At 46.7% G+C, this 233,128-nt stretch overlaps 1 protein-coding gene across 3 annotated transcripts; it reads left to right on the top strand.

Moving 5' to 3' along the window:
- The first annotated feature begins 25,457 nt into the window (after window positions 1-25,457).
- Window positions 25,458-232,523, top strand: SLC39A14 (solute carrier family 39 member 14). Of its 3 annotated transcripts, none has more exons than XM_086943634.1 (9): window positions 25,458-25,572; window positions 121,347-121,624; window positions 147,856-148,042; window positions 152,561-152,730; window positions 156,002-156,124; window positions 202,237-202,425; window positions 203,078-203,285; window positions 222,424-222,608; window positions 226,887-232,523. In XM_086943634.1, exons 2-9 carry the CDS (start codon window positions 121,361-121,363, stop codon window positions 227,031-227,033), a joined length of 1,473 nt encoding a protein of 490 aa, XP_086799760.1. In that variant the 5' UTR covers window positions 25,458-25,572; window positions 121,347-121,360; the 3' UTR covers window positions 227,034-232,523. The 3 variants fall into 3 exon arrangements, with proteins under 3 accessions (XP_086799760.1, XP_086799761.1, XP_086799762.1); XM_086943635.1 differs by lacking the exon at window positions 152,561-152,730 and adding an exon at window positions 155,245-155,414 and having other exon boundaries at window positions 25,464-25,572; XM_086943636.1 differs by lacking the exon at window positions 25,458-25,572 and adding an exon at window positions 69,493-69,565.
- Window positions 232,524-233,128: the final 605 nt, after the last annotated feature.

The following is a 233,128-nucleotide window of genomic DNA, read 5'->3' as shown; positions in this document are numbered from 1 at the left end:
TGACTCTTGGGTTATTGGATGCGTTGCGGCTCATCCATTGGAGAGGGGCATGATCGGTGTACAAGTTAAATGTGTGACCCTCCAGGTAATACCGCAGTTTATCCACTGCCCACTTGATCGCCAGGCATTCTTTTTCAATCGTGGGGTACCTCACCTCCCTAGGGAACAATTTCCTGCTTATGTACAGTATGGGATGTTCAAGCCTCTCCTCCGTCACTTGTGACAAAACCGCCCCGATCCCGAAATCGGAGGCGTCAGTGTGTAATATGAAGGGGTTGGTAAAGTCAGGAGAGGTGAGCACCGGGCAGGATGTTATCGTCTTTTTGAGGGACATAAAGGCCCTTCTCATCTCAGGGGTGGGATTCTGGAACTCGGTTTTCGGGGTTTGTTTCCTCAAGGTATCGGTGAGGGGCGCTGCAATGTCCGAAAAGGAGGGTATGAATCTTCGGTAGCACCCCACCAACCCCAGGAAGGCCCTCATGTGTCGGAGGTTGGTGGGGAACGGGGTGTCTGCAATAGCCCTGACCTTCTCGTCTTGGGGCTCAATGAGTCCATGACCCAACACATATCCCAGGTATTTTACCTTTTGGAACCCGATCCTCGATTTTTTTGAATTGACGTGGAGGCCAGCTTTGGTTAACTGAAGCAGGACGGTTTCTAGGTGTCGGAGGTGTGTCTCCCAGTCTGGGCTGAAGATGATGATGTCGTCCAAATACGCTGAACTGTAGGCCTGGTGTTCTCGGAGCACCTCATTCATCAGCCTCTGGAACGTTGCAGGGGCTCCGTGCAGTCCGAACGGGAGCACGGTAAATTCGTATAAACCGTCAGGGGTTGAAAACGCGGTTTTCTTGAGGTCTTCTTCGCGTAATGGCACCTGCCAGTAACCCTTGGTAAGATCCAGGGTACTGATATATCTAGCTTCCCCCAACTTCTCGATTAACTCATCGATCCTTGGAATGGGGTAGGCATCGAAGGATGAGACCGCGTTTAGGGCCCTGAAGTCCATGCAGAACCTACTGCTCCCGTCTGGTTTAGGCACCATCACGATGGGGGACGACCATTCGCTTTTTGATGGACGAACGACTCCTAGGCGGATCATTTCATTCACCTCCCTGCTGATGGCTTCCCGTTTGGCAGCTGGTATCCGATAGGGTCGTTGTTTGACGATGATCCCTTTCGGGGTCTCGATTCTGTGTTCAGCCAGGTTCGTGGATCCGGGGAGGTCGGAGAAGACACCCGCACATCTTTGTAGGACTCTTTGTAATCCTTCTCGTTGTTCTTGGTAAATCTCTTCGTTAATGACCAGGTTTTGTACCGTGCTTTCTTTCTTGTAGCCTTTGTCGGGCACTGTATAGGCTGTGAGGGGAGGCGCCCCTAGCCACTTTTTCAGGACATTGATGTGGAATATCTGACTCTTCCTTCCTCGTAATCGTAGCCGGTAGGTGGTGTTACCGATGGTTTCTAGGACTTGGTAAGGCCCCTGCCACTCTGTTTGAAACCTCTTCGTGGTTGAGGGTAACAACACTAAGGCCCAATCGTTGATCTCCAGTTTTCTCCACTTCTTCCCCTTATCATAGTGTTTTTTTTGCTTGGTTTGACTTTGCTCCAGTTGGGAATAAGCCAGTTCCCTTATCTTTCCTATCTGATTTCTGAGAGTCTGGCTATATTCAAGCAGCGTTTTCGTGTCTCTTGTGAGTTCGGCCTCCCAATACTCTTTGGTCATGTCCAGTAGGCTCCTGGGCTGTCTCCCGTATAACATTTGAAAGGAAGAACAGCCAAGACTGCTCTGTTTTTGCCCTCGGATAACATAGAGGGCCAGGGGAAGCAAACGGTCCCAATCGGTCTGGTTGGCTGCCAGCATCTTCTTTAAAATGCTTTTTAGAGTCCCGTTATAGCGCTCCACAAGACCGTCCGTTTGGGGATGGTAAATCGATGTCTTGATTTGATGTAGATCTAGCATGAGAAACACCTCTTTCATTACACGTGACATAAAGGGAGTGCCCTGGTCAGTGAGTACCTCCTTCGGGAATCCCACCCGAGTGAACAATTCCAGGAACTTCTCCGCAATGTTCTTGGAGGTGGGTGACTTGAGAGGAAAGGCTTCGGGATATCTGGTGGCGTAATCCACAATGACCAGGGCATATTGGTTTCCTCTACCGGCCTTTGGGAGAGGGCCGATGAGGTCCATCGCCACCCTCTCAAATGGGGTCCCTATGATCGGTAGTGGCTGCAGTGGAGCGGCCGGGGGTCTGTGTACGTTTTTGCGTTGGCACACGTCACAGGTCTGGCAGTGGGTCTTGATATCCTGATAGACTCCTGGCCAGTAGAAATTCCGTAAGATGTTCTGAGTGGTTTTTTCACTGCCTGTGTGTCCTGCTAGGAGATGGGTGTGGGCATAGAACATAACCTGTTCTCTAAAACATACTGGGACAAGGAGCTGTTTAGGTTCATCCGGCTTCCCCTGCCTGTACAGTAAGTCCTCCTGTATCAGAAATCGGGGATATCTGGGATTTGGGTTATCCTGTTCTGCATGAGCCTGTTCCCAGGCATTAAACAATGTGGAGTCATTGGCTTGGGCGAATTGAAAGCTTCGGTCACCCTCCCAGGGTTCAGGGGCTATGAGCACTGTCTTTAGGTTGGCCCCCCCTCTTTTCAAGGTCTCGGAAAAAAGGTCCAGGAAGTTTGGGTTATCGGTCCCTAATATGAGCTCTTCTGGTAGGCTGTCCAACAATCCAACCTTCACCACGGTCTGCCGCCCCCCCCTCTAACACTAAGGGGACACAAGCAACCCGGTAGCTCTTCACGTCCCCATGGACGCATTTAATATGCACTAGGGACTCAGGTATTACCTGGGAATCACACACAAACTTACCCTGCATCACCGATTGTTTGCACCCCGAGTCCAACAGAGCCTTGACACTCCTATCATTCACCTGGACACTCACATGGTATGCCCCTCCCAGCTCCGCTGAAAACATCACCTCTTCCTGTATCCTCTTCTTTGGGCAAAACCTAGCAATATGCCCCCACGTGCCGCAATCGAAGCATTGAGGGCCTCTCAATGGGGTCATGTCTGAATTCAGAGGTCTAGGTGCAGGTAGCCCGGGAGGGGGTCGGGGTTTCCGGTCAACTCGAAGCGGAGCTCTTACGTTCTTTTCGGGTTCCATAGGGTGTAGCCGGAGTTGGGCCCTTGAAAACGTTGAGGCCATTTCAATGGCTTGTGCGGTGGTCAGGTTGGAGTGCTGCCTTAACCATCGTTGGGTCCCGAATGGCAGAGCCTCTAGATATTGCTCTAAGTAAATTTTGTCCATTATAGCCTCCTTATTACTCTGGGCGGGGGTCAGCCACTTATCGGCTGCTGCCTTCAGGCGAAAGAACAGAGTCTTAGGGTTCTCGCCAGGGGTCCCTCTTTCCTTGGGAAGCGTACGCAATATGCTTCTGCGTCTAACCCTAGGTGGTCCAGTATGATGACTTTTATCTGAGCATAGGGTGTCTGTCCATTCCCATTGGCCACCTGGTAAGCGGCCTGGGCTTCAGCTGTTAACAGAGGGGCCAGGAAAAACGGCCATTTCTCTAACGGCCATCTGCATGCGAGGGCAACGCTCTCGAAATTTACGAGGAAGGCATCAGGGTCTTCTCCTGCAATATATTTTTGTAGGGATATGCCGGAGGGGGTGGGGGGTTGTCTCACTTCCCGCGCTGGGGTGCCGGCTTGATCAATCCTTATCGGCTGCAGCTCCCCCAGGGTTTTCACCACAGAGTCTCTGAGTGCATCTCTGTCTGCTTGGGCAGTAGCTATCTGTTGTTCTATAGCCCACCCCAACTGCTCCTGTCCTTTCACTAGACGTTGCAGCAATTCCTCCATCTTCGTGTCCCAGATGGCTATCGAGGTGCCCGCATTCTCCACCACTTGTGGCCCTTTGGGGTCGCCCTGATCGTGGATCGTAGGTGTGGGCGGGGGTGTGGGCGTGGGAGGGGACACTATCCCCTCAAGGAGACTCACAGACACCGGTAATCTGGGTAACGCAGGCTTTATTGACTTAAAAGTGCGTTTACGGTGAATCGTTTTTCGATAATAAGGAAGTGCTGTCTCTGCTTCTTCCGTGAGTCTTTGCAGGCGTTTCTCAGAAGCTGTTTTCCTCTCGTCCCGGTGTCTTCTGGGACTGGGGGTCCGATCCTTCTCCTCCACGGTGTCGGGCCGTCTCGTCCGTGTGGGAAGAAAAGACAACAGCGTTTTAGACTCCTGGTCGGACCGGTAGCACAGGGAAAGGGAGTGAGGACTCACACGTGCACAACTTCCGTCTCGGCTCTAGGGTGCTGGGTAGTGAGGGAGGGGGTAGTGCGTAGGGTGTGAGGGTGGTAGTTCTATGGGGGTTTCGCCCACTTAAAGCCCGCCCAGCCCGCAAGCCGTGACCGTACCTCTGGTAGCCACACTTCCCTCGATGAAGTGTGGCTGGGCGAAGAGCCTTCCTGTTAGCCTCCTGGCTTTCCCCGTCGTCCTCTCTCCGCCGGTCTCGTCTCGGTCTCCTGCCTCAGATACTCTCTCGTCTCCTCTCCCGTCTCCTGCCTCCGATGGTCTCTCGTCTCCTCTCCTGTCTCCTGCCTCCGATGGTCTCTCGTCTCCTCTCCTGTCTCCTGCCTCCGATGGTCTCTCGTCTCCTCTCCTGTCTCCGCCTCCTGCCTCTGCTGTTCCTCTCCTCCTTCGCCTCCTCTCCTCAGCTCCCGCCTCTCCGTCTCCTCTCTCGATCTCCGCTCGTCCTCCTCTTCACTTCGCTCCCCGTCGCTCTCACCTCCGTCTCCTCCGAGTGCATAACACACCTGAGAGTGTTCCTGGGCGGCCTTTACCTGAGCCGAGGGGGCGTGTCCGGTGACGATATCGTTGTCCAGCTCCGCCCAGTTAAAGAAACAGGGTCCTCCAATATCGTCCGTGTCCGTGTCGTCCTGTTCCTCAGCTCCTCGCCAGGTCCCTGTATGCTGATCAAAGAGAGGCGAGATAGGTAAGCCAGGCGGACCCGAGTCCACCCCGTCACAAGGTGCAATATTTTGACAAAAGAATCCATTAGAGATGTCTAATGTTGTTTTGTATTTTTTGCGAACGATGTTATTCATTAGTGCTGCACTGTGTGAGTTTTGTACAGCAAATGTCTTGCAACATGAGTTAAGGTGTCTGTAGTCCAAGACAAGACGATATGAATCGTCTAATTTGGAGACAGGAAACAAAGGATTGTTCATTTGAGAGGTGCGTGTTTCGATCACCCCTTGGTATTCAAGTTGATCTAAGATCTCCCTGACTTGTTTTTTTAGCTTCTTGCTTAATTGGGTACTGCCTTTGTGCAGTTGGTTGACATTTTAACTGGATTTTGTGAGGAGGGGAGTCCTCATCCCATCCTACATGATTTTTAGGTCTCGTGACCTATCAATGCGCATGCGCATTGAGCAGAGCGAGATATAAAGGGGCTTAAACAGAGCTTAGAGATCGGGCGATTCCATGCAGTGCCCGTGAAAAGCTTGCTCAATGCGCATGTGCATTGCCATAAAAAGCGCGTGCACAGACACCAGCCTCCCTCCCACAGTCATCCCCCAGCGTGTGCTGTGCCAACAAGCCTTTGAAGTGAAGCTTAGCTTCACTTCAAAGGTATCCGCTACCCCCGCCCCCTGCTTCACACGTTTCTCGCATTTCTCCTCCCTCCCTTGCCTCCCTCGCCCTTCAGCGTGCCTTTTCCCAATGTCCAAAGAGTCTGCGGCTAAGTTTCTCCTCAATGTCCTTCCTTCTGTTGTTCACCCTGCTCCCTTTCTTCCTTCGTTCTTTCCTTTCCTTCTTTTGGCCAGTCAGCCTCCATCCTTTCTTTCCCTCTTCCTTGTTCATATATATTTCCGTTCCAACTGCATTTATTTATTATTTTTTTGCTTTTCCTTTGCTCGACTAATAGCACGGCGTCTGTGAAGCGGACGCCATACTTCATGTTTTGGACGGCATTTGTATTACGGCCGCCTTATCTTTCCTTTCCGTCGCTGCCTCTATATTTCTGGCTTTCCCCCTCCCTCCTTGCAATAGGAGCCCTCCTCCCACCCTCCGAGCACAAACGCAGCTGTGGGTTTCCCAGTACACGTAGGAGAGTTGACACCCACACTTTGTATGGCAAATATGCTATCAGAACATATTAAACAATGTAAACAAAATTACAAATGCTGATCATACTAGGAAAAAATTCCCAGTATGATACATTTAAAAAAAAAATCCATTGTTTAATTTGATGGCATATTTTTTGTAGGCACAGGGGAGAGCCGACACCGAAACTCAAATCTGTTTCCAGCTCACTAAGTCAGCAGCTATGTAGCTTACATTACACCCTCTCAAAAGTGTAGCTGACCCCGAACCACCACCAGTATGGCTGCATTTGAATGCTCCTACTTGGAAGTGACTCAAGAAAATAACAACGGAAGATGAAGTGCTAGCCCATACCAGCAAGCAGATTTGTCCGTGGAGGAAGAAAGAAAGCTGATGCGTTCGTTGGGCTGTTATTTTATGTTTCACAAATGCGTTTAAAGCATGCATATGCCTACAAAATAGCACAGGCCGTCGGCCACATCACTTTGCTTATTTATTTTGTATTCCTTTAAAAAAAAAGTCATGCCTTGCCCTGCTTCTTATTTCAAGGAGCGTACCTTTTAACACTCCAGCCGGCTCGTCTTCTTTGCTACCTACTCCTTCCCCCTGCTTTTATTGCGGTGAATGTGCCTTTCAACAACTTCTAGAAGGGGTTGCACACAGCTGCGCCTGGCTCGTCTCCTTGGGTGCCCCCTCCCAGTAAGTCCAGCACAAAGGAGCAACCTAGCCTGGTGCCATGTGACCTGCAGCCAACCGGGTGTACATTAACTGTGCCAGAGGTTTACGGGTGTTGGAGGGCTAGCAGAGGTTACTGCACTGAGGAGCATGCAGCAAAACATTGGCTCCCGGTGGGGTTTAAGGCCAGGTCTCCACACAGTTTAGGCATCTTTATTTCACGGCTCCGCCCCGCACCCACTCCAAGTCCCCTCACATCATGTGAGGTTCTCGCCTCCAGCAGCTCGACCCCTTCTCTCCCAAGATGGCCCGCGGGGTCCGGCGCACATCAAAGGTGCCGCTCCAAATTACATGAGCAGGTTTCAAAAGAAGCTCTCGGATTGCAGCTTGGCTCATTAGCACAATAAACCTACAGATGAAACTGTTCAGCTTCTTTTGAAACATGCTCGTGCAGAAAAGAGTGGGGATAATTATTTGTTTTATCTCTGTGCGCAGAGTGACGTCTTTCAGCTTCACCATTTCAAGAGATAAACAAGCGCTCAGTTTCATCTGTGTATGACCTGCCGGGATCTAGGCAGAATCCTAGCATGTCGTCCTAAACATTCATCTTTCCAATGTTGGTACATTGTTCAGGGCTCTCCACTGAATAAGAGAAATGTTGAATAAATATGTTTTATGTGAAGAACTTTGGATTACACGATAGTAATGTAGTTGAGCTCCTCCTGTGTGGCAGCATATATCCTGGTCGGTGCAGACTTTGACTGTCGTCATCTGTGCATGCCATGCAGCACCTCTCAGGTTTTCCCCATCTGAGTCTCTTCCTCACACACATGTTTGCACCGCCCCCTGTGACGTCACGTCTCACTCTGCAGACCTGCATGGCCAGGCTCCTTTGCTCTTTAAAACTTGTCCTTGCTGAAGATGGCATCTGCCAACACCAGTTGAAAGGGGGTGCGCACTCCGAGCAAAGGTATCACTTCATCGCCACTGTTTGCAGCAAATGGACACTTTTTAAAAAATCCAACCCTGCTCTCTAGAGATGTGGCCTAACGACCAGAGCTGCCATCTAAGTCACGTAAATACAAAACATGTTGCATTCCAAATGCTATAGGTGTCAAATTCGCGAAAGTTATAACTATTGGCATTGTAAATGACAAAGCTATCAATTTAGCAATTTTAAAAACCAAGAAATAAATAAAATATTTGTCATTTACAAGACCAATAGCTCCAACTTTTCTAATGCGAGACCTATTGCATTTCCAATGCTTGTTATATAATGCAGGAGCTTAAGCTACTGCCCATTTTCTTGCATATGTGTATTTTCTATGAATTGGAATATGATTTGAGAAGGCAGGCATAATCATTTCTTCGCCATGAGGGCACTCCCTGACAAACTCTGGTGGCCTGTCTTTTTCAGCTAATAGGATGTCATAGCCTTTTGAAAAGTTATCCCAAAACAGACTCCTTACTTTCCTAGTCTTATCTCCTTCTATACGCAATGTTATTTCGTATATTTTATGAGGTTTGCTAACTCTGGTATCTGCAGTTTCCACCTGAATGTATTCATTCGTGTCCACTGTCTCCAGATGATTCATCAGGATCTTGCGAGCTATTGTCACTTCTGCTGCGCTGTCTAGCATTGTCTGGGCCCACTCTCCGTTTTTCAGCTGTGTCCTCAGTATCCTCTGCATGTTTGATTATTTTAATACTGGCTACCTTCTTTCTTGAAAATTGTAATTTTTTACTTTGAGCAGGTTCCTTGTCTTTGGACTTGACGTGCTCTTCCCTTTGTTCTGACCGTCCTCTTCTTTCCGATTTCTGTGAGGAAGATCGAGAAAGATTGAGTGAGAAGGATCGAGAGGGACGTGTATCAACATCTTGATATCTGTCAGGTTTTCTTATTTTATCCCTATCTCTAAGGTTGTATTTTTTTTCAGAGGGCTCCCTTTGGGGAGACTTGTCTTCTCGGCCTGGAGATCTCTCTCTGCGCTGAGGAGACCTTCCTCTGGACTGGAATCTTTTTTTTTGGGAGTGGATTGTTTATTTCCATCCCAGCTGTTTTTTGGAGTGTTTAGATTATTTTTAATAAATATCTTTTCAGGATTTTCAGTTAGTTGGGGTTTTACCGGTTTCCCACCCAAACTATCTCTACCTAGTTCTTCATAGGATTTTTCTATGATTCTGGCAAGTTCAATTGATTGATCTGCTATATCTGTTTCTTTCAATTTCTGGCGGATCGCCACAGATGCTGCTTCTCCTTTTATGTTGGCTAATAATATAGCCGAGACCTGCTTGAAGTCTTTCAGTAATTTCATACCCAGAGTTAAAGCAGGTTCTGGACCGTATTCATTTTGAATCTGTCTTAGTACATCTGGTATTACCGCCATGGACGGAACACCATGTGTTTTTGTGTAAATGGAAGCAAAGACTGTGCCCCAAGTGTCACAATCCTCCACATGTGGTGCGATCCCCATTGGAAGGCAGATGGTCAGAATTCTGTGTTTCTCACTAGGGGTAGTATTTGGAAATACCGCCTCTATTTGAGTTATCTTTTGTGCTAGCCAGAATGGAATTTGTTCCCGTTTTGCGGGTGTTTTACCAAGACATGATTGTATGTTCTGTGGTGTAATTTTGTTTGTGTTTCCCTGATGAGGGATCAGCTGTGGAATGTTAATAGCTGGTGGACTGTTGAAGTCCGTATTACATATTGGACTAATTGTCTATGTATTTTAATTAGTACTTTTAGCTGGGCTAAAAGTTCCCGGTCTGACATTTTTTCGATGTCTGGATGTGATGTGTAGCTGGCTAGAACCGGCCATGTTGCTCCTGGTCTACCTAGAGGACCGAGCCTGGTGATGTGATTATTATGTTTTAGGGCGCCTTTAAACCAGAGCAGGTGCTCTTGGTAATTTAGTGGGATTTCAACGTCCTAGAAAGGAGTGTATTCATCCGGAGGTTCCTCTATTTTGTAATAGTTGAATTTGTGTGTTACAGCGTTTGCTGCTGGAAAGTTTATCCATGAGTAGAATACCTCTGTCTGCCGATATTCATGAGCCTCTACCACGAATATGACTGTACCACCTCGTGATGTCAGTCCGTTTTCTATAAGTTTAAGAGTTATAGTTTTTCTTATGTTGACCGGAATGACTATAGCATTTCGGTCATTCTGTAGGAGACTTGTGTCCTCCTCTAGGAGTTGAGCTGCTATTCTAGCTGCCTCCCTCTCTTCTTCACTTTCCCCCATTTTTACTGGTAGAAAGTTTTTGTTGCAGATCAAGTTTCAAGGAAACAAAGATTAGGTGCACAATATTTTGGAACACTGTATCCTTCAACGTTGACTAAACCAAAAACTATACATAGGAATCTCTTCCTACTAAGTTCCGGCGGATTTTAACCTCTTACCCACTCCAGACGTCTTTTGGAGTATTTACAGGAAAAAGGGCCTGTGTGAAAAAGCACGACTGAGTTACTCTAACGTCTAGCGTTAGTTTTATCGCCTTACCAAACATTGGGGGCCATGTAGTGTAGTTCCTATATTCCCAATAGGCTCTGCGCATTGGAATAATATACTCAGCAGTGTAGACGTAGGACTGAGGTCGACTAGGTCTCTACTGACTATATTAAACTTAAGGTTTGCCAGCTAGCTCAGAGGTCACTAGAAACTTTCTCGAATAAACGAGGAGGAGTTTAACCTCCCTGGATAGACAAGAAGGGATTAGCTTCTGACAACCATATAACATGACAACTTTGCTCCCTCAGAATAAGAGTGTATCTCTAGAGTCGTGCGAAAACAATAGACAGCTATTTCACTCAGTCATTGTGCGTACTTAGTTTCACCAGAGTGCAGAGAAAAGAGAGACGGGCGTTTTCAATAAAAGGTGTAATTTATTGAGCAGCCTTCTTTCTCATGCAAGAGAAATGAATTGCCATAATTGCAATACTTAATGTAAAGTAAAGTGCGTACAGTAAAAAGAGTATTATGAAATAATACTGTAAAAGCATTGATATGGTTTCTTAGCCATAAGATACTTTAAAATGGATAAAAATATATACATACATATATACATTGACCAACGTACTCAACTGGTGCTTCTAAATACGCCTACCCCGGTGTACCTGACCTACGCCTAATACGTGGGAAGGAGTAAGTAAGTAGCAGTTTAAGTTAAATTGGTTTTGCCAAGAATCTGATTCAAGAATTCTCTTTAAGGGTTTAGTCAGCTCCGTACCTGGGTAATAGACTGCAGGAGGTCTGGTATCTCTCTTTCAGGACTCGATATCCCAGCAGCCCGCGAAGGCGGCTGAGAACACCGTGGCTGGATTTTCTCGGCAGGAGAAAAGACAGCGTCTCTCTCAGTGCATCAAAGGAGGAGGGGCAGCGTCCGTGGGCTCTCGCATCAGCTGGGCTCTCGGGCAAGTAGTTAGCTGCTCGGCTCCAAAACCACCACTGTGTGTTTGCTTAAGGCAACGTTGGTATATTTATACCTGAAAGGTGCCGGGTTTGACGTAAGGTTGGACATAAGACGTCACTAAAGACGTCACTAAGAACTGGCCGTTCTTACAGTGCTTCACAGGAGTTCTAGGACGAAATCAAAACAAAAGCAAGTGGGGATTTCCCAGGTTGCTGGAGGTTTGGTTTGTTTAGAGAACTCTTTGTGCTTTCTAGGAGTCCGGGGAAGTAACCTTGCCTAATGTGACTGCATGGGCTACAACTAGATATGGATAAGATTCCTATGCCATTATAGGGATATTATTGATTATAACCGTACAAGGGCATAAAATAGAAATATCGATTTAGGTTCCTAGATAAAAACACAATAGGGTCAAGACTGATTTGCATATAGCTGTGACTGAACTGGGGTGGCGAAGTGAGCTAAAGAACAATGATGGTGAGTGTCTGAAAAGCTTCAGTGCTCCGTCCATCATCTCCTTGTGTTTGCTTTCTACTTGTGTTTGCTTTGTTTGCCCTAAGTTGGCAGGGTATGCCCAGATGGGTCCCCTGCTCACTTTGCCACTGGATTCAAGCTATCCAGGCTGATGAGGGCGGTTAGCCCGAAACCGGTCCCAGGATGCTTGTTTCCGGTCCAGGGAAGACATGGATTGGCAGTTCGAGCTGGACTGTTCCTATGAGGCACAGGGTCAAAACTGATTTGCATATAGCTATGACTGAACGGGGTGGCGAAGTGAGCTAAAGAACAATGATGGTGAGTGTCTGAAAAGTTTCAGTGCTCCGTCCATCATCTCCTTGTGTCTGCTTTTGTTGTATAACATTTTAGGACCATATTGTAATTTTCCCGATTCATTCCCTTATATAGGTATAAATCACTATATCCTTATATAGGCATAAGAATCATAACCATATTTAGACATAGCTCATGCAGTTCAAATACGGCAGGGCTACTTCCACTAGTTCCGAAAATCTACAACGATTTCTTGGAAAACTCGGCTTCAGCAGCTAGGGACTTCCCCTTGCTCGAATACCGACTTGTCCAAGTACTCATGGAGTTTTCAAAGAACTAAGACTCTTTGATGACGTTATTATGTCCACCTTTACGTCAATCTCGGCACCTTCAAGGTATAAATATGCCAACACTTGCCATAGCAAACACACGGTGGTTTGGAGCAGTTCGACTATCTACTTGCCCGACGCGCCCTGCTACTGCAAGTGCCGAAGGAAGCCGACCCTCCAGCAGACGCACTGAGAGAGACACTGTCTTTTATCTTGCCGAGAAATCCAGCTCCCGTGTTTCCAAGCTACCCTTGCGGGTTGTTGGGAAATCGAGTCCTGAGCCTGACCTTCTTCATTCCAAATCAAGGTACGGAGCTGATTAGACCCTAAGAGAAATCTTGGACATATTCTTGCAGATTCTTGGCTAAGAATAGTACATTTATGCTACACCTCACTTACCTCTTCCCTCGTACTAAGCTTAGGTTAGGTACATCGGGGTAGGCGTATTTTAGAAGCACCAGTTGAGTACTTTTAGCCTCTGTTATTTATGTATGTATTTATCTATGGTCTAGGCACCATACAATGTTCTTACAGTATTATTTTATTCTACTCTTTTTACTGTATGCATTATATTTTGCAACCAGTTTTACGATTGTAGCAGTTCACTTCTTATGCTTGAGAAAGAAGACTGTTCAAGAAATCCTTTTATTGAAAACGCCTGTCTATCTATTTCTCTGCACCACTGGTGAAATGAAGAATGCACGATTGCCTGAGTGAAATATCTATCTATTGTTTCCACGACTCTGAAGATCAGTTTTATCTTGGGGAAACAAAGTTGTCATGTTTATGCGGTTGTCAGAAACGAAAGTCCTTTTGTGAACTTGAGAAAGTTTCTAGTGACCTCTGAGCTAGCTGGCACTCACAATTAAGTCTAATATATTTCGATAGAGACCTAGTCGACATAAGTCCTACGTCACATCTATAGGATATATTATTCCAATGCGCAGAGCCTATTGGGAATATAGGAACTACACTACACTTTTCCTTGTGTTTGCTTTGTTCGCCCTAGGTTGGCATGGTATGCCCAGATGGGTCCCTTGCTCACTTTGCCACTGGATTCAAGCTAGCCTAGCTGATATGGGCTGTTAGTCCAAAACCGGTCCGAGGATGCTTGTTTCTGGTCCAGACAAGAGATGGCTTGGCATTTCAGGCTGGACTGTTCTCATGAGGTACAGGGTCAAGACTGATTTGTATATAGCTGTGCCTGAACTGGGGTGGCAAAGTGAGCTAAAGAACGATGAAGGATTCAACCCAGATCTGTGACTGAGGGTGAGTGTCTGAAAAGTTTCAGTGCTCCGTCCATCATCCCTTGTGTTTGCATTCTCCTTGTGTTTGCTTTGTTCGACCTAATTTGGCAGGGTATGCACAGGCATGGGTCCCTTGCTCACTTTGCCACTAGATTCAAGCTAGCCTGGCTGATGGGGGCTCTTAGCACAAAACTAGTCTCAGGCTGCTTGTTTACGGTCCAGGGAATACATGGCTTGGCTGCTCGGGCTGGACTGTTCCCTAGAGGCACAGGGTCAAGACTGGTTTGCATATAGCTGTGTCTGAACTGGGGTGGCGAAGTGAGCTAAAGAACGATGATTAATTCAACCCAGATCTGTGAATGGGGGTGAGGGTCTGAAAAGTTTTAGTGCTCTGTCCATCATCTCCTTGTGTTTGCTTTGTTCGTCCTAAGTTGGCAGGGTATGCCCAGACATGGGGCCCTTGCTCAATTTTTGAACAACTGGAGAGACAGTGGAAACTTCCTAATTACAGCACCTAACTCAAATTTCTCCAAGGTACTTTTATGGAAAAGGAGAAAACAAGCCCTAGATAGTTTGTGTGGGCAAGATGTGTGCACACTGATTAACACCCACTGTCACAGTGTAGGTTCAATCAAGAACTTAGTAAATTAGTTCAATCAAGAACTTAGTAAATTAATACAAAAAAAGCAAAGGTGCACCACATGAATCTGTATATCTGATATCAATAGTCACAGACGTAGGTTTCTTATAGTTGTGGATTTCTTTATTCCAAAAATCAGGACAGGTGTACAATCAAAACACGATTGTCCTGATTTTTTGAATAAACAAATCCACAACTATAAGAAACCTACGTCTGTGACTATTGATATCAGATATACAGATTCATGTGGTGCACCTTTGCTTTTTTGTATTAATAGGGCCTTTGCTCACTTTGCCACTGGATACAAGCTAGCCTGGCTGAAGAGGGCTGTTAGCCCGAAGCAGGTCCCAGGATGGATGTTTCCAGTCCAGGGAAGACATGGCTTCGCAGTTCGGGCTGGACTGTTCCCATGAGGCACCGGGTTAAGCCTGATTTGCATACAGCTGTGTCTGAACTGGGGTGGCGAAGTGAGCTAAAGAACGATGATGGCTTCAACACAGATTTGTGACTGGGTGTGAGTGTCTGAAAAGTTTCAGCACTCGTCTATCACCTCCTTGTGTTTGCTTTCTCTGTGAAATACCTGCTGCTGAAATCCCTTCAGGAGTTAAAGTGATTTAAAAAAAAAATGTTTTCATTAATTTTTGCCATACAACAACAACCCGTATCCAGCATTACTTATAACATTCCTCATCATGGAAACCATCATCCCGTTCTAGAGTCACTTGGTGCATAGGTCTCTCTCTTATCCACCATCAGGAGTATCAGTTCCATGTTATCTGTCTCAAATAACACAAAATGCTGTCACCCTGCCCTCCCCCCACTCATCCCACCCTCTGCCACCGGTGTGTCCCCTCTACTAACCGTCTATCCAGTCTAGTCAACTAAGTCCTCCAACAGAGCATATCATAGAGCCAATAGTATGGGACATCTGAACCTCCAATCCAACCTGTATCCTAGCTGCGCCACATGGCAGCACAAGGGGAACGCCTTCCACACTTACATTTCAGGGCGATCCTATCTGTGCAGCCATGTCTGACACTGTGTCCGAACTCTCCTCAGGAGCTTGCAAAGATATAACCAATGCCTCCCATGCCCTTGCAGATTCCAACACTTTGTCATTATTAGTTCGCTTTGCATGTTGAAGCCGAGCTGTACTCTCACTCACCGCCCACTTAATTAATTCCACTTTCCACCTTTCGAAACTAGTTCCCCCCATTGACTTCCAGTGCGCCATAATATCCCGCTTGGCCAACAACAACCCCAAATCCAAAAACGTATTTGTTACTTTCGTTTTGGGGGTGTGCGGGAACCAATGCAGCAGACAAGTTCCCATATCAGCCGCTCCATGAATTCACAGAGCAGGTCCACCATCTCCTCCCAATATGTACCAAGTTGCGGACAGCTCCACATCATGTAGCCGAACTCCGCCTCTTCCAATGTGCAGCAGGGACACTGAGCAGTATCTATTTTAAATTACTTTATAATTCTTGCAGGAGTAAGAAATGCCCTATGTAATATATAAAAGTGACCTAGCTGAAATCTAGCGTTTCTGGTACTCTTCCACGCTCTCTTGACTATTTGGGCCCAAGTATTCTCTGTGATCTCCTTGCCTAAGTCCGCCTCCCATTTCCGTTACAATTCCCTCATAGGTTCCATTCCCTCTGCCACCATGCGCCTGTATAAACAAGTAACTGCCTTAAAGGTCCCCGCTGCCATCACTATATATTGACAAGCAATGGATGTTTGTGGCTCCGACAGTCCCTTTCTCCAATGTCGCTGTATCGCTGAAACCAAGGCAGAATGTAATAACTTCAGGAGTTAAAGTGATGACCCTTATGACAGGAGAACAATCTGATAAGGACTGTGAGCCGAGTTCTGAATGAATGCGGTATTAGGATTTTGTGAGAGCTATGTGAGAGGCAGTATGGATAAGCAAGGTGTTGAGCTTGGTAGATAAGAGGAGAGAAAGATCAGAACTATTAGAAGATGTCGAAGCTGACAAGACCAAATTAATTTTTCTTGACGCTGACTGCAGAAGATATTTCCAGGGACAGATCTTATACCCAAACGTCATCCTATCATTTTCCCTCTTCTACTCTTAGTATGGACCACCTGACTCCCTAACCTGAATAGACTGTAAAGTAGACGACAATCCTTTGGTAAGCCTAAAATACATTAGAAGCAGTTCCTATTTTATTTATAAAGTTTTATATAGCGCGAACAAGATCCCGAAGGATATCAGAGCGCTTTACATTAGGAAGGAAAGGAAGGACAATAATGCAAGATCATCAGGTAGGAGTAAAAACAGGAATAATCGCAGATTACAAGACAAATGCAACACGGAGGGTTATAATAAACAATTGTACACGGGTAGCGAAGGGGGTATAGTATGTGGTAAAGAAGAGTAGTAGTAAATGATGGTGCCATGGTAGTAGGAACAATGTCATCGAGCAGGAGAGCCTAGCCCACTTACGGTAGGAATTTATTCATAAGGAATCTTTTGACTTCCAGTTTGAACACCGTCGTTGAGGATAAGTTGGTTTAATAAAAATGCAGCGGCTAGACAGTCGACCGAAGCGCACCTGAACTACATACAAGTGGTACAAAAGGGGGTGGTGATGGACGGAGCATCTGAACCAATCAAACACTCACACCCAGTCAACAGATCTGGGTTTAATCCATCACCGTTCTTTAGCCCACTCTGCCACCCCAGTTCAGACATGGCCATATGCAAATCAGTCTGACCCTGTGCCTCATAGGAACAGTCCAGCCCAAACTGCCAAGCCATGCCTTCCCTGGACCGGAAACAAGCTTCCGAGGACCGGTTTCTGGCATTTCAGCCGTCTTCAGCCTGGCTTGCTTGAATCCAGTGACAAAGTGAGCAAGGGACTCACGTCTGAGCATACCCTGCCAACTTATGGCATGGCTTGGCAGTTCGGGCTGGACTGTTCCCATGGGCAGAGAGTGAGAGGAGGAGTGAGAAGAGGCGGACAAGGTGGGTGGGGGACAAGAATACCGAAAGAGTCGAGACGATGTAACAGAGGGGAGGGGAGAGGGAAGGGAGCCAGGTGTGCAGTGAGTTGGACTGAAGAGTAGACCAGGGGACAGGTAGGGTCTGTGGCCCTAGTCCCGGTCGGTCGCGGACGGGCTTGCCTTAGGCGCGCCTTGGGCGCGCAAACTGCGCGCCCGCTGCGCCCGTCCGCTGCGCGTACGTGGGAAGCACATGTTTTATAGCAACATTTGGGGCGTGGCCTCGGGCAGGTGGGCGTGGCCTGCGGGGAGGCTCGCAGATGGCGGCGAGTAAGGAAAGCCTGTCCCGCAGCAGCGTTCACCTCGGCTGCGCAGGGAACAGGGAGGCGAGCAGGAGACCCAAAGGAAGGTGAGGGATCAAGGGTTAAAACAGTGAAGTGGCCCACTCTATTCTGCTCTGTGCCACCTCCTCCACATGGTTTTCCAGGGTGCCCAGGCAGCAATGTACGTGTCTGTGTGTCGTTGGGCAGCTGCACCACTCCCCCTCTTTCTGCACTTGCCCCCAGGCCCCCCACCGAGGCTTCCGGCGGTCGGGCGTACTGCCCCCGAGGACTCCAGCTGCACAGCCTGATAAGACGGGCTCTCCCCGGCGTCCTTACTTAACCCCGCACCTGTGTTGCTTCCAATTGCGCCGGGTCCAGCCACTGCACTTGCGTCTTTGGCCAGTGTGGCTCACCACTCATCCGTGCCTGCCTGTGTGCCCAGCTCGAATCCTGCATATGCACCCCGACTCTCTACGGGCGCCGGGAGCCTCTCCACATCGGGGCCCCGATGCGATCTTCCAGGATGGCGGCCCGATTTTATATTTACTGTCACCTCCCTCAGGCGCAGCCCGCAGTCCGGCTATTCACAGGCACCACGGCGCCTCTTTGCGCTTGCTTCAGGGTCCCCTGCAGCCGTCACGCTTTCCGGTCGCCTTTTCCGGATTTTTATCGCCGCGTCGTCGCCCCTCCGTCCTCCGACCGGGCGCTTCCGGTGTATAGCGCCCGGGCCCTTGGCACTTCCGGGCGAATACTCCTACTGGCCAGCCCCCGGTCTTGAGCTGCCGCACAGGCCGCGGGTGCCGCCGACCACAACTTTCGATTCCGGCGCCGGATTGCAACCGGAGTCACTGCCTTCTGCACCGCCCGGTCCTGGGTCCCCCCTACAGAGACCGTAGTGATTACGGATTATTGCAAGGATAGCCGGAGAGGCCGTGTCTTACCCGGAGCTTGCCTTTTAGGCTGCCGCTATGCTCGGCTGCAAGCCACGCCCCCTTTCATGAAGGCTTTAAGATCCCTTTTACAGGTGCTCTGGGGAGCAAGGATGCTGACAATCTAAGATCTGCTAAAGATCAACCAGAAGTGGTTAGGGCGAAGGTGGAAAAAGAGAGAGCATTGGGCAGAATAGGCGGTCCTTTCCCACACCCACCACTTGAGAATTTTGTTGTATCTCCCCTGGGGGTAGTACCCAAAAAGGAACCAGGTGCCTTTAGACTCATTCATCACCTCTCCTACCCTAAAGGGACTTCGGTCAATGATGGTTTAGAGGAGGGAGCATGCTCGGTGTCATATTGCACGCTGGACGTTGCATTCGACCTGGTTAGGAGGGCGGGCAGAGGGGCCTGGTTAGCCAAAGCAGACATTGAATCCGCTTTCAGGTTATTACCAGTCCACCCGAGCAGCTATCACCTGCTAGGTTTCAAGCTAGACGGTAAGTTCTACTATGACAAATGCATGCCCATGGGTTGCTCTGTGTCCTGTGCGTACTTCGAAGCTTTCAGTTGTTTCCTGCAATGGGCACCCCAAGACACGTACGGTGTAGAAGGGGTGACTCATTACTTGGATGACTTTTTGTTCATCGGGAGCGACGGGACACAGCTTTGCTCTCAGGCTCTGGCAGATTTTGTTCTTCTTACGGACCACCTGGGTGTACCCCTTGCACCTGGTAAGACAGTGGGGCCAGCGCAAACTTTGACTTTCCAAGGGATCGAGATTGACACGATTGCAGGGGAATCCAGATTGCCTGCTGATAAGGTGCGCGACCTGGCAAACAAGATTAAGGCTCTGGTAGGGCTGGACAAGGCCTCCCTGGGGTGCATTCAGGGCATCTTGGGTCTCCTCAACTTTGCAGCTAGAATTATCCCAGCTGGGAGGGTCTTTGCCAGGAGACTTGCTAGGGCTACTGCGAATATCTTCAAGACACACCACATGGTGAAGCTGAGCAAGGGCATTCAACACGATTTGGCCATGCGGTCGGAGTTTTTGCTCAACTTCAACGGGGCTGTGATTTGGAGGGCTCCTTGGGCTGGCAGCCCTGACCTTGCTCTCTTCACAGATGCGTCCGGCAGGCACGGTTTTGGCGCCATCTTAGACAGGGAGTGGTGCGCTGAGAAATGGCCCAACGCTTGGATAAAGAAAAAGGTGACAGCAAAGATCACTGTACTCGAGCTGTTCCCCATCGTAGTGGCCTTTCATTTATGGCCTGCTATCCTGTCAGCCAAAAGGGTCCTGCTGTGGTCAGACAACTTAGCAGTAGTACAGGCCATCAACTCTCACTCTGCTAGTTGCCCCCTAGTCTTATGTCTGCTGCGCGAGCTGGTGCGAACTTGCCTTTACAACAATGTCGAATGTAGGGCGCGACACATTCAGGGTACTAAGAACATTGCAGCTGACGCTCTCTCTCGTTTTCAGAGGCAACGGTTCCGAGAGGCTTGGCCAAGGGCGAGAGAGAAAGCCACCCCCTTCCCAGCACACCTCTGGTACCTTTGGAAGTGTTGAACAGAATGAGGGCCCTGGGGGAGAGGTCGTTGGCACTGAACACTAACAAGAGATACAAAGCATGTGTGAAAAGATTTTGTGCCACTGCGGGGTCGTGGGAGGACTCTGGGGCAGCCGCGGAGTTGAAAGTTCAGGCCTTCATCCTGTGGGCCAAAGATAACAAAAAGAGCCATTCTTGGATATCAGGCCACCTAGCAGCCATTAGCCACAATGCCAAGTTGAAGGGGCAGGCTGACCCTACCAGGACCTTTGTTATCAGGGCAGCTTTAAAGGGGTGGGCTAGAGGTGAACCCAAAGCGCTCGACAACAGATCGCCCATTGATTTCATAGCACTCCAAAGAATGATCTTGTGTTTGCCTCAGGTTACTTCCTCTGTTTACGAGACAGCTTTGTTCGCATCCGCTTTCAGCTTAGCTTTCTTTGGCGCTTTCAGGATCTCCGAGCTGGTGGCCCAATCAAAGAAAGACACGTCAGGTGTAGCAATGTTACTGCAGGATGTGTTGGCAATAGGTGATGCTCTCAAGATCACACTGCGTCAATCCAAAACTGACCAGCAGGGAAGGGGGATAGAGTTTTGGTTACAAAGCCTAGGCTTGCCCAATTTTTGCCCAGTGAGCCTCCTGGCGGCTTACCGAGCCATCCGCCCGTCTAGTGATGGTTATCTCCTCATGCATTCAGATGGCACGCCGCTCACTAAATATCAAGTGGAACATGGCATGCATGCATGTTTGTTTTCGGCAGGTGTTTCTACTCAGGGCAAACGGTTCTGCACACACTCTTTCCGCATAGGTGCAGCTACCACTGCATTTTCTGAAGGGGTACAAGTTGAGGGCATTAAGCAATTAGGGAGATGGACCTCAGACTGCTATGAGAGGTACATCAGACCAGTTAACAGCAAATAGTTCTCATAGATTGCAGAAAATGTTGTGAAGGTTTTGTTCTGGGACTCTAGACAGTAGCTTGTAATTTTGGGCACTCTTGGTCCTGTCCCACAAACTGAGTTTTGCTGTGTATCATTTTGCAGTGTGGTTTTTCATGCCAGTGTGTTTTAAATGCATGTTTTAATAAAAGTAGTTACGTTCAACACTTCTCTTTATTTACCAGGAACCACGGTCTGGGTGCTGGGTCACAAGGGTGTATCCAAGTTGGCTCTGTGGGCTGAAAGCAGGAACTGGAATCATGGGTTTAGCAAAACTCAATTTGTATGGCGCGGAATCGATGGCTTGCGTTGGAACGGGGTGCTGGGCATTCTAAAACAAGAATTACAAGGGAACCCCCACCTCCCAGACGTGCTTATTCTGCACCTGGGAGGGAATGACTTGCCTATCTTAGGTAATAGGTTCCTACTGAGGGACATGAAAGTGAACATTTCCAAGATTAGCAACTTATTAGGACCTTGCGAGCTGTGGTGGTCTGAGATCACACCACGCCGGGTTTGGCTCGGGGTCCGCTCTGGGCAAGCACTAGAAGTACAGCGAAGGAAAGTGAACTGCGCAATGCGTAAATTCGCGGAGCTGATGGGCTTTGGCTTCATTAGGCATGGGGAACTTCACGCCAAATCCACAGGATGATTTGACGAGGAAGGAGTCCACCTCTCCAGAGCAGGCATGGATTTATTCCTGTTGGACATTCAGGAAGCCCTTATTTCGGCAGGCTGCGTTTAGGAAGGTTGAGCTCAGGTGGGGGGCCCTGGCTGTGACGGTCGCCACATCCAGGGCTGTGGAGGAGTTACAGGACGATCCAGAGGCGAAAGGTACTCAGGAGTACCCTATGCAGAAGCACAAAGGGTGCTGAGGCCCAATATCTGCGGGAGATCTGTGAGGTGGACCCTGGGGTGCGACGGCGCCCCGTTATACTACGGGCGGTTGGTAACCTGGACAACCGGGGGTCGCTCGAATGCTCCGCCCCTTGTAGGGGGGGGGGTGAGCAAGAGGGTGGACCAATGGTTCACCGGATATGGGAGGGGCTATCCTCTCACCACAACCGCTAAGCACCGTCTGGCCAAGGCCGCGGGCTACTTGGCCTATCAGGTGACAAACTACGAGGGGCGGCTTGCCTTTGGATCGTCTGTAAGATAACCCACCATGTTTTGGCATAAGTTATGCTAATAAACCTGCAGCTACTTTTTCCCAACAACAAGTTGTCTTGTCTGTTTATTTATTTATGTGCAACATGTTTATTGGGGGGGTTGGTGTGCGGGCCGATATTGGCACTATGCTGGCCGACCAACTCGTCGCCGCAGGGGACCCTCATAAGAGGGCGGACACCGTAGTGCCACAAGATGGCAAGCGCACCAGCCTTTCAGGTCCCAGCTACTAGCAGCCAGCTGCAGGCACGTCACTTCCGGCGGGGGGGGGGGCTTCCCCCTCCCTCTAGGCGTCCTCTTTGTCGTCCTTCTTCCCTCGATGTTGCCCTCCCTGCCGCTTACCCTACATCTCAGGGGGCGGGGGGAGCTATGCTTGTAATATTTGTTATTTGTGTTGCAGGAGGAGTTACAGGACGATCCAGAGGCGAAAGGTATCAGGAGTACCCTATGCAGAAGCACAAAGGGTGCTAAGGCCCAATATCCCCGGGAGATCTGTGCGGTGGACCCTGGGGTGCGACGGCGCCCCGTTATCCTACGGGCGGTTGGTAACCTGGACAACCGGGGGTCGCTTGAACGCTCCGCCCCTTGTAGGGGGGGGGTGTGAGCAAGAGGGTGGACCAATGGTTCACCGGATATGGGAGGGGCTATCCTCTCACCACAACCGCTAAGCACCGTCTGGCCAAGGCCGCGGGCTACTTGGCCTATCAGGTGACAAGCTGCGAGGAGCGGCTTGCCTTTGGAGCGTCTGTAAGATAACCCACCATGTTTTGGCATAAGTTATGCTAATAAACCTGCAGCTACTTTTTCCCAACAAGTTGTCTTGTCTGTTTATTTATTTATTTATGTGCAACATGTTTATTGGGGGGGGTTGGTGTGCGGGCCGATATTGGCACTAAGTGCCATGCGCAAAGAACACAATATAGACCTGTATGTTAGGTTTTGAACATTAACAGGCTTAACACTGGTGACGCAGCACCTGTCAGTGAATTGGGAGCTGCAAAGCTTGAATAAATCGTGCACAGGAGAACAGGCAGGCTCCTCCAAAGATCACTTAAAGAGAGGAATGTGCCAATAACCAGTAACTCCCGCTCTGATATAGTGTACTAGCCATCCTTATAAATGTATGCATTCCTAATCTCATAAGGTGCAACAAGTGAGGATATACAAATTTGTGTGTCTCTGGAATAGGCGGAGTACTCAGTGTCCATAAATTGCTCATGCACTTTTTATTCAGCTCGGCAAAATCTGTCTTGGTGAAGTGTGTTTCTTGCAGACTTGCAAAGTAGATTCACTGCACGCACTCGGCTTCACTCATCAACTCGTCAAGGGAACGCCACTCTTGCTTTGATCAGCATACACCAAAGCTTGGTACCCTAAACCCCCAGACCTCCGCAATCCTCAGAGCGTTAATGCGTTCTATGCCAAGTTGTGCTTGGCCACGCCTCCACATCATTTACCTACTTAGAGGGGATTTTGGTCAGTGGGCCACTGCATACATGCCAATAGACCCGATTCAGGCGGGAGTCTACCGATTTTTCAAGGCAAAAATGGCTTTATTTGAGCTGTCTCCCGCCTGATATTGCATTATTTATAATAGAAGTCAATGGGGAATATTCATTCTCCCGATTTTATATTGTAAATCTCCCACGTCCCTGTCCTAAAATGTTGGCATGTATGCCACTGGCCTTTTAAAATGGTCACTAATATTTTGCTTCTGCCCACAATAGCATACATGAGTCCACTTCTCTAACTAACTCCCTTCATTTGTGACTGCACAAAGCCTGAGCACATTGTTCAGTTCTGTATAAAAACTGTTCATTTCTCTTCCGTGAAAAATCTGGTTTGGTGTGGTTTTTATTACGTTTGTACACTGATGTTACATACCAGCTATTTATTTTGCCTGTACTTTGGGTGCTCGGTTAGATGGTGATGTATTTGCTGTCTTTTTAAAGTTATGAAGTGTTTACGTAAAATTATAGACGCCTGCAATTTGTGTGCTTGGTTTTGCAGTGATGCATTTGTGTTGCCTCCATCAGGGCCGGCGCTAGGCATGGGCAGCGTGGGAGGGCCTCGCACTCAGCCCACCACCATGGGGCCTCGAACCGATTGTATGCCCTCTTGTTTCCCTGTCTCCTTGCAATAAGGGTCTATGGGAGGGGTCCCCTCCCTGGGCCTCTCAGGGATGGTGTCTGGAGGCCTAGGGGAGGGAGACACTTCCCCTTGTCCCAATTGCAAGGAGACCCATTCAGAGACACTACGGGAGGCCGATTGTACAGGATTTTAGCGCCCCCCCCCAGCGTTAACTCAAGCAATTCTTACACCTATCAGGCTGGAAGTGTGAGAATTGCTTGTGGGCTGAAAGTTAAAACTGTGGGGGCGGTAAAATACTGTACAATGGGCCTCCCGCGGTGTCTCCGAATAGTTTATTTGCAAGGGGTCACTTAAGTAAATTAGAGGGGCCTCGCGCATTCACTTTTGGCCCAGGGCCTCGCAAATCATAGAACAGGCCCTGGCCTGCATAAGTGACAATCCAATCATAATAAAACATGTAAAATCGACGCATCAATGAATGTTTTAAATTAAAATGTTTCAATGTAGGCATGAGGCAGCAACACGTATGTTTTATATTTGTGTGGCATATTCTTGTAAATAAAGAAAAAAAATCACGTTCGCACAAGCTTACTAAAGTCAGACTTATTGACTCTGTCGATGCTTGTTTAAATGTTGTAACTTGTAATCAACTGAAGTCGTTGTTTACCCTCCTGAACAACTGCAAAGAGTTAGCTGGTTTGGCACACTTGTCCTTTTTTTGCCCGTACCCCATTTACATTATGCTCAATATTGTTTTTACGAAGCCTCTTTCTTCGTTATTTTTAAAATACTGAGAGGAGTCTTTTCGTATATTTAGCCCTTTACTTTCATGCAACGCAAAATTCGAACAGGATATAGTTTCTCACGTATGTATCTGAGGAACACGAGAGCTAAGCTTTTGCTAATAGGGAGAGTATTATATTCACAGACCATGTCCATTACTTGAATAACTTATACCTACCTGCACCTTTTTATCACACTCGCTGGTTTTTGAGCAGTGGCATTAAGGGGAAATTGCAATTACACAGCGTGCTGCAGGTACCCACATATATGCCAACCCAGCCTCACGCCTCCACAGCCTACGTCAGAAGAGCTGTGTAGATATCAACGTGGAAGACCGTTCACCACCGGCTCCAGGGCGGCTGTGCCACTACTTCCGGGGCAGCAGGGAGGCGTTTACTTCTCCGTCATTAGGGGAAGGTTCATTGGGGGCGGGAGGGCAATCTTTTAAGGGGCGTGTCATTTTCATAACCAATTGCAGGCCTTAGTGGGAAGTACTATCGCTAAGACCCTCCTAGCACTGCCCCTTACACTGTCAAACGTTTAATAAAAACACCTTTCTGGTTACCTCTACTGGTCTCGTATATTGAAGTTGATTCCTAGAAGGCGAGCGGATGCGTGAGGATCATTTACTGGGAGACAGGAGGTGAGGCTCTCTTTCTAGAACCTTTAGACTTGTTCGGGAGGTTTTCCATGTCGGTGACCTGTACCTTTGTGTATATTTATTTCTTTATATCATGCATTTTTTATATAGCTTTGACTTTACCCGAAGGTGTCAGAGCGCTGTACAATAGAACCAGTTACGTTACCTGAGAGAAATGTATAACACAAGCCTACATCAAGAACGCATAGAGTCAGCCTCCCCCTTTCAAACATAGCCCGAAAGGTATTGCCTTGAAGATAAAATTGCCACAATGACCTGAAAAATGTCACACTTAGCATGTGATACTAACATATATTGGACTTTATCATTGTACCCCAGCAGAGCAGTGGTGCGGCCACCTACCTTTTTTTGTAGGATTTGTGTAAGCTTTAGAATGCGTTGGGTGCAATAAGCCAGAGGTTTCTGCCGCTAATAATTGTACATAACTCGCCTTTTCACACGTTGTGCTCATGTTTTAATTTTGATTTGTGGGCAAACTATGTTATATACCGAAACGATTTCCTATTTCCGAAAGTTTTAATTTCCTTTATGCACGAATGCTGTCAATGTTGTTTTAAGAGTCAGTGCAAATTAAATTGTTCAACATGCTTGTACAATATTTATCAGACAACTTTCTAAACAGCTAGGAAATGTCTTGCCAGTAAACATTTTCGTGTATTTTTACCAAAACTTTAAAATACTTTGATTATAAAATGTAGAAAGTGCACGCTGAAAAATGTATTTAGATGCATAGCTCCAGGTATTCAACTCGTGCTTCCTCCCCCACTGAACATCTCCGCTTTCCCTGAAATTTTCAAAGACCATTTTGTACCAGCTCCTAAACTTTTTTGATGGTTTTTGACCCTATTGCCTCGAGCATGATTTTCCAGCATTTTATTATGTACCCGTATCTTGCTTTTTACCAATCTTTTGAGCACCTTTCTTAAGTCGATGATTTCCCTCATTTTTTCTTGAAAACTTTGCATATCTTTCTAACTTCATTACTCTTCTTTGTAGGAGCCTGCATTCATTGTAAGACCAGATGTTCCTTGATTGTTTCTCTTCCATATTTTTACCATGTGTTTTATTATATGGTTTTAGCTCTCCATTTAAGCATGCTACCACTCAATTCACCAGGGCCTTATACCACGTAATAAAATCTAGGGGTATCTCTTCTTCTTTGTCATCTCTATATTTGTATTGAAGATCCTTTAGGTGATTTTAGGGGCTTCTGTGATTTCCTTGTACTTAGCTGTTATGAATAATAAACTTTTACGGGGGAAGAAGTGCTTCTTCTTGCAGTGATGCTCAAACTTAATGTTGTACTTAGAGGATAATGATCACTCCCTTCCATCTGCAGCACCTCAAGCTTTTTGATATAGCTGAAAGCCCACGCTTGAACAAATACATAACCTATTGGGCAGACTCTTGCCCCTTTTCAGCTGCAACCAGTAACTCCAGTAAGTATTTTCATTACATTAAGATACTTGCTGTTCTAGTACTTTCATTATAAACACAAAACTATATGTCCATGAATACAGACAAAAACCAAATAAATTCTTACTACGATGACTTTTCACACCAAAGGCATGCAAACAGCATACCCACAGTACTTAATTTGTACAAGAATTAAATGTCGGGCCCAAAGTGTTTTCTCAGAATCATGTCACCAGCACAGCTGGGTATTGAGATCATTGAATACCAAGGCTGCATATTCTTGAGTCCACTTTGTGCCACTTTCAACCACCACCCTACACGTCCTTCAACTTTATCTCACTCTTGCAGATTCTTCTCCACCCCTGCTTCCCCTGTGGCAGTGTTCTCCAGCCCTTATCTTTTTCATTCTTTCCTCTTTTTCTGCATTTCTCTCTCTCTTGTTCTGGTCAAACTGTGATGATGAAAAGTAAGTTATGGTGCCCAAAAATTAGTGCCAGTATCATCCACCTGCAACCACTGGTTCAATGTAAGCACTGCACACCTATTCATGCTTCAGGCATAGAAATGTCACTCAAATACACAGATATAAGTTGGGGGACGAGATAACATTTTCCACTGTAATGCCTTGACATGATACACTTGAGTGTACACGAAACCCATAAAATAGAAAGGCTAACTCGCGTAATCTCGAAGATCCTCATTATAGAAGACGCTTAGCATATCCCCCAGACCACCATGAGTTTTATGTCGGCCACTTTTATGTGGCTTCTCAAAACATCGTTTTTAGAGAAGTTACGGAAGACTGTATCAACTGAAATGTATAACATGAGGATATAATACCGCAAAACATAACACACACAAAATATAACCTCTGCCTAATAACATCCCTAAAAGTAACAATGGTCTGCAGGAAACTCCTTAAATGTTATTACCATTAAATATGGCTTCTGTGACGAAACAGCTGCAAGCACCTCTAAAATGTATCTACTAGGAATGTTCTACCCCAAACAAGTTACAGCTCTAGCATATCATTTTATGAACATGGAGCGCCCTTACAGAAAACCCAGAAAGTATAAGCTCTGGCAGTAGATCACTACTTGGATAGAACACCCCTAAAATAAAACATCTTTTAATAAAACATCCCAAGTGCATTTTGAGAATTTAATATCCCTTTCAAGCTCAAAATGTCACCCTAGGAATAGTATTACATCCTGGTGAATTGGGAATGAGTGCAACGACACTATACTATAAATCTGCTAATAGCTTAATAAGTTAGTACTGATGGTGATTCTTTTTTTTTTTTCTTTTTTTTTTTTAAATAAGGTCTTTTAATTTCTGCTTTCTGATTGCTCACGCAAAGCCAATTATTTGTAAACGTAAGGCAGGCATTAGATCTTATATTTGTGTGTCTATTGATGTGATCCAAAATATTCTTACTGAAGGGTTTGAAATCTCGTCTCTACTTGGGAAGAGTTAGTAGTGTACCTGCATATTATGTCAATACTATCTGCTTACGGCAGTTGAGGAATGCAGTGCCAGTAATGTCTAAAATGTTACTGAAGTTTACAGTGCCCGAGCGTTCTTAGCAGAGTAGGCTGTACGTCTGGGAATAGGCAGCATCAACTTTGTCCACAATTGTGTTTGCTTTTGAACACGTTGCATTCCAGTGAGAAAGCCTTGGAAGATTGCCATCGTTGTCCGTGCAACTTCATGCACACACTTACAAAGGGGTTGGAAGTTTAGTTGGGGTGTAATCTAAAGTGTTCTTCCAGTACACTGGGTTGATATGCATTTGACAGTAACGTTCTCTCTATCTTTGCCTCTATTTTTATCCCAAGGACTTCTCGAATCACCCTGGCCAAGGATTATTGTTAGGTCTCGACCTGCCATTGCGCTTGCGCATTGCTGTCGAGACATATAGAGGGCTACTAGCAAATCCTACCAAGAGGTTTTGGATTGCGGATTCTCCCCAATGCATGTGAGGCATTCAAGCGCGAAGCTTCGCCAGCACGCGCTCTGCCTCACTTCTCACTCATATGCTCGTTCCCTCCCACTCGCTCGCTCCCCCAGCCACGTCACAAACCACCATATGTCTGTGCCTCAGAGACTTCAAAGCTGCCGCTCCCGCCCCCGCATCAGACTTCAAAGGAATGCCACAGCAATGCCGAGAGCTTGTTCTTGCGAGTCTCTGTATCTGTACCCTGCCTTCCGCGTCACGCTGCCTACGGGGCCAGCCTCCTGCAAGCATCCTTTCGCCTGTTAGCATTAAGGGCGCTCCTACCTTGCACTCTCCTTACTGAATATTCATACCTGCAAGCTCCCCTTCTCCTGCACTCTATATGCGAATACGTTGCTATTGCAAGCTTCCTTTTGTTTGCATTCGCCAGTGGAAATTTTGGCTGCTGCAAGCGTCATATTCCTTACACTCTGGTTGGCTGTTGCAAGTTTCACTTTGCCTGCAATCGCCGATTGAAAGCTTGGCTGCTGCACGCTTGCTTGCACCCTGTGGTCGAAAGCTTATGTCAGGCAAGTTTGCTTGCACTCTCCGGTTGAAAGCTTGGCTGGTGCAAGCTCCCTTGCACTCTTGTTGAAAGCTTAGCTACTGGAAACTTCATTACTCCTGCACTTTACCACACATGTCCCTAATCTCGCTGCACAGTGGTGCCAGACTACTGCAAGCTTCCATCCACACGCAGGCTCTCCTGCACACCAACGTCATTCTTTTCGTGTGACCCGCCACAGACTGACCTTTCTACAGGGCTGAGGAGGGGGCGGGGGCAGCAGGGCGTCCTTTGCAAAAGGTTTTAAACTCTACAGTTTAATCGATAAACTTTCCATTTGGTGCATCAAGCAGGCATGCATTCCTGAATCATCACACTGCATGACCCAGTGTGTGGTAATTGTACAGTTTTTCAATCCCTGGTTTAATTTCGTTCCTGTTTTTTTTTCATTTCTTCAAGTTGTCCCCTTAATTTAAGTGTAAGGCTTGCAAATTAATATAAACAAAGATAAGAACGGAAAGACGCACTCCTTTCACGCGTGCCCCTGGTTGTAAAAGGAAGTGACACATAGGTTGAAAGCCTACAGAGTGTGTTGTGCACATGAAAGTGACAATGCAGAAACAAAGCAGCTGGCTGCTCTGGAGTCTGCAGAGATCTTATCGACTCTATAACCGTCTCCACCACAAATGGGCCCCAAACACTGTCGATCGCACAAAGTGGCCATATGTTAAAGTGATGCTGACACTCTAATGGATGTTTTCCACTTTGAATTCTCCCAGCTCTGCCCAGAAGAGAAACTTTTTCCTTTCAAACTGATTTGCCCGGTGCTGTTCTATTCACTTTAATCCTAAATGTGAATTCCTGCTTGCATACAATAATATTGTATTTGTGCACAGAAACGAAATGGATGTGTTCCTAAAAAGCAGGGAATACATACATGAAATAAATGCACATTTGAATCGTTCATTAAGGATAAAAGCATATTTGGAAATTAATTTGCCAGAGTGCCTGTGTCAACCAGGGAGGCCTTGAGGACAAATAGCTGGGCTTTCAGAAACTTGATCCCAAACACGACTTGCTCATAATATGAATGTTTCTTTTTATGAGTGCCTAAGTTCATTGTGTTTTGTGGCTTGGAGATAACACACGCACAAATCTAGTCAGACGCAAATGCTATTTCAAAGTGTTTGTATATTGAAGTCAAATCGTTTTCCATCAACAAGCACATTTTCAATGTCACTTCACATTGTGACATGAATGGCAACGAACAGCTGTGTTAAGAGATATATTGTTTGCATTAAGAGATATATTGTGTGCAACTACTGATTACAGAATATGCAGCCCTTCATGTGTGCGGTCTGTGTGCGGACACACATTTATAGCATATCTAGTTTTAAAAGCCACCATATTTTTCGTATTTTACACTGGCAGTGAGCTGCTCTTTAAGCAGGAGCTTCCCATGCCACTGACACTGCCCCAGCCCTTACAGTGTATCTGAAATGGCAACATGGAATTTTTTACTTTTACTAGAAGGCACCACAGTTTTCACCTTTTACAGTGGCAGTGAGTTGCACGTCAAGCAGGCTTTGCTATTCCGCTATAACTGCCCCAGCCCTTCCAGACTTTCCAACTCACAATCCACCTACACATAATACCAGTAAGCATAGCATAGCATAACAAAACACATAGGATAGCAAAACAACACATAGGATAGTAAAACAAAACATAGCATAGCAAAACACAACAAAGCATAGCTTTCCATAACGAAACACAACAAAACCTAACAAAACAAAGCATAGCATAACATAACAAAGCATAGCAAAACAAAACATAGCATAGTAGAACAAAACAGCATAGCATAACAAAACACAACATAACAGAACAAAACATAACAAAACATAGCGTAACATAACATAAAGCATAGCATAACAAAACATAGCATTGCAAAGCATAGCAAAACATAGCATGCATAACCAAACACAGCATAGCTTAACACAACACAACATAGCATAACAAAACATAGCATAATAAAACACAACAAAACATAGCATAGCATAGCATAATCTTACATAGCATAGCATAACAAATTTAGCATAACAAAACACAACACATAGCATAACAAAACATAGCAAAACATAGCATAGCTTAACAAAACACAGCAAAACATAGCATAACAAAACAAAACATATAATAGCATAGCAAAACATAGCATACCAAACACAACAAAACAAAGCATAGCATAATAAAACACAACAAAGCATAGCATAGCATAATTAAACATAGCATAACAAAGCATAGCATAGCAAAACATAGCGTAGCAAAACAAAACACAGCATAGCATAACATAACAAATCAAATCATAGGATAGCAAAACATAGCATAACATAACAAAACATAGGATAGCATAACAAAACATAGCATAGCATACAGCATCACTCCGCACCACCTCAGCATCACTCAGGATCACCACAACATCACTATGTGCTACTACAGCATTACTGAACGCCACAGCATCACTCGTTCGCCATCACAACATCACTCAGCGCCACCACAGCATCAATCTGTGCAACCATTCAACAACAACTGGTTCAAATATGTTCTCTCAATGTTTCAAGCTTTATTACAAATGTAACAAAAAGTTGTTAATATTTCACTTCTGTTCTTGGATTTTCATCACAATAAAAAACACTGAACATAATCTTCATAAAAGTTATTTCCAAAACTTTAAGCTATTGCCATTATAAATTACAATAACTTTTATTTAAGTATTAATTATTGAGAAAAAAATTAAAGGCCATTGTTATTTGTCATATCAATACATGTAAGCCACGTAAATACAACACGTATTGCATTACAAATGCTATAGGTGTCACATTTGCGAAAGTTATAACTATTAGCATTGTAAATGACAAAACTATTAATTTCGCTATTTTCAAAAACAAAACATAAATTAAAAAAATTGTCATTTACAATACCAATAGCTCAAACTTTCCTAATGCGAGACCTATTGCATTGCAAATGCTTGTTTTGCTTTAGCAGCCACACTGCAGTTCAACTGAAACAATGCATGATCTGAACAAGTATGGGGATTGGACTCTTAACTAATGGCACTCATTCCTCGTAGATAGTTGTGGGTGAGCTTCACATGAATGCTTTTTGGGGAGGGAGAGCATTTGTGAGGGTTTATTTTTGTTGTTGTGCACTCTACTGCTTCATTCACTTTTATGTGAAACTTCAGCTTCTAGATACCATTATTTCCCCCAAGTGTTGTTTCACCATGCTGTGCATTTAGGTGAACCATGGCGGATGATTTGTAAAGGGCTTGAGATAACGCTGGGTTGTGCTGCCGCTATCCCTGCCACACTGAAGAAGTGGCCACAAATGTGTGCCAGTTACACGAAGGGCCCACACGAGAAGCACACATCATGGAGCCAAAGCCATAGCCTGGCGAAGGACCTGGCGGCAAATGCAGGTACATAAGATGCCACCTGTCTCCCCATGGCCTCCTGAAAACTGAGGAGGTAAAAGTGCAACATGTTAAAACAATCCTGAAATGATAAGCATTGAGGTGGGGATGGGAGAGGGAGGATAACGAGAGGCGAGCCCGGCATGCTCAGTCATCTTGACGCCAAAGGCTAGCGCCCCCGGAATGGTAGACAGGACAGCATTTCCTAAACTTATCAATCGTCTCCCACCATGAGGCAAATATAGGGAGTTCTCGTCCTTGCAGTAGAAATCAGCAGTCCCTCACCCATGTTGTGGAAAAGAAGCCTTGTTCCACTCACCCACCCCCCCAAAACAAGCATTGGCAAAGTCAGTAGGTCTCGCCTATGTGAGAGCTATTTGGCTTTGGCAATGTGTTTTAGCCATGTTGTATAGTAGTGTGGCTGATGATCAGCTTTGAAGTTCGGTAGATTCGGGTGGAGTATGGTAGGTGGGAGTGCAGTGGGGTAGATTGGAGTGAGGAAGGTTGGGTTAGATTATAGTGGGGTAGATTGTAGTGGGGTGCATGGAGTAAATTGGGGTAGAGTGGGTGGATTGGAGTGGAGGTGGTAGACTAGGGTAGAGTGTAGTGGGTTAGATTGGGGTAGATTATAGAAGGTTAGATTGGAGTGGCGTAGATTAGAGCCGACTGGGGTAAACTGGACCTCGTTAGCATGGAGTGGTGTATATTGGGGTAGATTGGAGTGGGTTTGATTTGGGATGAGCGGAGTGGGGTAGATTAGCGTGGATTAAGGGTGGAGTAGATTGGGGTGGAGTATAATAGATTGGGGTGGAGTGGGGAAGATTTTAGTGGAGTAGATTGGAGTGGTGTGGGGTAGATTGGAGTTTGTTAGGATGGGGTAGAGTGGGGTGGATTGGTGTGGGGTGTGGTGGAGTGTGTTAGAGGTGTGGTATAGATTGAAAACAGAGGTGCTAAAGGGAAGGTAACACCCCCCCCCAACAGTTAAAGCATGTTCCACTTCATCCTCCATCATCCTGAGGCGATTGGTAGAGTACCCCCCCCCCCCCAAACCTGAAACCCCACAACACCAAGGAAAAGAAAAATATAGCAAACCAAACCATAGTCCATCATCTTCATAGGTGATTGGCAGTCATATAACATGGGGTAATGCAAATCAGTCACTTCCTCTCCCCCTCCCGCCGCCGACCATATAAGAACATCTAACAATCCTCCGTCTCAAGGGATCTGTGCGGAGAATTCAACTCTGATGTGAAGAGGCGAGGTCCGACGCCACAGCTTCCACCGCTGCCCGCTGGCCATCCTCCATCTCGGGTTTTCGGGGGTTTCTTGAAGTGAAGTCTTCTGCATTGAGACGCAATTGAGATGCTGTGCCCCCGAGCCCCAAGGGCAGGTCGTCAAGTCCTCCTCCTCCACCGGTGAATCAATACCCAAGAGGTGGCATGCTTACTTCAGGGAGCGGAGCTGGTAAAGTTTGTTTTCCAGTTTAAACACAATACGAAAGGGATGGCCCCAACTGTAGGGAATATTATTCTGTTGGAGATAATTTGTGACAGGCTTGAAGATCCGGCGTTTCTGCAACGTAAGTGCTGACAGGTCTTGAAATAGGGTCGGCGATTGATTCTTGAAAGCGATGGGGTGCAGGTGTCGCGCTTTCTGGAGAATTTCCTCCTTGGTTCGGAAGTCCTGTATGCAGACTAAGATGTCCGGTGGGGGAGCCGTCGCGGCCCGCTGGGGTCCTGCCCTATGTGCTCTATCCAACCTCAGATCTGTCTCCAGCGGCCGTCCCAGGACGTAGTTGAAAAGTTCTCTAGAGAATTTGAACAGGTCTTTGGTATCCTCCGACACCACCACCCCTCGGATGCGTATATTGTGCCGCCGAGAGCGTTTTTCTAGGTCCTCGAGGTGGCAAGTCCACCTGTTGATCATGGATTCTTATAATCTCTTGTTGCAGTGCCTCAATCTTGGCGCCTCAACCCTCCTGTTTGGTTTCAAGCTCCATTACCCGTTCCCCAATGCCATCCATGTCCCTGCGCACATCCCGGATCTCTTCCGTAAATTCCTTCTTGAGGGTGTGGATGTCATCCCTCAGGGCCGTGAAAAGAGATTCCAGGGCCGTGAAAAGAGATTCCAAGAAGGCTTTCGTGATAGGTTCCGCACCAACTGTCGCGGTCTCGGCCGGCGATTTGTATTTAAATGGCGGGGACGGTTGGGCTTTAGCAAACATCTCTGTCACCGTTTTATCCTTTGGACCCTCGCCCCTGACATGACGGCCACGTTGTCGCACAGTGCGATCTCTTAGCTCCGAGGCGCCTCTGTGCCCGTGGATTCCTTGCAGTCTTACTCCAGGAGTGTGATCTTGACCTCGCGGGGAGCTCAGTGGTCAGTAGGGCCTTAGGGTGCTTTGGTAGGGGGTGCGTCTCTGATCGTCGCGTTCTGTGTTGACCAGGCCGCCTCGATCGGGCCCGTCTCGCCAGCACCAGACCCACGGAACCTCTCTGCAGTGCTGGGCGTTTCAAGGTCTCTGCCGCTCCTCCGAATAGATCCGACACTTGGCTGAATCCCCAAGGTGTTCGCCGCTGCAAGCAAGTGCCCGCCAACTCCACCCCCTGACCGCCACCAAAGCTGTCCCCTGGGGTGTGTTTATGCCACTGAGACTGGCTCCGCGCTGTTGGGGCCTGGAGCCCGGCCGCTGTGACCCTCCGCTACTTGGTCTGAAGATGTAAGTCCAGCCCCCTGGTAGTGGGCTTCCTCGAGTCAGCCCTGCTGTCCACGGCCCGCTCAACTCTGTCCCTGGCTGCAGCCGTTCAAATTACTGGACGCAGAGTCACAGGTAAATTCCTCGCCGGTCCTCCCTGTGCAGTAGCCACACCACCAGTCGCCCCACTCTGTGTCAGGGGTCCCGCAGTGACTTTTCCCCCAATCTCCGCCCTCTTTTGCCACCAGCTGCTCCTCACCTCCGGTCCGCTTTATGGCGTCTGAGGCGCCTGTGTTAACGCCCTGTCGCAGTATGGGTGCCGGCCAGTCCTCGTTAATGCATCCGCGTTGGCCCCTCACGGGGCCGGGGAAGGCCGCGCTCAGCCCGCCGCCGCACTCTGCTCCTCCGCTCCGGGACTGTCGGCGGGGGCTCACACCGAGCAGGCCTCCAGGTGGGCGGTGGGTCCGCAGTAGCTGTCGGGCAATGTCCAACCTGGCGCCTCACGCTACATACACGCGCGGGCTGGACCCACCGCAGCCGCACCGGGCCTCGCGTAGCTCTGCCCCGGGCTGCCGCTGCCACACCCGGCTGCAACTACGGCCCCTCACTCGCAGGCATCACCACTGGACACTGCCGGCTCTACTAACACCTGGGGCCACTGGGGGTGCTGGTCGGACTGTGGAGGTAGCTGAAAAGGGGTTTCCAGATAGCGAAAACCTGTGCTGCAAACGGCCGGCTGCGGGAGCTCAGGAGGACACGTCCGCTCACGCCGCCATCTTGGCCACGCCCCTGGGCCCAATATTTAAACCATATTTTCCTTAGTTCTCTTGTGGCAAAAGTCTCTCAGCTCAGTCCAAACCAGTTCTGTCCTCTCTGGCCCAGCTTCCTGGCAGGAAGTGGAGACAGCATTGTGTAAGGCAGACCTGGCCTATTCAGGTACCAGGTGTTCTCCTCCCACTACTCTAAATGCAGTCCTGGTCTATTCAGCCCAGCCCTGACTCCTCCAGGAAAAGCAGGACACACCTAGCCCTCCCCTTATCCCCCAGTGGCTGTCTATAGTGAATGCATATCCCCAGCCCCTGTCACTCCAAAGCAAGGCAAGTCAATCCACAACCCAGCAGAGGCACACAGGATGGGTAAGCAAGAAAATACCCACTTTCTAAAAGGGGCAATCTCAAACACACAACATAAAAGTCATCTTCACTAAAAGATGCATTTTTACATTCGGAGTGCAGGCATACTAAACTCCATTTTGTCCCAATAGGAGGTTATACTTGTAAATGTTACAAAGTAACTGCCATGCTATCCTATGGGACAGATAGCCTTTCAGTAGTGAAAAACGAAATACACTGTAGTTTTAGTATTAGGACATGCTACACACACCCGAACATGTTCTACCTTTCACATACACTGCACCCTGCCCATAGGGATGACTTGCACGTAATTCAATGGAAGGTTAGGACTTAGCAAGTGGGTGCACTTGCCACATTGACATGGCCGTCACAACTGCGCGCAGACACTGCAGTGGCAGGCCTGAGCTACACTTACATGGCTACTTCTGTGGGTGGCACAACCAGTGCTGCAGGCCCACTAGTAGCATTTGATTTACAGACTCTGGGCACCCACAGTGCATTGTACTAGGGACTTAGCAGTAAATCAAATAGCCAATCATGGAAAGACCAATCCATAACACAATTTACATGGAGAGCATATGCAATTTAGCACTAAATAGCAGTGGTAAAGTACCCAGAATCCTAAAACCAACAAAAACAGGAGGACAAAATGCAAAAAGTCTGGGGTGAACCAGCTGAAAAAGCATAGTCTAACAGTGGGCACACTCAGTCATCTTGGCGCCAAAGGCTAGCACCCCAGGATTGGTCGACAGGACAACATTTGCTAACCTTGTCAATCAACTCCCACAATGAGGCAAATATAGAGTCCTCACCCTTGCAGTAGAAAGCAGCAGTTCCTCACCCACTTTGTGGAAAAGAAGCCATGTCCCACTCGTCCACCCCAAAAACAAGCACTGGCAAAGCAAGTAGGTCTCGCCTATGTCCGAGTTATTTAGCTTTAGCAATGTGTTTTAGCCATGTTGTACACCAGTGTTGCTGCTTTTCAGCATAGCTAAACGTTAGTTGGGTGGTGTGGATTGAGGGGAAGTGGGGTAGATTGGGGTAGTTTGGTTTGGCCGCCCAGCTGGGGAGATCGTTGTTGTCCAGTGTGCTACTCGCGGTGCTGTAATCTGGCCAGTTGCACAGTGGCTCCAATAGTCGCTCATTGACCCAAAACTAGTTAGACTAGTGCACTAACGCAGCTGAAAACTGAGCAGACAAACTGCATGACTGCACATTTCTTGGTAAAGTAGCGGGCAGCTCTGAATGATTATCATTAACCGCATGCGCCAGTAAAGCAAATTTTATTTATTATAGTAGCCATAGCAACTAATAACAGATATTATACCAGCTCACTGACGCGGGCAACCGTTCTTCTTTAGAGGGCAGCGAGCTGGCGCCACGGCAAGTGGCAGACCCCTTGCCGCAACGACTTGTACAGTGACCGACTGACTCCCGCAGCAATGCTGCAAGAGGCAGGAGCAGACCCGCCAATAGAATGCTAATTTCGCACAGTATTGGTGGTCCGTAGTGTTACATTGTAGCACTATGCAGCTCTAGCAGCTGACCCAGAGCCCCCAAGCCTGCCGGGAGCAGCGTTCACCTTGTGCTACTACTGAAGCTTGTATGGTGCATCATAATAGCAGTGCTCCGGCTTGACAGCTGAGGAGGTGCTAGAATGCATGACTTTGCATTTCATTTTGGTGATGTGGACCACCACACTAAAATGTGTTAGTCTGATGTCTGGTATTTAGCAGGGCTGAGATTGGGGTGTAGTGGAAGACCCCCCGCCCCCCAACAACAACTAAAAAAATGAACATAAGTGACATGAAAATGTTATTTTGCATCATGTCACTCTGACCAATATGATGTATCAGAAATGTTTGATAAATATATTTCCGACTGCGAACAGTAGTGTTAATTTTAAAATATGTGTTTAAAAAACCTCCTGCCATCTTAAATCACAAATCATCTCAATCAGTGGTTGTCTAGTTTAAAGGGCTGAGTGTCTCAACTGCTTAGGTGGTTATGTGTTTGGTGATTTCTGGTATCATGGTTCGTAGCAGCTAAGGTTGGGTAGAGTTTCTTAAGTAGTGTGAATAGGTTTGTTTTTGTGAGTGGAGCAGTGATGCATAGGTGTTGGAAGTGTATCCATTATGTACTCAGCAAGCTGTGTATGTGTTTTTTAAATGTTATTTCTTTTTTAAGTGTTGGGTGGTTTTATTTCTATTACTCCTGGTCGACCACAAGTCTCGATTTACACTATTTAGGATGTAGTTTAAATTATGTTTGTGCAATCGTAGGGAGACCGAGTTGCAGTTGTAGCCGTGTGAGTACCAGGTTTCAGGTTGTAAAGTGGAGAGTATGGAACAGGAGCTCTAACTTACGTTATTCAAGAGTTAAAGTCTACGAAAGCTTGGATCTAGAACAATTTTATATGGTCCGTTTAAGGAATGCTGTTCATTTTAAAAAAAAAAAAAGAAAATCTCCTTTTTCCTTTAGCTCATGGCTTCTTCAAGTGGATTATTCCTGGTGTGTTTACTTCTAGGAGATAGATTTGGTTCCTGTCAGTGGATTGGTTGGAACATGCATGTCTTTTTTCAGTTGTTTGATGCAGTGTCCACTTCAAGTTGCCTGGATGGTATGGATGTATTTTCTTTAAGTGGTTAGGTTGTAATGTTTTAATTTACCGACGATTTCTTCTTAATGATATTGCTTTTTCCATAGCAGAATTGTGCTTTTCATGTAAAACAGAAGTAATACAATATCAGTAGGAAGTAATTCAGAAGCGGCAAGACAGACACCGAAGGGTAGCAGGGGCATAATGCCCTAAATAGCTGGTGGAAGTTAGTGTAATTTTTTGAAACGCTGGAAAAAAGAGATAATGACCATGAGAGCAAGAAAGCGCAGCACTAGTGCTACACATCAGAGATGTGGGGTTCACTTTAAAGACCGATGCAAGGCCCATCAAACTTGTTTGGGTGATTATTATACGGCTAATACCTTATAGATCATCAAAAGGCCCTTGGTGATGTGTTGTAGAGCAGCGGCTACAATGTGGTTCTGTGCAAACTGCATGTTAAGTAAGGACTCTGTGTTTTCACAAATATCCCCCTGCTTGGCCTTCACTGCCTACTTTATTTATGGAACGTCGTTTAGACAACCTGAGTTCTTGCATTGTTGCTGACTTTAGCTATTGGGAGACAGCTTTCCCATGGACTGCTGAATGTTTTCACCTATGTTTGATTGCTAATATACCACTTTTTGTGTCATTGGAACCCCCATCCATTAAATTAACAGTGTCACATTGCCTATACATTGTGAATTTGGAATAATGAGGGGGGGGGCTTGTGTTTTATCGACCAGCAGGTGTTTTCCTGGTTTTATTGTTGCTGGTCATTACTGGGGCTGCTTCTAAAACATCCTGCTGGACTGAATGAGGGGGTGATGTCGCAGCAACAGCACCACTGCAGGGGACTTCAGAACCCCTCCTGATACCACCTGAGCCCTATTTGTGCCATATCAAGCACTGCAGTCCCGCTTCACAGGATGCTCACAGGAAGCGCCCAGGCCAAGGTCCGGCCTGTCTTCGCCCGTCATCAACCGGATGAGGCTGGGTTCTGTCTCTTGGATTGCTGCTTCAGAGCTCAAGGAGCTTGTTTGCCCAGCAGCCCACCTTTGGCTTAGGTAGAGGAAACATTTATCTGTCGATATTCTGATTGTTTGCTACCATTTTGGATTTTTGGCGCGTGTCCAAGCATGGGGAAAAAGAAGTTAATTGAGAGTGGCCCAAGCCCCACTCTGTTGCTTAAGAGCACCTCCATTGATTGAATGCTAGAACGTTCTGTGAATGTGGTGAGCAATGAAATAGCACTTGCCTCGGAGCCAGCTCATTACTGGCCTCTCCTGATATTATCGCCCTAACGCTGGTGATGGTGCTGCTGCTTCAATGTTTCCAATGCCTTTCAATTCCCCTATTCTAAGTCGCCAGTTAACATGTCATATGAAGGGCCCCTTGAACTTTTGAAGTGAGATATTAATGCGGACTGCCCTGTATTACCTAGGAAATCCAACCGTGGCGCACATCCGAAACAATCCTGTAATGCAGCGATCACCCCAATACAACCTGTTCGCCCTGTTGTTCAGCTGCGAAGAAAGCTGATAACTCTCCTCAACCAGGGTTGAAGAACTTTGTATATCACAAAAAGGAACAGGGCAGCTATTCGAGGACTTTTTTACCCGTTTAAGTACTCTGTTAAAATCAGAACTTTCTCCCTTAGTTGCACGCTTAGATACTTTGGAATTTAAATTGTCATCCTCTACACCTCATCTGGTTCCCTTGCATCAAGTTAGAATATCTCCGCAATCTTCAGTACTTTTGTGCCCGTCCACAATCCAACCAAATTCTGCGACCATGTTGAATGCTCCAAATGTAGTACCTTTTATTGATGGAGTTCAACCAGATAAGCATCCTGGTCTGATTAACCCTATAAGTACTGTCCATGGCCCTGCCTCCTTTAACCCTTCTACTAAACCTGACGGAAGTATCAGAGTAGAACCTCGAACGATGACCCTTTGTGTAGCTGCACGGCTTGTCGGCATTCCAGCCTAAATGTCTGCTCGAGCAGTGGTTAATCTCCCACCTGCCCATATGTAGTGGTTCTTATTGGGGCTCCAACCCTGCCCAAGGACCAGGGTGAGTCCTTGGAAGAATTGTACAACAAATCTTTGAACTGGCTGGCAAGACATAGAGGTTTTCCTATAACTCATGTTAAAGACCTTCTAATGTTGCGACGTTGAGCTTGGATTGCAACAGACACTATGGACGCTTCGGGAGACTGAGTGATTGTTAAATTTAGGTACCCATTTCTAGCTCGTAACCTATTGTTTAAAACTTTGTAAATAAATAAATATCACCTTGGTACCACTGGGCTTTTTTTTAATGGACAGTGAATTGCCATATTCATAGACAGAAGTCTTCTTCCAGTGGGCTCGCTAACTTTATTGCTGATGCAGCTCATTCCTCACAGCCCTGGTTGCCTCCCTTTTCTGCACATATTGTTCCCTCTGGTATGTCACTTGAGGCTTCTGCCCTTGACTCGAACGATTCCTGCAGTGGGCCCAGAACCTTTTTACCCATTTCGATGGCCATCAGTGTGATGGCCTTTATCAACTGATTCACTTTCCAACATGGTTAACGTATCTACAGTCCAATATTCTAACCCTAAGGAACATTTTCCACCTTAAATTGGTGCTCCTGATATCATTCATGAGGATATATGTGCTGTTAACTCCAGTCTTAGGTGTCATCATAATAATGAGCAAATCATGTGGAATACCCCTTTGCCCTCCTCAAATTGGAGACTACGACAATATTCATGAAGACATATTTGTTGTTAACCCTAGTCCTAGGTGCCAGCATAATAATGAGCAAATCATATGTAATATCTCTTCAGACCTGGACTCTGGTACACATTTGTTACATGGAATGTGTGAGGTTTATTGAGTAAGTTGGGAACCTTAGAATGGGCTAAATTAAAACCATATCTGGCATTGATGTGATCTGTACGACCACCAAACATGTTGAGGGTTTTTCCTCTTATTTCTTAGGTGCTATACCTTCAAACACTGGGCGGGCCAAAAGAGGGTTACAGATTTTTATCTCTAATAAGCTTCCAGTAACCTGTTAAAAGCTTTCTCACGAAGGTCCACATTCCCAGTTGGTGTGGTTATCCATCAAAGAGGGTCCTGATTTGGTCTTGGGCAACTTTTTATAATAGCTTCTTTGGCTTCACACAGAGTAAGGTGGCTTATGCACTTGAATCTCGGCTGGATGTCTTTTTACGCCATACATACTTGTTTTGTAGTACTATGGGTAGGCAATTTTAAATATCCAGTCCTGCCATTTACCAGCCAAAGGCGTGTTTGGCCATACAAATCTGGATGGGGAAAGTTCTATACATTTCTGTCATAATGATTATGGGGAGGCACTAAATGTGATTATTTCCAAGTATGACCTATTGTTGCTGAAATGCGAATGTGGTGAAAACTGGGAACAAATTCCATCCTTTACAGGTAGAAATGCTTCATCGGTTATTGATCATGAGTTGATAGCTGCTTCTGCCGGCCATTTGTGTGGTACCATAAGTGTTGTTTAGTTGGCAATGAGTAATTAATTCTGATGCCTTTTCTTTTCTGGGGCAAGAAATCAGTAGCTTTTCCATTAGTTAACAACACCATTCCCATTGGGCCCAATGGTGTGTGGGTCACATGGGCACAGAGCCAAATGGAATATTACAGAGCTAGTAAATAGGAACCATTTTGATATTAGTTAGTTTAAAGGAAGAGGTGACTACTAACAGGTTGATATCGAGCTTTAAACACCTTACTTGTTCTGTTAACTCACCCTTGACTCAGAATTTGAATCCTTGCTATTCACGGAACAGGGGATGGTTCGTCCATTCATGTACCAATGCTTCCCAGCAATTGAAAGTGGTCTTACATTCCTACGCACAGGATAATACCTTGATTAGGTCCCTTCACCTTAAATATAGGCGGGTCCTTGCAGTAAGAAAGAACGTGTTCAAGGAGGAGGGTTGGTCTAATCTAACCATAGCCACAGAAAGCTAAAGACCACAAGCTATTCTGGGATACGGTCAACGCTCCTTTCTTAAAAAATGATCCTATCCCAGAGCTTAACTCCTGCATTTCCAGTGAAGCATGGTTAGCACATTTCTCTGGAATTTTGGCACAGAGCGATTAGCAGCCTAGAAGCTTGTGTTAGGAGCGGTAGCAGGGACCATCTCCCATTAGATATTACCTTGGACGAAGTCACCTGAGCTTTGCACCATAGTGCCAGTGGTAGGGCTCCAGGGCTCGATGGGGTGCCTGTGGATGCTTTTAAATCAGTGGTAGAACTATGGAGCCCCATTTTGATGAGAGTGTTTAATGTAGCTGCTGTCAGCATGACCCCATAGCCCAGTTTGGTTTTAGAAAGAGTATAGGTACTATTGAGCAGTGTGTTAATTTAGATCTGATTGGGAAATATACCAGAACTAAATCTGGCTCCTTATACCTTTTTGTTTTGCTGATGTAAGCAGTGCTTTTGACCATGTTGACTATTCTCTTCTGTGGTTGTCATTGCTTTCCCTTGATGCCCCTAAGGCCATTATTAGTTTCTTGGTACATATGTATGAGAATTTATAAAGCAAAGTTTGTTATGGCCCGCAGGGTGAATGCTCCCTGTGAGAAGTTGGCCTGATATATAATGTTCACTATTCTAGTGAGCACTTTGTATCAGTCCAAACGACCCTTATGGTGATTGGTTGTAAGTCAACCTTATAGACCAGCTATCCTAATAGCGTGGATACGAGCAGTCTTCGGGCTAAACTCTAGAGGGCGTGTTAAGCCAGCTGTTATACCATCACATATACCCCTTGAACACCAAGTGAAAGGACACCACACAAGTGTTATGAAAATAAACAGTGTATTTATTTAGATCACAACAGCCCTGTACTCTTTATGAGGACAGGGTACTAAGCACACAACAAAACTCTTAGGAAAATACTATAAGTTGCGCAATTTACACAAATGCCCGAGGGGCACGAAAAACCATATACTATGAAAGTGGAATGCGAAATTACTAGCAGGTAAGTACTGTACTAATAGGCTTTGGAATCGCTAGGACTTGACTACTGAACCTTCAGATTACAAATAGGAGGCCTAGGGGACTCTGGTGCAGAGTGTGCACTCTCACGCGTGATGCGGGACAAAGTCTATGGTAGCTAGTAAAGACAAAGTTAGTGCTCTCGGGCGAACCCGACCTGGAGGAGGAAAACGAAAGTGGATTCTGACCCTTGGATAGTGAGGCTATGCTGGGGCACCGAAATGCCGAAGTTACCTAGCCCAGGGGCTGCAGCTGCATATGTCTCAAAAGACGTCGGGAATCCTCGTAGACGGACCAGGAGCCTGAAGAAAGAAGTTGCTGGCAGGCGACCAGTGAAGATAGTTCGAGTTGATCCAAGCCTGGATCGAAGATGGATGACACCTGAAAGCAGAGGGGACCAAGTTCGTGACTACTAGCCAGTAGTCGGGTGGCACCAGGAGGGCACCGGATGGTAGTCACCTCGACTAGGTGAGTGGGCGACGCTGTGCTCTGCAGATCTCACGGACCAGGAGGCGTTCTCGGTGACCAGGATGGAGGTGCGAGCTGTGCCACGATGGATGATGCTGTCGACGTCGCTGGACCCAGGATTGGGCAACAAAGCCTTGGAAAATTCAAGCCCACGCGGTGGACTCAAAATGGCGTCTGGAGTGGACCAGGAGGGTCCCGGGTGCTCCTCTTTTGGAAGGGAGCAAGGGCCGGTCTGGAGCAACCAGACCAGCAGCAGTGATGTCGTCGGGCGTCGTTAAGAAGGCCACAAGCCAGCGGGCTAGTAGCCAAACAACGCGGTGAGCAGCAAAAAGCAGAAGGGCCCCACGCAGATCGTGGAGATGCTGGGAGGCTGAACTTCGGTGCTGGAGCTGCTCAGGGTCGGGGCTTCTCGTATCCCAAAGCACTCACCAGAGGATCCCTCGGCGGTCGTGCTGGAAAGAAGTCGTGCAGTCTTGAAGATGGCCGGTCCCTCGAGGTCTCGTCGCACCCACGGTTCTCAGCTGAGCTGTAGAGGTGGGTAGAGGTCAGAGGTGCCAGGGAAGCCGGTTCTCGTCGAGCTGGGCAGTCGGATTCCGGAGGAAGGACTTGCAGCAGACCGCAGTGTTCTTCAGATGGTGCCTGCGGATGCAGGGTGACTACTCCTTAGTCACAAGGGAGAATCTTGAAGAAGAAATCTTGAAGTCCTTTCGTAGAAAGTCGTGTCTTGATTCCAAAGATGATCTAATTTGGAAGGGTCCCCGCTCCTGCCTTTATCCTAAAGAAAGGGGTGGGTACGCGACTAGGTCCTGCCCTAGGGGTGGGTCCAGGAAGGGGGGTGGTTACACCCCTCTCCCATGCCGGACTTTCCCCAGGCCAGGGGCTGGTGTGCCCCTGGAACTGGTTCTAGCCGGCAGATGCGTAGTGAGCACCGGGGTGCCACTCTGCAGTCACCTTCCTGTAAAGCCCTGCCTACCCAGGATACACAAAACCCTGTCTGGGATGGTGCTAGCACCGCCCCTGTCCAAGCTCTCCTCGCTGGAAGGACTCCCAGCAGCAGGAGGTCAGACTCGTGTCTGTGGTGGCAGCATCCATTTTGTGGAGCTGAGGCTTCAGTTAACTTTAACCGGGGTTCACAGTTACATACATGTCGTGTCCCTCTAGAAGGGTGGAATGCTAACCCCGTCGCCAGAATTGGCGAGGGGTTAGTATTCCAATTCGTATGACACCTTACTCGACATGTTTTGATAAAGCAATACCAAAGATAGCATTTAACCGCGAGGATTATAATGCACTTAAGAGTATATGGTATGCGTTATCATGGAACAGCTATTATGACTTGGTTCCGCAAGCTGCAAACGGGCTCAGCTCATGCCAGAGCACCATTTCACACGATTCCAAGCACTCTGCCTTCAGGATTGTTAAGGCCTGCCATAGGAGTGACTGATAGGAATCTGTGTGTCCATTTTAGGGTTAGATATAGGTATACTATATCTAAAGCAAAGGGTGATTACACCACCTTGCCCCAGCTGTCGTGCAACCAGTTGTGTCAGATTTAGATGGCCAGCCAGGGGTGGCATAATACATGCTTCAGCCCCTGGTAGGCCCTGGGTACACCTATGCCCTGAGTTACAGGGTCTGATAAGGTGGTCCAGTCCCAATTGGAAATGTACCTAAGGTACATGGAATCCATTTTAGAGAGAGAGCAGTGGGCCTGGGGTCCTGAATAGCAGGGCCCCAGGTCAACTAAGTCAGAAAACCAGCAAAACACCAGGAAAAAAAAGTTGGGGGTAACCATAGTCAGGTATCTACCTTCCTACACTCCCCTTCGTTTAAAGTGGGGCGAGCAATTCGCCAGGGTTGGGTTTTGGCCCTTCTCTTTTCTCTTTTTATAAATGGGGTGGAAATAGCTTTGCAGTTCATGGAAGCTGATGTCCTGTGTACTGCTGGGCATCCTATACCAGTGTTATTATAGGCCGATGACACTGTTCTGATATCTAGGACCCTGGTTGGCTTGCAGAGATTGATTAATGCTTGGGGGTTTTATGGAATCTAAAAAAAATGGTGATTAATAAAAAGAAAACATTCACCATAATATACGGTCATAAACCACTTAAATACAGACCCTTTTTATTGATAATACTGACATTTCTAGAATTAACTCTTTTTGTTATCTGGGTGTCTTATTCACTAGTACTGGCTACTGGGCCCAACAGATTCCAATTGTTAACTCTCATGGGATTTTTAGGTTCTTCTCTAAATTGGTGTGTCGACCCATTAAAGAGATGGTGGAGATTTATAAAGCCATGGGGGTGGCTGCTTCAACCCATGGGGCTGGCCTTTGGGCTATGCTTTTTGTAAGTCATCGCAGGTAGAGGAAAATTATTTTCTTAAACGTTTAGTCTGTTTACCAGCCTCCGCCTCAACGATGATTAATCATTGTGAGGTGGGTTGACAGTATTTGGAGGATTTGATCCTGGTAAGACCGATATTATTATGGCTTTCCATATGGTCAAAAGAAAAAAACTATTTCATTAAATTCAATATTTCAGTTATTTAGCACAGGATAATGTCTTGCGTATCCCGTAGCTAGCATACATACATTTCTCTTTTAGCATTTGTATTTAAATTGTCAGTGTGCACCGATCCCCTCCAAGTGCTATCCCTTACCAAGAAAGGTATTAAAGACACCTTTTTATTACATAGAACTGAATGGCAGGTGGGCATTGTGAAGACTAAGCCAACAGTTGCTTTCTATCTGACCCTAGGATTTGAGAAGGGCTATCAGAAATATCGGTCTTGCGTTACTAATACCCAACATAGTTTTGTTTTGACAAGGTGTAGACTTGGAATTGTGCATTACCTGGTTGCCTTCCCTATTATGAGGTCCTGCCCCTCAACCCTGGCTTTATGTCCTTGTGATAGCATAAGCAGACAAAGCATGTTGCACTTTGTTATTTTGTGAAATTTGTTCTCAGTACAGGCGGTATTACCTAAACCAATGTTAGTTGCACAGAATATTAGATCTCACATGGATGCCTTTAAATGTCTGCTTGCACTGAATGATCATCAAGTATGTTTTAGTGTTGCTCTTTATATCTTGAACATCTAAAAAAAACAAGAGTGACCCATATGTCCATACGAACTGGGTATTGAGCATTTAGCTTGCAACAAATGTTCGCATGGAACTCACTTTAAAAACAATCTTATTTTTTCATAAATTAATCTGTTTGGTTTAGTCAGGAAGAGAAGATCACACTATGGCAGAGTTTGTCTGCCGCAATTAAATTTAAACACAATTATTTTTAAATAAAGTAGCCCACTGGTTATAATATATTATACTCCATACAGCCGAAATGAGTAGTATATTTATTTGTTAATTAATTTGGGTAATTTAACACTTATTTCAATTTCTGTACAAATTTTCAATTACGAAGCAACAAATTTAGTGAGTGATTCTTTTTTTTGTAGAAAGAAAAGCGATATATGAATCCCAAGTGAAGTGACCATAATCAAACACATAATTTTGCTTGTGACATTGTAGTGATTAAAAATCGGGAAAAGGTTATTAGTATGTACAAGGATGTCTGAGTATTATATTTCTTAATCCACAAAAGATCAACCAGACTGTAATCTTGTAATCCGGTGCTTTCTTTATTAGACTATCCTTGGATGTTGTCGACGACATTTCGACCCTATTTGAAATGGGAGGGTCTCTTCAGGACCAGAATATCCTGGGGACAATGTAGAACGGTGCTTCTGTTAGTTTGTACAGAACTATGGGTAGCTTGTCCTCCTTGTTGTCAAGGTCCGGAAGAGGTCTCGTTTAAAAGTCTTCTAGACGTGAACCGTTTTTCTTAGTGCTGGTCACGTTAGGGTATGTGGTGACATCACGATAGACAAACCGGATTTGTCATGGATAATTTATGCCCTTGGGCTCCAACACTTCGCATATTGCCAGAGCCAGCTGATTGCAAAGCAATACCGACAGGAAAACTATCCACAAACAAGCCTTCGAGCCATCTGATCGAAATCCATCAACTAGGGCATAAACTAACAAGTAGGATCGAAACGTCATCGACAACATCCAAGGATAGTCTAATAAAGAAAGCACCAGAGAACAGTCTGGTTGATCTTTTGTGAATTAAGACATCTAATACTCCGACATCCTTGTACATACCAATAATCATTCCGATTACAAAGTGTCCGATCAAGCTGTCTTTCATGAACAATTTTTTTTTCACATTGATATGACGTTTAGCTAAAGTCTATTAAGAGTACTGGGCCCGCCCAGTCCGCTTATTTATTTTGCCTTGTTCTTCTGTTGATATGAGTTGTTTACTTTAACCACTTTGAACAGCTGTGTTTCCTGAATGCATTAAGCGTTATCATCTTTCTTTATTGTTATTTGTGATTAGGATTCCGTACTTTGCGTTTAATAGATTATTTTATCAGTTGCTGACTAATGAAATGCTTGCACATTCGTTTTATTTATGAGGCTCCTTTATTATTTGATATGATACCGACCTGTATCAACACAAGTCATTTAATTACATTTCAGTAGTAGTTTGTATTGATCAGAATCTTGTGAAATTCTGTTATACATTGATTCTTTTTTTTTCTTTTAAATTGCATGTTGGTATAATATCATGTGAGCAATGAACCTAATAATACTCCAAACAAACACTCCCTTTGGGTGTTAAATAGATAAGACATATTCTTTTTGCCAGCTCACTCCTTCTTTGGGTGCCTAATGGATGCTTTTTGTGCATTAGGCAGGGAAGAATATCTTCATATCGCATAGCAGAATGCAATTGGAAAATTAACCTGTATGGTAAAAATTCCATCCTGTGTGCCACAGACAACTTTTTATGACCGGTACCCCAATTTAAAACTAGTAATCCATAAAACATGCCAGTACCAGAATTTTGCCATTCATGCTATCCAACTCCAGTCCCAGCCCAGCACACCTGGTGTTCCACAAGGCTCCTCACTCTCCCCTACACTCTTCAACCTTTTCATGGAACCACTGACTGTAATCCTCAAAAATTCCAACATCCAATACCACATGTATGCGGATGATACCCAACTGTACATGAAACTATCTTCACCAGAAGATATCCAGTCTCTCAACGGAACCCTGCACAAAACCTTAAATTGTTTAACCTCCAACCACCTCAAACTAAATGCTCTTAAAACTGAATTCCTCCTCATTTCACCCACTAGGCAAACCCCAACTGTAGTGAACTTCCTCACAAACCTCACCACTCTCAAACTCACACCACACATCATTGACTCCACTAAATCATTTGGTGTTGTTTTAGAAAATAATCTTAACATGCAAGACCACATTAGAGCATCGACCAAAGGAGCGAACTACCCTCTTGGCATCCTAAGAAAACTCAAACCGTACCTCCCACAAGATGACTTCAAATCGGCGGTGCAAGCCTTTGTCATTTTTAAGACTCTAATACGGCAGTGCCACTCTATGCTGTCTCCCCAAACTCAGCCTAGCCCCACTCAGAGCATCTCTGAAATCTGCAACTAGACTTATCACTGGCTCCAAGAAATACAGCCACATTTTGCCTGAACCTGAAATCACTCAACTGGCTCCCACTTGAGGCAAGGATACAGTTAAAAATTGCCTGTTTGACCCATAGAGCACTTCACTTCAACACCCCTCTATACCTATAAAATAAGATTGTACTGTCTGATAGTGCTCGGCCTCAAGGAGCCCCAGGACTCTTCTCCTTAAGCCAAAGAAATTTAAAAAACTCAAAACCTACAAACGCACTTTCTCCGGTTCTGCCCCGAGAATCTGGAACTCCCTACCTGTTGAAACAAGACTGATTAAATCGACTTGCATTCAAAAGGGAAGTGAAGGCTCTGCTACAACCCTGTATCGCCTGCTATTGTGTTACTGCTATTCCTAATATAATTTGTCGTAACTACTACCTGACCTCTGTCACGGCTCACTTTCGCCCTTATTCATGTCAATATTGCTCCTGATGTATATTGCCTAAGTGCCTTACCAACGTGTATCTGCCTCAACCCCCATGTGAAGCGCTCTGATACCTGCTTGGGTCATGTTCGCGCTATACAAAACTTTTTAATAAATAAATAAATGCTGCACACATGATTACTTAATATGTCAAAAGGGCCTCTAGTATGTTCGGGCCAGCATTTTCTTGTGGGTTTTCTGCTCTTCTCTTGACCCCAGACACCATGGTTTCTGTGCCTCAGGCCAAGAATTGCCTCCAATTTGCCAGCACCAGCATTTTGCCACGGATGCCCCCTTACGTCAAGAATTATCTTGTGTGCCAAGGCCTGCATTTTGCCACGGGTGACTGCCCATCAAGAGTTACCTCCCAACAGGCCAGTGCCAGTAGATGTCCAGCAGCACCTCCATAAGCCAATAATTACCCTGTATGCCATGGCCAGTGGCAGATTCACAAGCAAAACATAAATACATACCCACACACAGTCTCACTTAATATCTCCCCCTCCCTCATTCTAACTCCTACTTCCACTGCCTCACACACTTTCACTACCTCATCTCCTTTCAACTACTTTATGTCACTATTTCTATAACACCCTCTGATCACTCTCAGATACATTCACTTTGGTTCAGTACCACCGAATGTCGTTCACTGTCGCTGACTCACTTTCACTCATTTTCATTTAGGCACAAACCTACAGACCACCACACTTGCTTTCTGTTGCTCACTCACTCCCATTGTTTGACATTCCTACTCGCTCTCAGACCAACTCATGATCTCTCATGCTCTTTCTTTCATCCACTGATTCACACTCGCTCAGTCACTCAAACACTTACTTACTGCTACTCTTTCACATATCTTCTCTCATTCGATCTAACTCACACACTCTGACGTTCTTGTTGACAAGTCATCACTGTGGGTCAAGGCTGAAGGAGGAGAGTAGTGACAGGCAGCATGACAGGGAGAATGCAGCTCTGGGACATGAGATGCTTCTTTGTGTGTGCTTGCTGGACTGGATGTACCTGAAATCAGGAGGAAAAAGTGTGACTCATAAGCAACCTCTTTAATCTTTGGAATGTGGTCGTTTTCAACGACTGGAAGCACATTTGTTTGCCTTTGTTTGGAACCATTTATTGCCAGGCAAAGTTCTGTGTACAAGAACTTGCAGTTCTATGTAGAGGTTGTTGGGTGCATTGTGGTGGTGTGTTGTTTTTCTGTACACGATGCAAACTAAACTGGATAAGGATCAACCACGGTGACCTCTCTGCTCCTAACACTTATCTAAATCTTTGAAATGATTTGATTGAACTTCAGCCAAGATACAGCTATCAGTACATGAGCAATTCATGATGTAATAATGCACGATAACACATTGGTTATAGTAGAGTGAGCAGCAGGGGAGATCTCTCTCTCAGAAGCAGTTGACCATTATTTTGTTTATTTATAATGTATGCAGTTTTATAATGCACAAACATGGGCCGAGGTCATTGGACTTCTTTCCAAAATGGAATTACCATCTCTGAAGTTGACCATATACAGCATAAATAATATGGCACAAAAAAACCGAGCACAGATCAAAATATAACTTGAAGAGGAGAAGTATAACAAGCATTTGCAATGCAATAGGTCACACAATAGGTAAGTTTGAGCTATTGGTCTTGTAAAAGAGCAAAACATTTTTTATGTTTTGGATTTGAAATTAGTTAAAGTAATAATTTTCTTATTTACAATGTTAATAGTTCTACCAATTTCAAGTGTGACACCTATAACCTGTGTTCCGCTGAGTGATATTGTGGTGTTGGTGAGTGGTGCTGTGGTGGTGTAGGTGATGCTGTGGTGGTGCTGAGTGGTGCTGTGGTGGTGTAGAGTGATGTTGTGGTGGCTACGAGTGATGCTGTGGCGTTCAGTGATGCTGTGGTAGCGCATAGTGATGTTGTGGTGCACCTGAGTGATGCTGTGGTGGAGCTGAGTGATGCTGTGGTGATGCGATAGATAGATAGAGTGAGTGTGATAGATAGATAGAGGTTGGGCGATAGATATAGTGAGGGGGATAGATAGATAGAGTGAGGGTGATAGGGATATAGACAGATAGAAGGGTGATAGATACACAGATAGATAAAGTGTATTTATGTTGCATGAGTAGAGTGTAATTATGAGGTGTGTAATTATATGGCAATGAGTGGTATTATTTCGAGTGTATTTACGTTGCATTGAGAAGACTGTAATAAGTGGCATGTAATAGTCTGGCACTGATTTTTAAAAAGGGCAGTGTATATTGTATTCAGTAGAGTGTAATTTTGTTGCGTGTAATTATGTGACAATGAGTGGAATTTGGAGTGTATGTTGCATTGTTTGCAGTGTAAATATGTAGCGAGTAATGATGTTGTACTGAGTGGTAATATGGAGAGTGTGTGTTGCATTCAGTATAGTATAATTATGTGGTGTGTAATTATCTTGCACTGAGTGGTATTATGTTGCATATAATTATGTTTCAGAAAATATTGTTGAAAATATTTTTGTCCACCCTAAGCGTGGAAGGGTATTCTCAGATGTGAGACCCTTGCTCATTGCACCATCAGGATTCAAGCAAACCGGGCCGAAGACGGCTGTAATGCCAGAAACCGGTCCCCGGGAGCTTGTTTCCTTCCCAGTGTAAGAATTGGCTTTTGTAGTTTGGTTTGCCCTCTTCCCATCATGCACTGGGACAGGAACAGACTAATTTGCATACAGCCAGGTTCTGAAACTGGGATGGTGCAGTGAGCTAAAAAACGGTGTTGGATCTAGCCCTGATCTCTTGACTGGGTGAGAGCTTTCTGCTTAATTCAGAGACTCTGTCCCTCACCACCCCTTGGAGTACACGGACAGCACACGGACAGGCTGGATTAGAAGCGAGGGAAAATGGAGAGGCTGGTTGAGAAGGTAGGCACACGGGCAAGTTGGATGAGGATGTGGTACACACGGACATGCTGGTTGAGAAAGTGAAGCACACGGACAGGCTTGGTGAGGAGTGACACGTGGACATTTAAATGTGGGTCACACGGACAGGCTGGGGTGGTGCTGGAGTACACGGACAGGCTGGGGTGGTGCTGGAGTACACGGACAGGCTGGGGTGGTGCTGGAGTACACGGACAGGCTAAGGTGTAGCTGGAGTACACGGACAGGCTGAGGTGGAGCTGGCACTGAGGTTGGATGAGGAGCTATATCACACGGACAGGCTGGATTAGAAGCGAGGGCAAATGGACAGGCTTGTTGAGAAGGTGGGGACACAGGAAAGCTGGATGAGGATGTGGGACAAAGGGGCACTGAGGTTGATTGAGGAGCTATAGCACACAGACAGGCTGGTGTGGAGATGGAGTAGACGGACAGGCTGGGGTGGAGCAGGATTATACGGACAGGCTGGGGTGGGGCTGGAGTACACGGACGGACAGGCTGGAGTGGAGCTGGAGTAGACGGACAGGCTGAGGTGGATCAGGAGTATACGGACAGGCTGGCGTGCAGCTGGAGTACACGGACAGGCTGGGGTGGAGGTGGAGTACACGTACAGGCTAAGGTGGAGCTTGAGTACACGGACAGGCTGAGGTTGATCTGGCACTGAGGTTGGATGAGGAGCTATAGCACACTGACATGCTGGATTAGAAGCGATGGCAAATGGACAGGCTGGTTGAGAATGTGGGCACACGGGCAATTTGGATGAGGATGTGGGACAAAGGGGCACTGAGGTTGGATGAGGAGCTATAGCACAAGGACAGGCTGGATTAGAAGCGAGAGCAAATGGACAGGCTGTTTGAAAAGGTGGGCAAACTGGGAAACTTGTTGAGGAGTTGTGACACATGGACATGCTGGGTGAGGAAGTGGGGCACACGTACAGGCTTGGTGAGGAGTGACACGTGGACATTTAAATGTGGGGCACACGGACAGGCTTGCCTTAGCTAAAGTCTTAGCTAAGATGTCAGGGAAAAGAAGGGCCACTGATGTAGGATGACGAGCTATAGTACACGGACAGGCTGGATTAGAAGTGAGGGCAAATGGAGAGGCTGGTTGAGAAGGTGGGCCCACTGGCAAGCTGGATGAGGAGGTGGGACACACGCACATGCTGGGTGAAAAAGTGGGGCACACGGACAGGCTTGGTGAGGAGTGACAAGTGAACATTTAAATCTGTGGCACACGGACAGGCTTGCCTTAGCTAAAATCTTAGCTAAGACGTTAGGGAATCGAAGGGGCACTGAGGTTGGATGAGGAGCTATAGCACACAGACAGGCTGGGGTGGATCTGGAGTAGACGGACAGGCTGAGGTGGAGCAGGAGTATACGGATAGGCTGTGGTGGAGCTGTAGTACACTGACAGGCTGTGGTGGAGCTGGAGTACACGGCCAGGCTAAGGTGGAGCTGGAGTACACGGACAGGCTGAGTGAGAGAGAGGCTGTTGTATGTGTGTTTTCGCACTGTAAATAAAATGTACCAAAACCATGAAACTTGTTCCATATATTTAGATGCAGTGACGGAAAGATCAAAATACAAGTCCGGGCGCCACACGTTCTACTTCTCATGTGACTGTGGATGGGCAGTTGTGTTCTTCGTCTCCTTTAGCTCTGATTTGCACTTCACAGAGAATGTCCGCCAACAGATAAGAATCTTTATGGCTGAGCTTAAAGCACTCCAGTATCCTGGTGTTGTTTCGTCCCCAGACGGCCCAACCCCTCCCTTGAAAAAAAAAACATGATGGTCGACACAATTGCCGAGTTGTGTGTTAGTCTTTGGTACAAATGTTCTGTAGTGCCGAGGCAATACTGAGTGGGTCTTATGTCACTTTATAAAATCATGATTATCACGCAAGTTATGGATCAAGTCTGTGGCCTGATCAATATTGTTTGCGATAAAAGAAATGTAGAGCGAGGAGTCTGTGGACTGAGAAATGGGTTTGGAGAGCGAAGAACGTGCATGAAAGGAAGGGGTTGGGGGGTGTGATGGACAAACGGACAGGCTGGGGTGCAGCTGGAGTACACTTACAGGCTGGGGTGTAGCTGTAGTACACGGACAGCACACGGACAGGCTGGATTACAAGCGAGGGCAAATGGACAGGCTGGTGGAGAAGGTGGTCACACGGGCAAGTTGGATGAGGATGTGGTACACACGGACATGCTGGGTGTGAAAGTGAACTAATTTGAAAAATGTACCTTGAGGAATTATTTCACACAATTACTCGTTTTTCATCAAGTCATATATATGTACTATGAATTGAAAGGAACATAAGAAACACTGTATCTCTTATTCAGATTTATATCACACTGTAAACAATGTTATAAAGAATTGTTACAAAAACAGGGCAACAGAAAACACTACCATCTTCAATACATCTTTTTGTAGTGTATTACACCGTTGGTAAACTATGTATCAAGCATATGTATACATCAATCAATCAATCAATCAGTGACACTTATAAAGCACGCTACATACCCGTAGGGTCTCAAGGCGCTGGGGGGGGGGGGGGGTGCCGCTACTGCTCGAACAGCCAGGTCTTCAGCTTCTTCCTGAAGGAGAGGTGGTCTTGGGTCAGGCGCAGGTCGGGAGGGAGGGAGTTCCAGGTCTTGGGCGGCCAGGTAGGAGAAGGACCTTCCTCCTGTAGTCGCTCTTCGGATGCGGGGGACGGCGGCGAGGGCGTGGTTGGCTGATCGGAGGTGGCGTTTGGGAGCGTAGAAGGGGGGGGGGGGTGCCGCTACTGCTCGAACAGCCAGGTCTTCAGCTTCTTCCTGAAGGAGAGGTGGTCTTGGGTCAGGCGCAGGTCGGGAGGGAGGGAGTTCCAGGTCTTGGCGGCCAGGTAGGAGAAGGACCTTCCTCCTGTAGTCGCTCTTCGGATGCGGGGGACGGCGGCGAGGGCGTGGTTGGCTGATCGGAGGTGGCGTTTGGGAGCGTAGAAGTTGACTCGGCTGTTGAGGTAGCTCGGGCCTTGGTCGTGTAGGGCTTTGTGTGCGTGGGTGAGGAGGCGGAAGGTGATTCTTTTGTTGACGGGGAGCCAGTGAAGGTCTCTCAGATGTCCGGAGATGTGGCTGGTTCGTGGGATGTCGAGGATGAGTCTGGCTGAGGCGTTCTGGATCCGCTGGAGTCTCTTCTGGAGCTTGGCGGTGGTACCGGCGTAGAGGGCGTTGCCGTAGTCCAGTCGGCTGGTGACGAGGGCCTGGGTGACGGTCTTCCTGGTCTCGGTGGGGATCCACCAGAAGATCTTCCGTAGCATGCGTAGGATATTGAAGCACGCCGAGGAGACGTTGTTGACTTGCCTGGTCATGGAGAGGGAGGAGTCCAGGATGAAGCCCAGGTTGCGAGCATGGTCTGTCGGTTTGGGTGCGGTGCCCAGGGCGGGAGGCCACCAGGAGTCGTCCCAAGCGGAGGGTGAGGAGCCCAGGATGAGGACCTCCGTCTTGTCCGAGTTCAGTTTCAGGCGGCTGGTCGTCATCCACTCGGCTACCTCTTTCATCCCTTCGTGCAGGTTGGCTCTGGCGGCGGCGGGGTCGTTGGTCAGGGAGAGGATCAGCTGGGTGTCGTCGGCGTAGGAGATTATGCTGAGGTTGTGTTTGCGTACGATGGCCGCGAGGGGGCTCATGTAGACGTTGAAGAGGGTGGGGCTCAGAGATGATCCTTGGGGGACGCCGCAGATGACTTCGGAGGCCTCTGACTTGTACGGTGGTAGGCGGACTCTCTGTGTTCTTCCGTCGAGGAAGGAGATGATCCATTCCAGCGCCTTGTCCTGGATTCCGATGTTGCTGAGGCGCCGTACTAGGGTGCGGTGGCAGACCGTGTCGAATGCCACGGAGAGGTCTAGGAGGATGAGGGCCGCTGTTTCTCCATTGTCCATCAGGGCTCGGATGTCATCGGTGGCGGCGATGAGGGCGGTCTCGGTGCTGTGGTTGGCTCGGAAGCCGGACTGTGAGGGGTCGAGGGATCTGTTCGTCTCGAGGAAGGCGGCCATCTGCTTGTTGACGGTCTTCTCGATGACTTTGGCTGGAAACGGGAGGAGCGAGATGGGGCGGTAGTTCTTGAGGTCGGTGGGGTCCGCTGTTGGTTTCTTGAGTAGAGCGCTGAGTTCGGCGTGTTTCCAGCTCTCAGGGAAGATGGTGGTGTCGAAGGATGTGTTGATGATGTCTCGCAGGTGGGGTGCGATGACAGCGTCGGCCTTGTTGAAGACGTGGTGAGGGCAGGGGTCGGTCGGTGATCCGGAGTGGATGGAGTTCATCGTGCGGATGGTGTCTTCAGTGCTGATCGGGGTCCAGGCGTGGAGGGTGGTGGTGGGGGGTGGTTGTTCGGTCATGGTGTGCGTTGGTTGGTTGTTGAAGCTGCTGTGTATGTCCGCGATCTTGTTGTGGAAGTATGAAGCGAGGGAGTTGCAGAGGTCTTGCGATGGGGTGATGTTGTTGTTTCCTGCGCTGGGGTTGGAAAGCTCTTTCACGATGTTGAAGAGTTCCTTGCAGTTGTGTGCGTTGTTTTCCAACCGGTCCTTGAATGCTGTTTTCTTGGCGGCGCGGATCAGCTGGTGGTGTTTCCGGGTGGCAAGTTTGAAGGAGGTCCTGTTGTCCGGTGTCGGTTCCCTTCTCCAGACTTTCTCGAGGGCTCGGCAGTTCTTCTTGGAGCTCTTGAGTTCGTTGGTGAACCATGGGGCCTTCTTGCTGCCGGGTCTGCTACGCGGGGTCCTCAGTGGGGCGAGTTCGTCCGCGCAGTTGCTGATCCACTTCGTGAGGTTGTCGGCGGCCTGGCTGGGGTTCGCTGAGCTGGCAGGAGGGTGCTGGCTCAGGGAGGTGGCGAGCTGGTCTGCTGTGATCTTGTTCCAGCTTCTGCGGGCGGCCTGTTGCTGGTGGGTCGTCGTTCTCTTGAAGGTGAAGTGGATGCAGCTGTGGTCCGTCCATTGAAGCTCTGTGGCGTGGCTGAAGTCGATGTCTGTGCTGGAAGAGAAGACTGCGTCGAGTGTGTGTCCGGCGAGGTGGGTGGGGGTGGACACCAGTTGCTTGAGTCCCAGGTAAGCGAGGTTGTCGAGCAGGGTGCTGGTGTTGCGGTCGTTGTTGTTCTCCAGATGGAAGTTGAGGTCTCCCAGGAGGATGTAGTCAGCGGAGGGGAGGGCATGCGGGCTGACGAAGTCGGCGATGTCCTCGCTGAATTGCGTGCGTGGTCCAGGGGGTCGGTAGATCAGGGTGCCTCTGAGGGTGGTGTTCGGGTTGGTGTGGATCTGGAAATGCAGGTGTTCGGCGCTGGTCAGGGTGTTGTCGGTGCTGGTCGTGAGACGGATGGTGCTCCTGTGGATGATGGCGATGCCTCCTCCCATCTGGTTGGCGTTTCGGTCCCTCCGGACGATCTTGTAGCCCTCTGGGATGGCGATGGCGATGTCGGGAGCTGAAGAGGCGTTCATCCAGGTCTCCGTGAGGAAGGCAACGTCAGGGGCTGTGGCGTCTAGGAGGTTCCAGAGTTCGATGGCGTGTCTGTGGACGGAGCGGGTGTTGAGCAGGATGCACTTGAGGTGGGTGCTGCTGGTGTTCGACTTGGCGGGTGCTGGTGCGGGGCTGGTCCGGATGCAGGTGAACTTGCCGGCGTGGCAGCTGAAAGGTCCGTGGGTACGTCTTGGAGTGGCTTGGTGGCATTCTGGGAGTCGGCCGGTGTTGAGAGCGGTGAGGGTGGCGGCGGAGTACGTCAGGCGGGTCGGTCGGGGTCTTCGTGGGCCAGGGGTCCTGGCGCTGGGCGCGATCCGGTCGCGGACGGGCGTAGACGGGCTTACCTTTGGCGCGCCTTCGGCGCACAATCGGCGCGCCCGCTGCGCGTGACCGCTGCGCGTTCGCACGGTCGCCATTTAAGGCGAAGTGCGCGGGTGGGCGGAGCAGCTGGGAGGCGGGAGCGGGGAGGGTACAGAATAGAAAAAGGGGCGGGGAAAAGCGGCGGTGGCGGGAAGGGAGGGCGGAGGGCGGCGAGGTAGGCGGACAACAAGGAAGGAAAAGCAAAACACGGGGAAAATGAAATTAAACAAAACAGGCACAAATTATCGACAAAACAAGGGCAAAATGAGCATTAAACAAAACAGGCACAAATTATCGACAAAACAAAGGGCAAAAACAACCGCAGCGGAGGCAGCCGGCAACCGGCAAACGAGGCAGCAGCGAGGCAGAAGGCAGGCAAGGGGCACACGCAGCAGCTGGTGGCCGTGCGGCGCGGGGGTGTCCCACAAGTGCATAGAATGCTCCTGAAACATCAGTCAGCTGATTAATCAATAATATGCACAATTCCTGTTGTTGGTGATTGAAAACCAAACGGTATAGTAGGGTCGACGTTTCGGTCTTTTTCACAATATTCACACCAAGACCATCCATCCTCAGGACCAGTGCTTAATTTGTGCCGGTGCTTTCCGGTGCTTAGCACCGGCACTTAATTATCAGGGCCGGGTCTATGTATTTGCTGCGCACGTCACACATTGATGTTTTATAAAATGTACTTTTACTGTGTACTAAGTGCAGCCGCCGCAGGCCCGCAGCGTGTTTTTCATGTATACCGAATGTGAGTCACGGTGTTTAGTGTTGCTGCTGTGAGACTTCTTAACGACTTTGCCTGCAGCCCAAGTGAATATTCATAAATGAAATAATATGTAGAGTCAGTGCAGTGTTAACTGTTGTCACTTGGCGGTGGGCGGGCCGCAGGAACACACATACACATACACTGATTTATTTGGGCGGGCCGCAGAGGAGGGTCCGATGGGGTAGGGGCTGTGCGCGCCGATTTTTTTCACATTTGATTGCCACGCCCCAGCATGACCACTGGAACTCCTCACGAGTCATCAACGTTTGTCAGCCCAGCCCAACCGACGACGGCGTTAAGGGCAGATCTGGGCTTTCTGTGCAGGCATCGATCTGCAGCCAGCCAGTAGTACAGGGCTGACGGTTTGGTAGCAAGAAGCAGCACCAGGCCACCTAATCGTACTAATTAAAGAAAAGGCAGTGCAGCCAGTGTGTGTCCCTTCGGCCGGCCCACCACGAGTAACGGTAAGATTAGAATTAAGCAGTAAATGTAAACTAACTAACCCGTTATAGTTTTGGCATAGTGACGGCATATTACTGGAATGTTAGTTGGCTTAGTTTAGCTTTGTCCGGTTGTAAGATCACCAGCAGGGTGGGAGGCAGGCAGCTCACCTCTGATGGCTCCACAAGATATGACGATTATTAGGATCATCATGGATGTGTGCCTGGCCTAGTAGTAGGCGCGGAAGCCGTCACCCCCGCCGGCTGAAGCGGAACACTTTCATGTATCTGGATATGGCAGGGCGAGGCCGCAGTATTGGCCTGCCAGTTCCGGGTAAGGTTTAAGTAAAGTTAAAAGGCCAATGAGAGGTTAGCATAAAATAAAAAGAGGAGCCAGATGTCATCCATGGGGAGCTCATTTTGATTGGACAGTTTTCTATCTTTCAAGATAGCAATCAGCAGGCCTCGGGTGCATTGGCTCTCATAGAGGGAGTGGTCCTACAGATGGGCGGCGGTGCCGAGTGCTGGACTCCTCAATGCTGCACAGCACACGTGCCCAATGACTGACCAAGCGTCCAATTTCAAGCCCTCCCCCCTATAGTAATAAAACACTGGCAACACTCTCTGGTTGTTTAAGCGGCACGTGCCATGCCCCACCCTTCCCCGTAGATGGTTTCTTGCTTCCAGTCGCCTTCTTCTAATATAACAATCTTGGTGTTACTGGGGAGAAGTGCCGATACCTCCGCTGTGCTCCCCCTTACAGAACTGGAAAACAGTGGCTATACCCTGCACCCCTCTGGGTTGGGAACTTTTCCTTACTGTACCGGAGGACAGACTAGCTGCCAAGGTTTCAGAATGCTGTATGACATTTTCATAACTGAAAAGTGATATTTCAACGACTAGGAGTGACGCTCTCATGTGCGCACAATTAACTCCCGGTGTAACGGTTTATTAGAAGTCACTCTTACCTGTGCTTAAGCGGCTCTTCTTAGTGCACTGCGCAGAGCCAGCATGGCGTGATCGTGCTTTAAGTGACACTCTTTTGTGAGCAAAAACAAGCAATAAAGACAAGTGAAACATATAAATATTCGAAATTACACTCCATTGAGCAAAGAGAAAGTCTAAGAAGTCACTGGACTATGTGCGCTAACGGGAGGCAGCTGAAAACGGAGGAGAACAGTCATACTACTTCATGCAGTGGAAGGTATGGGTGTAATGGTAATGCAGAAAGTGATGTAATCTGCGTGGTGCCTTTAAGAACCAAGCAGATTACTTCGAAGGGTTAATGGCTAAAGTGCATGAGTGAGGTGAATCAACAAAAAATGTCTGACAGAGTCCCTACAAAAAAAAGTTTGTGCTTGTTGTAGTCGGAAGAAACTACTGTTCCTAGCACGTTAGTAATGAGGCCTAAAAAGAAAGGGAATCTGATGTAAATAGTTTGTTTCCCAACATTGGAAAGAAATAATTTATGTAATTATTAACACACAGACAGTACACACACAGTCTGGTCAGTGGCAGTGGGTGGTACCTACTTCTAGGTCTTGAGTTTTGCAGCACTGCAAGCAGCTTTCTGACGTTGGCGACTCTGCAAGGCAGCAGGCCTACGGCTAGGAGCCACACCCCACCTGTAACCTTATCGCTTTTCCGCCTGCTTTATGTCCAGGCTGACTGGTGTCTTTATTCCGGCCACTATGTGTGTACAGGGTCGCTGTAGCTAGGGGGGGCAGGAGTGGGGCATAAAAATGCCTGACCCCACTAAATGCAACTGCGATGTTGTCAGAGAAGGCTTTCAGACTCAAGCTTGCTCTGCCATGCCTATGGAGCTGGTGAGGTCCTCCCAAGGGCTCCAGTTCTAAAAAGAAAATCAGCTAAAAGGGCTCAGTTTGTACTCAGATGCCACCTGACTTTTAGCAGTGCCAGTTGAAGATGTGGGTGGCACTAATAGAGTAAGTGGGTGGTGCCAGTGTAGGGAGTGGGTGGAGCCAGAAAAAACATGGGTGTGGCCACCGACAAAGATTAGAGCACCTGCACTTCATATTTTACAAATTAAGCACTGCTCAGGACTATACGTTGCACACAATATCTACAAAAATATACAATATATATACATTTAGTACACTAGATCCTACTACTCATGTCCAATATAATTGATTGTCTGCTAACATTAAACTAACCGTCACCACACCCAGTGTGACATTATAAAACACCACAAATGACATATCCCATTGGGGTGTATGATACTCACTGAACTGATACAGATCGAACAAGCCTGTGAACATAAAACCAGACTTGGAATATACCTATAACTCGTATCCCCATTCCTCGTATGTATGAGCTAAGAATATATACTAGCCAAGTTCCTCGCTTACCTTGTAGATCACAATAAGGCTTCTCACCGAAGGCCACTATTGTTCAAATATAAAACTCCATTATACCTGTACATAGATAAAGTCAAGATGTATGCTGTCAAACTTATGAGGTCCCAGTTCGGAACATCACTAAACAATCTCGCACACATACAACTCTTCTAAACACTCACTTGAGCATCGCTTACCTCCCAAATTAATGTCAAGGTATTGTAATAAGTCGGGATCAGTCCGCTGTTATTATAAAGGGCATACCATCTCACCTAAATAACAAAACGAAAGTACCTGCCGTCAGACTTCTGAAATGCCTGCTTCGGTTTCAAAAGATTGCATGCACACTATACTGTAGCCAAACAATCGTACTTACTCGGATACCAGGCTATCGGCGGGATTTCTCCTCGTCTTCCTTAGTTCAGCGTCAAGGCTCCGCGGCTACGTGAGTTGACCTCTCACCTCACCACGTTATGTCCGGGCATGCGCATACGATTACCAACGCGCATAGAAATGCGGCGGGCATCTTAGTAGGACTGGCTAACCTGCCAAGTCAATATTACAGTCCCCATAGTCATCTAATACAGGTAGTTGGTGACGATGAGTGTCATATAACGAAGAAAGTGTAAACAAATAAATATGACAAATTATAACACAGATTATAAACTAACGACATAATGCCTAAAAGTGCACAATAGACCTTAGGTATACACCTGCTTAAAAACAACTATGTGATAAAGTGAATATCACGGTAGGTACCACTCAAACGCGAGCCAATATCGTGAAATAGACAATGACCTCAATCATGGGGAGGACCCCCTCTACACGAGACCAGTCAAATAATACCTCACTATCTGAAAGTCATAGTTACAGGGTAATCATTGCACAAGACCACACCACATGTATTGTAGTATAGTAGTCCTTATTGACCACATTATAGGGTCGCTAAACTGTGCCATTCTACATATCGGTTTAATCCATATTCCATCGTCCTGCTAGTCCATATCCATCTGTTTTCTTTTAATGTTAGCAGGCGATCTACATTGGTCCTCCTTTTCGAACTCTTCACCACCTCCAGCACAAACCATTTCCTATCCTTTGGGCCATGTGAATTCTGAATATAGTGTTCTACTAATGGCGCTGTCAATACCTTACACCTAATCCGGGATTGGTGTTGTACTATTCTTTTCTTCACTTCTTGTGTGGTCTTACCAATGTATGAAAGGTGGCAGGGACATTGTATGCAATAAATGACATTCCTCGTCAGACAATTCGAATGATGTTTGAAAATCCATTCCTTCCCATTTAATACACAGGATTTTGTCATTGTAGTGGTGTCACATGCTACACATTGGCCACAAGGGTAATGACCCACAACAGGTGTTAGTCCATACTGGCTATGTATAGTGGTGAGAAAGTGAGGCACACGGACAGGCTTGGTGAGGAGTGACACGTGAACATTGAAATGTGGGTCACACGGACAGTCTTGGCTTAGCTAAAGTCTTATCTAAGACCTCAGGGAAAAGAAGGGGCACTGAGGTTGGATGAGGATCTATAGCACACAGACAGTCTGGGGTGGAGCTGGAGTAGACGGACAGGCTGGGGTGGAGCTGGAGTACACGGACAGGCTGGGGTGGAGCTGGAGTACACGGACAGGCTGGAGTACACGGACAGGCTAGGGTGGAGCTGGCACTGAGGTTGGATGAGGAACTATAGCACACGGACAGGCTGGATTAGAAGCTAGGGCAAATGGACAGGCTGCTTGAGAAGCACGGGCAAGCTGGATGAGGATGTGGGACAAAGGGGCACTGAGGTTGGATGAGGAGCTATAGCACACGGACATGCTGGATTTGAAGAGGCTGAGGTGGAGCTGGAGTACACGGACAGGCTGGATTTGAAGAGAGGGCAGGTGAAATGAACAGGCTGGTTGAGAAGGTGGGCACAGGGGCAAGCTGGATGAGTAGGTGGGACACACTGACATGCTGGGTGAGAAAGTGGGGCACACGGACAGGCTTGCCTTAGATAAAGTCTTAGCTAATACGTCAGGGAAAAGAAAGGGCACTGAGGTTGGATGAGGAACTATAGCACACAGACAACATGGGGTGGAGCTGGAGTAGACGGACAGGCTGAGGTGGAGTAGGAGTACACGGACAGGCTGAGGTGGAGCTGGAGTATACGGACAGGTTGGGGTAGAGCTGGAGTACACGGACAGCCTAAGGTGGAGCTGGAGTACACGGACAGGCTGAGGTGGAGCTGGAGTACACGGACAGGCTGGGGTGGAGCTGGAGTACACGGACAGGCCTGGGGTGGAGCTGGAGTACACGGACAGGCTGAGGTGGAGCTGGAGTATACGGACAGGCCTGGGGTGGATCTGGAGTAGACGGACAGGCCTGGGGTGGAGCTGGAGTAGACGGACAGGCCTGGGGTGGAGCTGGAGTAGACGGACAGGCCTGGGTGGAGCTGGAGTAGACGGACAGGCCTGGGGTGGAGCTGGAGTAGACGGACAGGCCTGGGGTGGAGCTGGAGGAGACGGACAGGCCTGGGTGGAGCTGGAGTAGACGGACAGGCCTGGGGTGGAGCTGGAGTAGACGGACAGGCCTGGGGTGGAGCTGGAGTAGACGGACAGGCCTGGGGTGGAGCTGGAGTAGACGGACAGGCTGAGGTGGAGCTGGAGTAGACGACGAGGCTGAGGTGGAGCAGGAGTATACGGGCATGCTAGGGTGGAGCTGGAGTATACGGACAGGCTAGGGTGGAGCTGGAGTACACGGACAGGCTAAGTTGTAGCTGGAGTACACGGACAGGCCTGGGGTGGAGCTGGAGTACACGGACAGGCCTGGGGTGGAGCTGGAGTACACGGACAGGCCTGAGGTGGAGCTGGAGTACACGGACAGGCTGAGGTGGAGCTGGAGTAGACAGACAGGCTGAGGTGGAGCTGGAGTAGACAGACAGGCTGAGGTGGAGCTGGAGTAGACAGACAGGCTGTGGTGGAGCTGGAGTATACGGACAGGCTGTGGTGGAGCTGGAGTATACGGACAGGCTGTGGTGGAGCTGGAGTATACGGACAGGCTGTGGTGGAGCTGGAGTATACGGACAGGCTGTGGTGGAGCTGGAGTATACGGACAGGCTGTGGTGGAGCTGGAGTACACTGAGAGGCTGGGGTGGAGCTGGAGTACACGGACAGGCTAAGATGGAGCTGGAATACACGGACAGGCCGAGGTAGAGCAGGAGTAGACGGACAGGCTGAGGTGGAGCAGGAGTAGACGGACAGGCTGAGGTGGAGCAGGAGTAGACGGACAGGCTGAGGTGGAGCAGGAGTATACGGACAGGCTAGGGTGGAGCTGGAGTACACGGACAGGCTAAGTTGTAGCTGGAGTACACGGACCGGCTAAGTTGTAGCTGGAGTACACGGACCGGCTAAGTTGTAGCTGGAGTACACGGACAGGTCTGGGGTGGAGCTGGAGTACACGGACAGGCCTGGGGTGGAGCTGGAGTACACGGACAGGCCTGGGGTGGAGCTGGAGTACACGGACAGGCTGAGGTGGAGCTGGAGTAGACAGACAGGCTGAGGTGGAGCTGGAGTATACGGACAGGCTGTGGTGGAGCTGGAGTATACGGACAGGCTGTGGTGGAGCTGGAGTATACGGACAGGCTGTGGTGGAGCTGGAGTACACTGAGAGGCTGGGGTGGAGCAGGAGTACACGGACAGGCTAAGATGGAGCTGGAATACACGGACAGGCCGAGGTAGAGCAGGCGTAGACGGACAGGCCGAGGTAGAGCAGGCGTAGACGGACAGGCTGAGGTGGAGCAGGAGTAGACGGACAGGCTGAGGTGGAGCAGGAGTAGACGGACAGGCTGAGGTGGAGCAGGAGTAGACGGACAGGCTGAGGTGGAGCAGGAGTAGACGGACAGCAGGAGTAGACGGACAGGCTGAGGTGGAGCAGGAGTAGACGGACATGCTGAGGTGGAGCAGGAGTAGACGGACAGGCTGGGGTGGAGCTGGAGTACACGGACAGGCTGGGGTGGAGCTGGAGTACACGGACAGGCTGGGGTGGAGCTGGAGTACACGGACAGGCTGGGGTGGAGCTGGAGTACACGGACAGGCTGGGGTGGAGCTGGAGTACACGGACAGGTTGGGGTGGAGCTGGCACTGAGGTTGGATGAGGAACTACAGCACACGGACAGGCTGGATTAGAAGCGAGGGTAAATGGACAGGCTGCTTGAGAAGCACGGGCAAGCTGGATGAGGATGTGGGACAAAGGGGGCACTGAGGTTGGATGAGGAGCTATAGCACACGGACATGCTGGATTTGAAGAGGCTGAGGTGGAGCTGGAGTACACGGACAGGCTAAGGTGGAGCTGGAGTACACGTAGAGGAGGAGCTGGATTAGACGGACAGGCTGAGGTGTAGCAGGATTATACGGACAGGCTGGGGTTGAGCTGGAGTACACGGACAGGCTAAGGTGGAGCTGGAGTACACGGACAGGCTAAGGTGGAGCTGGAGTACACGGACAGGCTAAGGTGGAGCTGGAGTACACGGACAGGCTGAGGTGGAGCTGGAGTACACGGACAGGCTGAGGTGGAGCTGGAGTAGGCGGACAGGCTAAGATGGAACTGGAGTACACGGACAGGCTGAGATGGAACTGGAGTACACGGACCAGGCTGGGGTGGAGCTGGAGTACACTGAGAGGCTGGGGTGGAGCTGGAGTACACAAACAGGCTAAGATGGAGCTGGAGTACACGGACAGGCTGAGGTGGAGCAGGAGTAGACGGACAGGCTGAGGTGGAGCAGTAGTATACGGACAGGCTGGGGTGGAGCTGGAGTACACAGACAGGCTAAGTTAGAGCTGGAGTACACAGACAGGCCTGGGGTGGAGCTGGAGTACACGGACAGGCAAAGGTGGAGCTTGAGTAGACGGACAGGCTGAGGTGGAGCTGGAGTAGACGGACAGGCCGAGGTGGAGCAGGACTATACGGACAGGCCGAGGTGGAGCTGGAGTACACAGACAGGCTGGGGTGGAGCTGGAGTACACGGACAGGCTGAGGTGGAGCTGGAGTAGACGGACAGGCTGTGGTGGAGCTGGAGTAGACGGACAGGCTGAGGTGGAGCTGGAGTAGACGGACAGGCTGAGGTGGAGCTGGAGTAGACGGACAGGCTGGGGTGGAGCTGGAGTAGACGGACAGGCTGGGGTGGAGCTGGAGTACACGGACAGGCTGGGGTGGAGCTGGAGTACACGGACAGGCTGGGGTGGAGCTGGAGTACACGGACAGCCTGAGGTGGAGCTGGAGTAGACGGACAGGCTGAGGTGGAGCTGGAGTAGACGGACAGGCTGGGGTGGAGCTGGAGTACACGGACAGGCTGAGGTGGAGCTGGAGTACACGGACAGGCTGAGGTGGAGCTGGAGTACACGGACAGCCTGAGGTGGAGCTGGAGTAGACGGACAGGCTGAGGTGGAGCTGGAGTAGACGGACAGGCTGGGGTGGAGCTGGAGTAGACGGACAGGCTGGGGTGGAGCTGGAGTACACGGACAGGCTGGGGTGGAGCTGGAGTACACGGACAGCCTGAGGTGGAGCTGGAGTAGACGGACAGGCTGAGGTGGAGCTGGAGTAGACGGACAGGCTGGGGTGGAGCTGGAGTAGACGGACAGGCTGGGGTGGAGCTGGAGTACACGGACAGGCTGAGGTGGAGCTGGAGTAGACGGACAGCCTGAGGTGGAGCTGGAGTACACGAACAGCCTGAGGTGGAGCTGGCACTGAGGTTGGATGAGGAGCTATAGTACACGGACAGGCTGGATTAGAAGTGAGGGCAAATGGACAGGCTGGTAGAGAAGATGTACACACGGGCAAGCAGGGTGAGGAGGTGGGACACACGGACATGCTGGGTGAGAAAGTGGGGCACACAGACAACTTGTATTATATTAAAATAATAGCACGCAAGTAATGGAATCAGTGTCATGAGTAGTGTTTTGAGACCGAATAGCGTGCATGAGAGGAAGTTGGGGGGGGGGGGGGGGGGGTGGAATGGACGAACGTGCAGCTGAGTGAGAGAGAGCCTGTACTCTGCGTGTTTGCGCGCACAAAAAGAAAATAAAGACATTTATCCAAATGCATGAAACTTGTAGGATATATTTAGTTGCAATGACGGAAACATCAATGACAACTTGTATTATATTAAAAGAATAGCATGCAAGTCGTGACTTATGATGTGTGACCGGAGATGTGCCTTTGTTTTGACCCCTTAAGGTCAGATTTGCATTTCACAGGGAAGTAGCACATACATCGTGACATGTTCCAAAACTGAGTACATTAACATCAAGATAAAGGTACGTTAAGGAGAAGGGCTAATTATAAGTAAATATAAATAGTTTTCCAAGGGGCAAGAATCGTGAACATTGAAGTGAGATTGGGGCTGCGTAATGATCCAAAGTATTTTGGTAAAGCGCTAAGAAGCATCCAGGTAAGAGCCAAGAGTTTTTTGGAATAATTGTACTTGGGGGCACAGGCGAAAGGGTCACAAAGCACAAAGGAAGGGAGAGAAAGTCTCTGATAGGAAAGAAGAGTTGAGGGTGAAAAAGTTGAGTGACAGAGAACAGCTGGAGCAGTTGAAGACCCGAATAGGAGTTTGAGTTCTTTCTTGAACAGAATTAGGACTCACTAATGCATAAGGCCAGTGGGAAGGAGTTACTATTTCTAGTTGCCCTGCCCGAGAAGGATTGCACATTCCTTTTCTCTTTTCTGAATGGAGGGGTTCCAAGCGACGCGTCTCTGCACTGTGAAGAGAACGTTGGTCTGTTGACATGGTCAACTTGTCAGTCGGGCAGCACGGAGTGACTAGGGGAACAACCTTGTGTGTGATATATGCTGTCTTATATAGGGATCTAGCATCAGTCAGTTACCATTGAAGTATAGGGAAGGTAGGATTGAATTTACTACTTTTAGCAATGAAACAATTCTCAAGATTCCCTCACCGTGCGATATACGAAAAGCAGAAACAGTACTTGCATTTATCACACATATTTATGTAGGGGGGAGCTGAAGCCTTTCTGATTGAATATGCTATTTGCACACCAATTTAGTTTTCTCCCTCCCCAGATTATGACTGGCCACATTGTGTCACAAGCAGACACTTTCCCTCTGTTTGCCGTTTGGAGTGTGAGCTGTTTTTGTTGGGTCTGTGTATCGACTGTTCGGTTCCAGACTGGGAACACAACTCCCTTTCATGAAGCCCAAACTGTTTTACTTACAATAATTAAGACTTAGTTGGACCTGCAAAGTGTGGCATTGTCCTAACTAAGCCTTATAGCATTTCACGCGTGCCTTGACCCTCTCTGCTCTCCTCTGTCTGACCACAGGTCTCGTGTAGCCTAATTATTTTCCTCCTCTTAAAGCTGTCTCTGTTGTACTTGCCTTGCTGCTATTGGGTTAAAAGTTTCATTGCTCTGTCAATCATCTCCTTGTGTTTGCTTTGTTCGCCCTAAGTTGGCAGGGTATACCCAGGCATGGGTCCCTTGCTCACTTTGCCCCTGGATTCAAGCTAGCCAGGTTGATGAAGGGTGTTATCCAGAAACCGGTCACAGGATGCTTGTTTCCGGTCCAGGGAAGACATGGCTTGGCAGTTCGGGCTGGACTGCTCCCATGAGGCACAGGGTCAAGACTGATTTGTGTAGTAAACAGAAAGAGACTTCTTGATGGTTGAACCAGTTTAATCCAAGGAGACAGCTTACACAACCACCACGAACAGATGCAGAGTAGTAACTGATCTTAATAGAACATTACATTCCCAAGGATCCCTAAGAATCCCCAGGCAGTAAGAATCAAAACAATTCTGAATGGAACATAGGAAGGGAAGTACATGGTTAAAGGGAGAGTGAAGCACAGAATGGAATACTACACACCTTCCCCCTTAAAAAACAAAAAAAACAACAAAAAAAAAAACTTAGAGGTAGTAATCATGTAACTTTACAGGAGTATGTTTTACACGAATGCTTTTCCTAAGAGAAGAAGTATCATCGTTAGAGACATGACAAGGTATGGGAACATTTTCATTAACAGAGTCATTGACAAGGCTAGAAGTTGGTTCAGTGGTCAAGTTGCCATTGTCAGGCATAGATGGAGTGCAATTACCAGACACAGGAACAACACGATCAACAGACTGGTTCTCAGAGTCAAAAGAGTTAAACAAAGGAGAAAAAGATGTGTCATTTTGATCACACAGAGGCTTAGCAGTGGAACAATCATTGGAGGATGGTGCAGAGTAGGGTTCTGCATTGGAAGAATTTGGACCTCTACACAAAGAAATCCTTCTAAAATTCCAAATTTTCCCATCCTCAACTCTCACAGCTTTAGAAAATACTTCAATAACCTTGCAAGGGTCCGACCACTTACTCCACTTATTGTCAAAAGCTCTACCTAATTTCACGCGGACGAAATCACCCACCCTGACTTTCTGACCAGAGTTTTTAGTAGACAGAAAATTGGCTTTCATTCTTTCCTGATACTTCAAAACTCTGTCCTTAACACAAGCAGGATCTACAGAAGGATCAACCGGTATCTTAACTTTCATCCACCAAGGCAAAAGTTTGGAACCAGGTTTTCTGCCTCTAAGCAATTCAAAGGGTGAAAACCCTGTAACAGAATTGGGAGAGGTCCGGTAAGACAGTAAGGTGGAACGCAGAGTTTTTTTCCAGTCAAGATTGCTTTTAACAGCCAGCTGAATGGACTCTTTGATGACACGGTTAAAGCGTTCCGTCTGACCATTGGCTTGTGGATTATAGTTCGACACCCTTTTGTGCACAATCCCGCATCTCTGGATAAAAGATGAAAATTCTTTGCTTATAAATTGCGGACCATTATCCGACACTATCTCCGCGGGAATTCCTTCCCTGCAGAAAACCTCATCAAGAAATTGAATAATTTGAGTGGAGCCAACTTTGTCGACAATTTTTAGTTCTGGCCACTTAGAAAAATAATTGATAAGGACCAGACCAAACACATTTTGCTGGGAAGACAAGTTAAGAGGTCCAATTATGTCAATGCCCAATTTCTTCCAGGGGCAAGAGACAAATTCAATGGGAGTAGTGGCGACAGACAAGGGTTTAACGGTTTTGTCACTTTTGTCGCAAGGGGAGCATGAGCGAACCCATTTGTCAACCATTCTGTCTACGCCAGGCCACCAGTAGAACTCGCGTATGCGCCTTTTTGTGCCAGACATGCCCATATGGCCTTCATGGGCCATGGAAATAATTCTTTCTCTCAAAGAAGTGGGGGGAATGATTTTGTCGCTACGAAACACGAAACCTTGGTCAAACATGAGTTCGTCATTTACCTTAAAAAAGGAAAGAATGTCCCCAGATAAGTATCGCTCATGAGGCCAACCATATTGTAAGTGCCTGGTTAAGGAAGCAAGGTCAGAATCATTTGCCATGGCTTCCCTCCACTCAATTTCAGAGATGCTAGGAGAAACACCAGTTGGACCACAATCGTTGACATCATCGATGTTAGAAACAACATCAGACTCATTGTTCCAACTAAGAGAAAAAATAGAATTTACTAAAGGCAACCTGGACATGCAGTCGGCGTGCACGTTTAACCGTCCAGGGACATATTCCACAGTACATTGAAATTCTTGCAATTTGGCTGCAAGACGTGCTAGGCGCGCTGTTAAGGTCCTGCCACCACCAGCTGCCAGCATATTGATTAGGGGTTTATGGTCGGTTCTTAAACAGAACCTAGTTCCCCAAAGAAATTGCCTAAAATGTTCAGAGGCCCAGGTGCAAGCTAGTAGCTCTTTTTCAATTGTGGAGTAATTGAACTCAGCGCCCCGCAAGGTTCTTGAAGCATATGACACAACGTACTCTTCACCCTTGTCTTTTTGCATCAAGACAGAACCTAAGCCAACATTGCTCGCATCCACACACACTATGCATTCTTTTTCTAAATCAAAAGGTCTTAGGAAAGGAGCACTAATGATTTCTTGTTTAAGTAATTCAAAAGCATGTTGCTGATCGTTATTCCACAAAAACTTCACATCCTTCTTCAATAACACCCTGAGAGGGTGAACCTTGGAAGCATAATCTTTGACAAATTTACTATAAAATTCTGTGAGACCAAGAAAGGAAACAAGTTGATCTTTGTTCAAAGGAGCAGGGGCTTCAGATATACTCTTGATGTGATTGAGTTTGGGTTTGATTCCTAGCGCTGAAATCTCGTGGCCTAGGTATTCAACCTGACTTTGTCTGAATTTGCATTTTGATAATTTAAGAGTGAGACCAAAATCCTGTACACTTTTTAAAACTTTAGCTAAATTTTTATCGTGCTCCTCAAAATCTTTTCCATGTACCAAGATGTCGTCCTGGAAGGCGATTGCACCCTCACATCCTTCCAGAAGTGTCTTCATGAGGCGTTGGAATACGGACGCTGCACTAGCTAGACCAAAGGGCATACGACGGTACTGAAACAAACCTTCAGGTGTAATGAAAGTGGTTAAGAATTTGGAGTCTTCATGTAAAATTACCTGATGGTAGGCGCTGGTTAGATCAAGTGTGGAAAAAACACAGGCGCCAGAGAGAGTGGAAATGAGCTCATGTATGTTGGGTAAAGGATGTCTGTCGATCCAGATTTCCTTGTTTAAGCTGCGGAGATCTACACACAGACGAAGCTCACCGTTGCTTTTAAGGGATAAAACAACGGGCGAAACCCATGGGGATGACTCGACTGGTTCGATGATTTTTTTTGAAACTAAGTCAGATAAAATTAACTTTAATTTATCACGGTAGGCCAAGGGTACATTTCTGACCCTATGTCGGACAGGAACAGCTGATTCTTTAAGGATAATGCGGTGTTTGAAATTAGCGAAAACACCCAAATTATCATTAAAAATACACGGAAAATCTCTTTTTAATTGGGAAATAAAGTCATTTTCCGGAGAAACCACATATACAGGAGGGGAGGCATTGGGATCAAGTTTGATCCCTAAGTCAAACTGATGGGGCCAACATAAGATAGATGCTCCTTTCGAGGAGACGTAAACCTTCCCCTTGATAGTTCTATCTTTAAAGCTGATCTCTGCCCACATAAAACCTTCAAGGCCTATCTTCTTCCCAGTATACCCTCCGGGATGTATGTCAGGTGGTAACAGTTCTTTTGGGGACCAAAACTTGTCGAAAACATCTTTGCCTATTATGGTGTACCAAGCACAAGAGTCAATGAGCATGGAGATTTCTACACCATTAATAAGAATGATGTCCCTAGGAAAACCTTTGCACTCGGTATCACCAACACACAACATCGTGTTAATTTCAGAAGGTTGTTCACAGTCATCATACTCATCATGTGATAAAAAATTGACTTTCTGCGTGGATTTGCACATTTTAGTGAAATGACCTGACTTTTTGCATTTAACACAAATTTTGTTCCAAGCAGGACACCCCTTGTAATTTCCTACATGGTCATTAGCGCCACATCTATAACAAATTATAGGAGACCTTCTTTGGAAAGTTCTATTGTCTCTGCTAAAGTTGTCCCTTCTAGTGATATTGGAAGTAGGTTTTCTGTAATTTGGGGGATTCCTGACTAATGAAACCTCCGGGATAGTTACTTTAGTTTTGACATCATGGCCTCTTATTTCGTTAACAAACAATTCCGATTGCTCAATACCTTTTGCAATGTTTAGGACAGCGTTAAGAGAGGTCTCAGTGCCCATCCACAAACGTTCCTGTATCTTTTTACTTTTGGTACGCATCATGATTTGGTCCCTTAAAACTTGGTCAAAATCAATGGTTTCAAAGGAACAAGAACTAGCTAGGGTGCGTAGAGCAGCTACATATGTTTCTATGGATTCATCTTCTTTTTGAATTCTAGAGTAAAATTTAAAACGTTCCATCACAGTATTGATTTTCCTACCAAATCTGATGCTTAATTGCTTGACAACAACCTCAAAAACATTTACATCACCAGCACCAGAATTGTCAATAGGTGGAAGACTTTCTAGTTCTTTAAGACCAGCACCACCTAGACAATTTTTAAGTAAGGCGAGTTTCCTTTTAGGAGAACAGCCGTCTTCTTCTACCACATCAACGTAAGCTAAAAAAGTTGGATACCAAAGATCCCATTCTACTTTGGGATCACCAGCCGAAGGTAGGAAATGTGCAGGTGAAATTATGTTATTTGACATTTTTTCGAACAAGTATCAAAAACAGGTAAAAGAAAGGAAAATAGAAATAAAAGTCACAGTTATTTGGCTGGATAAATTGTCAAAAATGCAGTATATAACAATAACATCAAAGTTTGAGGTACCTTCTCTGTGAATAAAGATGTTCAAAACGATTCCCTCGTAAGTGAAACCACAACCAGGAAATGGATTATAAAACACAAAAATAAAAGGTACACAAATAACTGTGGTGAATATCGATGTGGCGGAGTTAAACTACATAAATATTTGTAACGTTACAAAGAATTAAAACGGGACTCGGATCGGAGTCTGTTGCCGTGACAACTCAAGATGGCCGCTGGAACGCAGCGCTGTACGTAGAAGGACGCTGTCTAACAACGCATGTACACACGGAGGCAGCGTGTGAGGATGACGCGTCTGTTCCGGGAGAATGGTGAGAGGATTCCGGCAGCGAGTGGAGCGCACGCGGAGATGCAGGTGAGTCTCTGTGCTTTTGAAAGATGCACCTCAGCAAAAGGATCGTAGGAAACACCAATAATTCCACGAAAACACTGGCAGAAAGGGGAATTTCACACGGAGACAGACCAAAATAAAAGTGAAATGAAATTCTCCAGAATGTGAGCGCGGAACGCTCGAATTCTTAAATTTAGATGCATGAAACACGGAGAAACAGCCGCAGGTGCAATCAGGGCACGTTAAGTAAAGAACACTGCCGCTGGTGTTATAATTTAACACATAGAATTTTTTAGAAAAGTACCTTAAAAGGATCCACACTGTGAACGGTGAACGCTGTCTCCAAACTGGATTTTCTTTTTTTTTTGAAGAAAAAAAAAAATAAATGAAGAATAACACGGGTCCAGTTGAGCTTCAAGCTTGATATCCCGATCGTCGCCAGAATATGTAGTAAACAGAAAGAGACTTCTTGATGGTTGAACCAGTTTAATCCAAGGAGACAGCTTACACAACCACCACGAACAGATGCAGAGTAGTAACTGATCTTAATAGAACATTACATTCCCAAGGATCCCTAAGAATCCCCAGGCAGTAAGAATCAAAACAATTCTGAATGGAACATAGGAAGGGAAGTACATGGTTAAAGGGAGAGTGAAGCACAGAATGGAATACTACAATTTGCATATAGCTGGGTCTGAACTGAGGTGGCAATGTGAGCTAAAAAATGATGACGGATTCAACCCAGATCTGTGACTAAGGTGAGTGTCTGAAAAGTTTCAGCACTCCGTCCTTCATCTCCTTGTGTTTGCTTTGCTGCTATTGGGGGGAGGAGACATTGAAAATGCTTATTAGCAGATTAACCCTTGGGTCCAATACTGGGCCAGCTTTGCTACTTCAGTCTAGATTCTGCAACTGACCTATACCATTGGTCTGTTCCCTCTTCTTGGCCAACATCACTGTAACTTTTTCTTTCATGAATTTAGAGTACAGACTGTTTTGTTGGGCAGTTAAGTGGCGTAGCAGCCCAGGGAGGAGGGGCAAGGGGACCATTGTGGTGCCACAGGGTTCCTTCCTTAGAATCTTATATAGCAAAAGGCCAGTCCCAGGTCAGATTTTGGGGAGTGGAGTGTGGGGTGATAGGGTATGGCCACATCTTCTGGATAAGCATACAAAAGTGAGCCAGTCCGAAAGGGGTATGATTGATCTGGCCTTAATTCTTAGGTACCCCTATGGAATGACCTTCACCCAATGCGCTCAGTGTGGGGGGGGAAGGGATGTTGTTGCTGCTTGCTGGGTTACTTTTTTTAACATATTTTTATTAGTTTTACATCCATATCCAATTCCTCATTACATTTCAAATATGTCAAGCATTTCTTATTCTTCACTTCAAAAAAGTACGATCTCATGTATACGTAAGATATGCACAGTTAACAACCTAACCAAGTAACTGTTAGCCCCCATCTCCCCCCTCCCCTTTGCAGAGCAGTACCATAGGCCCATGGTGAGTTCGATGTTTTATCAAGGCTTAAGTGTGATATGTGTCCTTTCTTGCTGCCTCCCCTTCAATTCCTCAAATTATTAGCCCGGTTCTGTCTTATTTGGAGCGGCTTAAGGTCCGATTTCCTCCGCATCCTCTCTTGCCTGGCTTCCCCGAGGTGACCCTCCCACCGGGCTTGATTCCCTGAATCAGGTTCTGGGTTCTCCGTGCTCTCCACCAATGCCTCCCAAGCCCTTGCTCTCTCCCCGCCGTGCGTTTCTAATGAGAACCCTCCCCTGCAGCCCTTGCTGGGTTACCTGTTGGGTCCTACTTGTTGATTGCAGTGCATTATTGGCTCCTTGCTGGGTGTGGGGCCTAGGGGGAGGACGTGCCATTTAGTGCAGAGTTAAGTTAAACCTCAATGTTCCCAGACTGCTCTGGTAGGTCACGGAGATGTTACTTTGAATAATAGTCTTGCCTTCTTCCATGCCTTAGGCCACAACTAAAGAATGCTGCGCCACAGAATACCAGCGTTGTAACAGAAAAGGACATTTCTAAGAAACAAACCTCTTAATGCCAGCTGCCTCAGTGGAAGACGTGCGGCCGTTTATTTTATTTTATTTTATTTATTTAAAGAGTTTTATATAGCGCGAACGTGACCCTTGGGTATCAGAGCGCTTCACAATTACATGAGGTAGATTAGAGCTACATCTTCTATAGCAGAACGTTTTACAATGATATCAGGTAGGTTAGGTATACAGCTATACAGTTTTAGCATAAAAATATATACAGTGACAAGAGGTAGATTTAGGATACAGCTTGATGTCAGAAATACTGTGTGTGTATATATATATATATATATATATATATATATATATATATATATATATATATAATATAATTCCTGTATGATGTATTGTGCCGCGGCGCCCCTGGCTATTTTGGGGGGCACACCAGAGTGCCGCGGCGCGCAGATTGGGAACAACTGGCCTAGATTTTGAACAAACCCCCGGCCACGCCGCACCATTTGGGACGCATGCTATTAGGCCTAACAATGTCCGGTGCACCATCGTAGGCGGTCGACGCGGCCTAGAAAATGTAACAGATGAATATGTGTGCTGTCTGTCGGACACACAGCGTTTGGCTATTATTGATGTGAATATAACTGGACATGCAGCTATGACCAAGAAGCTTGAAAAATAAACCGAGGTATTCCGGAAAGCATACGCTGCCTTAAAACGATGGGAGACCTGTATGAATAGAGAATTGAGCACATATCTGAAATTCGCGATGAAAGGACTGCATATTTTCGGGATCAGAAGTTATCCCCTGTCACTATAATTATCACACATCTAATTGGAATAAAAAAAAAACTTTTGGCATTGCGGAGTATATCAATTAAGTGTCAGTGAAGAAGAATCAGTAGTCCCCCCCCCCCCCCCCCCCCCCCGGGTTGAGCGACCTTGGTCTGATATCTGGCAGGTCCTGAGAAAGGTGGCGCTGAATTACATTACAGTGTGCTATACAGAAAGTAGTCCCTGACCAATTGTGAGTTAGTTCAAAATAATAAGAAAAATATTCATTAACAGTTCACTTGGTAGAACACTATTGTTTATTCAAATAGTGTTGATACGTTAAACACTGTATTTTTTCATTTTTAGTTATAAATACAAACATATAATATACATTTTAACAGTGCCCACCGTACAGGGAAGGGGGAAGGGGGGAGGGAGTGTAGTGCTCAGGAGTGGTGTGGGTAGGTGAAGTGACAATTCAATTGTACATCACTTTAAACAATTGATGATGGCTTCCCGGAGGAGCCTTGCCAGAATTAATCTTCAATTAAGTGTACCATTCAGTATGACATCATAAATAACAGGTGTACAAAATCACACACTGATTATGTGCAACAGTTGATAGTCGACGTTTCGACCCTCGTGGTAGGGATGATATCCCTTACTCGGCGGGTCTTCCTCGGGACAGTGAAGGGGAGGTGTGGGCAGTTCCTATAGGGAAATGACATTTAAAACCGGTTACTAAGTTCTCACTAAATGAGATTATTTACACAGGGGTACATATACAAGCGTCATACCTTGTTGGAACCTATACTCGATCCAAAACGGACCAGGGTCAAGGTACCAGGCTAGTTTCTGTCTAAGGGTGTTCTTACAGTTGGAGTTAAGTAGTTTACTGGGGATGGCCATGCGTCTCCAGTATGTCAGGTGATTGAAGGACATTAGAGGGGTCATATAGTTTTAGTCTCAACACCATTACTTCATAAATAGTACATCACTAAGAGCCTTACCAGAAAGGTTAATTATTAGTACGTATTGGACAATATTGTCAGATGAGGAACATTCAATCGGCCTGATCTGTATTTACACTAAATATGCCAAGCAATCTCGGGGAGGTGCATCGTTACCTTGTGCATAGATTCCAACAAGACTCTTCAGTTGGACATATGTATTTCATGTTTGCACTCGATCCTAGGGAGAAGAATAGCTATTTGTATTAAATATCACAGCGGTATAAGGTGCAACACTCGAAATCGCCAAAGGGTCTAAAATACCTTGTCAAGCCACCTCAAAGCGATCGTGTTCATTTCATATGGTGTTGTCTAGCATTAGGGACGATTTTGCTGCATATACCAACGCATTCCTACGAGGATGGATAACGGAGGATTTAGTGTTCTGATGGCATGCGGGTGCGCTCAAAAGGGAATCACATATATATGCTCGCGATTTACCTGGGTACTGTTTATGCGTGTCCTAAAAGGAGTGATCAGATTTTCATTGTTGTTCTGTTAGGTTAATTCAGCTCTTTTTGAAGTGGCCTGTCTATTGGCAGCCGGTCTAGGGAAAAATAACGTATAATAGCGGCAGAGTGACAGATTTACTTATATTAGGATAGAATCACGTTAGTTAATGCTGTTAGCGCCAGCTCGTACCTGAGTAATCAAGATGTACCGGTCAAGGCTCGGGTCCTACTAGATTGCCGACACGTTCGCTGAAACAATCGAAAAATTATATCTATCGGACTCGATACATCAGGTTGCTCAATCGGCTGGGTAGTTTAGGGTAAGTGACGGCGAGTCTTCTTACCTATGTAGACGAGTCTGGCATCCTCGTCCCGGCATCCTACACATCAGCCATGAAAGTCGGAAGTGTGTGTGGAGTTCCCGTTACTGGCAGCCTCAAATCACTTCCGCATCACGTGACCAAATTAAAAATAAAGAAATGCCTCCGAGGATAAACGCGGTTGCCAGCTTCTCAGTTGAATGTGGTTGCTAAGACGCGTGTCGTTAGGGTAACTGTAGACCCGAAAAATTATTAAAACAAATACCAACGGTAATCAAACTAGGATTACGATATTGTTCTAAGGAAAATGTACTTGTGAAATTGATCCCATTGGGGTCGGAAATAACCTTAGTTATCTAAATGTATTTACACGTTATTCTGGCTTATATAAGTGTTAACCATAATTGTGAAACTGACCTTAGTGATCTAAATAAACGAAGCTCCCGCTGGAATCAGTGGTCCTAAAGGGGGGGGGGCTTGTTATTCAGGATGAGGGGCCACATAGTATTACCCACCTATTCCCTTGGATATTTATATATGCGCACCCCATTCAAGATTGTGAATGGTGATAGACATATAGTACGTTACATCTCGGCCTACATTTTAACTGCTGGTATTGTTATTTACTTAATCCACACTGTGCAACATTATCGACGGAGATCCCTAGATGGTTCCCTGCATTTCATCTTAAGATTGGACTAGATATCACTAGTGTTGATCACAACTCAATCCAAACTATTTCCCTTATATCCATAGTAGTAAAAAAGACATTAATGTCATGTGCATGTGGTAACTATGTATATACAATACAACTAACTTACATGCCAAAGGTATCGTTATGCCTTGTGTAAGACCACGTAATTGCCACCACAGGGTATTAAAATGGTCTAAATTACCAAATATAGTATATCAAAGATTTCTGTGTATATTACTTTCATGTCAAATGCATTGTCATATTTTATGCGGGACCACGTAATTGCCAACACAGGGTATTAAAAGTGGTCTGGAATACCATATACATTGCATTTGTACACTTTTTCTGCAATCAGGACATTGACATAGTTGGACAATATGTTTTACCACATACTATTCTGGAGGATGATCTTATAGGTGTGACACCTCTTATACCGTAATGAAACCAGTTTACTCGACCAGCCACAGTTATAGGGCAGTGTGGGCAGAAGGCCAATCGACCTGCTCTGCAATTGGTATCAACAGTAGGAAACAATAGCAAATTCCGTCCATGGGCCACTCCATTCCACCCAACTATGATCCTTTTAGAATTTGGTGGGTGGTATATCCACGACCACAATTGCAGATAAATTAATTAACATCTCCTGATTGGAGCACGGAATCATCATATTTCATGACGTGGCAAGCATATTGCAAAATATCCCCTGCACCTCAAAAGCAATCTAAGACCTATCAATTGTCTTGAGCCTCCCAACTGAATTTAGTCATCATTCCCTCAAATCATCTTTTGTTTGCATCATTATTAATTCAATTACAAGACAGTACTTGTAAAAGGAAGAAGTACTAGCCTTTAATCTTGTAAAACATGCTTTTGTTGAGTTACTTTTACCTTATCTTGCACAATAATTTGTGAGCCCTTGTTTAGGTAAAATTGGTTACAATATTATATTAAATAATTTAACAGCAATGACTATCCCCTTACCCTTCGCCTTCCAATTCCTCACTTGTTCTTACAGGAAGTACATGAGCAGTGCGCTGAATGTGTGTCCCTTACAATTTGTTGATTGCGAGCAGGTTCCTGACTTTAATCCTTTTTACCCTGTGCCAGTATTCATCCTTTAAAACCTGGGTTACAAATAGCTCGGCTACAAGATATTTGTATGTATAGGCCCCCTGACAAAGTCCTGCACCCTGCCTGGGTACCTCCTGCCTTTGTGGTTCTGACAAGGCCATCTTTCTTTACCCTTTCATCACGCTGTTTGTTCACATTCTTGTCGGAACTTTCTCAAATATTTGCATTCTCTGCTTCCCCAGGAAAGAGCGTGTCTCCAAACTACAGGGGGTTGTAGCAAGTTAGCTACAATTGGGAAAGCGGCTATAAAGGGAATTCTGCAGATACAAATGCGGGGCACACTAATCTCACTTCAGAACTTTTTTGTGGCAGGTTCTAGCATTTGATGGAATCAATCAAACTCTACACTGATAATCACTGCTTTTCGATGCACATCAGTGATTTGTTGTGTTCTAAATCTCAAGGGCTTATTTTGCTCACTCGCAAGCATCCGACACGTCAGGTTCGTGATTATGAGTTTGTGTGAAAATGTGATTGAAACATTACTAAACTGCGCACTGAACATTTCATTTTAATTTGTTTTGAGTTTGAGGGGCTGGATGGTTCGAGGTAGATTACAAGCTCCGCATAAGATTTCACCCTGAACAATTCAAAAGTATCTTCCTGTGTGTGCTAAGGGCACACGGCCCCTTTTCCCTAACGTTTGTAATGGAAACGATCTGCCCATCCTACAGCAAGATGTGCTGTCTTCTCTGGGTGCAGGATGTTTGGAGTCACCCACTGACTGCTTTTGATCTCTGTGCCTGAAGGCGAAGTGAGTGGTGTGCTTGCAAAACAGCAGCTCATGTGTGCAGTGAAGTCGTTCTGTTTCACCCCATGCATGGCTTACATACCTGTTCAGCTAAACAAAACCATACCTAGAGTCAGCACGCTATGGGTGTTGCCTCCGCAGTAAGAGTAGGCGTTTTCTCTCACCATTATAATGTATTTCATTTATATATTGCAGGTGCTGCTGCAGTTTTTGCAGTTTTGTTGTGAATAACAGGTGTTGTTAATACTACCCCACTGTACGGTACTCTTTTTGTTGATCGCGACCAGGTGAAGGGTTTACTGGACACACCAAGGGTTGAACCTACTGGTTACACACAGGAAGTTGCGACAAGCACTTAACTATTTTGTGAACTGAGTCCAGGTTATATGAGCTAAGTAGCAGTTGTGAGTTTGTAGGTCTAATACATCTGGTAGTACCAGCAGAAACCGCTCTGCACAAGAGCTTATGTTTAGTCCCAAGGAAGGGTGAGGGGCTGGTAAGCTGTGTTTGCCCTTTGTTCACAAGACCGTACCAGAACAGAGTGATTGGGAGAATGTCCTGATCATTCTGTGGCATATTGGGGTGTGTGGGTGACAATTGCTTCTTGAATTTAGTGGTTTACTGCCATGTGCACCCTCTACTCTCCTTAGTGCGTTGTGGAAATGTTATTACTGTTTATATAGGGCACATTCTGCCGTTTGTGTGGCCGCTTGAAGCTTTCGGCAGTCCACTGACATACCAAAGGGTTCCTGGTTAACCTTGCAGACCAAAGATCAGATTCTGCTTATGGTGTTAGGGTTGTTGTTGTTGTTGTGTTCTGGTCCGTGTCTTGGTTATGCTAAGTTTTGTTGGTTGCTTGCCAAGTGCTTAGTATAACCCTATGGCTGCCTTAAAGTGCTTAGCAGTAGGAGGAAAGTGTCTTTCTCACTAACCAGTGTGACAGATCTAGGTCTGGGCTGATGCTGGAAGGCATTATCAGAGCTCTCAAGTTTCCCAGTTCCATGCGTGAGTGGCCTTTCCAATCCAGGTTTTCCTTTGCATTTCCTGGGATTTGTAGTTCTGTTGATAATTATTAAAAGTATGTGTGGTGTCTTCTTGGTATTAAGTGTTGTTGGATGCGGTCAAGCCAGCTACATGGCGTGGCTTACCCAGATGGTAATGGAAGGCACTGCACATAACCACAACTTACAACTCAGCCACAGTGGATACATTTTCAGAAAACCGGGTCGTTGACCAGAGTATTGGGGGATGCAGGATTCAGTGTGGAATCTGAAACTTTTAACTATTCTATCTTAAAATTTTGGCTTAGCCATTAGGTTCTCAGATACTTTACGAATCCAGGATAGTTGGAGGCCGTGATGTGAGATATTTGATGTTTCGGATTTCATGTCGCATTTATGTGAAAAAATGCTGTTGAAGGCCACGTGATTGGTATGCCCTATAATTGTTGTTTATGTAGTATGAAAGGAGTTATTTATAGTTAATTCAGTTGTTGGCATTTGTTGTTTCTTTCTGATTTCGGGTAGATCAAAGACCTACTGATCAAGCACTAGAGGCTAGTCTGTTGGTAGCAGCAGAAACTGTGTATCTTGCTTTGCTGGTTTGGCTGAGCCAATTCCATAACGATTTGTTTTGTTAGTATGGAAAGCCTGTTCCTGAAAAGAGACATTTTTGAATTGCAGCACTCACTGTTGTCTCAGTGATTGTAGGTTTGGTACCTGCTTCTGTTTAACAAACCAAACCTGTTCCAGAAACTCTAGTTGTGGTTGACTAATGGGTGGCCTCTCTCTATTGTGCTATACGTTGACCTAGCGAAATCAGTACTTGGCACAACCTAGTGGCTGATTCGGTAGAAGAAAAATACTGTATGGTCCTTCATGCACTGCTTCTGACATTTGTAAACGCTGTATACAACATGTTCATGTTACCCACTTTAATGAAAGTTCAATGACCTATATCAGAAGGATAGAAGCCTCAAGTCTGCCTTGCCGTGGTTTGAACTGATGACCTTCAGATCACAGCAGATGTCTGCAACAAGGGCCAGCTTCACAGTTTTGAAACAAGCACTTGGGCATAGACAAAAATTGTTCATTGGAGCATGCCCGGCTCCTTAAAAAAAGCGAAATTGTATAAAGTGACACAAATGTGGCTGATACACCAACTTCAAAGAGGAATCTCCCCCAGATTTTTTTCAGAATTCTTGCTCCACATTTTGTGACCTTGCTCCAACATATTTAATTATTTCAATACTGTACCTAAATAAATCTTTAACATAAGATTATCCACTACGCACTTATTCCCCCATTACTTATTTGACTATAACCCTGGATGTCACGTGGAATTTATAATCTAAAAAACATAATTGGAACATAGCATAGGCATAAGACCACCTCAATTCAAGCCTTCTGTGCACTATCCGCTTCAATAGATAAACATACGTTGTCATACTTTCAAAACATTATCACTACACTTCTTCCATCCCCAGCATCTTACATGTATGATCAACAACCTACTCTCCTCTACTCCTCAATGATCCATTGTTAACATCTAATCACTTTCTCTACATACCTTTAAAAAATCAGTAACATACAAACACCCTGACTACACTACTGACTTCTCCACCACCACCTTCTCAACTATAGCCTCATATTTTTGACTACATCAATAATTTAAATCTTTCTTCCCATTTAAGCTTCCAACCCTCCCTAAGATCTATCACACAGCTTCGGTCCTCAGATCACCAATCCTCTTGAAACCATATCCAGCATTATTATGAGTTTAACATCTTAGCAACTATTCCTCCACACTTGGCACATATCCAGCTCACCAAAATCTACAGTGGTTCCGCGTTTCCAGAGAAATCTAATACTGGTCCTGCACTCCCTCAAAGTTTTCACCCAGTAGCTCCAAATATATTCATCTCTAAGATACTGAGTAATTGGTATTTAATCATCTTACGCTTGATCTTTCATCCAGTAACCTTAGCCCCCTCCAATCTGTTTTCCGTACACTACACGCCATAGAAAACACACTTTCTCACGTTGAACTCTACTTTTTATCATCACTGTCCACCACAGTAAACTTTTTTCCATCCTCACACTCTTGGACCTGTGCTCGGCCTTCAGCAAGGTTGGCTACCCTACTCTGCTCTACGCCTTGGGCCTCGTGACCCAGCCCAAAAAATTGATCACATCTTACCTGTCTGAAAATGTAGTCATAGACAGCTAGAAGGTAAAGACTAAAGACCTCAACAATCCGATGCCTCCTAAATTATTTTGTGGCCCACAAGTCTCTGTCCTACACTGTCTTATATACACATTTGGGTTCCCTTATCCCCTTTAAGTCAGTGACACCAGAATCTTATTTTTCTTTCAAATTTTATACCTCACGTGCAGCCTGGCATCCTGAACTGTTTCATTACCATTAGACAGCCTTACCGTTCTTCATGCTAAATTCCTCTAAAACTGATGTCTTAAACTTTCCTTCAACAACTGCAACCCTTCTCACTTTCCCCTTGACTCACTGAAATGTGCTTCCTTGGCCAGAAACCTTTAGTCCTCCCATGAAAATGGCAATATTTATTACCAACTAAGCATGACTTCAACTGCACTAATCAGCATTTTATTGTTTAGTAGGCAGTCTGCCTCCACATTACTCCTCAGCACAACTAGGTACGGTCATAATCTTTGCTACCCTGACTTTACAATTTAACAGATATACTGTCACAAGGCCAACTTGCTCATCCACGGGAACCATGTTTTGTATAAATTACACCTGACCGCCACATAATTGTGCTGACTATCGTACATTAAGTATTATTCTACTACGGTGGGGTGTGCTCTCCTTCGTCCCCTTCACCAGTTCATGATAGTCGCAGGCACCTTAAGCCAGGGCACCTGGAAATATGCCGAGGACCAAATTATATGGCAGAGTTGATGAAATTATGTTGCAAGAAAAGGCAAAGTATTCAGGGTAATTCAGCACATTTTATGACAGTATTACTTCATTATTTTTTCATTTTCACCCATATTAACACTCTTTGAGCAAAGATTTCACCTCATTAGAACCACTTTAGCATTCAAAGTACAGCCATAAGGAACTGAAATGTGACCATTGAACCTTTGGGAAGGGCCTTCCACTGTGCTGCAAATACAAGTTGCTGCATTTTAGTAACTTTTGACAAATGTGAGCTATGTAAATCCAGTGGACCTGCCTTAAGCTAAGCTGTATTAACCACGCACTACAAAGCAGCCTCCCCCGATGTGCTATGAAACCAGCATTGAGAAAGTCTGTAGGTTTTGGCTATGCACAATCTATTGGTTTTGTTAATTTTGTTTTAGCCATGTTATACAGAAGCATGGCTGAATGTAAAAAAAAAAAAAGCGCTATGACACCACCATCATTTATAGCACCTTTTTTTAGGTCTCGCCTGTCGATGCGCATGCGCATCGAGCAAGCGAGACTATGGGGGCTTATCCACTCTTTGTCCAACTTGCAAGGAATCGTGGCGATTCCTTGCAGTGCCCGTGACTTTTAAGCTCAATGCGCATGCGCATTGAGCTTAAAAGCGCGTGCACATCAGTTCCCTCATCCGCACGTCGCATTTCTCCTCCCCCCTCGCCCCCTCCCCTGCCCGCCGTGTCGCATTTCTCCTCCCCCCTCCCCTTATCTGTCTTCTCTTCGTCTGTTCCCTCTCCCCGCTCCGCCCCCTCCCGCCGTGTCGCATTTCTCCTCCCCCCTCCCCTTATCTGGCCTTCCCTCCGTCTGTTCCCTCTCCCCGCTCCGCCCCCTCCCCTGCCCGCCGTGTCACATTTTTTTTTAAATCACCACTTCTACCATTGTACTTAAAGAGAGCTTGCCTGCAAAACAAGTTAAATAGGAAAATGTAGTTCTGTTTCTCTAAACCCCGTCACCCCCCACGGCTCCCTAAAGTTGACGGTTAGGGGATAAACTTGTAGACCCAGCGTGGCCATTTAAGAGATGGGGTTTGTTAAACTAGAGGGGCTGTCAAGACATGTCACCACCCACATACCAAGTCATTTTCAATGGGAACAAATCTTACATCTTAAAGTACAGTGCCAACAACCACTGTGCCCTTGCAGCCTCAACGACGCCAGGGGCGGTCTCAAGAAACTTATTTCTTTATGCAAGTGTAAAGTTTTGAGCTGTTCGCTTCTAGCGCAGCGTCTGACCTGTGTGACAGCTCACACGTTTAAGAGGCAGCATCGTGTCTAGATCCCCGGTCTCCACTTTTGGACCCACCAAACAATTGGTTTTGTGTCTCAGGAGAGGCGAGCGATACAGCAAACAGGTGGGTGGCAAGCGCCGCTCCATGGCACTGCAGTAGAGATGCGCGAGGACAGGCAACAAGCGGCAGCTCCTACACCTCCTGCCCCAACACCAGCGCGCGGACTGCCAACAGACAAGATGCTCGCGGGAGGCGCCCTTACCGCTTCCGGACGTCCTCGGCCAGACAGGGGGGCGGGACTGTCTTGGCCGGCATGGCTGACTGGCTCTGATTCACTAGGCACTTCCAATGTGGACCTCTGGCAAACTGATATAAAAACAATCAAGGGTGCGTATGCACACAAAGTCTCTAAAGTTTTTTGTATAGCGCGAACCTGGACATGTACCAATTTACAACAAAACCATTCAGACTAACACATCTTTTAAGGTGCAGGAAGGGGGCGTATATTTTTTTTGTTATTGCAGTTATTAAAGCAATTTGCCCCAAAGGTATGGGAGCGCTTTACATGAGCATCATGTTACAAGGGTACATACATTTTTTGGTAGGGGGAGATTAAATGATTAGCGTTAAAACATACACTGCCAAACGCGCCTTCACATCCTCACCCCCTCATCCTCACACACCCTCACTCACCCTCACAACCCTCTCACCCTCAATCAGCCTCACACCCCCTCACCCTCACACACCCTCACCCTCGCACCCTCTCACCATCACCCCCTCTCCCTCACACACCCTTACCCTCATCCCCTCACACACACTCTGTCACCCTCTCACCCTCACCCTCACACCCCCTAACCCTCACCCTCACCCTCACCACCTCACACACCCTCAAACACCCTCACTCACCCTCACACACCCACACCCTCACCCTCACACACCCACTCACCCTCTCACACCTGCTGCACTCTCCTGCTCTCTAGAGATGTGGCCTAACGACCAGAGCTGCCATCTATGTCACGTAAATACAAAACATGTTGCATTCCAAATGCTATAGGTGTCACATTCGCGAAAGTTATAACTATTGGCGTTGTAAATGACAAAGCTATCAATTTAGCTATTTTAAAAACCAACAAATAAATAAAATATTTGTCATGTACAAGACCAATAGCTCCAACTTTTCTAATGCGAGACCTATTGCATTTCCAATGCTTGTATTTACTTTCAACAGTGGTGCACAGCAGCCATGCTGATGTGGCTAAAAAAATGAGAAAGCCATTCGATATCGCCAATGCTTGTGTTTTTCAGCAACTTGAGAGAAAAGAGTGTGATGCAAAGGGAGCGTTGCATTGGATGTTGAGCATTTTCAAAAGCTCTGAGTAAAGAAAAGTATCGGATTGAAGTACAAACAAAACAAGCCTTTGGATGCCTGAGCGAAACTGCCCTTGCATAGCGCTGTCTCTAAGTAAACGTTGCGTGCTACCCAGAGCTGGCCTTTGCTCGAAGGGTGCCCTGGGTAAAGCCAAATTTGGTGCCCCTCCCTCCAGGCCTCTTTAATTGTCTGTGTATTGAACATTTGGGATGAGTAAGAGGGAGTTGAAGGGCGCAAGATTCAAAAGCGCCATGAAAAGCAAAACAAAAAGCAGACGCGGGCACCAGAAGACTTCAGAAAGTGTTTAAACACATTTTTCTTTGGACCTACGCCTAGGAGGAGTGCACTGAGGTGCAGGGAGCTCCTACTCCCCACAGGAGGTCGGTGCTCTGGGCCTGGGCCCCGCCTGCACATCCTAATCCTCGTATATAATACTGTTCTTGAGTGTAAATCCAGGAACTAACCATAACAAAACCAGATTTACAGGGGATAGGGGGCTTGGGGGGACCCACATATGCACGGCCACGGACTATAAAACTGTCCTTTGCGAGGCCCCTCTCAATATTTCCTGTTGCAAGCAGGAAATGTTAGGGACCTCTCAGTCGCCTTGAGTTTAATTTAAATCCCATATCGTGGTATATGTTCGGCCAGGCCTGCCTGTGTGCACGGTGCCTCTCATTAACTCTACTGCTGCACTGCTGAAGGAATCCGTTTGGGTTCTTTGCCCAAGGCTGTGTGGGTGATGGCTTTTGCCTTGTTTGCGTCCAGGAGATATGTTTGCCCTCTGCTCCTCAGCATGCCCCCTGAGTTCGTTTCTTCACTTCCAGACCACCAGTTCGGCGTCCAGGGCCGGAGCGGGGAACCAAAAGCAACCACGACAAAAATGCTCCGCTCGCTCCTTCTCCAAGCTCTTTTTATCCATCCACCCAGTCTCTTCCTCTCTGCTCTCCGATCTCTTGCTCTTTCTCCACCCCTCTTTTCTCCCTCTCTGACCTCTTGCACTCTCTCTCCATCCAATGTGTGTGTGTGTGTCTCTCTCTCTCCGCCTTGAAGCCCCCCTATACCTGCTGCAATTAATCTTAGGGATGTGGGGGAAAGTAACAGAGGCAGCTGCGGCCCTAGCTGTCAAAACCAGCGTCTAATGGCTCCAGCCCTCCGGAGAAATGCCCGGTAGAATATAAGGCCGGTCCGGCCCTTTGGGCGCTGATTTGGTGGGTATTTACTATGCAGTGGCTACGCAGTTTACAAGAGTTACATAGAAAACCCTACAGGCAGCTGGGCATCATTTCTTGCACTTGTGAGCATGCCATTGTGAACCGGCTTTGGACCTGAGTCTTTGGGCACAAAGTACTATGGGTGAGGTACAAAGCAGCTGGTACTTGTTTTTGTTTTTGTTTTTTTATAATACCAGCTGCGTTGCCATCCAACCAGAATTTTGTGCTGCGACTGATTTACTAATCAGTTGCAGTTAAAAATCACTATTGGCAGGGCGTCCTAAAAACTCCTGGCTCATTAATATGTCTGAAAACCGAGATCGCTTGTGGAATACCACAAGTTCTGTAATGAATAAACATGCAATACAATATTTGCCATAACAAAAATGTACACATACCAGTTATTAATATCACTATAAGTCAACGTGCTTAGTATTTTAACCCTCACAAGACCATGGGGTAGCAATGCTATGCCATCCTCCCTATGTTACTGTAGCAGCGGGACTAGGAATTGGCAAGAGTCGGGTTTTTGTAACGTTAGGATTTATTCTTTCATAAAGGGAATCAGTACAAGTTTTACGAAGGGCTCCCCGGCGTGGTGATCTGCTCCGTTCCCGTCTGGTCTTTCTAAGCACTCCCTCTTCTTTTCTTCTTACGGGGCTCCTCCTCCTTCTGGGCTCCGGAGGCTCCGTGCTGTCCGCCCTCGCCGACACCGTACGGGGGTAAAAAGAAGAGAGGCCGGTATAAGTACGATTGTATGAACAAGTATTGGAGCACCGGGGAGGGGGGCCGTGAGGGAAACACCCAGTGATGCACAGCAACAGGAATTACCAGTATTAGCAACTGAGAGGGGAAGTGACGGTGAGGGAACCCAGTGTTTTACTCCAATCATACAACACTCTACTAGTTGCGACTAGCTCGTTTTTTTATCCAGCCTATGAAACGGTTACGCACCTCAGAGAGCCGTACCCCTCCAGGCGTACGGCTGGGCGGATCGTGGTGTTGGCCTCCGGGCGTGTCCAGTGCTGCTTCGGCTCTCCCGTATTGTCCTCCTCTCTGTTCCGAGACCTTTGGTGCGTCCGCGATGTTGTCCTCGCTGATCCACTTGTAGCTGTGGTCCGCCTCTCGTCCTCCACTCCTCCAGTCGTTCTCTCCCCTCCGGTCGTCCTCCTCACTCGCTCGTCCTCCGCTCCTCCAGTCGTTCTCTCTCCTCCACTCGTCCTCCTCACTCGCTCGTCCTCCGCTCCTCCAGTTCTCCTCGCTGCTTCCCGCCTCTCCGCCCTGCTCCTCACTGACCGCTCCTCCGGTGAAATAACACACCTGGGACTTGTCTGTTACGCCTTTTATGGGAGGGTCTAGCTCCACCTCCTCGTCCAGGTCTTTGGTCCAGTTAAAGGGCCCGTCTTCCTCCTCGTCGCAACTGTACCTCTCCGGGCCAGGCCATCTTGTCACAGGTACGGGCTGAGGAAATAAGAGGGGGGGGGTCACAGAAGGTTAATTCGCGCCCTAATGCGGGGCTGTCGCTGGGACCCCGGTTACACACCTCCCCCCTTGGACCCTTCCGCTCGGGAAGGGGATGCCGGGACAGGTAATCGGCCCCCTTGTTGTCCACCCCCTTTTCGTGACACACAGTGAAGGAATAGGGCTGTATCGCCAGGAACCAGCGCATAACTCTAGCATTAGAGGACTTGTTCCTAGCCATCCATAACAGAGGGGCATGGTCAGTGTACAGCGTGAAGGACCTGTCCTCCAGATAGTAGGCCAGTTTCTCAATAGCCCAGCGAAATAGCCAGGCATTCCTTCTCCACAGTGGCATACTTGAGCTCTCTCGGGAACAGTTTTCGACTAATGAAGAGTACAGGATGATCCATCCCGTCCTCCCCCTTTTGAGACAGTACCGCTCCGATACCGAAGTCCGAGGCGTCAGTATGCAGCGAAAAGGGTTTCTTGAAGTCCGGCGAGGTGAGAATTGGGGCCGAAATTATAGTCCTTTTCAAAGATGAATAGGCTTCCAACATGGCTTGGGTGGGGCTCCTCAGGATGGACTGTTTGACGTGAGACTGCAGAGCATCCGTGAGAGGGGTGGCCAGTTACGCAAATTGCGGTATGAACCTCCGATAATAGCCAATGAGGCCTAAGAAGGCCCGCAACTCTTTCTTGGTACTGGGAAATGGAGTCTCCGCTATTGCCCTCACTTTTTCTGTTTGTGGCTCTATGAGGCCGTGTCCCAATACATACCCTAGATACTTAACCTTGTGGAAGGCTAGTCGGGATTTTTTTGCGTTTATCCGTAGTCCCGCACGGGCGAGAGTATCTAGTACCTTCTGTAGGTGAACCAGATGGGTCTCCCAGTCGGGGCTAAATACGACAATGTCATCCAGATAGGCGGACGTGAATGATGTTATGTCCTTCAAGACATTGTTCATAAGCCTCTGGAAGGTTGCGGGTGCTCCGTGTAGGCCAAACGGAAGCACCGTGAATTCGTAATGGCCCTCAGCAGTTGAAAAAGCAGTTTTGTGTCGATCTTCTTCCCGTAGGGGAACCTGCCAGTAACCCTTTGTCAGGTCTATGGTGCTGATAAACTTGGCTTTACCTAGTTTCTCGATCAGTTCATCGATACGTGGGATGGGATATGCATCGAATTTAGATATTTCATTTAGGGCTCGAAAGTCCATGCAAAATCGTCTAGATCCATCGGGTTTAGGTATCAAAACGATAGGACTAGACCAGTTACTGTGAGAGGGACGTATCACCCCCAATTTCAGCATTTCTTCCACCTCCCGTTTGATGTCTTGTCTCCTGGCCTCCGGAATCCTGTAGGGGCGTATCTTCACTGTTTTTCCCGGGCTAGTCTCAATGCAATGTTCCGCGAGGGTGGTTTTTCCTGGAATGTCGGAAAATACGTGTTCTTGTTGTCTAAGGACTTCCGACAGCTCCTGTTTTTCTTTTTGTTGTAGGTCCTCATTGATTACCAGTTGGGGTATGGTGCTGGGATCAGGAGGCAGGTCTTTCTCCACTATGTGTACCCCTACTGGAGTCTTGCCCAGCTATTTCTTTAACATGTTGATGTGATATGTTTGTTGTTTTCTGGGGTTCATCTGTAATCGGTAAGTGGTATTCCCGATAGTATCCACGACAAGAAAAGGCCCACTCCACTCTGCTTTGAATTTCTGCGTGGAAGAAGGTAGCAATACCAACGCCCAATCCCCTTTTTCCAACTTACGCCATTTTTTTCCTTTGTCGTAGACCTTTTTCTGTTTCTCCTGGCTTTTTTCTAGATTAGCGAATGCCAGGTCCCGTAATTTGCCTAGTTTAGAGCGAAGGTTGCGTGCATATTCCAGGGTACTGGCCGTTTCTTCCGGGGTTTCTCTTTCCCAGGCTTCTTTGGTCATGGCCAGCAGAGTTCTGGGTTGACGACCGTAGAGCAGTTCAAAAGCAGAACATCCAAGGCTACTCTGTTTCTGCCCTCTGATAACATATAAAGCAAGGGGCAGTACTTGATCCCACTCCATACTGTTGACTTCCAACATTTTTCGCAATGTGGTTTTTATCGTACGATTATACCTTTCCACGAGGCCGTCAGTTTGTGGATGGTACACCGCCGTGCGGATTTGGTGTATGTGTAGCGTTTTGCAGACCTCACCCATGAGTCGAGAGACGAATGGAGTTCCTTGGTCGGTCAGTATTTCTTTTGGGAAACCCACTCTAGAAAATAGTTCCAACATTTTGTCTGCGACATTTTTAGTGGTCGTTGAAGTTAGCGGAAATGCCTCAGGGAACCGGGTAGAGTAGTCTACAATTACCAGGACATACTGGTAACCCTTTCTTGTTTTCGGTAGGGGCCCGATGATGTCCATCCCTATCCTTTCAAAGGGAACTCCTATTATAGGAAGGGGCTGCAGAGGTACGGCGGGTGGCCGGGTCATATTTCTTTTCTGGCATATGTCGCATTCTTGACAATAGTTCATGGCATCTTTATAAATACCCGGCCAATAGAAGCATTGTAGGAGATTCTGAGTTGTTTTTTCAGCCCCTATGTGTCCCGCAACCAGGTGAGAATGTGAAAAAAACAGCACCTGTTCTCTGAAGGACACCGGGACCAACAACTGTTCCGGGTCTTCTTCCTTTCCTTGTCGGTACAATAGTCCATTCTTGATGAACATGCGAGGATACCGAACTGGTACCACGCCATCGTTTTGGTGCGCATTCTCCCAGGCGTTAAGTAACGTAGCATCATTAGCCTGTGCAAACTGGAAGCTGCGGTCCAATGTCCATGGGTCGGGAGAAATCAATGCAGGTGCCTCACTTCTAGATCGGGGGGTCTTTCTGACGGGGATCCCCTCTCCCATACTCTTTTTGAACATTTTCAGAAAGGACGGGTTGTCAGTTCCTAAGATCAGGTCTTCTGGAAGGGTGTCTAGTACCCCAACTCTTACCCGAGAAGGGGGGGCTTCGGGCGACATCAACGTGATAACCGCCACGGGGTAGGGTTTTACGTCCCCGTGGACACATCTTATGAACACCTGTTCGTTGGGTAAGACTTGCTGGGGTAGTACATGGTGTGCTTGTATTACTGACTGGCGGCAGCCAGAGTCTAGGAGAGCTTGTATGGTGGTACCGTTGATTCTCATACTTACTCTGTAGGCGTTTCCCATTTCGGCGGAATAGAGGACGGCGCGGGGCAGGTATCCCACCTCCATTGGTTCCTCAGTCGGTTTTTTCCGGGGACAGAATCTAGCAATATGACCCCATGTGCCGCACTCGAAACACTGAGGTCCGCTGTGCGGAAGGGGTTCGGTCCTCCAGTTTCGAGGTCGAGGAGGTTCTGGGAGGCGTACCGACCTTTTCTCTGACTTGAAGGAGGTTTTCTGTTTCTCGGTCTCTACTGGAAACATGGGTCTCTGTTGGACCCGAGAAAAAGTATTCGCCATTTCCACAGCTTGAGCTGTGGTTAAGTCCGGATGTTGTTTTAGTCATCTTTGTGTGGCAAAAGGTAGAGCCTCGAGAAATTGTTCCAGGTATATCCTGTCCATAATTTCTTCTTTTGTGCTGTCTGTAGGGCTCAGCCATTTATCTGCTGCCATTTTTAGACGGACAAACAGGGTTTTAGGGGTCTCCCCGGTTACTCCTCTTTCTCTTCTGAATCTTAGCCTATAGGCTTCCCGGTCCAGCCCCAGATGATCGAGGATGATCCTTTTAATATCCGCGTAAGGTGTGTCACCCCTTGGGTTGGCTACCTGATAGGCGGCTTGGGCTTCACCGACAAGTAAGGGGGCCAAAAAGAAGGGCCATTTCACTCCAGGCCACCCACACGCCCGAGCAGCACGCTCGAAATTCATTAGAAATGCATCCGGGTCTTCGCCGGGCTGATACTTCTGCAGCGATACTCCTCCGATAGTGTGAGGTATGTTGCTCACTGTAACTGGTCCCGAAGCTAGGGGGGGGTCCAGGGCTCGGGCCGCCACGGCGGTTTTAATCAACTCTCTGTCAGCTTCTGCGGCCCTGAGCTGTTGTTCCGCGATCCTCTCCAGTCTTTCCTGGCCCTGCACCAGGGCTTGTACGACTCCTTCCATCGTCTCGTTGCAGACGTTCACAGTGCCCACATTCTCCACCACTGTAGCAGCGGGACTAGGAATTGGCAAGAGTCGGGTTTTTGTAACGTTAGGATTTATTCTTTCATAAAGGGAATCAGTACAAGTTTTACGAAGGGCTCCCCGGCGTGGTGATCTGCTCCGTTCCCGTCTGGTCTTTCTAAGCACTCCCTCTTCTTTTCTTCTTACGGGGCTCCTCCTCCTTCTGGGCTCCGGAGGCTCCGTGCTGTCCGCCCTCGCCGACACCGTACGGGGGTAAAAAGAAGAGAGGCCGGTATAAGTACGATTGTATGAACAAGTATTGGAGCACCGGGGAGGGGGGCCGTGAGGGAAACACCCAGTGATGCACAGCAACAGGAATTACCAGTATTAGCAACTGAGAGGGGAAGTGACGGTGAGGGAACCCAGTGTTTTACTCCAATCATACAACACTCTACTAGTTGCGACTAGCTCGTTTTTTTATCCAGCCTATGAAACGGTTACGCACCTCAGAGAGCCGTACCCCTCCAGGCGTACGGCTGGGCGGATCGTGGTGTTGGCCTCCGGGCGTGTCCAGTGCTGCTTCAGCTCTCCCGTATTGTCCTCCTCTCTGTTCCGAGACCTTTGATGCGTCCGCGATGTTGTCCTCGCTGATCCACTTGTAGCTGTGGTCCGCCTCTCGTCCTCCACTCCTCCAGTCGTTCTCTCCCCTCCGGTCGTCCTCCTCACTCGCTCGTCCTCCGCTCCTCCAGTCGTTCTCTCTCCTCCACTCGTCCTCCTCACTCGCTCGTCCTCCGCTCCTCCAGTTCTCCTCGCTGCTTCCCGCCTCTCCGCCCTGCTCCTCACTGACCGCTCCTCCGGTGAAATAACACACCTGGGACTTGTCTGTTACGCCTTTTATGGGAGGTTCTAGCTCCACCTCCTCGTCCAGGTCTTTGGTCCAGTTAAAGGGCCCGTCTTCCTCCTCGTCGCAACTGTACCTCTCCGGGCCAGGCCATCTTGTCACAGGTACGGGCTGAGGAAATAAGAGGGGGGGGTCACAGAAGGTTAATTCGCGCCCTAATGCGGGGCTGTCGCTGGGACCCCGGTTACAGTTACCCACCTCTTTGCTCCCTTTTACCATGTCTTACTGGAAAAGCAAGGTATTTCCAATGCCCTCTGCTGTCTTTACTGAGTGATCTCTGGCAAAGGTCTCCTGTTCTTTCAGCCTGGAGTCCTGGCTACTCACACACTCAGATCCTCCACCTTAGTTTTGCCACACATTCATCAACCCCAGACCGTGATCGACCTTCCTCTTTCCAGTCTACCTCCCCCCTGCCATGAACAACTCTTCTCCCTTTTTGGCTATTTCTGAGCATTGAGCTTTTCTTAAAAGCGCAAAGAACCATTTCTTCATAGGCACATTTTCGCCCCCCCCACCCTATTAAGTTTCCACCTTCTCTTGTACACTGGATTCAAACCAAGAACACCTTTTTGACAACAATGCATTTTACTCATTTTTTTAATCAATCAATTCATAGAGAAATCACTTCTTACTGCCTTTCTGATTGACTCTTACAATGTAATCCAGAAATCCACCCTACTCTCAGGGCCCATTCAATGGGATTTTATCTCTCCCCGTCTTCTGGTTTGGGTTCAAGTTTATTTTTAAACTACACTATAAAAATATAGAGTGGTATAAACCATATATTGTACTGTATTGTAATTGCATTTATATAGCGCTTACTACCCCTGACGAGGCGTCAAATCAATCAATGACACTTATAGAGCGCGCTACATACCCGTAGGGTCTCAAGGCGCTGGGGGAGGGGGGGTGCCGCTACTGCTCGAACAGCCAGGTCTTCAGCTTCTTCCTGAAGGAGAGGTGGTCTTGGGTCAGGCGCAGGTCGGTCGGGAGGGAGTTCCAGGTCTTGGCGGCCAGGTAGGAGAAGGACCTTCCTCCTGTAGTCGCTCTTCGGATGCGGGGGACGGCGGCGAGGGCGTGGTTGGCTGATCGGAGGTGGCGTTTGGGAGCGTAGAAGTTGATCCGGCTGTTGAGGTAGCTCGGGCCTTGGTCGTGTAGGGCTTTGTGTGCGTGGGTGAGGAGGCGGAAGGTGATTCTTTTGTTGACGGGGAGCCAGTGAAGGTCTCTCAGATGTCCGGAGATGTGGCTGGTTCGTGGGATGTCGAGGATGAGTCTGGCTGAGGCGTTCTGGATCCGCTGGAGTCTCTTCTGGAGCTTGGCGGTGGTACCGGCGTAGAGGGCGTTGCCGTAGTCCAGTCGGCTAGTGACGAGGGCCTGGGTGACGGTCTTCCTGGTCTCGGTGGGGATCCACCAGAAGATCTTCCGTAGCATGCGTAGGATGTTGAAGCACGCCGAGGAGACGTTGTTGACTTGCCTGGTCATGGAGAGGGAGGAGTCCAGGATGAAGCCCAGGTTGCGTGCATGGTCTGTCGGTTTGGGTGCGGTGCCCAGGGCGGGAGGCCACCAGGAGTCGTCCCAGGCGGAGGGTGAAGAGCCCAGGATGAGGACCTCCGTCTTGTCAGAGTTCAGTTTCAGGCGGCTGGTCGTCATCCACTCGGCTACCTCTTTCATCCCTTCGTGCAGGTTGGCTCTGGCGGTGGCGGGGTCGTTGGTCAGGGAGAGGATCAGCTGGGTGTCGTCGGCGTAGGAGATTATGCTGAGGTTGTGTTGGCGTGCGATGGCCGCGAGGGGGCTCATGTAGACGTTGAAGAGGGTGGGGCTCAGAGAGGATCCTTGAGGGACGCCGCAGATGACTTCGGAGGCCTCTGACTTGTACGGTGGTAGGCGGACTCTCTGTGTTCTTCCGTCGAGGAAGGAGATGATCCATTCCAGCGCCTTGTCCTGGATTCCGACGTTGCTGAGGCGCTGTACTAGGGTGCGGTGGCAGACCGTGTCGAATGCCGCGGAGAGGTCTAGGAGGATGAGGGCCGCTGTTTCTCCGTTGTCCATCAGGGCTCGGATGTCATCGGTGGCGGCGATGAGGGCGGTCTCGGTGCTGTGATTGGCTCGGAAGCCGGACTGTGAGGGGTCGAGGGATCCATTTGTCTCGAGGAAGGCGGCCATCTGCTTGTTGACGGTCTTCTCGATGACTTTGGCTGGAAACGGGAGGAGCGAGATGGGGCGGTAGTTCTTGAGTTCGGTGGGGTCAGCTGTTGGTTTCTTGAGTAGAGCGCTGAGTTCGGCGTGCTTCCAGCTCTCAGGGAAGGTGGCGGTGTCGAAGGATGTGTTGATGATGTCTCGCAGGTGGGGTGCGATGACAGCGTCGGCCTTGTTGAAGACGTGGTGAGGGCAGGGGTCGGTCGGTGATCCGGAGTGGATGGAGTTCATCGTGCGGATGGTGTCTTCGGTGCTGATCGGGTTCCAGGCGTGGAGGGTGGTGGTGGGGGGTGGTTGTTCGGTCATGGTGTGCGTTGGTTGGTTGTTGAAGCTGTTGTGTATGTCCGCGATCTTGTTGTGGAAGTATGAAGCGAGGGAGTTGCAGAGGTCTTGCGATGGGGTGATGTCGTTGTTTCCTGCGCTGGGGTTGGATAGCTCTTTCACGATGTTGAAGAGTTCCTTGCTGTTGTGTGCGTTGTTGTCCAGCCCGTCCTTGAATGCAGTTTTCTTGGCGGCGCGGATCAGCTGGTGGTGCTTCCGAGTGGCCAGCTTGAGGGTGGTCCTGTTGTCCGGTGTAGGTTCCCTTCTCCAGACTTTCTCGAGGGCTCGGCAGTTCTTCTTGGAGCTCTTGAGTTCGTCTGTGAACCACGGGGCTTTCTTGCTGCCGGGTCTGCTGGGCGGGGTCCTCAGCGGGGCGAGCTCGTCCGCGCAGATGCTGATCCACTTCGTGAGGTTGTCGGCGGCCTGGCTGGGGTTCGCTGAGCTGGCAGGAGGGTGCTGGCTCAGGGAGGTGGCGAGCTGGTCTGCTGTGATCTTGTTCCAGCTTCTGCGGGCGGCCTGTTGCTGGTGGTGGTGGGCCGTCGTTCTCTTGAAGGTGAAGTGGACGCAGCTGTGGTCCGTCCATTGAAGCTCTGTGGCGTGGCTGAAGTCGATGTCTGTGCTGGAGGAGAAGACTGCGTCGAGTGTGTGTCCGGCGAGGTGGGTGGGGGTGGACACCAGCTGGACAAAGCGCTTTTTCGGCAGGTAGCACGCTACTCCGGGACCCATAGAGGATTAGTGTTGAATTAGTATAGTGAAACATGCAAGTACATTTTAAGTGGTGAATAGGTTGAGGGAGGAGCCAAGATGGCGACCAGGACGGACGTGTAAGCTACAGGCTCCGCGAGCCGTCCGATCCTGCACCGAAATCCTGCCACGCATCCTGATTATCCCGTGTCTAACTACAGACACGCGAACGCTTACGCCACCGGTGCTCTTTTGAGACCTCCGCCGTTCACCTACGCGGCGAACTCGCGCTGTTTCCCGGCCCCTGAAGCTGACCCGGGACCTGGAGCCGATCGCAGATCTGAAACGGCCGGGCGCCGTCAGCCGACCACGCTCACGGGACACTAGCTGGGACGAGAGCGCTCCTGATCGCGGAGACGAGCCACATCGGCCCCTTCGATCTGGTAAGGCTCCTGGCCGGATCGCCCTGTTAACACGATCCATGGGAATCCGACCCACATTGCCTTCCCCCCGGTGAGCCTGGGGACTGCACGGAGTCCATCTTGGGGTGCCTGCCCTGACACAACTCGTCCACGTCGCTGGTTAGATGGACAGCGTCCGTTCTGCCTCGGCCCGGACCTGTGTGCTGCCTGTTTGTCGGTGGCTCCCACTTTTCTAACTCCCGCCTGTGTAGTCGCCCCCCTGTCGTCACCGTGAGCCTGCTGCGGAGGTGACCAAGACGTCCCCTCCCGTGTAGAGGGAAGATGGCGGACTCCTCGTCCTCAACGGGAAGGATCCTGTCTATGCCTAACCGGGTGATCAACGGGGGGGAGCGCCCATCCTGTATGAGTCAGCCAGCGACGGGACGGGAACCGACCTGCGGCGATATCCTGACTGCCTTGCTTGACTTGCGGGCGACATGGCGGCGACAAGCCTACATCTTGGAACAGCGGATAGTGGGAGCTACGGAAGGTCCGACACAACTGCGTTTGCCTGGCCCCCTGTTGCCGTAGCCTACCCCTGTTCAGGAGACAGTGTTACACTGCGGGGCTGTGAAGAAGCGATCAGACCTTGGAGATACAGTTGCTTGCTTCATTTCTGGCGAGGCTACTGTTGCGAAGCCGCCCTTCGATTCACTGCCTGCTACTGTTGCCACCGGCTTAACACTGTTGCACCCCTCAGAGACTCTCCGGGCGATGACTTCCCTCCCTGCCCTCATTGTGACTCTTTCTCCGCGCCTGCAGTGTGTGAGTCGTATAACAAAGGGGGGGGCGCCCCACCATCTGTGCTCTGCTGGTGATGTCGACTGGGGGCGCTCGCATCTTCCTCCTCTTCGCCTTCCCTGCTGGAGGAGGCCATTTTGTTCCTTTGTCTGGCCGGTGAGGAGTGTACGGCGGCGGACATGTTTGGAGGTATTTCAGCGCTCTGGCCAGGGCTGAGGATGCTAACACGCTAACTTGCTGACTGACTGGTGACGACCTGGCCTGTCATGGTATTTGTTGTGCATTGCACGCCGGGGAGGGGATGTTTTCCTTCTTTCACGACCGCAGTTCTAACATCCTCTTGCTAGTCTTCGTGGTTAAGATCTTGGTCCTGGGCGAAACGGGAGTCTGGAGGTGGACTACTTGCTTATACCTGTGGTGAGGTCTTTTAATTTTGAAGCTCCGTTTGGGGTAGTAACCAATGCCTTGCTCGCGAGCCTGGAGAGCTTGATAATTGTTGGCTCCTCCCCACCTTCTTCATTTTTGGGGGGTCATAGACTAGTTTGCACACTCGTCTTCCTCCCTATATGTCAAATGTGACGCTTTTTCTTTTATGCCTTTCTTCCGATCTTGGACTTTACTTCCTCTTCCTTTTTCTCTCCCCTTTTCTCTTTTCTTGCTACATTTCGGGTTTATGGGGCGACAGACACTCTGCTGGGGGGTGGCAGGCCATAGCCTCTGCATGTGTGTAGGGTGGGGGGTTACAATTTAGTTTCGTTAATTTCTATGGTGCCTATTTATGATCTCTTTATAATTATCTCTTTCCTTCTGTTCTGGGTCTGCAATGGGGGTTTGTAAGGAGTGGATGGCGCTGTGGGTGGTATGCAAATGTGGACTGATGCTCCTGTTGTTTAGAACTGTGCTGCCATATTGTTGGGTGTTATCACTACTGCCATGTTTATTGCTGCCTGCATGTGCTGTGAAGCGGATTGTATGGACTCAGTTCTCCTTGACTCAATTTTTACCGATTTATGTTTAGATCAAAACTTTAAAAATTAACCTTCACTGCTCCTTCTCCTTGGCGGCATGATTCAATTTAGTGTAACTGCTATTATTTGTTGCTATATTTCCTGATACCGCTGGGGGGCCTGGATTGTTTGCTTTCGTGCTTAACTGTTTCGTGGCCGGCCTGACGGTTGTAGGCCCGTATTTGTTCCCTTTTTCATGCACAATAAAGGTTTTCAAAAATTTAAAAAAAAAATTAAAAAAAAGTGGTGAATAGGTTAGTCAGTTATTTTGATTCGGAATGATAGCAGAAGGATAGAGGAGGACAAAGGTTTGTATTTATTCATTCAATTCTTTATTTATTTATCGCTTGTTGACGCACGCTATTCAGGAAGCCTATAAAGGATTGGTGGTGAATTTTTATGGTGAAATATGAGGTAATTTCAGTGGTGGATATTAGTCTGTTGCTTGGAGTGAGAAGAATAGTGGAGGGACAAAAGGGGAAGAAAGATTTGCAATCATATAGCACTTGTTACCCCTGATGGGTGTTGAAGCGCTTTTCTGGCGAGTAGCACGCCACTCCGGAACCCATAAAGGATTAGTGTTTAAAATTAGTATAGTATAAATATGAAGTAATTTGAGTAGTAGATATGTTATTCAGTTATTTGGGCAGTATATTAGTATAGTTTAATATGAAATTTGAGAAGTGAACATGTTAGTCTGTTAATTTTATTTGAAAAGGATAGTGAAGGGCTAAAAGAGTGTACGATTTTTTTTTTTTTTAGGTCTTAGCAGTAGGAAGAGGCTTTTGGATGAGTAAAAAGGAGTTTTTGAGGGGAGGAGTCAGGGGAGAGTTTAGAAAGGTTTGTTTTAGGGGATCGGTGTAGTAAAAAGAGGTGTCAGACGATGCAAGGAGGGGGTAGGGCAGGAGAGAGTCTAGAAAGGGTTATTTTGGCGATCATAGTAGTGGTATGGGGTTTGGGATAAATGAGAGAGTGGATGTAGAGGATATATTGATAGATGTATAGGATGATAGATAGGGTAGTGCATTGGAAGAAGTAGTAGAAAGAAGTTTGAGATTAGTCAGAAGGGTGGGCTAGAAGATATATTGAGCGAAGTATAGGCTGAGAAATAGGCTAGTGCATTGGAAATGCTAAATTAGAAGAAAGTGATAAATATATAGATCCATAAGTGCATTGAAAGTATATAGATATATAAAGAAAGTAAGTATATTTAGATTAAATATAGGCACAGAATGAGAAATAGGGTAGTGCATTGGGTATGCTTTTTCAGGAGAAAGTAACAGACATACAGATCCAAGTACATAGATGCACAATGAAAGTATGTACATGTAGACTAAAGATGATTTTTATGTTCGAGGCATATGGGCTGCAGATGGTACATTATGAATAGATCGCCATCTGGTGTTGGGCTCGGATGATTGCACTTTGTTTTTCTCTTGGAGAGTCTTTTGTATGTTGGTGACTCCTCCCTTAGTTGGTAGTGCGCATGGGCATCGGCTCCATCCTTAGATTGTTTTTTTCCGCCATCGGGTTCGGATGAAGATCGAGACGCTCCAGATCAACTTCAGAAGAAAGTGATTTTTCGGCGCGTATTCCCTTTCCAATTCGACGGTATTGTTAGCGAACGCGTTCTTTTCCATTCCGACGCGTTACAAATTCAAAATAGAAGAGAAAAACTTGGATCTACGTCGAAGAACAGGAGACCTTTCTCGACGCAGTCAAGCCCGGAGTCCATGGAAAGGACTCCATTCAAGAAATGTCCATCGTGTGGTGCTAAGTTCCCACACAAGGACCTACACGAGGTGTGCAACCTCTGTCTATCGCCTGAACACGAATCCAGGGACTGCGAAGCCTGCGCAGCATTCTCCTCCAAGCTAACGATTAGAAATCGTCGAGCTCGAAGACACGAGGCTTCCAGAATGCAGGCGGAGGCAATCCCGGAGCTGTTCGGAGACGAACAAATCGAGGAAGAAGAGGACCAGTCGGGGTCGGAAGGGGACCAGTCGGAGGTTGAAGAACTCTTCGAGCAACAAACCGTGAGTGACGACGTCCCCTTACCGAAAAACCGACCCCGTGCGGTAACGACCCCGCCCTCGGGCCCGGTCAAACCGCTGAAAAAAGTTTCCGACGCCCCGCCTTCGGGCCCGGCAACGAAACCGAAACTGAAACCGAAACACTCGGAATCCCACCACGTCGGATCCGAGAAAAGGGCGTCATCGACTTCGACACCGAGGCTGCATACAAAGGAGAGCTCGGTATCGAAACACTCCATGTCGAAAAAGAAATATGATGTATCGCCCAAAAGACACTCGATACCCAAAAAGTCGGAATCGAGCAGACATTCGGTGTCGAAAGAAGATAGAAAACAAAAACAGCTCTCGGAATAGATCGCCATCTGGTGTTGGGCTCGGATGATTGCACTTTGTTTTTCTCTTGGAGAGTCTTTTGTATGTTGGTGACTCCTCCCTTACCACTTTCCTCTATTCCACTCCTTGGACATGCCGGATTCTCTGCTGTATACCGCAGCCTACATAACTGTGGGCCTCATTAGGATGGCAGACGGACCTGCGTCCGTCCGCCACCCCCGAGGTGGGAGGGACCGTCCGCAGGGACAGCGGCGGTCCCTCCGTGCGAGTTAGGATGTGACCGCCACTCTGGCGGGTGCTTGAAACAGCACCCGCCGCAAGGTTAAATATGCATGCTTTTTATTTGCATGCACAAAACGGCAGGAACCGCGCGGTGCCTGCCGCCTTGTACATGCAAATGCTGGGGGGTACCATAGGTACCCCCTTGTGCACCCCCCCACCCTCCGACATCCTGGGGGCCCGCAAGGGCCCCCCAGAAGCTATTTTCCACATGCTTTTCCATGGCAGTAAATCCGCCGCGGAAAAGCATGTTTTGACACACATTGTAATTTGGCTGGCGGTGTCTTGCAGACACCGCCACCAAATTGCGGCCAACACCCCGCGGATCAGCGGTGGACGGATCTGCCGTCCGCCACTGATCCCACCGCCATCCTAATCTGGCGGTGGGTGTTTTGTAGGGCCGCAGCGGTGATTCCGCATCCTCCGGGCCGACGGTGGCTTCACAGGCCCAGAGGATGCGGAATCACCGCAATCCTAATCGGCCCCTGTATCCGGATCCCATTTAATTTCTATGCGAGACATTAATACCCACTTTGAACATGGCAGATTTGCTTAAGAATCCCTGCCACTCAACGGTTTTTAACCCTTTCACTTTGAGCTGTAGCTGCATGATTGATTCTAAAAATGTACTGTACAATTTCCTGGTATATTTAAGTAAGTTTGTTATAGCTCCGTCTTCACTCCTATGTAAAGCTTTCAGCTGATATCAGCATGAAGTGATCTACAAATTATGACTGGTTATAATCTGTCCACTGGTCATTTGTCTCTGCTGTTTTAAAGGGCTAGGACCTGTCTCTCCCCCAGCTAGGTCCCTTTTCGAAAGGGGCTTGGATTTGTACTTCCGACACATTTCTCAATTGTGCATAGTGTGCTTTATAGCTGGGATGTGAGGGACTGGACCATCTAGTTGCTGACTACATGCACTCCCTCCCGCACGCCAGATGTATGTTGGTGGCCTCCGATCTGCCTTAAAGAGGGGAATGGCAGCTGCACTTCTGCTCCAGGAAGGGCCTCCTCTTCCTTTCCCGCTCCATAATCAAACAATTCTTAGAGAATCCGGAACTGGGAGGTTGTGCCTGTATCTCAGTTTATCGCTGGAGAGGTTGGGGTGGGGGCTGGAGTCCCTCTTCAGAGCTCTCACTGTGATGCGTTTAGGCCTGACTAGTCAGGGCACCTCACTGAGACCTGTTGTTACGAATGGAGAGTTAGTTCTCTGGGCATTGGTATAGCCCACTCTGTTAACACATGGTATTTATTGGCTGCTGCTTGGTGTGTTATTATTCCGCCAATGACGTAGTTGCTTTGCAATGCAAGAGGAAATTATTTACATTTCAAATCTTCCTAAATTATCACACAATAATGTTTAACTCGTACATATTATCGTACATATTCTACACAAAACTATTTTTTTTGCATTCTTGTTCACTGCATTAGTTTTCCTTATATTGTAGTCAGGACTCGGAATACAAGCGAAACCTAGTGTCATTTTAATATTTGTTTAGTAATGTCTGTAATTGGAAAAGGATCAAACAAAGACCGCCGGTAAAGTAGCTTATTTTCCTTCGGTGTATAAGAATCTCCCATCCCCTCGGCTGGTGGCTGTGGACAAAGACGCTCTTTATGTTGGGCAGTTGCAGTGTAATTTAGAACACTCGCCTCTTTGTAAACTAAGCGCACGTCGGTGTCCAGCGCAGGGTTCGCTTCCTGTTCACCCCGCCCTAATTTGTGTCCCTTGTCATAAAGTCTTGCCACCCACAACCAGCGGTGTCACGTACTGCGTTCCAAGACGCGCTCTCGGGGAGGCTTCATTTGACTCAGTAGGTGTGTGTCTCGCAGTTGAGCGAGGCCTGCGCTCCTTAAACCCTCTACCCCTCCACCTTAACCTCCCAAAGCTGGTTGCAAGTAAGGCCGCGTGAAATCCGCCTAATATGCCTGTGTGCCTTTGTGCAGCTAAGCGAAATGTCTGCACATTTCGGGTATTGCGAAACTGACATTTGCTGCTGAATTTTAGCACGAAACCCGTCGACACGAGGATTCATTTAATTAGGGTGATCAGATTTTCAAAACAAACTAGCATTGGCAAAGCCAATAAGTCCCACCTAAGCAAGAGATATTGGCTTTGCCAATGTGTTTTAGCCATGTTGACACCAGCGTGGCTGCTGGTCAGCATGGCTAAAAGATAGTGCCGTTGTGGAGTGGCATAGAGTGGATTAGAGTAGTGTGTCATAGAGTGGAGTAAAGTGGCGTGGAGGGAGTTTGGAGTGTCGCAGAGTGGAGTAGTGTTTTGGAGTAGCATAGAGAGGAGTGATGTAAAGTGTTGTGAAGTGGAGTGGTGTTGAGCGGAGTTCTTTGGAGAAGATTATTGTACAGTGAAGTGGTGTAGAGTGGAGTAAAATGGTGTGGAGTGCGTAGAGTAACATGGAGGGTCGTACAGTGGAGGGTTGCAAAGTGGCATGGATTTGAATGGAGTAGTGTGTCATGGAGTGGAATGTCTTAGAGTGGAGAGTCCTGGATGCAATGAATCACTTCTAAACCTCACTGCCCTGTGAGAGTGAAAGTGAGCGAGAGCTCTCCACGCAAGTGAGCGCACAGCAACTCGAGCTGCAGCCAGAGTCCAGGTTTTCACGCTGACCGAGGAGGCGTGTGAGGAGACGCAAGGAGGATGCCGGCCGCTCCGGACCTCAATCCCCTGCTCTCTGTGTCCTGCTTGCCCCCCCGGCACTCCACACATAGCGAGGGGGTGCAGGGCGTCTCATCTATCTGCCGCCCTTCCAACTCAAGGAGTAGCGAGGTTCGGCGCGATTGAAGGTGGTGCCTCCCCTGCGCGGAGGCGGGTGCTCAGTGCGCGAAGACTGTGGCCCAGAATTGTACCAGGGACATTGGGGTGATTGCTGCCAGAGATAGGAGCGGGTCCCCGCAGCAGGCAGGTGCCTTTGCGGCTGCCATTAAGTGGCGGTAAGTGGAAGGTGGAAAGTGGGAAGCTGCGGCGAGTGGGTAAGACCTGTTTCAGACCGGGTGCAGCCTGCACCTGTGCGCTACCCGCCTTTCCTGCTTGCCCCTCCAAAACTTGCCCAGAAACTGTCCTTCTGCCACTCCTTAGCTACGCTGCTAGGAGGAGAGGAAGGAAGAAAGAAAAAGATAAGATACAGACCAACTCCACACCCCCAGGAGAGATTAAACAACCGTGCCCTCCTCTGAAGGTTTCACTCCAGCGAACCAATTATTTAAACCCCATTTGAAACAATCACTGTTATAGCAAACTCAGCTCGCCGGACAGATATATACTCGTTCAGTGCTCAGTGTCCCGGCTCAGCGACCTGCTTGAACTATACAGTGGCTGGCAAAATGCTACAGTCCGGCAAGAGTGTGGGCCCATTAAATTGGGAAATGCGGTCAGGGAAAATAAGAGGGGGTGACAAGAAAGACTAACACTTGCAAGCCCCAGCCCCAGCTAAAAACAGGAAGGACCAGTATGAGGATAAGGAAGGGCCGATGATTGATATTACAGCTCAAAATTATAACCCTTCGCACACGTCCTCAGCATATCTTGGCACGCGAAATATAGAGGGCCAAGAAGAAATAGAAGCAACAGAAGTACGGCACGAGTGCAGATCAATAACCGATGTACCACTTCCCATGGCAACCATCTTGGAAACCACAGAAAAACCCTCCATAGCGGCCGCCCCACAACCCATGTGCGATGGTAGCAAGAAGGCAATCCGTGCGGCAACTCGCACGGTCATCAACCGGCATAACTCCTGCCCGAATAGCAGCAAACGAGCACTGATTACTATTAAAGCTACGGAGGATAACCGGAGTGGTCTCGTCTCGAAAGTTCCAAATCCTATTAACCCAAGCTACAACAATAAAGCCCTCCTAAATTCCTAAATAAAAATGAACGCAAACTCGTCCACATTAGGGGACAGAAAACCAACAAATAGTGAAGTGGAATGGCCAGAAAAAAAAGTCCTCCGGAACGCAGGATTGGGCCTGTTAGGCGACAAAAATCAAGAAACACGGAGCCCAGAACAATTAACCCCGGAAATTTTTGACCTTCTGGACACCAACCAACGGAAAAATTCCCAGGTAACTGACGTTTTAATCCACTACCGTTCTCACCCGGATCTTCCTTATTTGTCACAAGAACATCAAACTTCACCATGACACAGTGGTCATAATGGCCTAAGTCTGTCAAATTGAATGCAATTCAGCACATCAGCACAACAAACCCATTTTGAGTCCCTTGGGTATGTTAGACCTACAGAAGGGGGCCTATCCCCCCCCCCATTAGTCAGGGGAGAGCCAACTCAACCTTTGCCACTCCAGGCCACCCTAATTCATCTTTCCAAAGGCCGGAAATTGTAGAACACCCCTCTCTGGATAACCAAAATGATGCTCCGATACGCCAACTAAACCAATTAGGATTAGTCTTTCAGTTGCCGTTTATCTTAAAAAAGGCATCACCTATCGTGTTCTCAGGTAGTTTGAGCAAACCATCCCTAGGGCATTCGCCCCACTGGGATTACCGTGCCAGCTCAGCTTCACCAAAGTCTCCAGTTTGGCCTCACCTGTTTAGTACATTGGACACAATAGGCAAAGCAATGACCCTTCATGCAGACAAACTGGACACTCAAGTAGACCTCCTAAATATTCTCGCAATTCATGTTCAGGGTGTCGAACAAAAACTACACAGCTTTAACAAGATGATCCTGAAGGTGCAGCGCGACCGAGAAACCGCTTTTCAAATGTGCCACTGTCATTGTACCCGAATAATCGATAAATTAGCCGCCGTCCATTCTTTTTTTTTTTTTTTTTTGCAAAACCTTTATTGCACATTTGCATAGTACACAGCGGAACGCCTACAACCCTGCGGGCCGGCCGCTATCAAGGATCAGTGCATAGCGTGTTTCCAGTAAAACAAGTAGCGAGGTTATAAAGGATAAGACCTACTGGAGTAGTAAAAGTGCATGTAGATCAAATATTCAATGCAGGAATTGAGGTTTTGGTGGAGTTTTTTTCATTTTTTTGGAAAACAACAAACACAGAACATTAACAAGTAGGAATGGTCATTTGGTCTGGCATGAGTCAGAGCAGCAAAGATAACAATCGTCCCTCGGGAACATGGGGATTCGGGGTCCCCGGTCAGTACCTGCGTGTCTCCTAGTCCCATGAACCCCCCTCCCCCCTCACAGTTCCACAGTGTAGGTGCCCATAGGTTGCCTCCCGCCACAAGTAGGGACGCCATCTCACTTCTGCAACCCGTCTAAGTTACCCTCCTTCACCCTCATCATCAGAATCTTCCAGGTCCTCCTCCCGCAAGGGCTCACAAAGGTCCCCTCTATATTCGTTCCACTTCAGCCAGATCTTATTCCATTTCACCGGGCAGGCTCGGTTAGAGTAGACCGCCCGTTCGGTGAACATCACACGATCCATGTTAAGGCACCATTGGGATTTAGTTGGGAGATCCGCTGCCCCCCAGCGTTGCGCTATGTCCCTCTTTGCCACCATTATCCCTGCCGTGACCCAAAGCCGCTCATAACGGGACAGATCGGTGGGTTCCCAGATGTTCAGTAGGCTCCGTCTTGGGTTAGGCAGTATAGAGTGATTAAGTGTCTGTGAGAGAGTGCGGTGTATTTGTTTCCAATATTCCTGTATCTTGGGGCAGTCCCATATGGTGTGGAAGAACGTGCCCTCCTCCCTGCACCCTCGCAGACAGTAGGGGTGAGGCGCTCTGTGTATGCGGTGCAGCATTGTCCGTGTGTAATAAACCCGGTGCAGGATCTTAAATTGTACCAGTCGCATACGTGCTGAGATGCCAACCTCTTTGGGGGACCCAAGTGCCTCGTTCCACTCGTGTTCGTCCATGTCATCAATTTCCCCTTCCCACTTCTCTTTCAGGTGGGATGTGGGGTCGGGGGTGTTATTAAGTAACTTGCGATAAGTGAGGGACGTCGCACGTTCCAACATGTAGTCTGTGAGTAAGCGGTCCTCTAAGGGTGAGGATTCTGGCAATGGTGTGGTGGCTGGGATCGCCGCAAGCATAGCATGGCGTATCTGAATGTATCTATATAGTTCCCTATCATTGAGCTCATAGAGTTCCTGGAGGCGGGTAAAAGGTACCACCTCATTTCCCTCCCACAGATCGCCCACCGTAGATATACCTATTGTGTCCCATTGTGTAAACCCCTTGGTGTTCCTGAGGTTGCCCAGTGCGCGGGAGTCCCACAGTGGTGTCATCTTCGTGATTTTCCCTTTCCAGCCCAGAGCTGTCGTCGCCGCATGCCAAATTTGTACAGTTAATTTGGTGGGGCCGACCAAGGTCCATACCTTGCGGTGGTCGTACAGCGGACCCAACATGCCCTCCGTGCCCAGCTGCGCCCTGTCGGAATGGTATGCCGGCTCGGTGTGTGGTGCGTGGAGCCATTGGTTAATAGGTTTGAGGTGGGCCGCCCAGTAATATAGTTTTAGGTCTGGAAGCGCAATTCCTCCGCTATACCAGTCCTTGCGCAATTTGGGTTGTGCCACTCTTGCCGGGAGAGCGCCCCATAGGAGGTTGGAGACCAGTGCTGCCACCTTCTGAAAAAATTTGGGGGGTACCGGGTAGGGCGAATTTTCGAGGACATAGAGGAAGCGCGGTAGCGCCATCATCTTATATAGGGCTGCCCGGCCCAGAAGTGTCAGCGGTAGGCCCGACCAGAACTCGACATCTCGTTTGAGCCTATCCATGGGCGGTTTCAGGTTTTTATCCATGAATTCCGATGCATCTTTAGTAACGTGTATGCCTAGGTATTTGAGTGACGATCCCGCCAGTCGCAATGGACACGTATCGTCTAGAGTCGGAGCCGGACCTCGCAAAACATATAATTCCGATTTGGACCAGTTCAGCGTGTAGCCGGAGATCCTGCCGTATGTGTCGCAGATGCGCAAGAGGGCCGGTATGCTCTCCTCAGGTTCTGTGAGATATACGAGCATGTCATCTGCGTAGAGAGACAGGCGGTCTTCCCAACCCCCGGTCCCCGGTACACCCTTGAGGAGGGGAGAGGCATGTATGAGAGTTGCCAGGGGCTCTAATGAGAGAGCAAACAGCAGTGGTGACAGTGGGCAACCCTGCCGTGTGCCTCTTCCTAACGGGAAAGTGCGCGATATATGGCCATTTGCCACTACATGGGCCACCGGGGCCGCGTAGAGCAATCTGGCCCATGCCAGGAAGCGAGGTCCAAACCCCATCCGCTTCAACGTTTCGAAGAGGTACTCCCACTCCACCAGGTCAAACGCCATTTTGGCATCCAGCGCCAGAATAACCGCCGGGTCTGTGATAGCGTCAGATCGAGCCAGGAGACCATGTAGCCGCCGCAGATTCTGAGCAGTGTTCCTGTGCGGCATAAACCCGGACTGATCCGGGTGTATAATCGAGGACCGGTGGGGCAGGAGTCTTTGCGCCAGGAGTTTGGCCAGGATTTTCACCTCCGCGTTTAAGAGGGAAATAGGTCGATACGAGGAGCATTCCTCCGGCGGCTTGCCCGGTTTTGGGATTGTCACAATAGTCGCCACACGCTGATCTAGCGGAAGGGAGCCCCCCTCCAGGCAATCCTTGAACATCCCCAACAGGTATGTGCTAAGAGTGTCCGGCATCACCTGATACCACTCTACCGGTATCCCGTTCGGACCGGAGGCCTTGCCCGGGTTCAGTGCCGCAATGGCCATCTGGACCTCGTCGGTTGTAATGTCAGCTTCCAAGTCGTTCGATGCCTCTGGGGATAGGGTCTGGACTGCAATCGGCGCGAGGAGTGCCCTGGCTTCCTCCGTTGTAACCTGACGTGTTGGGGTGTATACTTGCTCAAAGTGGGTCGCTAGCAACTCCGTTATATGTCTCGGGTCGGTGTGTGTTACCCCCTGCGCATCTTTTAGGCTCTGGATACCCCTGGAGCTGCCCTCACGTTTATCGAGCCACGCCAGCATCTTCCCCGCCTTGTCCCCCACTTCGTAGACCCTATTCTGAGTGTCCGTGATGTGACCCTTAACTACTGTCCGTAAGAGGTCAGTGTAGAGCTGCTGCTGGAGAGTAAGTGCGTGTAGGGTGGAGGGAGAAGGGTGGGACTCATGGGCCCTGGTCCGTTCCTGCACAGTGATTTCTAGGTCCGCCAGTTCTTGTGTTTGCTGCCTCTTATGTCCGGTTATAGTGTTAATGGCTTGACCCCGCAGAACAGTTTTGTATGCCTCCCATAGCGTCGCCTGGGAACGCACCGATTGTGAGTTTTCGAGGAAATAGTGTTTCGTGGCTTGTTTAAGTGCCTTGCGAACCTGTGGGATCTTGAGACAAGAAGCGTGCAGGGGATAAATGCGCCTACGTGATTTCGTCTGTAGAGAAAGCGTCAGTGTGAGCGGGGAGTGATCTGAAATACCTCGGGGGTGAATCACCGAAGTGTCTACGTGGCTAAGGGCCTCCCCCAGGGATAGGAAGTGGTCTATGCGCGACAGGCTACCGTGCACCGCGGAGTGAAAGGTGTATTGCTGCGTGCCTGGGTGTAGGTGTCGCCAAATGTCGGTCAGGCCCATGGCCGTGGTGAAGCGCCGGAAGTATGTCTCCCCCCCAGTCTGCTTTGGAGTGGGGTATTTATCTAGTTGTGGATCCTGGACAGCATTAAAGTCTCCCCCCAGAATGATCGCTCCCTCAGGGAGAGTCAGGAGGAAGTCTCCTAATCTTGGGAGGTGCACTGAGTGCAAGGCAGGCGGGACGTACACTGACACTAGATTCAGGAGTTTCCCTTCCCATTGCCCCTGCACTGCCGCGAAGCAGCCCTGGTCGTCAGTTTTGGTGGATAGGGGCAGGAATCGTGAGTGTTTTTGCACGAGTACGCCGGTTCCCCTGGAGCCGGACGTGAAGGCAGAGTGGGCCCACATTTTGTAACCTCGTCTATCTACGGCCTTAGTAGCTCCCCCCATCAGGTGTGTTTCTTGTAATAGGGCCACAGTAGGATGCAGGCGCTTCACAGCAGTTAAAACCAATCCACGCTTTACCCTATCACCCAGGCCCCTCACAATCCAGGACAGCACGGTTAATGGCGGAGACTGTGCCTCTGTAGGGTTCAGAGTCCCCGTCTGTACAGTATTACTAGCCATCGGGGAGTATGCGGCGCCCCGGAGATGGCACTGCTTTGTTGGCTGCGCCACCGCGCAGCAAGGCGATCAGAGTTCTCATGGGGGCATAGTGTCACAGTTTATTCTCAACAGTGTCCCCCGAATTCCAGCGGTCCTGAAACAATGTCCTCGACCCCTTGTACCCATTCCTAACAAGAACCATTCAAAACAATCCCCCCTCCCTGCCCCCCTGCTTAACGGACCTCCAACTGCCCGCCACCCCAACTTAGCAGAGTGCAATACCCTTCCCAATGAACACAGTACTTGCTTGTAAGGGGGAGAGCGCCTCCCCGGGTTGGCGGCTCCCCTGTAGGCTCTCGGGGTTGCCATGCCAGAGTCAACGTGCTGCTGTGAAAGATCAGTTAGTGCCGGTGGTCGGCGAGGTAGTGCAGTTCAGTGGCCGTCGCCGGAGTCAATCAGTTTCGCCACCCCCTTCAAAGCCATGGGAAGGCGAGCGTTCTGCGCCTACCACGCGCCCTGATGCCTGCGAGCCATTCCTGCTGCCTCCTCTGCGGTCCGATTCTTGTCTGTTCGTCCTGCGCTGTCTCCCAACGGTGTGCCAGCCTTCCAGCCAGTCTCGGGCTGTGTCAGGGGAGTCAAAGAACCATACTTTCTTGTCCGCCACCACTCGTAGCCTGGCTGGAAATATCATGGAGTAGGGTAGTTCTTTCTCCCGTAGAGTCTTCTTTACCTCCAGGAACGTCCTCCTCTTCCTCGATACCTCCGCTGTGTAATCCGGGAAGAAAGCGATTTTGGAGTTTTGGATCTGGATGGTCGGCGCCACTCTAGCAGCCTGCAAAATGGCGTCTCTGTCCTGGAAATTAAACAGCCTCGCCAGTATTGGTCGCGGCGGGCCTCCGGTCTTAGGCTTCCCTCCCGGAACCCGATGGGCTCTTTCGACCGAGAAGAAGTTCGATAGGCCTTTAGGCTGAAGCCGAGTCTTCACCAGATCCTCCACGTACAGGTCTAGGGCCCCCGTGTCTTCCGATTCCGGAACGCCCAGGATACGAACATTATTGCGCCTTGAGCGACCTTCCTGGTCGTCCAGCTTGTCTCTAAGGAGTTTGTTGTCCGTTTGCAGGCGCTCCATCGCAATTTGCAGTTCAGACACGTCCTCAATCAAAGATTTCGTGACCACTTCGACTTGCTTGACCCGTTCGTTCATTTTTTGCAAATCCGCCCTGATTAAGGTGACTTCGGTCGCCGTGGCCCCCACAGTTTCTTGTACCTGCGCCAGCGCCGCCAGGACATCGTCCAGTGTGGCTTTCTTCCCCGCCTCCGCCTCCGCCATTTTCCCTCCAACGGTTTTGCGTTGGTCTTGTGGTGGCGAGCGTCGGTCATATGCAAATTTGTCCAGCTTAGCCTGGGTCGTAGTGTTCTTGGGGCCTCTGTGCGACATGGCGTGGTTCCTGTCAGGGCGGCACAGTGACTTCCCCGGTCGCCTGCGCCGAGTAATGGCGGCGATGAACCTGGAGGATCCGTCGTCTTCCAAGTCTCCTGTAGCGCTGAATGTGCCCGGAGAGGGTCAACAGGTGGTCGGAGGGTGGGCACTCGGGCTCCGGTCTCTTCGGAGAGAGTTAGCGGGTCCTCGGAAGGAGGCGATCGTTGAGCCGGCACTTCCGGACTTTCGGACCCGACTGTCGGCTACTTCCGGCTGGGCTCAACCCGGCTGTGGCTCCGAGGTTCTGTGGCCGCGTGTAGGCCCGGCTCCTCCTCCGCCTTCGGCCCGCGGCTACTTGCTGTTTCGGGCTTTCGCCGCACCGGAAAGTTCCGGAGATGGTCGCTGCACGGTCTCTGGGTCCGGTTCCCCTTCTGGAGCCGGAATGGATCAGGATAATTGTGCGGATTGATGCGGAAAGCCGCCTTTACCCGGGAGCCTCCCTAAGCTGCGGCCGCCATCGTTGGCTGCTAGCCACGCCCCCCCCCCCCGCCGTCCATTCTTAACGGATATTGATCTGGAAGGTCCCGATCCCCTAGTGGGGCAAAAAAGTAGTGAAACGGAGTCAACCTCTGTATCGATCAAACCTACTAAATTAATAACACCTAAACCCAAGTCACCAAATGTTTTCGACAACTTAAGCGCCCAGGATCCTCCTCTCCAAGAACAATGCAACCAGTCGTTGGAAAGTCACCTAAAAATACTAACGCTTTTATCTAAGCGAGAGCGAAAAAGACTAAAAGTCCAGAAAGCGCAAACAAATAAATCAGGTTCAGGACTCATTCACGGCAACAACACTTGAAAACGGAACACACCAAGAAGACAATACATTCCAAAACCACATGGAAGTAGCAACCTCTAAGGAGCAACCGATGCCACTCTCAAATCCGCCCAAGACCTCAAACCACTATACAAGGGAGTCGCCCTCGCTAGAGAAAATATACAGTTTATTTAAACCCGTAGGCAGAAAGGAAAAACACTAACCAAAAACTTAAATGGGCTCAAACAAGGCTGCGTTTTAGCACCTTGTCTGTTTAACATTTACACGTCAGATCTCGACAAGTGCCTTCAGACAATCCCAGGTGACCCCCCCAAAATTGGGTAAAATACCGACACCGTGCCTCCAATATGCAGATGATATTGTGCTGCTAGCACAAACACCAGTTGGCCTGCAGAAATTGATTTACGGAATTAGGAACCTACATCACTTCAAACCAACTTACGATCAATCACCAAAAGACAAAAGTCATGCGTTTCTCCAAACACAATAAAACATTTGAATAGGCGTACCTTTTCCTGGAAATTTGGCGAACAACCACTGGCCCGTGTAGATTCCTATAAATATCTAGGCTTTCTGCTAGATTGCAAACTTAACTTTAAGCAACAGATGGAGCAAGGACGCATAAAAGCAAAGCAACTGTTATTTGCCTTCAAAACTCTGAAGAAAAAGCTTATAGGCTGCTCTACCGATCATCTGTTAAAAGTGATCGCCACAAAATTTCTACCCTCCATCTCGTATGGCTCTGAAATCCTGAATACCAAAGATGCCACAATACTAAATACAGCACAATCCATATTCTTCAAAAGACTGTTTCTATTATCGTTACATACCTCACAAGAACAAATCCAGTTAGAATTTGGACTAAAAAAACTGATTATGGCCAGACAAGGCGCCCTAGTAAAGTTCTATTGGAGGACGAGGGAGGCAGAAGATCATACTTTAGCTCACCGCTGTTGGGTTGAGATTGAAAATCAAGGAAGACAAGCTAACTCGACCACGACATTCCTGAAGGAATATTTGTCGGCATTACAGCTAGAGGTGGCCTGGTCTACACTAGTAACGTATTATAGATTCAAAAGCGGGTGAGTGCCACAACCAAGTGGATCTCTTTGTTAACCGATAAAACGTTTTTTGCAAAAAAACATCTTGCCTGGGCTGTGATACAGGCCTACCAGAGGCTAAAACCGCAACAGTATTTGACTGAACACTTTTCCTACCACAAAAAGCATTACCTTATGTTACTACAAATGGGATCATTCCCCTCAAAGGATTTCACCCCAAAATGGAAATGTATATGGCCTTCTAAGGAATGCTGCCTCTGTTGTCAAGGTGAGGAGTCACTACTACATTTACTATGTATATGTCCTTTTTTACTGAAAACCCGTAAATACATTCTTCGGGAGATTTTAAGGAAAGAACAGATAAGAACATGTAGAACTGCAGTCATCAGGTGTCTTGGAGGGCTATCTATTCCCCTCTCCTGTAATGCCATAACATTCTGGAAAATAGCAGCAAAGAAACTGGAAAAATTGAACTAAGCTAAGCAGCCAATAAACAACCTGCCTGCTGACTTTTCATAAATATACTGCCCTACTTGTTAGCCTTTTAACTGTGGTAATGACTCCAATGTTTTTTTGCCTCCTATGTTTAAAAATAAAATAAAATGTTCATTTAATTTTCTATGTTTTATGATGGTTTGCCATCCTTTCACGATTTTTAAAGAATCAATAAAAGTATTTTTGACTTGACTTGAGTCCTGGCTGGGAGCGAAGTGGCGTAGAGTATGCATGGTGTGGTTGCGCACTGCCATTACACACATTTTCAATTGAAATTATTACATTTGCACTTACATTTCTACTGATACAACAATACAACACACAAATGATAATGAGTAGAAATAGTATCATCTAGTGTTTTGATTTGCGTTGATTGTATTAAAATATTTGTGTTCACCACACTTCAGAAGTAGAACAAATGTGTTTGATTTGTGTGTTTCTAATTCTGAAATATCTGCACAGTTCGTTTACAAACATTTACATTTTGTTGTGTACTAGAAAAACGCGTTTCCTTTACTGTACAGAGAAGTTTGTCACATAAATCCTTTCACACTGAAGTCAGAGAAAGAAAAGTAAATACCAAGCTCCCTTGGAAGACCAAGCCTGACATTTGACCTCTGTCTTTGAATGCACAGCAGATGTGACAAGATGAAAACAAAATGTATAGGCTGTTTACAGAAAACAATACTCATGGAAGAATACAGTAAACCGGCTATGCTCTGCAGGATTCACTAACTCAAGCTGAAACAAATAAAGCCAGCAAATGGATAGCAAGCAAATGCGAGTTACAAAACCAATGGTAAACAATGGACGGAATACATTCCCAGGGAAGCTTTCCGAATGTCCATAAGAAGTCTTTTTGCAGTCTGGTAGGCTCAGACCTAAAAACCGGGACAGCTGTTGACCTAGAAATAGGACTAAATGTTGGCCCTGGTCAGTGCAATGTCAATATTTCAGTATTTAGTCCCATGCTGGGGTGTGTTCCAAAGTAAGGTTTGTGATTCCGACCCCTTGGGTGATGGGCTTTTAGGGGTAGATTAATCTGTAATTAAATCCTGAGATGCTTCATGAACGAAGTCAGGCAATCCATCAGGAGACTGTGAGCTCAGCTCGTCATGAGCCGTGGAACGCTCGCATGCGGGGATAATTCCCCTGCTGTGCTGAGCGTTCCACGGGAACGGGTGTGGTCATGACGAGCTGAGCTCGTCATGAGCACAGGAGCGCCGTGCCTCATGACGAGCTGAGCTCGTCATGAGCATGCGGGCGCCGTGAGCGCCCCCCTTCCCCCCAGCACAGCGGGAAAATAACTCCCGCAGCGAAGGGGTTAATGTGCGTATTCACCCAACCCTCTCTCAAACCCAGGACATTCATTTATTTTGGCAAAAAGTATTGCGGTGCTGAAACAGTCCTTGAAACTCTAGGACTATCCATGCTAATCTGGGATGTCTGGTTACCCTATGTTTCATGCAAAAAACGTGCAAATAAATAAATGTTGTGCTATGCCATTCCCATTAATCTTGTGCGTTTGCAGAAAATTTTCACCATGAACAGTACACAGTTACACGATGTGGTGTAATACCATAATTCCTTTTAATAAGAGTAAGTAAAATGATGTTGCTTACACGGGCCTAGATTTAAGGTCCCACAACAATCGCTTTACAACTTTGATGTGCTGGTTTATTTTTCAAATACCTTTCACTCAGGAAACTCTGAACAGAATTAAAAAGGAATAGGGAAGTGTCAGAATGAAAGGGGTTACTTTACCCACGGCCAAATTTAGTTTTCACAGGATTCAGCCATTGGGCCTCTGCAGTAGCCTAGAGGGTAGATTTATCAGTCTTCAGGAGAAGCAACATGCTAAATGCACCTTTTGCCTTAGATGCCTGCTGAGTGAATGCAGCAGATAGACCTTCACCCAGCACCATAAAATACCTTTTTGTGCCAAAGCTTGCAGTGTGGAAAGCGGATGGGGCTGGACTGGCCATACCGGGCATCATGTGTATGCCCGGGAGGTTGGAAGGGGTTGGGCCAGTTTTGTTACTGGTGACGGGTTTTGCAGCGGCGCTGCAATATCGATCCCCAGTAACAAAAGCAGCAAGCCAGCTTAACCCACTCACTTCAATTTCCAGCCTCCCAGGGCCAGCCAATGCTTTACTCTTGCACCCCTCCACCCACCCTTCAATACTCCCCTTGGAGTAGTCATACTTGCTCACTACGCACTGTGCGGGGCTGGTCCGACAAAGGTTCCAGGGCTGCTTTGGGTTCCCAGTCCATCTCTGAATGCAGAGCTGAGATCAACTCTAAAAATCTTTTCCCCAGCTGCACTGAAGCAAAAATATCCCAGTTGCAGTGCTTTTACAGACAACTTGGGGTGGTGTGGGAGTAGTGTAATTGTGGTGTGGGGTAGCAGCACAAGGGAGAGAGCTCGAAAACACATCTCATAAAGTATGGAATGAAAAATTAAAAAGTAATTTCCTAAATGTGGAAGGGTACAAGTTGCCCTTCAACTTACTGGTAATAAGGCTGTGTTCTGGGGGGAGGGGGTGGGTGAATGGGGATTCAAGCAATTCAATAAAAAGACGCACCCAAAGGAGTGACAATAAATTCAACCACTAGTAGGCAATGTGCGACCTCTGAGCCCACTTTAAGTTCCCAATAGGTCTTTCCGAACCAGGCATCTTGCGCTGTCTGATAAGGAAGACCTAACAAACACCAGCGTCTGAAACCTCATACTTTCATTGTAGAAAATATGACTTAGAAGTGAGATGTATTTACAGGTCTGTGCGAGGACCTTTTCTCCCGAAGAGAAGGGGCGCTGCTGATGACTGGGTTGCTTTGGCAGATGTTCGCGGTGGTTGCAGAGCTGGAGGGGCAGTGGGTTCAGTGTGCCCTGGGTGTGCGCCTTGGGTGGAGCAGATCTGAACCGAGGCGCGTTGGCAGAGGGAGCAGCACCGTAGAACTATAGGGCCTGGATGCAGAAGCACACGGCGGTGATCTCTGCCACGGAGCCTGCCTGTCCCCTTCGCTGGCATTGTGTTTCTGTTCTCGGATATGCGCTGTTTGTTTGCCTGTGTTTTGCTGAATGAGCACCCCGCCCTCAGTCCCTCAATGTAACAGTGCCTGTGTCTGTTTTTTCCAGGACGCCGTGTCACCATGACCCCTCGTGCCGGCTGTGTGCTGCCGGCGATTATTTTCTTTGTGGCTTCTTGGCACGCGGCCCGGTTCGAGGAAGACCTGACGAGGCCCCCCTTGGGCGGCATCACGGCCTCCACCTTCCTGCAGGACCTCCTGCACCGCTATGGCGAGAACGACACGCTGTCCCTGCAGCAGCTCAAGGCCCTGCTGAACCGCCTGGATGTGGGCGTGGGCCGCGAGAACCTGTCGCGCTCGGAGCCGCAGCGGAGGAACTTGACCAGGGTAAGTAAGGGGTCTTTACCGTGTGCGCCCACTCTGGGGAAAAGTTGGCAACTTTTGAACTTTGTGCTGTGTAATGACGGTCAAAGCCCACCCGACACATCCTTGTTATAATTTCATTTCTCAATTAATCATAAGCAGCCCCAGCGCCCTAAAAGTCCCCCCCCCCTTTACTGTGTTTCAGCCCGAGATGCTGCAGCTTCCAGGACACACACCGTTCTTTAGTTTGTGTGTGCTGGATTGCGTTGCAGATGGCGCCTTAGTGAATAGTGACCACTTCCTGCAAAGTAATGTGTAGTTCATCCACAGTTTAAGCGCATTAAAAAAAAGTATGGGAACCGTGCTAAAAAATAATTCATTTTCCATTGATTCCTACGTTAAGAGAGCTTAGTTGATTAATGCCATAACTGCAGATGTTTGTTTGTGTAACCAGTCACAGAACTGAATTCTGGTTGATGCACTGTCGAACGGTGACCTGTACAGTGCTATGAAGTCCCATCATGTGATTGAAAGCACCATGAATAAGCAGTCATTATTTAAAAATAGTACTGCAGTAGAAGGTAGGCTGCCACGGCCCACATTTACTAACACATCGTGCCAGATTAGCATCCAACCCAGCGCAAAGTCTTGAAGTGGGATTTACTTTCTAATTCATATCATGATTGGGGTTGGAAATGTTGCAAAAGTAATTCAAATTAGCACTCTACACATCTTAGCGCTTTGTTGCTTCAAGGGGTATTCTACAGGTGGTACATGGGTGTTCCCTTGCAATCCCCCCATGGGTTTTGTCGCAAATCTTTATCTTCTTACATTGGTTGACCGCAATTTCTACCAAAACATATGTCTTATTGAAGCAGGCATAACTGTAAAGCAACTTAAATCGCCTCTTTTTTCCAACTTTGCATGTGTTCTACACTGTACAGCACACCTACAAAGTGCAAAAAGTATTAAACCATAGAATTTTGTATTGGAACAGTCCCTTTCCAGTACAAAACCTGTTCTTGTGTTCGGTGAACAACACTTACAATGCAACTTTTACATCACAGAGCCTTTACAACGCAACTTTTACATCGCAGAGCCTTTAAAACGCAACCATTACAACGCAAACTATTACAACGCATGCTCTGGGGGGCGCTCTAGGATAGGGAATAGGTTAATTTACTATCCAATAACCTTCCCTAGTGTCCACGGGGACTGGAGTTGGAATAGTAAATTAAACTATTCACTATCCAGCGCCCCAAAGCACTATGCGTTGTAATGGACTGCGTTGTAATAATTGCGTTGTAAAGGCATGCAATGTAAATGCATGCGTTGTAACGTTGTACATCCCTTGTGTTCACGCATAAAACCTTACACTATGGTGTAAGAGTATTTGTGTGGCGCAAGGCAGCCTGAAGTGCGCCAGTGCAGCGAGCCAGGGTAACCGTTCCATATCTTGAAAAACAAGGAACTTTTTCTGCTGTCTTTCAAACAACGCAGTGCAGCAACTTTGATTGCCCTGCCGTGATTGAAAAGTTCGTAAATCTCTTCTTTGTGTTTAAAATGAAACAAGTGAGTTAATATATATTTTTAGTAAAACGCGATCATACTATAGCTAGTGCAAATGTTTTTACTTTGTTTCCATTAGAAGGACGCATTCCAGAGCTCAGCTGAAACACACTAGCATTACCTCACAAAAAGAATAAATCTTTTTCAACAAGAAACCTCCAATAACTCCATCATTTAAAGGCCTACACTAGCTCCCAAGGAGCCTTTTGATTTGCTGATTAACCAGTTGTGCACAATTATATTTCTTTCAGATAGCAGGCACCCTGGCGAGAAGGCTTGTTTCTTCTTTCTTTCGCTCTGTTTTAAAAAAAAAAAATAACACTTCCATGCTTGCGGCGGTGGAAAGTTAAAGGTGGATCAGAATATTCTTATTAGTGGACTTTGACAGCTTTGACAGGTTCATAGCCAAATCCCTATTGGTCCTGGTGCAGTAAAGTATCTGGGGACTCAAACTAATATATCACTAGTGCAATGCTATAAAGCCAAAGCATTTAGATTTGTCAGTGTTTGGTTATTGAGTAGTAGACCTGGCCCCACACGTCTACCTGCCCTTTTCAATAAACTTCATGCTTCAAGCCACCAACTTTACACAATATCAGCGACATGAGCACAGTGGCATCTCTCTAACTCACAGACGTCACTAACATGTACACACCACAGGTGGCAGCAATCCCATGAGCATGAACAAGCTGCAGTAATGAAGAAGCCCAAACCAGAAGCCACTGAGGGAAAAAATCACAGCACGCCCTCAACTTGGCCCAGTGAAATACATTTGGGTCATAAGAAGACCAAACACTTGGGCAATAAAATCCTTTAGGTGGCTATAGTGATGACTCCAGAAACCCTCAGCAGGCTTCTGCTGAACTAAGTACCCCGTGCAGGCCCACAGGCATCCTAAACGATCCTATTTGTGTTCCATTCTTTTCGTAATATAAGTCAAAGTCCTTTAGTGCGTAAGGAATATGTTATCAAATGTATTCAATAAAAACAGTAAACTTTGCTTCCTTTGTTCAGAGGAAAACAGATGGCTGTAAAGTAACCTATGTTTTGTCTTATCAGTCCAATCTAGACTTTGGCTATTTCCTCAAACTATGTCCTAGATAACTACTCATTGCGGAGGAAATAGCACACTGATTGGCTCTTATTGTGCAATTCTAAGTGATAGAGGAATGGACATTGAGAACCTCAAGAACATTTATTGGATCCTAATCAAACATTTTACCTTTTGACCAACGAAAAACAAAGAATATCAGCAGTGGGAGCATGGTTACTTGGATATGAGACTAGTTTTGCAATAGGTTTGCAATATGCAAATTACCGGATGAGGTTTCAAGTCTGCAGATATGTTTATAGGCTTACTGAGAGACCATGGTTTTAACACCTTGGCTGCTAGGCGTTTTCCCCCTCCTGTGCTGTAAATCACTATTCACCTTTATTCATGACGAGCTCAGCTCGTCATCAGCACAGCTCAACTGTGCATCATGACGAGCTCAGCTCGTCATGAGCATCGAAAGGGTTAAAGACCCCTTTCCTAAAGAAAGTCTTTGAGAAGCAAAGGTCAGCTCATCATGCAGTACACTGGAGCTGTGCTTATGACGAGTTGACCTTGTCATGAACAATGGAATTTCTAAAATTCCAGCACAGGAGGGGAAAACCCCTTAGCAGCCAAGAGGTTAAATAAGTTGAGCATGATACACTATCTTAAGTCTGGAGCCCCTGTCTTAACAGAATATATAAGAAGGATTGTGTTGCACGTGATCCACAAGGCTCCCCCAAGGAAAGTTTGCAACTACTTTTAGCCTGGCTCTGTGGGACATGTGAGCCACAAAAGTTTCTATGAATTGGCAGGAAGTCCTTGTCCTCTACAGGCATCTCTTCACGTCAGCAGAAGGGGTTGACTGTAGTCCCACAGTGACAGCCCTGCATCCTGACCTCTTTTTATGACTGGTTTGGAACAACGAGGTTCAAGATCTAATGCAGTTGGTTGACTTTTGTTACTCATTGAAGTGTCACAGAGCCATGTGTTCTGACTTCCTATCGGAGGAGGACTTGCATGTAAAGCAGTTTTTTTTCCAGATCATGGGACTGACAGCGGTTTACTTGACATTATTCTTGGTGTGTCTTGTCCTTAACCATTGGTCCTTCTTGGTAATATTGCACTCTGATTGGACTGACCAGGTGTTCCCTTTGTACTCCTAACACCAATAGTAGCTTGGGCAAATAGGATTATTTGAGGAGTGGTAGGTAGTAAGTTTTGAAAGTAGAAGTATGGAGGAATAACGCAATAAAAGCAATGTCCATTCAGAGTTGTTGCAATTATCGGTCCATAGTTGTAGTGGTAATAACTAAGAAATTACAAATAGACATGTCCATTAATACCAGAATGTCATAGTACATTTGGGACTGAGAAATTCCCCCTAAGTATAGCACTTGCATGACAAGTCACTTTTGTTTGGAGCTTTATTTAGCATAGATTGTATTGCTGCTAGGTTCGGCCCTGGTGCAATTTCCAGAGTTATCATCCTCTGGCACTGATCGTGACTGACTAACCTTCACCCTGGTGATCCTGGCTGTTTTGTGCTCCACTTCAGCTCCCTCGGGGGTGCCTGGAGGCCCCAAGTAGCTGATGGGGCTCCAGACTGAGCTTTTGGTGATTGTTAGGCTCCTAGTCAGCCATGCTCAGGCTCTTCCAGTCCCTGTTTTGAAGCTAACACTCTTACTCCACTGGATGTTTTTCCAGTGGCTCAGCCGCCGACTTCAGATCTGCTATAGGATTTAGAAAACTCTGCAAAAAAAGGCCATTCTGATTGGGACTAGGTATAAAACAGATGGACCAGTCCTGTTTCCCACCCATCTTGGAGGGCACACCCTAGATATCATCGGGGTTAACTTCCCTATATTGGTGAAGAGACCGAGGCCGGTTGCTTGGACCTACCACTTTCCCATATTCTTTTCTTGGGTATTGAAGAATCCCTCTCGACCGGCCCACTGCCATCGCCCCCCAGCCTCTAGGAGAGTGGACTCAGGGGTGCTCAGTGCTTCTCTGGCTGTTTCCCGCCCCTCCCTTTCAGGGGACTTGGAGGATAACGTATCCCATTTTGCTGATTGGATCACTGGCTCGGTTGCTTCTCTGTCCGATCCTTGCCAGTCTAAGTTGAGGAGAGAGTCCCCCTCCAAGCCCTGGTTCTCCTCCAAATTGAGGATCTTGAAACATGAGTGTAAAATGGCAGAGAGAGCCTGGCGTGCCTGTGGCTACCGTCCAACTGACACACACACTCTCAGAGCTAAACAAAGACTCTAGTATGCGGCCATAGGAGAGGCCAAAAGCCAGTATTATGCCACTCGCACTGAAAGAGCAAATAACTATTCTAAAGAAATCTTCTCTATTGTACAGAGTTTTTTGGCCCCCAGTGCACAGGTGACAGTCACACCTGTTTCAGATACTTGGTGTAACACCTTGGCGTCATTCTTTAGGGATAAAATAATCAGCATCCAAGAATCGCTATTCATTTCTTCGAGGAGTCTTGGTGCAGTGTTATCCTTACCTATTAGCAGGGCTGAGCCACTCTTCACCTTTTCGGAGTTTAGGCCAGTTGATTCTGCCAGCTACCTTAAAATTCTTAAGGCTCTTAAGTCTGGCTCTCCCAACGACCCCTGTGCTGCCAGGCTTTTGTCAGATCTAGCTGACACCATAAATACAGAAGTGAATCTCATGATCAATAAATCACTATGTATGGCTTGTGTGCCTAAGGCTTGGAAACATGCCCTGATTCTTCCATTACTTAAGAAGCCGTCTCCTGATCCATTGGTGCCTGAGAATTATCGCCCTATCTCGTTGCTACCAAGTTTGGCGAAAGTATGCGAGAAGGCTGTCGCCTTCCAACTCACCAATTTTGTTGAGGAGGAAAACAGGCTTCATCCGGCCCAGTTGGGTTTCCGTGCTGCCCATAGCACGGAATCCGCATTGCTGGAGGTCACTCAGGCAATTCGGAGTGCTTGGATGCTGGCGGGAGAGCAGCATTGGTTATGCTTGATCTCTCAGCGGCATTCGATACCGTCCCTCACTCCACGCTCCTCAATCGCCTGTCTGAAATAGGCATCTCCGGCAAGGCTCTTCAATTGATTAGCTCCTTCCTGGAGGGTCGGCAGCAGCAGATCTGGCTCCCCCCCCCCCCCCCCCCGAGTGCCTCTGCGTCCATGCCTGTGACCACGGGGGTGCCGGAGGGGTCATCACTTAGCCCCCTCCTGTTTAACATCTATGTGACTCCGCTGGTGTATCTTGCGGAGTCACTGGGGGCTAAGGTTATGGCATACGCAGATGATACCCAGTTGTTGTTTACTTGGCACAAGGTGGAAGATTCCGTTGGGACAGCCCAGCACTGCTTATCCTCCGTCTTCCACTGGCTGGCCAATGCACAGCTGAAATGTAATGAAGGGAAGTCGGAGGTGCTGTTGTTTGGCTCCTTTCCATCGGATTTTAGAGAGAGGTTTTCGCCTCCGGGTTTCCCCCGGCCCTCTGAAAGAAAAGGAGCCGTAAAAAACCTTGGCGTCTGGTTTGACGAAAATCTGAACTTTGTGACGCAAGTTAAGAAATTGTACGGCATACTGAAGAGCTTGAGGAAGCCTCTCCCCTTTTTGCCTAACACCTCTCGAGAAACTGTGGTCCGTGCGTTAATTCTGTATCGCTTGGACTATGCCAATGCCCTCTTGGTCGGCTGTCCGGGTTTCCTTGTAAAAAAACTGCAAGTGGTGCAAAACTCGGCGGTCAGACTTCTTGTGGGTTTGTCTTCCAGGGACAGCGTGCGGACAAATTTGCGGGTCCTGCACTGGCTCCCAGTTGAATTGCGCCTTAAATTTAAAATGCTGACAATTGCTCAACGGGCCCTGTATGGCACAGGCCCCATCTATCTGCAAAAGAGATTCGCCTTCTATGCGCCTGGGAGACAACTTCGTTCCTCTGCTCAATTGCTGATGCAGACCCCGAAGTTCAAGCGCTAGCGTCTCGCCGGGACACTTTGCCTGAGTAGCCGTGTGCTCTACAAGACACCCCCATAACATAACATTTGTGTGCAGGGCCGGTTTGGCCTGGAATCTGTTGCCCCTAGCCTTGCGGAGCACTCAAGACTCATTGCTGTTCAAGAGGAAACTCAAAACGCTGCTCTTTTAATCAGCTGAGTGTGCATTTCTTTCTTTCTGAAGCGAGCGCCGGGACACTTCCAAGTAGCTGTGCGCTTTATAAATTAAATATAACATAACATGGAGTAAAAATCACCTTACAGACCGTTGCCTCGTTGTGAATACTCTTTACAAGGCTGGGTTGGATTCAGTCCCACTCAGATGTCTAATATTGTTTACCACGTCAATAATAATAACAATGAGGTGGGCCATCCTTGCAAACCCCCGCCTAGTAGACAAATACTTATTATGACTGTTCGCCTCCGCAGAATGACAGTGGCCTAAACAACCTTGCTGGAGATAGGTCAGAAGTGCCTTTTTGCGACCTCTCACTGAAGAACTGGTCTTATTCATGGCGCAGGGCTGCGGAAGTCCTTGAGCTGCCATTACCTGTAGAAAAGAAAAAGCCAACCTCCTCACAGAGATGTTACTATCTGTCTTTTTGGCAATCAAGGCACTACTCCACTGCAATTAGATGTTTAAGGACCCCATTTTGGTCGTTTGGGACAATTCGGGTTCTGCTCTGGCTGTGGACCCCCAAAAATCTGCTGCCGGCACCTGGGGGCCCAAAAGTCTTGACTGCTCATCTCTCCTCAGAGAGATTTGTGGTGCAGACTAGCTCACCCTCAATGCAGTGTTGTTCGATTGCCATCTGCCGCTAAGCTTTGATGTGCTCCAATGTGTTTTTTGAGTGAAGTGCAAGCAAATTTAAAAGACGTGTTCTTTTGATTGAGCTTACATTTTCTGCAAGAGTCAGCCCTGGAGTCATTTTAAGCAGGAATGGGCCATTACCTGGTCTTTTGGACTGGCTTTTCCTGTGGGACAGTTCTATTAGTAATACTACAAGTTCATGGGATATTCCTGATTACTTCCTTTTAAGGGTCTCCAGCCATTACAACTTGTTCAGCAGCAAAACAAGCTCTTTCGCAACTACAGGGAATGCAGCAGTTCAAAAGACCACAATAAGCAACAGTCCTTCTCCGCCCCAGTCCCTCGCCTACGCAAAACTTCTTAAGTCCACCATTGAGGGAACATGTGCATCATGAGGCGAGAAGGGTGTCCTATAACTTGGTATGCTGCTAGTCTATCACTACGGATCATTAGATCCTTTAGATAGTTGAGCAAGGCTACGTCCTTCCCTTCCAGTTATTGCTTTCTCCCATCCCGTCCCCCAGGCACCTTTCACCAGGAGGTTTCCACTCTGTTGAGCAAATGGGTTGTGGAGTTGATTCCAGAGAACAACATCAGACAAGGGTGTTACCATAACTATTTCCTTTTCTCAAGGGACACTCTGGTGTCCAGCCCATTCTTGACCGCCATGTTTTCAACTCCTTTTTCCAGATGAAAAAAGGTCAAGATGCTGAATCTTCTAAGAATTCTGGATCCGGGCGGTGAGCCTCGCGGCTATGCATCTGCTATCTTTGGCTCCTGCCCATAACACCTCGGCTTTCAGCTTTTATATTGACCGGACCAGTGAAATTCGGTTCACTGACCAATGTTTCCTGGGTTATATTGGCTTCAGGAAGGAAAATATGACTCGGAAACCGATCATTTCCAGCTAGATCGTTCTTTTAAATCAAGATTTGCTATGCCCCTGCCAAAAAGTGGCCCATTTCACCAGGGCAAATTCTTTGGCACTGGCCAGGGCGTTCCTGTGTTTGCCATGACACAACATTGGGTTCAGCCTACGCTTTCACAAGGCTTTACTGTCTCAACTCTGAAGTCCGCAGAGATAGCCATTGTGCCAAATCAATGTTGCAGAACATGAAATGACAGGACAGGAAATCTATTTTCGTGGCTTGACCATCTACTCCGACTTACCACCTGAAAGGTATTACTTGGTTATTGATTCAATAAATTAGGAATCTGCAGGTAGAAATATCCATTGGAAGAACATTTACATAGTACATTTCTGGTAGATACATTATCTACTTGCAGATTCCTCACCACTCCTGACTCCTTTATAATGAGTGGTCTTGCGGCTTGTTAATAGGCTCCCAAGTTGGATTTGATATACTGCAATATCTGTCAATCCCATGGGCCTCGTCTCTACATCTGACAGTGTGGAAAAATGGACTAGGAACTGACATCAGTGGAATCCTATTTGGCTCCTTAATGTCATATTCTGGAGTGGGTGGTGAGGCGCAATCCTGAAGTCTGGTCTGAATTGAGACTGCACCTAGTGGTTTAAGAGCACTGTTACAAGATTTCTGATCCAGTATGGCGCCTTGAGGCAATTCAAAGGAAGGAATCTGCAGGTAAATGGAGTATCCACCAGAAAGATCATTCCCAAAAGTAAGTAGCTTGTTCTTTCTACCTGACCCCTCAGTCAGTTCTTTTTACTTGGACAACACTTCATTACAGCCCAGTGTGATTTCTGCCGATTTATCGTAGCATTTAAGTATTCTAGGGTTTCCTGCTGCCTTATTTTGAAGAAGAGAAGTATGGGTCCTAGTAACTCTCAGCACTCTATTTGATGCCAGCTTTTTTCATATAATTGACAGTCTCTCAATGGGATAAATGTGTTTGAATATATGTTCTCCTTTACTATTGTTATAAAGTTGAGAAAATGCATGCTCTCGCCATGAGCATATAAGAGTCTTCCCTTTTCATCAGCCTTCTGCTCTCCTACGTTCCAAATAATCGCCATCAACTCCACTTCTGGGTCCTGATTTGGCATTCTAGTCTCTTTCTCAGTGTGTGTGTGTGTGTGTGTGTGTGTGTGTGTGTATCCCTGAAAGGTATTACTTGTTTATTGATTCAATAAATTAGGAATCTCTCTATATCTCGGACGAGGGAGATGGATACAGCGAGTGAGTACGATAAAGGTGAAGAGGATGACTACAAAGGTGGCGAAATATAATTGGGAATAGGAAATGGCATCTTGAGATATACCAATTTGGAGATAATAACTTTGATAAAACAATGTATTGTGGGACATTGATGCCTTCCTGTTGCTTTATACACCCTCGACGTTGGAAATGCTGCCCATTGATTGATCATAACCCCACCAATATGGAAATACATTGGAATATTTAGGAGGCCATAAGCTGCGCTGAAGATCAAATTATTTATTTGCACTGAAGAAGGGCGATGCCGAAATGCATTTGCAGTTATAAATCAAGTTAATACTCCTGTGAGTGCTCCGAATTTTCTTATCGTAGTTGTTGCGAAACATCGACATATTCATCATCAGTTCGGAGGCCTCGGCCGTGGTTCGATGGCTTGGGTGAAGCGAGGAAATTGATTTATGTTCGCCGTCCGAACCGCTGCTATCGGATCCCGTCGCCCAAAGACATGGATTATACAAGTCCATGGTGCCCTGCCATAGGAGGGACACCTGCAGAGATACGGTGAATTCAATCATGCAGCAGGCGAGGGAGATGAATACAGCGAGTGAGTATAATCAAGATGAAGGGGATGAATACAAAGGTGGTGAAATATAATCGGGAATAGGAAATGGCATCTTGAGATATACTAATTTGGAGAGAATAACTTTGATAAAACAATGTATTGTGGGACATTGATTGTTGTATAACATTTTAGGACCCTAGTGTAATTTTCCCGATTCATGCCCTTATTTAGGTATAAATCACCATGTTCTTATATAGGCATAGAAATCATAACGATATTTAGACCTAGCTCATGCAGTCCAAATACGGCATGGCTACTTCCACTAGTTCTGAAAATCCACAAAGATTTCTTGGAAAAATCGGCTTCAGCAGTTAGGGACTTCCCCTTGCTTAACTATTGATTTGTCCAGGAAGTCATTGACTTTTCAAAGAACTGAGACTCTTTGATGACGTTATTATGTCCACCTTTATGTCAAACTCGGCACCTTCAAGGTATAAATATGCCCACACTTGCCCAAGCAAACACACGGTGGTTTGGAGCAGTTCGACTATCTACTTGCTCGACGCAGCTCGCTACAGCAAGTGCCGAAGGAAGCCGACCCTCCAGCAGACGCACTGAGAGAGACGCTGTCTTTTCTCTTGCCGAGAAATCCAGCTCCAGTGTCTCCAAGCTCCCCTTGCGGGGAGACAGAGAGATACCAGACCTCCTTTATTCTAAACCAAGGTAAGGAGCTGATTAGACCTAAGAGAAATCTTGGATAGATTATTGGCAAAAGAACACTAAACTTATGCTACACCACACTTACTCCTTCCCTCGTACTAGACTTAGGTTAGGTACATTGGGGTAGGCGTATTTTAGAAGCACCAGTTGAGTACTGTTTAGTCTTTCTTTATGTATGTATTTTATGGCTTAGAAACCATACCATGCTTTTACAGTATTATTTTATAATACTCTTCTTGCTGTATGCATTATACTTTACAGCCAGTATTGCGATTGTAGCAGTTCATTTCTTCTGTATGAGAAAGAAGACTGTTCAATAAATACTTTTATTGAAAATGCCTGTCTCTCTATTTCTCTGCACCTCTGGTGAAACGTAGCATGCACAAATGACTGAGTAAAATATTTATCTGTTGTTTCCACGACTCTGAAGATCAGTTTTATCTTGAGGAAACAAAGTTCTCATGTTTATGCGGTTGTCAGAAACTAATCCCTTCTTGTGAATTCGAGAACGTTTGTAGTGACCTCTGAGTTACCTGGAAATCACAATTAAGTCTAACATATTCGATAGAAACCTAGTCCACCTAAGTCCTACGTCACATCTCTAGGATGGTATGGTATGGTATGGTAAAAAGTTTTATACCGCGCTCGGACACCGTACGGTTTCATGGCGCTCATGACAAATGCGGGGAGGCAGGGACGTGTGTTTTACTCAACAGCAGACTGAAAAAGATAAGTTTTTAGCAGTTTACGAAAAAAGCCATAGGTGGAGCAGTGACGGATGGCAGGAGGGAAAGCATTCCAGATTTTGGGGGCGCAAAAACAAAAACGGGAGCCGCCATGTTTTTTCCGTTTGGTTTTTGGAATGACTAGCAGATTGTGACCAGAGGAGCGGAGGTTTCTAGAAGGGACATAGCATTTCAATTTAGAAGAGATGAAAATAGGAGCAAGATCAGCTAGGGATATATTATTCCAATGCGCAGAGCCTATTGGGAATATAGGAACTACACTACATGGCGCCCAACGTTTGGTAAGACACTAATTTAACGGTAGATACTAGAGTAACTCAGTCGTGCTTTTCACAGAGACCCCTTTTTTCCGTAAAAAACTCCAATAGACGTCTGGAGTGGATTAAAGGATAAAATATCCGCCATAACGGAGTAGGACGAATAATCCTATGTATTCGTTTTTGGTTTTGTTCAACGTTGAAGGATGCAGTGTTCCAAAATATTGTGCACCTTATCTTTGTTTTCTTAAAACTTGCTCTGCAAAAACTTTCAACAAAATGGCCGACGAGGATAATACCGGGGCCAGTGGAACTGCAGCGTCTGCAAACCAACCGGGTTTAGACAACAGGTTTCCAACAAAATGACCCGGATGCTATAATCATCCCGGAAAACTTAAGTAAAACAATAGTGATAAAGCATATAGAAAATGGCCCTATCACCAAGAGGTGGTAGGGTTATATTTATCATAGAGGCACATGAATATCGACAGACAGAGGTATTCTATTCATGAATTATCTTCCCGGAAGCAAATCCAACTACACATGTGTTCCACTTCTATAAGTAGAGGAACCTACAGCGGAATACGTTCCTTTCGAGGACATTGAAATTCCACTAACTTACCAAGAGCATCAGCTCTGGTTTAAAGGTGCCCTACAACATCAAAATCACATTACCAGGCTCGGTCCACTAGGTAGACCAGGAGCAACATGGCCGGTACTAGCAAGCTATACACCACATCCTGACATTGAAAGAATGACAGATGTAGAACTATTAGCCCAGCTAAAACAATTAATTAAAATACATAGACAATTGGTTCAATATGTCATGTGGACTCTAACAGTCCAACCTGCTATAAGAATTCCACAAGCGGTACAAAAGGGGGTGGTGATGGACTGAGCATCTGAATCAATCAAACACTCACACCCAGTCAAAAGATCTGGGTTTGATCCATCACCGTTCTTTAGCCCACTCTGCCACCCCAGTTCAGACATGGCTATATGCAAATCAGTCTGACCCTGTGCCTCATGGGAACAGTCCAGCCCGAATAGTTTCGCTTTGTTCGCCCTAAGTTGGCAGGGTATGCTCAGACGTGAGTGCCTTGCTCACTTGGCCACTGGATTCAAGATAGCCTGGCTGATGAGAATTATGAATCCGAAACCGGTCCCAGGATGCTTGTTTCCGGTCCAGGGAAGACATGGCTTGGCAGTTCGGGCTGGACTGTTCCCATGAGGCACAGGGTCAGACTGATTTGCATATGGCCATGTCTGAACTGGGGTGGCTGAGTGAGGTAAAGAATGGTGATGGACTAAACCCAGATCAGTTGACTGGGGGTGAGTGTTTGATTTGCTCAAACGCTCCGTCCATCATCCCCTTTTGTTTCGATAAGAATTCCACAGCAAACCCTTCATCAAGGGAACACGAACAAATTACACCACAGACTACAATCAGTCATTGGTAAATTACCCACAAAAAGGGAACGAATTCTATTCTGGTTAGCTCAAAAAATTACTCCGATCGAGGCAGTATTTACCGATAGTACACCTCATGAGAAAAACAGGATTCTAACAATCATGGGGATCACACCACACCTGGAGGACTGTGACACTTGGGGTACAGTCTTTGCTGCAATCTACACAAAAACTCATGGTGTACTATCTATGGCGGTGATACCGGACGTCCTGAAACAGATTTATAATGAATACGGGGCAGAGCCTGCTTTAAATCTCGGTATGAAGTTACCGAATGATTTAAAACCGGTCTCAACTATAATATTAACTAATATTAAAGGAGAAGCAACATCCGTGGCAATCAGCTAAAATCTAAAAGAACTTGATGTAACTGAGCAACCCTATGAACTGGCCAGAATAGTTGAAAAATCCTATGAAGAACTAGGTAGAGATAGTTTGGGAGGGAAACCAGTAAAGCCCAAACTGACAGAAAAATCCTGAAAAGGTTTTTATCAAAAACACACTCGCTACTCCTAAAAAGAAGTGGGAAAATACTAGATGGACACTTCCTAAAGAGAAGCGTTCCCAATCCAGAGGTAGGTCTCCTCAAAAGGATCACTCTGAAAAGAGATATAATCTCAGAAATAGGGATAATGTGAGAAACCCTGATAGATATCAAGATACTGATACACGTTCCTCTCGTACCTTTCAGACTTCCTCGCAGAAATCCGAAAGAGGACGATCAGAACAGAAGGAAGAACACGTGAAGTCCAAAGACGATCAACACATTCCAAAAAATAAGAAAACTCAATTCAGAAAGAATAAGGTAGCCAGTCTAAAAATCAGGCATGCCGAGGATCTTGAGGACACAACTCAAGAACGGGGAGTGGGCCCAGACAATGCTGGACAGCGCAGCAGAAGTTATCATAGCTCGCAAGATCCTGAAGGATCATCTGGAGACAGTGGACCTGAATGAATACATTCAGGTTGAAACTGCCGATACCAGGGTTAGTGTACCCCATAAGTTATATGAAGTAACACTCAGGATAGAGGAGGACATAACTAGAAAAATAAAAGCACACTTTTGGGAAAAACTGTCTAAGGGTTATGACATCCTTCTGGCAGAAAAAGACTGGCCACCTGAATTTGTCAGGGAGTGCCCTCATGGCGAAGAAATCATTATGCCAGCCTTCTCAAATCATATTCCTATAAATAAAAAATACACCTATGCCAGAAAATGGGCTGTAGCCCAGGCTCCAGCATTATATAAAAATCATGTGGGAGGGGATGAGGACTCTCCTCACCATAAGCTCCAGTTAAAAAATCAAAATACTGCTCAGAGGCAGTATCCAGTTAAGCAAGAAGCTACAAAACAGGTCAGGAATATCTTAGATCAACTTGAATACCAAGGGTTGATTGAAACATGCACCTCATCCATGAACAATCCTTTGTTTCCTGTCTTCAAACCAGACAATACATATCGTCTAGTTTTGGACTACAGACATTTAAATTCTTGTTGCAAAACTTTTGCAGTACAAAATGCACACAGTGCAGCACTGATGAACAACATTGTGCGCAAAAAATATAACGCAACATTAGATTTTTCAAACGGTTTCTTCTGTCAAAATATCGCACCTGAATCAGGTACTTGACCGCTTTCTCAATTATGGGGACACAGCATCAGTTCTGTCGTATCCCCCAGGGATTCCAGAATAGTCCAGGGTTATTTTCAGCCAGAGTAACAGAGTTACTACAAACATATGATGATGAGGCATTATCTTATGTCGATGACATCTATCTTACAGACGATGATTTGGACAAGCACTTGAACAGGGTGAACACCATAATACTTGGCTTCACCTCTGAAGGGTACAAATTCAATTTTAAGAAATCAAGAATTGCCCATCTCAACGTCCTATTCCTAGGATACGAACTTTCAAGTGAAGGCAAAAGCCTGGCAGCAAACTTTTTAGAGAAATGTGCGTTGCTACAACCTCCAAAAATACTGAAAAACCTACAGTCAGTTTTAGGATTCCTGAATTTCGGAAGAACTTACATTCTAAACTACGCAGAAAGGGTTGAACCTCTCTACGAATTAATCAAACCTGATTTAAAACCTACTAATTGGACTCAAAAACACAGAAATTTTGCGTTCAGTGCAAACAGACATGTTAGCAACAGCACATTTACAGAGACGCGTAAATGAACGCAACCTTGTAATCCGACTCATCCCAGGGAGATGCGGATTCACATACCTAACCTTTAATGAAGGTGAAAAGGTACCAATAGCTTATAAGTCACACTTCTACACACAAGCTGGAATGAAATTCACTTCAACAGAAAAAATTCTGACAGCGGTTCAAACTGCAGTAGCAAAAGAGAGAGCTCTCGCACAGAGAAAACACATAAAAGTTGTTACTCCTGTACCTGCCTTAGAAGCAGTGACAAAAGCAAGCATTCCGAATGCAAAAGCTTTACATCCGAGATGGATACAATGGGTTAATTCTCTTGCTGCAACAGACGTTGAATACGTTTTCGAACCCTACTTGAAAACTCAAGAATTTCTACAATACGAACAAGAATGCCTTCTGCCCACTGGGATTCTGCCTCTAGAACATTACGGATGTATAATTTATACAGACGGATCAGCACAACCCGCAATTGGGGGAAAACAAGCTTATAGTGCTGCGTGCGCGATCGTTAAAGGTCGCTGGCGCGATGGTAAATTCAGACCTATGGTCACAAAAACTCAATCTCTCGGAGACTGTACAGCTCAGCGAGCTGAACTACTGCCTTTCAAGATGGCGCTTGAAAATACCGATCCCGAATTCCCCACACTCATAGTGTGCGATTCGTATTACTGCGTCCAATCTTAAAATGAATACTTGCAGAACTGGGTTCAAAACGGTTTCAAAAATGCAAAAGGTGGCACAATCAAGCATAAATTGCTTTGAGAACAAGTGGTTCTATTACAGAAAGAACTACAAAAGACTCACGTGATCCATACACTGAGTCATCAGCCTGATGGCGTTCACGTTGCAGGAAATTCATTGGCTGATGAAGCTGCGCAGGCGGCTGTGCAAACTGCTTCCGTAGCTGCAATTACTCGTTCAAAAACAAAAATAGATGGCGAAACAGTGCTAGCTGTCAATGCCACGAGCAAGGGCAGCGGTGCAATGTTACCTCTAAACTATCCACTTGAATATTCATACATAATTGATGCCAACTTCGTTCCCATTGCTCTAATCCCTGGAGTGGGGGATAGGGTAATTCCAAACAGGAATCTGAGAGGTACTTTGATTCAAGAAGCAAATATGGGAGAGGGTCTGATACATCAAGGGATCTCAAAATCTCTACTAGAGTTAAAAGAGATGTACTGGTGGCCAGGGATGAATGCCCACATTTACGACTTCGAAATTAGTTGCGATGTCTGTTACAGAGATCACAGCTTAGAGCGCCGCCAGATTCCTGACTACAGTGTAGCCAGCCCAGTACAGACACCATTGTAAGATAGCATTAGAATATCCACGCTCAGACATCCCTATGGACCAAAGCGGTCCCACAACTATTAGGACAAGATTAATTTGGATGTGGCCTCAGCGCTCGGCTGACGCCGGAACTGTTATAAAAGATTTGCGAGTCTTTATCGGCACATAAGCAATCGGCACGCTACATTCTGACCAGGGTCCTGCGGTTCGCTCTCGAGCTTACAAAGAGGCCATGGCCAATCTGGTCGTTGCATTGCGGTACTCAAGTCCATTCCATCCTGAGGGAAATTCGGTAATGGACAGAAAAAACATGACATAAAGCAATCTATAACAGCTAGGGTATTTGCCCGGGTGACAGGTGGGTCAAACATCTAATAAGTGTCCAACGTAGTTTTAACAATCTGCCAAGAAATTCTCTGGGTGGAATCACTCCATATGAAATACTTTTTGGTACTAGAATGATTGTCGAGGACCTCGATCATCATACTTCAGTGGTAGAACAAAAACCCTTTGATATCAAAGACCGTTTGGCTGTTTTGCAGGACTTAAATGAAACAAGAAGAAGTCTAAGCAACACAACACAGAAGCCAACGACCACTGAAGAAAAACCACCTGTCCCAGCAAGGCCTGTCTGGATTTCAAAGATTGGGGATCTGGTCAGAGAGAAAATAGCGGAGAAGAATGAATTTGGGCCTTCTTATAGAAAACCAGTATCTGTACTAGCAGTCCACGGATCAAGAACAGTGTTACTGCCGCCCCTTGCTGGAAGAAAGGAGAACCGGTTCGTATCAATTGACCTGGTAAAACCACACCATGTGGCCGATAATAAGTAGTAGGCCCAGTGGACTCCAAAGGTGTAGCAGACAACCAAATCTTGCTACCATCCAAGAGGTTCAAACTGAGAGACTCATCACCTTTGAAGAATCTGCAGTGAGAAAAGGACTATGCAACAAAGTCATGGACCTTGTGCCTCTTGAAACCCAAATAACAGTTCGTCAAGATACTCCTGTCTACAATGATGTAGCATCTGACTATACTAATATGTCAAAGGAACAAGCAGCTCCAGCGATTTCTAATAATCCGGATGCGATACCAACAATTGACAGAACTGCCTCTGGCTATTTCATCAACTTTGATACATTTCTGAGGATCCCAGTGAGCCAGAAACAAAGCCAGCAAATAAAACTTTCAAGGAACAAGTAACAGAACTTTTTCACCAGCTTACAAATACATATCTGGTTTCACCATGGGTTGAATTTTGGATTGTGTTAGGTGTACTTTTTCTACTATTTTGACTCATTCTTGTTTTAAGTTTGGGAAAGCTGATAGATGGAAAATATAGTAAAATGGACACAGCAAGTAAGAACATCAACTTGCTCCTGAAGCCACACAAAGCATCTCATCGTGGACCAAGAGACCTGTCATCAGTGAACATCACAGCCGTTCCTCTACCTGGTGGTATAGCATGGGGCAGAACTGATTGACATTTATGGTCCTGTCGAGCTGCTAAGATTCCACACCAATTTAAGGTTTCCTTGAGTGGTTTTGTTTCACCCAGTACATTTCCTGATGATTGGGACTTTGAGACTGTTAATAACATGATGACAGGCTTGGAAATGTCAGCAAAATTTACAAAACATGAACACTTAGAAGGTTCATCAGATTATGAACAAATATATTGTTTTAATCATTATGGTCACCATTATTTGCACAAATCTGGAAACCCTAGAAATGTTTTAACTTAACTTAATCAATGGGAACATTGTCCAACGCCACCAAAGGGTAGCTCTAGAACATTCTATGAAAAATGTCCATACTTCTCAGGCTTTAATGTCACAAATCCAGAAACATTAATAAGACAGGCATGAAAAGTATGTTGACTAATACTAAGCAAATTTATTCTGCGGCCTTTTATGCTCGATTGTCCACATTAGGTTTTGACTTTTGGAAAAACAACATTGAGACAAAAACTGTCTGGGCACAAAAGACTGGCAGGTACAAGGTTTAGAAGCCTTATTTAGAGCCTGCATAATCCCAGAACAAATAATGTTCTTAAATGAAACTCTTCAACAAACATCTTGTCTTGGCCTAGCTAAGATACAAGATTTGAACAAACCGTCCATACCTAAGCCCACACCTGATAGTAATAGAACTACAGATGAGGAGGTCGACGTAAATGATATTTTACAACAAAACAGAACTCGTCCTGATTGGAAAAAATGGTTAATCTGGCCCACAGGCACGAATAACTGTCAAGATAGAATCCTGAACAAGACACAAGGGTTTACAGTAACTAGGTAAGATCCAAGATATATCCAAAGACAACATCCAGGGATAATAACAACTTACAGTGTAGGAAAACTGTGCCTTGAGTGGCTACAAAAATCCACACTCCCAGATATAAAACACAACTTCACTTAAAGATGGCATTGATTTGAGAGAAATCTTACTAGGACCTCACAAACAACGTCATAAACAATTCATATACGCCGATATTTGCGCTGCTTATAATGAAGCATGGAAAGTCACACAAATGGAAACTGCAGAACGAATGCGAGAAATTGATCGTATTAATTTAGAGAAAGCTCTCTCTGTAGTTGACAATGGGTTAACAACTCTGTCATCCAGAATTTATTCTTTGGACAGCATTGTATCCTCTACCATAGTCATAATGGAACAAGACTTGCTCATGTTACAACATGGACACATGGGTGTCTGTGCACGTGCGTATGGGTGTCTGACTACGGTAGATCGGTTTGAACGTTTGCCTGTATGTTTCTCTTGCTCTCTCTGCGTTCATTTTGTCATACCTTTGTCACTGTTTGTTTAGCTTCCAAGTCCTGCTGTCTCTTGCACTGTGGTAATGTTCCTTTAATCTGGGATGACATGAAGATTCTTGCCCTCACAGTCTCAATGGCCAGGGTTTTACATAGTGTCGGAGGATGAGTTCTGGTTTGTATCACCCCCTTCCTAAATGCGTCACCCTAACCCCATCTGAGTGCATTTCCATTCCCAAAGTCAATCTTATAAGTATCCATTTTCTAAGACCTCTTAACGACCATACAAAAAAACTTACAGTGGGCTCTGTCCAAACCCATTGTTTATCATTGGTTAAATTTCTTATCACTCTGGTTTGCTTGCTTCTTATTCAATGGCTTTCCTTCCTCCTGTGTCTGTCCTTACCCTGAAGCATAAGTTCTTTTACACATTTTTGACTTGTATCCTTCCACTGGTCCTGTTCAGGGGACTAGTTTTTTGGGGCACAGGAAGATTAAGGGCTCGATTTTATATTTTGGTGGTATGTATACTTCTTTGCAACAGCGAACAAGTATGCATACCTCATGAAGGCCCACCCACCCTCTTTAAATATGGGTGGACCTTCAGTTTAGCTGCAGTGGTGACTACATCAACTGCTATAGCCAAACCTTTCCGACGGCCCACCAGAGTAAGGGCAGTCAGAGAATTGGCTACATGTCTGCCTGCCCAATTAGGATCGGTGGACAAGTAGCCATATTTTTTACTGGCAAACACCTGGCGATGAGGCACAGTAAAAACCAAATAACACACTTTTTCTATTCTACTAGGCATGCTGCCCACTGTCTTACAGATTTTTCTATGCATTGGGACTTGGGATACCTTTGGCATACTCTGTATAACTTTGCAGTTGAGAGCCTTCAGGGCATTGACTCTGTAAAACTACTATTTCCACTTTTGTAATAAAAACCTTTAACTTTTCATTGATCTAGAACTCAGTTATTGAGTGGGGTTGACATTCATTCGTTTTAAGCGTGAGCGGTTGAAATGCTTTCAGTCATTAATTCTCCTTTTACTCCCAAGTCTTGGCTTCTACTTACTTTCCTTCTGTGGGCTGATGGTCCTTCTATCTTGTGACGGGGCTGGAAACCACGTCAAAAGTAGTTAATTCATTATTATTTATATGTTTGTACCATGCATGCCTGTTTTTCTGTCAAATGGAGTGAATCTGAACCTACTTCCCGAACTCAGTGGTTTCACTCTTGAGTCTGTAGGCCGGATACACTTTTGGGATTGTTTTTATTTTCCATTTTCCAATATTCTTTTCTTGTCAGATCAAGAACTTTGCACCACAGTACTCCTGCACTAAGCTCTATGCATCTTGTCAGTGGTCATGTGCAGCACTGACCTGAAACCACAGAATATTTTCAAGTCCTACTGAAACGGTTTTGTTTTTCCGCCGAGTAGTTGTGCACCTTTCGCGCAGCAGACAATGAAAAGGCACAAAAGATATGTTCAGTGTCTCAGGTGTTCATCGTGCTGGTGAGGTGACAAAGTACCTACATTTGGGAATCGGCCACCTTTTTAAGGTCACCCTTTTCTAGCCCCCCACAAGTGGTGCAAGTATTTCTGGGAAATATCAAATCAATGGGTATACAACTAATTTTCTTCAGTACCACACAACATATTTCAGCGTTAAACATTGTTGGAAGTCCATGGCAGAAGTGGCAGGGTTCTAAATTGCCCTTGTACATTGTTTTGAGATTGTACCTCTTTCTGGTCATGTTGCTGCAGGCCAATTTGACAGTGGAGTCAAACAAACCTTCCTCCCACCTTGGAGTTAGCGGTCAGAGTCCAGGTCACACTTAGCTCTGTTGACTCAAGAAGCTTGCACTGGGCGGCGGAGTATATCTGTTGTGTTCTAGACCAACCACATCGACCCATTAACTGTTCTCTTGCACATTTGAGTTGGTTGTTGAGAGAGAGCTGGCCAGTGGGCCGTTAAACAGAGGACTTTGACAAATGGAAGCAAAGGAGGCCTTTTTGACCCTCTAAATCGTCTTTCCTACAAGAGTTCTATTTGAGGTTTAGGGTACTAACCAAAATTACTGCAGCGATGATCAGGTGCTACATCTTGAATATCCTACTGTACCCATTGGTGCCCTAGCAAGAGAAGGGGACCATCTTTGTTTTGGTGACTATTTGCTTCTCCTACCACAACCTTTCGGGCCACCAAACCCAAAGTCGTCCAGTCAAGAGGGCTAAAGAAAGCCACACACTGAACAGACCATGTCAGTCTCTGAATAGCAAAATTGGGATTCAAAACTCTTCCCTGTTATTGTCTTTGGAAATCCTAAAAGTTTGTGTGGTGTTTGTAAAGAAACATCTAAGTAGCCACTTCTGATGCCTTTGGACCTCCTGGATACTACAGCCAGGAACTTCAATACCATTCTGTTCGTAAACCAGCAGTCCTGGTCTAAATATTTTGAGCTCCTCCAAGACAGCAAGGAGAAAATTATTGAGCCCAATGTTTTAAAAAATATATATTTTTATTTGCATTTTTAAAACAGTGCGACACATTGTCCGGCAAAAATACAAAATAAATTGAGCACAGTAGTCCTTCAGCAGAAACCAGTATGATTATATCACAAGTATAATTACATCTTGTTCCATCAATCGCAACATGAGCTGTCAGCAAGTGCATTATTTTCAACACATCAGTCCGAATCAGAGCTGGAACTATCATCATCTGAGGGTGGCTCACAAATGTCCCCTCTATATTTATTCCATGCCCCCCAGATCCCACTCCATTTTTTGGGACAACCTCTATTGCAGAACACTGCCCGTTCTGAAATCATCGCTGCATCCATATCTTGTTTCCCAGCCGCTAGCGTAGGTGACTCCATCCCGCCCCATTTCTGCGCTATATTCCTCTTTGCCATCATCAAACCCAGTGTCATCCAACCCTGTCCCGAACGTGTAAGGTCATTGGGTTCCCATATATTTAAAAGGCAACGTCTAAGGTCTTTCAGTATGGAAATTTCTTCCGATTGAGACATGGTTCGCATCACTTGAATCCAGTAGTGTGCAATTCTTGGGCAATCCCATATTGTGTGATAGAAGGTCCCTACTTCACCACATCCCCGCAGGCAGTATGGGTGTGCAATCCGTTTCATCTTATGCAATGTGTCTCTAGTGTAATCTGATCTGTGTAATATGCGTAGTTGCACCAAGCGGAGACGTGAGGAGATACCCACTTCTTTCGGAGACGCAATCGCCTCTTGCCACTCCGAGTCATCAATGTCTCCACAATCATGCGACCATTTCTCCCGTAAGGCCCCTATTGGGTCAGGTAAATTATTTATTAGCTTACGATACGTCAGTGATGTCGCCTTTGATGGCATATAGTCCGTGAGTAGTCTGTCCTCGAGAGGGGATGCCTCTGGGATGACCTTTTCAGGTGTCAGTGTTGTTCGCTGTTAATGCATGACGTATCTGCATACACCGGGAATGTTCTGATGGTGCCAGATCATATTGTTGTCACAGTGTCTCAAAGGGAAGCATGTGTCCCTTCTGCCATAGATCCCCAATGGTTGAGATGCCTATAGCATCCCAACGGTCAAAGCCCTTGGATTGTCTGAGTTTCCCCAGCTTCTTTGTGTCCCATAACGGAGTTAACTGTGTCAACACTCCCTGCCATCCCAACCTGGTCAGTGCCGCGTGCCATATAGTGAGTGTATGTTGTATTGGGCCAAACTTTGTGACGATTAGGGATTTATCATAAAGGGGGGCCAGCATACCAGAGAACTCCAACTGTGCCCTGTCTGCCTTCAGAGCTGGTTCGGACTGTGGGAGATGCAGCCACTAGTTAATAACCTTCAACTGTGATGCCCAGTAGTAAAGGCCGATGTCCGGAAGCGCTATGCCTCCGTCGTACCAGCTTCGTGTTAGCTTGGCCTGCGCTATACGTGCGGGCTTATGACCCCACAGTAACACCGAGACTTGTGCTGCAATTTTTTTAAAATAGGTGGCATGTACGGGGTATGGTGTATTTTCTAAAATATAGAGAAAGCAGGGCAAGGCCATCATTTTAAAAAGTGCCGCCTTGCCCAGCAGGGTCAACGGCAGCGATTCCCAATGCCGTATGTCCCGTTTAAGACGATCAAGAGGGGGTTGTAGGTTATGTGCATGGAAATTTGACCCCAATGTTGACCGTAAGTATATATTCAACAAATAGGGTCTCTGAGCAGTATAAAACGGAAACAGTGACTGCAAAATTGTTGATTGCTATCCTTGCAGGACTACCAAGATCACAATCTCTCTTCCAGCCAGTGACTGCTTCTTTCAAGATCTTCATGCAACCAACAGGCTCTTCACTCTTCCAAGCTTTCAGATAGCAGTTCAAAAGAGAAGTGGTGGATGAGGGAAGAAGTCTGCCTTCCTTTCATAGGTTCAAGAAATACCAGGAAATACAAGTGACTTGACCATCGTGGTCTGCCTACCTCCTCCGGTCATCTCCACCCATTTTGTGTGGGAAGGGTTCTTTTTGCAGCCAGAGTAGGGGGCAAGGCTTTTCCTGTAACTGTCACTGGAATTCTGTGCTTTTGAAGGTCTGTGATGTAAATTTCATCAACCTCTCTCATCAAGACCACTTCTGACCAGGCAGTATCCCACTAACTTCGGAAGGTCTCTTTTCAATAGTAATAGAACCTGCTCTGCCCTCAGGAATATCTCTTCCAGCATTTCCTTGGAGGAAAAAGTGTGAAGGAATCTGCCTGCCCCATTTTGCATCTCTACTATTTAATTCCGTTCCTTCCACTCTGGCTCTGGTCCTAGCAAGTACCCAAAATTACAAGTTTTGCCATTGCTACGGTGAAACCATGCCCCTAACCTCATAGTAAGACTCCTTTTCTATCATCCACGTGTGCAACTCCTAGTCGCATCTGGTTTTACTGCAGGAACCCCTCCAGTAGTGCCTTGTAGGTCAGTTTGGTAAGATCTCTCCAGATAAATTTGTTGAAGCTGAAGAAAGTCTTCATTCCACAAGTGAGATCGATAGACATTATAATGCGCGCAGACAACACAATGGCCATATTCAATGAAGGAAAACAAGTGTACACACTACCCACGCCTTCTGGCTGGCTGGGGAAATGGGTGATCATCAAACACCAGTGCAGACCAGCTGATCACCCATCTTCACTTTTATCGCAATACTGGGTGTGTGACACTGTGTGTGTGTGTGTGTGTGACACTGTGTGTGTGTGAGACACTGTGAGTGTGTGAAATACTGTGTGTGTGTGAAATACTGTGTGTGAGACACTGTGTGTGTGTGTGTGTTTGTGTGAGAGAGAGCCACTGTGTGTGTGAGCCACTGTGTGTGTGAGCCACTGTGTGTGTGAGCCACTGTGTGTGTGAGCCACTGTGTGTGTGACACTGTGTGTGTGTGTGACACTGTGTGTGTGTGTGTGTGAGAGACACTGTGTGTGTGTGAGACACTGTGTGTGTGTGAGACACTGTGTGTGTGAAATACTGTGTGTGTGTGTGAGAGAGAGAGAGACACACACTGTGTGTGTGAGCCACTGTGTGTGTGACACTGTGTGTGTGACACTGTGTGTGTGACACTGTGTGTGTGACACTGTGTGTGTGTGTGTGTGTGTGTGTGTGTGTGTGTGTGTGTGTGTGTGTGTGTGTGTGTGTGAGACTGTTACTGTATGTGTGTGTGAGACAATATGTGTGTGTGAGACAATATGTGTGAGTGAGACACTGTGTGGGAGACACTGTGTGTGTGAGGCACTGTGTGTGTGTGTGTGTGTGTGTGTGACACTGTGTGAGACACTTTGTGTAAGACACTGTGTGTGTGACACTGTGTGTGACACACTGTGTGTGACACTGTGTGTGTGAGACACTACGCAATCTCTACTTCTCTCTACTACTCAATCTCTACTCACTCTACTACTCACTCTCTACTCACTCTCTACTACTCACTCTCTACTACTCACTCTCTACTACTCACTCTCTACTACTCCTTACTACTCCTTACTACTCAATCTCTACTACTCTACTCATTCTCCACTACTCCCTACTACTCACTCTCTACTACTCCACTCATTCTCTACTACTCACTCTCTACTACTCTCTACTACTCACTCTCTACTACTCCCTACAACTCACTCTCTACTACTCCACTCATTCTCTACTACTCATTCTCTACTACTCTCTACTACTCTCTACTACTCACTCTCTACCTCTTACCTCTCGCGCTACCTCTCGCTCTACCTCTCTGCCTCTCTACTACACTCTACCTCTCTACGCCCACATATATATATATATATATATATATATATATATATATATATACGTATGCATTTATATATATGTATGTGAATGTATATACATACGTATATAAACATATGCAGATGTGTATATATATCTATATAAATACAAATATAATTGCATGCATACATATATGCATACATATGCATGTTATGTACATGAACGTTTGAAAGACACTAATAAAAGCAAAGCTAAAAAGCCACCTAATTACAAACAGAATTGCTTTAACTTAAACGAGGGCGAGACCTATTGCATTTTCAATGCTTGTTATTATTCTGCTAGCCTCCAACGTCTATGTGATTAGTGGTCAATGCTGGAATTCATTTTGACAAACTGATGATATTCATCTATTCTAAGTCTTAACAGAATACATTGCATTTTTACATAGTATATTGTTTCTTTTTTTTTAGTGTTTCAGCTCTTCAGAGATCTTCACTGTCCACAATCTGAGTGCAGGCTCTCGAATAGATGGGCCAGGGCTCCAGGATTTCTGTCCCACCATCTTGCAGCAGTTGGAGTCTCGGGCATGCACGGCTGAGAACCTGGAGAATGAAGAAAATGAGAGGACAGAGGAAGGAAAGCCAAGCTCAGCTGAGGGTGAGAAGATTTGGACAGCTTGAAAGCCGGATCTGTCCTCAGTGTGAACATTTAGCCCTACCTCTTTGGGCATCGTTGGGCACAATTCCGGAAGATGTCTGTGCCCCATCCTTTCTTTTCATTGTTTTTATGACAGAAGTAGATTCTTGATATGATTTGCAAGTTACTACCAGCCTTTAGAAACTTTTGCCAACTGCACTGTCGCCCTTCAAATGTACCCTTGTGATGTGGTAAAGTTTCATTGCACAACATTCCCTATGTTAAAAACAACTACAGAAGCAGAGAGTAAGTTCTATGCCAAAAGACTTCCAACTAAACAAATGTAATCTTGAATGGGACAGGCTGAAATACTTGAAGCAGAGAACTGAGTCAGTATGGACTGCTGTGCTGTCATTAGAAAGTGTAGATCAGTGTAATTTGCTGGTATCAGTCGTAGCTTATATGCTTGAATTATGCTGCTGTAACTGGAAGACCACCAGGAAATCGAGGTTTATTAATAGACTAAATTCCTCTGTTTTTTTCTTGGAAGTTTGTCTATTAGGATTTGGGTCAAATTTTAAAAGATAAAACAGACTGTAGGAGCAGCAGAACTATACGATTTACCTGGAAATGAGGAGTTTGGTTGTTCGTGGTGGACGTAGACCACCTCACTGTGTCCATGGGAAACGTCAATCTGGAACAGGCTCCACTGTGCCTTTTCCAGTGTTAACACACAGCAGCAGGTGCAGGCCAGTCCGTTTCCCTGCATGTGGCTGTATTGGCATCCCTGCCCCTGTGCTCCCTACACATGGCCATGATGGCTTCTCCCGCATGTGTCGGTAGGAGCTTCCGTTTTGTGTACCTCTGCACGTCAAACTATTGACTTTCTTTGCCTGTGATCCCTTCAGTTTGTGTGGCCGTGAAGACTGTCTTTGTCTGCACTCAATGTGGCAATAGTAGGACCTTTTGCCTGTACCCCAGCATGCAGAGCTAGTTGCTTCCCTTGTTTGTACCCCTGTACATGGCAGTAGTGACTTTCCCTGTCTGTGCTCTTGCATGGAGATTATATCCCTTATTTCTATCCCTGCAGTTGGTAGTAGTGATTTCCCCTGTTTGCAGACCCTGTGCTCAGAGGTAAGGTGCCTCTGTGGTCCATGCCTCCTGTTCAACACATGAGTTCCTTTTCTTCTTTATCTCCCTGCGTGGGTCCTGAGCTAAAGAGTTGTTAAGTCTTCAGTTGTCTCTGATGTGGACATAAACATGTGTGCTTCTTGATTGGTTTTCTTGGCCTGCTCTCATAGGACTCACATGTATTGTTGTTTTCTCTATACACTTTGGTGACGCTTGCCCTGTGTGTGATTGTTGCATCTTGTGCGTGTGGTATTATAATTTTGCCTGTACAGTGTTGCCTGCTGCACTTCCTCTTTGTGTCTTCGAGGCCTTGTGCCCTCTATGAAAATCATATAATATTGGGGTGACTGAAATCCTATTGCCACCAGGTACTGAGTCCAGAAAAAAATTAGAATCCTTAGCTGGGTAGTCTACACCCTTGATCAACAACAGGGTCACGTCTTTGGTAGGACGTCTGCGTTGAAGGCTTCTCTTTGAAGAGTAGATGGGTCAAAAGAAGTGCAGTACAGTTTGAACCGTATAAGAATAACAGAACAACATTTACATTTTATTCGCTATACTCTGAACTCTCCATCACTTTTTTAAATATATATATATATATATATATATATATATATATATATATATATCAAGCACTCTGGCATCTAAAAGGTCAGTATACACAGCGCTGCTTGGTACAGTTGGTGGTAGATGGCCTGGTATTGAGAATTTATTATGATCGATCCTGGCACAAAAGAAACCAGATTTATTGCAGCTAAACTATTCTCCAACAATTTTGTGTGGTGACTACACAAAGAGGCCTGTGTTCAACAAAGCAATTCGTAATTAGTACAAAAATATAAATACAATACAAACCAGATGCTGAAGTTAAAGATTACCTGAGCCGTATAAGTACAACCAAACATTATTGAAAAGTGTAGAGTTGCCAATTATGAAATGGAAAGCAAAAGTGCTTAACAACAATTCTGGATGATAAGCTATTGAAGTGGATGTTGGTTCTGTTAGTGGAATAATCTTACTCTTTAACTCAAAGTGCAGCAAGTCTGTAGAAACCAGCTGAAGTGTCCAAAGTACAATCCCAAGTGAAGATCTCATTTACCCATAAGGATCTGTTGAGGGTAAGATATAGATATGAGGCCACTTGGGAACCCTTGATTGCCTATTGCAGACTTGTGGCTTCTGCTAGTTGGTTCAGTTTCCCCCTCTTTGCAAAAAAAAGTCTAATTCGCTGTTAGGTGACTGCCAAAAGTGAAAACAGTTTGTACTCTGTTCCGAGTGTAGAACCAATGAGTTTCATTTACCAACAGCCAATCCCTCTCACAGTGAAATCATCTTGAAAAGAACAGGGACACTTTACTCTCCCTGCATTGAGCTATGAAGTGCAAAAGAATGCTGTTCAGGCACTCGCTTTACCATAGCATCATGCATCTTTGTGATGGGTATGGAATCTAGAAAATCTCACCAATTTTCTGGAAGTTGCCCAGATTGATTTCCAGCAAAATCTCAATATCCACTGTAGCTAAAGTCTTTCTTGTATTTCTGACTAGAACTGCTCTTGAGAACTTGCATTTATTGTGCCTCCATGGCCAGCTACCGTAGGAACAAAGGAAAAACTGTTCTGGGCAAGAAATTTAAATAAATTGGGATGGGCATGAAGTATCACCTGAGACAAAAATGCATGATTCCTGCCTGCCATGTTCACCCTGTCCTTCTCAAAGTGTAATTTCTTTAAAAATATCAAGAATTACGAATTTTAAGATTGGCAAGAGGCGCTCGCCTCCCCACGCAAAGTGGTGATGTCCTTCAAACTGAGATTAATGCAATTAAAGATGCTAAATCACATTTATTATACAAGTGTAACCCTACATAAAATAGAGAGGACTGATAGTACACTCTGCTTGAGACAATGTGGGGCAACCAGTACTTTCTACCATATAATATGGGAATGCCCAGAAATAGCGACCTACTGGGGAACAATTATGCGAGTCCTCACGCAAGTTAGTGGGGGACTGTCGAGCCGGATCCTAGAAGATGTCTCTTAAATATATGGGAGCCAACCGATCTCAATCATGTGGCACAAGATTGGGTCACACTGGGTATGATGTATGCAAAACGAAACATACCCAAAAACTGGGGATCACACACTTCTCCAACATATCGAGAATGGAGCGAAGATATGGATAGTGCTATAGTGGCAGACAGGGTGGCGTACATACATTGAGGATGCACCAAAAAGTGGGAGTATGGGGTAAGTGGAACGCATACAGGGGGAACATTTGTGCTTCACCCCTGAGTGAATCCGATGCAGACTCAAGCTAATATAAGTGGGTGTGAAAACATGTTGAATACTAGCCAAAATGTTAAATTTAGCAACTGCATATTTTAACAGACGAACCACTATAAGATGAAGCGTGCTTTGTATATTGTGACTTCAATTTGTAACCGTACACTTGAAATTATTTGTAATTTATTAATAAACAGAATTTATACAAAATTTAAAAAAGAATTACGAATTTCCAGGGCTGCTTATGCTCTGTGATAATCTGCATGGTACAGTTCAAAAAGACATGAAGGCCAAACAAATGTGATGAAGAAAACTGTCCTGAGGAAAGAGAGAGCAGTGTGAGGTTTTGTGGCTCAGATTGTTTCAGGTCCGCAGAGAAACACAAACCTATCTTAGTTCCATAACTGACCCTTAGTGACCTCCAAAAGAAGTCACAATTCTGTAACTTCAGTTAGCTCTGGAGACTGGATCCCACATTAAAATATAAGTCTTGGTGAATCAGCATTTGTAGCGGGAAATTTCTCTCCTAGAGTCGACATTGCAGAACAGTTGATATAGCCATGGTGGAGGTAGGATTTCACTCACATTGGGGCGTGCGTTTTCTCTGCATTCAGTTGCATTTTCACCCCAAGTGTGGTTGCATTTTTTCCTTGTGCAATGGTGTTCAGCCTGCATGCATTGGAGGTGGTAGTTTCCATGCTTCCATTGGGTTTCTCTGTGTAATTGAGTTTCCACTCCATGTTGTAGAGGATTACATTGTATGTGGTGGTGGTGGTATTTTGCCTGTGAATGGTGGTTGTACATGTTTCCTGAGTGTGTTTGTGGTATTTCGCTGTTAGAAACCACTTTCAGCTGCCTGTGATGGTGGCATTATTTTTGCAAAATCGTTTTTGGCATCCATTTAGTTCGGCCCCTCTGCGCCTTTTGTTCTTTGTTGTAAAGCTGTGCTTCTCTCGGTCACCTTAGACTCAGTTTCTGCTGTTCACATGCAATCCTAACCCACCTACCTTCTGTAGCTCATGTACATGATCTGTTTCTGTTGCTTTGTGCTTGCCTGTGCTGCTTCTGCTGCTCTGTGGTTTCCCGGACAGTGTTGTAACCCCATATCTCTTCTTGTTCCACAGTGTGGGGTTTTGGGTTTCTCACCGTGACTGTGATAAACCTGGCCTCGCTCCTGGGAGTCTTCGTCGTGCCATGCACCAAGAAGCCCTTTTTCCGGTGGATTCTCCTATATTTCATCGCATTGTCCATCGGCACACTCTTCTGTACTGCGCTTTTCCAGCTCCTCCCCGAGGTGCAGTAGATGGGAAGAGATTGGAGCTTTTATGTGGTGGGGGGCCCTTTGACATCTGTCAAAGACTCTAGTGTAGGAGGGGAGGCATGAAGGGACAACAGTCTCTCTGCTGTGTAACCTATTCGAAAACTCTAGCATGTCCTGTTGCAGGACCTATTTTGAACTGGGTCTGCACCCTAAAGTCCTTAGTTCAAGACTGTTTTACTTAAGGGAATCCTAGCAGCTATCAGAGTTGTGTAGGAGAGGAGTGTTGCACCTCTGCCAATTACCGACTTCAAGCCTAACCTCTGTCCTTGCCTTCTGGGAGTGCAGAGACTCAGGAGTATTAAAGGTAGTGGGATGTCACCACCCTGAGTATTCGTCCATCCCACTGGATACTTTCTTGGCCCCTGCACCCCCAAAAGAAGAAGGCGGTGATGTCCTGCTTCTGATCACTGTTCTGCTCCATACTTTGGGAGTGCGGAGGCTTAGTCTAAGTAGGGAAGGTGGTGGTGTGGTGAGATATTGCCCCTCTGACAGCCACTTGTATCGGTCTCTGTTGCTCTTCTTTATTTGGGGATGCAGAGACTTCAGAGGTGTGGAAAGGGGTTTGGTTGCCCATCTGTTGATCGCCCTACTCGGGCTCTTCCTCAGCTCATTCCTTCCTTCAGCTCCTTTTTTCTTATTGGATTATGTAGAATTTTATTTGGGTCTCGTGGTTTTCTCTAAATCTCTGTAATTCTCTTAATTTTGGAAATCTGTAGCTAGAAGAGTATTCTGGAAATACTATGTATTTTAAAAAAAAACACACACCTTTTTTTGGGCTGTCCTTCGCCTCGTGCACGTTTTTCACTTTACCAATTGGAAAGTCAGATTTTATTTTTAATTTTTCTTAAATTTCAGAAATGTACGATTTGTTATCACGTTCTAATTGTCATTAACTATTGTTTTAATAATGTTGATGAGTATCAAATGTTACTTGTCAAAGGAACTCGCTCCAGCCTCTTGATCTCCAAGACTCCTTATTCACCTAATGAGCCCCCTTCCCCATCTCCTGGATGCGACCTGCAATAAGTCCGATAGCTCATGGACCCTATTTTTTCGACTTGAAATCATTGTGCACTCACAGCAGTCGTGGCACTTTCCTTGAAAAGGGAGCACTACTTGCACAAAGAGACCTAAGTGCAGAAATATGTTTATCAGTAGATGCTACTAAAGGCCCATAATGAATTATTGTACAGTAATTTAATCCCTGACTGACAGAGGCGCCTGGAGACTTTAGTCAACCGGCACACTCAAAAAGAAGCAACCACTCCAGCACAGATTAGCTGGGTTAGCTTGCAGTTATTATCACCAAAAGTTAGTTAGTTGTGAACAACATTAGCACAAGAAATCCAAATTGACAGAGCACCTGCTGAATCCCATGGTAAACTGTGATCTACACACTAGAATGCTGCACTATGATCTTCCTAAGATGGTGTGGAAGAACTAAACCTTTGGGAGATCTGTTGAGCATAGTTACAATACTGTCCTGATTTAAAGAACTCTCTCGCTTGTATTAGTGTGCACCTCTAGGGCCACACAGGTACCCAGTGGAAGGGGATCGTCCATTCGGAACATCTGCAGTATATGGAAATAGACACAGGCAACGTCTTGTACAGTAGGAGGAAGAATGAACATGCAGATATGATACTTAAAGAGATTTTTTGGGGTGGACCCTGGACCTGCTAGCTCAAAATCTAGGGCCCGATTCAAAAAGGTAAAGTTAGACCAAAAGTCTAACTTAGTCCAAAAGTCTAACTTTAATCCTTTTCGGTTTTCTCAAAGGTAAAGTTAGATTAAAAGTCTAACTGCACTACTTTTCGATAAGCAAGAGGGTAAAGTTGGACCAAAAGTCTAAAAGTAGTAACTGAACTTTGTGAATACCGAAAATTTGTAAAGTTAGACTTTTGGTCCAAGTTAGCCATTGTGAATTGGGCCCCTATGGTTGCTGTTGTACCCCCTTCTCAGCCTCTTTCGATCAAGGCTTTCTATCCCTGTGCATGGGGCGGGAAAACTAAGGATCAGTTAGTAGGCCCAACCTATTGGTGTAAGTCGTCGGAGTTTTGATGAAGCTGGAGCGAGAGCCTTTATACAGAAATTTTATGAATTGTAAGTGCTGCACAGTCCCGGAACAGTATTATTCTCCAAGATGAATTCCCCTTTCCCTATGCAAATGCTGAATATGAGGGTTCTGCCCTTTCCAGTTGCCAAAGTGCAGGAGCAGATGCCTATTAACTCCTGCCTTAGACCAAGGCCTTCAGTTCCGGGACTGTTCTGCATACAATCTTTATGTCTGTATCTACAATGCAAGTATTGCAAAATCACTAATCGGATTTCTCCCTTTCTCTCTTTCTGGTGTTGGAATCTGCTTTCCTCTGGAATTCTGAATAATTTCTCTTTGGAGTCTGCCTTCATCGCCTCAATCTTTTAATTTTGCCCCATGCGCTCCTCTTGGTGGGGCTGTGAGGGATGGGTGCGGGGTTCTCTACACAGTTTGGGGTTACGGCTTCCTCTGTGTGACCGTTATTTCTCTTTGCTCACTGGTTGGGGCCAGTGTCGTCCCCTTCATGAAGAAAAGGTTTTACAACCGGCTGCTGCTCTACTTCATAGCCTTGGCGATTGGCACGCTCTACTCCAATGCCCTCTTTCAGCTGATCCCAGAGGTAGGCACATCCCCTTCTCCTTCACCTGTGAATTCCAGGATTAACTGGGAGACTAAGGGATATTGTGGTACCTGAGGCAGGGACAGTCAATAAAGTGAGGATGTTTGACAGGTGGGGCACCCAATTGTTTGTGGTTGATGCATGCCTTGCTTTGTTGAATGGAATGGCTAGGTAGTTACAGTGCACTAGATGAATGCATTTACTGGACAGTGTATATGGCTGCTCCTTGCCGTGGGCTTAATGTACCCTCTTGCCCCTTTTCCCTGCAGGCCATATCGGTCAGGTGAGTTAGGGACTGAGCAGGATGTAAGCCATTAAAAGTAGGAGTAAACCTTTTGGCTTCTTCAGGATTAGAATGGACCTGTAATGCTGCTTCTATTTTGGGGGAAAAGAGGAGAGTTTATGGGTTATTGGGGAAGCCCCTTAGTATGTATTGAAGATGCCCCTTAGTATGTATGGAAGATTTTGGACACCCCAGGGTGCAGTGTAGAATGGTTGTTTGGGTTGGAGTGAGATCTTGCACTCTGACTGGGTGTGGGTTTAAAAGAAAAAAATGTTCTCACAGATTCTCTATTTCTACTCCACAGGCATTTGGATTTAACCCATTGGAGGACTATTATGTTTCCAAGTCTGCAGTGGTCTTCGGAGGGTTCTACCTTTTTTTCTTCACTGAAAAAGTTTTAAAGATGATTCTGAAGCAGAAGGATGAGGTAAGATTTAGCTTTGAGGAGAGGAAGTCCCTTCCCTTTCATACTTTTCCACAACATACCATCTAACCTTCCATGCCTCTTTGGAACAGTTTATACACATTCTCCAGTCCATGGGTCTTTCTGCCTCAGCCTTACTTCTAGCTTCCCTTACTGACCTAACTTTCACCATACTGCAAATGCCTCACAGAGAGGGCTCTCTAGCTGTACCACAGTATTTTTCTCTAAAGATTTCCTTTAACCGTAGATCCTCCCTCAACCTCTTCCAGTGCATCGCCTGCCAGAGTGACCACAGGTAGTTCTGGTCATGTTAGCCTTCAGGATCTTGGTTATTTCCTGCTGTGGATTTGAGGCCAAGTTTTGCTGATGTGGCTGCCACTTCGTCAGTCTTCTGTTGCATATGCAGATGTGTATGGGAGAGTAGGGCCAGGTCATCCACAAAATCCAGGTCGTCATGCTGCGTCAAGGAGGTCCACTGAATCTCAGTTTTTTCTTGCCCTGGATGTCTTCATGATCTGGTCTATGGCCAGCTGGAAGAGAAAAGGTGAGAGCAAATAACCCTGGCACACTCTGATCCTCACTTCAAAGGTGCCTGTGAGCTACCCTGCATGGACTATCTTGCAGGTTAATCCCTCATAAAAGTTACTGATGATTCATACGAGATTATCTGGCACACTTTAGTTACGAAGGAGTTTCCAAAGGGTCTCCCTGTCCATGCTGTTGAGTGCCTTCTCGTAGTCAATGAAGTTGACTTTAAGGGGTGTTGCAGGGATTCTGCTCAGGACCATAGAGCATCAGTATGTAGGGACTGAGTCACCATACCATCTCAGTATCTAGGAGCCCGAGTCCGACTAGTTATAGCTATAACTTTTCCAGAGAGACAAGTGGTTTGGCACCCCAGAACGCAACACTCTCCGGGATCGCAGTAACAGGACACACCCTTTCTCTCTCACTTGTACTTGTCCACAATAAGATAAAAGAGACCCAAAGTAAGTTTACAATGTTTATTTAAACTATCGTGCTCTAAGATGCAATAATTGCGCTACAATTAGAAAACAAATGCATGTCAATAATGTCATTAGCATGGTTAATAAACCATATACAGTAAAGACCCCTTTCATATGACGGATTGGCCTAAACCCTCCGCCACTATGAAACCTAAACAGTTATAGATATCTTGGTTTACTGGCAGACCCCTTGCCTTAGCATACATATGTGGATGTTCTACATCTCAGCTGATGCTGCACTCTTTGTGTCTGTGTCTGTCTGTCTGTCTGTTCGCTGTCCTCAGTTATATGGCAAGACATGTGTATTCGAAAACAGCAGCTTCAGTCCTTTAATATGTTTAGGTGCTAGTGTCTGACCAGAGAAAAAAAACAATCAGCAATTTTGTTTGATCTTTCCTAGGCTGTTCAGACTAAATCCAAGGAAAATACTAAAATACAGAAACATGTGCCGGTTCAGTGTGAAAATATAATGTAGTACAAAGCCAAGCGTGTTATTTAGTTCGGTGTGCAAAACCAAAGAAGCCTACATGATTAGGCTAACATAGGAAAAACCACACTGGACCATATGTGAAACACACAAAAACTTCCCTTTGGTTAGGATAATAGCACGAAAACGCATTAAAAATATAAATACAATTAGAAAAATAAACAATTTGTAAAGTTATCGTTGGAAAACTAAAAAATGAATTGTCAATTTTGAAAAATAGTCAAATGATGGTGATTTGGAGGAATCCATTGTATCATTCGCAAATTCAAAGTCCAGGGACTCCCTAAAGGAGTCTTACTCCGCAAAAGAGGATTGATTAACTGCCCAAGCCACAATTTCCAAAGACCAGACATGATCCTCTGTCTCCACCAATGGTGAGATAGCTACCGGGTAACCAGAATCCATGTTAATAGAGCCTGTATTCTGTGATCCATGTGCCAATGTACATATTTGCTGAAGGGTGAGTGGCTCAACCCTTGCATTGTGGAGAAGCCGCAAATCTAGGGGACAGTCCTGAAAATGGGCCATAAGGGACCCATTAGCAGTTCAATGTCCATGGCAGCGGGTGTCTGAGAAGCCAGGCAAATATCCAGTGGCTATTCGAAGGGGCACCAGAAGCAATGGAACACCAGGCAGTCCAAAATGTTAAGGACCAATCAAGATTCAGCTCTTGCAGTATAAAATATCCCAAAAATCTGAAGAATGCGCTCATGATAGTGTTGTAGTTCCAGAGGGCTTGCAAAAGGAACATCCATTATGGAGAAGCAGAAATAGGGGGAGAATGCCACGAATGAGGAATAACAGCAGTGGAAATCCTCCGAATACACTGAAAAAAATGTTATGAATAAAATCTGAGATGACTCTAAAGATAGTCTGGAGGTAACTGACGAGGCCTGAGCTGACGATCTTAAAAAAGTTTGCAAGACCGGCTGTGTTAGAGGCATTAAACAGTCAATGCACTAATTCACCAAGATGCAGGGGAAGATTGGTATTTAACAAGGACGGTAATCAAAGGTTTCGCGTACAGATGTGAGACCTACTTCCTTTTTGCAACAGTAGTGCTTTGAGTCTGTTTAGCTTGTTAAAATCTGCCTTCAAAGTTGGAATGGAAGGTCGCACCGAGCTTTCTATAATCCCATGCTTAGGGGGAAATAGGATGTTGTTGCAAAAAGTGATGAGCTTAAAAACTGACAAAATGTAGGTAACTCGAGTTCACATACCACAACAATATTGATCACTAAGCTTTAAATAAGTTCCATTTGAAAGGAGCATTATAAGTGGAAGTATTGCGGGAACTGGCATTCCTTTTAAATAAAAAGACCAATTTATCACAGAAGCATTACATGCGCCGTGGATTTTAACATGTTTGGAAACGAGTGAATGTCTGACAGAAGAGTCTCATTCCTCTCTAGTAATGAAAACTTTCTTGTTGGCATCTTCACAACAATAGAAGAAAGGGAAGTGACCATAACTCCCAAATGAAGCTGTCTCCAAGGGGTTCATAGCTACCAACAGGAAATGTTACATACAAGCGTGAATTGAAATGTTAAAATGGGTAAAGAGAACGCCGTGTATTAACCACACCGCTTTAGGTGTTTCAGCTATAGTGAATGGAATTTGTTCTAACTTCTCTAAGTGTAGCATTGTGTAGATCATATCTTTCATTGCCATCAGTTGTTGTTTGTGAGTTAAATTAAAAGGCAAAAATAAACTGCTGGAATTCAGATAGTGCATAGTACGCAACCATTATTAAGTGTTTGACGTGTCCATCTAAACTGCATGATCGATCTAAGCTGACTTTGCCCATCATACATTGTTTTTTTTTAAATAAATCTTTTTATTGGCATTTAGAATCAACAAAAGCATAATTGTCAAGTCGCAGTTAATTTGCCGCATATCCGAGCACCCCCCCCCGCCCACATCAACAGCTTCACAAACAGCAGTTCAATAGTACCCCTCTTCCACCCACGAACATAAGGATGCCACATGTCCTCACCTGCCCGGGGGGACCTCGCATGTCCCAGGCTCAGTACCAACAAGCCCTTAATAGGGGGCGGTGTCCCAATCAGTGTGGTTATAAGCATGTCAATCAGTCCCCAAGCACTCATCAAAACCATGATACTTTCTCCATTTCCCCCACACCTTGCCAAACTTCTGAGGACAACCCCTGGCCTTGTAGGTCACTCTCTCATCCACCATGTACAAATCCATCCCCCTCCTCCAGCCTCCCACTTTGGGAGGCGACGGCGCTCCCCACTCTCGCGCCAGATCTGTCTTTGCCACTATTAGGGCCAGTAAGGCAAAGATCAAGTGTGGGCGGCTCAGATCCACATCAGTAGTTATTCCCAACAATACAAACTTGGGGTCTAGTGGGAGCTTCACCTCCAGAATCTTACTCGACTCTCCCAGAATGTGCATCCAGTAAGTGTTAATGATAGAGCAGTCCCACATGGTGTGGAAGAAAGTTTTCTGCGGGTGCCCGCACCTCAAACAGCGGGGATCACTAGCTCCACCCATGCGGTGCATCCTGACCCTGTCATAGTAGACCCTATATAGGATTTTGTACTGGATAAGACGTAATCGGGTTTTAATCGCAACCTCTCTATGGTGTATCAGGACCGCTTCCCAATTCAGCATTTATTACTTAGAATGTCTGTCTGGAGAGGGGAAAGTATTCATTCTGCAGTCCATACAGAAAATGGGGCAACGTGATAATGTTAAACATCGCCGCCCGGCCTAAGATCGTAAGGGGGAGGGACTTCCATCGAAAGGCGTCCTCTGCAAAGTTCTTAATCACTCTCTGGGTGTTTTTTTGGTAGGAAACTTACTTGTGGATAGTCAGATAGATCTCCAAGTATTTAAACCCTAAGTGAGTGACCTAGAGGGCTCCCGGTAGCGGGGGGACATTCCTCCTCCACGCTTGGGCTGTATAGAATAGATTTGTGCCAGTTGATCGTGTGTCCCGAAAAGGAGCCATACCTATCTAAGAGTTTAAATAGCGCAGGGACCGTAGTCGCCAGTTGTGTCACATATAGGAGAATATAGTCCACATAAAGCGAGATCTATTTCGATCGTGAGGGCGAATAACAGGGACAGGGGGCATCCCTGGCGTGTCCCCCTTAGAACAGGAAAGACGTCAGACAGTACTCAGTTTATTTTAACCTGGGCTCTGGGATCTGTGTATAAAAGTCCTACCCACTGCCGAAAAATGGGGCCGACCCCGAACTTGATCAGCGTCGCCTCCAGAAAGGGCCAGTGAACAGTGTCAAACGCTTTTTCAGCATCAAGAGAGAGAAACATATGTAGGTCTTCCCTCTGCTTCACCTCCATGAGCCAATTATGGGTCTGCCGGAGGTTTTGCCTCGTCTCCCTGTCTGGCAGAAACCCCGTCTGGTCCTGATGTACCAAGCCAGAGATCACCTGATGCAGTCGAAGGGCCAGGACCGTGGCCAGGAGCTTGGCCTCTACATTGAGTAGGGAGATTGGTCTATACGACTCGCAGATGTCGGGGGCCTGCCCTGTTTATATATAGGCATGATAGTGGCCATTCTCAGGTCCGGCGGGAGAGTACCGTCTTGGGCTGCGTCGCTAAAGAGCACCAGAAGGTGGGGTATGAGGAGGTCAGTTCCTTTCTTAAAAATCTCCGCCAGGAGACCATTTGCGGGCGGGGCCTTCCCCTGCCGTAGTCTAGCTATTGCCTATTATTTCTGTGGCCGTTATGTCGACCTTGAGGGACTCACTATCGTCGTCCGACAAGACTGGGGTGCGGATCTCTGCCATATGGGCCGTGATTTCGTCCAAGCCACCCAAATCCCTGGACTTATAAAATTTCCGGTAGTAGGATGCAAACGCTCGAGCGATCTGGGGGTCACTTTTCGGCAGCTGTTCCTGTCCATCAATCACGCCATCTACCCACCGGGCATCCCTTTCCCTGCGACTTAGCAAGGCCAAGAGCCTTCCGGACTTATCTCCAACATCGTACAGCCGGTGTAGGGTTGCAAGGGCCTATGCTAGTTCCCTGTATTGTCGTTGAGTGTCCAGCAGGTGCCGAAGCACCTGTGGGTCTCCGTCTGTCAGGTGCTGCCGTTCGAGGTCTAGAATTTGGGTTTCCAACGTGCATAATTCCTTTTGGGCTCTCCGCTTCTCCCAGGATACCCTACTTTGTGCCCGATCACAGAGCACCGCCTTATAGGCTTTCTATAGTGTAACCCCTGACTGTACAGAGCCCATATTTTCGGCAAAATAGACCTTTGTGTCTGCTCGGAGATCCTGCAGTATCTCGGCGTTTTGCAGATCCCAAACAGTCAGCCTCCAACCCCCATCACAAGGTCGCGGCCTCCCTCCCAGTCGGACCAGTAGTGGCGAGTGGTCCGAAATACCTCATGCCAAGTAGTCGGCTACGTCGTCGGCCCTAAGAGCGTGTCTGGGTAGGAAGACCTAGTCCAGGCGGGAATGTACGTTGTGTGCCCCGAGTAATAGGAATAGCTTCTTACGTCCAAGTGCAACCACCTCCACCCGTCCGTCTACCCCAGGGTATCCATAGTCCTGTCCAGTAGCGTTGTTGGGGAGCTGTCAGCTCGCGTCCCTGACCGGTCCAGGAGGACGGACATTACGTTGTTAAAGTTGCGAGCTATGAAGTGTAGTGTATCTGGTGTGTCTAGTAGTTACTCCACCACCCCGGTCAGCGTCCTGGCCTGCAGTTTCGGGGGTATATACCGAGACTAAAGTAACCCGTTGCCTCTCCCCAGGTTCCCATCACCCCCACATAGGTCACTTGCGGATCTATCCAAGTCCGGGTCATGTTAAAGGGGGGGGACTTCTTTATCAGGATAGCTACCCCCCGTGATCCCGATGTGTATCCCGCATGGGCCAATACTTTGTAAGCTCCTCTTGCCAAGAATCTACATTTCGTTCCCTTAAGATGGGTCTCCTGGAGGCAGACTACATCAGGGTGCAACCGTTTAATATGCGTCGTCACCAACCCTCGTTTAATCTTGTCACCCAGACCATTGACGTTCCAAGTGAGAATCTTACAGGGGTCTATCTCCCATCCGTCCCCATGGGCTTCGTGTGTAGTCACAGTGGCCATGTCGTGGTAGTGGTCAAATGCTCGTCGTGGATGGGGCTGACGGTGTGCGTGCCTATCAGTGCGGACCTGCGTGCCATATGCCAGTCAAACAAAAACATAACACATAACCTAACTCCCTCAACCAATAAACCGGTGGGACCCCCCCGCTCACCCACCCCTCCCTCCCTATGGACTCCACCCCCCCTCCCCCCGGGAACATGACGGGAAACGGACTCTAGGGCAGGCAGAGGTCTGTCGCCCTCCCTCGTCCAATTACTCCACAAGTTCCAACGCCTGTGGATACCCCAGAACCATCAAGGCAAAACCCAGAAAAGACGTGAACAAAAGATTAAGCACTGGAAAAGGAGAGAGAAATTGAGAAGGAGGAATAGTGATCAGAAAGATAGGACAGGGATGAGAGAGATGAAGAAACAAAGAGTAAGGGAATGCGTGCCCAGCCGGCAAGCTCCAGCTGAATAGTGAACAACATGGTCAGTCCTGCAGACCCGTATTCAGGAGTTAGTCCAGAGGGTCAGGTTGGGATGTCCGGCGCCGGGCAACGTTGCCTATTCCAGGGCCAAAATCTCAGCCGCCAAAGGGTGCATCGAAGGATCCAACTCCTGATCCCCTTCTGAGGAGGACCGACCGCTTTCAATGTCTGCACCTCCGTCCACTCCGGTGTCAATCCGGTGCAGCGCAGAGGTGCGGAGCGTTCGTGCGCTCTCTGTGAGTCTGGAGTCTAGTGATCCACTGGTGCGGCATCTCCTCCTTCCCGAACCCTTCTGGACATACGGGGTAACTTCCAGGGTGCGGCCCTTTAGATTTTAGCGGGGACGGAGTGAGCGTTGCGAGTCCAGAGGACGGCCGCCAAGCCTGTTCGAGGGCGACGGCCCACTGGCCTGTGTTTCCGGACGCCTCACGGGGGGACGGTCCTCAGGCCATTGCCATGCCTCCTCCGGTGTCTGAAAGAAATGAGACCTGCCGAGGAAGAGGATCTTCAGTTTTGCTGGAAATACCAACATGTATTGGATTTTGTGTTCTCTCAGTTTGGCCTTCACGGAGTCAAACGTGTGTCTCTGCTTTTACACCTCCCTACTATAGTCAGGGAAAATCATGATCCGGGCATTTTCATGTCTGATGTCTCCAAGTTTCCGGGCCTCTCTTAGGATCATATCCCTATCTAGGAAGTTAAAAAAACGGGCTATCACCGGCCAGGGCTGGGCCCCCACAGGCGGTCTGGCCAGCAACGCCCGATGGCTTGTTCTATGACAAAGCAGGAGGAGAATTTATCTGCTGGGAAGGTGTTATTTAGCCTTGTGTATAAAAAGTCCGGCATGTTTGTCCCCTCAATTCCTTCTCTAAAGCCCACAAAGCGGAGGTTATTGCGTCGGACCCTATTTTCGGCATCATCCACCCTCCACAGCATCTCCTTATGCGTCAACTTAAGTTCTCGCAAGCCTTTATTAAGGTTATGTACCGAGTCTTCCATCTCTCTCAGCCGCATCTCTGCCTCGGTTACTCTACCAGCTAGATTGCGGAGGTCTTGCCGCAGGAGGGCCACCTCCGTCCCCACTGCTCCAATCTGTCCCTCCAGCGCTGTTCTGTCTGCCTGAACTTTTAAGAACTAACATCAAATTAACTGACGAACAGAGACCAGTTTTCGTCTCGAAATATTCAACCAGAAGCAAGGCCATCAAAAACATCATTCTTAAGAGTTGGGATATGATTCGTTTTGAACCAGATTTTCAGGGCATTTTCAACACTAAACCACTCTTCGCATACCAGAGAGCCAAAAACTTAAAGAACATTCTTGAGACCGAACCCACTGACACTTCTACCAACTACAGCGGCACCATACCGTGCCACAACTGTAGTCATTGTCACAACATAATTCCGGGCAATACCTTCAACCAACCATCATCAGGAAAAGCCATCAAATTGAGAACCAACGCTACTTGTGACTCTACGAACCTAGTGTATCTACTCAAATGTCCCTGCGGATTGCCGTATGTAGGCAAAACCGAACGAAAGATCAAAGTTCGCTTAACTGAACACAAAAGCACTATCAGGAACAGATCAACAAAAGCACCTTTAGCTGCTCACTTCATCACACACCAGCACAACGTGAGCCAACTGAAGTTCCTTGTTTTGGAGGTTGTCCCACTGAAAGCAGGCGTTGATAACAAGAAATTACTACTCCAAAGGGAAACAGTGTGGATCAAGAGACTGGATGCCTGCCAGCCCAAGGGGCTCAATGACAGACTGGAATATAGCTGCTTCTTATAGATAATTGTTGTCCCAACCTACACACATTCATTTGTTCTCTGTCTGAAACCACATGCTTATATTCTGTTGCTTCTACTTTTCCACCTTCTCTACTCTCTCCCCTTTTTCTGTTTAAGTGGTTCTCTTGCTGAAATTTCTCGCTTCGCCTTTACCTGACCTTTCACACTCTATCCTCCCCCAGTTTATAACCTCTCAGGCATTATTTTCCCTACCTTTTTCATTTTTCCTTAATTTCAGTCTTGGATATTTATTTCAACTTGTTTTCCACCTTTTTTTCCTCATTTACCATTCTCTTATACCTTAGGTCTATTTCACTTCTTTTTATCGTTATTTTTGCAATGCGGTTACTGTGTATGCATACCATCCAGAGCCCGTTCCAAGATGGCTGCCATTTTCGTGTCTGAGTGTTTTAGTAAGCTCTAGCTAATATTCGGCTTTTTTTCTTACTTGAAACGTTTTATTAATGTTTCACAATACTTTCCCGTGCACTTGATGAGGTTACTAACCCGATTGAGCATATACCGATACGATACTTTCACCCACCCACACTTCCGCTAGTCCGTTCTTTATTCTCACGGTAGTATATTTACTTCCGCATCACCAGCCTGATTCACTAACCCTCGGCAACACGGCGTTAGGCGCGTTGCTACCTTGACCCATCGGTAAGCGTTTTTCCCTCCTCACCCTCACTCGTATGGCTATTCCTTTACCGGCGCTTCGCTAAGACTTCACCATTTAATTCCCGATTGCCACCATCTCTACGTGCACGCTATGGGTCTCGGGTCCATCAGGTGCTTTCCCGTTTTTTCACTTCTAACACGGTGATTCTTATTTTCACTCACTCCGAGTTTTCCTTACCTTTTGACAGCACGATATGGTCGACTTTGGTTTATTTTCTGCACTTCTTTTCTTTTTCTTTTTCCCCAGTCGTTAATTTAGACATGCATGTTTTCATTTTACCCAGATAGAACGTTCTATTTAACCCATGGTTGTGAGCTCTCCTTCCTGATATCGATTCATTTAATTGCAGATTCTTTGCTATCCCCTGACGAAGGGCCCAGCCCGAAATGCATAGGGATGATGCATAGATCTATGGATGTTATTTCATCGGTTTCTTTAACGCCTTGTTCCACAAAGGAGTCACTATGAAGATGTAATATGTGACCCACCAAATAAACGACCTTTCAAAAAAGATTACCACGACTACACTCGTTTTGAACTATATGAAATTTATTGATGAAATTTTGATTTAGGAGTGTTTCTCCTATCGGAGTGCCCCTGGAAACAGTGCAAGCCCCCCTTGCACTCCTTTGCCTGCTGTCTGCCTGTATCGCCAGGAGGAGGGTATCTATGTCAGAGCAGGTACCAGGGCGCAGAGAGAGTGGCTACCGCCGGATCAGCTGAACGGGGTGGGGTAAGCATCAATCAATTCATGGCCTTCGCCGCTGCTCACTGGCGGGCCGCCTCTCCGTCGGAATGCACAGGAGCGTCTCCACCCGACGTGGGTCCCTCTACTGCAAGGCCCAGTGGGGTCCCTCTAGTCCAAATGACCCAGTCCACTCTGCAGGGCCCAGTCTACCGGGCCTGTGGTGTCAATGGGGGGTGGGAGGGAGACAGTGTAGGGTTTCCTGCACCCCCGGTCGGCGCTAGCCCTGCCACTTCCCACCAACTGCATGGGGATGGGCGTGTCTATTCAGCTTGCATGAGCCAGTGGCCTGCCTCCCAGCTCCACTGCTCCCCAGCACCCCTGTACCTCCAGTCCAGCGTCTTCTCTTCACAGCAGGAGGCGTCTGGTCGTCTTCAAGGCTTGGTCCTGCAAGGCCGCAGAGCCGCCCCTGCTTTCCGGCTTCCGAGCACTCTCTGGGTCTAAGTATGGCAGGGGGAGGCCCGCTCACTCCTCCCCCAAGACAACACACACCGCATTCAGGGCCCTCTAGGACGCCTGCGGTGCTCTGTTTTCAGGCACCGCCGTGGCCTTCAGTTACGGTGGGCCAGGAGTCACCCGCAGTCAGGGCAGCGCGGGCCGCAGCCGCTACCACGTCCGTGAGGCCGTCCGCAGTCCCCAGTCCCCGACCTCCCGGTAAGGATTCCGCCATTCAGACAGCACAATGCGCCATCTTGGGTCTCCACCAGCGCTGCCGAGCCGGAGCATATTGCGTTCCGGAGGGCTCAGGTAGGGCACTGAGGCTCTCCGGTATTGTTGCCGTTACCCCAAGAAGCAAGGTAGAGGGGTCTGAGGTGGTCTCCGGGCCCGCAAGGGACCAGAATTTTCGTTCGATAATGCTTTCAGCCGGAGCTCGGCAAAAGCGCATCCTATTCCGCCATGCTGCTGGCCCGCCCTGCCCATCATACATTGTTGACAGATCACTTTGCATACTGTCAATAACAGATGAAAGACACAAAGTTATTTAAGTTGTAAATATGAGAAGAACGTGCATTGATCCTATTATCAACAACCGCAATCACTTTATCCAAATTATCTTAGTCTATTTGTCTCAAACGTGCAGCAGGTTCCATTTGGGACAATTTCTTAATTTCATTATATGTAGCATAAATAAATCTTTTAAGACGTGGAGATTTAGGATCCAAAAGAAAATCTGACAAATCCATGTCTTGGGACAGGAGAGAAAGATGTTGTTTCACTGCAGACAGTGTGGAATGTTCCTACCATTGTTGAGACAATTTTCCCACCGAATAGGTAGTTATGATACCAGGATGCCGTGATTGGGAGTACCGGGGGATCGGGTCTGCTTGATTTGAACCCAGGTGTGGAGTTGAGAAAATTAGCATGACAACCCTTAGTGTCTACTGGCCACAATAACCACTTGTTAGGACCTGAAAGCATGGAATTGAATGTACCATTCTGCACCATGCTATTGAGTTGTTCTTCGCTGTAGTTTGACAACATTTGCCAATTTCAAAGCATGCAATGGAGGGAATTATTGGACCATTCATTTATTTAATTTTTGCCATGCTGCCTAGACATTTTGTCTGCTGGACTGTCCTTCAAACAAATCATTGGTGTGGGGATTAAACAGGCTCGAAATTAGGTTTCTGTACTGTGAACCTGCCAAAATGTTGTTCCTCAAATTGATTTTAAGTCATTTGCATTGTTCCAGTAATCATAGCCTTTAAGGGCTAACTGGTTAACAAACGAAGCTGTATATATGAGTTTGGTCTCTGTTAGCATATATATTTTTTGTAGGGTAGGAAATTTGAAATAATATAACATGTGGTCTGAAGTGTCATATCCTGTAAAATAAGTGAATTTGTCTTTATGCGTTGTAGAACTCCCTAGTGGGGGAGTCCGACAATGTTCCCATTGTGTATAATTAAAAATTAGACGTTAACTACTGGCTCTATGTAGGTAGTGATATCCATAATGGTGATAATTGTTGTAATTACTTTATTCGATGGAAAATTCATCATAAAAGTACACAGTTAATACAGTACATTAAAAAAATAAAAGAGTAGGGGCACAACATTCATATATTTACAACATCCTCATAAACTATTCATTAAAATTGTCTAAAATCAAGCTCAAAGCTAGTTATTTTAAAACCATAAAAAGCACTTCATGCCCTAATGCTATCCATTGGTTAGGTTAGATGAGCGAGACGCTTGGCCCTTCTGGTACGGGTCTGCCATGCACTTCCCAGAAATTTGGCTACCCCACATACCACAGCAGTAGAAGATGTGTCAGTACGGAGGACCCGGAGGGCCATTTTATGACATCTGAGGCCCAGCCCCATGCATAGCGGTTTTAACCATATTTTCCTTGCAACCCTATAAGCCGGACAGGCAAACAAAAAATGCGCTACTGACTCATTAGGGGCTGCACAGCCGGGGCATGATTTAGGGAGAACGCCTTTACTTTTCCACCCAGAGGAGAAGTAATTCACCGGCAAAGTCCCGTGCCTAAAGTTGAGGTAGAGTGATTTGTCCAAGGGTTTCTCTATAAAGTCAAGGAAGGGTTCCAATTTTCTTGTCCATTTGATCTCCAGAAATCGCTGGGAGATGGGCCCCCCTTCACTTCTACTTATGGTCGTTTCCTGTACCCAATCCCAATAGAGTTTCTTAATCACTGCCTTGGGTGGCGGAGTTTGGCTCAACCATGATTCGCTTAGGCCCAGTTGCACCACCATCTGTTTCAGGTTGCACAGCCATTTAATTTTGTTACCTGTATTGAGCAAAATGAGTTCATCTAGGGCCGCAGCATAATTATGTAGCTCCTGGGTCCTTCTTAGTCGCACCCAGAAGAGTAATGGGCGTAACCGTACTTTATCTTTAAGGGTGCGCCTACCCAGGTCTAGCCGCAGCGGAATTAGCGGGGTGGAGACTGGGAGGGCCACCAGATCTCGCATGAATTTATTTTCCGATGTGGCTAGCTCCGTTATGTTCTCAAACCCCCATAGCTCAGAGCCGTATAGAGCTGCCGGTAATACTTGGCCATCATATATTACTAGGGTCGAAGCCACAGGTTTACTCGTCGACTCCCGCTGTTCCCTTAATACCACCCCTGAGACTCTTTTGTGGTTTAGTAACATTTTGGCCAAGTGATCTTTCCATCTCATCCGGCTATTTACCCTGACTCCCAGATAATCAAAAGAATCAACCAGCTCCAAAGGGACACCATTAAGCAAGATGTTATTCCAGAACCTCGTGATAACAGAACATATCAGCATTAAGCTATAGGTCTTCCAATTACATACAGTATAATATCCAAATTCTGTAAGCATAGAATTTACAGTTTCAACATCCCAATCATCTGAATGTAACCCAGGTACTGTTACATCACCCTTAGAAACTTTGAATACATGGTATCTGCAGGATCTCCATAGGGCTAAATATATCAAAATCAACTTTATCCCAAATAATCTCATCAGTCACTGGAAAGGCTAAAATGTTGAAGAGGGACAACTTTCTTCTCAGTTTATGCGAAAAAGAATGGGGGCCAACACCCCATCGACCAGTTCCATAGCAGAACGTTCTGGGAGGTAGTGGCCATTGATCAACAGGAAAATGACAGTCACAAATCCAAACCACATGAACAGGAAAGCCAAGAAGAGTATGATCCAGACATATATGGTGCTGGCTCTTGTGGCTCAGTGGACTAATGCATCCACTGCAGGGGCCTGTGTTCGACCTCATGGTCACAGGTTCAAATCAAGGTGGATCTTCTCAGCCTTTCATCCATCTGAGGTCGATAAAATGAGTACCATTAAGTTGGATAACAATAAACATCTGTTATTCAGCGCCAAGATACCTCGTTCGGGGTGAATGTGCGATTTGCCAAAACACATGCTATGTTATATCCAACGGGGGACTAGATAAGTGTGTTTCAACCATGAAATAAAAACACAAATCTGTGCTCGAGGTGGATGCAAAACAGAAGAACTGTCAGAAGAAAAATCATACTTATGTACGTAATACCCAGAGGAACTAAGTTGAAAAAACGGAGGTCTGGGTTCAATAGTAGGGCTCAAAAAATTCACCAAAGAAGGATCCACCAACAGTGGTTCAGTATAAATGACATCAGTTGTGGAAGACGCAGTAGTAGAAACAGTCATCATTTCAGTTGTGTTGTCAATTGAGGATTCAATACTCCCATCCCCAACCGAGGAGGATCAGATTTGATGGTGCCCAAGGGCTGCAAAGGAATGTCTTGTGCAGAAGCAAAAACACCCTGCGGCTTACTATTTAGAATCGGCCAAATGGGGTAGTTTGACATTTTCGATAGAACCAGTTAGTGGTGGCAAGATCACACTTCTTGTTCCTTGAATGCCAAGGACCAGCACCAGAGCACAGTAGAAAGGGCCAAACTCCTTTTTAAGCGCAACGTTTTCTCGAAGGAGATCTTCAATTTTTGGAATTCAAACAGAAACTTCAAGTTTTACGTCTGCATCTGGAGAGAGAGATGTTTGCAGGTGTAGGCTTGATTGAGCATCACAAAACTTTTGTAGGTCCTGTAAGACAGCACAGTTGTTATCTACATTAAAGGTTGCAGAAGCCGCCACAATGTCTGTACCATCAAGATTTTGAACATACATCTTGATGCCAAAAAACACTTCGTACAGGTCCGTCCGCCCAGAGATCTTTTTTAGGGAGGTAAGAGCTTGTTGAGCCCCATAGAGGTTGGTGAACCAACCACACCCAGTACCTAATACTCTAGCTGTTAAGGACTGCTTTAAGTCACGGTTCATTCTGTTCTAAGCATGTGGGCTGCTGAATTCATATCTGTGCATAGATCGCCGCCTAGTGTTGGGTCCGGATGATTGCACCTTGTTGTCCTATAAGAGTTTTCGAAGTATCACGAGATAGGTGGCTCCTCCCCTGGACTACAGTGCGCATGGGCATCCTCTCCATCTTCAGATTGTTTTTTTCCGCCATTTGGTTCGGATGTTTTTCCTACACTCACAAAACATTTTTAAAGGCCTTCGGCCTCGACGGTATTGTTTTCGCTCGGTGCCTATTGCCTCGATTAAACTTCCTATTTCTCTCCGGTCGTCTACGCGGGCCGTTGGGCCTTTCGACGCCACATGGGCCTATCGTCGATGGAACGAAGTCCATTTAAATTCTGCCTACAATACCATTACAAGTACCCGCATACTGACAGACATCCAGTATGCAACAAGTGCTTGTCACCGGACCATAGAGAAGATTGCCTGGCCTGGGCCCAATTCCGTTCCAAAAAGACGATCCGGAATAGACGGGCCGCTAGGCAAGAGATGCAGAAACAGCACGGGAACCGGAAAACATTTTTGATGACGACCAAGACCTCGTCGACGTAAAGAGATTGTGGCAGTCGAGGACGATTCGGAAGACTAACAGATCCCGCAGGGTCGAACTGTGAGTACACTGCCCCTGAAACCCACTCTAGCGAGAACAAAGTCTCCGGTCGAGGCATCGCCAACAGGTCTTAGCCAAGATCAAGACACTGATTCGATAGCCCCGCATTCAAGCTCGGCTACGAATACCAAGAAAAAGCCTTCTGACACACCAGGCCCAAGTCACGTTCTCAAAAAACCAAAGGTTGTTGATCCGAAGGCTGTCGGACCGAAGGTCATCGTACCGAAAGTCGCAGACCCAAAGGCCGCCAGCCAAAGCTCGACATACCACGTAAGCCTATACAACCAAAGGCCGTCGACCCTAAAAGGGGTGTCGACTCGAACGTCTCACCTAAAAAGGCGGTTGAACTGAAACCGAAAGCAGTCCAACCGAAGAAGGTTGCGCCAAAGCCGATCGACCCGAGCACGACTGCTCCAAAAAACACAGTCGAACCGAAGAAATCAATCGATTCGACAAAGGATAAACAACCAAAAAAGGTCGAACCTCAGAAAAAAACGGTCCGACCAAAAAGTCTGGTCGATTCGAAAACAAGCCTCGACCCGAAAAGGGCAGAAAAAACACCTATGCCTATCAAACCGACAAAAACCGTCGATCCAAAAAAGACAAAACCCAAGGATTCGACTCCAAAACCAAGGACAGTGGAAGAAGAACTCTTTCACCCTGATCCTATCGAAGAGGAACAAACAAAACTGTACATAGACCCTGAGACTGGCAAAGTAACAGTTTACCGCAAAAAGAAGAGACCAGTGGACACTGAACCTTCTTCACCAATTCCTCTAAAGAAAAAGAGAGACTCTGCCACTTCTCCAATTAGACCTTTCGAACCTGTCTCTCCTACTATGCCTACCACGCCTTTTGCCCCTTACTCTCCTACACACTGAGTATAATGTTGATTATGCAGAAGATGATCCTCAACAGGATTATAACTATCCACAGGACCCTGACACACAAGATAACACATCCGACAATCAACAAGACCCATATAATACACATCCCATCCCTGACACCTCCTACCCAGTTAAGCCATTGCCCACAGATGATACCGTGGCATTTAACCTATTAGTGGATAGGGCTGCACTATACCACAATGTTGATATGCATAGTGACCCAATAGAGGAGGATTTTCTATTTGATACATTTGCCTCTTCTGATAGAACAGTTAGAACACTCCCTATGTTAAAGGGTGTACTAAAACACACCATTGATATATTTAAAGATACGGCTAGAGCACGTGTTATCAACCCTAGGGTTGAGAAGAAATATAGGGCTGCGCCTACAGACCCTACATACATTAGAGGTCAACTACCACTTGATTCACTAGTTGTAGCTAATGCACGAAAGAGGGCTAACTCCCAGACAACTGGAGAAGCACCACCTCCCGATAAAGAATCCAAAATTCTTGAAGCCTCTGGAAAAAGAGTAGCTGCACAGGCAGCCAATTCATGGCGAATTGCGAACACACAGGCTCTACTAGCTCGCTATGATAGGGCACACTACAATAGACTAGAGAGCCTACTGCAACATTTACATGAGCCTTTCAAAGAACAAGCTGATGCTCTTATTCAGGAGGTGAAGTTCATTACAAATGCTTCCATTAAATGTGCATTCGATGCAGCAGATATCGCAGCAAGATCCATTCATACTAGTGTCTTGCTAAGACGGCACGCATGGCTACGCATCTCAGGCTTTAAAAGCGAGGTGCAATCTACTATTCTTAATCAGCCGGTCAATCCAGAGGTGGCTACAGAGGAAATAGCAATAAGGGTAGAGGACGTGGAGGCAATAACAACAGAGCCTCCACTGCCACAAAACAGTGACTTCAATACACTACCTCCAGACCACATAACACCGGTCGGAGGAAGAATACAAGAGTTCCTACCAGTCTGGAACAACATTACCACAGACGGGTGGGTAAGACCAATTATCCAGTATGGCTACTGTCTGGAACTGACTTCTACTCCACCCAACATACCACCCAGACACCGTCCAATGCCAACACAAAACACATCGCCCTGTTACAACAAGAGGTGAAAAGCATGCTGGAAAAGGGGGCCATAGAGCCAGTCCCTTTCCAGCACCAAGGAACAGGAGTATACTCACTGTATTTCCTCATTCCCAAGAAGGGCGGGTCCCTCAGACCAATACTGGACATCAGACCCCTAAACCAGTATATACTTTCGGAGCACTTCCACATGATCACTCTACAGCAAGTCCTCCCGTTGCTAAAGCAAGGAGACTTCCTAGCGACCTTAGACCTCAAGGATGCATACTTCCACATACCTATACATCCTTCTCACAGAAAGTATCTCCGGTTCACAATACAAAACCAGCACTATCAATTCAAAGTTCTCCCCTTTGGGGTGACCACAGCTCCGAGAGTGTTCACAAAATGCCTAGCGACAGTAGCTGCACATCTAAGGAGACAACACATTCACGTGTATCCATACCTGGACGATTGGCTAATACAAGCAAAATCGTACGAACAGTGCAGAAGCCATATGTCTCAAACACTTCAGCTGCTACACAGCTTAGGATTTTCAATAAACTACCCAAAATCCCACCTACAGCCATCCCACATACAGCAATATCTGGGAGCTACCATAAATACCTCGGTGACAACGGCTTATCCAAACACAGCAAGGATAGCCAGTATGCAAATGCTCAGTCGCAAATTCCAACCACAACACTCCCTGTCAGCTCGAGTGTTCATGCAGCTCATAGGCATGATGGCCTCCTGTATTTACATTGTCCCTCGTGCCAGACTTCACATGCGTCCACTGCAGGAATGTCTTGCAAAACAGTGGAACCAAGCTCAGGGACTATTGAAGGACCTAGTGTTGGTAAATAGTCGTGCATACAACTCTCTGCAGTGGTGGAACCCACAAAACCTTTCTAAGGGACGACTGTTCCAAGAGCAGGTTCCACAAATAGTGATAACAGCGGACGCATCACTGTTCGGTTGGGGAGCCCACGTACTCCAATAAACAGTGCAAGGGCTATGGACAACCCAACAGAAAAAAATGCATATCAACCATTTGGAGTTGCTAGCAATATTTCTAGCTCTAAAGGCATTCCAGAAACACCTGTACAACAAGACTGTGTTGATCCGGACGGACAACATGACAGCCATGTATTACATACAGAAACAGGGAGGAACCCACTCTCTACAACTGTCTCACTTAGCGCAGAGCATATGGAAGTGGGCAATTCCAAAAAACATCTTTCTCCTGGCAGAACATCTCCCAGGGAAGGACAATCAGCTAGTGGATCTGCTCAGCAGACACAGCCAGCAGCTACACGAATGGGAGATTCACCCTCCAGTCCTCCAACCATTCTTTCAAAAATGGGGGCACTCAGAGATAGACCTGTTTGCCACAAAAGAAAACTCAAAATGCCAGTACTTTGCCGCCAGGTTCCCACATCCATTGTCGCAGGGCAATGCGATATGAATGAACTGGTCAGGCAGATTTGCGTACGCTTTTCCCCCAGCTCCACTGATTCCACTGGTGGCACGCAAACTACGGCAACAGTCAGTCACAATGATCCTAGTTGCTCCAACATGGGCTAGGCAGCCATTCCTAAAACTCTCAGTAGTGCCTCATCAAAGACTAAAACTCACACCCAGTCTTCTGACTCAGAGCCATGGAGAAATCAAACACCCACATCCCAATCAATTGAACCTAGCGATCTGGCTCCTGAGGTCTTAGAGTTCGGATACCTTAACTTACCTCCAGACTGCATGAATATCATTAAGGAGGCATGAAGGCCAACTACTAGGGCATGTTATGCAGCTAAATGGAAGAGATTTGTTATTTACTGTAACAATAACCAAATCAATCCATTAGATGCTTCTAAAACCCCTGGTTTTAAAATCCCCCTCACTTGCACTGTAATCGGTACTTCACCGCCGCTTGTGCGGGTCCGGTTCTTGGGGTGGGTTTCCTTTTTTGGTCGCCATCTTGGAGTGGGGTGAGTGTTGGTAGAGGCGCTACTATCTGCCTGCGCTTTAGTGCGCAGGAGCCAGCGAGGGAACACCTACTTAAAGCTCCTCCCCCAGCGTAGCAGGATCGCACAGCGGGCGTGCCTTCGCGTGGCCGGAGTCGTGCCAGAGTCCTGCCCGTCTGCGCCCGGACGCGTAGGTCAGGGCAGGACCCTGGTCGTTGCCTCCGGATGCTACGAGGTACACAATGCTGTGCTACTCCAGGGATTCGTTGTTCACCATCGGCCAATGGCACAAGAGCTGTGACGTTCCGCGAGTGGAGCCGCTGTGTGGCCCTCACTCATGTGTTTGCGGGACATTGGATCTCCCCGCCCCTTCTTTATGTGGGAGCAATGACACCGCCACTGCGGTAGACAGCGCCAGTCCATCTTTCAGCATTTGGAACCTGAATGTCAGGTCGATGGTCAAACATCATCAAGACATTTTCGACCTGCTAGGTAAGGAGTCGCCAGATGTTTTTTGTCTAACGGAGACCTGGCTACTAGACACTGATACGGCCGTCATCAACTTGGCCTTCCCGCCCGAGTACTCGGTGTATACTCGGTTAACCGAGCCTCCAGAAGAGGGGGGAATAGCGCTTGCGGTTAAGTCCTGCTACCCGTGCTCCTGGCAAGGGCAAAAAATCTCTGGCTGTGAAAGCGCGCTGTTTAAAATCGCTACTACGCCTAATTTTGCTTTCTCTGGCCTTTTGATTTATCGCCCCCCTGGTAGTGATGTGGCCTTCAGGAAGGCACTCCCAGATGCTATCAGCATTTTGGCAGCAGGTTGCTCCAATTTCTCCATCCTCGGCGACTTAAACCTACACTATGACAATATGTCTATTCCAGCAGTATACAGCTCTGTCGCTGATCTTGAGGCTCTTCAGCTTGGTCAGTTGGTGTCGCTGCCCACCCATGTAGGTGGTCACACCCTAGACCCTTTCTTTACCAATCTAGCGGAATCCAGGATTACCACTATATCTCCGCCGGCCTGGACTGATCACTACCTGGTGTGTATCCAGTGCCCCCTGAATGAGCCGCAACTTAAACCCACGGTGCGCTCTATTCCCAGACGGCGCTGGAATAAATTGAAACTTGATGACTTTTTCCATCTTCTGTCTACCGACCCGCTAGGCAGGCTCAATCGAGGCTGTGGATGTGGGCTACGACCGCTTCTGTGAGTGGGTTACTAGGGCCCTTGACTCCCTTATTCCGATAGCCTTGTGTAAATGTGGGTCAAGGGATCCGAGCCCGTGGTATGATGATTCGCTGCGGGCGCTTAAAAGCACCTGTAGGCGTGCTGAGCGGGAATGGCGCAAAACTTATAACAGTGACAAAAAAGTTTTGTATATGGCCACTGTAAAACTTTACCATCGCGCAGTAGGCAGAATCCGCGCGGCTTTTTACGCCTTGCAATTTCGTACCAGCACTAACCCCTCCAAAACTATCTTTAAGGCCCTGAAAGACCTTATGGCCAAAAAGGTGGTTGCGACTCATCAGAGCTCTATCGCTCACTGTGAAACCTTGGCGGCTTTCTTTTTGGAAAAGGTTCATGCCATCTATAGAGCCTTTCCTTCGGTTGTACCCCTTGTTGGCAGACCTCTTAAGCCTCCAACTCTGGATGTTTTACATTCTTTCCCGAGCCGAACATCTGAAAGTTTCAATAAACTGGCCCAGCAGGTTAAGTCAGGGTCACCGGCTGATCCTTTACGGACAGTATTGTTCAAAGATCTAGCATCCCACGGTCTCTCGCCGGTTTGCTCTTTTTTTTAAATGTTGTAATTTTTATTTGGAAAACCTCAACAGTACATCACGAGCAAGGCAAATAAAGGCCGAGGAGCCACTAAACAATAACATTCTAGGAGTCAAAATCTCGCGCAGCGAGGGGCAACAACACAGTGTTCCTCGGTCTGGCCTATCACAATAAATCATGATTGACGAGTAAAGTTGTCCACAATGTTCCAGGATATGGGAGGATTCCAATTTATATTAAAGTTGAAGGATCGGACATCATGCAATATTACGACATTGCGTACTAAGCAAATCGCATAACAGGATATTAGTCTTCAATAGGGCGCACCATTGGGAGAACAGTAGCAGGATATGAAGTTATAATCGCTCATACTGAACCACAGTGTCCTACTCGTGAGAGCAAGAAACGGCAACAAATTTCGTAGTTTTAAAAGGACACAAACAATGATCCTCCCAAGGAAACCGAACCCCCATCCCTAACTTATAAAGGAATATATAGAAGATAGGAAGATGTACAAAGAAAGAGCAGGAAAGAAGAAAGAAGAAAGTAGGGCCATAGAGACAAAGAAGAAACAAAAACACGTCCCATCCCCCCACCCCCACCCTGCATGCCGCGGAAGGCCACGGTCCCCCCCCCCCCCCCCCCCCCCCCCCCCATAGGCATGCCTGTCGCCCCAGAAAACCCCCGAAAAGGGAAATACGGAGGAGGGCCCTAGCTCCAGCCCCTAACACGCCCCCCCCCCCAACCCGAAAAGCATGTAGGCCCACCATGATGAAGGGCGAGCAGCAATTTACATTCATCCCAATCCCCCTGAGTCACCATCACAAGCCATGTTGCACTTTGTCACCGGGATCATCCATCGAGTACTGAAAACAGCCCAAGTTCAGCCCTGGCCAGTCCGAACCAAGGTCGACAAGCGCCGCATACCATGAACAGGCAAGTTCGGTGAAACAGCAATCCCTGTAGGAGCCATCACGGCCGCAAGTAAAAACAGAAGAGTTGATGTGGTAACGCATCTCCATGATACACTCGCCGTCGAGAAAACTAGGTGCTGTGGGGTAGGAGAGGAGATAGCAAGCTGGAGGATAGGAAGAGCAGCAGGCACACAAACTCGGCCGTGCGGCTCACTGATTCCACGATCCAGTACTACAAACTCCAGGGAGTCTTTAGCGTCGGCAAGCTGGGAAAGGTCGGGCACCCGATCATCATTTTGTCCGCCCATCGTTGTGGACCTTGTGGCAGTCTGCGGGTCGTCCACGATCAGCCACCGACATCTCAGGGCTGAGTGCAGGTCTGTGAGGGCCAGAAGGATGTCCTTCACCGTAGGTTCCATCACCCCTTTGCCGATTTTCACAGCGCACCTCCCCTCCAGGAATCTTCCAAGCAGGATAGGGAGCAAACCCAACAGGCAGCCGGGACTCGAGTCCACAAACACACACCGCGCTGCACACCGCTTACCAGCCGTAGCCGGAATCTCCCACAGGAATCAGCATCACAAGGAGTGCGGTCGCTCGCCGGCAGCCCCCGAAGTAGGTCAAATTCTGGCTGTGTGTTGAAAAGTGCAGCCGATTTCGCACGCAGTCACAGGCACCGGCATAAACATTTGTAGCGATGCTCGGGGGCTCCAGCGCCAAGCTCCGCCCGATCGTCTACGGCCGTGTGCAATTACAAGTCCCGGTCCGGGTCACCGGACCAACCTGGCCGATCGGGGCCGATGTTGTTCACTTCTGTGTCGGCTGCAGCGCAACTCGAGGTCCCGGCTCGCCCACTGTAGGGGCCGGAAATTTTAGGACGACGGTTCTCGATCATCCGGGGTGGATTTTATGCCGGAGTCACATGGCCGGGCTCCGTATACCTTCATCTGTACGGGGCCGTGATCGGGATGCAGGATGGACGCCAGGATGGTGCGGGAGGCGAGGGCGAGCGGCGGAGCCGGGCGTCTATGCGGCCATTTTGGCCGCCGTCGTGGCTCCTCCCATGCCGGTTTGCTCTTTGATTAACACCTCATTAGCATCCGGCGTGGTCACACTGAAGTGGAAACAGGCAGTGGTCATGCCTATTCTTAAGAAACCGTCTTTGGACGCCGGCAAGCCCGAAAACTACCGCCCAATTTCACTTCTCCCGTGGCCAGCTAAGGTGGCGGAGGCGTATGTCAACTCTGTCCTCTCGAACCATCTTCTCCAGGCAGACATCTTAGACAGTACGCAGAATGGATTCCGGGCCGGGCACAGCACGGAGACTGTACATGGTGGAGCATTTACGCTCCGTGCTTGATGCGGGTCAAACGGCGGCGCTGGTGCTATTAGATCTGAGCGCCGCTGTAAGCGTGGGAGGGGTGCTAGGGACAGTCTCCGGGATAGGAACAGGTGCTGCAGCAGTAAGAGGCTGACTAGTATATTTTTTTAAGCTGGGTTTTATTTTGATAGTACGATGTGTTCTATAAGTTAGTCTCTCCCTCGCGAATACGGAGTTATCCGTGGTGGTGGTCTTCGTTGCCTTTTTATGGTCCCTGGGTACTGGTCTTCCTCCGGGGTCGTCTCTCACTGCAGTGAGGTCTCAGGGCTCCGATTATGGAAAGAGAAGAAGGAGAGAGGGACGCCGTTAGCCACTACTTTCTTATCCGCGTATGCCCAAAGGAACCCGGTGTATGTGCAGGGGGCACCCGTATTCACTAACGTGCTCTGGAGAGGGAGGAGAGGTGTGCGGTACAGGGGTAAGGGAAAAGGTACGAGGAGCGGGTAGCGGAAAGAGGGGGTTGGAGAACTGCGGAAGACGGACACACACTTAAGAAGGCTTTACGCTATCTGCACTATTTACAGGGGCACCCTTCCTCCCCAACCATCCCGCCAAACGCCGCCGTACCTGGCTAAGCCATACTCCTCCCTCGGGAGTATGGCACGGCGGAACGTAGAATCGTTGGCCTCCTGGCTTTCCTCCACAGTCGATTCCTTCGGTTTTCCCGTCCTCGACTCGCGTCTCCGTTTTCCTCTCCTCGCCTGGTCCGGTCCTTGCTGTTCCGGTGTCGTCACACGCCGTGTAGAGGACTTCCCCCGAATTCATCCATCCGGGAGAGTAGACGTCATCAGGAGGCGGGGGCTCCTCTTCGTTGCTATACGCCCACTTAAAGGAACCCGGGGACGCTTCTTCGCTCTCGTCCTGCTGAAGCTCCCACGCATCCCTCGCTCTTTCAGTCTGTAGAGTAGAAGGGGAAATACCATCAGGGGTCCACCAGTCCTCCCGGCCTCCCTTCCCGACCTCGTTACAGCCGCCTTTGACACCGTGTCCCACCCTATCCTTCTGCTGCGACTGGAAGAAGCTGGGGTCTCAGGCCTGGCTCTCCAGTGGTTCCGTTCTTTTCTTGCCAACCGTTCCTTTTGCGTGACCGTCCCGCCTTACCAGTCTAAACTCCATCCTCTGGATCTGGGGGTCCCCCAGGGCTCCTCGCTGAGTCCCACGTTATTCAATCTGTACGTGAGACCGCTGGCTGAGGTGGTCAGGCATTGGGGTATGAACATGGTGTCATATGCCGCTGACACCCAGTTAGCGGTCACGATCAGCGGGGATGCGGATGTGGATGCCCCCAGATTCCAGAATGGACTTCGGGCGGTCGCCAGCTGGATGACCTCCAACTGTCTCTAGCTGAACGCAAGCAAGACGGAGGTTATGATCTTTGGCAAGCAAACGGAACTCTGGGGAGACAGGTGGTGGCCGTCGGATCTGGGTCCTACGCCAACCCCGGTCGCTGAGTTAAAAAACCTTGGGGTTTGGCTCGATCCAACACTCCCCTTTGTCTGCCATACCAAGCGCACGGCGGCCTGCTGCTTTGGTATCCTGCGTGGATTACGGCCTGTACTGAAATTTTTTGATGCGACCACCAGGCAACTTGTGATTCAAGCAACCGTGATCTCCCGGCTTGATTACGCCAGCTCCCTCCTAGCGGGATTAAATCAAGCGGAAATCACCCGCCTGCAGCGGGTCCAGAATGCTGCAGCGAGAGCTGTTGTGAGACTACCTAGATTCTGTCCAACTTCGAACACCTTGCGTACGCTGCACTGGCTACCGATTGCGCAAAGGATCCAGTTCAAGGTCCTTTGTGTCGCCTACAAAATTCTCAAGGGATCCCCTGCTATGATCCTCTCCAACCTCCTGTCCTGCTATGTTCCGGTCCGAGCCTTAAGATTTTCAGATTTAGAACTCGCGGTTGTCCCCCGCTTCAAGCTCTGCAGGGCAGGGGGCCGCTCTTTTCAAGTTCGCGCCGCAGTGTTGTGGAACTCCCTTCCCCCTGCGATTCGCGCTTTAGGGGATCTGCTTTCGTTTCGCCGAGCTGTAAAAACTTTCCTGTTTCCTTAAATTTTCCCTGCTCTGTTCTGTCCAGTTATGTTGTGTTGCTACCTTGTCGGGCGCCAGGACGCTCCTTCGCTGGAGCATCTGTGCGCATAATAAATAAATAAATATAAAAAATATATATATATATACAAAACATCCTATGCTACCTATTGCACCTTCAAAGGTGCAACCTAGCTTATTCTTCTATAAGACTACACGTAGCTGCTATAGCAGCATACCTCCAAAACAGACAACGCCTTTCACTGTTTAGAGTACCAGCAATCAAAGCGTTCATGGAGGGCCTTAAAAGGGTAATTCCTCCAAAAAACCCACCTTCACCAGTCTGGAATCTAAACGTTGTACTCACCAGACTTATGGAGCCTCCTTTTGAACCCCTACATTCATGTGAACTACAATTTCTCACATGAAAGGTGGATTTCCTTATTGCTATTACCTCACTTAGAAAAGTTAGTGAGCTACAAGCACTAACTATCCAAGAACCCGTTATGCAAGTACACGCAAACAGGGTAGTACTTAGAACAAACCCTAAGTTTATGCCAAAAGTCATATCCAATTTCCATATCAACCAATCTATAGAACTGCCAGTGTTCTTCCAAAATCCACAATCAGTAGCTGAAAGAACCCTACACACCCTAGATATAAAGAGAGCTCTGCTATATTATGTTGACAGGACAAAGGCATTCAGAAAAACAAAAGAGTTGTTTGTTGCTTTCGCACCACAACATAAAGGAAATCCCATATCCAAGTCAGGAATAGCCAGATGGATAGTTAAATGCATTCAAATATGTTATCAAAAAGCTAAACGCACTTTAACAGTCCCCCCAAGAGCACACTCCACGCGCAAAATGGGGGCATCCATGGCTTTCCTAGGGAATATTCCTCTTGAGGATATCTGTAGAGCAGCCACATGGTCTACCATACACACTTTCACAAAACATTATTGTGTAAACGTGCATTCCAAACCGCAAGCTACTGTAGGACAGGCTGTTCTTAAAACTCTTTTTCAAACTGCTGCAGCTGGCACAGGTGACCACCGCTAGAGGAGATACTGCTATACAGTCTATGCACAGATATAAATTCAGCAGCCCACATGCCTCGAACGGAATATGCTACTTACCAGTATGCATCTGTTCTTGGCATGTAGGGCTGCTGACATTCATATCGCCCACCCTCCACCCCAGTGCCTGTTACAGCTGTAGCATTCTCTTTTTGCATGGACATTTCTTACTGTACTATACTCCATCTCTGCCACAATGGCGAAAAACAATCTGAAGATGGAGAGGATGCCCATGCGCACTGTAGTCCAGGGGAGGAGCCACCTATCTCTTGATACTTTGAAAACTCTTCCAGGACAACAAGATGCAATAATCCGGACCCAACACTAGGCGGCGATCTATGCACAGATATGAATGTCAGCAGCACTACATGCCAAGAACAGATGCATACTGGTAAGTAGCATATTCCTTCCACAACAGAATTGCCCTCTGGCCTATGTGAAGAAGAACAATGCACCTGTACACCCAGGAACATCATTAAATCTCAATACGCTCTAGAACCAAAAGCCAGACCCTGGTCTGAATGGATTGCACAGCTTACATACGTTCTGATGAAGACTTGCAAGTCTTTAATTACAGTTGGAGCATCACCCAAGTACTGTGGCCAAACCCGAAGGAATGTAGAGCAAAAATTAACTGCATCCAAAAAAATTGGACGCAGTAACTGAAATCAGTGGACCATGATGATCCAAATAAATACATCCAAAGGCCTTGTTGGAAATAAAGAGGTGTGTCTGCGGTGGACGATCCTCTATGGAGCTTCTAATTTGTAGACAAATCTCACAACACAGGACATATTTTTTGGCCTGTTGGTATAAGCCTTGCCACCAATAACGTTGCTGTAGCAGCGAAATTGTGGCTGCCATCCCCGCATGTGCTGAATCAACACCTTCATGTGCCACCACAACTAAAGCAAGTCTGCGTTCCTGATTGGAAATTAAGCGATCGCCAATCCCAAGAACAGTTACAAAAAGAACATTCTGGGCTGTTAAATGATAAGAGTGTTTAGAAGGAAAGTCTTTTGGTAAAGGGGTGCTCTGTTTAATTGCATTGACAGCAGCCAAGATATCGTTATCTAAACGAGTTTTAGAGCGTGTAACTGCTGCTACCGTATCTGTGGTGACTGCAGATTTGGATACCGTATCAGCCAGAGAATTCCCTATAGCGTGTGCTCCCACACGCTGATGACTCAGTGTATGTATTACATGAGTATGTGGCAACCTATCCTTAAGGTCTGTCACCTTAACCCAAAGCAGTTTATGCTAGATTATGCTATCCTTTGAATCCTTGAATTCGTTGTTGTTGCAAATAATGTGCATTATCATCAAAGGTCTGTGCACAGGAATATGAATCACACACAATAAGGGAATTCAGGGCTTGTACATTGAAGAGCAAGAAGCAAAGCCTTTAGTTAAGCAACCTGTGCAGTCTCCTAAGAACTGTGTGCGAGTTGTTTGAGGTTGGAAAACGAGATGTAACATAACACCAATAATGTTGGCGCAGGCTACTGAGTATTGCTGCTTAGAACCTGTAGCAGGTTGAGCTGAACCACAAGTGTAAACTATACATTTATACTGATCATGGGGGAAAACAAGAGGGCATGGGATAAAGATGCTCTTAATGTAGAAATTATTGTGCTTGCAAAGAGGGTCAAAAACAAGGTCCACATCAACAGCTGTATCCATCTAGGATGGGGGTAGGGGGCTTTATTGTTAGGAACGCTAGCTTTGATGACAGTTCCAAGGCTGGCACAGGAGTAACCACTATAATGTGTTTCCCCTGAAAAAAGTTTCCTTTCTTTGAGGATAGCCATCTGCACAGCAGTCAGTATTTTTTAGTGGAAGCAGAACGCATTTCTGCTCCGGAATATTGATGTGATTTCTAAGCTATAGGCACCCTTTCATCTTCATTAAAGGTGATGTATGTAAATCCAATTGCACCTGGTAAAATACAGATGACCAGGTTCGTGGTATTGTCATGTGTATGCAAGTGATGTGATTCAAGTAAATCAGATTGTAAAGATCTAATTGTATCTGTATGTTCTGATGTTCAGCATGCAGCAGAAAAATCAGGGTAAATCAATTCATAAAGTGGTTTAATTCATTGTGCATATTCAGGTATGTATGTCCTGGCAAAATTCAGAAATGCAAGCAGGGACTGCAACTTTTTTAGTGTGTTCAGAGGTTGAAATTGTGCACATTTCTCCAAACAATGAGGGGTATGACTCTTTCCCTCATGCATAAGTTCATATTCTAGGAAAAGAACACTTAAAAAGCTATATTAAACTCTTTAAAGTTGAACTTGTAGCCAATATCAGAAAATCCCAATATTATGCGATCTACTCTGGCCAAGTGGGTTTTTAATTAACGTTAAGTAAATATCATCTACATAGGACAGTGTGTTGGGGTCAACATCATGAAGAATTGACACAATTCATGCAGCAAAACCCCCTGGGCTATTTTATAACCCATAGAAATAAGTACATAATGCATTTGAAATCAAAGGGCGCTAAAAGCGGTCCAATCTTGGCTTTGAGGAGCTAAATTGTGACCGAAGAAACCATTGGAAATATACAATGTAGTTTTATATTTTTTATGTACTGCATTGTTGATGAGTGCTGTACTGTGTGTATTTTACCCTGCAATTGTGAGTGTATGGCTATTTAAATGTCTATAGTCCAAGACAATGTGATAGGAACTATTTGGTTTTAAAACAGGAAAATGGGGATTATTCACCCGAAAGACACTGGGTTCAATTACTCCCTGGTACTGCAGTTGGGAGAGAATTTATTTAACTGGTGCTTTAGTGTCCCGTTTAACCTGTGGGGTGGATCGTATGGGTATAATATGATAAGGAGAATCCTTATCTCAACCAACATGATTGTGATCAAGTGCAGAGGCCAATGCAAGGGCCCATTCAACTGCATAAGCTTGTTTGATCTCGTCTCTGACCAGGGCAGAAAATGAAGGAAGAATCACGTCCTCTCCTTGGGGGGGAGGGGGGGGGGGGGGGGTGCAAGTACAAATGGTGGGGGCCAATCAACCTCCGCCAAGAGGATGCCATAGGATAAAGTTAAATATTGCCTTAAGATTGCTAATGATGTGTTTAACGTCACCTTCAATTTGAATATCTAATCTATTTGAAGGGGCTACGCACGCATCCACTGTTTCAATTATAACAAAGGTATCAGTGGCTTTCACTACCAGAAACTCAAGGAGATTCCAGCATACTATGGTGACTTCTGCCACGCTGTCGAGGAGAGTCACTGCCGTGCTCCTGTTCAGGAGGGGGGTTCTCACTGTCTGTAGCATATTTAGCAGTCAAAGCCGCAACTTTCTGTTACTGAAACGGGGCTCTATATTGAGGAGTCTTGTCCTCCTTCTTTATCTTCACGTCAGATGAGCGTTGTTTCTGCCTTTTTAGTTTCACATACCCTTCCTGTCTGCATTCAAAATAATCGTCCTCTGGATTACTGCTGTCAGATGATTCCTGAAAATAACGAGGAGAACCTGTATCAGGAACCTGATACCTGGCTAGAGTCTTGATTTTAGTGTGATCACAAAAATCGTACCGCCTCTCAGAGGACTCCAGAAGTAGAGAACCTCTTTGAGGTTTACCTTTCTGTTTTTGATTAGATTTAGCCCTTGTTTTTTTAGCAAACTGGCGGACTGGTCTGGTATCCTTATCAGTATTAGGTTTGCTAATAGGTGGTGCTGATGGCCTGGTTCCCAAATGATTGTGTCCTAAAGATGTACATACATTAGCAATAATTATAGTCAACTCACATTTGCAGTCGGCTACCGCCACCGCAGTAAGTTGCTGGCATAAAGCTAGAGATGCTGCTTCACCTTTAACATTAGAAAGAATCATTCCGGAGACCACAGAAATATTACCCATTAACTTCATCCCCAAATCTAGGGCAGGACCTGCCCCATGTTCAGTCTGTATCTGTTTGAGAACGTTTGAAAACAGCCATGAGGGAGTGCCATGACAGATCGTATAGACTTTGACGAAAATTGTCCCCCGGGTGTTAGTCTCCCAAGACTGGGAACCATCCCAGTGGGTAAGCACATAGTTAAAATTCTGTGCTTGTCTTGTGGTCCCAGCTTCAAGTTGATCTTCTTTTTTTTGGGAGGGTGGTGGGGTTTGGGCTATCCAAAATGGAATTTCCTCAGGACTAGTGAGTCTTTTGTCCATAACTGAGGGAACACTTACAGGGACTAATAACAGGCTCTGCAGGCAACTGGGCTTGCGTTTGCAGGCAAAGTGTCCCTGGACCAGCTAACTATGTTCATGAAACTGTGTTAGGCATCTGTATAAGACACAAAGAACATTGTGCAAACATTGGGTTTGCACAAGATTATATTGCCTAAATCAGGGTGTATATCCACCTAATGCCTGCCAAGTAGCCCCCTCATTACTGAGAGGGCCCATTCAAATTCGCCCAGGCACATGGGGTAGGGCGCCATTTAACAAAGTCTGGTGTTCCCACACTGTAAGAGGAATTTCAACTTGAGCAAATGGTCTGTATTCAGCAGGTGCCTGTGGAACAGTGTATTAGTTAAAAGTGTTTGTATTAGCATTCACAGCTGGAAATGTGACCCAAGAATAAACAAGCATTTGTAATGCAATAGATCTTGCATTTACGTGAGTTTAAGGCAATATACTGGCATTATTAATGACAATGCCTTTTATTTATGTTTTGAAAACCAAAACATAAATAAAAAGCATTGCCATTTACAGTGCCAATAGCTCAAACTTGCATAAATGCGAGACCTATTGCATTGCAAATGCTTGTTACATTTTCTGTACCGCACGTTTTGTATTGCATCGCATCATTCATGCTTACTTGTTTCTTTTTTCAACCTTCTTATCATTTTTCCTCATCCCTTCATTCTTAAATTCTCATGTATTCTTATTTGTTTTCCTTACTATTCATGTTTCTTCCTTTAAGTTTTCTTTTTTTTATATGTTTCATTGTGTGGCTGTTGTTGCTCTTTTTCCTTTTAATTGGGATTCCTGCGCCAATTTTTTCTATTCATGTTTCTTCCTTTCATCACGTCCTATAGCCATTTTTTTCTTATTTCTTTTTTGCATTTGCATTTTCTTTTTTTATTTTCCTTTCCCTTTATCTTTCGCTTTCTGTCTCCCTTTATTTGCTTCTCTTTCTTTCAATTTGTTTCTCGATTCCCTCTTATTAAAATGTATTTCTTCACTTTTATCTTGCACTCGGTTTGTGTCCTTCTTCCAACCCCTGATTATTCTTATTATTGCCCAGCCTCATTTGTCCTCTCTCTTTCTTGTTCTCTCCACATATTCTTCCTTCCCCAATCTCTCTCTGTTCATTTAATCTCTGTATCTTCTCCTCTTCCTTCCTTTTGCTCCGTTCTATAATTATTATTTCCCTCCCTCCTGGGCCAGCATTCCTCGGCACTCTGGCGTGAAACCCCAGCCCACTACCGGGTTTCAACGTTATTCGTCTCTCTCCACCCCTGGCTCCTTGTAGCATGCTCTGTTCTGTGTGTATTTGGCAGTGGGTGCTGCTAGAACCCCGTTAAAGGTTAACGAGTGGGTAATTAGCCCATTGTTTTGCAGGCTGGGGCCTCCCCTGGCGCTGGGGGCTGTGGCCCTCTGAAGGTTCACTGTAATCACTAATATACCCTTTGAAATGCGGCAGGACAGCGGCCGGTAGCCTTTGTCACATAAATCAGCCCTAGTGTTTACAAATGTAGATGCGGTTACACCAGACCCGGAAGATGGTGGGAACAGCAATATATTGAACGCTCCTTTCCGGATTAAATCTACATCCGAACACACAGAATAATCCTGTGAAATCCTGCCCCTTGTTGACATAAAAAGGAAAAGGGATCTTGAAAAGGAAACCGTCGATTTGTCAAGGCTGCCGCTGCTCCCCGTAAACAAAGAGGTGCTAAAAGAGGTGCGCCTTTTCCCATTAAGCTCATGGGAATTTTGTGATTCAGCAATAAATCCCAGCCCCCACCCCCTATTACCCAACTGTGGGAGAGGAAGGGCAGCTCCATGGACAGCAGGGTAGGACCCTCTGGGTAGCACAAACAGCCACGGAATCCCTCGAGCCTGCCATGACATAGCGCACTGAGCAGGCTTTGAAGCGGTAATAGAATATATTGTATTTCTTCGCCGGCCCAGCCAATCTCTCGGCACTCGCCCCACTCTTCCGGACCGTGAAATGATTGCGTCTAACGGGAGGACTTCAGGATGCAGGGACAGAGCTGGACTTTCTTTCTACCCTTAATTCCTTCCCCTCCCGTTTCCTCCTTACCCCTTCTTTCTTTCTTATGCATGTCCGTCCTTGCTCTAAATGATGATTTTAAAATCTTGTTTACCCTCATTGAGTGCTGTGGAGCGCAGGTAATGGCGCTTCGGTGGCCTTGTGCACCTGTGGGATTAGACTCACAGTTTGTACTCACACTGCGTTATCTAAGTGCAGGGAGTGCTGACCAGGGCAGGAGAGACTCCTGCTCCCGGAGTGTGTGTGCAGGTCATGGGTTTTCACTCAGACTAAGCAGGGCGGTAGCCAGAGTGTCACGGGCCCAGGTGCCGAGAAGGAAACGGGCCCACTGGCTGCTGTCTGAACTGTGAAATACAAGAATAATCGGGGTTCAATGGGCCCACAGGCCCCTAAGCAGTGGTGCCACTGCATATGCTTCGAAAGGTACAGAGCTGTCTGAAGTGAAGCTCATTGAGCCTGGTGCTGGTTCACTGCTGAGACCAGACCCTGAACAAGACCCCTGAGCGATTGGAGTGGGAGATTGTGGAGAAGCAGTCGTCCCTACCTCGTCGGGATGGCGTTCCAGACAGGGGTCCCTCCCCCCAACAACGGGACGTACAGCGTCCCTTACCCATCGGACTTCCTCTCTCTCTCTTCGCCCACAGGATCCGACAACAACCTCCCTGACCGAAGGCCCGGAAGTGGTCACACAGGATACTGGAAGTGAAGCTCCCGTAGGTGACCCGGAACCCCACCCTTCCGGAACCGGAAGCGCGTCCACTGAAGTCCGCCAGGAACAGAGAAAAGCCGTGAGGAAAGAGGGAGAGTCGTTCACCCCAGCAGACTCGTGGCAGGAGACAGCGATCGGCGTGGAACCCCCGACTGAGAGCGGAGAGGAGGAGGAGAGCGGAGAGAAGAAGGAGAGCGGAGAGGAGAACGAGGAAGAGGACCTGTGGTCGGAGGACTGGTGGCGGCCTCCGGAGGTGGCTGGAGAGCGGCCGCAACTCGGATGAGAGTTGCGGCGGGGCACGTGAGTACCCTCTATCCTTTCTCTGTGTTCCCTGGTGTAAATAGTGTAAATAACTGTAATCATTGTATAGAGACCCTCACGAGCACCTCGCACTAGCCATAGAGATAGTGAAGTATCACGGGCACTGTTTATACTCCGGCGCACTAATCCCTGACACCATCAACCACCCTCTACCCCTTCCCTTCTCTTACTCCTCTTGTCCCCTCCTACCCAACCGGCCCTTCCCCACGTTCGCTTTCCGGTCCTTTCACTCCCCGGTGCAGGTGGAAGTACTCGGTAGTCCTTGCTGGACTGGACTAACCCCTGTATTCTCTCTCCCTTGTATACCTCAGAGGAGCACCAGCACCCGGCATTTATCCAGACAACAGCCCAGCAGAGGACTACAACCACGGCGTCTACCCTTCATCCGAACCCACCCGGCTCTGCACTTCCATCCAGAAATCCCTCCTATACCTCTGTCGAACAAGACTTTGTGTACTTTACTGTACAATAAATCCTTAACCATAGCTCACTACATTCGGCCTCCCAGCCTGTTATTCCGGTCCGCCCAACCCACAAGACCACAGGTGGTGTCAGAAGTGGGATCCACCGGAAGTATGGAGGCCGCAGTCAAACACCTCGCGGAGAGCCAGGAGCAGCTTGGCAAAATGATGGAACGCTTTCTTAAAACGGCAGAAGATGATAGAGGACAACTTCATGACGTCCTAAAGGGACAGGGCACCGCACAGGACCAAGCCCTCGAGAAACTAACCACCGTCATGGGGCAACAAAGACCCGTAACTTCCTTGCCCTCAGTTGTCTTGCAAAAGTACGTGTCGGGTGAAGATCCCGACTATTTCTTCACAAATTTCGAACGCCTAGCCCAGGCTGCGGCTTGGCCTGCCGACCGATGGGGCCACTATCTGGGTCCCCTGTTGATGGTGAACTGCAGGCAGCCTATCAGCAGGCCAATATACAGGGCCAGACTCCCTAGAATGACATTAAAACCTGCATTCTGGAGAGACTGGGGATTGACGACGAAACATACAGGGTTCGTCTGAGGCAGGCCAAAGAAGGACCCCAGGAGACGCCACGGGCTCTCTCGAATAGGTGGCTGAAACCGGCCACAGCCACCAAGGAGGACATCCTGTCAAAAATATACTTGGAGCAGTATCTAGCGTCCCTACATCCGGCCACCCAAAAGTGGGTGAGACAACACGCCCGCCTGACTCTTGATAGTGCTGTGGAGATTGCCAGTGCCTACAGTAGAGCCCAGGAGTCCCAACGGACCAAAGAGGAACCACATCCGCGTATCCCACATGGCAGCCATTCCCGTCCCCAAAGACCACCTCCCGGGGTCAGAAGACCGGATCCGGTCCCCTTGTTACCCTACCCAGTTATGCCTCGACCCAACCCGCCTGGGCCTCAGTGTTATCACTGCGGAGGGTATGGACACATAGCTCGTGTGTGTCCTCAAAAGGAAGAGCCCATGGACATAGGAATGGCCAGGAACTATGTCTGTCTCACCAACGAAGTCACCCCGCCGCCTTTCCGCTGTCCGGTAAGGATTGATGGACACCGCATGATGGCGTTAGCAGACACGGGTTGTAGACATAGCGTCCTACGACCCCAGGAACTACCCCATCCTGTCGGACCAGTGACCGGAACAGTCGCTATCAAATGTGTCCACGGCGACACCAGGAGTTATCCGACGGCCCGAGTACGGGTGCAACAACCCTCAGATGAGGGAAGTATGTTAACTGTCGGTTTGGTTTGCCAATCTCCCCGAACAAGCCATTTTAGGTAGCGACTACAGTGGTCTTCCCCACCTCCTTCAAGACACTACAGACTCCCTAAAGAAATGGTGGGCGGAAGCCCCGTTTCCCCATGGGTCTCCTTCCACGGACTCTCCGTCAAAACCGGGGAAGACCAAGAAGCAAAAGAAAAGAGAGAAAAGGATCTTTACCAGTGCGTACCCGGCTCAAATTGATGTTCATCCATGGGAAACCGACAGGGAATTCCGCGCAACCCAGCAAGAGGATCCGGTTTTGCAGGAAGCCTGGAATCGTGCCCTGGACAATGAGGACCCACTGAAAGTAGGTCCTTACTTTTTTCGAAAGAATGGACTCCTCTACAGAAAAGGGGGGCCACAGCTCCCACCCCAGCTAGTTATCCCAGGATTATTTCGGGACAAAGTACTATATCTGGCCCACAGTCACTTGCTGGGAGGGCATTTCAGCGATGAAAAAACGGGGCAAACAATCCTAGAGAAGTTCTATTGGCCGGGCGTACACGGCCAAATGAAACAGTACTGCAGGGAGTGTCCGGTCTGCCAGAGAAACAGCCGGTATCGTCCCCTCCGGGTTCCTCTCCAGCCCCTTCCTCTTATCGATGTCCCTTTCTCCCGAGTGGGTATGGACCTAATAGGACCCTTGCTACCCTCTAGGACGGGGTGTAGGTACGCTCTGGTGTTAGTGGATTATGCTACCCGGTTCCCGGAAGCCGTCCCTTTGAAACAACCCACTACCCAAAACATAGCCTAGGCCCTCATCTCCATCTTTAGTAGAGTAGGATTCCCTCGGGAGATCTTAACAGATCAAGGTACGCCTTTTGTATCCTCCCTCATGCGTCAAGTATGCGCCCATCTGGGAATTAAACAAATAAGAACTTCGGCGTACCACCCCCAGACAGACGGGTTGGTGGAACGTTATAATGCTACCCTAAAGACCACCCTCAAGAAGCTCCTGGGCCTTGAGAGCAAAAGGTGGGAGGAGATGCTTCCCCTTGTCCTTTTCGCCATCCGTTGTAAAGTGCAAAGTAGTACCAGGTACTCGCCATATGAATTGTTATATGGACGAGCCCCCAGGACCCTGTTAGACATGGCTCGCGAGGCCTGGGAAGCTGAGCGAGATCGTACCCGTCCCCTCCCTGAGTATGTGGACAATCTCCGAACCCATTTAATACAAATCAGAGAGATAGTGAGACAGAACATGGTGGCATCTCAGGTCACACAGAAACAGCAGTATGACAAAGGAACCAAGGCCCGTTCATTTAAACCTGGAGACCTGGTTTTGTTACTCTTACCCTCTTCCGACCATAAGCTATTAGGGCCGTGGCAGGGCCCGTTCCCAATCTTAAGACAGGTGACTCCCGTCACCTACGAAATCGAAATGGATGCCACCCGAGGGGTCACCCAGATCTACCATATAAACCTCTTAAAGAAATGGGAGGGGCCCCGCCCTGTCCTGATGAGCACTCCCTCCCTTCCTTTTGAAGGGTGTATGGACACAGATCTCCCTGAAAGGAACAAACAAGACCTCAGACGGGTCTTGTCCTCCGTACAATCAGTGTTTTCTTCCCTACCGGGACACACCACCATAGTGGAGCATGCAATCCACACAGAACCAGGGAAAACAATGAGACAAAGACCCTACCGTATCCCTGAAGCACGAAGAGCTGTCATAAAAGAAGAGCCGACCCAGATGCTGAAGAGGGGTATCATCGAACCCTCCAGCAGCAGCTGGAATTCACCAATCGTTCTAGTTCCCAAGCCCGATGGCTCTACTCGATTCTGCATCGATTTCAGAGAGGTGAACAAGATCTCGGCCTTCGATTCCTATCCCCTACCTCGAGTAGATGAGATGGTGGAGCGCATAGGCAAAGCCAAGTATATCAGTACCCTTGACTTGTGCAAGGGATACTGGCAGATCCCCTTAAAACCAGAAGACAAGCCAAAAACTGCGTTTTCAACCCCTGAGGGGTTGTTCCAGTTCAGGGTGATGCCCTTCGGGCTTCATGGAGCCCCGGCAACTTTCCAAAGGGCTATGAACCTGGTCTTACGACCCCATTCCAGCTATGCCAGGGCGTACTTAGACGATATAGTCATTCATAGCGACAGCTGGGAACAACACCTACACCATTTGCAATCGGTAGTGAACTCACTTTGTAACCACAGCTTTACCATCAACCCCGCCAAGACCACCTTGGCGGCCCAAAGCGTGAAATACCTGGGTTATCTGTTGGGGGAAGGGGTCATCCGTCCCCAAGATAATAAGATCAAGGCCATTCAATCCATACCCTTCCCTCACACCAAGAGGGAACTCCGTGCCTTTCTCAGTTTGCTGGGGTATTACAGGAGATTTGTTCCCAACTTTTCCCAAACCGCAGCCCCCCTGACCGACCTGTTGAAAAAAGCCACTAGAACCGAAGAGAAGTTACAGCAACCCACTCCCCTGCTGTTACAAGCCTTTGACCTACTCAAACAGTCCCTGCTGTCCGAACCAGTGTTAATCAGTCCTGATTATTCACAACCATTCATCCTTCAGACAGACGCCTCCGATCAGGGTTTGGGGGCAGTCCTGTCACAGAAAGATCCAAGAGGGGTCGAAAAACCGATCCTGTATCTCAGCCGGAAGCTCTTCCCACGTGAACAGAACTATGCGGTTGTTGAGAAAGAGGCCCTAGCTATTAAATGGATAGTCTCCGGTACTATTTGGAGGGCCGGGAGTTCCTCTTGTATACGGACCACGCCCCACTCGAGTGGATGGCCCGCAACCGGGGCCACAACGACCGGGTCCTTCAGTGGTTTCTCTCTACAGCCCTTCCGTTTCAGAACACTACACCGAAAGGGACTAGACCAGGGCAATGCTGATTACCTCTCACGTTATCCGTCTCCTTCGAGCCCTACTAGTAAGACAGCTAGGGAAAGGGGATGTGGAGAAGCAGTCGTCCCTACCTCGTCGGGATGGCGTTCCAGACAGGGGTCCCTCCCCCCAACAACGGGACGTACAGCGTCCCTTACCCATCGGACTTCCTCTCTCTCTCTTCGCCCACAGGATCCGACAACAAACTCCCTGACCGAAGGCCCGGAAGTGGTCACACAGGATACCGGAAGTGAAGCTCCCGTAGGTGACCCGGAACCCCACCCTTCCGGAACCGGAAGCGCGTCCACTGAAGTCCGCCGGGAACAGAGAAAAGCCGTGAGGAAAGAGGGAGTCGTTCACCCCAGCAGACTCGTGGCAGGAGACAGCGATCGGCGTGGAACCCCTGACAGAGAGCGGAGAGGAGGAGGAAGAGAGCGGAGAGAAGGAGAGCGGAGAGGAGAACAAGGAAGAGGACCTGTGGTCGGAGGACTGGTGGCGGCCTCCGGAGGTGGCTGGAGAGCGGCCGCAACTCGGATGAGAGTTGCGGCGGGGCACAAGAGTACCCTCTATCCTTTCTCCGTGTTCCCTGGTGTAAATAGTGTAAATAACTGTAATCATTGTATAGAGACCCTCACGAGCACCTCGCACTAGCCATAGAGATAGTGAAGTATCACGGGCACTGTTTATACTCCGGCGCACTAATCCCTGACACCATCAATCACCCTCTACCCCTTCCCTTCTCTTACTCCTCTTGTCCCCTCCTACCCAACCGGCACTTCCCCACGTTCGCTTTCCGGTCCCTTCACTCCCCGGTGCAGGTGGAAGTACTCGGTAGTCCTTGCTGGACTGGACTAACCCCTGTATTCTCTCTCCCTTGTATATCTCCGAGGAGCACCAGCACCCGGCATTTATCCAGACGACAACAGCCCAGCAGAGGACTACAACCACGGCGTCTACCCTTCATCCGAACCCACCCGGCTCTGCACTTCCATCCAGAAATCCCTCCTATACCTCTGTCGAACAAGACTTTGTGTACTTTACTGTGCAATAAATCCTTAACCATAGCTCACTACATTCGGCCTCCCAGCCTGTTATTCCGGTCCGCCCAACCCACAAGACCACAGAGATGACTCACCCGGGTCTGTGGGTTCAGGCACTGATTATTTCCACTCACACTGAGCTGCGTGAAGTGCTGGGAGTGACCCTCAGAGAGACACGTGCATCCCGTCTGTGGGTTCACCCCTGAGTGGTCACTTGCACTGAGCTAAGTGAAGTGCAGTGTCGCACGAGCTTCAGTGAAGTCAGGCAGGCCCTAAGTGGTCACTCATACCGGTGTGGCGTGCCGTTCAGTGAGCGCCTCTCAGGTTCACTCCTACACTCGCATCTGTCGGATCGGACCTGCGGTGTTCCCTCCCCAGGATTAGCCTCTTGAATCAAACAGTGTCTTTGGAGCGCACGGGCCAGCGACAGTAATTCATAGGGCTCTAATATAACCAAAACCATATATTCGGACCCTTAAGGGTGGGGCCCCCATGCTGGGCTATCTTTTCTGAGCTGAGCTCGGCAGGGTTCCTTCCAAGTGCTCAGAATGTGCCATCGCTCAAGCCGGCGCTTTGCAGCCAGACAGAAGCTTCAGCACCAGCAAGGTAAGAGGGGGCCTGCTGCGCTCCCACCAGTGCCAGCTGCAAAAAAACTTTATACTTACAGCTTCTTCGCATAAATGTATGTATCTTCTATCTCTTATCTTTATGGGGCCATGTGTTTCTAATTAGCATGGAGGCGCGCACTGACCCGACCTCTCAAAGGAAAAAAATCTTGACCAATTAAGATTTTTTTTCCTTAGACAGTGCGCTCCTCCACACAAATTAGAAACACATTGCCCCCATGAAGATAAGAAAGTGCTTTGCGACAGCAGCAAAGCAGACGACCCTGTCCGGATCAGCCGGAGGAAATGGCGAAAGGGCGTCAACAAAAAGAACTCATTTCCAATGGCAGGCCACCGTTTAGCATAAACCGTGACGCCAGCCAATGAAAATGAGGGGCTGGGCTTCAAGTACACCATCTCAAATCTACTCTATTACAATATCTCTCGCCCAGCGAGCAGCGCTTTGCGCTGCAACGCCAGGCGAGACCTAAAAACTTTAGAGCAATATGCAGCTATCGCTTTTACTACACAGATTACAGGAGCACAAGCATTAGGGACTCCATGTTCCATCAAATGAGCATATGCCGCAGTTCAGCAGTTGAACACTATAGGTTGCGCCATTACAAAACAAAGATGGATTCAAAGTGTAACACAAACTGGGTTTAATCTTTTTAATAGTCATGTATGAAAAAACTGCAGAAGTAGATACTCACTAAATACTGTGGAGGAGAATTCCCCAACACCATGGACGTCTCCGATAAAAGGGGCGAGGTTATTGTGGACAAGTAAAAGCACTTCTCAGGATTTCCACAAATAAGTACGTACCAAAACATTGGTGGCGCCATGGTGCAGGGATTCTGCTCCGGATGAGAACTGTTCCTGGGACCAAAGAACATCAATATGTAGGGACTTGAGGGCTAGATGTAGGTAAAATAGATTTACCGATTTTAAATTACCGAATTTTACCGATTCGGTAATTAAAAATCGGTAAATCTATGGGGTCGATGTGCTGGAATACCGAATCGGATGATTTCGTTATTTACCGATTCGGTAAATACCGAATCGGTAAAGCCCATTCATTCCTATGGGCTTTGAAGCCCATAGGAATGAATGGGCATTACCGAATCGGTATTTACCGAATCGGTAAATACCGAATTTCACAAGGGTGCAGGGGGTGTCACTTTGACACCCTCTGGAACCCCCAAAACAGGCTCGGGTGCCATGTGGCAGGCATACATGCCCTAAGGGCAGGTCTGCCTGTCACATGGCATAGGTGTGCATGCACACATGTGCATGCACACCGGAATCGGTATTTTACCATCAAATTGGATTTGATGGTAAAATACCGATTCGGTAAGGCTCCTGGGACTCTGAAGAGTCCCACCTACATATGGGTGGCTCAGATTCGGTAAATTTACCTTTTTTTAAAAAAAAAAAAATTATTTTACCGAATCGGTAAAATTACCGAATCAGTAATTTTACTGATTCGGTAAAATAAAGCCCCTACATGACATTCACCTATTTACCGATCGATAACGGCCGAAAATACCGATTTTCGGCCGTTACCGACCGACCTACATCGGGCCCTGAGTCACCATAGCACCTTAGCATCTATGAGCCCGGGTCCGACTAGCTATAGTGCTCACTTGTCCTCCTTACCTTTCCAGAGAGACAAGTGTTTGGCACCCCAGAACACAACCCTATTGCCCCTCTCAGGGATCGCAGTAACAGGACACACCGTTTTGCTCTCTCACTCGAACCTGTACACAATAAAAGAAGGAAACGAAGGAAGTTTACAAGTTTATTTAAACTATTGTGCTCTAAGTTGCAATAATTGCGACACAATTAGAAAACAAATACATGTCAATAATATCATCAGCATAGTTAATAAACCATATTCAATAAAGAGCCCTGTCACGTTATCTGACAGATCGGCCAAAACCCTCCCCCACTACTAAAGCTAAGCAATTATAGATCCCTGGGTTTATTGGCGGACCCCGTACCTTAGCATGCATGGGTAGATTTTTTACTTCTCAGCGGACGCAGCACTCTTGTTTCAGGACCTGGGGGCGGGGGGGGGGGTTTAGGACGATAGCTAGTTGCCACGCCACCCTCTCGACTGAGCAACGGAGTGCTCTGCTTACTCAACCCCATCGGCATTGATCTATTATATCTGGGGTCTCTAACTTTCAGCGCTGGCCTGACTAGGAGCAAAAGCCCTATGATTGCATGACATCCTCCGGGGTGTGTGAGAGCTATCCGTAAGAGACCTGAATACTCCTTCACTTCAGGAACTGCACATTCATACATTTTTCATACCTTAGTTAGGAGCAAATGTGCAGCACCTGGGTAAAAAAGCTCCGGCCTCCCAACAGACCAGATCAAGTGTCTCCAGGCCTACTGCCCACACAGATACTATGGACCTTGGTCCTTATCAAGGAGGCCTCAACTTGTCTACAACCACGACCAACCAGCTGTTCTGAGGCTTGGTTGGTACTGCGCTAGATTACCACATCTGATCGGAATCAGTTAGAAAGTAGTATTCTTCCTGGCCGTTGCACCACATCTAGATCACCCTGAAGAAGTTCATTTTAATGAACGAAACGAGTTGGCTGGAATTCAGTTCTGTGGGATGACTTTGAAAATAAAAAACTCACCTTTTTTTTGCAACAACTTTGAGTGAATATTCTTACTGTACGGACCACCTGGGTAGTGCACCACTCCCAATTCTGGTGCAGTTCTTCACAGTGCTCCACCCATCTTAGTTGTTGGCCTTCGTTGACCATGATTGTCTTCTCAGCTTCATCTTTAACAGGTCTTTCACTGGCTTATTGTATCTACAATTTCCTTGTTATGTCTTAGAGTTCTTTCAAGCTTTCGGCTTCCTGGGCTTCTGTGACAAAACCATTGATGAATCTTCACTTGTCTGCTCTTAAGCTTCTCTTTGCATCCTTATTGGTTTTGGAGAATTCGCTTTGAACTTTTGGATTTTGCAGAGAGTCTAGATGAAAATACATTCTTTATGCTGGTCTTTCTTGGGACCCGCTATCTCCTGGCAGGTTTATGTCACTGTTCTTTTGATTTTCTCCCATTTGCTTTTTACGGGGTCTCTGTCGTCCTCTAGTTCTTGTAGGAATGGAAACTTTTTACTGAGGGTGACTGAGTATTTCTGTGCATCTTTGAAGAGGGTGGCGATATACCGCTGGCATTTGTTTGTCGTTTCCATCAATGCTTTCTTCAGCTTTAGCCTGGCCACGACAAAGTGAGGTGATGGCCTCAGGCTACGTCCACTCCTCTCATCACTTTCTCATCCTGCAGCTACCTCCAGTGGAACTTCTTGGCATTGCAGACGTGGTCAATCTGATTGTCTGTTGAATGATCTGGTGACACACACGTTGCCTTGTGTATTCATTTGTGTGGGAATACACCGTTCAGGGCACAGAGATATGCAAGCCTTTCACTATTCTCGTTCATGTCGCCAAGGCCATGGTTTCCCATGACTTCATCGTACTCAGTGTTATCACTTCAAATTGTGGCATTGAGGTTCCCCATCATTATTGTGTTTTTTTTTGTGTGGAAGTTGCTGGGATGATTTTCGGACCCTGGGTTTCCCATCCAATCGGAGCTCTGTTAGCTGCTGTCACTAGAATCGGTGCTATTCCCCGAGTATGTGGGGCGTTCATTTCCTCGTGTCCAAAATATAGCAGCATTCCTCCTGGAGACCTTTTTCTGTTTGAACAGTATCCATCTGGTCTAGCTGATGCCAAGCAGGGCACAGTTACATTTTTTCACCTATCTGGGCAGTGTCATCGACGAGCAGGGTGGCACAGATGCCGATGTCAAGGCAAGAATCCTCAAAGCAATGGCTGCCTTCATTTGTATAAAGAAGAGCTGGAGCTTCAAAGACCTACCGCTTAAAACCAATATCAGACTTTTAACACCAACGTAAAATATATCCTTCTATATGGAGCAGAAACTTGGAGAACAGTGACGACCAACAACAAAGTCCAGACCTTCATCAACACCTGTCAGCGGAAAATCCTCCAAATCCGCTGGCTAAACACCATCAGCAGCAACAACCTATGGCAGTAGTCTTCCCAACTCCCTGTTCATGAAGAAATCATGAAAAGAAGTTATGGGCTGAATTTGTCACACCAACTGCAAGCCCACATCAAACACCACCAGGGAAGCCCTCACCTGAAACACTCAAGGGAAAAGGAAAAGAGGAAGGCCAAGATATACCTGGCCTCGAGGCTGACTGCAAGATAAGGTGCACCTGGAGTCAGATAGAAAGAAAAGCTCAGGACCGAGATGGCTGGAGAGTTCTGGTTGATGGCCTATAACCCATGAGGTGTAGTAGGCATAAGTAAGTACGCAGTTCCTCCCAAGAAGCCTCAGTGATGCATGGGGACCTTATCCAGCTACAGTCCAAATGTCTTGAGCACCAGCATCATGCCGTCCATAGTCAAACACTCGGAAACTCACACAATCTTGACTTTCCAGTCTGTAGGTACCCAGTGCCCTTGATGTGTTTTAGCAACCCTGTGACGCTCTTCAGTGTTTCAATAAATAGAGGCTAGTTATTTGACATGCTGTTGACTTTAAGTTCGGATTTACTTTTCCAACTGGCATAGGAAATAGGACCACTTTGAAAAGCATTGGACCATTATTAACATTGACAAATAGAAACAATGGACCAGCCAATGGAGCAGCCATACAAAGTTGTTAGTTTGAAGCACATAACATATTGGTAGGCAAGGCTGATATGTAATACATTTATAAAAGGATTGGGTGGATAAGCAATATTGAAAGAGTTGCAGAGAGGCTTTATGGATGAAAAGGGATCTACTCTGCTGAGGATCTACGGACAACCTCATATGTTACTCTGCCCTTAGACTCGGTCTGCTGCAACACACCTGACCCCATTACTGTCTATTGCATCAGCCTGTTGCCACATATTGCCCACCTACCTCTTTTAGCTCTACGATCAAGGTGGTTATCTAGAGTATGATCAATTACACCGGAATGTTTAAACCTAACCAAGAAGCTGTTTCATTGGAAAGCAAGGCATAGAAGAAGCTGCACTTTCTTGGTTTTTAAAATGTTGCATAGAATCAGCAATTCAGGTCATCCACACTGATCTGTCAACCAATTTTTTCACAGCCTTCCACAGCTGTACTGTACCCTTCCTCACCACGACAATACATTCAATTTAGAATAGGCTTTCATTAAGTACACCTGGTCTCCCTACTGAGAATGCTCCTCTCCAACTGTGGTTCAATCCACCTTCTCAAATGCTTCTATCCACATAATATTCACTACTCCTCCTCGAGAGTCTAGTTTCATTGCATCCATCCCTTTCTTCCCCCTACCATGTCGCACTCTCCTGTGAGACATGAAGTAGTGTCTGTGCCACCCTCTTCCTATAACTTTGATCTTTGGCCTGCATGAGCATTTAAAGATCTGCTTTCTAGTTTTACTGGCCTCCAGTGAGTCCCTTGTCTCATCTTCAGCATATTCAGAACATTGAGCCCCTGTGATACCCCCAGGTGTCTGTAGCTTGCACTCAGGTCACCACTAGCTTCATTATCTTTTCTTTTCACTGTCTATTCATGTAGTTCTCTGTAGGCATATGATCATTTTCTTTGTATTGATACGTAGGGACTGCTGTGAACTACTTTAAAACGCTTTCTCTGTGATCCATCTAACTTTCCATTACCCTTTTCCTTTGTTTGTAGCACAGTCACGGGCACAGCCACTACACACCAGAGGGCCTTACCTCCAAGAAGGACCAGGAGGAGGGAGTGACCGAGAAGTTGCAAAATGGTGACATGGATCACATGATTCCGGCGCTGCGTGCCAGTGAGTCAGAGATGAAGAGTCCAGCAGGTGATGGAAAGGTCATCGTAGGATCCCTTTCAATACAGGTGAGCCAGATTGCCACAAGCAGATTCCAATTCTTGGAGGAGTTGCGCCCAATGTTGCAAGCAAATGTATTCGAAAAATCCTACCAATTGTTGAAAATGCTGGTAGAAAGATTACTAGGACGAGAGCAAGGTTTACACTTAAGGCAAAGTTAAGTAATATACATAGATTTTGTTATCTTTTCCATCATCTGTTCGATCTGTGTCACCTTGACCCCCTGTGGTGATTTTGTACCATTCTTTTCCATAGTGATATTTTCTGTTTCCTGCAACGTCTATCTTATTTTGCTGTGTCTGTGTGACTCCTCTCCTCTGGGAACCATGTGTCCTCTTTACCCTAAGGATGGCCTATCCTAACACTGTCCTTTTTGGTGTTTCCATGCATCATCCATGCCCTTTGAGATAAACCTATGTAATCTCTCCTGTGTTTTTATGCAGTTCTTGCTGTTTTTGAAAACCGTATACCATTATTGCTCCTAATGTTTGTATGCACTACCCCTGCCCTATCTACCCATGTGCCATTCTGAATCTCATTTATCTCCAACTGCTATCCTTACTGTGAGTGTTGCTTGTGCTGTGTTTATCCTTTTGCAGCCCAGGTGTGGGTGTCCTCGGTGCCTGTTTATCATATGACTGTTTCTGGTTTTCCTTGTAGGATCTGGCGGGCTCTCAGGGCGCCTGCTACTGGCTAAAAGGTATACGTTACTCTGACATCGCCACTCTGGCTTGGATGATTACTCTCAGTGATGGACTTCACAACTTCATCGATGGCCTCGCAATCGGGGCCTCCTTCACGGTTTCTGTCTTCCAGGGCATCAGCACTTCTGTTGCCATCCTGTGTGAAGAGTTTCCTCATGAGCTGGGTATGATTTATTTTAATTTTTCCAGGGATCTAAAAAGGTTGTGCTAATGGTTTGCAGACGGGAGGAGTAGAGTGCACCTACAACACATGAGAGGGGAGACCTAAATTGTATAGCCTGCATGAGTAAGGTGAGGTAATGTGTGCACAATATGAGAATGAGTAGGATGTGATGCAAGCCTGAGGTGAGCTGAATTAGATGTGTAAGGAAGATATTCAACATGTGTGATGCGAAAGGATGTACTGTATGTATGACGTAATGTAGAAGGTGTGCTGTTCGTATGATGTGAGAAGGAAGATTTTCTACATATACCAGCTAAGGAGGTGTGCTTTATGTAGACGTAGAGGGCATAATATGTGTATTAGGCAAAGAGGGGGTCCAGCATATATGAGTTTCTGAAGTTCATCTGCAAGTGAGTGTTGACCTTAATCAAGTGTGCTATATGAGGTAAGGAGGGTGTTCTTGTTGGAATGAGAGGCTGAATAGGTAACATGCCCATATATATATGATGAAGAGGAAGAGGTGAGCAGTATAAAGTGAGGATTGAGTTCTACATTTATAATTACTACACTTGTATTATGCACTCTACCTTTTTGTCTGGTCTCTAGTTGATAATGACAGGTGTTAATAGTGAAGTAAGGGCGTACAATATGTATGGAGTGAGGAGAATGGTTTGCTTCATCAGGTGAAGTCAGCATGCACTTTGAGGCTAGAGTTTGTTCTACATGTGCTGTAGATTGTACTGTACAGGTGAGCATGGGAAGCTACTCTATTGGGTGAAAAGGTTTTTTCACTTGTAGGGTGAAGTGCTAGCATGTGAGAGAACAGTGAGCAGCAGTTTTCTGGTGGGATGTCTGTTCTCTTTTCGATGAGGAGGATGCATTTTTCCCTATATTAGCTGAATAGGAAGCTCTACAACACTGAAATGTTTTGAGACATCTGTAGAGTTGAAGGGCAAGTTTACATAGTGGACATCAAATCCCCTTTAAATTTGGCATCCTTGCCCCACAATTCACACTTGCATGAGACTGAGAAAAGGCAAGCGTTTGAAATCTTCAAAGCTGAAATGTAGGGAATAAAAGTTTACCCAGCATGCCGCCAAACTCCAAAAATGTGGATATTGGTGACTCTGGAACTTAAGAAAAAGTCTTCATAGGAGAAAGAGCATCAAAGCACCATCACTGAAGGCATCTAATCATCAACTGTTGTTCAAGGAAACTCTTTCACTTAAAATGATTTGTTTGTACCCGACATTACACCTTATTGCAGCACAACGTATGTTCTTTTCTGCAGGATATGTTTCCTCTCCAGATAGCAAAATCCTAACCCTCTGTCTGATTGACAGGCAATACTGTTTTCACGTATGTTGTTCTAAAACCCTTTAAATTAAATTTCCAAATGTTTCCAAAGTGGCAGAAGACATTTCCCGTTAGGATCTCCACTATGATATGACATTCATGTCCAGGCAAATGTCAGGCTCAGCATGTGCTATTGAAGACTCACTAAGACAGCACCTTAGTGAACAGTTTTCAAGATCCACACCATCTAGGGGTAAGGGCTTGGAACAGTTTTTCGGAGTGGTGGCTGTGGTAGGTTGACAGTTGGCTGAGTCAATATTTCTCATGAGGACGGTAAATAAATCCACTATGATTTGGATGTAGAAGCCATCTTGAGATATGTTTTTCAGCCATCTGGTTCAGATCTGTGAGTATGTGTGTCAGTCATTGTCTGTGTCATCGGGACTGAAGAGCAAATCGTGATTCATTTGGGGCAGTTTTTTGCAGCAAGGGGTGATTTAGGCTTTGAAGCTCAGTGGTTTATCTGGCCATGTATAACTCCCATATTTCCCTAATTTATGGGTGTTTGCTGTCTTCTTGAGGAAAGGCATGGAAAACAGTGCACTTCTATTTTTGACATCAATGCCAATGAATAGATCAACGCAAAGTGTGTAATTTGTGTCCATTCTTGCTCAATACATTGAAAACTTAGCGCGAGAAATACTAGGCTTTCATGTGATGATGTTGACTTGAACCAAATTGTAGTCTATCTGAAGCTACAAGCACAAAGCAATATGTGATTGCTATTTAGCTGAGCATTGTGCTCTAGATGAAGCCCATGGTGCTGGGGTAAGAGATGCTCCTAGACTTAAGGTTGAAAACTCTTCATAACCACCACCAACATTTATTGTTATCCCTTCACTGAAAATTCTTCAGTGCTCAGCAGCTCTTGAGGTTGAAAAGATGTCTTCCTGCATAGAAAAGTACGAAACTATCCATTACCAAGAGTCTACGCAATTCTCAGGAAACCTAATTAGAAAAGGCCAAAGGAGGAGTTAGTCTCCACACATTTGCCTCCATTGCAGAAAGATGATCACTCCCTCCGTCTGTCCGTCTCTCACCCAGCATAATACAATGTTGTCTGTTTCCTTGTTCCTCACCTTAAACCTTGCAGGATCAACGTGATGTTTGTCATGAGAACACATAATCAAGGACGAGAAACAAATAATCTGTGAGGTCTACCATACCTATTTATCTTCAGAAGATTATGGGCAGTATCTCATGTACCCATCTCCCTACGTCCTATCCAGATCGTGTGAAACCTTAACTCGTGATTATGTAAAGGCGACCTCATTTGTATGGGATACTGTAAGAGGAATAAGGCTCATTTAAAAAAGACTCTTTAACTCCACTGCAGGACAAATATCTGTTTTACCAAAACTCCTGTGGGTGTTTTAACAAGGCGCAGAGCTCTTCCAGAACCTGTCCACTGCTAGAGTGGTAACACCATCTGTTCCTCAGGATCTCACATTTGCAGTATGCCATCTGTGGTCAGCTTGTAAGAGATTGGTAAAGGGAAAGTTCATTAGTCGTCCCCCTCCTGACAAGTTAAGCACAATACTTGATATAGTAGATAAAGATATAGATGCAGGCTAAGCTAGACAGTAGTGGGTTACAGATTCAATACCCCCCGGAACCAGGACTGGAATGAGTTACACAAAAGAAAAGTAGCAGTTTCTGCGCAAATGTATTGATGTTGTTTCCAATACCATTGCAATAAGTGGCAAGATGTCCTCCCTTACGGCTTCCTCCATTTGACTCCTAGGTGACTCCGACTACGTACAGTAACTCATTCAAAGTAGTATATTGTCACTTTATTCACAAATATATCCTAGCAATTTTTTCCTCCGTGAAACTTAGTAATTTGTGATATATCAAAAGACTTCCCAGATTCGACCTCATTAATGTAGAATCCTGTTAATAAGGCACTACTGGGGGATATTTCAATCTCTTGCAAGTGTGGTTGCTAAAATCTTCTTTATTTAAAAAGATCACCTTTCCAAGCAACTAAAATGTAATTGGCTAGCCTAATGCGGTCGTTAAAAAAAGCAAAATCTAATTTACCTTTATTACCTAAAATAGTTTTTACAATTGAATATGTAAAGACCATGTTGAAGGAATTTGAATGGAAAGGTGTTGTAAGGATGGCACATACCCACATCAACTGCCAAAATCATACACATATCAAATACATTGGATAAAGGGCACAAGCTTTAAACTGCTCACTCAGTATGCCCATAAGATATGGTAACGCTAATTACTGAACAACAGACGTTAAATATTCATATATTGTTTCATAATGAAAGAGGCTAATGTTAATGGTGCAGTTTACTCAGATGAAGTTGGTGTTGGTTGCAAGTGGAATGGAAAACGTTTTAGGAAAGAGGCAAACATTTTGTTAAGGTAATCTGTTGATCGGAGATTCTTTACAATGTACATTTTTGTGTGTATTATGAAACCGGTAGATAGGCTTAACTCAAGAAAGATGAGGTATCAAATTGACTTGATTCAATTAACTTTATCAATGTAATCAATCACTCTTCAGATCTAAAAAGGTTGTTTCAGTTTCTAGACTCTCATACCCACAGACTGACATCCTACCTTGCTCCCTAGATGTCTCTGCTTCTCCTCGGCCAATCCTCCAAGCCCTAGGCCATATGAAATGGCACCTATCTAGCTGAAAGACGTGTTCTTGCGACCAATTCTTCCTCACGCTTTGCCCAGGTAGTGGGAGGTGGTCATCACTGTCTCACTTTCCTGATCTTTGCTGCTTCTGATGGACACTTTTGCCACAGATACCTCATTCTCTGAAAATGGCAAAGCCATTGCGTGCTTGCTGGGCTTCACCTCCCAGGAAAGCAATTCTACTAGTAATACTGAAAGGTTGATGGTTAATCCATAGCACAACTGTCCTGTCAAGGGCAACCTTTACAACTGATCCAAACACCCAAACAAATGTAGTGTACCTTTGGGAGAATGGTGGATCGAAAGGATGTCATCACTACTACCAAAAACACCAACAAGAGTATCCGCTACAGTCCCCGACATCTTGCTCTGCTCCCTCAATTCCAACTCCACCCGTTCAAAATGCTGTGCCAAATTATATTGAGGACTCACTGTAGAACACAACAAATGTTCAGCTTTTTGTGGGCTTCAGTGGAGCAAAGAATGGCAAAGTGGTAACCAAACACACAATTTCTATTGTGTTACCCTTTATATTAATATCTGCCATGGTTTGCAAAGAAAGACCCTCTGGCTGGCTTTTGTGCTAATTCCACTAGGGCTATGGTACCTTCGACTTCTCCTAGTAGAGTGTTCCAGTAGCCTATTTTTTTTTTTAATAAAGCAAATACTTCAATTCTGTCCATGGGCTTACTGAAGATGTTTACACAGGCAAAAGAGACTAGAATACTACCAAAGGTCAGTAAGGAAGCAGTAATCACAATCCTACCTAAACTTGGCAGACCAACTGAGAGATATGATGCTTATCAACCTGCACTTCTCAGTATTGAGCCAAATATAGTAGTAAGATGCTAGCAAAATTATTAACATTAATCAGGGAGACAATGGTCCACATGGACCAACATGGCTTCCACATACAGCCACCAGACATAACAGAAGCTCTCTGACTAATGCATTAGCCCTGGAAAATAGACTAAAAGCCCTCCAAGCAGTTTTATAAATTGATTTTGAGAAGGCTATTGATTTACTAGAGGAGGAAATGTATTTGCATTATTTAATCATTTAAACACCGGATCAACATTGTTAGCATGCACACTCTACACGGTACCACTAGCTTGTTGGACTGGTAAATAAATAGTATGCTATCACAGCCTATCCCAATTGCACGTAGTTACTGTCCGTGGTAACTGATGAACCTTTGGCTGCACTTGTAACAGCAGATCCTGAATAGTTGGATTTAATTGGGATGTGGGGGTTAAAGACACAGAATCGCTATATGCAGACATCCTTCTTATATACCTTAAACACCCTGACAAATAGAGACCATGTGCAATGCAAATGCTTAATGTGTTTGGTAAGTTTTCAGACCACCAGGTTAGTTGGAATAAATCCAACCTGGCGGATACTGGATCCCCCGTTCTCACTTGAAGTAGAAGCGGAAGCAGTTGAATGTTAGGGAATATATTTCTGACGACCCAGTTCGATCATGGGTAAGGAACATTAATCCACAACTTTAAAAACAGTAAAAATACATCTCTCAATTGATGATGATGACAGTGTCCTTAATGGGTGGAATAGCCCTAATAACAAGCATTGCCAAAGTCAACAGGAGAGCTACTGGCTTTGGCAATGTCTTTAGATACGTTGTTGAATTATATGGTTGCTGTTCAGTATGGATAAAAGTTATTGTGGTGGTTTAGGGTGGAGTTGGGTGTTATAGTAAGGTTGGGACAGATGCGAATGGGGTAGTGTGTAGACTGGGTTAGGTTGATGTAGAGTGGGTGTGTGGTTGATTGGAGTAAAGCGGGTGTGGTAGATTGGAGTAGTCTGAGGTGGGTTTGATTGGTGTAGATTAGAGTAGTGTAGATTAGGTTAGAGTGGAGTGTGGTAGATTGTAGTGGTGTAGGTTGTAGATTGTAATGGATCGAAGTAGGTTTAAGTGGTGTACAGTGAAGTGTGCTATATTGTCAGAGTCAAGTTAAGCAGAGTGTTTTAGGTTATAGAGTGAGGTAGGATAGAATGGGTTTCAGGGGAGTTGGATAGAGTGGGGTAAATAATGGTAGGATTTAGTTGAGTTAAATGGGCTAGATGGGAGTGGGATAGATTAGGCTAGGTTGTAGTGTGTGTGTGGTAGATCGTAGTGTGGTAGATTGTGTAGAGGGGAGTGGGGTAGAAATGGCTAGATTGTGGTAGAGTGGGGTGTGCTTGAGTGGGGTCATTCGGAGTGTATGTTGTGTTTACCTTTTTTGTTGTTGAGGAAATAGATTTATTTTACAATTTTTATTTAAAAAAAATTGTTTATTCAATTTTGCGGAGCTAGTAATTTCTTTTTGTGCATACCATATATACCAAAATATTGTATCTAATAAGTCAATGCTCATTTTGTTATGAAAGCAAGTGTGTATTGGATAAAAAACAAATACATGCTGTCACACGATCTGCTTAATCTGTGCAATTGAAAGAAAGTGAGGTACAACAAAATTAATTTTGTAAACATTTGAAATGCCAAAGCAATGTTGATGCACAATTTCTTTGATCTCATACAAACTTACAACTAAGTGAAATGTATGTGTAAACATTAATATAAACATCGATCTAATGCTGATGCGAAAACCAATGCTGTGGGGAGGGGGGGGGGGATCAATCTGAAACACTAAAACCAAAGTGTTAACAAAAATTGTTTTTTTTTTTGCCCCCAAAAAGTTCTCAGCAGCACAAGTATGGCGCCAGTAGCAGAGAAACACAAATGTAATGAAATGTTGCCGATTCAAAAATAGTGTCAACTGGCTGCTGATTTGAAGCGCTCTGCATGGATTATACATTGTAACCGCTCGAATAGTCCCTGCTATGTAAGAAAGTCATGTCAAACAAAATGGCGACCTGAAACACAAGCCAAAATTAAGAAAGCTAGGAAACCAAACACATACAGTCCCACCAACTGCTTCACTAATCCGTGCAATTGAAAAAAAGCGAGGTAGAACAAAGTGAAATATGTAACCCTTACAAATGCCAAAGCAATGCCGATTTAAAAGAAAATGCTGATCCAATACGAAATTATAGCTAAGTGAAATTTATGTCTAAACGTTAATATAAGTGCCAATACAAAAAGCAATGTTAATATGAAAAAAATGAATGAATGCCGATCTGAAATACTAAAACAAAGTTTTGCCCCAAAAAATTATAATGCACAATTATTTTCTCAAATATTTTTAAATTCTTATCAGTGCTGCTATATATGTATTAAATGTAGTTTTAAGTGAAACTGTTAATTGTTTGAAGTAAAAGACAAAGTATAATAGTGAGTGATCACCTTTAATCCTACATATCTACAGTGTTGGTCTTAAAAAAGAAAAAAAAAACCTCAATTAAGGTAGCGCAGAGAAGAGTCTTATCTAACTAACACAAGCAGGTACTCAGACTGGTTTTTCATTTATTTTATCAATTTGTTTTGTAATCTATTTTTGTATGATCTTACTAAAGTGCACGATGCAGGTGAAATTTGTTTTATTAAAGTAGACCATGCAGATATTTCCCGTGTCAGTGGAACCTCTTTACAAAATTTGATATGTTGCCTTTGCAGTAATGGTGCTGCGAAGTGGATGTTTCTTTAAAGCAGTTTCCAGGGATCACATTGTAATACAATCAGAGCACATATGAAAGCAGTGTAGGAGAAACAGCTAGCAATATTTAGGTTTACAGTAGCAGTATTTGTATCCAGAGGGTGCTGGATAACTTTGTTGAAAGAGATAATTGTAGTGCATATGATTAGAATATGTAATTTTGTTAGTTATATGTGTGAGAGATGAAAGTGATAAAAAAATTGCTCAAAATCGGGGTACAATAACTGCACAGTACGTGAGTTACTAACTGTGCAATAAATCACTGGCTACAGTATAGCAATAAAAGATAATGTGTGTAGTTTATTGCCTTATTAAAGTGCACTGCACAGATAGTAACTGTGTGACTGGAACCTATTTACTAAAGTAAATAGACTGCATATGCAACAGTGTTTTTGGGTACTGGATGGTGCCTTTAAAGCGATTCCCATGGATTACATTGTTACAGCGGAATAGTCCATCGGAAAGTGCTTTATGATGAATAGCAAGTGCATTTTAAATGCCACAAGAGCATTTTTATCCAGACGGCACTGGTCAGCGTTGTTAAAAGAACTTTGTGTAACGCATAAATGTATTGTATTGTATCGTATTTGCATTTATATAGCTCTTACTATCCATGACGAGGCGCTGTTGTGCTTTTTCGGCGAGTAGCAAGCAGTGCCTATAATCAGTATATTTTATTAGCTTAATAATTATAATGTGTTTTTGACGCACATGGAGATTAATAGTATTCTATAAACCTGAGAACGATGACGCTGCACTGGACTTAAAGAGGATTGTCTATTGGCCGGCTTATTTTCAGCCTTAAAAAACGCAGCCTACAAACAGATGCAGTTATATTATATAGCGACCTGGCCGGCAACATGTAACTGGTCTGCTTGTGCATAGTATAGCAAATGAACTAAGAATCGAAGTCTAAGGCACAGTGGGGCCTTGCTGGCTATTGAAGTAACTTTGCATTTTTTTTTTTATAGCAATTATTTTATCGCCAAAAATGATCAATTAGAAATAACAAATACAGTGATAAGGAAGTCCTGCTTATTCTGCTTATTCCCATATTGAGTTACAGATGTTAACTGTGATATATGCACCAATAACAAATAATATTTGTGTGCGATATTTAAGTAAAGATGGAAAAAGGGAGGAGAGAGAATAAGCTGTGAAAGGAATAAAGCAAGGAGAGGAAAGGAAGAAGGAGAAGAGAGAAGAAGTAGTGCGGAAAAGACAGAACTACAAAACAGGGAAGATAAATCAATTTGGTAAAGTCCAAGTATAATAATACAGGTGGGTGGGGAAAGGTGGTGCAGTAATAGTGATGCGGAAGAGTTCAGAATGCTGTACTGTACCAGGTCTTGAGTTGCTTCCTGAAGGAGAGGTGGTCTTGGATCAGGCGGAGGTGGATGGGGAGGGAGTTCCACCTCTTGGCAGCCAGGTAGGAGAAGGATCTTCCTCCTGTTGTGGCTCTTCGGATGCGGGGAACGGCGGCGAGGGGGTGGCTGGTTGATCGTAGCTGGCGGGTGGGAGTGTAGAAGGTCAGGCGGTCGTTGAGGTATCTGGGGCCTTGGTTGTGGAGAGCTTTGTGTGCGTGGGTGAGGAGTCGGAACGTGATTCTGTTGCTGACGGGAAGCCAGTGCAGGTCTCTCAGGTGTCCGGCGATGTGGCTGTGTCGGGGATATCCATGATGAGTCGTGCTGATGCGTTCTGAATGCGCTGGAGTCTTTTCTGGAGTTTGGCTGTGGTTCCGGCGTAGAGGGAGTTGCCGTAGTCCAGTCGGCTGGTGAAGAGGGCCTGGGTGACCGTCTTCCTGGTTTTGGTGAGGATCCACCGGAAGATCTTGCGTAGCATGCGTAGGATGTTGAAGCATGACGAGGAGAAGGCGTTGACTTGTTTGGTCATCCAGAGGGATGAGTCCAGGATGAAGCCCAGGTTGCGTGTGTGGTCCATTGGTTTGGGTGCACTGCCCAGGGCAGGGGGCCACCAGGAGTCGTCCCAGGCGGAGGGTGATGATCCCAGGATCAGGACTTCCGTTTTATCTGAGTTCAGTTTCAGGTGACTGCTCATCATCCACTCGGCTACGTCTTTCATCCCTTCGTGTAGGTTGGTTCTGGCGGGTGCGGGGTCGTTGGTGAGGGAGAGGATCAGCTGGGGTTCATCGGCGTAGGAGAGGATGTTGAGGTTGTGCTGGCATGCGATGGCCGCGAGGGGGCTCATGTAGATGTTGAACAGCGTGGGGCTGAGTGATGAACCTTGTGGTACGCCGGAGATGACTTTGGTGGCCTCGGATCTGAACAGGGGGAGGCGGACTCTCTGTGTTCTTCCGGCGAGGAAGGAGATGATCCATTCCAGTGCCTTCTCCAGGATTCTGATGTGGTTCAGGTGCTGCACTAGGGTGCGGTGGCAGACAGTGTCGAACGCTGCGGAGAGGTCCAGGAGGATGAGGGCCGCTGTTTCCCCGTTGTCGAGCAGGACTCGGATGTCGTCGGTGGCTGCGATGAGGGCGGTCTCGGTGCTGTGGTTGGCCCGGAAGCCGGACTGTGAGTGGTCGAGGGATCCATTCGTCTCGAGGAAGGCGGCCAGCTGTCTGTTGACGGTCTTCTCGATGACTTTGGCAGGAAAAGAAAGGAGCGAGATGGGGCGATAGTTTTTGAGGTCGGTGGGGTCCGCTGATGGTTTCTTCAGTAGGGCGCTGAGTTTGGCGTGCTTCGAGCGCTCTGGGAAGGTGGCGGTGTCGAAGGAGGTGTTGATGATGTCCCGGAGATGGGGTGCGATGACTGAGTCGGCCTTGTTGAAGAGTGGGTGGAGTTCATCGTGCGGATGGTGTCTTCGGTGTTGACCAGGGTCCAGGCGCGGAGGGTGGTGGTGGGGCGCGTTGGTACGGTCGTAGGGTGCGTCGGCTGTGTGCTGAAACTGTTGTGTATGTCTAATGGTGATTTTTTGTTTTGCTTAATTATATTTATAACTCCTATGTAAGGATGTAATAGGAGTTTTACAAAGAATTATGTTTTAAATATTTGTGCACTTTTAAATGTACTATGTTTTAATGAAGAAATAATTAGTTGGAAAGTACTTTTGGAAGTCAATTTTTAATTCTGTTATTAAAGTGCTCCATGCAACGGGGATTGCTTTTAACATCGCCATTGCATCGCCTGACAAAATGGTGAAAATTGCTCTTCTTTGGAAAGCTGGGAAGGACTGTTTTTTTTTTTTTTTGCTTATTACTGTGCAGCACATCTAGTGGTAATGACTGGCTTTTGAACTTCAGACACGACCCAGCGTATAATAGCAAAAGACGGGCACTGGAGTGGGGGGGAGGGGTGTTTTAAGGAACAAATTCAATTTTTATATTGGGTACTCATATTCTCAGATACTCCTTCGGTTACAAGTTTGAGGCATATGAGCTGCAGATTCTACACTTTGCATTAGATAGCCACCTGGTGTTGGGCTCGGATGATTGCATGTTGTTGTCGTCTTGGAAGAAGTCTTTGTAGTCACAAGATAGGTGACTCCTCCCTTGGACGATAGTGCGCATGGGCATCTGCTCCATCCTTCGATTGTTTTTTTCTGCCACTGGGTTCGGATGAAACTTTTCCGCTCCGGTTCGAAATCTACTTTTCAAGTACTTCGACGCGTAAAATTTTCTACAGACTTCACCAAACAACTTTTGATACCTATAAACATTGACTAGACTTTGTCAGCTCGATTCTGGTCGTCAACGCGGGCCGTTGGGCCTACCCACGCCAGGAGGCCTACACCTCATGGAAAGGACACATTCAAAAGATGCCCCGAGTGTGAAGCAAAATTTCCACACAGTGACCATCACGAAATCTGTAACCTGTGCTCATCGCCAGACCACGACGAATCCAGCTGCACAGCCTATGCATCCTGCAGATCGAAAAAGACCATTCGGGATCGGAGGGTCTGTTGACGCGACATGCGGAGATCAGCGCCGGAACCAGTGAATATCTTCGAAGGTCCATGTGTCTCGGAAGAAGATTCCGATGATCTCCAGATCGTATCCGAGATAGACAACTCCGATGACTCCATACCTTCGGGTCAACGCGTGAGTACCACTGCCCCTACCCCAGCCCAAACACCAAAATCGAAGGCAAAGGTCAACACTCCGCCTGCGGGGCCCAGTCGAGACCGAAAAACCACTTTGAATGCCCCGCCATCGAGCCCGGCACCGAAGAAAATAATGAAGCTTTCCGATAGCTCCATACCGAGCAGACCGCATGTGCCGATACCACCTGCTCCCTTGGCACCAAAACAAAAAGAAGTCCCGGTTCCAAAAGACACTCCGAAACCGTCGACTCCGAGAGACAAAACGGCTCCGAAAACAGCCAAGCATGTTTCCGATGCCCCGAAAACAGCTCCCACTCCGAAACCGATACTCTCAATGCCGAAACAAACAAAGCCTGCTACCGATCCTTCCAAGTACACGAAACAGGCTTCGGCTCTAAAGACAATACCTTTGGTGCCAAAATCTACACCAAAAGACTCCACTTCGGCTCCTAAGGCTAAAGACAAGCAACAAACGGGTTCGGAACCGAAAAAATCAGCGCCGAAGGCTGTGCCTCAAGAAGAGGAGCTTTTCCAACCAGATCCTTTACAAAAAAGGATCTACATTGATCCAGAAACCGGACATGTTTCCACCACACCACACAGGAAGAGGAAATAAGATACAACCCCTACACCTCCAGTACCTGTCAAGAAGGACTCGGCCACATCTCCTATGCACCCTTCTTCTCCTGTATCTCCTTCTCCTGCTCTTGCTCTTCCTATAAACATTTGACCTAAAAATTCTCCTACTCACTCTCCACAACATACACCTCCTCAAGATACTAATGATGATGAGTATAGCATGGGGGGAGGGAGAGACCCAGATGAACCCTTTCCCTACCCAACAGGTTCACCAGACTGGAAGTATCCAAACCCACAGGATGTACCAGATATTCCTGACCCACATAGATATCCAGCTAAACCTTATCCTCCAGAAGACAATATTTTGTTTTGGACACTTAATTAATAGGGCTGCCATCTATCACAATGTCACCATGCATATCAGATGAGGCAGAGGAACATTTTTTACTAGACACTTTTGAACACTCCCGAAAATCTGTGCAAATACTGCCAATGATTAAAGGAGTCATTAAACATGCACCAGAAGTGTTTAAAGATCCTGTAAGAGCTAGAATCATAAACCCAAGGATAGAGAAAAAGTACAGAGCTGCTCCTGGGGATCCTGCCTACATTAAAGGACAGCTACCCTTAGACTCCCTAGTAGTTTCAAACGCTAGGAAAAGAGCAAATTCCCAAACATCAGTTGAAGCACCACCGCCTGATAAAGAATCAAAGATCATAGATGCTTCAGGAAAAAGAATAGCTGCACAAGCTAGCAATACATGGAGCATTGCTAACACACAGGCCCTCCTCGCAAGATACGACAGGGCTCACTATGATCCACTAGAGAAACTCTTACAACATCTACCTGACCAATATAAGTCACAAGCAGATGACCTTATACAAGACGTAAGCTTATATCAAATGCCTCCATTAAATGCGCACTAGATGTAGCGGACACTGCATCCAGAGCAATAAACACCAGTTTCCTCCTTAGATGTCACACGTGGCTACGCATTTCAGGATTTAAGCAAAAAAGGGCACTCCACACGCAAACTAGGAGCCTCCATGGCTTTCTTAGGGAACATTCCCCTAGATGAGATCTGCAAGGCCGCAACATGGTCTACAACACACACCTTCACTAAACAATATTGTGTTGATGTGCAAGCCAAGCAGCAAGCTGCAGTAGGCCAAGCTTTCCTCAAAACTCTCTTTCAAACTACTGCAACGGATACAGGCGACAACCGCTAAGGGGAGACACTGCTGTACAATCGATGCAAAGTGTAGAATCTGCAGCTCATATGCCTCGAACAGAAAATGCTACTTACCAGTATGCATCTGTTCTTGGCATGTAGAGCTGCAGATTTCTACACGCCCTCCCACCTCCCCGGGACCTGTATCTGTTCCAGTGTTATCTTAATTAGATATACACGCATGGACATCCTTTCTTTCTTTCTACTAACGCCATCATTTCCCATCATGGCGAAAAATAGTGCGCATGGGCATCGGCTCCATCCTTAGATTATCGTCCAAGGGAAGAGTCACCTATCTCGTGACTACAAACACTTCTTCCAAGACGACAACAACATGCAATCATCCGAGCCCAACACCAGGTGGCGATCTAATGCAAAGTGTAGAAATCTGCAGCTCTACATGCCAAGAACAGATGCATACTGGTAAGTAACCAGTGCTTAATTTGTGCCGGTGCTTTCCGGGGCTCAGCACCGGCACTTATTTGACCGGGCCGGAGCTACAACATTTTCTCCCTCCGCACTCCGCAGTGAACCTTATAATTATTTGAAAATAAATCTACCTGTCCCACAGCCATGTCGACGCGCCTCTGACACCTTTGTGCGCTGGCTGCTGCTCAGTTCCCCGCAGACTTGCCAGCAGGGGACACTTCATTAAAGAGCGCTCTGGGTGAGAGCCTAGTGCTACAATGTTGCAATCTGCCAGTGTCTTCCCAAGTGTTAGCTGTGCCGCCAGCGCGGCGCCGTGTGTGGGTATCATGACCTCACTTCCTTTACAGGAAGGAAGTGAGGTCGATCTTAAGAGGCGGCCGGGGACTCGAATAATTAATAAACTTGCAAGACTGCGCTATTACCCTGCCGGCGCTGCCAGAGTTCCGAAGGGCCGGCGGTAGCTGTGCAGGTCAGTGTGTGCTACTTTGGTTTGTTTTGGCTGCCTGCAGGCCTTGTTGGGTCTCGTGCACAGGAGAGGCTGGTATTGCCGCAGGCTGCAGGCAGGCTCCGAGTCGGTTTGCAATGGCCAGCTACAACACCACGTTGGCACTCACACCTACGGCCGATCAATTCTGTCTTAAACCGTGCCTAGAAAGGCAATAATGCATACAGCGCTATACGAATGCTAATTAACAAGGCCAATATAAGTTCGGTCCCTCACCTTAAAACAAGTCTCCCACCACAGTTTCAAATTCGATCCAGAGACCGTCGGTAAAATAAATGCTCCCTGGCGTTCCCCATGACCGTTAACCCTTAAAATATCACCCTATTAACCCCAGCGCCCCTCTTTTATGCAACACCACCCGCAGCTGCCAAAGCGTTTCTTTATGAGGGACTGAAGTTCGTCGGCCCTAGAAATGACTATGTTCTCTGTTTTCCTCTCTTTATTCTTGTTTTCTTATTTGATTGTTGTAAAACCCCTTCTGTCCCCAGCTTTCCGCAGGCAGACCCCTCCCTCCTTCGGTCTATAAACAGCCCTCGCTTCACCACGGTGCTGATGATGGTGGGGGGAGATGGAGGAGCGGGCCCCCAACCCCCCCCCCCTCCCCCCCCCCCCCGCCGGTCTCTCACGGGGTGCACAGAGGCGTGTAACCTGTGAATGAGTGGGAACTGCCCCGCCGTGCATCAGGACCGGGTCTCACGTGGGATATAGAGTGTGGCCTAGAATCCAGAAATTCTTTAACACATGATCATTTTTGGGCAGTTTCTTGTCCGTTAAGGTCATGTGTTTTGCATTTTTTCCAAGTCTGGTACTGCTGTGCTGGGCTGTTCGCTGCCTGTGTCGACCTCGCCACCTGTTGGATCTCCCTTGTCAACCTGCTGGAGGTGCTCCTTGCAGGGGGTTCCGGTGGCAGCTGAAAATGTTGTGGAAACCTTTTCCCATTATATCTGGAGGCCCTGCTGGTTGCCGTCTGACTTTTGGGGACTCTGTACCAGTGAGCAGAGAGGTGAGGAGGCATGAGTTCAGACTCCGCTCTGCTGCCCGCCGCAGAGAGCTGGGAGGGGAGGGGTGTTTTTGTTGTTGTTCTCCTATTTGTTTAGTGCTTGGTTTATGCTTCATTGCTGGTTTTCTGAAAACATGATGTACTGGCAGTCATTTTGCCGAGGCAACAAGTGGTGCTATGGTGTACTATTTGGGTATTTTACATGGCACCACCAGATTACAGTTCTGAATCCCCTGCTATGTCGTGAACTGTTCTTCTATCGCGCATTAATTGAAGAACACAGAGCACCTCTATTAATACCATATTGCTGGTAATTACAATGTTCGTCATGTTAAACGTTTCATTGCCAGAACGTAGCTTGCCCATACACATAGCTGCATGGCACAACTGCATATGCCCTGATAATTTGAGCTGCTCAATTAAGACTTTTTGGAAGCTGTTCTCCATATGACTGTATTCCATTGGATCCTTCAGACCTTCAGGGGTCTGATTTGGCTTGTATTCAGTGGCACAAAATTCGTGGCAGTAATTAAACTTTATCACACCCCTCTGGTTCCTTCAAAACACCCGAATCTGGGGCCTGAGTGACTTTAGCAACACACAGCCTCCAAGCAGCACTCCCATGTATGTAGCCTTCTCTCACAACCCCTGAACCTGGGCCTGGCTATAGAAAAACACAGCCTCCAGGCAGCCACCCTTAATAAGGGCACTAGTTTAGTGCCCTTCCATTTCTGGTGCTTTGCAGCAGTTTGAGGATTGGTTTAGAGTTTCTCATTGCACAAATTAGAGTAATTTCTGCTGTTTATATGTTTCCCCTGTGTTCATTGCTTGATTTTGTTTTCAAGATAGTATCACTCATAGTCATTGAATGTCACTCATAATTACACTGAAATTATTAGGGCAGAGGAATATCCCCAGAGAAACCTATTTTGATTTGCGTGCCTACCTGACTCAGTTATTTTAGCGGGCCTACAGTTGGGTGAGGCTATAGAATTGTGTGTGGCAGTGTTTAGTCTTAGCATGTTTACCATTGCCTTCGCATATTATAATTTTACTATGAAACATACAAAGGACGGGATTGTTGTATTATGCAGTATAAAAAGATGTCATCTTGTTTGATAACCAGCATGAATCTGCCACTCCACTGCATTATCAGAGAGAAAAGGCTGTGAAGACCTTTGCTTTATCTAAGTAAGCCTTCAATGTGGCATGATCTGAAATATTGAGTTGGGAAGACAATTTGCATGCTCTGTGGCATATTGAACATTTTGAATACGCATCCAAGAGTAGTAGCATGTGTGCAGGTTTAAATTCTATGTTTGAGAAATTACCAAAAGAGCAGTTGGATAATTTGTGCTGCTAGTGCTTTGTTGAGAGGACCCTTATGCCGAAGTGATGAATTATGGAATGCATCTTGATTTCAGATTCAGGTTTGAATCACCATTAATTTAGGGAAAATATTTAAAGAGGAGTGAATAATCTAGAAAATAAACCCCAGACGTCTAATATTGGGAACATCCAGGTTCAAAAATGTTTATTCCAATACCTCCTATGAAAACCTTACTTGAGCAAGGATCCATTGCTGATTGAGTATTGCACCTAGCTTTCAGACGTGCTAGTTGAGTACGTGGATGGAGCCCATAAAATAAGTGGGTGGAGCCAGTGGATGAAGTGGGTGGAGTCGTGAAAAGTGGGTGTGGCCTCCGACAAAAATTTGAGCACCTGGACTTCAAATTTTACAAATTAAGCACTGTAAGTAACATTTTCCTTTTGTGTAAGTTGAACCTCTGGGACCAGAAACTAACACTGCAAACCCAATTGTGAGCTAGTACATGCCAGCTCAAAGGTTATACACTGGAGGGGATGTCTGGCTGGGACACCCTTGGAATAACCATGTTGGGAAGTGTGGTCACCAATGTATGTATGAAAACGTTTCTCTGTACAGGAGAAATTCGGGCTACCTCCGTTCCAATTCTTCCAGTACCTTCAACTCAGCCATGCACTGACACCATATCTGAATTCTTTAGAGGAGCTTCCTGAATTCAATCGTCTGTAGGCAAAAAACGCCATATCCCCCCCCCCCCATTTCAGACAGTCATGAAAATACAAACCACTAGTCAACCACACCCCGCATACATTCCAGCACCTTAGAAAAGATTGGAAAGCAAACATTTGCGCAATTTAGAATGAAGGCTGTCAGAATGCTTTAGTGACCTCTAAAGAAATTGTAACCTTAGTCCGATATAGGCTTATACAATTTAAATACTCACTTCATAGTTACTAAAGAAAGGAGAAACTCTGTGGTATGAGGAGAAACGCATCTTCGATTTGTCAAAGACTCAATGAGGAAACAAAAGATTTTCAGCATTCTGTCTGAGGATGATGAGTGTTGCAGAACTACTAGAGGAAGAGAGCAGATATCCTCTCGAAATGTACTCAATGCCCCGTGGTCCTCTCTACAAAAATGGCACTATTAAATATTTTTGATGATTTGAACGCTAATAGGCACATGAAAATCCTTATCGGGTTGGAACTTAAATTTGTGGGGAAAAAAGGCATAGCTCAATCATGGAGAGCGACTGAAGTGCCTGGCATTGCACGGTGGAGTGTTGTCACACAATAGCCAACATACAACACCATCTTCTTTTGAGCTTTAAGCAACTGCTGTATTTTCAAAGGGCAGTGTGCTTCTCTAAGTGAGCCAGATTGCCTACTGGAATAATCAATTTGGAGAACCTTCTAAAAAGCAACCAGCTGGATTAGAGTGGCGAAGCGTAGAACAATATCTAAGGAAGAAACTTCTAAATATATGTTATGCCTTCACAAACCATTTGCAGCAGTGTAATGTGGCTTTAGCGACCTGATACTTCTCACTGGACACAGTATTTTAAGCGTCCTGTTTTATTATCAAATTAGTTGGCAGTTTGGGCCTGTTAGATGTATTCTATATTGACATAAAACATGCTAGTACAGGTATGAGCTGTAGGAGTGAGGGTCCAGTGATATATATATATATATAGATATGTGTTAGAGCCACGATGTAAAATCTGTACAATGCCTCAGGGTAGGAAATGACAATTTTTAAAAATGTGTATTTATTCATTTTTTTAAAGTCAAGGGACGCAATATAATTTTAAAATAACAAATTTACAATGTTATCTATATTGCACAAACACAAGGGGGATGTAATTTGCATTTCTGTGAAACAAAAAATGTCCCGTGTTCACACAAATATGAGTGCTATGTACCCTTTCTATGCCCATACATCTGGTCATGTGATGTACAACAGGAGGTGTGGCCCTTAGGAAGGGTCAGGGAAAAGCATATATAAAAAAACGGGCTGACCATTTTTCCGGTGTGTGAACAAGAGTACATCGTACTCGAAACGCGTCATTGAAAGGTTGAAATAAAATACAACATCTTGCCTGAAACGTGGGGTCCTGCTTCTTCTTTCGCCACGCCGTCGGCGTGGAGGTTCGAGGATTTGCTGTCTTATATATATATATATATATATATATATATATATATATATATATATATATATATTTTGTTACAGCTGTGATCCCCGGTTGTAATATTCAGTCGCAGTTGGTGACATGCAGGAGAAATATATTTTGGTTTCTCTGTTTGACATCTCAGGTGTGCTCTTATTTTATTTGACATTATTTGGTGTCTTTTCCACTTCACCCCTTCCCTAGGCGACTTTGTGATTCTGTTGAATTCTGGAATGAGTATCCAGCAAGCCCTTTTCTTCAATTTCATTTCCGCCTGCTGCTGCTACCTAGGACTGGCCTTTGGGATCCTTGCTGGCAGCCACTTCTCGGCCAACTGGATCTTTGCTTTGGCTGGTGGCATGTTCCTCTACATCGCACTGGCAGATATGGTGAGTTGACATTTCATTTGGAGAGTCCAGCATGTGCTCTTGAAATGACCATTATGGGAGAGTTTGGTATCAGACTATAACAAACTGTTCTTCTCAGGATTCCTTGCACATCCCTGTGCTTCTGGTGCCCAGCACTAAAGTGCTTACTCTTCACTTCTGCAACTGTTAGTCTAGTCATCACTGTCATCCTACACTTAGTGACTATTCACAAGTGAATTGCTGCTTATCTATTTGCAATGATTTATTCATCTGCAAACGAAAATTGATTTTATTGTGACTGAACCACACAATATATTCCAAAGTCTAACACTGCCTTTCATCCTGAATAGTGGGACCAGCCTTTTTTATCCTGGGTCTCAAATCTTGATGAGGGACAGAATCCAAAATGCACTCTAGATGCACAAAACATACTGTTGTCTTTTTTAAATCAAATACACTCCAAATGGTCAGGTCTGTGTGCATAATAAATGCAGTTTAAAAAATATGCTGAAATGTGAAAAATGGGATGCTCACAATTCCTTTGTATGTAAGTGAATTAAAAGGGAAGGGAACATCTCTAAGATTTTGATTGGGTGAGCACCAAAAGGTGCATGTTATGCAGCATAATTTTGAGGGTAAAACTTGTGATTGGTGCTATTTCCTGTACCCGATAACTTCCAACCCTGGGGTTCCTGATTTTATTGGGTGCAATTAATATTGCACCTTCATTTGGAAGATTTGTATCAAGGGAATATATGTTTTGATACTCTATTCATATAAAAGCGTGGGCAGTTTTGAAGATCATTGCATGATCAGATCTACAACCCCAATATTTGTGATAGTGGCTGGGTAGAGAAATACATTGAGGGGTGCTGTCCCACATAGCACTTTAGGCTGAGGAGCATGTTCATTGAGATTTCGTACCTCCCGTTCTTGACTGTACCTTTTGTCCTACCATTTCCATGCAATGTTTCCCTTGACCTAATTGTCGCCTTCTCCTATGTTTGTAGCGTAGTTCAACATTCTCACCATCACCTTTATATCTCAACATCAAAAATCTGGAAACTAGCTGCTGCTTACAGGAACACAGTGGGAAAGCACAATGTGCTGAGAATTCCCTGGATTGCTTTACCCTTTTGTGACCATCTGAGCAGAGAAGGGAGGAGCTTGCTGAAAAGCAGTTTCCTTAAGTGTGTTTGAGTGATCTGACCCCTCAGAAAATTGGGCCATCGGAACACTTGCATCAAAAGAAGTGGGTGAGGTAGGGTAGTAAGGAGGTAGAGGAGAGGAGAGAAGTAGAAGACCGAGATGAAGGAAAAATAATGTTTCTGGGAAGAGATCACCTGTACAGATGCAGATATGATTCCTCTGACACCACCGGAACAATGGTAGTGATGAAAAGTAAATTTCTCCCAAACAAATTTGGAGGCAATGAGATACTACTCTAAGTCAACGGTGCAGATCTATTCTCGCTCTCGAGGCTTATCCCACGACAGTCCTGTTCGCCCTCGAGGTCATCTGGTAAGTTGAAGTTCCAATGGAAGCATAAACAAAGGAAGGAAAAGCTGGGCTCGACCCAATCCTGCCACTTTATCTAATTTGTGAGGGTGTCAAAGTGTCATTGTTTCGCCTCCAGTTTCTGATTGTGGAGCTGATCCAACAGTTGAGCCTGATGTGCCTCGAGGCCCCTAGGCCACCAAGGTGCCGAAGCAAGTCTTTGGTTGTGTCAAGCCTCCTATTTTTAGCACTGACCTTGCTCACTTTAGGGTTCCTTTGGCCTCCAAGGATCCACAGAGCCTCCAGTCTGGTTACTGCCAGTAGATGCATTATCTGCGCTGACTGAGCCCTGAAACCCACCTCCAGTTCTGCACAGACTCTGTAGCTTACTTCCATTTCGGCACAAAGACCAGCACCAGGCGTCACTGGTCACCAAAGGGGAAGGGGAAGGGGAAGGGGCTGGGGGGTCCCAATTTCAGTGTCCAACCCAGACTGAGGTCATGCTCTGACTACACTCCAGCTCACCTTGTTCCCATACAGTCAGATTTAGACAAACACTCCCTCTACCAAGGACATGGCCTCAGTTTCTCCACCACCTTTTCGGTTCCGAATTTGACCAGAGCTTGCCATCACAAGGAGAATGAGATGGGGAGGCCAGTGTGCTCAATACTTCCTCCTGATACTTGGTTGATTTGTCCCCCATGGACAATCAATGAAAGCACCTACTTCTTGTGCTGTAGTCATCGGAAGTGCTGCTGTGGACCTGGATCTGCAACTTCCTTCTGTTGAGATTAAAACAAATGTACTTACTGAAGTTCTACAGCATGGGGTGACTTCTTTTGAGCCCTTATTACCATTCACTGAAGCCCTAATGGATACTCTTGGTCTAGCCTACCAGCTAAAAGGCAGGTGACCAGACATCACAGACCAACGTCTGGCAACCCTGGTTTTCTTACACTGCATCCTACTCCTGGCCCTTTTGACCCAGGCCAGTCACATCTGCCTGTTGCATCAGCCTGCAAACGGCTTTAGTGTGCCCTTAGCAGTACACAAGGACCCGGTGGAAAGCATGATCTGACATTTCCTCCCAGGATGGCAGTCCAGCACCTCCGACAAATTAGTCTTCCAATTTGTCAGCAGGCCACCAGATGAACAGCTATGCATCTTGCTGCAAGAGGTGTGAGCTCTACTTTCCAAAGGTACCATCTAGAGGGTGCCGGCTCTGAAATAGGGACAGGATGTTAACCCTGCTGTTTCCTCATGCCGATGAAGAACGGAGCCTCCATCCTATTTTAGATCTTTGTCCTCTAAATACATTACTGTGGAAGGATAGATTCAAAATGTTCATGGAGGCCAAGGTTCTGTCCGCCCTGGATCCCGGTGGCTGGATGGAAGCCCTGGACCTGCAGAAATGTATTTTCATATAACAACGTCCCACATTTCTTACCCTCCCAAAGATGTTACTTGTTGTTTAAGGTAGGTTAGGAGCATTTTCAATTTGCCTTGCTTTACTTCAACTTCACCAGCACCCCTCGGTGTTGCCAAAAGTGGTGGCTGTGGTCGCTGCCCATCTTTGCAGGCTGGAGGTACCAATTTTCCTGTACCTCGGTGACTGCCTCCACAGTCAGTCGGGCACCTTCCAGATAGTGGTGAATCTCTTAACATCAGTCGGTCCTTGATCAGTATGCTGGTAGTCACACCGGGCTCCTTCGCAGAGGCTTCCTTTCTTGGGAGCGGCCTTTCATTTAGTGCAATTCAGGGTCTATCTTCCATCAAAACCAGTCTGGGACATGTGAACAATAATCCTGAAGAGTCAGCCTGCTACCTGGGTGTCTGGCTTTCTTGTCATGTTGCATCCTTATCAACTATGCCACGTGACATATGCTGGCTCTGCTGTCGAATCTGAAATCTCAGTGGCCTCAGCACCAAGGACGCCTGTTGAATTCCATCCAGGCTTCAGAGGAGATTGCAAAGAATCTGCGAAGGTGGGTGCTCAACCACAATTGCATCAGCGTAAGACCTCTGTCCTTGCCACACCCAGAGCTGACAGGGGTGATGCATGCATTACTGCTGGGTTGCGGAGGTAATTTCAGAAAAAACAGACTTTACATCAGTCTGTTAGAGGTGCAGGCCATCCTCCAGATGTAGAAGGCCTTCCTTCTATTACCAAGGGTAGGCTGGAATAGGTTTCATGAACCACACACCCGCCATGTGGTCCTACAACAAGCAGGGTGAAGTGGAGTGTTGAATCCTATACCAAGAGGCTGGGCACCTATGAAGTTGGCTGGGGTGTCAGGGCATCTCTCTGATTGTGAACTGCATGGTAAGGTTTTTAAATGCAGGGGCGGGCAAGCTCAGCCTGTCTGTTAGATGACGAATGGTGGATACACTCCAAGGTGGCACTGGGCATCTTCCAACTGTGGGGAGAATCCTGGCTGGGTTTTCCACAACGGTCAAGAACATGCAGTATCAAACCTTTTGTGTGTTGGGGTTTCCAAGAAATCTTTCTCTGGGAGATGCATGTGAGCTAGAGTGCATCATGAAACTCCCCAAAACATTTCAATTCTCTTTAATTACCATGTTTGTAGCCTCATGTATTTTAACAGCATCTCATTTATGCCCCATAACTGGGTTTATGCACTAAGGTAGATTCTTACTCAATCCGACCTCATTGCCTGCCTTCACAACTTAAGTTGGGTTCATTCCCTTGTAGTTTATCATTAATGTTGTTAATTACAAGCACTGTGTAATGTTCATCTAGTTTCTACCCTTCTTTGACCTCTATCCCAATTGTCTCTGCAGTTCCCTGAAATGAATGAAGTCAGTAAGGAGGATGAGCGCAACGGGCGTGCATTGACTGCCTTTGCAATACAGAACGCTGGTCTGCTGACAGGATTTACGATAATGCTGCTGCTCACCATGTACTCTGGGCAGATCCAGCTAGGATAGCTGCACTGACTGTCACAGAGTGGTGGGTCCCCCATCTCCCCACCCGGGGACTGAAGATGTCACCAGCCTGTGATTTGAGGATCTCCAAATGACTCTAGTGAGCAGGGTGGGGGCATTGTTGCTCCAGATCCAGAAGATCTCATCAACATTCCTTGAGGAGTAACCTGAAATTCCAGACTTTTTGTGGTGAACTCCGGGAAACAAACCAAGCACATCACTGCAAAACCAGCACCTTCCCACCAAGACAAGTGTGCAAGACTAACATCTGCTCCAGGACCTGTCGGTCGCCAGATCTTCATCAGGACTTCTCATTCACAAGCTCCCTTTGCTGGTGTGGGTCCTGGCATGACTTCCTCCAGATGACTAGCTCAAAGACAGTTGTACTCTGACTCTAAAGTCCCTGGGAGAAAGGTGTTGAGCAGACTCAGTGTTTCCTAGTGACTTTCATGGTGCATCGAATTGTTAAATGCTGCTGTTGAGAACTCCTAGTTTCTGTTGTAATTCAGATGTAGACGGGCATTTTGAATTGTTAAGCTGCTAATTTGAAGGGGGCAAAGGGGACAAACACCAATCGTTTTGACCTTCTTTCTCCTAAGGCATGTAGAACTTTGCCTGGAATACGTGCTAATATATAAGTAGGTCTCCTGTGTGTCAGAATTGGAGCTGGGGTTTAGGTCAGGTAGAATGGATGGTCTTCTCTTGAGAAAGTTGGTGAAATTGAGAGATTAGTATTTTGACACTGGTTGTTAGGACCTGAGGTGCTACGGCTTGGTAAGTGGAACGATTGCGGCTGACATCAACCCTCGATGTCCCTTTCTCTCTGGTTCGCTGACCCCAAGCACAGTGCTTTCCTACACCCTATTTCACTTTATATTAATACAGCATCCATACCATTTTCATTCTCCTTCCCAAGAAACCGGTATATGTCTAGGAGAGTGTGCTTAAGGCAGGGCCTACACTCCACCCTTTTCCTTTGAATTTATGGGACAGCCATGGTATCCCAGTGCACATGGCAACACCCCCCCCCCCCCCTGTAGTTGGTGCTGTTCCAATCTTCCAAACCTCACACTTCCCAAATGAACACAGACCGGCCAACGTATATGCTGCCATTGTGTTTCTCACAATATTGGCACATTTCACCTGGTGTAACGCTACTATGATACAGTGAGCTGGAAACCCCCTACATACAGTAAGAGTCTTGTCAGTGTGTTGGTGGCTCTGCATCCTAGAAGTCCATTAAGGGTTTTGCATCCTTCCCAGGACAAGGAAGGCACATTCAGAAGCTTTTGTTTTGCAGTGTCAATCTTTTCTGAATTCACATGATGTACATTATTCCACTATCTAGTGGTTGTGTCAAGAAGTCTTGTATCTTCAGCCCGAGAGTAGAAGGCGCTTCTAAGGTTATGCTGGGTTATATGCCCTGCCCCCTCTCCATGCCCTTTCCATTGCCCCCCTGGGGCTGTTTAGGTAGTGATGAGCTAGAAACTTTCATTAAGTTTTCTAGGTTGGCAAGTATGTGAATGAAGTCACTGTGGCCAGATGTGAAGGCTGCATACGAAGACCAAATTGTTTTAGGTGGGGGCCTTCCCAAGAACAGACTGAGATGCTGCAAGCAGCCCTGAATCAGTAGGGAAATGGCTCCAAAGCTTTTAGTGCGGCTGGCTGGTCCAGCATCGTCCAGATTGAGATAATGGCCTATTTATTCGTACCAGGACCCCTGCACCTCGGGAACTATTTCACTAGTAAAGAGCAATTTTGTGTATAAATTTTGCTGACATTTTCCCCTTAAGCTTTGAAATTGGAGCAAACGTAGGACCAAGCATGACCAGGTGACAGGGGTAGTGATTTTTTTAAATCTTTGTTTTGTGCAACAGTGAGACCTGCTTTGGGTTCATTAGAAGGTACAGCCACTTACTCCACCCCCTTATCCACTGTTAAGATCTGTGTGGTTGTGTGTCTGTGTAGCCTACAGATCACAGGTTTGAATTATTGCCGTACTGATTAAGCCATTCATCCTTTTGCAATTCATCAATTCTTGATGGGCTTCAAATAATAGGACAATCGGATGTTGTATAATAACAAGCTTTTATTATATTAAAATACTTGGGTATTCCTGAGTTTGGAGATCCTGTACAGTGAGGCAGTGCCTCATGTAGGGATATTTAAAATGTATTTTTAAGCCTGTGGAGAATGTCCTTAAGCATTAGATGCAAAGACATAGGACTGAGACATCAGCCCTGTCGCATAGTTTTGCCATACCGATGTACATATGGAGCGCTGAGTGATGTGCACAAACACCAAGCTCAGCACAGAGACAGAGCCTTGTCCCGCAGGAGTACATCCATGGCCCCCTGGTGAAAGGACACTGGCCTCGTACCCTATGCTTCAGGGACACACAAACCATGCTCTAGCCCACAGATGCATGTCCTTGTCCCTCAGCTGCAAACAGGCTTATTCCCTGGTCTTTCCACAAATATCTGTTTACTAGAGTCTGCCTCTAGACTCTGTGGGAATATTTGAATGCTATCAGCTGTCTGATATAAATATGAGAGGTCCCCAAATCCATTGAACCTCCTTGCACGAAGCACTGCATATAAAATGGACTTGTGTAGATCTGCTTGACCGAAAGTTGAACTCTGACATCGAGTATCACCATTGGCCGTAGATTCAACACATCATATACCGACCACTGGGGCGGTGTCCAAGCTATCTGCATCCCTAGGTGTGCTCGACAAGTACACTTGAGGGAAAACGTGTACAGATGATTGGTTTAGTTCCAAAAGCTTTCTTTGCCCCATCATGAAATTGTTGGGAAACTAATGTGGGTGGGTGTGTGTGTGTGGGTGCTTAATGAATTTTCTGCACTGTGTGCATGTTGAAGGCTTGTGCTCTAGGGATCTGGGCATCATACATCTGACAATTGTGACAAAAGCTTTGTTTGCCCCATCATGACATTGTTGGGAAACTAATCTGTTTGTGTGTGTGCGTGTGTGCTTAATACATTTTCTGCACTGTGTGCATGTTGAAGGCTTGTGCTCTAGGGTTCTGGGCATCAGACATCTGACAATTGAGGCAAAGGTATTTCTTGCCATGCTGATTTGTGTGTTGAAGAGAGGGCATGGCTACTACCTATTGGGGTGGTTCCATTTTAAAATTGTGCTTTAAGAACATTGTGGTGTATCATGAGTGATAATGTGAGTTTTATATGCTATTTGCCATGTCTGCTGCCACATCCAGAGGCCGACAGAAATGGTTAAAAAGAACCTTGGGTAGAGTTGACGTTATGGCTGGGAGTAAGTGACATTGCAATTCTAGGGTACACGATGCACTGGCACGTGAAGGGGATGGGTAAAGGGTGCAAAATAGTGCTGGACAAGCGTCAAAATTCATAGGCCGAACCAGGGGTCTAGTTTGGCTCTAACAACAAAAGTAAGAACTGACACATCGAATGAAACCTCATGTATATCAAACAACAAATTTAGAGTGAAAGCACTACATTGTGTTTAATAAAGCTGAATTTGTCTGTATACAAATCACATGATAAATTAACCTGACACTACATAGAAAATCTTTACAGGCAGAAACTACGCAACCTTGATACAATGCAATGCCAAAAAGGCGACTATTACTAAATATAATGAATATCTCCTCATAAAGCAGCTGAGCAATATACATAGATTAAAAAAATACAATTGTGATCTTCACAATAATACATCGAAAACATTAAGAAAGCAGATAACTCTCCGCTCTGTCTGGCCTCTGATTTAACAAACGGTTTCACAAGGACCTCAGTGGATGCAAGAACCTAGATCTGCAAGGTCATTAAAGTTCAGAAATCCCATGGAGATTTCTTTTGGGAGGCTTGTTCTCTGTAGGATGAGCCTGTGAAGTGCAGTTTTGCTGCAGTCACTAGACACATTTTCACTTTCTTGTCTGGCATTTAATCTAAACTGCATTTTCAGCAGATGCGGGATGAAGGATTGAATACGGCACAAGGCACAGCCTAATAAAAGTTGTTCTCCTTTGCACAAATGTATGAGGGAGAGGCGAGAGTGAGCAATGCCGTGGTCCAGCCCTGGCCCTGTGTTCAAACGAGGCCTAGAGCTGAGCCAAAGCCAACATTTGGCTCAAGCCAGGCGACTCTCACCCACCTATTGTACTAGAGAGAATTCCCATCTTGCCTTTACTGGTACATTTACTCTGTATATTCCTTGAGATTGTAAAACTCCATAGGGTGTGGTAGTGTTGGACTCCATACATTACACCCTCTTCATTGCCTGTTTTTTGTGTTGTTCGTCTTGCAAAAGATTATCGCTTGCAATAAGAGAACATTGAAAGGTTAAAGGGGTAATGTTCTTATTTAAATTGATGAAAAATAACGCAAATGTGAAAACTGTAAACTTTAAAGCCACCCCTGCAGCTCAACTGCTTTTAGGTTAGGCACCAGTGTGTATCTATTTAGTGCTCTACCCATCCTCACCTTTCTCGGTCTTTCTGCCTTGTTGCTAGCACTAATACTCATTTTGTGCTTACCACTTCAAATTACAGTGATTTTAACTCTTCTCCTTCATGCCTTCTCCTCCTCCCCCCTATCCCTGAACCCCCCCCCCCCCCCCCCCCATGCTGGTGCCTTTTGTTCCCATGCCACCCCGTCCCTCCATTTTCCTTGCTTCCCCACAGTCCATGTGTGGCCGTCTCAATCATAAAAATATGTCCTCGTGCTTTCGGTCTGCTTTCACAAGATTCATCAGTATTCGTCGCAGCCAGTGGCGAAGGGAGAACATTGCTTATCCTTATTGAAAAGAATGGTGCACTATGTGAGGTGATGAGAATATGTAGGGGACCTTGCATCCTAGAGCCGAGATAAGTGTGTGGGATCCTGGATGCAGGAACTCATGTCTACTGGTGATGCAAGTAGTCGTGTGCGCGGAGCCTAAAACTTTCCGAGACTGCAGCACTCTGGATATAGGTAACCTTCTATGTATATAGAATGTGTACCCTCCTCTAGTGGCCTAGGCATCTCACAGAGGTGTACTATCTTATGCACCCGGCTATAGCGCTGTGCCATGCACGTAACATGCTTTTGGCTGCAGTTCTCTGTGTTACATGCATCTTTCTCTGGGATTCCTCTGGCACCGAATTATTTTGTTTTTGTAATTTTCATGAAGGTAATGGGCGCTGGTTGCAGGTAACTTTCTACATGGTACAGTACTGGACATTTCCAGTACGCTGCTGGAGTCTCGGTGTGTTTTGGGCGCATTGATATGAGTTAAATAATCATGGGTGTAGGCCCAGAGTTAAAATGCATTCCCAGAAGGGTGTAGTGATGTCTGGGTTGAAGTTCTGTGCTACAAACCTATCCCCCAAGTACATAAGGCTCACGGAGCATCATCGCCTGAGGTGCCACTGGCTGCGGTCTTGTTCAAGGTAATGTCTGTTAATCTCAGGTGTAATGTGATGCTGACTCAAATAAAACGTATAATTTATGTACACGAGTGTGTGGAATTCTGTGAATTGATGATGTTCTGTGAATTTGTAGAGCGCGCCTAACCACCCGTGAGGGTATCAGGCGCTGAAATTGTTCAGTGGAATGAATACAACATATGTACTGAATACAACTGATAAAGCTGGATTGTTAATGTAGATGCAGTTGTAGTGTTTGAGCAGCAGGTGGCGCTCCTTCTCTGCATTTCATGTGTCCTCATTTGACCCCACTCAGTTCTATCCTAGTATACTATTGTCCGACGTGTGGGCTCAGCCGCACTGCAGAATCTGACTCTTGTGGAGAAAATTAATCCTTTGCAAAATCCTGTGAGCACGACGTTTCGACTGTAGAATCTACGCCGGATCATAAAGAGCACTACAACTCTCTACTGGGAGAAATCATCGAGACGAGACCGATCGGTGGAGGGCCGCAACCTATCAGGCGACAGTGCCCAAAAGCACGCTGAGGTGCCCGAACTAGACCGGTGCCAAGCTTGGCACAACCCCGGGAATGATATTCTCTCAAGTGAGAGTTTGAAAAATTATGGTATTTCTTTTCAAGAGAGGCTCTGGAAATGTTCCGTGTCTGAACATTTTTTTTAAATAGCAAC

Source organism: Lissotriton vulgaris, chromosome 11, assembly GCF_964263255.1.
Source record: "Lissotriton vulgaris chromosome 11, aLisVul1.2, whole genome shotgun sequence".
In the NCBI taxonomy this organism is placed as follows: domain Eukaryota; kingdom Metazoa; phylum Chordata; class Amphibia; order Caudata; family Salamandridae; genus Lissotriton; species Lissotriton vulgaris.
The sequence above is the reverse complement of the archived record's forward strand: the minus strand, read 5'-3'. Positions and strand labels throughout refer to the sequence as shown.

Excerpts from the sequence above, each read along its gene's own strand:
- SLC39A14 (XM_086943634.1), top strand. The coding sequence starts at position 121,361 with ATGACCCCTCGTGCCGGCTGTGTGCTGCCGGCGATTATTTTCTTTGTG. Across the intron at positions 156,125-202,236 it reads TTCTGAAGCAGAAGGATGAG|CACAGTCACGGGCACAGCCA; the intron begins GTAAGATTTAGC and ends CTTTGTTTGTAG. Across the intron at positions 203,286-222,423 it reads AGAGTTTCCTCATGAGCTGG|GCGACTTTGTGATTCTGTTG; the intron begins GTATGATTTATT and ends CCCCTTCCCTAG.